General features: G+C 42.8%; 1 protein-coding gene and 1 long non-coding RNA gene across 6 annotated transcripts; both read left to right on the forward strand.

Moving 5' to 3' along the window:
* The first annotated feature begins 25,499 nt into the window (after window positions 1-25,499).
* On the forward strand, window positions 25,500-195,706 carry SERTAD2 (SERTA domain containing 2). 5 transcript variants are annotated; one of them, XM_020803363.3, is made up of 2 exons: window positions 25,500-25,664; window positions 193,286-195,706. In XM_020803363.3, exon 2 carries the CDS (start codon window positions 193,290-193,292, stop codon window positions 194,247-194,249), a length of 960 nt encoding a protein of 319 aa, XP_020659022.1. In that variant the 5' UTR covers window positions 25,500-25,664; window positions 193,286-193,289; the 3' UTR covers window positions 194,250-195,706. The 5 variants fall into 5 exon arrangements, 3 of the variants coding, with proteins under 3 accessions (XP_020659022.1, XP_020659021.1, XP_078233534.1); XR_002301448.3 differs by lacking the exon at window positions 193,286-195,706 and adding an exon at window positions 55,627-56,092 and having other exon boundaries at window positions 25,526-25,664; XR_012088419.2 differs by lacking the exons at window positions 25,500-25,664; window positions 193,286-195,706 and adding exons at window positions 42,526-43,362; window positions 55,627-56,092.
* A 31,778-nt stretch (window positions 195,707-227,484) lies between these two features.
* LOC144583523 (uncharacterized) lies at window positions 227,485-233,044 on the forward strand. Its single transcript, XR_013537343.1, has 2 exons — window positions 227,485-227,782; window positions 231,019-233,044. It is a non-coding gene; the product is annotated as an uncharacterized LOC144583523 (long non-coding RNA).
* The last annotated feature ends 6,089 nt before the right edge of the window (window positions 233,045-239,133 follow it).

Consider the following 239,133-nt stretch of genomic DNA (forward strand, 5'->3'; position numbering starts at 1 on the left):
AGGGGAAGAAGCTAGGAATTAGGCCCAAAAATGAAGACAAGTTAACACAACACATGGTGTGGTATAGTGGATACAATGACAGACTACAACTCAGGAGACCTGGATATAAATTCCGCATCTCCCCCAGAAAGTCATGGGGGAGATGAAATTGGTAAAAACAGTCCTTAAATATCTCACTTACCTTGAAAGTCCCTGTCAAGGTCACTATAGATTGGTTCTGACTTGACAACACATAATAGCAACAAAACACAACACTTACTACAGTTCAAACAGACCCTGCAGCAATGAGCTAGTAGTTACAAGGGGTCTTTTTAATACTCCTCCACCTGGGAAGGTGCCAAAGGACAGCCTGAGTGAGAGGAACCACACTAGAATATTCTGAATGTTCTTCCTGAAGAGGCTGTAGTTATTATACACTTTACCACTGGAGTAAGAAGTCAGCAGTTCTTGATTCTCCCTCTAACCATTTACAAGGAGCAGCTGCAGAGTTACCGATGCACGGTAGAGAGCAAGACAACCCTTCTCTCCTGTGACCAGCTACACTGGGGGGAAAACTCTGGCGCTTACAATGGTGATCCTTTGAACACTATGAGACTGAACGCAGTCTTCAGCTTGGCTAGTGTTATTTTCAAATGACTGAAATATGATTAAACAAATCAAACAAATGTAAATCCTAAAAGACCAATGCTATATGAAAAGAGAAAAATGTAAAGTGACGTATTAACCAATATAATTGGCAAACATCATGGAAGATGTTCCTGCCCTGTAGGTTTTTTTCCCCTTGCATGGATTCATTTTAAAAAATTCTAGCCATCAGAATCTTCTAAAAGAAGTAATGTTTGGATCATGCGGATCCTAAGAAGACCTAGAAAGGGAGATAATTAGCCACTTAAACTTTGTATTTTAGATTCATTTCCCTATAAGATGAGATGTGATGACTTGTATTACATGGTGATAGGAACAGCTGATGGAATCATTCAGATCTCCACAACAGACATGTAAGAATGTAGGAAGGCCTTTCCTGAATCAGACCCAAGCCTGCCTAGTCCAGCGCTTGTTTCCTACTGTGTGCTCTTGTGCTGATAGTCACATGAAGACAGTGCGCAAATCATATGCCGTCACTCAACCTTCCCTGACCGGGTATAATTTCATGTTTTGGGCAGTACTGGCTATGCTGACGGAAAATGATAGAGGGGTTAAAATCCAAGACATCTGCAGGGCCCCAGGTAGAGGAAGACTAACGTAAGTACAGTACTTCCCAGTTACATTTGGTGTCCTGATTTTCTTAGGCAAAACATGAGGCCATAGCTTTTCAAAGGGAAGCATATCTCTGCAGGAAAAATCTACATTCCTGTTCTTTCCGGTCACTGTCATCACCTTTAGATCTTGTATTTTAAAAGAAGATGGAGAATGTTGTACTTTTGTACTCATGACAATGGGTAAACCAGTGCAATGGGGCAGTTTTCAACAAAGAGAGAAGGAGATACAGTATACAGGATCATTAGAAAGAAGCCCTATTAAAAACAGACTTACGGGGGGGGGGGAAAGAACAGGAATAAAGAATATGCACATTTTCTTCAAATGTGGGGTCTCTGTTTCCTCCTTTTCTGAAAATCATTTTCCTCTAATATGCATGTGATGGTCCTACTGTGTATTCATTGTTTTCCAGTCAGGAGGATAGATTGTTAGGCAAATCCACACATGATGGCATTCTGTGTTGCAGTATATTAGGGTTTACCTGTTCTGACGGAGAATAACAGCAACCTAAATGTATATACAGGTTAACGTCCCCTAAAGGGTGTGATGTGTGCATGTAATTTTTAAGGACACAGGAGTTCACCTTGCATTCCATTATTTTATTTTATTTTATTTTATTTTATTTTATTTTATTTATTTATTTATTTATTTATTTATTTATTTATTTATTTATTTATTTGCTAGCTTACAGTTGTGTTCAAAATTATTCAACCCCCATTGAAATTGAATGTTTTGGCCATTTTGACATTGATTTTGATCATTCAGTCATCTTGCTTACATTTACATGAAAGAGGCACTTGTAGGTCAGAGAAATATAACCTTAAGTTTATAATGAAATAACCACAAATGTCTTTTCTGTGTTCACATCATTATTAGTTTTTATTCAACCCCCAAGTGACATTCAATCTTAGTACTTAGTACAACATCCTTTTACAGTTATAACAGCTTTTAAATGTGAAGCATAGCTTGACACAAGTGTCTTGCAGCGATCTACGGGTATCTTCGCCCATTCTTCATGGGCAAAAGCCTCCAGTTCAGTCAAATTCTTAGGCTTGCGCACTGCAACTGCTTTCTTTAAGTCCCACCAGAGGTTCTCAATCGGATTTAAGTCTGGTGACTGTGATGGCCACTCCAAAATGTTCCAGCCTTTCCTCTGCAACCATGCTCTAGTGGACTTGGAGGTATGCTTGGGATCATTGTCCTGTTGAAAGGTCCAACGTCTCCCAAGCCTCAGGTGTGTGACGGACTGCATCACATTTTCATCCAATATCTCCTGGTACTGAAGAGAATTCATGGTACCTTGTACACGCTGAAGCTTCCCTGTACCTGCAGAAGCAAAACAGCCCCAAAGCATTATTGACCCTCCGCCATGCTTCACAGTAGGCAAGGTGTTCTTTTCGTCATATGCCTTGTTCTTCCTCCTCCAAACATAGCGTTGATCCATGGGCCCAAACAGTTCTAATTTTGTTTCATCAGTCCACAGAACACTATCCCACAACTTTTGTGGTTTGCCCACATGACTTTTGGCATACTGCAGTCGACTCTTCTTATTCTTGGGAGACAGCAAGGGGGTGCGCCTGGGGGTTCTGGCATGGAGACCTTCATTACGCAGTGTGCGCCTTATTGTCTGAGCTGAAACTTCTATACCCACATCTGACAAATCTTTTTTCAGTTCCTCAGCAGTCACACGGGGACTTTTCACCACTCTACGCTTTAGGTAGCGCACAGCAGTCGAAGTCAGCATCTTCTTTCTTCCATGACCAGGTAGCATTTCAACAGTGCCCTTTGCCTTGAATTTGTGAATGATGCTTCCTATGGTGTCTCTTGGTATGTTTAACTTCTTTGCAATCTTCTTATAGCCATTGCCCTTCCTGTGAAGACAAATCACCTCTTCTCTTGTCTTCCTGGACCATTCTCTTGACTTCACCATGTTTGTAACCACACCAGTAAATGTCTAGAAGGAGCTGAGTATCACAGTCATTTTAAAGCTGCCTAATTGGTGCTTATTATGCTTGATTGGTGCTCGGTGACATCCACAGGTGTTTTCAATACCTGATCGAAAACACCTGAATGAACCTCTCTTCTTCAGAGTGGTAGTCTTTAAGGGGTTGAATAATTGTGGCAATGAAGAAACCACAAAAGAAACATTTACTACTGTATTACATAAACAATTGATGTTATTTTAGTTGCATTTGGTTCTTTAAAACGTCCTTGTAGGATTTCATTCTGAATACAATTCCAAATGTACACTATAGTCCCTAAACCCCTTTACAGCATTGGGGGTTGAATAATTTTGAACACAACTGTATATACTGGCTGACTTGGTGAGGTCAGTACTTGGGGTGGCTTACATAACTTGAAACAAACTCTATAAACTGAACCAAAAATAATCAAAAGTGAAATACTGACATCCTTAATAAGTCAAAAACGTTAATAACAAAGGTTGGCCACTTGATGACACCTGAAATAAAATAAACTCAAACCACATTACAACAAACCAATAGACCACCCAAAGTAGATAGATATTAACTTTACAAAAGTATCAGCATAAAACAGTATAATAAAATATAAATGAAAATATAACAAAATATAATGGAATAATAAAAATAGTAGAATATGGGTCACAAGATACATTGTAATTGCACATGGGCATAAAACCATACTGCATGTGGACCCAGCTACAAAAGGTAACAATGTTTAAACAAAATTCATGCAATATCATGAAATGTAATTATTTGAAAATATTCATTCATCACAAGTAATTTTTAAAAATCTAGAGGTTTACAATGATGGAAATAACAAGAACCATACAGGCAAGTTAAAACCAAGCAAACAATGAAATGATAACATGTCAGAAACAATGTAAAATGTAAACAGAAGTTGTAAGGAACCACGGTCTTAAATCAGTAACAGCTCAAGCAACATTTAGCAAGGGCAATCTGAAACTCTTGTGAAAAGATGACAGGGAGGAGACTGTGAAAAACCTGCTTGGAAACAAGCTTAGGAGTGCTGGGACTACCAGAAAAATCGCCCAGGAGGAAAACATACAATGTTTGGGGTGTTACAGTTGAGGAAAAGGCAAGTAAGGGGAGAGAGCATGACAAAGGCTTATAAATCTGTGGATGAAACAAACTCTCTCAACTCTAGTGCCAGAATTTGGGAGCCATCTATTGCAACCAAATGGACAAAGTACGCCTCCACATCATGCACTGTTAAACCCATGGGAACTCTCTGCCACAAGATGCAATGAAAGCTGCAACACTATTAGTTCTGAGGGCTGCTTCCTCCAGGATCACTAGGAATATGTTGCTGGATTCAGCAGCTGAGCAGAGACAGCAGGCGGGCATTGTTGCTTTCAGGTCCATGTAAGGTTCCTGTGGGCATCAGACTGGTCACTATGGTAACAGGATGCCAGACTAGTTGGGCTCATCTGGCAATGACCCTTTAGCCTCCACATGATGGAGGACACCGCAGCATCTCTTCACAAAGAGCTTAAGGAGTTGGGGGAGGGGCTTGTACAGGAAGCAGAGAAAGCAGCAGAAGCATTAAGTACTCTTGAGCTCCCTCTCCTGCCCATCAGTGGATATTGAAAACTGGGGAAATCCTGGACAGGAAAAACCATAAAATAATGCCCAAGATGTGTGAGTCTCAGGGGCATCAGAAGCACAAGGGCAGGAAAGAGTACAAAGAATGAGCTTGCCCAGGAACCAGTGACCTGGTTAATAGCTACTTTCAAAATGAAATGCACATTCAGAAATGCCAGTTTAGAGAACTATGCATGTTCAGGACAGCTACAAATCTTCTCCAGATGCAAAGCAAGTAAGCTTTGCCCCAACACCAACTCCACAGGGATGGGGAGAAGAAAATACTCTTGCTCTTCAAAAGCACACTGGGTGAGGTGAGTACTGATCTGATGACCGTGGGGAATAAAACTCTGGGAGAAGGTGGAAGAGTCAGGATGGGCCCTGCCAGGCAGTCACTTGAGGCAGATTATGAAGCCATGAAAGGGTAGCGAATTCTAAGCTTCATGCCAGGGGAAAGGTGATTGTAGTTTTTTTTCTTGCCTCATGAGTGAAAGCAGGTAGTATTCATCTTTTGGGGAGCATATACTCTGACTTTCGGGGGGTGGCTGGGGCCATGTGCTGCTCCAGCTCAGGCAGCAAAATCCTTGATCCTGCCTTAAGAGCCATGGCATTCCAGCTGCTGAACAGCAGGGCAAGCAGGGAAGCTTGGACACTCTGTGCTTAAATGACCGGCAGGCCTTCCTGCATTATTCTCACAGAGGGCAAATCCTGGAAAGAATGTTTATGCTCCATCACAGGAGGATAAACCTCACACTGACTCACAAAAGCCAAACAGAACATTTGTCAGTAGTGACGGGTTATATGATCATTAGCTACACACGGACATTCTCATGCCATTAACATCACCGGATCAAGCACTGACATAGAGTTCCCTGGTACCAGGGTGGTTTAGTGGGCAAAGTGTCAGACAAACTAGGGGTTCAGGGGATCTGAGTTCAAATCCTCACACAGCCATGGAAATTCATTGGGACTGGCAATGGTAAACCACTTCTTGAGCATTTTGCATACTTCAAATACCTTGGGGAAAAACAAACAAAGCTGTGTGGTGGTTACACAATTAAAAAGTGAGAGCAGGTGACTAATGAACAAGATACTTTATTAAACCACTAAAAAAAGCACAAAATAAAAATGCTACCTTTCTAATCATATAAGTCTTCCAAAGACCCAACACCTCCTTGTTGTGCATAGCGTAGGGAGAAGAACTACATGAAAACTCCAAAAGCCATGGCAGATGTCCAGGCCAGGAGTCTGTTTCCCTCAACAAGAACGACAGCAAACACTACTTAGCATTGCTGCAACTTGAAAGCAACTTGAAAACTTATAACAATGGCAAACGCGTTTTATTTAGCACAGGCTTTCATGGACTAGAGCCTACTGTCTCGAGTCCAGAAAATCCTATGCCAAGTGAAATGTCTTGGGGTGCTCTGAACAGCTATGCGGTTTTCGCAGCAAAAGGGTAACCCAGCTGCTCCACCAGGTATGTTAAGGTGCAGCTCAAAAAGCAGGATTGTTGACGGTGGCAACGAGGCACAAGCGTCTTTTGCCTTGGGGGACACTCTGCACGCGTGTGGTGCAGTGAACAGAGTGGCAGACTAGGACTGAGAAGACCTGGGTTTGAATCCCGGCTCGGCCATGAAAAGTTCACACCAGGTGCGCGTGTACAGCCAAGGTAAAACGGCTCCTTAAATACCTCACTTCCCTGACAAGTCCTATTAGGGTCGCTGTAACCCTGTTCTGATTTGAGAGCAGATAAAAATGCGGTCATGGCACAGGCGATCTGCGGTACCCCTGATGTGTGACAGCCGGACGCGATCGGGAAACCTACGCGACTACACACAGACTTCAGCAGAGCTCGGAAGTAATGCATGTCAACTATAACGTGGACAGCTGCAATTCGTGAAAGTCCCCTCCCCTCCCCCGGCCGGCGGACCCCTAAATCAGCCCGCAAAGCGAACTTTGAAGTCCAGCCAACCGGCGCGCTGCTCTTCTTTCTCCCGACCGCCTCCAGAAAAGACGCGGGGTGGGGGTGGGGGGGGAGGTGGCAGGAGGTTAAATCTCCTCCTCGGTTACCGGTGCGGCAAAGGGTTCGAGGCTTGTCCTCAAGGGAAGGCCACTCCAAGGCGGGATGCGCCCGAGCGCGCATCAGGGGCCCGAAGGCGCCCTCTTTCTGCCGCTCTGGCGGGGGGGTGGGTGGGGAAGGCGAGCAGGGGGCGGAGCCTCGGGGCGGGGCTTTGTGACGTACCCGATGGGCATTCTAGAACACTTCGCCTTCTATTTATAGGCGCGCCGCCGACCGCGCGGACCACGCTCTGCTCTTTCTCCCTCCTGTTCTCTCTCTCTCTTCACCCGCCCCCCCCCCCGCTCCGGCTAAGGTGGCTCGCCGCCTGGGAGGGAGGGGGAGAAGGAAACCGGCCCTAGCAGTCAAGGCTGCTTCTTCTCCTGCGCCGCCGCAGTAGAACCCCCCCCCCGCCCAATCATCCCGATAAACACGAGGAACGGGCAGAGATTCCCAAGGCCCGCGAAAGACCCTTCCTTCCCAAGCACGTCCCGGCCCTTCGAACCTGTCTGTTGGCTCTGTGCCTGCCCCCCCTCGTGATCCTGTATCGATTTACTTACGAAAAAAGCCCGATGAAGCTGGGGCAATTTACTTCTGAGTCAGCACGCGGAGGATCCTGCTGTTTGGTCAAGAAAATGAGAGAGCGCGCTGTTTGCTCGGTCCATTGCTCTCCGACAGGTTCTTTTCCCTTCCGCGTCCGGCAGGACGTAGTTTTTTTGTGGCCTGGAAAACAACAGCGATGCTCCTTTTGTTTCTTGCAACCTTTACTTCGTTTTCAATGCGATTTGACTCTGTAGTATCTGAAACCACGGAAGTCACCGTGGGAAATTGCGACTAATTAACAATATGCTAGTCGTGTGCTTTGTTGCACGAAAGGCAGGCACCATCAGTGCCTTGTTACTTAGGTGCAACTGACTGCAGCAGCTTCCACCATGTCATTTACTCAGAGTAACATCTCAATAGGATTTAGCCATTGTCTCTCCCTCTGAAAAGTCACTTTGCTGCTGTTCCCTCTAACCAATGATTCCCTCCCCTTCCATGAACAGCGAGACAGCTCCAGCCCTCAAGACTACCTTTCCAGGCAGGTGATGGACGCCCACCATGGGAAATGCTGGTACTGTAACTGCATTCCCCCCCCCCCCCATTCTCCAGCAACTGATACTTAGAGGTCCTCAGATACTGGAGGTGAAACAAAGCTATGCGGACTAGTGGCCACTGAGGGCCCTAGTTTCAAGTGGATTAATTGCATCCCCTTTTAAATCCACCCAAGTTGGCAGCCATCACCATATTTTGTGGCAGTGAATCCAACAGTTTAAGTAATTCATTCAGATCCTCTGCAATCTCCTTATCTTGCTTAAGAACTCTTTCAATTTCATTATCATCCAACAGCCCAAATGGCCTTCCTGATTGGCTTCTTACTCCTAATGTGTTTGAAGAATTATTTTCTTGTTGGTCTTGGTGTTATTAAGATTGTGCTCCTCATAATTCTTTTTTTGCATCCCCGATTGTCTACTTTCCTTTTCTATATGCAAGTTTGCATTTTTCAAAAACTTTTATTTGTGGAAGTATTCCAGACTTGAAGGAAGACTGTTTATCCCTAACAACCTCCTTCACATTTCTCATTAGCCATGCTGGAGGTTGATCTTCAGGGCATCAACCCAGTTAAACCTCTATTAATGAGGTCCGAGTTAGATCCCATGCATTATGAATAGGTGCATACTCTACCTGGTAAGCACTTCAGTTTATAACCCTACATAAATTGAAGTCATGGCATCCAAGGCTCAAGCTAGTTACAGGGGTGGGCAATTAATTTCTATGGGGGGGGCACATGAAAAAATATGAACTGTGTTCGGGGGCCAAACCAACTTTACTTAAAAATAAAATGAAACAGTGATGTTATAATTGTTCTTATTTTAAACTTGTTAATCTTCACAAATACTAAAGAGGTTTTGCGATATGTTAAAGATAAGCAACTGATCAACTTTAGACAAAAAGTTATAAATGGTTTTGATGTTCAAAACTGTCTGCGGGCCGGACAGGAGTGGCTCACGGGCCGTATGTGGCCCTCGGGCCGCACTTTGCCCAGGTCTGAGCTAGTACATGCTAGTGAGATTGCTACTGGTTGCTTCAAACTGCTAAGCATAGATGGCAAAATGTGTGGCCCTCAGATGTTGATGGACTGTAACTCTAATTATTGGCCAGCCAAGGAAATGAGAGAAGCCATCACCCTTCAGAGGGCCACTGGATGTCCGTCCCCACTGTTCTATTCCCCCAGTACTAAAGAAAATGGATATCTGTTGTTATATATGCATTAAATTCACCATATAAAGCCAAAGGTTAAAAAACACAAAAGCATTTTAAAACATATTAATAAGATTGCACTGACAGCAAATGTAGGGCAAGCACCTGTGTTACAATTTGATATTAAACACTAGAAGCCTTTTAGAACTAAAATGTTCTCAATTGCTGCTGAAAATAAAGAAGAAAGGGATCCCGCCTATCCTCACTGGGAGACCATTCCATGACCTCAGGGTAACCACTGAGGAGCCCCCCCCCCAGGTCTCTGTCAAAGGCACCTGTAAAAGTGATGGGACCAAAAGAAGGGCTTCCACAAGGAGGATTATATAAGGAGATATGGTCTGTGAGATTGCCTGGACCCACCCACACGATACAGGACTTTGTAGGTCACAACCAGCATTTTGAATTAAACTTGGAAACAGACCCATAGCCAGTTAAGCTACTGTAACAGGGAATGTATAAGCCCCCTGTAACCAGCCCCAGTCAATAGTCTGGGCTGCCACAGTTTGCACTAGTCAAAGTTTCTGAACCTGTTCAAAGGCAGCCCCACATAAAGTTGCAGTACTCCAATCTAGTGCAAAACCAATGACATCCGGCCTGACGTGAATGATCCTCCTTCACTTTCCACTCCCTCACAAGGTGGTATGTTGCATCCTTGAAGAAAATGTAAATATAAATGTATATTTAATGGTGGGCCAGATAGACGGGGTATAAATAAATAAATAAATAAATAAATAAATAAATAAATAAATAAATAAATAAATAAATAAATAAATAAATAAATAAATAAATAAATATTTAAAACAAGGTCCTTTTTACCTCGTTTGGTAGGAGCTGCCTCAGTGCCTCAAACAGGCAATATGTATCTGCAAATACAAATATCTGTATTTGCAGATACATATTGCCTGTTTATGTTTATTGCCTATAATATGTTTTAAATACATATTACCAAAATCAGGCAATCTGAACTTTATGCTATTTCTTTATGACATGGCAGCATAATGAGAAATTATGGCTGAACTCTGAAAAGAGACTTTTCATGTTGGGTAAAGAGTGTAGCCATGGCACGGGGGAGAAACGTGTAGCTTTCCATGGGCTGTTGGACTGTACGTCCCATGGTCCCTCCCTGTCCATCAAAATTAACCTAGATGGCTAAACAGTCCATCACCAGTGGTGGGATTCAAATAAATTAACAACAGGTTCTATGTCCTAATGACAAACAAACAAACAAATAAACAAACAAATAAATAAACAAATAAATAAGTAAATAAATGCCCAGGACAGTGGGATCCGATGAGGGTTTCTTCCACAGTGATCTCCCTACTGCCTGTCATCACAACTACTTCTCACATGATTAAGACATCTAGATAAGTGTATCTGTTTGGGCATACTGCTGCTGTTACCCTCACCGTGGGCATGTGCCAAACACACACAAACAAACACACGCCTCACAGTGGGTGCTTATGACCAAGTTTGACAGAGAACTGACACATCTCTCCTTCCCTTTACCTCCTATTTCACCCTATAGCTCACCAGTAAAAATTGCTTGCATCCCCTTTCCTGCTCCTGAAATGACTGATAGCCCTGCTTGTTGTTACCTGGAGGCCGGCCGCCTTTGCGCACCTGTTGTGGAGTTCTTCTCCCCCTCCCCCACTTCCTTCTGGCTTGGAAGGTATGTTCCCTTTTCAGTCTGTCGCCACTCCACCTCAACCCCACCACCTCAATCGGTCCTTCAGTTACTGACTCCTCTGAGGTCTCCTCCTCCTCCATCTTTCCCCTCTACCCTGCACCCACCGCTTCTCCTCGCCAGTTGCTTTGAGGGACGTTGGTGTTGGTGGCAGTGCTGGTTGTGATGATGGCTTCCCTCAGAGCCCTGGCAGGCTCCATCTCCCCCACTCACCCTCAGTGGCCACTTCCTCCTCTCAGTTCCCTCTTTCCCTTCATGCCACCGTGGCACAGGTGGCATGGCTGGCGAATTGTCCTCACAGCACACCAGACTCATGGTACATCCCATACAGTACCCACCGCGGCGGGTAGGTGCTTTTGACTGTGGCACCTACAGCGACCTTCGGTGTCACTGAGCTCTGACTGTCCAGAGGGGGCAGGTCAGAACTCCCTCTCTCCCCCACATACACACACACAATGCCCAGAGTGCAGGCTCTGCACCGGGCACTTGCAGCTGTGCCTGAGCATGGAAGGGGCTGCCGAGCCTTCTCTCACACACGTGCCCTGCTTCTCCCCCTGCTGCCCTCCCTGTTTCGGATGCCTTCCCCCCCCACTATTCCCTGCTTCCATGCCGATCTCTCTTCCCCCCCCCCGCGTGCCATAAAAGGGGTAATTCAAGGATGAAGCTCCCCCCCTCCCGAAACACCTCAGGGAGTGGCAAAGAGGGGAGGAGAGCAGCCTTAGGTGCCCAGCCAGAGGAATTGGTCGAATTAGGTGGCACCGTGCCCAGAGGGAGAGAAAGAGGGAGCGGGGAAATGACTTTTCCCGTGAGTGAGACAGACGGACACGGAGACACCAGTCCGGTGACAGTGTCTCAGAAACAAAAGGCGGCCGAGGTATGGGAAGCTGGTGGTGGGGCAAGTTCATGGAAACTGGCACACACGATTAAACTATCCTCTGAGAGCAACAAAGAAAAGCAGTGTTGGATGGAGAATGAAAGGCATGGCATAATAATAGGGAAGAGCAGGGCACTCCGACCCTGGAGCGGTCAAGCAGGAGCAGGCAAGGCACAGGGTCAGGATGGAAAAAGGTAATAAAGAGCACAAAAGCTCATCTCCCTTCCCACTACCAAACACACAGATAGTGCGGATCCAAATAACCATTTCCTATTCATTGGAGAGGGCAGCTCTGGTTTACTTCAGCCTCCAGCATACACTCAGGATGCAGGGGTAAATCTGAACGCGCAGATACTCAACATGACAATCTTCCTAAGCTGGGTCCCAAAGACAGTCCCACAATGCCCACAGCTGTATTGAACCATGCCAACAGACAGGTGCTAGCAATTTTCGTTTCCACCAGGGACAGGTATTTTGTCAAGTTTATGGGTTTTAACTGTCAATTTCAGACCAGCCCATCTCCAAATGCTGCATATTGTTATTATGACAGGAGGGATCACTCGCAGCAGTATGTTGTTGTTAGAAATATGGATTTCCCCACCAGCAGCTACTGTGAGAATTGCAGCTAAATTCAGGAAACAAACAGGGGGTGTTGCTTTGGGTTGGAGAAGATCCGTTGGAGCTGCTTTCCTGGGGAAGTCAAGAAGATAACTATTTATCCTGCCCTGTGCCTGCCAGGTGGTTTACAGAACTTCAATAGAACTCGGGGTGTTCCCCCAGAAAGAACTCCGGATTCATCATATGGAAGTTAAACTCGCTTTGACTCACTCCAAAAACTCTTCCCCCCCCCCCGTAATCTTCCGGTCTATAAATGATATTTAATCTATGCACAACCTGGATCTCTCCGTATTTACACAGGAGAAGTCCCCTTGAGATCAAGATGGTTTAAGCAAGGAGAATACACTTACCGTATTTTTCGCTCCATAAGACGCACCTTTACATAAGACGCATCAATTTTTTAGGAGAAGAAAACAGGAAAATATAATCTGTTTTCTTCGCTCCATAAGACGCACAGACTTTCCACCACCCCCGTTTTGTGGGAAAAAAGTGCGTCTTATGGTGCGAAAAATAGGTATTTCAATTCACACGTGCATACACACAAACAGCCATGCTTGGATCATCCCTTTTCCCCTCCTGCTAAGAATGGAATCAATCCTGATGATGTTCGGGGGATGGCCTTCCTTTCTCCTTTTACACCCGGGATTTTTCTCCCACAGAAATGGTATGGCCTGTACTCATTTTGGTCAATATAGCACCTTGGAAAGGTTGTATACCATTCTACATATCTATATTTCATCATATGCTAAATTACATGTCTCATATTTTAAAAAAATCCTATGAACAAAAAGAAGCATTCTTACTTGAAAGTAATGTCAGAAATGAAAGTTTGAAAGCCAATCTCAACACTCCAGTCCTCTGAAAATGCCGGCCACAGAGACTGGCGAAATGTCAGGAAGAACAACCTTCAGAACATTGCCAAAGAGCCTGAAAAACCCATAACAACCAATATCAACAAATGCTTGATTAGTATGCTCTCATGTATGTCTTTTCTGGAGAATGCTGCCTTCTCATGATGGTCCCTCCCCCTCAGAGTTCCTCCGCCCCCCCCCATGTTGACCTGTGGTCAAGATGCGCCTGAATGTCTGGAGAGAAGAGTTTAGATTCCCCTTATCTATTGATATGTTTATGTGTTTTCCTTTCTTGGCCCTGGATATATGGCCTTCAAGAATAGCAAATCTTACTAGTGTTAAAATACTGATAGCTGTCTTCCTCCTTCTAACAGAGTGGGCCATCTGTGTGCCATTTGTCTCCCGAAATTGTCAGTTTTGGGGCAGGAGGAAGAGTTCTTTGTTATTCTAAATGAGGCTTGGAGGTTTGGATGTGATCTCTTTGTGGTGTGAGTGGCTTTTCTATTGCATACCTTGCTTGCGTGGATCAGCGAGACCGTCACCGGTTCATGCATTGGATATTCTCTGAGATTTAAAAAAAAACTGTTTCTAGGCAGAGCAACAGTCTTATGTGGTACCTTTAACTTGAAAAAAATCATAGTAAAACCAGGATGGTTGGGTGTTTGACTGAAGTGGTCTCACCCCAAAACGTTTTCCCTCTGTGTCCTGCCCTCATGCCTTGTCAATCACCCCCCCCCCTGCCTCGAGGCCATGGGCTTTCCTCCAGTGATGTCAAGGACTCATCCTCCCCCCTCTTTCTCCCAGTGACGCCTCTACTCTTTCCAGGGCTTTATCTCTCTCACCCACACCCCACCTCAGACAGCTCAGTGTGGCATGGGAAGGGAGGCAGCTAATTGTGCCCCCCCCATCGCTGGTCACCTGGCCCCTCCTCCTTCATTCATCTCAGCCCAGCAAACGGTTCTAAGAACCAATAGTACATTTAGGAAGTGGTTCTACAGAATAGGTGCGAACCTGCTGAATCCCACCTCTGTCCATCACCCCAACCCCTTATACCTCACTTTGTAGCCCTGTCTGGGTGTTGAAGTTTTGAAATAAAAAACTGGAAGCCTGTATCTCAGCATCTTGAAAAAGTTACTCTTTCTTTTTGAGTATATTTTATTTTGCTTTCCTAGATGTGAGAGATGGGGGGGATTTGGTAGTGAATTCCAAATACGTTGTCATTTCATGCCAGGCACTTCCCAGCCAGCTCCCCCCCCCCCCGATAGCTGCTGCTTTATATCTGGTTGAGACAAGCAGCTGCGTGTGGCGCTGCATCTCCTTGGCATCTGGGTGCTGCTTGCTGTTTCTTTCACTCTCAGCTGCTAAATACCGCACTGTATTCTTCCTGGTCTTCTTCCTACTGAGAAATTATGCATCCTTGTTGGATTGTGGCCAGCCCTTAAATGCTGCTCAGAGTGAAGAGCATAGAAAGAACATCCCACACCACCACTTTACCGGCCTTCCAGAATTGCAACCACTCGCTGTAAAATAAGTTCAGGGGGTCATTGTTACAGTCTGTTGGATTACTGTCTTCAGCTGAGGCCTGCACCCCCAGATGTATTAAAGGGTTTAGCTGGTAAGACTCACTGTTAATCACTGTCATGTCACATTTCTTTTTCCAGAGAATGAGCTGAGTATTTTCTGGCCTCTTCATGACTGACATATTTCTTAGAGCATATGTTTTTAAGGACCAAAACCTACCCCATGCAGGTGAGAGTGGGCTGCATGAGATATTTTTTTAAAAAATCTTTCCTCCTCCTTTTACAATATATTTGAATTTTTAAAATGCTGATATTTACAGTGGTCACCACTGTTTAATTCTATACTTTAGAGGAACTGAGGAAAATGCCTTGACTGAGCCACAAAGGGCATAATGATGCCCAGACATTTGCAGCATGCCAGATGACGCGGACCATTTGCCTGTCTTGGGATCCTTAACAAAGATCTGTCCACTGGATGCTCTCTAGTGCCACTGTGGCATTGGAGAACCAAGCATTGGGAAGGACTTGCCTGGAATTTTTGTAACCATCTTTGGCAATGATTTTAACACCTTGCTCTAAAAAGAAACAAAAACACAGAGGGACATCCATCTGCCTCAGTATCTGCTTTTGTTGTTGTTCACTAATCCAATGAAGGGTGGGTTTGCATAGTCCACGTGTCCTTGAAGTCTGTGCAAAAGATACGCAGGATCAAAGACCAGTCTCCGATGCATCTGCATCCAGTATCAGCTCAAGACATTTCAGAAGAGACAGTTCATGTGTCCAGGTTGCAACTGAGTTCTTTCTGTACAACCCTAATGCACTAATTTCAGTTGACTGAAATTACTCAGAAGTAAATTCCATTTCATTCAATGGCATCTACTCTCAAATAACTGCATGTATTGCATTATTAAAAAAAGTTTTAGGATTATTAGTGGCTGTGAAAAATCTCTCTTCCACATTTCTGTTTCTTGCCTAAAATATCTGACACATTTTGCAGTGTTGCAATTGCTTAGGGCTAAATCAACAATGAGCACTCAACCCTGAGTGCTCACTGGAAGGACAGATCCTGAAGCTGAAGCTCCAATACTTTGGCCATCTCATGAGAAGAGAAGACTCCCTGGAGAAGCCCCTGATGTTGGGAAAATGTGAAGGCAAGAGGAGAAGGGGACAACTGAGGATGAGATAGTTGGACAGTTTCACCGAAGCTACCAACATGACTTTGACCCAACTCCGGGAGGCAGTGGAAGACAGGAGGGCCTGGCGTGCTCTGGTCCATGGGGTCACAAAGAGTCGGACACGACTTAACAACTAAACAACAACAAATCAGCAATAAATTTTATTTATGCATGACTTCTTGCTCCAAATGTTAGGTATCACATTTATATCCACTGAATACCATCTTCAGCTTTCAGCTGCATCCAGCTGCCTTTGATACTATGATTTCTGGTGCTGCTTCAGCTTCCTTACTGGATCTGTAATGCTGGCTAAAAGCAAAATATCTAAATCTGTGCATTCCTTTTATAACAATCTTTTCCTTAAAAAAGGGAAGGAGAGTCCGACAGAGCCAATGAGAGTAAGGTAGGAGTTTCAAGATTAGATGTTATCAGCCCAGGTATATCGGCTGACATAGATATGTAGCAAATTATGACTATTTCAGCATCCATTCCCCACATGCACACTCCAATAATTAGTAAGCAAATTGCTGTACACCCATGGCAAATCCTGCATCATTTCACAGTTTGTGGGCCAGGAAAGGGTCGGTATGCTATTCACCCGTTCTCTGTGAAGGCAGCAGGGAGCTCTGGCAGGAAAGAACAGTCTTTCTGCCAATGCACACTCTCTGAGCAATTGCGTACATGGACACACACACACACACACACACACAGAGAGAGAGAGAGAGAGAGAGAGAGAGAGAGAGAGAGAGAGAGAGAGAGAGAGAGAGAGAGCGCCCTCCTCTCTGGAGCACACTTTGCTAGTGCTCCCTTCCCTCAGGCCTCCCAGCCACGGCAGGCTGTGAGACAGCCCACTTTCTCTTCCTGGCAAGCGCCATGCACCCTTCCCCCACCCCTGCTCCCCTCCTGGCTTTCTCTTTCCATCCCTCCCTCCTTGCAGGGCTTGTTTCCTGACTTCCACAATAGCCCCGGGAGACCCCTCCCCTCCCTCTCCCTGCAAACTCACATCCCTCTTATGTTCTGGCAGAAGAAGCCCTTCTGGATTTCAATTTCAGTGCAGGCTGCCAGAATCAATCCAACCATCCTTTCTCTTTCTTTCTTTCTTTCTTTCTTTCTTTCTTTCTTTCTTTCTTTCTTTCTTTCTTTCTTTCTTTCTTTCTTTCTTTCTTTCCTTCTTTCCTTCTTTCCTTCTTTCTTCTCATTCCAGCAAGCAAGAATCTTTCGGTTATGGGTATCTTCCCTCTGTTCACACATCTAAACCCTTCCTCTCTCTCCCCCCATGAACTAATCTTATCCCATGTGGTTAATTTGCCACAAAACGATCTTGGGGTACTTTCAGATCAAACTTCCCTGGTGCAATTACCTTGCTTCATTCATAGGTTCCAGACAGCATCATTGTCCACTGGTTTTCCCCCACCACATCCTCCATCCGTTTTCTTTCAACAAAAAAAATCCATTAAAGAGGAAAAGACATATTGACTACGCAGTATCTTTTGATTGGCAGCTCCAGGAACTGAAGCATCCCAGCCCTCAATATAGAAGGGAATAAATACATCACACCTACAGTACTTCTACTCATTCTTTTGCCTAAGCTGGGCTTGTACTGGTTGTGTGGAAGGGAGGGAAATCCTTCCATATGTGCAGAGACAAAATGTTTATTATTTCTTCTGATCCATGAAAGCTCCCAGAGTATATGGTGATTTTTTTTAATGGTCTACTCTTGCATTGCTATATCTTCACACACTGTTAGGAAGTTCCTGGCAAGGACCACCAGGCTGATTGGGACTAGTCACACATACTGTACTGCACTAGATACACATGTACCTCTCTCCTACACCTCCCAGTTATAGAGATCTCCAGTGGCAAAACCAGAAGGAATAGATATAATATCACAAAGACAAACCCAAGTACATTAAAGAAGTGCAGTCATATTTAGAAGAGTTCTAGCAAAACATTTGATCTGTTTTTTTTAATCACTTAGACACTTGTCTTCTTCCCCACAGGGGTTGTTCATGCATTAACTTAACCACAAGTATAGTCACAATGATCTCTACTGGATCTTAGGTTTCCCTGTAACATCCACACATTGTATTCACTGTAGTTCTTGATAAACATTTCCAGCCTTTTAACTTGTTTGTCCTTATTATCAATGTCAGGAGCAGGTAAAGGGACTGGGAAGGGGGGTGCCTCACCTCCATATATTTTTTTTGAGGGGGTGTCCCCTGCCCCAGTCATAAACTGTCTATGGTAAATAATGTTACAATTTTTTCCATGAAAAAAAATCAACTGTTCTCTTGCCATTTTATAGAAAAGAAATTCCTTTTTCAAAGACGGGTACAGGAGGAGCTATTTTTATGTGCGGTGTTCATGATTTTTGTGATCCCCTAACTGATTAGATGATTGAGAGCTGTGTCTGGATTTATTTATTTATTTATTTATTTATTTATTTATTTATTTATTTATTTATTTATTTATTTATTTATTTATCTAATACACCGCCTTTCTCCCCATAGGGGACCCAAGGCAACTCACAACAATTAAAAACTTACAATAACAACAGTTTCTAAAACTATGTAAAACTATATTGAAACACAATTAAACATTAACAAAGATTAAAATCAAGATTAAAAAAATAAAAAAACATATTCAAAACATTTTAATGAAAACATTAAAAATATCTAAATTTCATCAATACAGCACTCCCTAGAGGCGCACTTACTGCTTAAAAGCCTGCTTGAAAAAGAAGGGGTTTTGCTTGTCTTTCACTCTACAATCATCTCTGTAGCATCTGGCACCCACCCCACCCCCACCTCCAGCTTCTTACAGTTTAATTGAAGCCAAGGGAAAGATTGCATAAAGTAACTCCTTCCACAGGATTTTTTCAGATCAAGAAAGATGACCAGACATGGAAGGTGCTGGGTGATGAAGAGGTGTGTAATGCAAAGAGAAAAGAAAAACAGCACCCTCAGCCACCTTGCAATGTCATGTAAAAGCTAAAAAATATATAATCAAAATGAATTGTAAAAGGCCTTGAGAATAAGAGGGAAATGGAAGTCTCGTGGAGAAATACATTTTTAGAGAAACTGAGTGCAAATTTCACAAAACTGGATCTCACATTTTTCCTGGAGCTGGATATAACACTGTCCTCTCTCGTACCTGCTACAAGGCAGGTGGCCTATTATGAATGAAATCAGGTATCCTCCTGATTAAATGTTTGTAAGGTCTAGGGGAAGGTGCTCAACAAGTATTGAGCCAGAATATCTCAGAAGACATTTCTCCAATAAATGTTCTGAAATGCTTCATTTTCTTGCTCCCTTAAAAACAGAATGACACTTTGAATTCCCAATATTTCTCCACTATTTTGGAGGGGTGTTTAGCTCCCTACCACCAATACCCACAATGCCCTGGAATAAACCTAGAGAGAGAGAATAGTAGGGGGGGGGAAGGCAGCCAATCTGCCAACATGGTTGTGTAGTTGCCACCTGCAATATGAACACTGACAATGAGTCCCCTCTCTGAAAAATTGTTGCAGAATTTCTCTTTCCCCTGGAGAAATTTGATGAGACCCCTCCCTGCATTTCTCCCTCCCAAATACAGAACAGGGTGTTTTTTTTTTTTTTTTTTGCAAAAGGCCATTTAATGCACATTTATTTCATGCAAAAGGAAATACTGTAAAATGTAGTAATGCAGAAATGCAGACAATGTACCTAGTTAATCAGCTAAAGCACTGGTTGATTAATTAGCTTACAGAAAGGTCAAGAAAAGTGGGCCTGAAAATTATGTGTTCTAGTTTATTTTGGAGGTGAATGTGGTTCTAGACAGAAATGAAACGGTAAATAATATCTTTGCTTAAGAAAAAAGGGTGGCAACTTTTATCACAATGAAATTCTCATGCTCCCTTCAGTAACTGAAAAACACATTTGCTCTGACAGTATGGTAATACAGTATGTAGATCAACAAAGGTTGTTATTCCTGTTTACTTGGGAGTAAGACTTGCTGAATTTAAATGAGGCTTCTGAATGCAGGATACATGCAGAAGATCAGAATGTAAAAATTCTTCACTAAATGTATAGCCACCTTTAAACAATTTGCCTGCATACCTCTCTAGTGAGTGTCACAGATTTTGAGTGGATTTTACCTTATCACACCAGAGCAATAGCTGGCTTGTGACTGCAGCCAGCCACCTCCTTAATCTCAAAAGTAATGGTGCAGCTGCTTACTTTCCCTCTGGGTATTACTCCTCCTCAACTCAATGCACAAATTGCCCGGCAACAGAGTAATCAAACTTGTTTTAGGGCAGGGCTGGGCAAAATGGGGTCCTCCTGATGTTGCTGCGTAGTCAACTCCCATAAACTCTAGGCAGCATAGCCAATGGTGAGGAAAGTGTGGGCTGCAGTCCAATAAGATCTGGAAGGCCACATTTTGCTGATCCTCCCTTAGGATTTATCTTCAGGACTACATGGACTATAAAGATGTAGAAAAATAGGAGGTGGCCTTTTCAAGAGGAATAGTCAAAGCAACTGGTTCCCAGTCTTAATTCATTCCTGTAGGGAAGCTGCCTAGAAAAAAAGACCCAGAACTTGTAACCTCTGATTTAGATATTTTCAGCCTACACCACTCAATGCTAACCAATTAGGGCAGTCTCTTGATAATGTCCCCGACACCCCAGCCTAAATATTAGAACCACAGCATACCATAGTTACACACTACTGGGAAACTGTTCCCTTCAAGAGAAATCATAGGCATATTGGGTAACATGAATATATACATTTTAGAACCTTACTGTGCTGAATCATTGAGCTCTGTTTCAAAGCTGTGTGCAAAGCAAAAATGGAAAATAGTTTTTAAAAATCCCAGAGTGTTGCTTGGTGTGACGATTTTTGTATTGTATATATATATATATATATATATAATGTTTTTATAGTAAAGTGACTAAATTGATTGACAATTGTACGGAATTGTACGGGGTGTGTGTGTGTGTGCCAGAAATGACAATTATGACAGCTGAGAAGCGTAAAAGAATGTTTATGAATGGAAATGTGGGCTAACTGGTCATATGGTTCCTGGTTGGAGAGTTGTCTGTTGTATATATATAGAAGGAGTGTTGGAGTTAGTGCTGTTAATTACAGAGAAAGTTTGACAGTCAGGTTGGAGGAGAATAAGCTGCGAGGGAATGAGAATGAGTGTGATCTGTATTGAGAAGTTGCTGTAAATGAAAGAGTGGCCTGGTCTGTACTTGTGTGAAAACAAATATCTGTCTATACATAAGGAATAGAAAAGGTTTACATTATGAAGAAGAGAAGTAAAGGCTTATGATTGTATACTGAAGAAACTAATAGCTTAAAAATACTGTTCTTACATTTTGTCTTTACCCATTCACTGAGACGTTTTGTTCCTTTAGGTAAAACAAACATTCTTTTTTTTGTTTACAACCCCTTGCTTGTTATTTATAGATAATAGCTGCAAGATAGTACAACTGCATATACCTCTGGTCAGTGCTATGGTGCATGGTTTATGTAGTGTCAAAGTAAGCATAGCTGTGCTTCACCAAAAACCTTATTATTATATGGACAAATGTGAAGTCAGACCATAGTTGTGGCAGTGCTCTACCAGCAGTGCAGAAGGGAACACTGGCTGTTTGCCTGAGTTGGTGACAGAGCTAGTCTAAGAGAAGCAATCTCTGTTCGCAAGTTTAAATTCAAATTCCAAACTTAGTGCAGCTTGTCATTATTAAATATATCCACAGTACTTGTGTGTGGTACCTGAAGTGATGGACCAGGACTCAGGAGACCTGGGTTCAAATCACTGCTCAGCCATGGAAACTCCCAAGGGGAGAGGGCAGCAGCACTGGTAAAACCCACTCCTTAAATATCCTGTGTACCTTGGAAACCCTGTCAGGGTCCATATAAGTCAAATATGATTTGAAGGCACATAACAAACACAAACTTGTGCATTTGGGAATGATTCCATTGTTTTTGCACCAGCAACCAACAAATGAATTGTTACTCTGTATGTACACCCAGGCAATGAAAAAAAATCAATGCACACTATTTTAAAGATGCTTTGTTTTATTAGAAAATCAGTCAAAGTACACCCAGAGACCACAGCAGCCTCCTGAAGATACAAATTCATTTGGTCCAGTATTCTGCTGGGCTGGTAAATATTTCAGGCAGCACTCTCACCATCAAGGCAGATAACTTAACTGCCTCCTGCCCTATAAACCTATCATGATTTCAGAGCTCTTTCTCAGGATTTGCGTTTCACGATGGCCTTACTAACACTATGATCTGTATTTATGACTACACACCAATCTCAAGAGTTTGTGTGAAGTAATTAATATTAGACAGGTGTGCGATATACAAAAAGGACCAATGATAACTTTGTTAAATATGTTTGGGAATATCCAACTAGAATGGAAAAAAGGAACTTATTTATTTATTTATTTATTTATTTATTTATTTATTTATTCAATTTATATGCCGCCCACACTACCCAGAGGTCTCTGGTCGGCTTACAATAATTAAAATTCAATACAGTAAAAGATAAAATAATTAAAATACAATTAAAATACAATTAAAATTGCCATCAGACCCACAGCTAATATTATTTCAATTAAAAGCCTTCTGGAACAGGAAGGTTTTGACCTGGCGCCGAAATGTCATCAGCGTCGGCGCCAGACGAATCTCAGTCGGGAGGGCATTCCATAGTCTGGGGGCAGCTGCCGAAAAGGCCCTTTGTCTACAAACCGTCCCTCTTAACTCCTTGAAGGATGGCTCTTTCAAAAGGGCCCCCTGGCTAGATCTTAACTGCCGGGTAGGTTCATATGGAAGGAGGCGGTCCTTCAGGTATCCAGGGCCCAAGCCGTTTAGGGCTTTATATGTCAAAACAAGCACTTTGAATTGGGCCCGGGCAGCAACTGGTAGCCAATGTAACTTATACAGAATCGGCTTGATATGTTCCCTGGCAGCTGCACCACTCACCAGCCGCGCAGCTCGATTCTGGACCAGTTGCAGTTGCCGGACCGTCTTCAAAGGCAGCCCCACGTAAAGCGCATTGCAGTAATCTATGCGGGATGTTACCAGTGCATGTGTGACTGTCATGAGACTCCGCTTGTCCAGGTAGGGCCGTAGCTGATATAATTTCCGCAGCTGAAGGAAGGCGCCCCTGGCCACCGAGTCCATTTATTATTATTATGGTAACAGTCACAGGATTGCTATTTGTAAGGAACTGGAAGAATAATAAGTAGTTTAACATGAATGATTGGCTTAAAGAAACATGGAATATGGCTATCAATGGCAAATTAACGTGTGAATTGAAAGCTAGGAAGGATAGAAATCAATTTATTTTAAGGGTACATGGAATGTTTTTCTAATACATGTATTTGGGAAAGGTAAAGGATGTATCCCAGGACAAGAATCATATTTTTGGAGAGAGATGCAGCATGTAAATTTAAAAAGAAAGAAAAAAAATTCGAAGGTGGAGGGGAGCACTGGATGTATTATGCATTATGAGTTTTGATTTGAAACTGAATTTATCTTTATCTTTTTGTTGTCAGCTATGTTGCTTTTTTAGCCTTTTAGCCTCCCCCCCATGATCACTGCAGATGGTGACAGCAGCACGAAATTAAAAGACGCCTGCTTTTTGGGAGGAAAGCAATGACAAACCTCGACAGCATCTTAAAAAGCAGAGACATCACCTTGCTGACAAAGTCCGCATAGTCAAAGCTATGGTTTTTCCTGTAGTGATGTATGGGAGTGAGAGCTGGACCATAAAGAAGGTTGGCTGCCGAAGAATTAATTGATGCTTTTGAACTGTGGTGCCGGAGGAGACTCTTGAGAGTCCCGTGGACTGTAAGGAGATCAAACCTATCAATTCTAAAGGAAATCAACCCTGAGTGCTCACTGGAAGGACAGATCCTGAATCTGAGGCTCCAATACTTTGGCCATCTCATGAGAAGAGAAGACTCTGATGTTGGGAAAGTGTGAAGGCAAGAGGAGAAGGGGACAACAGAGGACGAGATGGCTGGACAGTGTCATCGAAGCTACCAACATGAATTTGACCAAACTCCGGGAGGCAGTGGAAGACAGGAGGGCTTGGCGTGCTCTGGTCCATGGGGTCACGAAGAGTCGGACATGACTTAACGACTAAACAACAACACATGTTGCTTTTTATTTTTGTTTCTGTCATATTATGTTTATCATTCACATAATTTTAAATTAAAAACAAAAAGGTGTGACTGGATCTCTTAGCCTCGCTCCTTCGGACACGTGCTTATCCCTGTACTGTACCAGCCAAGAAACAACCCCGAGGCGGATCTCCACACCTGCGATCCCGACCCTCTTCTTGCATGCTCGCAGAAGCCCATCGAGGGAGAGCATCTCCTTGCGCCCTCTGATCTGTTGCCGCCCTACCAAACCTATGCAGGTTTCCTCCGAAATAACTTTTTGGGCAGTTTGGAAATCTATGCATTGGGCTGGATTCCTAAATTAACATCCGCTGCCCGGGGGGGGGGCTGTGTGTGTATGTGTGTGTGCTCTGCCCTTCCCTCCTCGCGAGCAGACCCCTCCCACGCGGTCTCATTCTCCCAACGTCCAGGCAGTCCCCGAGGGACAGGCAGAGGCAGCACCATCTCCAGCCTCCCTTTTCTGCACCCCCTGCCCGTCTCTGATTGGTCCGTATTTTCTTGCCTATCAAACAGCTCCCCACACTGGATTGGCCATTCTGTGCAGACCCAGGAAGAGGGGAGGGAAAACTCCCTTCACTCCGTTATTCTTTACCCCCCCTCTCAGTTCCCCGCCGCCGCCCCCCCCCGCTCTCTTCCTAGTTTCTCCTCAGGCAGCGCTGCCTTCCCTTGGTTCCCCCACCCCAGCAAACGCCCTGCCCGGGCCGCCGGCTCCGCAGAAGCGGCGTGTCCTCAGACGCCTCCCGGATCAAAAAGGGCCTGGCCCCCTCCAGCTTTCATGGCAAGGGGGCTTGCCCAGCGAGTGGTGGCCAGAGCTGTCACTCAGTGCCACCTGGCTTGGGCATAGGCTCCCTGGAGAGCCGTGGGCGGAGCTCCTGCTCCGCAACCCACCCACCCCGCTCTCCCGGGCTCCCGGTTCGTGAGTCACCCAGCCTGCACAACCCATCCATTCTATTAAATGCCTTGTGCGGGCAGGCGGACGGGCGGTGTTAGGAGGGCAGCCGCTGCCGCCGCCGCTGTTGCTTCTCCTCCCTTGAGCGCGGGCTCCTCCTGCTTCTGTGGGGCTCAGCCCTCCTCGGTGCGCAGCGGGGCTGCTCCTGTCCCTGCTGGTGTCGCCGTCTCTCCCCCCACCTCCCCACCCCCGGTCCTGCTTACATGGCTAGCTGGTTGCCCTACTTGGTCCCGGGTCCCCTCCTTCGGTCCGGCTGCAGCCCCAACTTCCCTCCCAGCTAGGCTGCCCTCCTGAGCAAGAGGCGACTGCCGAGGGATGGGATAGGGGAGCAGAGAAGCCACGGGAATACACCTGGGGCGCCTGCTTGGTTTAGTCCGTGTCAGCCAGCCGGGATCGCCCCCTCCCGTCCTCACACCAGACCCCCCACCCCGCCTTGTCAACACCCCCCCCTCCCCGCCGGTCGTCTGTCCGCCTGTCCGTCTGTCTGCCTGTCTTACCCAACTCCCCTCCTCCCCCAGTCCCCTCTTCCTTCCTCCCTTCCTCCCCTCCTCTTGGAGTTTATTGCATTCTTTTTCCTCTTATGAACCTGGATTGTTGAATTCTTCTTCAAAGGGTGAGTACTGTACTAGACCACAAATAGTGATTTTTTTTTGGGGGGGGGCGACAACGTTGGTTTAAAGGCATGGCATTCTCGATCTGAAGGTTTTATTTAATTTCAATGTAAAATTGGCGGGAGGGGGGAAAGGAAAGAGAAACTGAAAAACTGGATGATGAGAATTAAGTTTTCAACTGGAGGCAGCTTACTCAGTAGTGGTTAATTTTAGTCTATTGTCCACAGTCCCAAAAGTTAATCTTTTTAAATGAAAAATCAACAGTTGGGATCAAGTAAAAAAAATCCTTAATGATTTCATTCCTTGCACTTCTTATTCTAATGTTAAAGTTCAATAGTCCACTTTTGACTGATTTACACGTACGTGATACTTGGAAATAAATAATCTATGGGTATGAAACAATGTTCACTTAACAGTATGTATTTACAGTATATATGTTCTGAGAAGGGCAGCCCTGATAGTGCTTGCTGAAAAAGAAGCCTCAATTGTTTTCAGTACATGAGTTTCAGTGGGACTCATAAATTTCCAAAAAGAGTCGTCATAACTTCAGAAAGGAAAGATGGTAACTGTTGAACATCCGTGCTATTTATTTGGACAGGAAGTCTGATGAATGTTAGATATGTCACTCCTTTGCTTTTGATGTCATTTGTCACTCCTTCCAGATTCAAGATGTAGATGCCTTTTACCTGTATTCAGAATCTTGATTGAAAGGTACAACAATAAAATAATACATCTGATGCTGTGCAAAGTAATTCTGTAGTGGAGTTTCAAAAACGAACTGCTATTAGGTGGCAAGAGTTTTAACTCTTGCATCCTGGGAGTTTGGCATTTTTCCCAGCCTAGGTGAACAAATCTGGACAGCTGTTTCTGTTCTTCAGTTTGTATTTTGAGAGTTTTCAGATGGGCTACTAATTGTGAGGCATCTGGCTAGGGATGCTGGGAAACGGGACTTTGCCAGACTTGTGTTTTACAGAGGGGTTTCACCAGTTGTTGGCTGCCCTCTTGTCTTTCAGCTCCACTCCCTTTTATTAACTTATGGCCTTAAGAAGGAAGGTAAGACTGTTGGACAGAAGAAGCTGACTGTTATGCTGGCTTCGTCACCAGTGGTCACCATTGTCATAGATGCTGCACTTTTCAGGTTCTGAGTGCAAAGTTGGGTCAGGAGCTCTGTGTAGCTTGCGCACAAAAGTGCATGTGATATGGGGCTAAATATTACCTAATTTCAGTGATGTTTTGGAAATGTACCCGTTAGAGATAGGCTGTGTAACAGATGACTTTAATCATTTTACATGTAATAATTTACACCACAGAGATGAGATAGCTCTTAGCTTCCTTTTCACATTATTGATCTTTTTTGTTACTCTCATTTTATTTTTATTGCTACCTCAAAATAGATTACTATAATGCATTGTAACTTGGGCTGCCCTTGAAAACAGTACAGAAACTTCAGCAGGGCTGAAATGCAGCAGCCAGATGGATTTCTGAGATTAGTAAATTCATTCATGTATCCACAGTCTTGGCTTGCTTGCATTGGCTCCCTGTCAGTTTCTGTGCACAATTCAAGGTTCTGGTTATGACCTATAAAGCCCTGTACCATGAACTTTATTTAGCTCATGCAACTGTGAGACTGGAATCACTGCTAGTATAACTAAGGTGACATAATAGAAGCAACCATGGTTGATAAAAACCAGCAATTAAAAGCAGAACCTCCAAATACATGTTTGGTCTAAAAGTGGCTTCCAGGCCTGCAGATGTTCGAATTCCTCACTTCATGTTCGAAGGACAGGGATAAGGAAGGAATGAAAGCATGACTTCCCCTTGAAAAGGTGTAGTCCAAAAGTGGGTTCCAGACTTGTAGATTTGAAGTTGTTTAGTGCATGATCCTAAGAGAAGAGTAAAGAAGGAATAAAGGCATGACTTCCTGTTTAAAACAGAGTTTGTAGGTTATTGGGGAATAGCCACAGAGAGTGTGGCTGTTTGTTCTGGAGAAACCAGAATCCAGAAGAACAGGGTATCCCTGTTTGAACTCAATCATGCCACACATTCCAAAGGGAAACTGTGGAAATTCTTATTCCTGGAACATGTATATGCATAGTAGATATCTTAATGCGATGTGACAGTGTTCATGTGAACAACCATAGGTACATCACATAAAGGCTATGCTAGAAGGTGTGGCTTATATAAGCCACACCTTCTAGCATAGCCTTTATGTGATGTACCTGTGGTTGTTCACATGAACACTGTCACAGTCGCATTAAGATAGAATGGCTGAAATCCTGTTGCTTAGCTTAGTAAGTTGCACTAGAGTAGACCCATTGAATCAGTGGGGATTTGGTGAGTCAACTCCTCTGCAAATTCCAGTGATTCAAGTGAACCTACTCTAGTTGCAACTGACTTTGCTAAAGTAACTCAGAAGTAGAGTAAGCCTGTTTGAATAAATAAAACTGTTGGAGGAGTTGATTCACATATTCTCAATGATTCAGTGAGTCTGCTCTAGTGTGACAAAGGTGATCATGGTCAAATACTGCAGGATTTGTCATGAGTGTAGAATGGATTAATTCACTCTTTTTTATCATTCACATGATTCAAAGGCCAATTTGAATCTGTCTAGCCCTTTCTGTTCTGGATATGGATGTTTTTCTATGCTTCTGGGGCTTCTACTTTTTTCAATTTGCAATGATTCAAATAGACTTTTTCTTATGAAATCAGTTGTAACCTGTCTCCTGATACCCCTCCCCTGCATCTGGCATTTTGAGGTACCTCCCTTTTAAGCCTGGAGATTATACATCCCCATCATGGCTTGTAACCTGCGATGGGCTTTTCTTCCAGGCATCTGTCCAATCTCCTTTTAAAGGCATCTAGGCCAGATGCCATCTCAACACTCAATCTGAGTGGATGTCCCCTGGTTCTGGTATTGCGTGAGAGGGGGAAAAGAGGGGAAACAGGCTTCCCTTCCAGGTGAGTGGTGAGCACATGTGCAGAATCAGTGGGCCAGCTTCCCTTTCTGGAGCCAGTCTGCTGTCTCTGTGCATGTGCCCACCTATCATCTAGGCATTGGGCACATGTGCAAAGACAGCGGGCGGGCCTGGCTCCTGGAAGGCAAGCTGGCCCATCATTTATGATGTTGGCATCAGAGGTGGAAGAGGAGGCCTTGGTGTTGGGACCAGGTAAGGGAAGTGGCAGGGGCAGTGGGAAGGAGGTGAGCAGGTGGTCTCCCCCAGCACAAAACTGAAAAACAAAATGGGAACCAGTTCATGTTTCAGTTGGTTCATGGTTGGTTGGTAGCCATCAACCATAATGAACCACAGGTTTTCTGGTTTGTGCCCATCTCTTAAGACAAACTATAGCAAATTGCTGTGTTTCCCTGCTATGGGATCGGCAGAAGGCAGAATCAAAGGAAGGAGGTCTGTGGCATGGATCAAACTGCATCAGATTGAGGGGTTTGTGTGAACACTGGCATTTGAAACAACCCACAGTCTCCGTGAGATCACCTTATCTGAACAGAAGTATAAAATAGGCTGTGAATTGAGTGACAGTATAGTTACAACCTTATTATGTGAAGCAGCAGGATTTTAGTCAATTTCTCCTATACTTTTAAGGGTAAAATACAGACACAAAAAATCTAAGCTTTAATTAGTTTTATGTGTTGCCCCATTTTGACAATTTGTCTAATTTTTATTGGTATGTTTTGCTACTGTGTACCAGCTTCATCCGTTCTCCTCAAATGCATGATGAACTCCAGATATATTGAAAATTGAAAGTTTGACAGGACTTAAATGTGTTATTAAATTCTGGTTTTAAATTTGTAATTTTAGGCCTCTGTCTGCACCAGAATGCAATGGAGCTTTTTCATCATTGTCTAATACCCGGGCCAGAACTTCTGAGCAGCTTCAGTGTTTGCTTGCTGACATAAATTGTGGGCAAAATGGAATCCAGCCACTTCAGTGTAGATATCTGTTTTGGTATAATGAGCACAGCCAAATAGAAATCTAATTTCAGGATTGTCCTTCTAAACAGATACCAGCTTTTTAGTGCAAAATATATGTGGGCTTCACGAACAGAATATTATGTTCCTGGGTAGTACAAAGGCTCTATTTAGTTTCTATGTTTCATGTATTATGTTAACCAATTATGCAGAATTGTTTGGAAAACACATGAGAGCTCAAAATGTTATTTGGAGCAGTGGTTGAAGTCAGCCAGGGTTTTGGGGGCCAGGGGGCTGCAGTGGAGAGAAACAGTCAGGCCATGTGTGTTGTGCAGACATAATTCTACAGTTCTGAAGTTTGACCACACATCACAGAGACAAGTCCCAGGTAATTCCTGTTACCTTGAGTTTTCAAGTGAAGAGCCATATCTCAGGCCAAGCTTTACTCAGATTCTTGACTAATTGACCTGGGTGTTCCTTGCCCCTCCCAACATTTTGCGTGCCCTCCCTCTGACATCTTAGGTATGTCCTCCTGTGGCTTCACAAGGAGCTTGTCCCCTTGTCTTGGATTGTGCCCCCTGAAATCTCAGAGAGTGAGATGCTTCAACCCTCTTGAGGAGTGCTAAGGGACTAGAAGACAGTGTTAGAAGAAATTTGTGTGAAACCCTTTTATATTGCAAGTGAAAAATAATCCAGGAAGCATTGTTTCTCCTTCTGTGTTTTGACAAGAGGGCTTTTAATTATCCCACACTTGTTTTAAGACACCGGCTGTGTTAAATTTTGCTTGAAGTAATACATCTAGCATAAATTTAGGTTTCTGTGGAATCAGAGGTGAAGTTCCACAATGAAAATGAGGATTTTTATCACCGGGTTTCGTGGAAATAGAATTCTAGCATGAATCCTGTCAGGTGAAAAGGATAGATTGGAACTTGGACTTGGTGTTGTTGCAGTTGTCCAAAGCTCTGCACGACTTTTTTGTCTCTGCAGAAAACTTGGCCTTTGAACCTACTGTTGGGGAGACAACCTACTTGTTAAATGATGAAGAGACCTGCGATGTTGTCTTGGCACCAGCGTGTGCCTCTTTTAAATTAAATCTTTAATCTCTTGGAATGAAGGGAATCTGTTCTGTGTTTGTTTCATCATGTTTCCGCTTGTTTGAGTAATAGGGTGTTCATTGCTATGCTTTGTGTCACTGATGGAGATGTTTTAGTAATTAACATTAATTATATAGACTAGGTTACCTTTAGGGGGACTCTTTGGATCTTAATATTGCCAAATGGTTTAGTGAAATAAATTCTGATGTTTTATTATCTTGGTGAAACTTGACTTTAATCCTGAGAATGTCATACGAGCATAGGTGACAAAAAGCTCTTAGAATTATGTTGTTTTTAGAAATACTTCCCTTTAAGCACTGTATCAACAGGAAAAAATATATATAGAAGAGACAGGCCGGTTTCTTGAAGATATGTGCCATGGATCTCACCTGCTTCCCACAGTGTATGTTTGTGACATGGTGCAGATATATTTAATGTTTCAGTTTTACAGATGCTAGACTGACACAGGCACGTGGTCACTTTTTGTACTTTTGAAAAGGAGTATTGGAATATTTCTTTACAAACTACTAAATGCATCTGCAAAAATTAATTGAAGTAGCTTAAAACGGACAGTGTTTCAACCTAGATAATTTGGGCACTTAAAATAGATGTGAAGTGACATATTTTTTTGAATGCAAACATTATTTAAATTAAAAGAAATACCATGAACTGTTTTCTAGTTCGGCTGTTAGGTGGCATATTCTTTAATGTAACTAAACTACCCCTTACAGATTCTATTTAGCTTCCAGGAGATCAAGATGTTAATAATATTCTCGTTGCAGAAGCTTCTAGTGTGATTGTCATGTTAGTCTCCCATAACAGAGTCTTGTGGCACCTTAAAAAGCTTTATTGGACATGAGCCTTTGTAGACCTCAGCCCACTTCAGCAGATGCTTATGTTTGAGGAGGTGTGCTGCAGTGCACAAAACATGACAGGCCGTACAAAACTTCTTGCATTTCTGTTAAGAGACAAACTCTTCCTATTACCCCTTTGGTGTTGCATACAGAAGTAAAGGTCACCAACTTGAAAAATTAAAAATGCAGTTCATGTTGACATTTTAGAAGGATTGCTGGTTTGGGAGTGGCACAGTCTTAGGAATTCCCTGTCTCTCTCTCTCTCTCTCTCTCTCTCTCTCTCTCTCTCTCTCTCTCTCTCTCTCTCTCTCTCTCTCTCTGTGTGTGTGTGTGTGTGTGTGTGTGTGTGTGTGTGTGTGTGTGTGTGTGTGTGTGTGTGTGTGTGTGTGTGTGTGTGTGTGTGTGTAGTCCTTTATTTCATGCTTTCAATGCAACAGAAGGAAGTGTTGCCAACTTCTTCTTCACAATACAATCTCTCTTTGTCCGGGAAGCTAAGAAAAAGACAATTAAAAATGTTGTGGTTTGCTCTTATTAAATGGGGCTGGTGTGGATTAGAGGAAACTCTCAATAAGGTCTCCTCATGACTTGATGGCTTAGAAACAATCCCTGAAAGACAGAGAGGGGATTTAAAGGTATACAAACAAGCTGCACATTGTACTTAATTTTCCCTGGACTGCTTAGGATGCACGCTGACATCACCAAGTTATGTCTTCTTAGTGTTTTCAAGACCTTTTGTTATCCTCTAAAATGTAGGAGTAGCAATTACAATGCTTTAAAAATCCCAATGTCCCTGGATGTTTTTAATAAGCAAAGAATTCCCAAATTTGTGTCATGGTGGTGAAGCTAAACCTTTCAGAGGCACATGCTTGTTCTCATTTGCATTCAGTGAAAACATCTGTTCAATATATACATAAAGAGGAAGCAACTAATAATATTTTAAAGAGCAAAACTGTCAAATCATAACAGAATGAGGTTTTTGTAATGCCATTGGAAATTGCGTTATGATTATGAGATGCAAAAATGAGTGCTTCCTGTAGTAAAAATTACACATTATTTTTAATAGTCCCTGGCAAGTTGGCGTTACTCTGTATATCATAGATTAGTGGTTCCCAACCTTGGGTCCCCAGATGTTCTTGGACTACAACTCCCAGAATTCCTGGCCAGCACAGCTAGTGATGAAAGCTTCTGCGAGTTTTAATCCATGAACATCGAGGGACCCAAGGCTGGGAACCAATGTTGTAGACTTTATGTTGGCATCTGTTTACATACTCTTCAAGTCCGTCTCAAATGGGCAAGCAAAGTGATTCACTTGCATGTGTGCTCCTTCCTTCCAGCTCTTGCATTCCAGGATTAGCCAGACATTCCTCTTGGATGGCTTGTTAGCTTCTGTTCCCCATGTAGTCCTCCCTTGCTTTCCACCTAAGGCACACCTTCCTTTTAGGACTCCTCTTTGAATGCCACAATTATGACTGAGTAATGCCTACCTGCCTGGGGCAAGTATTACATTATGTCCTGTTGTTGTTCAGGCATTGCCGAGAAACAAGTTTTTTGTTCCTATGCCTAATCACAAGAATGAGTCTGGCATCTGCGATGGCATTCTGTCCATCTCTTCCCCCCCCACCCCTTTTCTAGGCTCAAGCTAGAGTAGTAGGGAATGTATCTCATTCATCGGATTATTTAGCTGACTGTGGGGATGATTCAGAGTGGATCTGATGCCTCCTGAAGTCTGGAAAGACTTGTAATAAATCAGGGTTGAGATGATGTTGAGACTTCTCTCATTGTTACTAGAAGTTCTAGAGAGCTATTCTTGTGATCAGCACATCTGAAGAGTGGACTTGTGGTGATTTTAGTGCATCAAAAGATGAATGGTTGTCTTCCCGCCCCCATGTTCTTCCTGCCTTTGCAGCAGGTGTGTGATCCTGCTGTGCCTCATCATGCTGATGCATTTTACAAAGTGCTTCAAGAGTGAATTCAGCTGTTACATTGGAGACCTATGGAAAGTGTGTATGTGTGAGTGTGAGTCACTTTGACTATGTTTGTGTGCACGTGCAGTTCACATGCATCGAGATCCCCACACACCCCATTGCTTCTTTCATTTGATCTTCTAATGGTTTCCCTAGATTTGTGATGTACGAAAAAGCATGATTAGAATAATTATACTAAGATTGGAGCAGTTGAGGGTCCTTTTGTGACTCATTTAATAGGTTATGAGAAAGCAACGTGCTCTTTTTTGCTCTTGTTCCCTATCAAATATGTTTTCAAAATAACTAGGCATTTATTTTTAATAGTCCAGTGGTAAAAAGTATATAGGTAGCCTGTTTCCCCTAAAATAAGACCTAACTTGAAAATGAGCCCTAGTATGATTTTTCAGGATACTCATAATATTGTATAAGTCCTACTCAAAAAATAAGCCCTAGTTGAGTGAAACCCTGCCCTCCACCATTGTGCAGCAACCAGAAGATGACATGACTGCACTTGAATAAATGTAGATGGTTGTACATTAAAAAAAAGCATCCCCTGAAAATAAGTCCTAATGCATATTTGGAGTGAAAAATTAATATAAGACCCTGTCTTATTTTCAGGGAAACAGGGTATTGTGGAACCAGAAACATGCTATGGAATCATAGTTGTTCATCCATTGGTGTTGTGCACTTATAAAATTTGTTCTTAAGTTGTTCTGATTTATGGTGATCTTAATAGGGTTTTTTAGGTACGTGAGAGATTCAAGGAATGTTTACTGTGTCCACTACCCAACAAGTTAACAAGGCCAACAAGAATTTGAATCCATGTCTCCTGAGTTCTTAGTCTAACACTCCACCCACTACACTACATCACACTTGTCTGTGTATAATCTTTAATTTAGTTACGTGACCCTTTCCAGGGTTTGCTAGGCACACGGTACTCAGGAGAAATCTACCAATCTCTTCTTCAGGGGGTGCTCTGTAACTTGCCTAAGACTACACAAGATAGTTCTTCCACCATCAGGCACACTGGGAAATCAAACTCCTGACCTCTGGTTCTGCATCTAGATACCCTATAATCTTTTCTCCTGTTCCTCCACAAGGCATACAAATATGAGAAAACAGAGTTCCCCTTGAACCCCTCACGTACTTTCTTCCCCAGCAGAGTTCAGTGCCAGTCTCAGATATGGGCTGAACAAAAGTGCCTGTCCTAGTAGAGCTTTGAGGTGAGTGTAGGCCTTTCCCACTGAAATGGAACCACTCCTGGGTTCCCCACTACCACTGCTCAGGTTGTTCCCAGTATTCCCTAAATATCCTCTGACTCATACTATGTCTATGTGTGGATGGGGCAGCTGAGCATACATAAATGGGGATGCTGCTTCCGGCATATTTCGTGCATTCCTTAACTCCCATGTGGTGTTTTGGCTAGTTTGCTGGAATTTGACCCAAAATCTTATTGCAGAAGGCAGCATACAGGGTCTTAGGTGTCATCGGTCCAAGAACCATGACAACAATAGTGTGATCCCTAGAGTGAGTTGAGGGAGGGTCTGGTGTGCTTCCCAAGCGCAAAAATTGTGTACATTGCATGTGACCAGAAAGTTTATGCAATACACTTCATTGCCTCTATGTCTTCATTTCTCTGTAACTTACTGTATTTTTTGCACCATAAGACTCACTTTTTTCCCACAAAACAGGGGGGTGGAAAGTCTGTGCATCTTATGGAGCGAAGAAAACAGATTATATTTTCCTGTTTTCTTCTCCTAAAAAATCGGTGCGTCTTATGGAAAGGTGCGTCTTATGGAGCGAAAAATACGGTAATTATTTTTTGAGTTCTGTTTAACTGCCGGCTCTCAGCCTACAATATTGGATAACATCTCACTTACCTGATGAGTCCAGTTTGTGCCACCTCACGATTAAATCTTGTGTTACAAGATTTTATTTTATGTTTTTGCTTCATGAGACCCATTGGGGACCCCTCTTGGGGGGGGGGAAATGTAAGAATGCTTTTTACTACTTTTTACAAGAGGTGAAAAAAAGAAAAGAAAAATGGTAATAATTTCATACTGCTAGGTATGAACTCACCTCCTTCATTAAAAAAAAAAAGTCTGGAAGCAGAGTTTTGTCACAGGATTTAGGCTCTGGAAAAGTGGCCTATGAGCTGCTAACTGATACATGAGAATGTTAGTAGAAACAGTAGCTGTTTTCAGGAATTTCCAGTCTCTGAAAGAAGACTAGGAGGTCCTTGGAGGCAGACATTTTTTTCATTTTACACTTTTCACAGTCCTCCTGGGTGTCTGAGTATTGCTACTACACATGACTGAAAATCAGAGCTTTAATTCAGTTTTAATGTGTCTGCTGCTCCACACATGTTCATGCTCTGCGGGATGGAAGGGTATTTATTATCGTGACTTTATTTGGAGGGTGAAACTCTGCAGTCTATCTAGGGACATGCATACACAATCACACCTTTTTATTGTGGCCTAATGAATCTTGCAGAATTGCCACAAGCGGCCCCTCTTTAGTTTATTCTGACTCTTTATGTGGATTAGAATTGCCCCTGCACAAAACCCATGCATTAGTGAGAAAAGCACACCATTAATTTCCACCCTATCTGACCACTAAATGCATCTGTGCAGCAGATTTATATACTGCCTCTTGAAAACAGAAGGTCAATTAAATAAAATTTGTGAAAAGGCCACTAGTATATTCTGCTTGATAAAGACTATGTAGATTATGTTTCTGCATATAGAGAAAGTAGGGACTATGCTTGGGTTTGTCCTTTGCTCCTTCAATGATCAGACCACACGCGGACTGTATTCCACAATATAAAGAGGTTACAACTGTATGCTTTGTGTCAAGGCCTCTACTTCCAGCAGCTAAACTAGAAAAGGAGCGACTTGGAAAGGCAGGAAAGTGAAATGACAAACAAATCTACAGGACTGCACTTCATTTATAGCATTTTTATCTGACTCCTCAGCTGGAAGAAAGGCTCTTCGAATGGTTTACAATTTAAAAAGACACAACATAGAAGGAAAAGAGACAGGAAGAAAACAGGAAGGCAGCAGGTTGTTTTTCATTAACGTCTGTGGAATGGCCGTGCTTCCTTTCTGAACTGCCTCTTCAAGCCTCTTCTTGGACCTAGTTCTCTCTGAGGTCAGAAACTGACTTAAAGATAATCTGGGAACTGAAAATCCTTAACTAGTGTAAGGGTCTGAGTGTCACGAAAGGAGTTGCATATATAGGAATATGCAAATTAGCTTGGTATGCTTGGGGACTGGTCTTTGGGAGTTACACAGGGATTTCTCTGAAGTCTTGTTTCCCCAAGCGTGAAAGCCTGCCTCAGTTGGCTCTTGCCAACACTAATGTGCTTTAATTACTATCTGTCTCTAACGTTTGCTTCTAATGTCCTAAACGGTGTGGGATCTCGTTACCTGTTGGAATGCCTCTCCCTCAGATCATCTTCCTGGGCCACTTGCACCTCCCAGACATTGATGCCGCTAACGGCCACCCTGAGGGAGGTGAGGAAGTCTGTGACGAGGAGACAGGCCTTCTCTGTGGTGGCCATCTTGTCATGGAGTGCTCTACCTGTGGAGGAATGCCAGCCCTCTTCCCTCCAAATATTCAGGAAGCACATAAAAACTTAGGGAGGCATGTCAGGATTTCCTCGCCTGATAATTATTGGCTACTTAGTCTTCTTTTGATTATTATATTCCATAACTTTTACCTTGTTTGTTGCTGCCATCTTGATTTTTAGATCTGTTTTCCTTTTATATTATATTTCTTTTATATTTTCGGATTGGGTGGGATTTGGCTGTTTTCTGTATGTTTATTTCATTGCTGGAAACTGCCCCAAGTAGCGGCAAGGCCACTAGATGGTTTGGTATAAAAATACCAACCAACAAATTTGTTTCTTTGGACAGGACATCTCTAATGCAAGTCCCACCAGTTCCTGCATTTCAGTGCTCTGGATCAGTTCAGTTTCAGCTTATTGTGACTTTCCCCAGGATTTTCTAGATATAGAAGTGGTTTACCAGTCCATTCTTCTGGTGTGTGTGTGGGAGGGATATGCTGAGACAGTACAGCTTGCAAAAGGCTACATAGGCTGGCTCTTTTTCCTTGAGGCACAGTATAGAATCTGATTCCCAATCTCTGGCTCTGCAACCAGATATCTAACTCTCTGAGCCATCCTGGCCCATCCTGTCTTCTTGAAAACATTTGCCAAGACAGTGAGATGCACTGCAATGTTTAGCATTGCCTGGCTTGAATCTCTTGCCATCTTAATTCTCCCTTATTTAGAGGCTGGAAATAATCAGTTACAAGTCATTTAGTTAACTGGTTAATTTTTCTCTTCGGAGGATATAGCAAAGTTCCATTTCAAATGCAACATACTGGCTGAAATCCAATAGTAAGTTGCAACCAGAGTAGGCACATTGAATTGGAGTGGATTTGGTGAATCAACTCTTGCACAAGTTCCAGGCTACTCTGAAGGTGCAATCAATAATGTCTTCTAATCACTTTCACAAGTTATATTTTAAAGACATTTTAAGGCACTTTCAGGGACATTCCGGTAGGAAGTTTTCAAATTTCACGCTAAGAAATCTTTCCAGACATGTAACAAAAAGTAACACTGACTGCAGCATGTAATGTAATGCGTTATAATTTTCAAAAATGTAGTGGACAAGGGTAACAGGATTCTTTTCAAACATTACACTGGGTAGGGTTAATAAATTTCAATTTAAAAATTACCATTCTAAGCTCTGCCCCAATGGTCTCTGTGCCCCTGTAGGATTCCAGAAGAACCTGGGGAGTCAGGAGAAATTAAGATAGTGGACAGTTGGGGCCACAATCAGTCCCAAATTACATTTTTTTAAAAAAATGGGAGAATGAAGAATCTCCTCCTGCCAGTGGCTTACTGAGTTGCCAAGAAGAGCTGAGCTGTTATAAAGGTCTGGGGCAGGCAAGAAGTTGACTTGGAGCAGGAGGAGATAGGGTGGAAGAAAGAATGTGTGTGTATATGCATGAGGGGTAACCATAAGAGAGAAGGAGGTGGAAATGAATTGACTGGTATGTAACATAAATTCAGAGAAAGGTAATTGAACTGGAATTTATTTGGAGGAGAATCTGGATAGCTCATGAATGTAAAGGAACACATTTTTATGTATTCCTTCTGTTAATCTGAGGAAAATAAATTAATTTTAGAGGGCTTTATTTAGAGGAGATCTGGAGGAAATTAAATGGCTTGGAATCTCCAGCATTTTCTTATATTCAGGACCAGCCCTGCCATTCGACAGACTGAGGAATTTGACCCAGATCATTAATTTTGGGCAGCATAGAAGAGTAGTTAATAGTTAGGTATTTACTATTATTGTTGCATTTTTACTGTGAGGGAGTGAGAGAGGTGCTTTTTGAATTTTTTTTCTCAGTTAACAAAATTGCTTAACAGGCCACAGGGACTGTGCAACTGGACTGGTGTGGTGGCAAAATATTTATTATTTATTTTATTTATTTGTTTGTTTTATGTATAGGCTCCCTTTCTCCTGATAAGGGGACCCAAGGTGACTAACAGTATTAAAAAGGATAGAATTTAAAACATAATAAGCTAAACATTTTAAAAATTAAACTATATGCTAATTAAAATACAATAAATATTTAAAAGCAAGTACATATTAAAACTATCTTAACTTTAAAAAGGCATTCAGGGACTCAATCATGATTGTTAAAAGCCTGCCTGAAAAGACGAGTCTTCTGCTGTCTGTGAAAGGATAACAGGGAGGTGGCCAGCCTGATCTCCTGAGGGGGGAGCATTTCATAGCCTGGAAGCTGCCCCAGAGAAGGCCCTCTCTTGTGTCCCCATCAACTGTACCTGCACTGACAGTGGGACTGAGCGGAGGGCCTCCTCTGATTATCTTAAATGCCGAGAAGGCTCATATGGGGAGATACAGACCTTCAGGTAGCCTGAAAGATGTTACTCTACCTCAGGCAGGAAAATGTTTTGGCACAGATATCTTGGTGACTGCATCAAATTTTCATTTTTTAAAAAAATATATATGTTTCTGTCTAGCATAGCAGTAGAGCAATATTACAAATAGAAAAAAACTTTAAACAGATCTAGATGACAAGACTTTCCTGCACACACATACACACAAGGGTTTTTTTGAAAAGGAGTGGGAGCAATGGAACTGGCAGTTGGTACTGGCCAGAGGGAAAGAAGGCCAGTGAGTAACAGATTCAACCAAACACAAATTGACCAGAGAAATTGACAAGATTGTCAGCTTCCAGGCTTGCTAAGGAGGGAATACTTTCCCCCACCCAAACTTTCTGATTCCCTCCAACTATGATTGCAAGCAGGAGGAGTGAAGGGGAGGCGAGAGAAGGCAGAGGCTCTGGCACAGGCAAGCACTCATCCACTTGCCATTGCCAGTGTTATTTTTAATATTTATTTTATTTTTTAAAATTTCTTTCAAAGTGAGATAGCGCTAGATCAGTTACAGATATATATATTTTAAAACCCAGATTGGACTGGAAGAGTTTCCTGCAGATGAAAACCTGTAATCCTGGCATCTATTGCTTGACAAACTCTATAGACACAATTTACACCAACAGAGGTATATATATATACTGAAACAATTCAAAATAAAGCAATTTCACAAGTAAGTAAAAATAAATGAGTCTCTTGTGGCTGAGTAAAATACCTCCATTTTTTAAAAAAAGAGTATGCTTCCTAGGTAAAAAAACAACAACCTGTGCTTCCTTGTGCATTGTGTAGTTGGAATTTCAAAAATTGATTTCAAGCATGCTAAACCCGATTCAAAAACAGGTTTTGTTTCCATTGTGAAACTGCTGCCTTAGCCTGTTTTCAAAGGAGCTGGTGGTTTAGCTTGATTAAGGTCTACTCCTGTACATTTTTATAAAGCTCTGTTTAATCATGCTTACTTATTTCTATACCTTTAACTATGCAGATAATATTTTATATGAGAGACCAATGTTTTATATTGTACATGAAATGCTGAGAACAAAAAGAGGCACACTAATTTTTGATTTGTATCTTCCTTTTAACACCCACCCTTCACCTCCTCCTTCATGATTGTTGCCTGTGACTGCCTAAAAGAGAAGCTGGATTATAACGAGGGGCATAAGTGCCAAAAAATGTAAAAGTGAAAAAGCTACTCTTTCATCGTATTGGGATAGTCACTTCCATGGTAGGGCTGTGTCTGCTGCCTTTCTTTTTTCCACCCCTCTCCCTGCTGGGCCTCCCGTCACACTGGAATTTTGAACAAGCTAGTTGGAGTGCGGCCATCCTGGGCGGCTTCCCCGTGTGTCTTTAAATGCTCCAACGACAGGAAATATCTTGCCTGCTGAGTACGAGTACTCTACCCATGCGGGGAACTTAAAATATTGCTCCTGGTTTTTAAGAAGAGAAGACTATGACGCTGGCTCAATCACACCAAGGTTTCAGGCCATTACGTGTTACTCCAAAGCTTGAAAAAGTTACTTTTTTTGTTCCCAGAATCTCCCTGCTGGCATGGTCATGACTAAGGACTTCACAGATTGATTACTCCAAACAGTTGCTGTTCCAGGCTGTTTCCCTCTCATGACAAAGAGACTTAGCCCTGCTGTGTGAGCCAGCCATGTTGACTGATGCCATTTCATTCTAGAGGAGAGGGTCTCTGCCTCTAGACTATTCCCTAGTGCTGCCCTTTGTGTGTCTTCTTGCTGTCATAGCAGCTTTGCCTTCTGGCTGGAGGTGCCTTTTGCTGTTTTTGCGCCAGATCCTCTATCCACTGCTCCTAGAATGGGTAGTCTTGAGGGAAGCAAATCCGAGAGGCAGACCTCTTCCTCTGGAACTGTGAAGCTCTCAGCCTGACAGGCCATGGTTCCCCTGATGTTTGCCCACCTGACACCCCACATAGCCTTTTCTGTATTTCCTCCAGACTGCTATTCAGTGTCTATGTGAAAATGTCTCTGTGTTTAACTGTTACCCATTAATTGTCACTGTTGATGCAGTGACAGTGCACCTTTTCTTGAACCTGGCATTACTCCCACATTATATCCAGTTGTCAACTAAAACCTGAAGTACTTTCTAGAAATCATATTGGGTTTGCAGTAGGTGGCCCTGTTGAGAGTCTCTGGATTCGGCAAGCATTATAGTTCTGGAGCTTCCAAGCTAAAATAATACATTTTATATGTATAAGGTTTCACTTGAAGAGATCTTGGAAGCTTTAACTTTTCTAGCAAGAACCAGTGCTTGGTCCATGTTTATATTCCTCCTAGCTGTGCTTCCTGCGATTAGAGCCAGTCTGTGTGGCCTTGGACAAGTTGCACAATCCCAGGTTGCCCCCAGAAGTTTACTATTTCTGTTTATTCTGTACCTGGAAAACCCTGAAGGGGATTGTCATAAGTCAGAATGACTAGATGGCTTGCAGTTGTTGTTGTTGTTGTTGTTGTTGTTGTTGTTGTTGTTGTTGTTGTTGTTGTTGTTGTTGTTGTTGTTGTTGTTGTTGTTGTTGTTGTTGTTGTTGTTATGAACACCACAGCCCTGTAAGTATAAAAATAATGATCAGGTTACAATTAACCCATGAAATTACTATTATCCTTCATTTTGTTATAAAACATAATATAATATAGTTACACCTTAGTTATTAGAAAAGGAAATTAACTGTGAGTAATGTATTTGTAAATAGTTATTTTCATTCTCCACCAATTCATCTGTATAGGAACACATTTAGTAGAAGTGAACTCGGTAGAATTTGTTTAGAATTTCACAGGATGCAAGCTGATACATTTCTCACCCATATCACTCAAAAATATTAAATCTGTTTTTGCCCACAGATTGCTACAAATCAGTATTCCTTCTTTAACTCTTTTCTTCCAAATTGATTTCCAGCACAGCTCCAAAGAAAATCAGCTTTCATTGGTGCCTGCATGAGGGTGGGTGAGTGCAGGACAAAGCCTCAAATGCAACAAGTCTGCAGCACCCACCTCATGGTGGCTCCCTCTCACAGCTGCTTCCAGTGGTGTTATTTTTAATATTTGTTTTATTATTTTATTTATTTCAAAGTGGAATAGCACTAGTTCAGTATTACAGATAGAAAAAAAAGAACCAGATTGGAATGCTGGGTTTTTCTGCAGCCTGAAACCCATGATCTGGCCATCCATTACTTGACAAAACCCACACAGTCAGGCACACATGCCAGTGCAAGGGCTGGTAGGCGCAGGACAAAGCCTCAAATGCAACTATTTTAAAAGCCTGTGTAGCCTTCGCAAACTTAAAAATTGATGAAAAGTTATCTCAAGAGGATGCACATACGACACAAAAACCTTGTGATTTCAAAACCCCTGATCCATCTTCCAATTTATTTCAATAGTGTAGTTGCATCCAGAGTGAAACAATATTGCATTGCATTCTGAGGTACTAGACAAAGATATTTTGCTTCTGAGGAAGAATCCAAGATGGCACCTCCTCCCATTACCTCCACAAAAGCAGACCGGTCTGGCAGGTGAATTGTTTTTCTTCAGTACTGGCAATAGGACATTATATTTTATTGCACCTGAAGGCAGCAGGTTAGTTAGCTTCAGGAAAACCCAGGGCAGGTTGCATGACATTTGGCAACTCATACTTTCCTCCAACACTATGCTGTCACTGTCCAACACCTGTCACATGAAGCTTCATCCTGCCTAATGATAGGACTGGCCCTGGCTGTAGGTTTACATTTAGGAGACAAAATGGTGCTTGGTTTCAGGGGCTCATGAGGGGCAGCATGCGGCTGAAGACAAAGCTGCTGTAAAGGACGAAAAATGAACCCTGATCTGAGTATGGTGAGGTAATTCGCAATGTTTCCATGGCCTGTGCTTGCTGGTTTTGAAAGGTAAGAAACAGCATTTATTTCCTAATCTCTCCCTCCATCCTCTCTCTCAGATTTAAGTGTCTTATGATCTCTAGTGATCTACATTTCTTAGGTTTGTACATTTCTTCTTTCCTCTCTTGGTGGAACTTTGACATAGCAATAATGAATGCTTTCATTGGCTTGAGTAATTGTCTGAAGATCTTAAGCCCTGCGAATGCTGAAGAATATCTTGCCTTTAGCTTCTGAATGATGCCATGCATAATTCAGAGCTGCTGTTGGAAATGATTTGTTTCAACTGTGGAGCTAGTTTAAATAGAGCTGTTAGGAAGCATGTGTCGCTGGTTCTCATTCATCATAGAAGTGAAGTCCAGTGAAGGATGTGTTATCATGGGGGCACCATAACGAGATAAGCACTCATCATGGCTTTGATATAAATGGTAGTTTCATTAAACGAAAAGGACATTGTGTCTGCAAAGCTTAATTTTAAGAGCTGAAGGATGGAGCAGAACTTTTTGAAATTATTATTAGCAAAGATATGGAAGTGACTTGAATGGGTAGGTGGTCCTTTCAGAATCAGAAGAGGATGCCGGAAGTGAGCAGTCTTAGCAACAGGCTATTTTTTTTTCCTACCCAGGTTATTAAGTTATATTCCAGTAGTGCTGTGAATTCATGGGGAGTCTGTACAGCATAAAAATAAAGGCATATCATTAATATTTTAGATCAGTGGTTCTTAACCTTTGTTGCTCGGATGCTTTTGAACTGCAACTCCCAGAAACCCCAGTCAGGACGGCTGGTGGTGAAGGCTTCTGGGAGTTGCAGTCCAAAACTCCTGAGTAACCCAAGGTTAAGAACCAGTGGTTTAGATGACTTTCTAACAGGGTGGATTCAATGTATATTTTTTAAAAATCAGATTTCTTTGATTTTTCAAATTTTTAAAAATGATTTTTAAAATTTAAATCATGATTTAAACTGCAATTGAAATCAATTTAATTTTTTAAAATCATTTATTTTTATCCATCCTGCTTTATAATGAGGCATACGGAACTGTCTCTTGTTGATGGAGTATGCCCTGTAACACAGACTTACAACTGGGACTATTTTGGTTGCCTTTGGCAAGTGAAATATTCTCTCTGAATTGGCATCATGGCTGTTTGCAGTGGCTGCAGTTTCCCCAGCTGGATAGGAAAACAAAAATGCTGTGGCATGTGTCTGTCTCCCACTCTCCTAATGGGTTAATATCAAGGCATGTGAATCTTTACACTCTCTAGTTATAATGGCCAGTATGCTGGCATAAATGTGTGAGGAAGAGGAAGGGAGAACAGCATGGCCAGATGGCTGAACTCTTGGAGTTTCTCATGTGGCTCTGAATCTGGGAACTGGAAGCCCCATTCAGAGTGACTCAAAAACCTCACATAGATTTGAGATCTCAAGAGCATTGCTTCTGTGCAAGCATACACTAGTTAATAAAGTATATCATGCTTTCCTTCCTCTTCTTGCAGTGATAAGAGTGTGGCCAAAATTTTACTCTTCCATATATTAGGAATTGTCACCACACCTGATGGCATTACAAAGCCACTTAATCACTGTTGTAGCAGCAATTTTTGAAGTGTAGATATTCATCCTCAACATCCCCATAGAAAACTCCAAAAAAGCAGGCGCCTCTGAAAGCAGGCTGTCATGACTCAAGTGTTCAACTGCTGAACGTCTAGAACCATGTGTTGAGTGGATTGCTTTAAAGCAGGCAACAAGTGCAGGTGAGGATGGCCTTCAAATGAAGGTTCCCTTTTCATGTCTCTTCTCTTGCCCCCTGCTTCTGAGACTGTAGTAGCAGGGCAGGACCACATCTTCTATGGCACTGGTGGGACTGGAGGAAACTTTCAGGTAGAGGGAACTGCTGAACATTACTATTCAATATTTCCATGCAAGTAGACAACAAGGCTGTTGCAACCCAACAGGAATCCGTGATGGTGAGGAGCCAGCAAAGTCCCATCTGGCCCCAAGTCTTCTAGCCTGTCTTCTTTCTTCAGCTGAAGCAGCTTGTCCTTGGAGGCTCAGTGACTACAGACTGCCTGAGCCTAGCGATTGATGGGTCTCCCTTAGTTACCGTAGTTACCATTTGTGACACAGAACCTCCAAGAGCTTGAGAAGGGTAACTGGTTTTTGTTTTTTTTTAGAACTCCAAAGGTGGTAGCCCAGAATAGTTTGGCAGATTCTCCCCCTCCATATAATCTTAGTTTTTCCTCTTCAGCATGACCACTTAGCACAAAATTACAAGTACAAATTGGTGGCATATTATTCTGGGGCTCTTGTGTTTATTACAGCCTTCGGCTACGGCAGTTTCCCTTTTCAGAAAACAGAAAAATTCTGTGATATGCTCCATTATGGGTCCATGTTGAAATCTGCGATTGGCTTATTAAAATGGTATAAATTGAAAATGGTTGTTCAGATGACCAAATATATTCATGCAATGTAATCTGTTCTTTCTGAAAGGGTTGTGGCTCCTGCAAAAATATGTACTGTAGATGGTATCTTGTCTGAATATCAGTCACTTAACATACCTATTAATTTTGACTAATTAACTTTCCAGTATTTCTTGCTTCTCAGAATTTTGTAGCTTTCAGTCATAATAATCTAATAGGAATGAAGATATTCTGGCATTGCCTTTTAATGCCCCCCCCGCTTCCATCATCCATCTGGGTGTTGTCACTCATATGAATCTGAAAATGGATGTTTCTTGTTTGTTTAGAATGCATCACTAGTACAGCCCCTCTTTCTTTTCCTTCCTTCCCTCCCTCCCTACATATTTTTCCCTTTTTCTTAAAAGTCAATGTACATACTAGCCAGTGTGTAGGTGTTATAAGAAAATGTAAGTCAATGTGTAGCCAGTATAGGTATTATAAGACACAGAGGGGCTAAAATACAAATACAATGTGTCAAAATGACAAAACCCTTCAGTCCTCAGATCATTAGCCTGTATACCCCTCTACTATATATTATGACTGCCTAGTCATTGTTCTCCAGGACTCTGAAAGAAAGAGATATTTCCCAATCCTTTTATATACTTTTATATGATATCGCATGCTCAGATATCATTGTAAAACTCAGCTTTTTATTATTGCAACACAGTGAGAAAAATCCAGACTCTAAAACATGGATTGGAAAGAAAGAAGCAAATGCCTATCCACTCTGTGGTATTGTCCTTGATTATTCTTTGCTTTCTCTTGGTTATTCTGGTATTTTTTTGGTGCAGATTTAAATAGATCATACAGGTATTGGCAGCCACATATACAGACAGTATTTGTTGCTGGATGTACTGTGAGGTACTGGGTTGTCCTGGGGCCAACTCTCCACACACGTCTGGCATCGTTCTCTGAGGTTTCACTCCCAACATACATTATTACCATCCATTTCTTGCCTGTCTTCTGTACCCTCTTCATCTACTTCATTCTTTCTTGCCTTCCCTCTTATTTTATCTGCTCACTTATTTATTTATTTATTTATTTATTTATTTATTTATTTATTTATTTGATTTATATCCCGCTCATCTGATCAAATCGACCACTCTGAGCGGCTGTTTTCAATCCTTCACCTTTGAGCAGTAATGCTTTCTAATTCACTTTTTAAAAACTTAATTTTTCACTTTTTCACTCTGGTGCACAGTGGATAACAATTTAAAAAGCAGAATGCAGGATCAGCTGATGTTTTCTCTGTCTTCTTCATTTTCTCTGCCTTTCCCTCCTTGTTTTATCTACCAACACATTTTAAAACCCTGCCACAAAGGCTTACTGATTTTATTTTATTTTTGGCTTTGGTTTTTGCACTATGGTCTATAACATCTGGAAAAAATGTGAAAGCAAAAGAGAGGAACCATTGATAGCACAAGGAAACTAAAGAGGAGGCATGCTGAGGCCCACCGGGCGGATACTGACAAGCAGAAACACGCCCATAAGGACACGTTATCAAAGGACACCCAGCCATAAAGGGTGTGGAGCTGGGATCCTACCCAAGCGGTTCATGCCCTGGAGCCAATCAGAACAAAAATACAGTGGTGCTTCGCTAGACGATAATCCGTTCCACTGAAATCGCTGTTTAGCGAAATCATTGTCTAGCAAAAAGCATTTCCCCATTGGAATGCATTGATACCTGTTTAATGCGTTCCAATGGGGAAGAATCGTTGTCTAGAGAAGATCGGCCATAGGAAAGCCGCTTTGCGAATCGCCGATCAGCTGTTTAAATCACTGTCTTACAAAGCTTAGGTCCCTAAAAAACACCTGTTTTGCGAGCGCGGAGAGAGCTGTCAAAATCGTCGTCTAGCGAAAATCAGTTTGCGAAGCAGGGACCAAACATTGTCCAGCAAAATTTCCCCATAGGAACCACTGTTTTGCAAATCACTATAGCGATCGCAAAAAGTCAATGTCTAGTGAAAAAACTGTCATGTGGGGTAACTGTCTAGCGAGGCACCACTGTATACCACCACATAGGGGTGGTGTTAAAAAAAATCTGGAAAGCAAGGTGCTGCGCCCCATTCTGACTTGCTTAACACCATTTTCAGCCTTGTGTCATGTGGACCCCTGGATGCAGCAACAGTATCATGAGTGGAAGGAAAGTGTGGTCTGGCCCTAAGAGTTATCTCTGGGTGCTGGTCTTTATTTTATTTTAATTTTTTTGGCCCAGGGTTGTTCTGGTCCCTGCAGAGGCCATCCAGGTGCAGCACTCAGCCAGGCTTCTTCTAAAAAAGTTTATTTGCTTGGTTTGCTTGAACTGGGTTTTCCTGTTCGCCTCTTCAAGAGGCAGGACACAACAATCACTACTTGAAACCAGATGAAGTGGAGATTTGGGGGACTGGATCTGGAACTTTTTGTGAAGTAAGGAGTTTTTTTTGTTGTTTTGTTTTGTTTTGTTTTTGGCTAATACTTATTCCTTCCTTAACCAACATCTTTTTCACCTTGGCCTCTATGGCTGGCCTTCAGCTATTTCATTTGGGCTCTTTTCTGTTTTTCCATTCATTTTGTGCCGTGGTCCCTGCATCTGGATAAGTGATCTTGTGGATGCAAAAGGTAAATGATAATGTTTAACTATTAACGTGGATCAATGACTGCTATTGGTTAGGTAGGCCTTTCCTCTCCAAGTCTTCTTTACCTTTCTTTTCTGTAAGCAGCCCTGGAAAGATGCATTTTAAAAAAAGTCCTCTTCCTGGCTCTAGGTTTTCTTTACTGGATATCCTAGCACTGCACAATACTGCTGTTAAGTGCCAGCATTCATGCTCATTCCCACTTCCTCCCTCTCCCCTCACTTCTTTATCCTGAATATCCAAAGAATGGGAAGGGAGGGTGCTGCTGAATTGCTTTGGTGACAGAACTATATTTTGGCTGTTCATATTCTCAGTGTGTATCTTTTCAGCATAAACACATGAGAGGAGCAAGGTGCACACAACTGCTATTCTCTGTCAAGGAGAACAGCTCAGTTTCCATCTACTGTTGGTGGGTCATGAAAGGAGAACATATAAGTGTAGTGTATCCATCAAGTCAGCTTGCTGGTTAACATTAATTGTTCACTGTGCATATCGAGATCAAGAGGCCAATGACTGACATAACTACTTATGTGTCACACTTTGTTACTAATTTGAAGTAGAATTTGGGTGTAAAAAGAACTCGCGTATCAGTTTCTGTTCAGCCAGAAAGCTTACCAAGTGGCCTTATGTTCAACTGGCTGAAATCCCGTGGCACAGCTCCATATTTACAATGCAAACCTTCTTGGCAGTGGCGCTGAGGTGATGGAATCGGCTCCCAGAGAAACTACGCCTGGCCCCCTCCTTGTAGTCATTTAGGAGGCAGTTAAAAGCATTGCTTTTCAGGGAGGCCTTTCATCTGAACCCTGGTTGAATGCCTTGCCACCGGTCTCGCTTCACTCTGAAACTTGGTTAGTGCTATTGGTTGTTCAGTTTTTTAGATTATGCTTTGGGAATGTATTTGTATCTAGTGTTTATTGCTCTGTGTAGCTTGTTTTAACGGTTTGTAAACCACCCAGAATTGTGCTTTGGCACTGATGGAGCAATATGTGAATTGAAGTAATAAATAAATAAATAAATAAATAAATAAATAAATAAATAAATAAATAAAGCAAGCAAGCAAGCAAGCAAGCAAGCAAGCAAGCAAGCAAGCAAGCAAGCAAGCAAGCAAGCAAGCAAGCAAGCAAGCTGCGGAACTGGTTCAGAAAACAGCAGGATGGTAGAGTTGCTGTGCACAAAGCACCTCCACTTGTGTGCCATGCTATGGTAGTGGCAGGAACCATACAATCAGTTGTGCAATCAAATTGCACAGCCCTCGTTGGCTGAGCATATCACCTGCTGACTTAGGCAGCATACCCTTGTTTCATGAAGACAAATAGAATTTCAGGCTCAGTATATTTTTAATGTAAATAATAGGAAGGTAAAATTAGAGAATCTTGGCAGGGGGAAGATAAAGTGCTAATGTCTATTGTGCCTCTGGTGTGCATGCGTTCATTGGGAATGCATCTGATTCTGATATAATTCTCCTTTTGGTCTGAGTTCATTGTGAGCCACCACACCATTGGAAGTTTGAGAAAGATGACCCCCCTCCCCCCAAAAAACAGAGGCCTAGATAATATGCAAAACATGTGCCACACTTTCATAGCAGTTTTATGTATAATTTCATGCCATCAATACATGAGCAAAATTTGTTATGTCACAGGTATCTCAGACTCCACGGAACCCACAACTAACCACAATAAAGTTCATAAAATGTCCAAAATACCAGGGTTTGCCTGTTCATTTTGTAGTCTGATAATCATGTTGATACTAAAAAATAATAGGCTAGGAAGGAAAGAACACTCCCATCCGAATTTTTGAATTTTTATGCCCAAATTAAATTGGAGACTGACCCACAAAGTAAAATTCAACACAGAAAATTCTGCTGTTCTTTCTTACAGAGTGGCATTGGTGGGCGGGTGTTACATGTGTTTCCTATAAGTCTTACTCTGCATCCATTCAGTAATGGCACTTCAAGTACCACAATTTGCATTGTTGTGGAAAACTTTGTCAAACCTGACTATACCTTTAGCCTTTTCCAGTCTGGATCCCTCCAGATGTGTTTGGCTAATAATCCCATCATCCCTAACTTTCACAGTTCTTTCCAATGGAAGCTAGATATAATAGGAGCTATAATTCAGTATTTGGAGGAGGGCTTCTGTATGTTAAGTGGAAATAGCCTTTATTGTACAGGTGCTTTTGTGTGTGAGAGAAACAGGCAGGCAGGAATATATGCTGCCACCTCTGAAAGATAAGATAGTTGTTAACTTTGCCAAAGTGTTGAAGAGCATAGGGAGTATATTGGATGATTATAAATAACTGACATATCAAAAACTTCAAACACTGAGATTTATAAAGGTACTGTATACAAGAATCAAAATGGAGAGGGGAGTCTGCATATAACATTACTTAAGAAGTGGTACCTCTATTTGAGAACGTCCCTACAGAAGAACGATTCGAGTTAAGAATGGCTCCGTTTGCAAAAAGTTGCTTTGACTTGAGGTAGGAGCCTCGACTTAAGAACCAAAAAAGAAGAAAAAACCCACCTTTCCGCCCCCCTTTTTTTGACCTAAGTTCACCTTAGGTCAAAAGAAGAAGAAAATAAAAAATCACCCCCTAGTGGTAGATACGTATTAACTGGCTTTGCATTTGTTCCTATGGGAACGAATGCTTCGACTTAAGAACAGCGCCTTGACTTAAGAACAAAAAAGAGCAGATATGAATTAAATTGTTTTCAATGCATTCCTATGGGAAACGGTGCTTCGACTTAAGAACGTTTTGACTTAAGAACGCAGTCCCAATATGGATTAAGTTCTTAAATCGAGGTACCACTATAAAAGGCAGATAATCTGAATGAGGAGCCTCAAAGTGAAAACCTGGAAGAACATTGTACCCCTTTCTTTGTAGCTGCTCTGCTGCAGGCTGGCCATCAGTTTTAAGCAAGTAGGCTTCAAACCACCTGTTGGGAAATTCTGGTTCTCCTTAGAAGCTTTTTTGAAGGGAAGGCGTCTCAGAGACAGCACCAGATACAGCCTGAACAATAGCTTGTCTGGGATTTCCACTCTTTTCTTGCAGTTCACTGTAGGATGGCGTAGGGAGATGTGGTTTGGTTTGAATGTTGTTTCTTTCAGTACTTTTAACTGAAAAGTAACATTTTATTCCAACATCAAATATTGAATAAGTTATAGGTTTATTGCATTTACCAAATTTATTTTGACAGCAAGGATAATTTAACACTCTAAAATGGGGAGAGGAGATCTCTTGTACAAAAATGTTAGATGAAATAACTTTTTACTGTAGGTTTTGTCTGCCCTGTCGCTAAAACAGTGGGGATTTCCTAGTCAAAAAAGGAAGGAACTCCAGCTATTAGAAACATTTTTAAGGGATTCCTGTACAAGTCAGTGGGGGTAGAATCTTGCTGTTACAGTATATTACTTCTGCTGATAGTTAGATGGCCGTTAAAAGAAAAATCTAAGTTTTTTTTAAGAGCAACTCTGAAGCATCTAACATCTGCATCTTGTGTGTCTCAAATTATGCTTCTTGTGAATGTTGCCATAGTATATCTGTTAAAGCATTTTGTTTTTAACAGCCCACTATCTCGTTTGGCTGTTAATAGCATACTTGAAGAACTTGTTTGCTTTGGAAGCAATTAAAACACAAGATTTTGTGGTGTGTGTGTGTGTGTGTGTGTGTGTGTGTGTGTGTGTGTGTGTGTGTGTGTGTGTGTGTGTGTGTGTGTGTGTGTGTGTGTGTGTTGGTGCCCCCACACAGCCTCCCATAAGCACCACACACAAAAGGAGCTTGTCTTTTGCTTCTGTGCAACCAAGAGAGGCAGGACACTGCTGTCTTCAGTTCAGTGGAAATTGGCAGCAGTCCCATCTCTCGTAAACAACCGTCTGACGTCACTTCATGCAAGGCCGATAGCAGCGCAACTTGAGAGATTTTCAGCTGGACAAGCTGTTGAAAGCCTATCATTGGTCTTGATAATCTTTGGCTGTGCTTTAGAGGACCCAGGGTAAAAAAAATTGATTGACTAATGACAGAAACAATAGGCCAATTTCTGATAATGTTGCACATCATAGTGAAGTGTGTGTGTAAATGCAAGTTGAGTATGCTTTTTTAAAAAAAATTCTTGTCTGTTTGCTTTTTCATAGTATGCCTTCGCTCTTCTGTATTATTGAATTTACTGTACTAGAGACAGTTGAGTTTAAAATGTTACACTTCCCATTTTCAGTACCAGTGAGCAACTCAGTTTCGTGTACTTTTCAAATTTTAACGTAAAAAATATTTTTCACTGGCCTCGTATAGCACTTCAGAAAGGAAGGTGGCAGCGAAGAATAAAAATGTGGTATCTTACGATATTCGAACAATTAAAATGGATCCTTTTATGCAACGTGCTACCTGTGACATGAGCATAGGTGAATGTTGATAATCTACATGGCGAGGCAATTTGCTTCTTTTTGTACTCTGTTGAATAGCTGGAATGCTGACACTTGTAGCGGCACAAATCTATGCACGTTCACTCAGAAATAAGTTCTAGTGATGTTGGTGAGACTTCCTCCAACATTAATGTGATTAACGTGAGAACAGTATTTTAGGGCCCCTTGGCAACACAATCCTGTGTGTAGTTTCTTCAAAGTAAGGGCCAAGTTAGCTATGAAGTTAAAAATACAAACTGTATCAGCTTGTGGAATGCCTTTGAAATAGTGGTGTATAACTTTCCTTGTCTTTTTCTGTTGTGCATCCACAAGAAACTCCAAAGAAATTCTCTTTGCCTGTGAGACAGTGGGATGTGCTCTTGATCAGAGGTCTCATTTTGTGAGAATGTTTTTTTCCCATTAATTGCATGGATTGTGTTTGAGCTGTTTTGTGCAAATCACAACAGTCTTGTTGAAAAGCATCTGTTCCTTGATTGGTTTTTGCACCAGAAGTCACAGAAACAAGTGATTTCTCAAAAGGCCATCTCTATGGGTACAGATAGCCCATCAAGTTTTGAAGAATGAGTAATTTTGCAAGTATGTCACATCCCTATTTCTGAGCAGGCATGGGGAGGGATTTAACCAATTGTTCCACAGCTTTGGTATTGAGGAAGAATCCTACTGTGAAGCTGCTCTTTACATGGGGAGGAAATTCCCTTCGTCATGAAATGACTAATTTCTGCCATAGCAGAAAATGTTGGTTTCAAAAGAGGGATTTTCCTTAGGACAAATGGAATAGCAAAGAAGGGTTAAACTTCCCCCTCATATCTACCTTTAGCCCCCCTCACCACCTTCATGCAATTTATGTACATATATACAAATGCAATTCGTATCTATATATCACGTGATGTAGCCAAGGATGGACAGATTGCCCCCATTGCAATTCATACATTGTTCTCGAAATTACAAGTCCAACTTTTTAACATTTGCATGAAAGTTTTCTGTTATCATGAGATTTGGAAGTAATAATGTAGTATTATGTTTAGATGTATTGTTTTCTTTCTTTTTTGTTAACTTGATTATTTTATTTTGTTTATCTATTTTACTGTGTCGTGTTATGTAACATTGTTTGTATTGTTTGGATGTAAACTGCCCAGGAGATGCCCAGCACTAATTGGGCAGCATGCAAGTTTATTGAATAAGCAAACAAACAAACAAACAAACAAACAAACAAACAAAAAATAAATTTAAGCTTACAGTAATATGGGATGGTTTTTCAACTGTTTCCTTTGTTTTCTTCAACTTTTTAAACTATAAATTGTCTCCCAGATAATGGTTCCTCTTGTATGCTTGAAAGTAGCAAAATTGTCTCTAGAATTTTTTGTACTTGACTATCTCACATTACAGTATTTCCATGGGCTATATGGGAATTAAAATAAAAAGTAGTTGCTCCCATTGTTTATGCAATGTTATTTTTCCCCCTTTCTGTACTTGAGCATAGAAGTATTATGGTGTGATCATTCAGCACCATTTCTAGTAATCATTCTGCTCTCATTAGTTCATTTTTATGTGTTACATATTATTACATTTTCATAATCACAAGCTCTCTGAGTGAATAACGAAACAAGCACAACATTGAACTACAAAAAGCAATAAAAACTATTAAAAATAAAATACAGTAATAGCAATTGTGGACTCCTAATAGCTGCTTAAGAAAAAAAAAGAAGGTTAAAGCACAACTAATTTGAAATGATCAGTAACTGCAGTCTCCCCCCTCCCACAACTTCTCTGTATCTTCCAATAATCCAATCACCTCACGCATAGAAATGCACTGTTATACAGGACATTGACATACTTGTTAATGAGAACTTAAGTAACGTGTAAGTAACGTTGGCAGTCACTCTTCTTGGTAGAAGTAGTACTGTACAGTATTGAGAAATATTCCTAGAAAACTCCAGCCAGCATAGCTGTAGGAGTACAAAAATTAACTTTTCAGATCTCTTTGTCAGAAAGGATCTTGTATTTTTCTGGTTATTATCATAACCCTCCTTTAAGTTCTGACGCATGGGTGGCTCCATAACTTTTAGACAAGCACAGAAACAAATCCACACATTCTTGTTTTGAAAACATAATTCACATTCTTGGGAAATTCAATTTTCATTCTAAAAAGGGAAAAGAAAGCACATTTCTTTACCCTCTTGGCTATGAAGATAAGCTGAAAAGCATGTGGACACTGTCTTCCGAATAAACTATGCAAAGTGACTAAAAAGCTGCAATTTTGTCTAAATTACATCATTTTGAAGAGTGTGCGGAGCAAGAATTTTCTTCAAGCATACTGAAAACACAGCACTGATTACAGTCTAATTAAGACTGATCAGCTGTGCCCTCCAGTATTAGACAATATTAGCTTGTTTAATGTTAATTGAACATGTGGTTCATAGTATGATAAACAAACAAAGTGTATAGCAGATGCCTGAAGACTAGTGAAACTGCTCTGCTAAAGATGTTTAGAGGTATTGATGTTGTAAATAGCTTCTCCTACAGTCTAGAAAGCTAAACGTTCAAATGTTGGATAAGCACTTTTTTGCTATTGCTCAACATCTTGCTCCTAAAATGCTAATATGTCAAGAATGTTAATGTATGACTTGTGAAGCTGAACTCTTAAATAAAAGGAATGCCATTGTGTTGACAGGCACATGAGTATAAATTCATTCCACCATAGCAACTGGTACACAAAATGAGAAACTGCCATGTATTCATTCAATAGGTATAGATGGGTGGAGTATGCTTGAGCAATGTTTACTTTTTTCTCCTGAACAGAAAGAAATCACAAAACAAGATGCTTCAATGTATAAATATCCAAAGCGGCTATCTGAAGAACCATATTCTTCCATGCAAGCAGAGCCAGGACTGCAGTCAGGTCATTAGGACTCAAACCCAGACCATGAGATTTCAAGAGCAGGACACAAATTCTCCCATTGGTATTTGTGGGTTGAAGGGCGTGAGCCCACCTACTCTGAGCACATGCATTTAGTACCAATACTATAAGCAGCATACCAACAGTAAATAATCCATAATGATGTATCTCTTTGTCCCTTATCTTAAAGTCACAGTCATTCTTCTCCAGATGTATTAGCAGACTGTTCTTCATGTTAGAATAACATAATAATGTTCCCGTTTTGACCTGCAAGTGTGACTGTGATGAACAGAAAATTGCTGTGGAATTAATGTGATAATCACCGATCTGTACACAATACATGTAATAAAACTTGGTTATTTAATGAAAGCCTTCATCTCAGCTCAACAGTGTTTACATAATTTAAAACAAAAAAAGAGTTCCACTTTCAGAGATTAATTCTAATGTAACTCTGACATCTGTACCTTGCCAGGCATAAGGTACAAGTCAGTCAGTGAGCTCAGGCTTTATATTCTAAATGAGATGACTTTATATGCATATATTTAATTTAGGAATGTTTGGTCTGTAATGATTTAAGGAATGCATAGGGAAACAGGGTTATTTCTACCTCTTCACCTAAGGCACACCCACAGGTCTCTGGTTGGCACTGCCCGTCCCCTGTATCTCCAAGCCAATAACTGCATTTCTAAAACTTTGGCCATTGATGCCTTGAAGAGCAGATCCATAAGGACCTCTTCCTGTGCTTTGAGTAAGATGACATAATGTTGTTCTCTTGTACATTGAAGTGGCTATGGCTTGCTATAGGTCCTGTGGTGTGGCACCATAGGCAGAGTGCGTATTAAAATGCCACATCTTCCCTTCCCTGCAGGCATACTCTTCCCCTTCTAACCAACCACTGTTTCATATTCACTAGGATCCCTCAGTGGTTGGGTGATGGTGCTTTATAATAGATAATTATGTGCTGTCAAATCAGTTCCAATTTGTGTGTGGGGGGGGTGTCGGGCTTTTAGATATGTAGGACTCAGAAGTGGTTTACCAGTCCCTCGTTTGGGTGGTGGGACTCTGCTAGTGCACATCTTGCCCAAGACTACACAGATGGCAGTGCCCATTGGCCTTGCGCCCTCCAGGTAATCCTTGTACCTAACTGGGGTGATTAGGTCTAGAATAGATAAGAACAAACTTGCCCTGATTTGTGTCTTCATGTCTTTTTATGGTTTCTGCTGATCAAGTCAAGCAAAATGTTTAACTATGTTAATGCGAACTATCTGCATATCCTTAGGAAAAGAAAGGCATGGATTTGCTTCAAAATAATATAATAACTATATTCAAATTTATGTTATATTCTTCTTTTACAGAAATATGTTCTTTGAATACAGTGACCTGGCAAAATTTCTAGAGCTGCCTCTTAATAAAACTGATGCTGGCTGAGTGCTTTGTTATGCAAAAAGTTTAAATTGAGATTCCTGAAAAATAATATATAGCTCATCATCTATATTGCACTGAATTTACAGACCAAAATTTCACGCACCACACAAAAAAGTAGCAATTCAAGTAGAAGGACTGTTATACTTACATATAAAATAAGAGGATTGCTGCACCTTTAGGACAGGTATTTTTATTGTAGCATTAGCTGTCATGCATTACAGCTCAAAGAGTTAGGTCTCTGGCTGCAGAACCAGAGTTTAGGAGTTCATTTCCCCAGTGTTCATTCCAGGAGAGACAGCCTATGTGGCCTTGGGCAAGCAGCATAATCCCAGAGCGCTCCTAGAAGAAGGGAATGATAAACTACTTCTGAGTACTGTTTACCTGGAAAACACTGGAAAGGGTTACCATCAGTATGAACTGACTTGACAGCACATATTTCATGCATTACAATCAACTTCCTCAGATGGAAGATTCACATGTTTTTGTACTTTTGCAAAGACCAAATATCTCTTTTTAGTCTAGCCACCTTAATTCTCTTTTTAAAAATGATCTCTCAGATGGTTCTAGACAAGGACCCTGGGTTGCAGTGCATATAATGTTTTATCTTCTATGTATTTTTAAACCGTTTGCTGGACTTTGTATTCTGTGTATTCTCGAAGGCTTTCACAGCCGGGATCTGATGGTTGTTGTGGGTTTTCCGGGTTGTTTGGCTGTGTTCTTAAGGTTTTTCTTCCTAACGTTTTGTCAGTCCCTATGGCCGGCATCTTCAGAGGACAGGAGGCAGAACTCTGTCTGTACTCTGGTGCAATTTGCTTGGATAGTTGAGTATTTATAGCTGTGGGATCAACTTTTGTCCTATTCAGGAGATTGGGTGGTTATGGTGATCAGCATGTTTTTTTATTTGTTGTTGTTGTTGTTGTGGGTGTATTTAGACTACACAGGGAAGCCACTGAAATCCACGAACACCAGCAGAGCTTCAACAAAAAAGAAGAAAGTTTAAAACTCAACAAAGCCTGGCTCTCAGCACTGAAAAATACAGCCTGCAAAAGGTCCAACGAACTCTGCACACAAAATACCAACTAATGACACCCATCAGTCACAGTGACAGAAAATCTCTCCTCCTTATCACAACAAAAAACCACGCTGATCACCATAATCAACCAATCTTCTGAACAGGACAAAAGCTGATCCCACAGCTATAAATACTCAACTATCCAAGCAAACTGCACCGGAGTACAGACAGAGTTCTGACTCCTGTCCTCTGAAGATGCCGGCCACAGAGACTGGCGAAATGTTAGGAAGAAAAACCATAAGAACACAGCCAAACAACCTGGAAAACCAACAACAACCATTTGTATTCTATGTTGATGGCAAATCCTTCACATTTCAGAATGAGTGATTTTTTTTCCTCCATGAACAACAATAACATGATTGGAAAGAAGCAGACAGTTATGTAAATTAGCTCTTATACCAGACTGCTTTTTTCTTTCCTATTTCTATGCAAGACAAAAAAGTGTTTGCCCCAGATCCTCCCCTTCCCCCAGCTTGTGCTCTCTTTTTCTCAGGGTATGTTGATGTTGTAGGTTATTGGGATATACCAACTGTCATTCAAGTGGATCATGTGTAAGTGGAATAATCTGCCCCTTCATATCTTAGAACTAAGCCTTGTTGTCTCCCTTGCTTATTTAAATAAAACTGAACAATATACACCCTTCAGATAACCTTTTAAGTTGTACCATACACATGGTCTTAAGATAACAGAGGTTAGCAAACTGTGTAAGTAATCTGCTTGTCTGCCTAAAGTTGGAAGTTCAAAATACTCCATGGATTTACATAAGAATCTTGCCGACAGTTATTCACTGCATTGAATCCTTAAATGTTTGCTTACACAGTTCTTACCTTTTTGGTACCCGGGCAGGTTTGTCCTTCTCAGGGTTTTAATTTTCAGTGCAGAGCAGTGGAGTGTAAAAATAGTCAGCTTCAGAAAAACAGTTAAGTTATTAAAGCCTTTCTAAAGGGGGAAGGTTTCATTTAGGCTTTTAAATGCACAGAGGCAGGTTGCTGGCTGCTGAGCTTCTCTGCAAGGTGTACCAAACAGCATCCAAGCACAGGCTATAAAGCTTTGTTAATGAACAGTTACAAAGTGTGCATGGCACTAGGATCCTCCCATAGTCATCGCTGTGTTCTCCTACAGTTCTCAGAACTTTACCAAGTGTTTCATACATTGCTTTCCCTTAATTACTAACCCACCTATAAGTAGGGAAATGGGCTCTTGAGGGGGTTGCCTGCCCCCCCTCTTTGCCCCATGCACATTTGCCTGGCCAATTTCCCAGCCAGATAAAGTGAACACATGGATTGCACATGGGCCTCCCATACAGTATATGAGGAAGCATCCTTCCCATTTCAAAAGGAACCTTCCGTGTAAGACATGGTTCAAGGACACCAGCAATTAACTCCCCACAGTACTGCTGCTGCTGCTGCTCTGTGGGAACCCATAGTCACTGCCAAGGTTTCTTGTACACTTAAAAGCTTACAATGCCAGTTAAACTACTTCTTCCAATTGTTTCTGTATCCAGCTGCAGGAAGTGGTAGCGAGTCTTTGCTAAGCTCACTCAAGGTCTCCTGAGATAGCATGTAGTGGCTCTGTAGAGGATGGCTGAAATCCTGTTGTTTTAAGCCTATTAAGCTGCAACTAGAGTAGGTCCATTTGGATCAGAGGAACTTTGGAGGAGTTGACTCACCAAATCTCCACTGATTCAGTGGGCCTACTCTAGTGTGACTTGCTATGCTAAACAACAGGGTTACAGCTACAGAGCCAAACTTTCTGTACCCCTTGAAAAAGCCTTCCTTATCCCTCCTCCTGATTTCTCCCCCATGGATGTGTCCTCTTGAATCTTTTGCATCTTATAATTCGAAACAGCAGAGAAGCTTCCCTAGGTCTAGAAACAGACTATCAAGGATCTGAATCCAGCTTCTAAGGAGGATGGCATAATTAGTTTCCACATTTGCTTTTCCAGCCTGAAAAGCTACTGAACACTATAACCTTGAGCAGAGTCGAGGCACGTTGGTTGTTAAGAGTGCAATATCCATCAGCCCAAGGTATTATTGCCAATGTTGAGGGACAATGGGAACAGTAGTCTACTCATAAATTAAGAAGTGCAGGCTCCCCCGTGAGATTGACATACACACACTTTCTTTCCATGTGTGCACCTCCTTTCCTTCCTGAGTGCACATGCACACCCCACACACTTCAAATACTGTAATGATTTAGCTGCAGCTCCTTGTTTGTGTGTCAGAGAGGCAGGAATCGAACACAGATAGAGAGACAGAGAGTTGGGTGGGGAAGAATAAGAGAAGCAAAGTTTTCCACATTGCCCAATTAGTAAGTTGCAGGATGGCTCCTTTTCTGGTTTTAGTGAACACCTTGTGTGCAAATGCAGACAAAGGTTAGGGCACAGAAAGCCAATCAGTATCCAAGCGTTCCCAGCCAGGCAAATGAGAGGGTGAACTGGCTGCTGCCATTTTGGATGGAGTGTACGGGCCAGGATAAGATTCCTCACCCTCACAAAGGGGAAAGTGGTCAGAGGTTAGGGAGGAAATGACATAGGAAAAGAAGGATGGTGTTCAAGGAGGGGTCACTCTGAAAAGACATGTGCCAACAGCTGCCCTGAGGGGAGATGATGGGGGGAATGGTCTGAACAGAACCAGTAGGGAAGAAATTATAATAGAAGACAAAAATAACCTGGAGTGTAATAATAATCTTAGAACTGCAAAGCTGAAAGGTAATTTATGGGTCACTGAGTCCAGCCCCTGTCAAGGCGGCCAAGTGGGAAATTACAGTAGTAGATCTTGCATCTCAGATAGCCATGCATACTTGTTAATTTGGTAGCCTGTTAGCCTGCATTACAATAGAATTCTGCCTTTATCAGGCAGCTAATTTTTTTAGCCAAATAAAATGGTCAATAATAATCGCCTTTGTGTGTCTTAGGAAAGGCTTGGAGCGTCCATTGGGGGGGATAAAAACCATTTCCTATAATCACATTAAACATGACAACTGGCCTAATTACATGCCACGAGAAAAAGCATGAAGGGATTTTTGGGGTATGTGTGTGTGTTTTTTTTTCAACGACGCTAACTCGACCGTGAGTCTGGGTCAGTGCCACGGCCATCTGGAAAGAAACGATCTGCGATCCAACGGAGGGATAAGAAGAATCCACACATTTCGACAAAGGAAAAATAAGTTACAGCCCTTCCCCCCCCCCTCTTTTTCTTCTTCCTTTTTCCCTCTCTGTCGGTGACGGGAGCGGGAGCGGCAGCTGGCCCAAAGCGCGGGTCTTTCGCTGTGGTCGTCGTCTTTCAACTTCCTCCCCGGAGCACCCGTGGTTGAAAAGCGGGCCCTGCCGAGGGAGCGCGCGACGGCCCCCGCGGCTCTCCCACGGGAGGGCGTGGCTTGGGCGACTGCAGGGCCTCTGCGCTCCCGGCCGGGCGAGGAGAAGCCCAGCGGAGCACGTGATGCGGCGGCGGCGGCGCCCGTGGCGAAGGAATCTCCTTGGCGAAGAGTCCGCCAGATTTGTTAGGAGGCGGGGAAAGGCAACTTTTGGGATTGTGGATACATTGCGATTTGAAGCGAGTGGTGGAGAATAGCTGGTGGTCATCCCTCTGCAGGATTTTCTTCAATTTGGGCTACTGCGGCTTGGGGCTGTATTATTGCTATTGGCTTATTCCGGTTCCTTGTGAAGTAAACAGTAAATGTTTTTTTAAAAAAAACTGTCCATTAAAATACGGATCGAGGGGCTGCAATGGCGTGGACTGGGATTTCTGCACCCCCGCTTAGAGGCCAAACTGGTTAATGGCTTTTTTTTCTGGTTCAGCTTTAAAAACCAAAAAGTTTGTCTTGTCTTCCGCTTCCCCTTCGGGCCCCGCGGGCGCCCATCCTCCCGAATTTGTGCCGGCCAGCTGCGAGACACCCCCTCCCGGAGGAAGGCTTAGGAGCGGGGGCGGGAGGACGGGCGGCTGAGCGTCAGTTCTTCCGTGGTTTCTGTTCTGCTTATTGAGAGAGAGAGAGAGACTTGATTTTCACCTATGGAAAGGTAGCTCTAAAACAAGCCGCAGAAATCTTGATCCCTTCATCAAACCAGTTTTCAATTAGGACTGGCACTCCATTGATAGGTTTGAATCGGAACTGATTAACGAGGTTTGTTTAAATAAATATGTTTTGTATTCTCGAAGGCTTTCACGGCCAGGATCTGATGGTTGTTGTAGATTTTCCTGGCTGTTTGGCTGTGTTCTGAAGGTTTTTCTTCCTAACCTTTTGCCAGTCTCTGTGCCCGGCATCTTCAGAGGACAGGAGTTAGAACGCTGTCTGTGTTCTTGTCTGTTTTCTTGAACACAGACTGGCGAAACGTTAGGGGAAAAAACCTCCAGAACATGGCCTAACAGCCCGAAAAACCTACAACAACCAATATGTTTTGGGTTAAAAGATTTTCTGAGGAAATGACATTCTTAGTGTGTAGATGTTCCGGAGACAGAACCATCTCAGCAGATGCATCTCCCTCTCCCTCTCCCACCCCCCACACCAGAGGGAGAAGGAGAAAGAGGAGCTCTTTTAAGACAGTAGTTGCCTTGAAAGATTTGTGAGTACTTACATTTTAAAATAAATAACCTTCTGTGGGTTTTAAAAATTATTGTCTACTTGGACACCCCTTTTAATAAAATCGATTGATCAAATTGCATAATCAACTGCAATTACAGCCCTAAATGTTAATTAGATCTAAATTTAGAAGTGGCCATACTTGTTCAAATTATATAGTGTACAAAATAGGTTTGGAAGAGATTTGCACCATAAACTGTACTGTACAGATGTATTTACATTCTCATGTAGGCCTACTTCTGTTTTGGATTTAAATCTGTTATTGACAACTAATCACAAGTAGCAACTGTTGGCTTTGAGTCCTGATATGTATCTTGTTCGCCACCTCTTCAATGACTGTTGTGATAGAGATGCATACGTGCATCTAGACTTGAACAGCTTTGAAATATATGGCTCTCTTGTTGAACTGGGTAAATCCACTTATGTGTGCTATACGAGAGACCATCCCATTATTTATCTGACACATCACGGAGAAGGAATGATGGCAACTACTGTATTGACGCATTTAGACTACCTGAAAATAAAGTAATTCAGAAAAGCTTCTAGTTTGGAGATCCTAATGTGGAACACCTTGCATATAAAGGAAGTGCACAAGAAGTTTTTGTGGTTTTCTCTCAGTCATTCCACTGGGGGCACAAATGAGTGTGCAAGTCAGTATGTGAGCTGAGCGTGTTTCTGGGCCCAGTTCAAAGTGCTGGCCATTATTCTATAAAGACCTATACAGCTTGGGTCCAGGCTACCTGAAGGACCATATCTCCCTATATGTGCCTTCTCAGCTATTAAGATTAGCAGAGGAGACCCTCCTCTCGGTCCCATGGCCAGCACAAGCACAGCTGATGAGGACACGGGAGAGGGCCTTCTCTGTGGCAGCTCCCAGGCTATGGAATGCTCTCGCTCGGGAGATCAGGTGGCCCCTTCCCTGTTGTCCTTCCGAAAAAATGCTAAAAATCCATCTCTCTTCAGGCAGGCTTTTAACAATTACAACTGAATCCTTGAACCCCATTTCATCAAATAATTGTAATCTTTCCATGTTTTAATCTTTTACTTTAATTTTAAATTATATATCATTTAATTTATCTTTTAATATTTAACTTTTTTTTAATTGTGTGAATTCTAATGTGAGCCGCTTTGGGTCCCTTGTTGGGAGAAATGCGGCATATAAATAAATCTAACTAACAGCAACAACAATAAAACTTTCTTATGCCTAACTATCTGTTGTAGACTGCAATCTTAAAACACCTTCACTGGAGAGTAAGCCTAATTGGAAGCAACACGTGCATGCGCAGAATTCCATTATTGGTTTGCTAGTCTGTGGTTAGTGGGTTCAGTGCTCGGGTTACTGTGGCTACAAGCATTGCTATCATTTTGCATTTTCTTTTTCTTTTTTTCATTTTGTGTATGTAGTGCTAAGAGGAGGAAAACAAAAATGGGAACTAAGAAGGTGTAATTTAGACAGATATGATGGTCTTTATTTTCTGTTGCTAGAAAATTATTGATGAAATTCAGTCCATAGCTGCTCACAAGTAAGGCTGCAACTACACTGGCAAGCTGAATTGGAGCAATTTGACTTTGCTGCAGCTTGATTCACAGTCTGTTTTACACTCCTGTTTGAACAGATGATCACACAGGGGCCATGGATTGCTTCGGTACCAATGTCCACACTGGCCCCGCAATCTGAGGCAGTTTGATCCATGCCACAGCTCCCCTTCCTTTGATCCCACCCTCTGTTGATCCCCGGCTTTTCTTTTACAGTTCATTGTAAAGCCAGTGAGCTGTTGTGATGTGCTCCATGGTGCTATGGAAGAGGGGCAGGTTTCCAAAATTCCCTACAGCATACAAATATATACACTAATGTTAATGTGAAAGCATAATAGTCCGCTGTAATTCATTGAAGTTTCTATTTCATCTGCTTTTTAAAATTTCTCTCTCTCCTTTGCCCATGCAAAGTGCTATACTGTTGGATCAATGTAGTGATAAGGTGATCTAGGGCTAAATTCAACAGTTTGTTTTAAAAACATACTTTGAGTGAGAGATTGCAGGGTGGGTGGGAGTGTTCCCACTGTCCAAAACATCATGCCCAGCTTAGTACATTACCAAAATATCACCCAGAGTCATGCCTGATTGTGATTTGAAAATGAAGGACAACCTAATATCAACAGTGTGTTTCATCCCATGCCTTCCAATTTTATTCCATTATTCTGAGTAACTCATTAGCCTTTCAACTGTATTGTTTTTGTCACAGAGCTCTACAGACAGGTTCTAACTTCCTCCTTTTGTAAAAATAACATAAAAACATTTTCCTCAATGGGTGCCGAAATGGTTACATGTTCTGCTTAAAAAATAAATAAAAATCAAAAGAAAATCCAGTGTGTTTCTGTATTTGTGTGTGTGTGTGTGTGTTTATATTACCACTTTAGGCCCATGCGGATACAAGAAGTTGGCTGAGGATGTGAAAATGTAGTGCAGTCAATAAAAATGTAGACCCTCCAAAATGTAAGGTGGGTAGGCCGTCATGCCTATTCTTAGTCATGTGTTACTACCCTGTTTCCCCGAAAATAAGACCTAACCTGAAAATAAGCCCTAGTATGATTTTTCAGGATGCTCGTCATATAAGCCCTACCCCAAAAATAAGCCCTAGTTAAGTGAAACCCCGCCCTCCACCATTGTGCAGCCACCAGAAGATGACCTGACTGTATTTGAATAAATGCAGATTGTTGTACATGTTAAAAATAAAACATTCCCTGAAAATAAGCCCTAATGCATTTTTGGAGCAAAAATTAATATAAGACCCTGCCTTATTTTCTGGGAAACACGGTAGTACTGTATATCTGTAATTTTCAGAAACCAGTACTCTCCCCTCACTTTTATAATCCGCTTTGGCTCAGGACTTTTTGCCCAGAGAGAACTGCACTCATAGCATTGCTGACCTCCCTCGTTAGGACACCAAGGCTGTTCCCCCAACCCCCACCTTCCTGGGGCTTTCCCTGCAGGAGGTGGTTGTTTGGCCCATCTTCCCCCAGCAGGAGCTAAGCAGTTCCCAGCACAAGGTGGCATGGCTGAGGGCCATAAAAACGTACGGCCTAATGTTTGATTCTTTTCAATTAGACAGAATGAGGTATGCTGTCTCAATACAGTCTGCAGGGCTTTTCATCTATTAATAGTAAAGCATTTATTTTGGCAATGGGTGGTTTTTAAGTGACGAAGAGAGGAGCCAAATTGACTGGCTGCTGTGGAAACTGAAGATCTCTGTTCCTCTGAAGAATAGTGTGAGACATGAATAGAAGGCATACAGGCTGCGGGCTGCTGCTTTCCACCCCTCCATCATCAGCCAACTTCAAGTTTGAGTTGGAACTGCCACTTGTCCGAGGAGCAAGGTTACCTCACTCAGAGGATAAAATCAGTTTGTTTCGTCTGACCTTGGGGATTTTCAGTCTGTTTCAAAAGAAGCTTCTGGATGATGTGTGTTTGTGTGTGTGTGTGTGTTGCTTCTGCCAAAATTGCAGGGTGAGCCCCCACTTGCTTCATCTGTGAGCTGCAGCAAGGGACTCCCTTTGTTTGTTTTTTTAAAGCCTTGGAAGAGTAACCTCCTAAGCTTATTTCCAGTCCCAGGTTCCATTGTCACATGTGGAAGATCTAATACCTGGAAGAGTAGATACAGGCAGTGAACTGCTACTATGTCCTAATGCCAAAGCTAGGAAAGAGCGTGTTTTTTTTTTAACCACTGTTCACAGAATCTCCTAGCCTGCCTGGTTAGGCTTTTCCTTTCCAGGATCTGCATACAAGGGGCTGCCTCGCTTAATTTAACTTTCAAAGAGAAGCAGCCGTTCAAAAGCAGGAGCCTCAGAGTAAACACTTACGCTCTTTATCCTCAGGGAAAATAGTGCTGTCTGAGCGTAGGGAGGGCACTCCCCTCTCTGCCCACAACATGTCAGTTAGCCTTCATTGCCCTCCCTCTACCCTCTCGACCAAAGCATGGTAGCAGACACAGCCTAGTTTCAAATAATGTCAACTTCTTTCCTCTACAGTCCAGGCTGACTAGGGGGGCTGTGTGTCTTGCTTTTTGCAGGGGCAATCCTCTGCTGGAATGTCTGTCAGAGAACTTTGTTTTTCAGGGCTGTATATCCCAAATCCAGTTAAAGATAAAGGATTCTACAAAAGGGGCTGTGTGAGAGAAAGAGTATTAGTGAGCCGTCCTCCATCAATATTGTGCAGGAGAAAGTCTGTGAATGCGTAGAAGGGATACTTATAAATATAGAAGAAGGGATGACAGAAAGGAGGGCTATTGAGGTGTGTTTATCAGAAGATCAAGGGGAGGAGAAAGGGGAGGAGCAAGATTGTATAACATGGGAGGAGGTAATAAAAGGAGGTGATGCACGAGGATTCAGAATTCAAATGGAACCAAGAAGAAGAGAGACAAGGGATTGTGCGGTACAGTCCGAGAGAGAAGAAACTGCAGATAAGGTCTGTAGCCTGGTAAAAGACTTTCCTAATTTGAAGACTGGCTGAGGGTTGTTGCCAGATCCGGAGTTACCAAAGGTGGAGAAGAAAAGATCAGCCCTTTTAGAATGGACTGTGATAGTATACCCCCGAAACCAAGGTGGGGGGAGGAAAGTGATTCATCCCAGTCCCTCCTACAATGTTCCACCTCTAGAAGGGGACTGGGTGAGACACCCCTGTTGTGGGATGGTATGCTCAGACAGGAGTACCCCATTGAGAAGAATGATGGATCACAAACACTTTGGTCCAGCCCCAATGTAAGAAGTGAGATATTAACTCCAGGGACAAAGGTTTTGAGTTACAAGACGTTGCCAGAATTAAGTTGTTTAGATCCTTTCAATTTAGTTACTCTGGATGCTGAAGTTAATAAAGTTGAATCAGTTGAATTTTTGAAATCGCCTCCATCTCTTATTCCTGCCAAAAGGAGGGAACTGTCGCCAAAATATGAAGAACCCGATCACAGGGGCTGTGAGGTTTCATAGTGTTAAAATAGGTAATATCAAAAACACAATGAATTACAAAGTGAAAAGCAATTCAACTACAATAATAATTAAAAAGCCATTCAGTAATTTAAAACATTTCAGACTTTAAAAGCCAACTTAGAAAAGCAAAAGACCAATATCCAGTCAACTATGTCTGAATTAAAAAGCTTTAAAAGCCTGCCTGAAGAACCGGGTCTTCAGCTGTTAGTGGAAGGATAAAAGAGAGGAGAATAGCTTGACCTCCTGAGGGAGAGCATTCCACAACCTGCAAGCAGCCATAGAGATGGCACACTCTCTCTTTCTCTCTTGTGTCCCCATCAAACGTGCCTGCGATGGCAACGGGACAGAGAGAAGGGCCTCCTCTGCAGATCTTAAGGGCTAGGAAAGCTCATATGGGACAACAACACTCCTTCAGATAACCTGGCCCCAAGCCATATAGGGTTTTATAGGTAATGACCAGCACTTTGAGTTGGGTCTGGATACAGACTGGCAGTCAGTACAGTTGTAGCAAGGGTGTTACATGCTCCCTATAACTGGTTCCAATCAGCAGTCTGGATTTTGAACCTGGTGAAGTTTCCAAACTATCTTTAAAGGCAGCCCCATATACAATATGTCATAGTAATCTAATGTCACTAAGGCATGTGTCACTGTGGCCAAATCAGACATCTCAAGGAACAGACACAGGTGGCAAATGCACCCCTGGCTATCACATAAATCTGGGCATCCAGGCTCAAGGATGAATCCAGGAGTACACCAAGCTACAGACTTGAATGTGTTCTTGAAGGCTGAACACGCCCTGAAACAAGCTTGACATGAAATTCTATTTCAAGATACAGAAGTATTGGACAACACCAGCAATCATTATGTTCGACTACATAGGGAAACCACTGAAATCCACAGCACAGCTTCAACAAAAAAGAAGAAAGTCTAAAAATCAACAAAGCCTGTCTCCCATCACTAACAAATACAACCTGCAAAAAGGTCAATGAACTCTACCCAGTCCTTATGCACACAAAACACTAGCCAACAACACCTATCAATCACAGTGACAGATAATCCTTCCCCCTATCACAACAAAACAACATAACAAAAAACACCCTGATCACCGGAAACACCCAATCTCCTGAAAAGAACAAAAACCTGATCCCACAGCTACACCATGGGATCCCACACACTACACTAGAACACGGACAGAATTCTAGCTCCTGTTCTTTAAAGATGCCAGCCATAGAGACTGGCGAAACATTAGGAAGAAAAACCTCCAGGACATGGCCAAACAGCCCAAAAAACCCTACAGACTTGAATTTTCAGGTGGAGTGTAACCCCATCCAACATGGGTTGTATTCCCTCTTCTGCCTTTTGATTGACCAGGAGCAGCTCTGTCTTGTCTGGATTAAGTTACAGCTTGTTTGCCCTCATCCAGCCCATTACTGACACTGAGACAAATTCTTTGGAATTAAATGTAAATTAGATTTAGGTGTCATTAGCATTCAGGGACACTGAACCCTAAAACTCCAGAAGGCCTCTCCCAGTGGTTTCATGTATATGCTAAACAGCAAAAGGACAAAACAGAACCTTGAGGGATGCCACAGGCAAATGGCCAAGTCATCTACAATGAGTATTTTGGTACCACTTCTCCCCTCCAGAAACAGTGCCTCCAAGTCCCACCTCAGACAGCCCAGAAGCTAGATCATGGCTGATGGTATTGAAAGCCACTGAGAGGTCCAGGAGAACCAAATGGGACACACTACCCTTGTATATTTCCTGGTGTAGGTCATCCACTGAGGCAACCAAAGCTGCCTCTGTCAGGCCTGAAGCCAGATTGAAATGGGTCTAGTCAGTGGTTCTCTACCCTGAGGGCCCAGACATTCTTGGAGTAAAACTCCCAGAAGCCTTCACCACCAGCTGTGCTGGCCATGATTTCCACGGACTTTGAGTCCAAGAACATCTGAGCACCCAGGGTTGCAAAGCACTGGTCTAGATAACCTGCTTCATCCAGGAATCCTTGGAGCCCATCAAAAATGAAAACCTGCCCTCACTGGAGGTTCACCCAGTCATCGTCTTTCCCATTGTGGTGTCATGTATTATAGTTCTATTTGAATTATAGGCAAGAGCCAGAATCCTGTTAGGATTTAACTTTGGAGTAAGTGAAATTGCATTCAGCAGTTGTGACAGCAAATTGCAGTTAATCAGCAATTAGGTACCTCTGTCTGTCTGTCTGTCTGTCTGTGTGTGTGTGTGTGTGTGTGTGTGTGTGTGTGTGTGTGTGTGCGTGTGCGCGTGTGTGTGGTCATACATGCGGGCATGCAACTGGGACCTTGCTAATTAGCTGTAATTCACCACCACAGTTTACAGTATTTTTTTTATTCTAAAGTAAAATCCCAGTTGGATTCCGGCCACTATTTCTGAATATGTATTCATGCAAATTAGCATATGCTATTTTTTAAAACAAAATATAGTTCTATGTTCTGGCCTTTCCCTTTTTTGGCCAAAATTTCTCCTCTGATTTTAGTTTGGAGCAAGTACTTGAATCACTTGAAACTGAAGGGAAACAGAGCTCATGCTGGAGAGATGGGTGTGTATTCTTAGACTTCAGCTCCCAGAAGCCCCAACCTAGAGCTTTTCAGAATTGTAGTCCAAGAACATCTGGCCCCCTGAGTTTTCAAACCACTGGTTCTAAGAGCTCACTGCTATGGCTATCCATGCAGAAATAAGTCCTGCTGTGTTCAGTAGAACTGCGTTAATTCCCAGGTAGACGTGTACAGAATGGCAGCAGATGCATGCTCAGCCCACTTCCATTATTGCAGAGCGTTCTGCCTGTCTGCACTGCTGGAGGCACACAGTGGGCCAGACACTACTTCAGGTTATAGCTCAGCAGCTCCTGCGGATCAGTGGACAGGTTTTCAGTATGATTGCACCAGGGTACAACTTGTTCTTTGGTGTTTGTTTAGGGATTATGTGGGTGCAGAAACCCTTTTCTTTCTTCATAAAGCTTATGTACACTGTGAAGTTTTATAGATGCCATAATGTTTAATACTATAAATTACTGGCAAGTAGCCTAGGGGAAGAGATGTTCTCTTTTAGCACAAAATGACTAAGATTTGCCTTTTTCTAATTTATATCATAAGCTGATCAGTTTGTGGATATTCACATTTAAGATTTGAGAAGCCCAAGAGCTGAATGGCTTTTTGGTTGCAAACCAAGGCCAAAGACGAAAAACAATCATTAGCTTTTTAATTATTTAAATAAAAACTGATTTTAAAACTTGAATTGTGATTTGATTTTTTTACCCAGCCTCATTGATTGTTTTACTCAGCCTCATTGTATGTTAAAGCCCCGTATTTATTTAATTTGCTCAGAAATAAGTCACAATGAATTCTTCAGGACTGGGTTCATTATTAGTGTTCACAAGACTCATACTTTCACAGCATCTTTTTATTTGGCTGTCTCTAGATAAAAGGCAGCCCACGTAGCTTTGGGCCAGCTGCCCAGTCCCTTCTGAGTACTCTATAGCAGAAACAGTGGAAACAGCTACTGTAAGCTGGAATAGACTTGGTGGCATGCAATTAATAAATTCATTTACTAATGTAGATATAGCTGTAAAAATGTTATTAGATCAAAACATGCAGTAGACATTCTTAGTGAGTTATAGCAGACTTTGGGAAAATTAATGCTTTGAACTATAACTCTTAGTAGCCATGCTGGCAGAGAGATTCTCAGAGCTGGAGTCCAAAGAGGTAACTTCCCCAAGCCCTGAGTGTTGTCCAAGAATAATGTATTCTGTCACTTGACCTTTTCTGAACCATTTTCTTTCTTTATTTAAATTTGCTTGTTTTCTTGCTCAATGGCATATAGAGCAGTGGTTCTTAACCTTTGTTACTTGGATGCTTTTGAACTGCAACTCCCAGAAACCCCAGTCAGGACAACTGATGGTGGAGGCTTCTGGGAGTTGCAGTCCAAAACTCCTGAGTAACCCAAGGTTAAGAACCAGTGAACTAGAGCATGTAAAAGCTTGTCTTTTGCTTCTTGTCAATACCTTGTGGGCTACCGGTGAGCTTTTCTTAGTTCCCTTCTCTGGAAGGTCTTGCGTGTTTCTTCAAACACTGGAATTCTGTCGATCCCTCCTGCTTGTCCTTGGATGATGACATGTTTGCTGCATAAGGACCAGCACTTAGATGGTTATTAGTGTGTATGGGGGTGAGGCTGGGGTGGTCATTTATACTTATATACCCAAACTTGAAAATGTTACTTTTTTAACTGCTTCTCCCAGAATTCCCCAGGCAGGATGCTCGTGGCCGTGAGCAAAAAACATGGAAGATCATACTGTTATGTTCTATGAATAGACCACGTAAAAATTCCCAGTTCCCTCCTTACCATACATTTGCCACCTTAATTGTGTGTCAGGGTGATTAATGTACAAAGTGTTAGTTGATTCTTACAAAGCACATGGGAGTATATACCCTTCAATGCTGGGAAGTATGCAAACTGTATCCCTCCTTTAGGGAGATTGGTATATGTTACACATAGGTAAGAAGTTTTTGCTCACACCAGAACAGCATGTGGAACACTCAATTCCTAACCTAGTTTCCATTTCCTGACTGCAAATTTGAGCAAATCCATACATGTGTTGCTGCTGCTGATGGCTCTGACCCAGGAAATGGCAACATTTTTAAAAAATCTGAGAAATGTTCAGCTCATATAAATTTACAGCCTGAAACTCACAATGCATGCAGAGACTATATTGCAGTGGAAATGCTATCATGGCATATTACGTGAAAAAAATAAACATAGATTGTTTAACTTCACTGCCTAGAAGTGATTTTAGATCTGGGCAAAGACTTTCTCAATAACTTCTCTTGGAGAGATGAGGTCCCAGCCTCCCTCTTGTTTTTTTGTAACATTGCACCCAGTGAAGAGATTTGTTTCTTTTCGAAGCTTGCACAAAGAATGTTGCATCTTTAAGCTGTTCTAGTAAAGGTACCCAGTGTGCTATAGTGCATAGAGTGATAGACTTGGACTCTGGAGACCAGGGTTTGAATCCCCACTTGGCCATGGAAACTCACTGGGGGACTGGAACTGGTAAAACCACTCCTTAAAATTCCCGCTTACCTTGAAAGCCCTGTTAGCGTCATTATAGCTCAGTTTTGACTTGCCAGCAGATACCTTGTTAGTAAAAGTATCAATACAACATGCTTTTTTGTGCCTTTCTGCTGCTCTAATAAAGGTATCAATACATGTGTTTTTACTATGAATGTTGTTTGTCGTTGGCTGTTAGCCTGTAACAAATGCCAGAAACTTGGAAGCTGTAGAAGGATTTGCCGTAATGTAGCCATTTTAAAAGGAACAAACCTAAGTTTTGCTGGAAGGAGTTTTGAGGAGGAATTTTCCAAGAGAACGTGTGCATGTCTGTGCATATGCTCATGTGCTGGTGTTGTTTTCTCAGAACTTTTAGAAAGTAGGACCGTCTGACTTTACTCCCATGCTTAATGTAGGTGTTTGTTTGTAAATGGACTGTAAAAATAATTATCCAGCACTGTTCCCTGTAAAGTAGCTGCTGCCCTCAGAACTTCCTGCTACCACAGGAAATGGAGATTATGCTCAAACTAATCCTCATTTTGTTTCTTTTTGGGGGGGGGGAGTTGCTTAAATTGTTTATATATTTTTATGCTTATAATTGTTGCTTAAATAGTACTTTAAATCATTTTCTACTTCACACTCTTTGGAATAAGTTTGCTACAGAAGTATCTTATGCAGCTTCACAAGAGATTTGTTTTATTTTGTTTTGATAACATTCAAAAAGTATCTGTTCTTGTGGAAACATTTTCATCGTCCTAGTGACTGAGTTGTTGTACAGACATGTTAAGCGTGCATGCTTGCTCAGTCAGCCCTCCTGGAGACCGTGAAAACAGCACAGTCTTATCTGTGGGCTGCAGGCAGCTACTTTTATTGGAACGCTGCCCACAGCCGGCGTTCCAGAACTGAGTCTAGTCAGAAACAATTGAATCTTGTGACAGTGCTCCAGACGTGCAATCTTTTTGTTTAATTCTGTATTGAGATATATGTGTTTGTGGGATGAGCGTTACTATGAATCTTGTAACAATTGTAATTTGAATTGGTTACTTGCTAATTTTGATCACAAAAGAAAAAAAACCCACAGATTTCTCTGTTAAAGTGTCAGCCGCAAGGTTGTCATTTCTTGGTCTACGAACTGACTTCTGTACAGACTGACCTGCTGTCTGTATGAAAATGATATATCTGATCTGGAGCATATTTCATGTCCTCTTTTCCTGAATCTTTAGTGTGAATAGTAGTGGCTGTGGCTGGAAATAGCCTTTCTGAAGAGGAACTTGTCCATCCAGGAATTTGTCTCATTGGGCAGAGCTTGTCCGACAGGAGCAGTATCACTATTATCTGATGTCCACGGGACATTCTTGCTTATACGGACTGCAGACAAGGTTTTTTTTATGCATGCCCAGTTCCGTTCATTCAAGTTGGCATGTACGGCTCAGGTGATGGTGGTGTGTTTCATGCTACTATGTGTCAGACTTGTATGGTGTGGTCAAATACTGTATATTGATGTCTTCTGTATCTTTGATGTGTGTGTGTCTTTGATCACAGTGCATGATGTCACCAGTGAGATGTGGCATGAAAGTGTCTAAGCCCTTTTGTTTCTTGGTTTGTTTTGTTTTGTTTTGAGGCAAGGGGGTCATTTGCAGCTTCCAATGTCAGCCACTGATGGAGAGGCTCCTCCAGTCCTAATCTTAGTCTGTACACACAGGGTGCACTATTGTGGAAACAAGCGGTCGCTGAGTACTGTGGGATACAGAAGATGACAGTTTTATCTTTAACACAGGTAGTGAACTTTCAGAATGATGGTGATATTATTAACACAAGTTTTGAACATTCAAGGAGTGGATTACATAAGGATCCTGGCAATATATAACAGAAACAAAAGCAAAAGTATTGTGGCACTTTTAAGACTAACAGATTTGTTTCCATGTGAGCTGTTGTGAGTTACAATCCTCTTCCTTGAAATTCAACAGAAAATCTATGGTTTTTATAAGTCCATAATTTTTGGCAATATAGTACCGTTTCTTCAGTATCAACTGTTAGGCCAACAAAGGCCACTCCTATAGCTTTATCGGTTTCAAAACCATCCTAGGATGCTAAACTGAGGCCCTGATCACAAGAGAGAAATGTTATGTAGTTATCCACCAGTTATGTCAGTATTTTTTTCCCTGGTCACATGATGCAGAGTCAAGACCAAGACATTTTCCTGGCTAGTAGTGTAAATGCAGAAAATTTCTGGATCCCCAGGAGGGTTGTGTGTTTTTTTTTTTTTAACCTTTGTTCTATGGGTGTATTCCTTACCGCGATTGCCTGTATGCATGACTCGCCCCGCTTCTTTTCAGAATTTAAATCAGGAAGGGGGATGCTATTATTGCAGTGTGTACATTAATTTTAAAAAATCATGCCCGACACATCAATACGTTGGTAAAAGTATATCACCGGGGGGGGGGGGGGCACTGCCATTACATTACTGGTGAGTAATAATTCTTTTTCCGGTGGGAAGATACATTGAAACGTTGGTATGCCAGTGTTACCGGGGTGTGTTTGTAATTGCCAGTACAGCTGTGTGGACATCCCAAGTCCATTGGGTGCAATACAGTTCTGTAGGAGCAGCTAGTGCAACAGAGGGACACTTTCAGAAACAGACACCCCTTCCCAACTGATGTTCCCTCTAATTTCCACACACACCCCTGTGTGCAAGCCTCCCCATCCCCACTCCCCACCCCGGCAGCCTGGGGTTCCATTGCAACTGGAACAAAAGGGGCTGGAAACTACCTCTGTGAGTGAATGAAGTGCACCTTAGAGGGAGACTTGTTTCTGATATATTGTTATATAAACATTATTTATCTAAATTGCCCCTTGAAGCAAGACAGAAAACTATGGCCAGAATTATTTAAATTGGAGGAAATGAGGCCTAAGGAGGCCTAAGTTGTATCATTCTTACCAGGCCTAAAACTTTCTTGAATAAAAAAGGGTTCAGCTTTTAGTACTAATCAATTAAAGATCATTGTTTCAAACACTTTATATAGGTGACAGAGTAATGATATCTGCCTTTAGCTTCTAGGATCCCCTACCTCTTTACCTGGTTTTAATATAGCAATTACATGAGTCTTCTGCCATATCTTTGGGATCTAATTATTTTAAAAAGAATGAAAATAAATAGTCAATCTTTCATTTTTCATGCAAATTGCTTATTCTGTTCTACCCAAATATCATCTAGTTTGGCAGCTTTGCCATTCTTGCATTCCCTAACTGCCTCTTCCAGCCATAGACATAAACACAGCTATTAATTCGACTCATACCACTCCTCTTGTTGGATGTTTGTTTTATTCACCGGTTGTCTCGCTTTACTATTCAGGAGAAGCTGATGTGCTGTTTGGTTGGGGGAGACATTAACATGTGTGAAATTCTGAGTTGGATGCTTATTTAAGTCAAACAACAACAAAGCCTTTGGAGAAATCAAAAGAATGGTCTGCTTCAGGATAGTGTGTTACCCAGGGTGAATAATTTTTCCCCAGTTCAAAATATTTAAGTAATGATTGAAGTTTTTAAAAATCTATTTAAATTGTGATTTAAATCAATCTGATTTAAATTAAATTGATTTAAATCAAAACAACTCTGATGTCACCCCTGCTTCTTTTTAAACGTATACAGAAATGATCAGCTTATAACCTTAAATACAAAATGTTTTGTCCATGCAGATGATCTGGCCCCGTCAGCTCAGAGTGAGAGTTTTGAAGATATGGAATGCCAACTTACCACTGCATTAAAAACTCATGAAGCATGCTGTGGGACAGTCAGCTAAAACCTAACCTCTTTAAAACTCAGATCTGTGCTTTTCACCTATGAAATAGAGAAGACACAAGGAAATTGCAGATAGCCTGCACACAGCTGGAGCATTGTTATTGTCTGATATATTTAGGACTGGAGACTGATATATTAAAAACTTTTCTTAAACACCAAGCATAAAGTCACTGCCAGGAATAGCCTATAAAGAAAACTTTCTGGTTCTGACTGGGGGATTCAACCCCAAACTCTCAATTATCAGCCTTGGCATAAATATGCTTGTCTGGTGTGGTACAAATCCACACATACTAAACATGTAGTTGTAGCACTGAATGAGACATGTACTATTGATTTATGACTGGGCGTGTGAAACCAACCTCTGTAGATAAGGTATGCTGTCTGACAGATATTGTTCCACCCAAAGTACGATGAGAGGTGATAGCAACTAATGAAAGGAAAGGTAGTACAGTACAAAATACAGCTCATCTTTTATTTGATATTCATACTTCAGGGAGATGATCAGAATCTAGAAACAGCTTTTTAGACACTAAAACCATGTCTGAAATTTAACCAGAGGAGGCCAGATTAGGTCTGTGGAGAGCTAGAATTACACATTTAGTGGAATGAGTAGGACCAGATGAGCATCTAATGCCAGGATATAATGCTGGCTGGGGTGCATGGAAGTCTCTGAATAGATTACAAAATTGTGTTGGATAATCTAAGAATAATTTAGAAAAATGGGGATACCCTTCTGCTGGTGTAACAACATGTAAATGCGCTGAAAACCAAACCACACGACATTGTATCCTGTTTCCCCGAAAATAAGACCTAACCTGAAAATAAGCCCTAGTATGATTTTTTCAGGATGCTTGTAATATAAGTCCTACCCCAGTGGTGCCTCGCATAACGAGCGCACCGTTTAACGACGAATTCGTATAGCGATCCGTTTTTTGGGATTGCTAATGCGATCGCCTACCAATGCCTAGATAGGCAAAAACTTGCTTTGCGACGATCGGTAAGCGTTTCACTTACCAATCTTCGCATAGCGTTTTTTAAAAAATCAGCTGTTCGGCGGTTCCAAAATGGCTGCCGGAACACCCAAAATGGCCGCGCGCAGCATTTTCGCGCCCTGCCCTCGCTTACCAAGGGCGCAAAAATGCCTGCGCTATGGAGGAACATCGCATAACAGTGAGTTTTGGGCCCATTTGGAATGCATTAAACGAAGTTTAATGCGTTCCACTGGACTTTTTTGTTCCATATAGCGATGTTTCCCCATGGTGATGGTTAATCTGGAACGGATTAACCTCGCTATGCGGGGCACCACTGTAAGCCTTGTGGCACAGTAGTTAAACTGCTGTACTACAGCCAAAACTGTGCTCACGACCTGGGGTTCAATCCCAGGTAGCCAGCTCAAGGTTGACTCAGCCTTCTATCCTTCCGAGGTTGGTAAAATGAGTACCCAGCTCGTGGGGGTTGGGGGGTTCAATGTGTAGCCTGCATAATTAACTTGTAAATTGCTCAGAGAGTGCTTGAAGCACTATGGGGCGGTATTTAGCAGCACACTTTGCTTTTTTAAGTGAAACCCTGCCCTCCACCATTGTGCAGCAACCAGAAGAAGATGACATGACTATATTTGAATAAATGTAGATTCTTGTACATAAAAAAAATAAAGCATCCCCTGAAAATAAGCCCTAATGCATTTTTGGAGCAAAATTAATATAAGGCCCTGTTTTATTTTCGGGGAAACAGGGTATTAAGGTCCATTATGTCCTGCAATGTATCTGGAAGAATATCATGTCAAGGGAAGAGAGAAAATATGACTGATGTAGCAGAGTATTGGTCCCAAATTATGTAATTAATTTATTTTAATATATAATTAATTGTATGTTGTTGTGTTTCTCATGTATCTTCTTTTAATATGTTTACTTTTTTAAAAAATCTTACGGTGAATATTAATACAACCCTGTATATTGCAATGCTATGACACAAATAAATAAATAAATAAATAAATAAATAAATAAATAAATAAATAAATAAATAAATAAATAAACAAATAAACAAATAAACAAATAAACAAATAAACAAATAAACAAATAAATAATAAGATATGTGTTAGTCTTTAAATTGCTACTTAACGTTCAATTTTGTTTAGCTTTTGTTGTGTTTGTTAAAACAGGCTAGGCATTTGTGCTCCCTCTCTGAAATTCTGGAGATTAAATGAAATAATTGCCTGAGCACTGGTAGAGAATGGACTGTTGCCTTTGAAGTGTTAGGTATGAAGGGCTGTTGTTCTCGTGAAGTAGTTGGTTATGATAAGGCCAGTTGATTGTGATAAAGCTGGTGTTTTCGCTGTTTGCTATTTACTGAATGTTGTATTGAATGCAAAGGGTTGCTTGTTACATTTCAATTGTTTTATTGTTCAGTTTGTTTTAAGATTTTTAATTTGTCCTAATGATGTTTGCAAGCCGCCTTGACTACTCTTCCATAGTGGAAAGGTGGTGCAGAAATGCAGTAAACAATAATTCCTCCATTGCAAGAACTAACTGATCATTTATTCCTACTCTCTGTTTTCAGTTACTGATTTGTAGATGTATCCCTTTCCTCTTATTGCATGACTGCTAGATTTGCTCAGGAGTCTAGTGGAGAACTTTTATAAAGCTTCTTGGAAATCTAAATATAACAGATGTTTACATTTCCCACCTAATTTCTCAATACAGTTATCTCGCTTGTTTTGCAATATATATATTTGAATACGCATTTGAGAGAAATGCATATTCAAATATATATTTAGTATTATTTTGAATCAATTCTTTAAAAAAACATAGATTGGAGTGGAGATGGAACTGAATTGAATTATGGGCCTGAAAATGTGAGAAGACTGCAGAATGATTGAGGATGAGACTAGATGGTTGAAACAGTCATTTTGAGGTGTGATGTATCATTTGGGGCGATCCTTACATCCACATACAAAGATTGACCACATTGCACCTGAAACAACCCTGTTTTGGGTTGATCAAGCATGATGAACACCAATCTTCTTTCTCTTTAAAAGGAAAGTTTCTCATTTCTTAAGATAGTTAAGACTGGCTGGCTGTGCCTTTAGTGAAACTGCTTAATGATTTTGAAGACTATGAAGTTTACTTTTCGTACACCTTGTTGCCAACTGACACAGCACATCAGCTAAGCTTTGAAACAGCTTTCAAAGAAAAGTGTTTTCAAGGCACCATTGATACGTTAACAATAATTAAAAAGAAATGCAAAACTTCCTTTCTCTTCCACTCCAAAGGCAAACAGAAAGAAAGTTTTCCATTTCTCCAGAGTGTTAAGTAGTATCACCATTGCGATAGCCAGCCAGTTGGTTTGGTTCAGTCCCAGAGATTACACACATTGGAGCTGGACCAAAACAGAGCAACTTTACCTGTACCAACAAACCCCAAAGAACAAACAAGCACGCAAACAAACACACAAGAAACAGTAGCCCCTGACAGGGACCCAAAAATCTACAGGTAGGCATTGATCAGGGTGGCTTGGTTTGCACTGGCACATATATGGCTGCCAGAAAAAGGAACAAACCAGCTTGTCTTCAGCCCAGAACAAATGGCAGGACAAATGCCCATCTGACTGGACCCTGTGGACTGGGGCAAAAGACAATAATCAAAAAGGACGACTTCTGTTTAAATAATGTGCTCTGTGAACGGCAGAAGTAAGGATCCAGATTCTATATGTTTTCTTAGAAAGTGCCTTTTCTGAGTTACTCTAGATAAGTGAGGCCCTCTGTACAGCATTCATCCTCTACACCAGTGGTTCTTAACGTGGGCAATAATGCCCCCCAGGAGGCAATTTCATTTTTCAGGGGGGCGGTAGAACGAAAAGGGGTGGTGTGGGGGCGAAACAACAGAAGGGGGTGGTAGGGGGGCGCTGGAGCAAGCCAAACCTGTGAAGGCGACTGCAGCCGCAGTGCTGGCAGTAGATCCGGTGCTGCTGCCGCCGCCAGATGATCCAGCTCTTTCTACCTGCCACGTCTTGCCTTTCTCCTTTAGGGGAGCACTGAGTGTAGATCGGGTGGAAGGAAAGGGTCTCTTGGGTCCTCATCCTTGCCCCGTGAAGCACTGCCTCTCACCCGGGTGGGGAGGGAGACTAGGTAGGTAGGTAGGTAGGTAGGTAGGTAGGTAGGTAGGTAGGTAGGTAGGTAGGTAGGTAGGTAGGTAGGTAGGTAGGTAGGTAGGTAGGTAGGTAGGTAGGTAGGTTGGATATCATCACCTCAGGAAGGGGGGCGATGATAACTTCCTCAATGGCTCAAGGGGGCATTTCTTTCAAAAAGGTTAAGAACCAGTGCTCTACACCACTCAGAAGATCTGTAATATCGGATCTTAATGTAATGTAATGTCAGAAGATCTGTAATATCAGACCTTAAACCATTTTGCACTCTGTAATGTGCTTTCTAATAGCATCATTCAGCTAGGTGAGTCTGGTGTTGGTTCAGTGTTGTAGGCTCTGAAAGCGGAAACAGCTTTTAGTGATGTGTGCAGCACTTAATGGTATTTCATGCTCTACTCCTGTTTTCCACAGTTCTGGCCAAGTGGGTTTCCTGACTATGGCTTTGTCATTCAGAAGTCCCCCCATCCTCACTCCAACCGATTTCCTGGCACCGGCAGCAGCAGCAGCAGCACTTAAAAAGAAAAACCTCTCATAGCAGAATGCATGTCTGTTGGTGTACTCCACCCTGCAATTACTCTTTTGGATGTGGTTGATGGTTATAGTCCGTATGTCGTCGTAAAACTCTCCAAACATAATTCCAGCTCTAAATAGAAACTTCCTTTTTTCTTGCTAACTTGGTCTTTGAACCAAGTTCAGTCTCAGTCTGAGCAACCTAATGTTTAAAAACAATAGCAAGCATTAGCATGGGTTGTCCATTCCACAGTAGGTGGTAGAATATTGATGTCAATGCCAGGATGACTGACAGACTAAATACCTGTTCGTTTTATTGCTGCCCATTTGAATTGCTTTTGTTGAATCGTGCAAGAAAAAAAAAACATTTTGTTCAGCAGACCACTTGCAACGTTGGCCAACCTGATGTCTTTATAGTATGAGAAATCAGAAATGAATGGTACAATTATTATCCATTATTGGACCTTATAAAATGATTGTGGGGAAAGATGCTTCTTGGCATCTGCAATAGATCACTGGCCACCGAAACAGCCACTAGCAGCTGAAATTCTCTTTCCATGCCTTCTGTATTTCCATGTCTAATGCTTTAGGGCCAGAATTATTGACAGCTTCAGCCACTCATTCAGATAGGAAAAGTGGGCAACAGTCCAGAAAGTCTGATGCCTGATAAAACTTGATAGTTGTGCCACAAGATTTCTTGTTGCCTTTGTACACATGTCTGTGTTAATAGTTAGGCAGAGAAAATATATTTACAGCACTCAGATTAGATGGCAGCTTTTGGGTAAAGGCCAGAAGGACAGCACCTTGGCTGAGCAGGCAGGGATGGAAAGCAAATGGAAATGCAGATTATTCTGTGCCAAGACCAATGCCAAAAAAGGAAGTAGGTGCATGTGTGGATATGAAAGGTGGAAGCTGGATTGAACCAGAGGAAGAGACCAGGATATGAAAAGCAAGGTGTGGAGAAAGTGCATAGGCATAAGTATTTCCTCTTTCATAATAGTAGAATCCATGGCCGTCTCCTGAAGCTGAATGGTGGGAGTTTCAGGAAAATAAATGGAAGCACTTGTTGACGAAGCTCGTAGTTGAATGTGTGGAATTCACTATCACAAGATGTGGTCATAGCCTCCAACCTGGATGGCTCTAAAAAGCAGGATTAAATAATCTGATTGAGGATGAGGTTGTTGATGCTTACTATGCATTATTTTCATAGTATACATGCAGAATCAAAGGCAGTGTGCTTTGAATATCAGTTGCTAGGGGATACAAGAAGAAGGATGCTAGTTCATTCATGTCCTACTGTGGTTTTCCCATAAACCTCTGGTTGGCCAGTGTGGGAACAGAATGCTGGACCAGAAAGGCCTTTGGGTTGGATCCAAAAGGTCTCTCCAGTTTTAGCTTTTGAGCCCATTGGGCATAATGCCCTTAGGAGTACCCAGGGTGGATAAAAATCAATGATTTCTTAAAAATCAAATTGATTTAAGTTAAAAAAAATATCAAATTTTGATTTGGATTGTCAACAAATCCAGTTTTTAAAATTTAAATCATGATTTAAATCAATTTGATTTAAATCAGATCCACCCTGGGAATACTCCTATTCGAGTGGATCTACCTCTTCCACACTTACATCTTTCCACTTTTTAAAAAGCAGATTTTCAATCTGTACAAATGGCCTGTTGGTGCTTCTCAGGAGGGCTGATAGTAGCTCTGTTTCCCTTCTCCATGCCTTAGCAATATTAGGCACAGTAGCACTCCCCATCCATGATAATCCAAAGGAGTGTGAGATACTGTATGTGACATGCCCCATGCATGTCCCCAGATTATTTCACTAACCTAAGGCATGTCACGTTGCCTTTTACGCTGCCACAAGTTGATCTCTGTCAACAATATTTACAGTGGGGTGTTGACTTGAGAACTTAATCCGTATTGGAAGGCGGTTCTCAAGTCAAAAAGTCTGTAGGTCAAGTCTCCATTGACCTACAGTGCATTGTAAACCGATTAATCCCGTAACAGGCCGTTTTTGTTCCATTTTGGTTTTTTTCTGGTCTGTAAGTCAAATCTCAGGCTGCAAGTCAAACCTAAATTTTGCGGCCAGAGAAGTCTGTAACTCAAAAAGTCTGTAAGTCAAGCCGTCTGTAAGTCAAGGGTCCACTGTACTTAGAAAGACTGAGGTCTATATTGTGTGTAAACTTTAACAAAACAGGTTTATTGGATACAGTTCACATAAATAGGTTCCTAAAAGACTTTAACATATTCAGTAGATTCGTACTAACTTATTCCACATTTAACTCTTAAGTTCCACACTCTAAACTGCCTCCCTTAACTTCTGACTCTCTAACTGACTTCTCACTTCAGGCTCTCTGACTATCTCTAACTAACTAACTGCTCTTATCTGCCTCACACCTCCCTTCTAATTTACCTGGCTCCGCCTCCCAACAACTCCCATTGGTGCATGCAAATAACCTCATACATGAGTAAAGGCAGGGTGATCGCTACTGTCCTCCCCCCTTAATAAGTTTGTTTTATGAGGGGGAAGTTAACAGTTTGCCCTCATAAACAAACAGCTAAGCACATGCAAATTTAACAATATCTTACCAATCCCTATAAATTCTTTATATTAATTTTTTCTAATACTATGTTTCTTAAGTCAAACTTACCACTTTAAACATTTAAGACAATCAATACAGTTATAAACATTTGCATTTTTTCTAATCCTTAAGCCTTCGGCACAAAGTGTCTGCAGCCACATTCAGGGACCATTTGATGCTTCTGATCTCGAAATCAAAGTCCTGTAGAATCAGGGCCCATCTGGTCAATTTGCTACTGTTCAATTGCATAGTCCTTATCCATTTTAAAAGTGAATGATCGGTGTAGAGAAGATGAACTTCCTTCCCCTTATGTAGGGCTTTAGTTTCTGCAGTGTCCAAACGATGGCTAAACATTCTCTCTCGATGGTTAATAAATGTCTTTCACTAGGTTGGAGCTTTGCGCTCACATATGTTACCAGATGTAAAGTCCCGCTGTCATCTGACTGGCACAGTACAACTCCAAGTCCGACATTGGACGCATTGGTGTAAATGGTGAATTCCTTGTTGAAGCAACAAGGCCTTGAGGTCAGCGCTGTCTTAAGGTGATTGAAGGCTTCCTGGCACTTTGGAATCCACGAGATGTTCTCCACTTGCTTCTTTCTGGTCAAATTTGATAAAGGTGCAGCTGTTTTGCTGAAGTTGGACACAGATCGCCTATAATATCCAGCTAGTCCAAGGAAATCTCAGATTTTCTTTTTGGAATTTGGGATGGGCCACATATCAATAACTTCTATCTTTCCTAGGGGCTTGATTGTCCCTCCTCCGACTAAATGTCTCAGTACTTTATCTCAGAATTACCAGTCTGACATTTAAATGCTTTTATTGGCAAACTGGCACTCAGTATCCTTTGCAGCATGAGCTCTGTGCGGATTTTATCCACATAGGGACCAGTTACTTAATAAGGGGTAACAGCTATAGGCTGGGCATCCCCAGTATCTACCTTGTGCACAACCCCTTTTGCTGCTCCCGGTTTGTTTGAAAACATCACCTAATCTTTTTGTAGAAGAATGGACTGTCACATACAGCACTGATGGTACCTGTCTGTCATGGGTTTGGAGGGAAAGTTCCATCCTATGGGGAGTGGAAGGCGGGACATCAGGGGGGAGGAGCTGTACTGTATATATATTTGGAGCTTGTGTGAAGAGTTAAGAGTTGGATTCTGTGTGTCAGACTGGGTACAACTGTTTGTCAGTTAGTACATACCTGATAGGTTCAGGTTTCTATCTAGGTAGCCAGAACTGATAGGTTCAGGGTCTGTGCGTTACCTTAAAGTGTTCCGGGGGAACCAATCTGTTGTATGTATATGATTGGGACTATGCCACGTTCCAGTATCCTGTTTACCTGATCCTTTTATTTACCCTGTTTGTTGTTTCAATAAACCTTGTTCTTTTGTTTATTAAAATCCATTCCTGGTCTGTGTGACTCCTTATAGGGAATGGTTGGTGGCAGCATAATTACAGGGTGGTATACTCCAGTAGGTCTGGGGTTGCCACATTGATTGGTGTCCAGCGTGTGGGATACGACTGGTCCAGTTGTCCAGTGGTCCAGCAAAGCCTTGGCAAGTGTGCCCAGACCAAGGGGGGTCTAGTCAGGGAAAATCTGAGGGCGCGTAGGTAATCTTCTAGGCTTACCTCACGGGGAGGTAGGCTAGTGGAAGAACGTGCAAACTCAGATTGGGGGGACTAGATTAGGGAGCTCTGAGGCAACCCGTTTTGGCGGGAAAGGGCTGAGGCAAAGCTGCGTGAAGTAACAGGGATCTAGCCTGTCTGCTGAGAGGCCTAGCAGAGGGGGTGAATTCTGTCTGGCAACAGTTGCAAGTGGGTGCTGGAGGGACAGCAGCAGTCTATAGAAGGCTGTTTCTGAGGCAAAAGGAAAAAAGTCGTCGTTTTATTTTGAGGCGTGACTTTTGAAGGCAGCCTGTTCTGGGGAGATTATGCCCTTGACCCGAAGCCAAATGGCAGAAATGGGGGAAGTGAGAGAACCACAGGGAGACCAAGGGTCTGAGGAGGAATTTGGCTCAGTGCAGGATGAGAGCACGGGAGAACTGACCTCGGAACTCAGGAAAATGCTCCTAGCCCAACAGCATGAACTGAGGGTGAGGGAAATGGAGGAAAGGGAAAGGGAGAAACAAAGACAATTCGAATTAGAGAGAGAGAGAATGGAAAGAGAAGAAAGATTGGAGAGAGAGAGGATGGCGTTTGAGTTAAGAAAATTGGAAATGATGAACCAGAACAATAATAACAATAGAGATTCTGAGGTGGGCCAATTGTCTAAAACTGACTTGAAGAAATTCCCTGTGTACAACAAGGGAGATTGCCCTGAGGTGTTCTTTTCCCTCGTGGAAAGAGCGTTTGTGGACTTCTCAGTAAGGGAAACTGAGAAGATGACCATTATGCGATCTTTAATCAGTGGCAGCCTGGCAGAAGTCTATGCAGAGATGCCAGTGGAACTGCTGAAGGACTTCGCTGAGTTTAAAAAAACTGGTGTTTGCCCGGCATGGGATAAATGCTGAACAGCTGAGGCAAAAATTCAGGTCACACACAAAAAAACCAGAGCAGACTTTTACCCAAGTGGGGGCCCAACTGGTGAGGTTGCTAGAGAAATGGCTGTCTCAGGAGAGGACAGAGACCTTCCAGCAGCTCAAAGACCTGATAGCGCTGGAACAATTTTATTCAGTCCTGCATGGGGAACTAAAGTTCCAGGTGAGGGAGAGGAAACCGAAATCGGTGACAGAAGCGGCAGAGATCGCAGATTTTATTTACCAAATAAGGAAGCCCTTAGGTGCTGAGGGGAAATCTGTGGGTAAGCCCAGAGAAACCTACAGCAGGTACTCTCAGGGACCAGGGAAAAACCAGCAAGGGGGAGGGGCCCATGTTGAAGGGAAGCCCTCAGACATAAAACCACCAAGACCTCAGATTTTGGAGGGAAAACCAAAACCAGAGGAGAAAGACTCCAAGTACAGCAGAAAATGTTATTTCTGTCAGGGAAAGGGCCATCTAATCTCAGAGTGTGAGAAATTGAAGCAGCTAAAGGGAAATTTGCCTCATGATTTGAGTGGAACCAAGCCAAAAGCTGTGTTCTGTGTCCAGACAGAGCAAAGCTCCTTGCCATTGAGGGAGCCTGTTACCATGGCTACTCAATCTGGACCAGTTACATCTGCTGATCAGGCTGGGGAAAATGGTCCTCTTGTGGAGGTCAAGCGCTGCTTACTAGTGAGGACAGATTCACAATTGTTTGAGACCGCAGGGGTGGACGTAGGAATACTTGACCATCAGTATAGGGGGCTAAGGGATACTTGTTCCCAGGTGACCCTGTGCCATCCAGACATTATTCCTAGGAAGTATATAATCCCAAATGAGAGCCTGAAGGTGGCAGGGATTGAGGGGCAGGTGATCTCACTGCCAGTAGCTGAGGTACCTGTGAGCTTTCAAGGCTGGAGGGGAGTTTGGCGTCTAGCGATTTCATCGACTCTGCCAGCAGCCGTGCTCGTGGGAAATGACCTGGCTGAACATGTGAAACGGGTGCTAGTGATTACACGCTCACAAGCTACCACGGGGACAGTTCAGGGGGGTACTGAAGAGCCCGAGGCTGAAGCAGATGAGGGTAGTCCCGAAGCTGTGGCAGAAACCTTAACCACAGACAGCAAATTTGGCCAAGAGCAAAAGGCAGACGCCACTCTCCGAAAGTGTTTTGAAAAGGTGACAGACACCCAGCTAACACCTGAAACCCCAGCGAGATTTCGCGAGAAAAAGGGAATTTTATATAGAGAGACCCTGATGAATATCTCAAAAGGGGGAGATGGGATCAGAAGTCAGCTAGTGGTACCTGAAAAGTATCGCCCCATGATCTTACAAAGGGGGCACTCTGACATGTTTGCTGCGCACTTAGGGGTGAACAAAACACAGCAGAGAATCACACAAAATTTTTACTGGCCTGAAATAGGGAAGCAGATCAAGGAGTTCTGTAAACAATGTGATGTGTGTCAGAGGCAGGGGAATAACCGTGACAGGACCAAAGTGAAGTTGTGCCCTTTGCCTGTGATTGACACCCCGTTCAAATGTATAGGAGTGGATATTGTGGGACCTTTGCCCAAGGCCACAAAGAGGGGGAACCGGTTCATTCTCACCATTGTGGACCATGCCACGAGGTACCCCGAAGCCATACCCTTGACTAACATCGAAACTAACACAGTGGCAGATGCCTTGGTGGGGTATATGTCCAGGATGGGATTTGCCTCAGAAATAATCACAGATTTGGGCACCTCGTTTACATCAAAGCTCATGAAACGGTTATGGCAAATCTGTGGAATTAAACACAAGGAAACCACTGCCTATCACCCCAAAAGTAATGGGTTAACGGAGAAGTTCAATGGGACTCTGATGCGCATGATTAGGGCTTACTTGGCAGAGAATCCAAACAATTGGGACCAGAAGCTGCAATCCCTTTTGTTTGCTTATCGATCAGTGCCCCAAGCCAGTACCGGGTTCAGTCCGTTTGACCTTTTGTTTGGGAGAAAAGTAAAAGGTCCACTTGATTTAATCAAACAAAATTGGGAGCAGATCACCCAGGATGACCAACGTTGTGACGTACATAGACACTTTAATGAATGACCTGAAGAGAAACCTAGAGCTAGCAGCAGAAAACCTGCAAGCTCAGAAGGTCAGACAGAGAACCTGGTATGACCAGAAAGCCAGGGAGAGGCACTTTAACCCAGGGGAGGAAGTGCTTTGGCTTAGGCCCTGCAAAGAGAACAAACTGCAGCTGGGTAGCCCAGAAATAAAATACTTGGGTCACATAGTAGGGGGAGGAGTGATCAAACCCCTAGAGGCCAAGATAGAAGCCGTTCGTGATTGGCCCAGACCCAACACCAAGAAAAAAAGTCAAATCATTTCTTGGGTTGGTGGGCTACTACAGAAAGTTCATCCCGAGGTTTAGCGAGATGGCGACTCCGCTGACCGATCTGACGCGGAAGAAGACTGATGACCGCATCCCGTGGACCAGCGACTGTGAGGAGGCGTTCCAGAGGTTGAAGGAGGCGCTCATCCATTATCCAGTGCTGCGGGCTCCAGACTTCGACCGGGAGTTCATCATCTACACCGATGCGTCTAACAGCGGGGTAGGAGCAGTTCTTTGCCAGGAGGATGAAAATGGTGACCAGCATCCAGTGTCCTACCTGATTAGGAAACTCCAGAAAGGTGAGAGACATTTGGCAACCGTGGAAAAGGAGTGCCTGGCCATAGTATACGCGATTCAGAAGGCCAAGCCTTACATCTGGGGAAGACATTTTGTTCTGTGCACTGACCACTCACCACTGCAGTGGTTAAAGACAATGAAAACCCATAATAGTAAACTTATGAGGTGGGCTTTAAACCTGCAAGATTTTGACTTTGAAGTGAAGGTGGTCAGAGGGTCAATGAACTGTGTTGCTGACGCCTTGTCAAGAAGACCCGACGAGTGAAGACGGCGAAGAAACCATGGACTATGTATATTTTGGTGACCAAAAGTTAAATGTACCTGTTTATTGAACAGGCTTGGTTTGTATTAATAAAGGTAACTTAATGTATTGTAAATATTAATGTTTAAATGCATAAGTGATATGTTTGACCTAGAGTGGGTAAGTATGGTATTGTGTTATAATGTTTAACTGTTTATGTGTTTTGATCCTGGTTGTTTTTTTGGAGAAAAGCACTTTAGCTTTTCCCCTGGAAAACAACTTATAAAGAGGGGAGGTGTCACATACAGCACTGATGGTACCTGTCTGTCATGGGTTTGGAGGGAAAGTTCCATCCTATGGGGAGTGGAAGGCGGGACATCAGGGGGGAGGAGCTGTACTGTATATATATTTGGAGCTTGTGTGAAGAGTTAAGAGTTGGAGTCTGTGTGTCAGACTGGGTACAACTGTTTGTCAGTTAGTACATACCTGATAGGTTCAGGTTTCTATCTAGGTAGCCAGAACTGATAGGTTCAGGGTCTGTGCGTTACCTTAAAGTGTTCCGGGGGAACCAATCTGTTGTATGTATATGATTGGGACTATGCCACGTTCCAGTATCCTGTTTACCTGATCCTTTTATTTACCCTGTTTGTTGTTTCAATAAACCTTGTTCTTTTGTTTATTAAAATCCATTCCTGGTCTGTGTGACTCCTTATAGGGAATGGTTGGTGGCAGCATAACTATAGGGTGGGATACTCCAGTAGGTCTGGGGTTGTCACATGGACATTTCTTCTTTTTCTCGGGATAGAGCAGGGCTAAGGACCACATTCTCAGGGTTATTTTTAGACTCTCCCCTGCCTTCCCAGCATATTAATTTTTGTTCTTCTTCTGGGTTTTCCTGCATAGTAAATAAAACCAGGGTTTCTTTTCTGTAATACAGTTTTATCATATTTATATGGACTACTTGGCAATTTTCATCCCCTCTCTGGAGAATGTAATTGACCGAACTCACTTTGGAGACCATGGTGTACGGTCTTTCCCAAGCTAACTGAAGCTTATTCCCTTTTATTGGTCTTAACATTAGTACTTCCTCTCCAGGATTGAACGTTCTTTCTCTAGCTTTTCTGTCATACCAAGTTTTCTCTTTATGTTGGACACCCTTCAAATTCTATCCTACTATTTCTAGGGATCTTTATAAGGTATTCATCAAATTGTCCAAGTATTCTACCACAGAATCAGGGTCCATTTCTTTATAATCCTCCCAGTTCTACAGATCTAGTGGCATTGCTGGAAAACTCAGGGGAGTGGATTTGTATCAATGATACAAAATGTCTAAGTCTTGAAGATACCTGCTCGCATGTAATCTTATGTCATCCAGATGTGGTTCCTCCTTCACATCTAAATTAATGAAGAGGCTGTGGCAAGTCTGTGGCTTTTCCCATGAAACATTGCCCCATAACATTCACAAATGAGTGACTAATAGAAAAGTTCAATGGAACTTTAATGAGGATGATACGGGTGTATGTGGCAGAAAACCCTAATAATCGGGACAATAAATTACAATCCCTACGCTATGCATATAGAGATGTTGCCCAATAAAGCACAGGATTCAGTCCACTTGAACTTCTATTTGGCAGAAAAGTATGCAGGCCAATGTGTCTGCTTTCTTGGGGTTAAATTCAATACCCAAGTGTAAGGAGGGAGACAGGGAGGCTAATGACCCTGTCAGCATATTGTCCCCTCTTCCCAGAGAACCAGCAATAAGACAAACTTCGAGTTCCCCCACAGACATGGGAGAAACCCTGGAGGAAGAGGGCTCCCTGATGAGGCCTGGAAGCCTGAGGAGAGAATAACAGTGACAGGAGATTGAGCCTCCCCCTCCCAACCTCCCTCAAACCCCCAAAATTTAAATTTTATTTAGAAGTTATATTTTTGACCACTTCAGTCAGGGCACAAGGGATTTTTCACTTAAAAACACATTTTTTCAGTTAACAATTATTTTCTAGCTAGCAAAAAGGTATTGCAATTAAACTAATTGGGATCTCATGTTTAGGTGATCTTAAATCAATCCCTTTTTTTGGTAACCTACTTTCCAAGGATGTTGTGTTTATGAAATATCTCTGGCAAATAAAAAGAAAATATTTTCTTATTTATTTACGTTATCTGACTTTCTCCACAGGGGTGACTCAAGACAGCTCACAATTAATTAAAAGTACACCATAATAACTGTTAAAATTCCATAAGAAACCATTCTAAAGAACAATAAATGTAGCATTCCTAAAGCCCCTACTTATTGCTTAAAAGCCCCTCTCTGAAAAGATCCATCTTTCCCTGAAGATGGAAGGCGAAGAGAGCGGGGGGGGGGGGGGGAGCCTGGCTTCTTGAGGGAGTGCTTCCCACAGACAGGGCGCATCCCCTGAAAAGGCCCTCTCTTACGTCCTTGACCCATGATCCGACAGGTAGTCCTGAGCTCCTTGGAAGGAGGGCAAGATAAAAATACGTAAGAAAATGAAAACATATGTGTTCATGTTTGTTGAGAGTGGTTCTTTTCTTCTACTTTGAAAAGTGAAGCTTTGTAGAGCATGGACTTTTCTCCCTTTAAAAAGGAATTGTAAAGATTTTTGGGGGGGGGGAAGGAAAGAGAGCAAGTATGTGCTTAGTGGTTAAGGTGTACCCGTGTTCGGAAGCTTCCAGATCAGGTTTACCAACCTTAGAGCTATGTAGAAGCATTCCAGGTGATGCAAAGCAGCTGCCGGAAAATAATACAGGCACTATCATTGCTTCATTCAAGCCACCCGGCCACAACACCTTACAACCAGGCTTTCCTTTGGAGACAGGCAAATGAGCTATGTAAGAGTCCACCAGAGTAAATGAGTTCCCAAACGAAGGTATATACTGAAAGGGCAAGATGTGTGGATTGGCATGTTGTTTTGTTCAGCTAAGGTCTCTCAGGCTTGGCCCAAGCACCATCCAGATAGAGGTCAAGTTTATCCACATAAAAAGGGATTGTGTCAAGACTTCTGATGTGCAGTTTTGCTTCTTCTCTTTGTGCCATCGGAATTGTCTCAAGCCTTGGTGCACTGAGATAACACTCTCTCTTTGCACATTCTCCTGCTTATTTCCATGCAGGGCCACTTGCCAGTCTGGTGTCCCCCTGGCAGTGCCTGCTCCACACTTGTGGATGGACAAGGTAAAGGTAAAGGTAAAGGTTCCCTTTGACAATTTTTGTCCAGTCGTGTTCGACTCTAGGGGGCGGTGCTCATCCCCATTTCCAAGCCATAGAGCCAGTGTTTGTCCGAAGACAATCTTCCGTGGTCACATGGCCAGTGCGACTTAGACACGGAACACTGTTACCTTCCCACCAAGGTGGTCCCTATTAATCTACTCGCATTTGCATGCTTTCGAACCGCTAGCTTGGCGGGAGCTGTGACAAGTGACGGGTGCTCATTCCGTCACGTGGATTCGATCTTACGACTGCTTGGTCTTCTGACCCTGCAGCACAGGCTTCTGCGGTTTAGCCCAGCAAAGACATCACCTTGTCAACAAAGGTCCGCATAGTAAAAGAGTCTCCTGGACTGCAAGGAGAACAAACCTATCCATTTTGAAGGAAATCAACTCTGAGTGCTCACTGGAAGGACAGATGCTGAAGCTGAGGCTCCAATATTTTGGCCATCTCATGAGAAGACTCCCTGGAAAAGATGTTGATGTTGGGAAAGTGTGAAGGCAAGAGGATAAGGGGACGACAGAGGACAAAATGGTTGGACAGTTTCACCGAAGCTACCAACATGAATTTGACCCAACTCCGGGAGGCAGTGGAAGACAGGAGTGCCTGGCATGCTCTGGTCCGTGGGGTCACGAAGAGTCAGACACGACTTAAGAAAAACAACATTGGTTCCAAACTGACAGCACATAACACATCAGCCAAGCTGGACATTTTGATGATCCAATCAAGGTGTCAGATTGGAGATTCTAATGCCCCTTACTCATCACCGTGTATAGGTGTAAAAGCTCAACAGTAAAGAAAGCCGATGGGGAAAAATTGATTTGTTTGAAATTGGTGCTAGAGGATAGATTTGCAGATAGCCTGGATAGCCTGGACTGCTATAATGATAAGTGAGTCCTAGGTCAGATGCTGATATTGGGAAAATGTGAAGGCAAGAGGATAAGGGACCGACAGAGGACGAGGTGGATGGACAGTGTCATTTAAGCTACCAACATGAATTTGACCCAACTCCAGGAGGCAGTGGAAAACAGGAGGGCTTGGCGTGCTCTGGTCCGTGGGGTCATGAAGAATCAGACATTATTAAACGACTAAAGAATAACAAGTGTTTTCTGTGTGTGTTTTCTGAACATAGACATATGAGAGGAGCAAGGTGCACATAACAGTCAAAGAAGGAAATCTATCTACTCTCTCTCTCTCTCTGTGTGTGTGTGTGTACTGGTATACTGTATTATATCAGAGATTATCTAATTCCTGCATGTGTTACTTGAAAGTAAGGGGAAAGAGTAATGGATGGGAATGGGAAGGTGGTGATCCGTGTTACAGAATTATTTATTTATTGCATTTATATGCCACCCATCTAGACATAGTCTACTCTGGGCAGCTCACAACATACAAAATAATAACAATTCAATACTGTATATATATTAACAGTTTTTCAACAATATACAAGACAACAATAGTTCAAGATGGGATGAAAAGATAAGTTAAGTAGTGCCTCGAGGGAAGGCCTGTCTGAACAACCAGGTCTTAAGTTGGTTTCTGAAAATACCCAGCGAGGGGGCCAAGCGGATCTTGGAGGGGAGTTTGTTCCAAACAGAAGGAGCCACTGCCGAGAAGGCCCGGTGCCTTGTTTTTTCTTTCCGTGCTATAACACAGCAAAATACAGCATTGAATTATGCTGTATTTTTAAAAATTACTGTTCAGACTTATGATGTTCTTAGCCTGTTAATTACCTTTCATGTTATCTTTTTCTATAAAAAAGATTGTTGAGAAAAGTAATAATCTGAAACCTTAAATAAGAAAGTGGCTTTACAGCAAACCATAAGAAGATCAGCGGAACCAAGGCTAGAGGAAGGAAGGAAAGGAGGGGCCTATGGGCTGGAATGCAATTTGCATTGCATCTGGTATGAAAGGTAAACTCTTGAATCAGCCCATAGCTCCTATGTGAGCACTGATACGTCCAGTGTAGTCACACCCCTAGCCATGCACATAAATCCTCATGCTTGTGGTCTAGTCTGGTGGACCAAGTGACAGGAAGAGAAGGAGTAGCTCCCCTTCCACAAGTGAGGGCAGATGGGGGAGAGAAGAGGAACTGAAACTTCTACGGAAGTTACTTCTGAAGGACAGCTTGTCTTGCTTGTTTGTTCTGTTGTAGTCTATCCATTTATCCAAGGTTTTCAGGAAAGTGAAAATCTTCACTCAGTGACTAGCCCAAGGTTTCCCGCCCAAATGGGGGTGTGAACTGGGGAATCTCTGCCCAGTCTGTGCTGGCAGACTGCTCACGTGAACAGTTATGAGGATTAGCCGACACACCTAGGAACATTTGACATAGGTGTCAGAGCAGAAACATATATGATAGAAAGTTTACAATTGGAAGAGGAAGCTCTGTAAAAGGATAACCCTTAAAGACTGATTCGGAGCAGGAGATTCTCACACCTCCTGATATATGCAACTTAGCTTATTATGTTGTTTAAACCAGTGGTTCTTGACCTTTGTTACTCAGATGTTTTTGGACTGCAACTCCCAGAAGCCTTCACCATCAGCTCTGCTGGCTGGGGTTTCTGGGAGTTGCAGTTCAAAAACACCTGAGTAACAAAGGTCAAGAACCACTGGTTTAAACAATCTTCAGATCTAAAGCCTGGAGATTCCTTTGAAGTCTTGACTTTTCAGACCTTGAACCTGGAAATATTCTTGTCCCCCCAAAAAGGAAGATTTCCAGACTCACTCACTCTCTCTGTGTGTAACTCCAAAAAGATAAGTGTTTTTACTTTCTGTGGAATCAAGATACCTTTGTATTAACTATGCAAGCTTTTTGTCTACACCAAATTCCTGGCTAACTAAAAAAATGTGTGTTTTTGCTTGAGAACTAAGCAGTTCAGAACTGAGTTACTTGAGAACTGCTCCCCTTGCATATTCCGTATCCTGAACGAACAAAATCTAGAGGTTTAAGTCTTCATTGTATCCCTCTTCAGTACTCTCTCCCCATATAGAAAGGAAGAGTACTGATGGGATGTTTTCACAGAGATGATGGGATGTTTTCACAGAGGATGCTCTTCCTCCTTTCTAATTAAAGCTTAATGTCTACAATTGGCTGCAATGTGAATATGTTCAATTTAAATGCCACCACTATCCTTTCCCTTGGCCTGTATTAACAACATTGACACATAGGCTCTGATTACTACCTATTATATATACAGAAGTAAATTGCTCTGCCTTAAACCACTCCTCACAAAGGCCTGCTTTCAACTTCACAAAGAGAGAGAAATGAATGAGGGGAAAGCTAGATAGCTTGGTGGTTTAAATCTCTGGGTGGTGGAGCCAGAGGTTGGGAGTTCAGCATCCCAGAAGAACCAGCCTGGGTGGCCTTGGGCAAGCTGCACAGTGTTCCCAAGGCACCACCTGAAGAAGGGAATGGTAAACCACCCACTTTCAAATATTCTCTACCCAGAAAACCCTTAAAAAGGTGACCATAAGTCAGAATTTACTTGATAGCACATGATGCAGATGAATAGGGGGAGGATTTCCATGACATTTCACCTTTTGTCTCCAATCTGCATTTGAACCCATAAGCAAATTTCAAACATGTTTATAAGTAATTTGGCTTTTCTCACTAGATTACTCATAAACTTGTTCAAACCCACCCGTAAGGTTTCAGAGAAACTATGACATGTCAGAGAAATCCTCCCCTGGCTGATGAAGATACTCGGTGGACAACTTCAAACTCTTTCTCTTATCTGGCCATCAGGCCTGATTTTTGAGAGGGAAAATGGCCATCTGGATGGGAACAGACTTTAGCTATGGGTAACCTAAAGAGCTTGACGGGGCTAGCTGCTTGTCTTACACATTGGTAAAACACACTGTTTTTCTTATCCATCAGCGATTGAAAGGAGAAATCATTTGGATGTTATCAGATAGATCTAGATGTCAAGGGAATATAGTTAACTGCATGCAGAACTTCCCCAATAGAAAACTGCCAACGTGTATTTGTAGTCATTTATCAGTTTGAAGGGCGCAGACTGAGTTATTAGATCCTATTTTTGAGATTCTGCTCTGCATGTCCCTGTGAATGGTTTGGGAGCTCTGCAGTCCTTTGCTGTTCCTGCATTGAGCTAAGATAGTTGTATGAACTGACTAATATTGAAGCTGCCTTGTCTGACTTGGCTTTTGTTTATATTCTCTCTCTCTCTTTCTCTCTGTGTGTGCATGTAAAGATCCATAAGAATGGTTCACAACAGACTATCTTCTGTGTAGGCCTCCTTGCATGAGTGATGCTTCACAATGGAAAATGAAGGCAACATCATTAATGTTCAGACAGACAAAATGTGTGCCCCAGCCATATGCATTGAGCTCCATTAGAATAGTAGGATTTATTCCTGAGTAACCATTTTTAAAGTGTTCAAATCTGGCTATTATGCAGCTTGTTTTAATTCTACAACAGCGTGCTAAACACAGCAAATCATGTGTCACAAACTGAAAAAAAAAAGAGAGAATGTATGTGTGTTAAAGAGAAACATTGAAACACACCATTTTTGGGGCACCGAAATAATTAGATGAGGCACAGAAAGGAAACATCTGTTGAGTACAAAGACATGTTAAGTGACAGGCTGTGCTTAAATGTTTGCCTGCATATTGGACATAGCAACGTACACTACACAGTATGTGTGTTTTGTATTTCAGATCACTATCATTTAAGTTTCTGTTGTTTTAGCTATCTTCTGTTCTGGCTATGCTTGCTCTCTTCACTTCCTACAGTAATACTTTGCAAACAACAACACAGTGCATTATTAACCCTAATCATTGTGTTAAACTGCTTCCCTTCAGATTTGCACTCTTCCCTGGTGTGCTGCTACTGTTAGGCAGAGTGGGGAGGTAACTGTCTCAGTTGGCAGATCTGGGGGGGGGGAGAGAGGCGGGAGCAGCAGAGAGCATTAGCTGCTCCACTGACTCCCCCCCCTCCCCAGCCATGTCCGTATTCTGGAAAGCAGAACTCTCTCTCTGTGTGTGTGTGTGTGTGTGTGTTTGTGTGTGTGTGTGTGTTTGTGTGTCCTCTGTCCCAAGCTTGTGTGCTGTAGAATGGAGAGTGCTATATAGTTGTTATTACCAAAGAAAGATTTCACTGGCAATCCAGTCCGATTGTGCATATGGCATGGAGGGAGTGCCATCTTGTCCTTTGGCTCAGGCATCATATGGTCCTCAAGAGCAAGCAACTCGAGAAGGACTTCTCCTTTTTGTTAATGAACTGGGCCAACATTCAGACTTCGTGAGGAAGGGCCAGTTTGGCTCAAATTAAAAACTTTTCCTGAGGATGAAGAGGAGCTTATGTAGTATTAGCAGAAACCAAGAAAAGAGTTTTCAAGGGGTACACAGAAGATCTAGGACTGGGGTTTCAAAAGGATTCAAAAGAATTAGGATGATTGGAAGCACCACAAGGAGTTGGGCATGCTTGGTTCTTCTGCCAGTTGGCTCTTTGATCTAAAGGGTGTGGAAATTTGCTGCAATTGCTTGATAGTGAGAAGGTGGCACTCAGAAGGTCTCTATCCAAACATAGAGAATTATGGAAATGATGTTGGCTAGAATGGGGCGAGTGTATTCCTGTTACCTGCATTTGGAGCAAACACACTTTGAAGGATACCTGGATAGGGCTCACAAGATGACTAATGGGAACTGCAGGCAAAGATGGATAGAGGAAGTGCTGAAGGGGAAAAAAAGGCTCAGGGGTGACTCTAGCTACAACCTCCCCAAGCACTTCCTAGAAGCACTTCACCATGTTGTTACCTCAGTTATATGGAGAACCACTGAGTGCCAGTTTAGGGGCAGACTCTCAGATTGACCGGTCATGTCTCAAAGTGGGAGCAAATGGGAGTCCAACAGACTAGAGGCAGCACTACAAGGCCCCAAAGAAGCACATGGCGAACTTCCAGGCAAGATAGTCAAGGATTCAAAGGTGGCTGGGCCAAGGGATGTTGCTTAGGAGTACAGAGGCAGGGTGATTTACTTTAGTAGTCAATACAGTGGTGCCTCGCATTACGATGTTAATTCGTTCCAGCGAAATCGCTGTAGAACGAAAACATCATAAAGCGAAATTTAAAAGCCCATAGAAACGCATTAAAACCCAATTAATGTGTTCCTTTGGGCTTGAAACTCACTGTCCAGCGAAGATCCTCCATAGTGCGGTCATTTTCGCTGCCTGTGCAGCGAGGAATCCGTCCCAGAAAACAGCGGGCGGCCATTTTTTTACCCGGTGGCCATTTTGAAACCGCTGATCAGGTGTAGGAAAATCATCGTTTTGCGAGAATCGTTTCCCAAAGCAGGGAACCGATCATCGCAAAGCGAAATTCCCCCATAGGAAACATCGTTTTGTGATCACTTTTGCAATCACAAAAACTTCGTAGTTATGCGATTTCGTCGTGAAACGGAGCGCTCATCTTGCGAGGCACCACTTGTATAAATACCTGAGTGACAAACTGCACAGGCAGAAGAGGCAAGCCTCAGAACCGTTTGTATTGGGCCAGCATGGGCACGTCCCAATGGATCAGCAGCTCATGTTATTGTTGTTTCAACGTACATACCGCCCCATAGCGCTAGAGCACTCTCTGGATGGTTTATAACATAATTATGTGAACAACACTTTGTCCTCCAGCAAGTTGGGTACTCATTTTACCAACCATGGAAGAATAGAAGGTTGATTCAACCCTGAGCCAACTACCTCAAACTGCCAGGATAAAACTCAGGTCGTGAGCAGAGGCTTGACTGCAGTACTGCAGTTTAACCACTGTGCTTTTGGATTGGTCCTTTGCATCGTTGCATTCTGGAAGTGCAAGGCTCCAACCAGCAAGCTGTTCCGGGAAAGTTATTTTGCGTGGGCTTTGCTATCAAATTCCTTAGCTGAAGACCTTGTTTTACAGGATCTGAGAAAGGAGGGAGATTGAAAAAAGGCAGGGGCCAGACGGGTTGTGGGGAGGGAGAGGCAAGCAGAATCTATGGAGGAGCTGGGAATGAGACAGACACTGTTTTGTTGGCTGATGGTGATCTAGAGATGGAAAGGTTTCTGGGGGTTGATGAAAAAGGCTAAGAAGACAGTGTAAGTGTTGAATGGAACCTCACAATTAATAAGAACCAACCAGCCAAATCATAACGTATAGCTCTGAGACGTATGCCATTATTTTATCCTCTGTGCCTTCTGCTGATAATCCTTGTCCAAGCCATGTTTATCTCTTGCTTCCCCCGCCCTACCCCAGCTTCTCCTACTTCTTGGGCCTCCTAACCTTTCACCTCTGCTCCCTTTAATCTTCCCAAAGAGCTGTTGCAAAAGCCATAGCTGTCCTAGAGGCATGCTGCTTCTCTCTCTCTCTCTAAATCCCTTTTGCTGCCTGCCGCCTTCACCCAGGTTGGCTTGTTGTTGCATTTTTGTGCTCCTGGTTTGGCTCAGTCATTCACTCTCCCATTCACTCTCCCACAAGAAAAGATGAGACACCTGCAAAATAATCCCACTTTCATTTTAAAGGGCAAAAACAAAAGGAATTTATGGGGAATCAGAATTTTGGGAGGTTAATTTCATAATACAGTAACTGGGAATTTCAATGCAGCTTCAGAGATTGCAGAATCTTTGGAACTTTATAAAAATTGGAATCGTTTATTTATTAACCAGATTGCTCTAAAACAGTCCAGCTGAACTTACAGTAAAATCCTTTCTGAATTTTACCTAGTCTGACAAGTCATTTCACATGATGGGAGCCTCCGCTGTTGGACAAGGTTTGTCCCCTGGTGAAGGCTTTTTGTTGCAGCTGCGGAAACAGTGGAGCAAAGCATTATTTTTTAGTTACTTTATTATTGAATTTTACCAAAAGTATATTTTGAAAGCAGACAGAAATGGCTAAAAATGCCCTGCTCCATATGTGTAGACGTTACTTGTTACACTGAGAAAGGTAACCATATTAGGCCTCATTAGTGGACTGGATAGCTCTGTGAATTGGAATACCTTGCTGCAAAACCAAAGGCTGGGAGTTCAATTCCCTGTTGCGTCTCCCTGGAGGCACAGCCAGCCTGTGTAATTTTGGGTAAACTGCAAGGTTTGCCAGAACTGATTTGATGTTGTTGTTGTTGATGATGATGATGTAAGAAATGATGTTGTTATGCCCTTGTTATTGCATTGTGGCATTACTTGTAACCCTTTACTATCAAACTTTAGTTGTTGATAATTATTGCACCCACTTAAGGAACGTCTTCTGATATTGTTGATCTGAACAGATACTCAGCTGAAAGAACTGATCATTAAATGCCTAGCTTGTCTCAATGTGAAGGGACGTGGTGGCACAGAAGGGACATGGTGGCACTGCGGGTTAAACCGCAGAAGCCTCTGTGCTGCAAGGTTGGAAGACCAAAAGTCATTAGATTGAATCCACGTGACGGAGTGAGTTCTTGTCGCTTGTCCCAGCTCCTGCCAACCTAGCAGTTTGAAAGCATGTAAAAATGCGAGTAGATAAATAGGTGCCACCATAGTGGGAAGGAAATGCCGTTCCGTGTCTAGTCGTGCTGGCCACGTGACCACGTAAACTGTCTTCAGACAAATGCTGGCTCTGTGGCTTGGAAAACGAGGATGAGCACTGTCCCCTAGAGTCGGACACGACTGGACTAAATGTCAAGGGAAACGTTTACCTTGTCTCAATGTTACATTAAAATATTTTAACACCTCTGATTTTTCATTGAAGGGTACATGTGTACCTTCTGATCTATTATATCAGTCAAGTCTGGCAAACATGCAAATTATAGAAGTGAAATGAACACCACTGTATGCAACAGTTGGCTACTTTGTTACCAAGTTAGAAAACCCATCTTAATATAGTTTCCATTTTAAAGAAAAATATAACATAACATAAAACATAACATAACATGGTGAGGAAGAAATATCTTGAACTATGAAAGTGTAGAGGTTAGAGGCGGGCACAAATTATAAAACAAATCAAATTCATTCAAAAATTACTAATTTGTTGATTCATATTTGTACAAACCAATGCCCCAACAAATACAAATTAATGGTTTTTTAAACGATTTTTGAGGGATTGTAGAGAAGAGTCAGTAGAAGCTTCTTTGTGATTTTGGTGTCTCCAAGTGCCTGGGGTTAACTTTCCTAGGGGGGTCCTGCTTGTGGATATATAACTCGGATATCTGAAACCCAAACTTCACAAAACTTCCAGGACTTGTAGAGGAGAGTTGGGGAAGCTTCATGATGAATCTGGTGTCTTTAGGTGCTTGGAGGGCATTTTATAGTGTTTTAAATAAACAAATTGATGAATGATTCATTGATCAGATTTGTAAATCCATAATTTGTGATTCATAGACCTTGATGAATCATGAATCAAAACGAATCACAATTTTTCTGTTTCATGCCCATCACTAATAGAGATGCAAATAGGACTTTAGCTAACAAATGGTATTGAATTTAACTTATAGTAACCCTAACATGGCTTTCAACGTAAGTGAGATATTTTAGGAGTGTTTTTACCAGTGCAGCCCCCCCCCCCATGAGTTTCTATGGCTGAGCAGAAATTCAAATCCAGGTTTCCTGAGTCCTGGTATGTCATCCTATCTATTATACCACACTGGTTGTCTAGCAATAGAAACTGTAAAAAGCAAGCATCACGAAGAGCGTGGAATGAATTTATTAAGCTGAAAGCCAGCCAGACCCTTGAAGCAGAGGCGTTTCTCTGGCCTACTAATCTAGGAGCTATAGATTGAATGCAAGTCCTATTGCAATCAAAGCAAGTCTTCTGCTACTAAGTTATGAGCTTTCTTGTAGTCTCTGTGATAGGTGACAGCATCCTGAACACCTTTTAAATGGCTGCCATAGGTTTCAAGTCATCATGGTTGTGAAACAGTATGGTAATTCTAGGAAATGCTTAAGAGAGGGTTTATGCCTGGAGCTTCCAAATGTTATGTGTGTGAGCAAAGAATATTTATTCCCTTAGCAGAAGTCCGGCATGCCCTGCTGAACGTCTCTCCCTTTTGCTATGACCATTTTCAACTCTCTTTCTCCAACCTGTACGGAAAATAGGAACTTAACCTTTTAAATTTCCACAAGAAGCAGCCCAACATTTGACATGGGCACAAATTAGATGTAAGCATGCAAATGTGCACAGTCTGCACAATTAAGTCTATAACTGAGAGTTCAAAATCTTAAGAATGCACCAAATCATATTTTTTTTAAAAAAATGTTAGGTAATTACCTTATTTATTTATTTGAAATGTATGCTCCTTTTCTATGTCCAGTTTTTGAGGATATTTACATCATGGAAACATTTAAAAACCGTAGCAACATATGCCTTATTTTGAAGCTCATGCGTAAGGTTATTTTTTAAAAAAATAAAGACCAAAGTGAGATTTGCAATAAAATGCTGTTGTGTTTCATGTTTGATTCCTGGCCAATTCATTCCAATTTTCTCCCTGACCCCCACTTTTTCTCTTTTTTAAACCCTCAACAGTCAATCAGCCTTCTGTGTCTCTACAATATTGAACATGTTGAACCCTGATTGGGCTGATTTGGGAGCCATGTTCTTGTTAGGCATTTTCTTTGTAAGGACAACATGTACTTCGGAAAACACTGGAGTTCCTTCATACCTTCTGATCCTTTCCTCTTCTTTGTAGGTGATGCCATTTTGGCTACATGAGCAATTGTCTTATAGCCTGAACATTAGGAACAGAGGAAATCTGCTTTATCTCTCTAGGACATGAGCCTGACAGTGCAAACAACCCCCCAAGGAACATAATGCTAAAGTGGAGTGCTATTTCCAGATTAATCCTACATAAAAGTTTAGCCTTTTGATGCCATGAGTTTTGTTTCAAGTAAGTCTGCAGAATTCCAGCTTTAAAGGGCAGTTGAGTATTTGCAATGACTCGCCACAGCCGCCTTTCTCAATGATTTCCCTAGTTAATGGTTACTTTGGAGTCAAAGATATTTAAAGAATTTGGTGATCTATAAAATGACAGCTACAGTGGTAAACAATGGATGAGCTGACCAAACTTATCTACTGCCTTCTCATAAACTAATAGTATCATTAAAGTGGAATAACCAAACAAATATGTTGCTGTTAATCAGTGTTACTCTATATCTAATGACTCTAGGAATTGGAAGTATTTTCTAGAATCTCAGAAGAGAATGAGAGCAAACCTTGTGCTATGCAGTGCTGTTGCTGGGAAAAGGCAGTTTTGGCAAGGGCATTTTTATCATTTCTTGCAACAGAAGCCAGTCCTTATTAATTCCATGTCCTCCCTTCCTTTGAGTTGGGATTTAATCATCTAATGGCAAAAATCCGTTTTAAGACTTCACTGTTGATGCCCTGAGCCCATGACACAAGAAGCCAGACAGATCTAACTCTGGAATTGGTACCATAGCTATGGAAGAAGTGGAAACCTGTCTGTGGGTCTAAAAAACCTCCCCACCCCCGAAAAGCCAAACTATACCAGGAGAAAATTCTTGAAACTTTAATATTACAACAACCATTTAAGAGTTAACAATGTTATGCCATATGTTCCTTTTGAAGTGAAGGGATGTTCTTCAGTGGGCAAAAGGATACTGGGCTGTCAGTTAGAAACCACTGCAGGAACCCATGCATACGTTAAGTATTCAGGCCTTCTAAATAAGAGTTAATGAAACATGCAAGGAAGGCAGTGGGCAAATCCCACAGTTGCTGTGTTCATCTGAAGACCCAGAAGTGTGAAGCACAGAGCACACACATAGGGGTGTGGAGGTGCTCTCTCCCTTCTGATTTCTTACTTTCCAGGGTTCTGTTTCATGCAGAGAGTTTCTACATGTACAAAAGACTCTGGATTTCAGAGTTGTTGCTTTTTCCTTGAACAAAGTGACGGTGAAAGGAGTACAGCTAGTGCTCTGTCTTCCTCACAGTCTTTGTTGAGAATGCCAAAATAGGGCTCTGCACAGATATTTGTGTGAACACATGGATGAGTGGACAAATCACTAGTATATACAGTGTACACATATTGAACATTAAGAGCTTATGGCTGTATAGTTGCGCAGGCTAGCAGTTTGTGTACACATGTGCAGAGACTGCACATGCATTGCGAATAATATGTGAACACCTCTGTACATAATGGGCAAGAACCTTCAGAAGAACATGAGAATGATAATTCACAGAAAAACCCTCTCTCTCTCTGCCCTTCTTCCAGGGCTGAGCACAGTGATAATAACATGCTGGCTGAAAATAATTGGCTTGTGTAAACAGTGGTGCTGGATCTGAGTCTGGTTCCTGCTGACCAGCTGTCCACACACCTCTTAGACCACCGTGGCTGTTGGCATCTTCCTTGTGGATTCTCAGATCAGAAGGAAAGAGCTGGATAGTAGAGATCGTGATCAATGTTGAATGTTCAAGCCAGGCTTCTTGTTGGATCTTTTGTTGCTCTGCAGATGGCCCAAGCTAAGTATAAAGTTCATTGCCTGAATACAGCCAGGGTGTATATATTTAAAAAGTAAAGTAAACAGCTGAGGGAGTATATGAAATCAGGACTGGGAGCACAGAGAGACATGGAAAGGGCATGAAGCCCATTTCCTCCAAACCACCACCCCCGCCGCCCCCGCCCCCGCCAAAACTGTGATAAAATTGTCCAACCTTCAAACTGTTACTTATGTTGGAAGAAGCTTAGCTCTTAATGCAAATCAGTTGCTTTGGAGAGAACGGAAGAGAAAAGGGGCTCGGTTCTTTTCCTCTGTCTCCTGTGAACCTAATCCTGCTCAGGTGTTTGTGTGTTTTTTGGGGTTTTGTTTCTGTTTTTTTGTTATTTCTAATGGCATGCATTCAATTAGAGATACAGTATAGATTTATTTATGTCTAGCAGTGGGCCCAGAAAATGGACACTAGTCTCACTGATGAAAGGTAAAAAAGCTGGCGGCCAGGTGGCTGCGCATAAGACTTGAGCCATGCCTATCTGTTTCATCTTCTATACAGTACATTCCAGGGATCTAGGCCCCTTTCTTCTGCCCCAGCACTGAATTCATGCATAACATTTCCACTTGTATACATACATGAACACATATGCATGCAGTCTACCCTATTCAGAGGGTTTTCCTTAGAAGAATCTGGAACTGCATGACATGTGGACTCAATTTGTCTTCACAGGCCACTCTGCTTAACGCACCAGTGCATGCACACTTGTGCATACCTGTGGAATGTAGAGGACATGAAATAAATATCACCCTGTTTCTTAGTAATCTTCCACAAAACTTCCCTTGGCATTTGGAAGCCACTGCAAAAAGGGAATAAAAATAGACAATTTGACAGCACTAATGGAGACGACAATGAAATAAAGATTTAAAAATTTAAAATAAAAAGCACCTGAAGTATACAGAGAGTTTTGCTTCTTACTCATTTAACCTCTCTCTTCCCAAGGTGGCTCCAAAGAATACCTGGGTCATCTACTCCATTTCCAATATTTTCCACTTCCCAATGTATTTTCCACTTCCATTTCCCCAAGCTTTGTGCTACAATAAAGAAAGCCCTTATATAGCATAGATTAATTTTTAGAGGGCCTAAAGGTAGTGAATGAGCTCTACCTCATTTCCCCCCATTGTGAGCAGAAGAGGCCATCGACTAGTATAAATAATTGCACTACAGTGTTTTAAAAAAGCTGTTTAATAAACAAATATTAATCAACAACTTGTCAGACTCATTATAGATCATTGTTCCAAGGTGTGTGCATTGTTTTAGGGAAATGAGAGCAGAGGGCTTTTGAGTGGTTTGCAGAACAAAGGATGATTAGCAGTCCCTTATTAAGATCATCTTGAAGAATTTACCTGTCTACAATGGAATTCATCCTGCCTCATCCCTAGGAGTGTGGAAATGCTTAATCTCTCCTCCTGTCTCCCAGCCAATACAGTCAACTTTACAACCTCCCTCAGTTACAGGACAGAAACAGGATCTGTTTTCACCTCTCCATTGAGGGTGAAAATCTTTTTTGCTTCAGATGTTTTGGACTACCAGTTCCAGAGGCCTCAGCTGCCATGACCAGTGCTCAGAGGGTCGGAGAATTGCAATTCAGTATGTCTGTGGGGTTAAAGACTAAGCATTATGTCTTTAAAGTGCACATTCTGTGTCGCAAGAAGGAACAGCACCTCTAATGTTAATTCAGACTAAGGAAAAGTGCTCCAGCACTTAGACGTCGGGGAGAATTTGTTGTCCAAACCAGATAAGCAGTGAATCCCTTATTGTTACAGAAGCTACAAGTGGTTGTGAAACTGGGAACACGAGACCCTTTTGTGGAGTACAAGTGGCCAAGATAACAAGCCTATTAACCATGCATTGGTGTTCTTTCCCCCAGAGGCTTTGTTATGTTCCTGATTCGTGTGCCATGGCCTTTCTGTGCAAGTGGTAGCAAGGTATAAAGTCTCACTCTGGGCTGTTCTTATCTTGAGGGAGGGAAAATGGCTTTCTCAAACGCTTTAGGGAGCTTCATTTTACTGAATGCGGATGATATATGTAAAATACACTTCACTTTTCAATAAAAGGCATGCATAGAGAATAGATGCTAATAGAACGATTCTGTGCCATGCTGTCAGTTATGGCGTACCTTGGTCATAACCTTCTTAATCTTGTATTTCGGCTATAGTAGTTTATTTGTTTCATTAATGGAATTTTTTTTAAAAAAAAATACTCCTCTGGAGCCAGTACATAGCAAACCTTCAGCCCTGCTGAGTATTTTGACTTTGGCCTTCTAGTTAATGACTGTGACAACAATTTGAGGATTGTATAGCAGACTCTCCTCCCTGTCTGAACATTGCAGGCACCAGAATGTCTCCTTTGGAAAACCCCTAAACATTCTGTTTCAGCCAAAAACAAGATTTAATGAGAGCTTCTGAGAACTTGACAGGACTTTATTTGTAGGAGGGAGACTTCATTCCCTTCCCCCCCACCTCACACAGGTTGCCAGATATAGTCTTATGCATCCTTTTCTTTGTAAAGCTGCTTCTGTAAAAATAATGGAAAATACAAGGCAAATCAACAGACAGGATTGTATGAGAAAGCCTAATGGTGAGACAAAGACTGCTGTGCTGCAGTGGCTGGCGGCGTGTGTGTGTGCGTGTGTGCAAACTACGTGGCTAGCTCTGCTATGATTTCAGAAGCGAATATAGTGCATTGGAAGATAGATGGGTGCCAGATGCAGGCTGACAGAGATTCAGGCAGCTGTTCTGGGGCCTGATGTTTCATCAGCCTGCCAGCGAGGGAGCAAAACTCAAAGGCAGAAATGGAAGCAGGAAGGACGGTGGACTAGTAACAGCCATCTTCTCCATGAGTGTCTTTGGTCTAGCTAGAAGGTTAAACGACCCCAAGTCAGAGTTTGAACATCAGCAGATAAACATGTAACAAAGCTCTTTGGAGTCTGTTTTTTAATAATAAAACACCTTTGTTTCCATCATTTGGGGAGGGAAACTTAATTCCATATCCTAGTTGTCCCTTTCTTTTGTTTCTGCCTTCTAGACATGCTAATCATGCTGTCTTGATCAGCTACAAATGTTATTGTAAATAAACACATGTAACATTTGTATATATTTTCTTTTTTTAAAAAAATTAACTACTTCCTATTCTTTGCTCTTGTTTCCATAAGTAAAATTGTGTTCAGCACCCTAGCTGTAAAAACAATGGTAGGTGCTATTACAGATCCATCCTGTATTATCTAAGATGTATACAAAATATGATGAACGTGCATGCTGTATAAATGTTATCTTCTGAGGCAGATTTCAGGAAGTATTTTCTAGTCCTCATGTAGTGTTGCAGTGTAGCTTATACTGAGGAAATGGTGGCTTTATTTAGCAAGTCAGAGATATCTCCTTAACACCAGGTTATTCACATATGGGTTATGATCTAATTATCTGATGATGTAAACCATTTTTTGGACAGTAAACTTTGGGAATTGGGGACAATCAACTTGCATTCTTAATGAATGAGTTGGCTGATTAGAATTAACTTTTGGAAGTTTCAGCAGGTATTCAGTTGAGAGCTTGTCATTTGCAAATGTTATTTTGAGTGTGGAGGTGTAACCCAGAACTACAGCAACTGCCATCTTCTCTTGATGCTTATGCATACGCTCCAACCCTTTGATAACCTTCATTGAGAGAACACGTGCATGAAGAAGAGGGAATGTGTTGTCACAAGTGACACTAAAATGTGCATTTCAATTTCAGTCTCTCTCACACAGAGAGAGAGAGAGAGAGAGAGACACACACACACGTGCTAGTCTCTCTGTGTGTGTGTGTGTGTGTGTGTGTGTGTGTGTGAGTGAGTGAGTGAGTGAGTGAGTGAGTGAGTGAGTGAGTGACCAAAGTCAGAACTTGGAAAATTTTCTTTCTGGACTCCAGTTCCCAGAATCCCTAGCCAGTTTGGCCAGTAGTTATGCTAGTCTAGGAATTCTGGGAACTGTAAACCAAAAGGTAGCTTTTCCATGTTGTGTCGTCTTATTGTGGAATAGAATAATTCAAATATACAAAGCTATCCTTTTAAATTAGTCCCAATTCCATTCCATCCTAACTCCACAGACTTTAGGTTAATTCCTTGTTACTGTCCTCACAATTCTGTGAGATATATTAGAAAGAGAGGAATAGTATGGCTAGTCACTAAGCTACATTTCTGAGGATAAATTTGAAGCCAAGAGTTTGTGCTCTAAATCCCAAACATTACCCATCATCACTGCATTTTCTCTGAATGCTTAAATTCTCATTATAAATTGACGTACGTTTTTTATGTGTAAACACATATATTTTTTGTGTTTTCTTTTAAAATGTTTCATTTAATGTTTTTCTTAAAGGAACTGATATTTCTTCATTAATGAGAAAGCTCTGAACGTAAGCAAATGTGACGGTATATTTTATCCTGAAAATCTGCTCCTGGAGATTAGAAGACATGAACAGGAAGAACTAGGGACCATATCTGTCTGTCTGTCTGTCTGTCCGTCCGTCCGTCCGTCTTTTACATTTAATTATTTATATATTTGCTATTGGCTGTTTATTTATTTCTTTATTTTAAAATGCATTTTTCTCTTGCTTTCTGAACCTGTTTCCTGAGCCTGTTCCAAAGATAATGTGGACATCTTGTTGCTGTATCTTTGACCTTCCATGCTTGTATTTCAATTTAATTGAGGATGCTCCTTACCTAGAGTACTAAGTCTCTCCCCAATTTCCTGTCAGAAACTGTAATGCCAGAAAGGCTTCTACATACAAACTGCTCTGGGTGGGACACTTCCATGATTTTCAAGAATACTCAGGACTTGTGTTCACTACTGAAAATGGGAAGTTGACATTTCAGTGCAACAAAAATAGAAATGTAGTAGAACATCCGGAGAAAGCATCCAGCTACCTCCTCTCTTCATCATTCCTTACTACTCCTAAGATAAGGTAAATGTTCTAACAGCAGGCATACTGATGCATGGCTATAGTCTCCTCCGTGGTCTTAAACAAAAACCACCAGCCAAAAGCTTTAAAAATGTAGAAGTAGGCAGATTAACATTTTGACAAAGTTATCTTCAGCACTTTCTCTGAGTTTTTGTTTTGTTATGAGTAGATTCAGGTGACCAAGAGACCAAAAGAGACCAAAACAGATACACAATGCAGTGGTTTCTCTGGAGCAGTATTTCAACGGTGACACTGTCAAAGGGATGCCAGGCTATATCAATCTGTGGTGGAATGCCCATGTCCCATCTGTCCGTCATGTGGAGCTCTCGAGCTGGAGCCTATGAGAGGACAGGAGGGCGGAGTCAGAGAGACAGTTGGGGACTGAGAAAGAAGGACTGAGAGGAGGTTTGGAAGGTTTATGAGAGAGATTGGAAAGTTGGTGTAGTTGGTTGATGTGTGAAAGAATAGTTAAAGGATAAAAGTATAATAAAATAGATAGACAGTCATCAGATCTTATTCCAGTGATTGATGTGAAGTAATACAAATAAAGAAACATGTTTAATATCCAAGTTTAATGAGTGCAACATAATAAAACATCTATGAACCTACCTGTCTGATTCAACAACCAAATAATTAATAATTAATAATCAGTTATATTTGACAACACGTGTCTATGCAACAATTTTGGTAAAGAGTGGATAAAGACCCACTGGTGGCAGTTGGTGAAAGGGGAAATAAGCAAGTTGTGTCCAAAGGTGGACCTAAGTTTGAGGGAAACAAACTAGGGACACTGGGGGTGTGTGACACCATCCTTACCAAGTTTCTTGTGTATTGTTTTGTTCTGCATTTCTTGGAGAACCCTATCGATGGCACAGTTACTAGGATTACCACTATTACTAGTGGTAGTATTAGCAAATACTACAGTCACTATACTAACAGTAGTTACAATAACAGGTTTACATAGTTACAATTTTGGTGCCTTCCTGTTATTTAAGAGCAAACAATTGCCACATGATTTTGAAGATTAATAGAAGACTCTTGTTAGGTTAAAATGGGCAAAGTCCTCTGTTTTTGGCTTTTTCATTATTTGAAAACAATCACCTTTTGAGGCTGGAAACTAAGTTGGATAGATTGTTTTCTTGACCTTTCCAGACTTATTATTTCCATACCCTATGTTGATGGAAATAATGTACTTTTTATTTGTAATTGGCCTTGGCTTTGGTATTTTTCTTTATGGTATGTTGCTATGTAACTCCCACTTACAAATTTGGAATGTTTCCAAGGAAAAAATATCAGAGATATAGGCTTCACGGTACCCAGTGACAAACTAGAACTCAGAAGACTTGGGTTCAAATTCCCACTCAGCCATGGGATGGGATGGCATATTTAAACTACTCTTTAAATATCACACTTATGGTTCCGGCTTGATGCTGTGATGAGACGGCGGGAGGAGGACAGAGCTCTGTCCCCTGGGCTGAGTTCTGACATGTTTGGGACCTCCCCAGGGGGTTAAAACCATCCCGAAGGGGTAGTGAAATGGGGGAGAAGCCTGTTTATCACAGGGAGGATGGTGGTTACACATGTTTGATCCAGGAAACTCCCCAATCTACCAGCAGGCAGAAACAAGCAGCTGAACTAGCTTGCTTGCAAGGCCTCGGCAGCCGGCAATGGAGAAGTGATAAATCAGCCTAATTAACATTGTGTTACCACTGGGTGAGAAACATTTTTAACTGTATTTCTTTACAATCCCTGGATGAGACAATCTCTATGGCAGAAATAGTGTCTTCTGTCCCCCACCACAGATTGAGCAGCAGTGAATCTGGAGAGAGAAGGAGACGCAAGGAGACACAAGGAAAATAAATAGGACATTAATCAGACATTTAATTATACTTCAAGGAAGGAAATTTGGTATTACTTTCTCATTATAAACTTAAGACTCTTTCTCTTGAAAACAGCATTGGCAACAACTCTGGGAAACTAAACTTATTTATGTTACTTGAAACAGCTATCTAAGGTGTTGGCAAAAAGCCTAGAATCAATTACCTTTAACACTTTATGGCTGTTTGGAATTCCCTTTCTTTTTGAGGATGGAACTGAACTACAGATAGTTGTTGTGGGTTTTTCGGGCTCTTTGGCCATGTTCTGAAAATTGTTCTTCCTAACGTTTTGCAGTCTATGTGGCCGGCATCTTCAGAGGACAGCACTCTGTGGCCAGAGTGCTGTCCTCTGAAGATGCCGGCCACAGAGACTGGCAAAACGTTAGGAAGAACAACTTTCAGAACACAGCCAAAGAGCCCGAAAAACCCACAACAACCATTAGATCGTGGCCATGAAAGCCTTCGCAAATACATTGAATTACAGATAAATTATCCCTAGAAAGCCCAATCCAGCCAAACTGGAACTTCTAAACTGTATCCTGGGTTGTGAATTTGACTGGACCTTGAGCCTTTAGGTGGGGAAAACTCTCTATATCTGAGACTGGATTCAAGCTTAACCCTAAAGATGATCAATCCATTAAAGTGGACCTATGGAAGCACGTATTGATGGAACTGGACTGATTCCTTTAAGCAACTGGATAACGTTCACTTGGAATATAATTATTTGACATCTGGGGTATAATACCACAACAAGGACAATTTTGGGATGAAACAAAATCTACTCTTCAAGCAATTCTAGAAATAGTGAGATTCCATAATGAAGAGGAAAAATTATTCAAGGAGCAGTTAAAGAAGAACTATAGTCAATAGGAGACAGGGAATAATGAAAAGGAAATAAGAGGGTGGTGGACGATGTATGCCAATAAAAAGAGAGGCTGGAGGAAATTAGAGGAGAAAACCTAGATTTCATTCTAACCCTGGAGCCAAGGAGAGTTTTAGGTGTGCTAAGGGAAGATAAGGGGAGGGAATCAGCAGATCTGATCAAAAAGCGCCTGGAAGATCTATTGGAGATAGATCAAATGTATAAAATGTTCTCAGGTGGCACAAGGCATGGCAAAAATTTTAGAGAGATAGAAACAAGAATTGGGAAAAGACAAAAAAGAGAAGAGAATGAGTTGCTTAGAAATATGAAAAAAGAAAAAATATTGAGGTGGCCTTCAACGTTGAAAGCATGTGTATACAGTACCTAACTTCTGGAATTGTAAGGGGGCATATCCTATATATTAGAAAAGGGAATTAAACTGAAATAAGGGATCACTAATCAGGGTAAAGGCGTAACACGGTGGTTCTTAAGGTAAATTGAAGCTAGATATAAGGATGAGGTAAAACAAATAGTACTTAGTGAACATACATTAGATATGATATTGATACAGACATTATAGAAAATGTGGAGATAAAAATGGCTAAACAATTATATAAAGAAAATCTGTATTAAATGCTTAGATAACATCTATTATGTGTAAGGAATTCACTTATTACTGCTATAAAATATGTTTGTTGGTTAAAGCACCTCAAAATTATATAAATTTGGAACCAGAATTACTTTTATTAAGTATGTTATTAGAGGATTTTAAGAACACTGTATACTATGAGAACAATATTATGATAGTAGCCAATACTGTATACTAAAATACACACATGAATGGTTTAAACCAGTGGTCCCCAACCTTGGCCCTCCAGATATTCTTGGACTTCAACTCCCAGAAATCCTGGCCAGCAGAGGTGGTGGTGAAGGCTTCTGGGAATTGCAGTCCAAGATCATCTGGAGACCCAGGGTTGGACACCACTGGTTTAAATGTTTAAAAAATGTATAAATTTTGAAGGGACAACTAAGAAAACAACAAGATGCAAAAAAGAAATAATTATAAGCAACCCATGTAACACGATGTTTAACAAGCACGAATTGAATGAAACTAATAAAATGCTTTTTAAAAAGAGATCTCACTTACCTTCAAAATCCTACTAGGGTCACAGTAAATCAGATGCAACAGCAGCACATCACAAACACAAACGGGGGGGGGGGGGAGAATGGCAGGGATCCTGGGTTTAGTTCCTTCTGCTCGTGGACTCAGTGAATCACCTTGAACAATTATTATTCACTGTAGTTTCTCTCACCTGTAAAATGGCAAAATGGTATATTTATTTTTAGTATAAACTAACTAAAGTATTTTAGGAAGTAATTTGGAAGATCATATCAATGGAAAATAGAAGATGCCATACTGTATAGTGAAAATAGGCCCTCAACACAATTATCATGCTTCTTATATTTACAGTTATTTACAATTATGTGCTTTATGTTTGTCCCTCAAACACCTACCCTGCCCTGTTTCTTAGGGCTTGCCTTACCATTGGGCAAATCGAGGTTGCCCCCGCAGGCAGAAAACTTGTTTTAAGAAATAAATGATTGGATATTTACTTTATATGGTTGTATGGGTTTTTGTTCTGGTTGTTGCCATGGTACAATTTTCTGCCATGGGTGCCAGAAGATCTTGACCCGTCTTGGATAATATCTGCCATTTGCCACTCTTCCACAGATAGCTAAATGTCTTCGGCCCACCCTGCCCTTTTCTTGGTGCTGTAAAATGCCTCTCTGTGCAAAACGTTTAATCTGTTGCTGTTGTTTTTTAATGTCAGAAAGCTAATGAGATCTGTCAAACATGAATCTTGCCTTTCTGACCTATGTTCAGGCTTTAAACCAAAAGTGAGTTCAGTCTTTGTTGCACCTGTAACAGGCCCCACAAGGTCCCCGCTTCTTGCAAACTCTTTTAATGGCTGGTTCCAAGAGGTCTGTGAGTCTCGGCAGACTAGACCCTGATTCTACATGTAAAAGCAGTATTTTCTGAGGTTAAAAAAAAAAATTATTATTCTAATGTGAACTTTTCTCAATGTGCAGTTGGCAAATTGGCTTCTTTTTGTTTTGTAATTGGTCAGTTGGGAGATAACGTGGTTTTGTTTGCATGTGTGATGTCTTGGGCATGTAGTACTGAAAGCATAGTGTTTCCTGGAAGGCAACGGTGTAAGAGGAGGAAGCACACGATCTGACCCTCTGTCTTGATCAGCAGGGAAATTAGCATTTTTGGCAAAGCTGTCTGACCTGTGCATTGACTCTTGTAACTAGGAGTAATTGCTGAGTAGTTGCTGAACAGGAAAATTGACATGATAGCTGCTTTTTACAAAACATGAGTTGTCTTGCCTCAGAATAGCTTACGCTTTAAGTTCTTAACCTGTGGTCTGTGGACCCCTGGGGATCCGTGATCTCATCACAGGGAGTCCGCAAAGGCATGAAGGAGTTTTATGATCTTTTGCAGTTAAAATAGGAAGAAAGAAAGAAAGAAAAGGAACTGTTGATCAGCATCTTAATTTCCTTGCATGTTTGTGTAAAATGTGGCTTTTCTAACTTACCGCCTCCATCGAAAACAAAAGTAAAAATCAGTTATGAAAATAACTGTTGATAGCAAATAACTGATATTTCTGTACACGGTGAGAACATGCAAGTGAATGATGCTGAGTGGCTGAGAGACAGCATGTGACATTCCTTGCTACTGCAGTCAGAAGCCATGGAAAGAGTCGGAGTCAGTCAGTGTCAGTGTCTGGACAGACTTTGTGATTGTGCTTCTTCAATTTCTGCTAATAAAATTGGTTCTTGTTTGGTAAAGTGACTTTTCAATATTATCACAGTGAATTTCGTAACAATACATTTTGACTGAGGCTCAGAATGGATCATTAACTGAACTGATGCTGTTGATGAGGGTGCATCCTGTTCAAAGCAAAATGAAGCTTCTTAAAAATGTCACTGTTAACAGCAAGGAATATCTCTTGATTAGACCTTCATGAGAAACTTGAAATAAATATAGATAATGCCCTTTAGGGTTTTAAATCTTGACTTAAGTCTAGGTGGTGCAAGGCAACAAAATATATTTTAAAAGGGTCCATGGTAAAGAGAAGGTTAAAAACAGCTGGCTTATGCCATGAAGAAAATACAGACCAATTTTTTTAAAAAAGTGGTCCCAGGTGAACAATATGACATCTACAGGCACAGGCCAGATTTATATATTTAGTGGGGGTTGGAAACATGCAGTGCAACTGCAGTGGGATGAGGAATGGCAAAGAAATGTGTTTGTCTTGTATTTCCCAGAGAAAATACCTACATTGCATATATTGAGGCTGGCAGTGGTACACAGTGCCTCTGGGAGACCCATACATTTCTTTCTGTGAAGGAGATCCACCCCAAACCATGGGTACTTCTGAAATATGTACACAACAAAAAAGTTTGCATTTGAAAAATGGGCCTATTTTAGGCAATGGAAAAATACATACAAAAATCTATGGTCAGAATCCTAAAGAAGGGCAGTGCCAAAGAATGCTCCAACTACCGTACAATTGCACTCATTTCACACGCTAGCAAGGTTATGCTCAAAATTCTCCAAGGCAGGCTTCAGCAGTATGTGGACCAAGAACTCCCAGAGGTACAAGCTGGATTTTGAAGGGGCAGAGGAACTAGAGACCAAATTGCTAACATGCGCTGGATTATGGAGAAAGCCAGAGAGTTCCAGAAAAGCATCTACTTCTGCTTCATTGACTATTCAAAAGCCTTTGACTGTGTGGACCACAGCAAACTATGGCAAGTCCTTAAAGAAATGGGAGTGCCTGACCACCTTATCCATCTCCTGTGAAACCTATATGTGGGACAGGAAGCAACAGTTAGAACTGGATATGGAAACACTGATTGGTTCAAAATTGGGAAAGGAGTACAACAAGGCTGTATATTGTTCCCCTGCTTATTTATATGCAGAATACATCATGCGAAAGGCCAGACTGGAGGAATCCCAAACCAGAATTAAGATTGCCGGAAGAAATATCAACAAGCTCCGATATGCAGTTGATACCACACTGATGGCAGAAAGTGAGGAGGAATTAAGGAACCTTGTAATGAGGGTGAAAGAGGAAAGTGCAAAAAACGGTCTGAAGCTCAACATCAAAAAAACTAAGATCATGGCCACTGGTCCCATCACCTCCTGGCAAATGGAAGGGGAAGATATGGAGCCAGTGACAGATTTCACTTTCTTGGGCTCCATGATCACTGCAGATGGTGACAGCAACCCCGAAATCAAAAGACGTCTGCTTCTTGGGAGAAAAGCAATGACAAACCTAGATAGCATCTTAAAAAGCAGAGACATCACCTTGTCAACAGAGGTCCGCATAGTCAAAGCTATGGTTTTTCCAGTAGTGATGTATGGAAGTGAGAGCTGGACCATAAAGAAGGCTGACAGCCAAAGAATTGATGCTTTTGAATTGTGGTGTTGGAGGAGGCTCTTGAGAGTCCCCTGGACTGCAAGGAGAACAAACCTATCCATTCTAGAGGAAATCAAGCCTGAGTGCTCACTGGAAGGACAGATCCTGAAGCTGAGGCTCCAGTACTTTGGCCATCTCATGAGAAGAGAAGACTCCCTGGAAAAGACCCTGATGTTGGGAAAGTGTGAAAGCAGGAGGAGAAGGGGACGACAGAGAATGAGATGGTTGGACAGTGTCATCGAAGTGACCAACATTAATTTAACCCAACCCCGGCTGGCAGTGGAAGACAGGAGGCCCTGGCGTGCTCTGGTCCATGGGGTCACGAAGAGTAAGACACGACTAAACCACTAAACAACAACAAGTGAAATTGGGAAGTTGTGATAGTGAATGATAGTTTTTAAACAAGCTGCCAAATATACACATGGTCATGTACTCAGCATCATGACCAGGCACATGAATGACACCTTGTTAACTCAGGATATGGATGAGGAAACCCATGATAAAATGTTTTCCCACCGGAAAAACTCTCTGTGCAAAGGAGCCTTACTTATTACCCTTCTTCCTGACAGCAGGTTTTAGATCAGTGGTGTCGAACTGTGGCCCTCCAGATGTTCTTCGCCTTCAACTCCCAGAAATCCTGGCCAGCAGAGGTGGTGGTGAAGGCTTCTGGGAGTTGAAGTCCAAGAATATCTGGAGGGCCACAGTTCGACACCACTGTTTTAGATGGACCATTTGTTTGGGATTACCCTTATACTTTGTATGGTCACAGGAGAAACATGCCACATGTGGGTAATTTAGGCCCATGTTCTGCTGATGCCCAGACCATTACAGGATCCCTGCTAGGCAGTCATCCAGCCTCTGTTGCAAACATACCAAAGCTTGATGCAGTCTGTTCAAACGCTGAAAAGCTCATGCCATCAGGATGTCCTTTCTAATCAGCCATGTTGATTTTAGGAGAGTAATGTGGTTTCTTTGCAACCACCAGCGTACAGAGTATGTCCCCAAGATTCTCCTGTTGGATTGAATTGGTTAGGTTGTTGTTTTGCTTTGTTGTTTTGAGACTAAAAGAGCCTCAGTGCCTTGCCATTTTCTGTCTTTCTATCTGTCTGGCCTTCTTTTGAATTCAATCAAGGGCTCAGGAGCTTGTGATCCAAAACAACTACTTAGAACCATTTATCCTTGTAAAACTGGCCTTTAAACATGTTTATAAACCAAGTGATTCCGCAGGTAAGCTCCCTGGCTGTCACTTTGAATAGCTGAATTTTTAAAAAGAAGTGCCCATAATGATGCCTCCTGAACTGTTACACATACTCTGCAGTTAGCCAAGGAACCACAGTGAAGCAGCAAGAGCATTGGGTTAGAACTTCTAGTTCTCACCAAGCCATGCTCATTGGGCCAATCATTCTCTTTCAGCCTAACCTTCCTGACATGGTGATTATGATGACAAAGCGGGACAGAGAGATGTTGGCCACCTTGGGTTGTAGCAGGATGGCCAGTTCCACATATCACCAAAGAGAAGGACAAAGGATGGCACTGATTTGCATAAAAGGGCATGTGAAGATGCAAACTTAGGAATTATGTTTTTTCATGAATTAGATTAAATTGCATGGCATCTTCCTTGAATGGGAAAGAATGTGACTTGGTGACCTTCTGCCTAACTCTGCTACCCATAGGCATCCTTCAGTCTCGAGAGACTATGGTAACGTGCTCTGTATGGAGGACTTCAACGCTATATGTGAAACTGGAGTGTCCTCTCCAGAGCGCGAAGTCTGGGTAAAATAATATGGAAGACAGGCTGTTACCCAAGCAGCAAATCCCCCCTCTCCACATCGCTGAAATAGTCCAATGGAAAGGCAAGAGCCAAATCAACTGCTTCCAGTGACGGGACTCCGGCTCCGGATTATGTCTCGAGGTTAACTCCTGAAGCCTTTTCCATCAGTGGATATAGCCACAAGGCAGTGGAGATTTGGAATCAGAGTTTTCCTTCTCCTAGATGAACTGCCTTCCCAGGCTGATGGGTCCCACCTTCCTGATCTGTACCTCGCCGCATGAGTGATGGCGGTGTTACATACAGCACTGATGTTACCTGTCTGTCATGGGTTTGGAGGGAAAGTTCCATCCTATGGGGAGTGGAAGGCGGGACATCAGGAGGAGGGGCTGTACTGTATATAAATGTGAAGCCTGTGTGGTGAAGGGGAGACGCTGGGATGTGACGAAGCAGCAGCTGGGAAGAAGAAGCTGGTGTGGGAGTCTGTGTGTCAGACAGGGTACTACTGTGTGTCAGAGTACCAACCTGATAGGTTCAGGTGTCTGTTGGTTAGCCAGAACTGATAGGTTCAGGGTCTGTGCTTCAAGTTAAGGGTTCTGTGTGAACCAAACTGTGTGTATGTATGAGTGAAACTAAGCCACGTTACTATATCTTATTCACCTGATCATTTTATTTTCCTGTGTGTTGTTTTAAATAAACCTTATTCTTTTATTTATTGAAAATCCATCCCTGGTCTGTGTGACTTCTTATAGGGAATGGTTGGTGGCAGCTTAGTTAACGTGTGGCAGATCCCAGTAGGTCTGGGTTTGTCACATTGATTGGTGTCCAGCGTGTGGGATACGACTGGTCCAGTTGTCCAGTGGTCCAGCAAAGCCTTGGCAAGTGTGCCCAGAGCAAGGGGGGTCTAGTCAGGGACAATCTGAGGCGCGTAGGTAATCTTCTAGGTGTACCTCACGGGGAGGTGTGCTAGTAGAAGAACGTGCCAACTGGGGAGACTAGATTAGGGTGCTCTGAGGCAGCCTGTTTTTGGCGGGAAAAAAGCTGAGGCAAAACTGTGAAACAGCAGTGATCTAGCCTGCCTGCTGAGAGGCCCAGCAGAGGGGGGTAGACTCTAACTCGCTACAAGTGCAAGTAGTGCTGAAGGACAGCAGCAATCTATAGGGAAAGCTGGTTCTGAGGCAAAAGAGAAAAAAAAGTGGTCGTTTTATTTTGAGGCTTGACTTTTTAAAGCAGCCTGTTCTGAGGGGGGATTATGCCCTTGACTCGAAGCCAGATGGCAGAAATGGGTGAAGTGAAAGACCCCCAGGTAGACCAAGGTTCTGAGGATGAATTTGGCTCAGTGCAGGGTGACAGCACAGGAGAGCAGAACCCAGAACTCAGAAAATTACTCCTAGCCCAACAGCATGAACTGAGGGTGAGGGAAATGGAGGAAAGGGAAAGAGAGAAACAGAGACATTTTGAATTAGAGAGAGAGAGAATGGAAAAGGAGGAAAGGTTAGAGAGAGAGAAAATTGCTCTGGAAAAAGAAAGGATGGCGTTTGAGTTAAGAAAATTGGAAATGATGAACCAGAACAATAATAACAATAGGGATTCTGAGGGAGGCCAATTGTCTAAAGCTGACCTGAAGAAATTCCCTGTGTACCACAAGGGAGATTGTCCTGAGGTGTTCTTTTCCTTAGTGGAAAGAGCGTTTGTGGACTTCTCAGTGAGGGAAACTGAGAAGATGACCATCATGCGATCTTTAATCAGTGGTAGCCTGGCTGAGGTTTATTCAGAGATGCCACAGGAACTGATGAGAGATTTTGCAGAGTTTAAAAAACTGGTGTTTGCAAGACATGGGATAAATGCGGAACAGCTGAGGCAAAGATTCAGGTCCCTCACAAAGAAACCAGAGCAGACTTTTACCCAAGTGGGGGCTCAATTGGTGAGGCTGCTTGAGAAATGGCTATCTCAGAAGGGAACAGAGACCTTTCAGCAGCTTAAAGATTTGATAGCGCTGGAACAGTTCTATTCAGTCCTGCATGGGGAACTGAAATTCCAGGTGAGGGAAAGGAAACCAAAATCTGTGGCAGAAGCAGCAGAGATCGCAGATTTTATTTACCAGATCAGAAAGCCCTTAGGTGAGGAGAAATCTGTAGGAAAACCCAAAGAAACCTACAGCAAGTACTCTCAGGGACCAGGGAAAAGCCAGCAAGGGGGAGGGGCCCATGGTGAAGGGAAGCCCTCAGACATGAAACCAAGACCTCAGATTTTGGAGGGAAAACCAAAACAAGATGAGAGAGACTCAAAATACACCAGAAAATGTTATTTCTGTCAGGGAAAGGGCCATCTAATCTCAGAGTGTGAGAAATTAAAGCAGCTAAAAGGAATTGTGCCTCAGGATTTGAGTGGGACCAAGCCAAAAGCTGTGTTCTGTGTCCAGAAAGAGCAAGGCTCATTGTCACTGAGGGAGCCTGTTGCCATGGCTACTCAATCTGGAACAGCTACATCTGCTGATCAGGCTGAGGAAAATGGTCCTCTTGTAGAGGTCAGGCGCTGCCTGCTGGTGAGAACAGATTCTCAGTTGTTTGAGACAGCAGGGGTGGACGTAGGAATACTTGACCGTCAGTATCGGGGGCTGCGGGACACTTGTTCCCAGGTAACCCTGTGCCATCCAGATATTATTCCTAGGGAATATGTAATCCCAAATGAGAGCATGAAGGTGGCAGGGATTGAGGGGCAGGTAATCTCACTGCCAGTCGCGGAGGTACCTGTGAACTTTCAAGGCTGGAGGGGAGTTTGGCGGCTAGCGATTTCATCGACTCTGCCAGCAGCCGTGCTCGTGGGAAATGACCTGGCTGAACATGTGAAACGGGTGCTAGTGATTACACGTTCACAAGCCACCACGGGGACAGTTCAGGGGGGTAATGATGAGCCCGAGACGGAAGCAGAGGGGAGTTCAGAAGCTGTGGTGGAAACCTTAACCACAGACAGCAGATTTGGACAAGAGCAAAAGGCAGACGCCACTCTCCAAAAGTGTTTTGAACAGGTGACTGACGCCCAGCTAACACCTGAAACCCCAGTGAGATTTCTGGAGAAAAAGGGGATTTTATATAGAGAGACCCTGAGGAATATCTCAAAAGGGGGAGATGGGATCAGAAGTCAGCTGGTGGTACCTGAAAAGTATCGCCCCATGATCTTACAAAGGGGGCACTCTGACATGTTTGCTGCACACTTAGGGGTGAACAAAACACAGCAGAGAATCACACAGAATTTTTACTGGCCTGACATAGGGAAGCAGATCAGGGAGTTCTGTAAACAATGTGATGTGTGTCAAAGGCAGGGGAATAGCGGCGACAGGACCAAAGCAAAGTTGTGCCCTTTGCCTGTGATTGACACTCCGTTCAAATGCATAGGGGTGGATATTGTGGGACCTTTGCCCAAGGCCACAAAGAGGGGGAACAGGTTCATTCTCACCATTGTGGACCATGCCACGAGGTACCCTGAAGCCATACCCTTGACTAACATTGAAACTAACACAGTGGCAGATGCCTTGGTGGGGTATATGTCCAGGATGGGATTTGCCTCAGAAATAATCACAGATTTGGGCGCATCGTTCACATCAAAGCTCATGAAACGCTTATGGCAAATCTGTGGAATTAAGCACAAGGAAACCACTGCCTATCATCCTGAAAGTAATGGGTTAACTGAGAAGTTCAATGGGACTCTAATGCGCATGATTAGGGCTTACTTGGCAGAGAATCCAAACAATTGGGACCAGAAACTGCAATCCCTTTTGTTTGCTTATCGATCAGTGCCACAAGCCAGTACCAGGTTCAGTCCATTTGAACTTTTATTTGGGAGAAGGGTGAAAGGGCCCCTTGATTTGATCAAACAAAATTGGGAGCAGATCACCCAGGATGACCCACAAGACGTTGTGACATATATAGGCACTTTAAGGAATGACTTAAAGAGAAACCTAGAGCTAGCAGCAGAGACCCTGCAAGCTCAAAAGGTCAGAAAGAAAACTTGGGATGACCAGGAAGGCAGGGAGAGGCACTTTAACCCAGGGGAGGGAGTGCTTTGGCCCAGGCCCTGCAAAGAAAACAAACTGCAGCTGGGTAGCCCAGAAAGAAAATACTTGGGTCACATAGTAGGGGAAGGAGTGATAAAACCCCTAGAGGCTAAGTTAGAAGCAGTTCTTGATTGGCCCAGACCCAACACCAAGAAAAAAGTCAAATCATTTCTTGGGTTGGTGGGCTACTACAGAAAGTTCATCCCGAGGTTTAGCGAGATTGCGGCTCCGCTGACCGATCTGACGAGGAAGAAGGCTGATGACCGCATCCCGTGGACCAGCGACTGTGAGGCGGCGTTCCAGAGGTTGAAGGAGGCATTAATCAACTATCCAGTGCTGCGTGCTCCAGACTTCGACCGGGAGTTCATCATCTACACCGATGCGTCTAACAGCGGGGTAGGAGCAGTTCTTTGCCAGGAGGATGAGAATGGTGACCAGCATCCAGTGTCCTACCTGAGTAGGAAACTTCAAAAAGGTGAGAGACATTTGGCAACCGTGGAGAAGGAGTGTTTGGCCATAGTCTACGCGATCCAGAAGGCCAAGCCTTACATCTGGGGAAGACATTTTGTTCTGTGCACTGACCATTCACCACTGCAATGGTTAAAGACAATGAAAACCCACAATAGCAAACTTATGAGGTGGGCTTTAAACCTACAAGACTATGACTTTGAAGTGAAGGTGGTCAGAGGGTCAGTGAACTGTGTTGCTGACGCCTTGTCAAGAAGACCTGAAGAATGAAGACGGCGAAAGAAACATGGACTATGTATATATATTGATGACAAAAAGTTAAATGTACCTGTTTTTTGAATTTGGTTTGTATGAATAAAGGTAAATTGATGTAATGTATATGGTAAATGTTTAAATGCCTAATTGCTATCGTTAACTTAGAATGTAAGTATAAGTAAGTATGGTATTGTATGTATAACTGTTGTTGTGTGTTTTATTCAGGTTGTTTTTTGGGAAAAAGCACGTTAGCTTTCCCCCTACAAAACAACTTATAAAGAGGGGAGGTGTTACATACAGCACTGATGTTACCTGTCTGTCATGGGTTTGGAGGGAAAGTTCCATCCTATGGGGAGTGGAAGGCGGGACATCAGGAGGAGGGGCTGTACTGTATATAAATGTGAAGCCTGTGTGGTGAAGGGGAGACGCTGGGATGTGACGAAGCAGCAGCTGGGAAGAAGAAGCTGGTGTGGGAGTCTGTGTGTCAGACAGGGTACTACTGTGTGTCAGAGTACCAACCTGATAGGTTCAGGTGTCTGTTGGTTAGCCAGAACTGATAGGTTCAGGGTCTGTGCTTCAAGTTAAGGGTTCTGTGTGAACCAAACTGTGTGTATGTATGAGTGAAACTAAGCCACGTTACTATATCTTATTCACCTGATCATTTTATTTTCCTGTGTGTTGTTTTAAATAAACCTTATTCTTTTATTTATTGAAAATCCATCCCTGGTCTGTGTGACTTCTTATAGGGAATGGTTGGTGGCAGCTTAGTGTAACTGTGTGACAGATCCCAGTAGGTCTGGGTTTGTCACAGGCGGTGCCTCCTCCTTCTCCTCATGGCATGGGGGTTTGGGATCAGAGTTTTCCTTCTTCTAGATGGGCTGCCTTCCCAGGCTGATGAGTCCCACCTACCTGGCTCCCTATCAACAGCTTAATTGAAAATAAGGAATTGAGAATTTCAAGAGCATCTTTAAAGAAAATGGGTAGTTGACTATTAGTACAAGGGGGCCTTGAAGCTTTTTAGAATAAAGTTATTTTTAAGCTCCTGCCCACTCCTCTAGGATCCTCGCTGAAGGCCTCCTGAATTCCTGCCTGAATCTCTATCCACTATGACACCATAGCTGTAAACCGGTCATGACGCCCACCTTCAACCCTCATCTTGACCTAACAGGAAGATCCACCCTGACCAGTTGAAGGCTCATCCTGACTGTTAACTGCCTCTCAGTTTGCAGAGAAACAGAACATCTCCAAGTTGTGACCTCATTCTGACATCGGAGGTTTCTGACCAATGGTTAGGCAGGCTAGGAGAATTGTTGGAACTGCAGTCAAAGAAAGCAACTTTATCAAGCCCTGCTTGGCATGTGATGAGCTTGCCCAAGATGACACAGGTGGGCTATTCCTCCCTGAAGGAAAATCCAACTCCCAACTTCTGGCTCCACAACCAGCCTTAGCAACAATACTCAAAGAAACCTTTAGCGTGACCTGAAAGCCTGCTTCCAGTAGAAAAGCAAAGATACAGATCCCAAACCCTGAGGATCACTCGTTACCTGAATTGTGACATCCTCAGTCACAGGACATATTTTTCCCTATCAAAAGCTGAATTGACACTCAGGAAATAGTAATTTCAGGAGCATCTTTAAAGAAAACGGGTAGCTGACTATTAGTACAAGAGGGCCTTGAAGCTTTTCAGAATAAAGATATTTTTAAGGTCCTCCTCACTCCTCTAGGTTTCTCGCTGAAGGCCTCCTGAATTCCTGCCTGACACTCTATCCACTATGACACCATAGCTGTAAACAGGTCATGAAGCCCATCTTCAACCCTAATCTTGACCTAACAGGAAGATCCATCCTGACCAGTTGAAGGCTCAGCCTGACTGTTAACTGCCTCTCAGTTTGCAGAGAAACAGAACCTCTCCAGGTTGTGACCTCATTCTGACCAATGGCGAGGCAGGTTGGGAGAATTGTGGGAGCTGCCAGGTACTACTAAATGTGGGTGGACCAGTTCAAGATCTCTCATTTCCCTTTTTATGGTTCCTTCTCTTTAAGATTAGACTTGGATTCAACAGCCCTGCAAAAGGTGGATTGTCCTCTGGCATCCCTTAAAAGGGAGGGTTGTCCATCTTTTAAAATGGACAAGAGGCCACTTTAAGTTGTTCCCCCCACCCAGCTGGAATGACCAGGTTGGGGAACGCTGCACCAGGTTATCTCCTGGAGGTGGAAGAGAGAACCAACACTCTTTTCCCCTGAAGTGTCACGAGGAGGAGGAGGGAAGCAAAACTGAAAGCAGCAGCAGTTTCCATTTTGTCATGGAAAGAGAAAAGCTAGGGCCCAGTGGTCTGTAAAGTTGAAGGACTGACTGATGGGCCACATTAATGGCAATAACACTCTTGTTTTCAGCAGCCTCCTGCGATAAATACCCCGCAATTCAAATGGTGACCTAGCTAAAGAAATTCATTGGCGAAGTGAAGCTTGTACCAATAGCTGGCTTTAGGCCCCTTTGGCATTGCACAGTTTACAAATGCAGCACATGTATCATAACAGCATGGTTGGAATGCATGTCATATGAGGTAAGGCTGAAGAAGCTGGCCAAGTTTAACTTAAATAAGACTTGTGGGGGAGGCCAGGAATGATACCAGGTTTCAAATACTTTAAAGGAGGGCTCTTCTGCAGCCAGCAAAAATACAATAAGCTGCATGCTGTTGTATTTGAACAAGCTTGAGATATACTCACAGGGCTTTTATTTGGGAACAGGATACGCTCTTTTAGTGCTTCCAGTTGTCAAAACTCTGGCTATGTACACATTGTACATCTGAAATAAGAAATTGGCACAAAAGCTCTCCTCAGTATTAACACAAGCAAGGGGCTTGATTAGGCATTTGTCCTGCTGTTTGGTGCGCTGAGGGGATGGATTGGTTTGCTCTTTTTTCCAGCCATCACACAACAGAATTGCCAGAGCAGACCAATTTGCCCCCAGAACCCCACTACCTGCGCCTTTTTGAGTCCCTGTTGGGGACTTCTGCATTTTTGGTGTCGGTTGGTGCACTCTAGTTTAGTCCATTCCCAATATTTGTGATCACTTGGAAGTGACTAAAATCAAGCCTTGCATCTATCAGAGCTCCCAAGGCTTCTTCTTTTGTGAATTCCTGGTGTGAGGTGTCTTAATAAGTGGACCATTTCAGAATATTGGCAAATTAAACTCTTCCACTGCTACTCGATGGAGGGGCAGGGGAACTGAAATTATTAATATTATTATTTAGCTTCTCCTAGGGACCTAGAGCATCACTAATATGCTGAATCACATAGATTAATTTAAAAAAATTTCTTTGCCTTTATGTGAAGTGCCAATTGAAACTGGTGCTGTGGGCAGTTTCTCATTTGGTACTAAACACAAATAAAAGAAAAATATTTTAAAATTTAATCTAAGTAGTTCAGTGCAACAGTGGTGGTCTGGCAGAAGCAACGTAATGGCAATAATTGATTCTTTTTACTCCTTCTGACTTGGGGTGAAATAAAAACATCTGCCAGGCATTCCAGCCCTGGTTCTTGTGTACCTTCAGAGTTAAAACCCAGTATCTGTTAGGTGCAGTAAGACAACAGAGACTTACGGCACCTAAAAGACTAACATGTTTTGCATGGCACAAGCTCTCATGGACTACAGCCCACTACTTTAGATGTCCAAAGGCTAATTATCAGAGGAAGGCTTATTAACAGTAACAATGTATTTATTTATCCATCTATTGATTTAATTAATTAATTAATTAATTAATTAATTAATATGCCGCCCACTCTACCCAAAGATCTCTGGGCAGCTTACAACATTTAAAATACAATAAAAATTCAGGACAATTAAAATATAATTAAACTATATATAAAAATTGCCATCGGACCCACAGCTAATATTATTTCAATTAAAAGCTTTCTGGAACAGGAAGGTTTTGATCTGGCACCGAAATGTCATCAGCGTTGGTGCCAGGCGAATCTCAGTCAGGAGGGCATTCCATAGTCTGGGGGCAGTTGCCGAAAAGGCCCTTTGTCTACAAGCCATCCCTCTTACCTCCTTAAGGGATGGCTCTTTCAAAAGGGCCCCCTGGCTAGATCTTAACTGCTGCATAGGCTCATGTGGAAGGAGGCGGTCCTTCAGGTATCCAGGGCCCAAGCCGTTTAGGGCTTTATATGTCAAAACAAGCACTTTGAATTGGGCCCGGGCAGCAACTGGTAGCCAATGTAACTTAAACAGAATCGGTTTGATATGTTCCCTGGCGGCCACACCACTCACCAGCTGCACAGCTCAATTCTGGACCAGTTGCAGTCGCCGGACCGTCTTCAAAGGCAGCCCCACGTAGAGCGCACTGCAATAATCTATGCGGGATGTTACCAGTGCGTCTGTAACTGTCATGAGACTCCACTCCTCCAGGCAGGGCTGTAGCTGGTGTAATTTTCGCAGCTGAAGGAAGACGCCCCTGGCCACCGAGTCTACCTGGGCTTCGAGTGTTAGACTGGGGTCCAGGAGCACCCCCAAGCTGCGGACCCTGTCCCTTAGGGGGAGTGTAACCCCATTCAGGACAGGGAAATGGCCCTCTGGTGAAACACCAACTAACAGCACTTCCATCTTGTCTGGATTGAGTTTCAATTTATTAACCCTCATCCAGTCCATTATCAGGTCCAGACACGAGTTCAGCACAGACACTGCCTCACCTGGATTGGTGGAAAACAAGAGGTAGAGCTGAGTATCATCAGCATATTGCTGACTCCTCAGCCCAAACCTCCTGATGACCTCTCCCAGCGGTTTCATGTAGATGTTGAACAGCATGGGGGACAGTACTGAGCCCTGAGGAACCCCATGACATAACCACCATTGGGCAGAGCAACTGTCTCCCAGCACCACCCTCTGGACACGGTCAACCAGGAAGGAGTGGAACCACCGTAAAGTGGTGCCCCCAACCCCCAACCCAGCCAGCCTATCCAGAAGGACACCATGGTTGATGGTGTCGAAAGCCGCTGAGAGGTCCAAGAGTATCAACAGGGTCACACTCCCCCTGTCTCTCTCCCAGCAAAGGTCATCGTACAGGGCGACCAAGGCCATCTCCGTGCCAAAACCCGGCCTGAAACCTGATTGAAATGGATCCAGAAAATCCATTTCATCCAGCAGCGCCTGGAGTTGCCCAGCCACAACCCGCTTCAACACTTTGCCCAAATAAGGGAGGTTCGCTACTGGTCGGTGTGACAAACCCAGACCTACTGGGATATGTCACACAGTTACACTAAGCTGCCACCAACCATTCCCTTTAAGAAGTCACACAGACCAGGGATGGATTTTTAAACAATAAAAAGAATAAGGTTTATTTAAATACACACATGGAAAAATAAATAATCAGGTGAATAGGATAAAGTAACGTGGCTTATTCTCACTCATACAAGCATACAGTTTGGTTCACCCAGAACCCTTAACTTGAAGCACAGACCCTGAACCTATCAGTTCTGGCTAACCAACAGACACCTGAACCTATCAGGTTGGTACTCTGACACACAGAAGTACCCTGTCTGACACACAGACTCCCACAACAGCTTCTTCTTCCCAGCTGCTGCTTCGTCACAACCCAGTGTCTCTCAGCATCTCCTAGTGTGTCTCTTAGTGTGTCCCACTCACCACACAGGCATCACATATTTATACAGTACAGCCCCTCCTCCTGATGTCCCGCCTTCCACTCCCCATAGGATGGAACTTTCCCTCCAAACCCATGACAGACAGGTAACATCAGTGCTGTTATGTAACACCTCCCCTCTTTATAAGTTGTTTTGTAGGGGGAAAGCTAAGGTGCTTTTCACCAAAAAACAACCTGTATAAAATACACAACAACAGTTATACATACCATATTATACTCACTTATACTTACATTCTAAGTTAAACCATAGCACATAGGCATTTGAACATTTACCATATACATTACATCAATTTTACCTTTATTCATACAAACCAAATTCAAAACCAGGTACATTTAACTTTTTTGTCCTCATTATATACACATAGTCCATGTTCTTTCGCCGTCTTCAATCTTCAGGTCTTCTTGATAAGGCGTCAGCAACACAGTTCACTGACCCTCTGACCACCTTCACTTCAAAGTCATAGTCCTGTAGATTTAAAGCCCACCTCATAAGTTTGCTATTGTGGGTTTTCATTGTCTTTAACCATTGCAATGGTGAATGGTCAGTACACAGAACAAAATGTCTTCCCCAGATGTAAGGCTTGGCCTTCTGGATCGCGTAGACTATGGCCAAACACTCCTTCTCCACGGTTGCCAAATGTCTCTCACCTTTTTGAAGTTTCCTACTCAGGTAGGACACTGGATGCTGGTCACCATTCTCATCCTCCTGGCACAGAACTGCTCCTACCCCGCTGTTAGACGCATCGGTGTAGATTATGAACTCCCGGTCGAAGTCTGGAGCGCGCAGCACAGGATAGTTGATTAACGCCTCCTTCAACCTCTGGAACGCCGCCTCACAGTCGCTGGTCCACGGGATGCGGTCATCAGCCGTCTTCCTCGTCAGATCGGTCAGCGGAGCCGCAATCTCGCTAAACCTCGGGATGAACTTTCTGTAGTAGCCCACCAACCCAAGAAATGATTTGACTTTTTTCTTGGTGTTGGGTCTAGGCCAATCACGAACTGCTTCTATTTTGGCCTCCAGGGGTTTTATCACTCCTCCCCCTACCATGTGACCCAAGTATTTTATTTCTGGGCTACCCAGCTGACACTTGCTGGCCTTTACTGTTAGCCCTGCTGCACTTAACCTCTGCAGCACTAACTCCAGGTGTATTAGGTGATCTTCCCAGGTATTACTGAAGATCCCTATGTCGTCAATGTAGGCCACTGTAAAGTCACTGAGCCCTGCCAAGGTCTGGTCCATCAGCCTTTGGAATGTGGCTGGTGCATTTCTGAGACCAAAGCTCAGGACTCGAAACTCATAGAGACCAAAAGGGCTGCAAAAGGCAGTTTTTTCTTGATCCCTGGGATCAATTCTTAATTGCCAATATCCCTTTACCAGGTCCAATGATGAGATGAACCGACAACCCCCTATGGTTTCAATCAGGTTGTCTAGCCTGGGCATTGGGTAGGCATCAGGAGTGGTTACACGGTTTAATTTCCTGTAATCAACACAAAACCTAATGCTCCCATCAGGCTTGTCCACAAGGACTATCGGAGAGGACCAAGGACTAGAAGAGGGGACGATTATGTTCTCCCTAAGCATCTCGTCCAGCTCCTTCCGCACCTTGTCCCTATAGGGTCCCGTTACTCGGTATGGGGATACTGCCTGCGGGGGTGCATCCCCTGTGTGGATCCGATGCATCACTCCCTTCACTATCCCCGGCTTGTTGGAAAACACCTGTTGATATTTACTAAGCAGCGTTTTTAGTTCTTGCTGCTGGTCTTGGGTGAGTGCAGGACTGATCTTTACCTCCTCTGGGTTGTATTTTACTTCCCCTCTACCCTCCCAGAAGGGTAATTCCGCTTCCTCACTCTCAGCTGCTTTTATCGCGAATAAAACCCTCTGTTCCCCTCTATAGTAGGGTTTTAGGGCATTCACATGAACCACCCTCCTTGCTTGGTTCTCCTCCTGCTCTATTAGGTAGTTCAGGTCTGACATCTTGGAAATGACCCTATATGGTCCTGCCCATTTGAGCTGCAGTTTATTCTCTCTGCAGGGCCTAAGCCAAAGCACTTCCTCCCCTGGGTCAAAGTGCCTCTCTCTAGCTTTGTGGTCATACCATGTTTTCTGTCTGACCTTCTGAGCTTGCAGGTTTTCTGCTGCCAGCTCTAGATTTCTCCTTAGGTCATTCATCAAGGTGTCTATGTATGTCACAACGTCTTGTGGGTCATCCTGGGTGATCTGCTCCCAATTTTGTTTGATCAAATCAAGGGGCCCTTTCACCCTTCTTCCAAATAAAAGTTCAAATGGACTGAACCCGGTACTGGCTTGTGGCACTGATCGATAAGCAAACAAAAGGGATTGCAGCTTCTGGTCCCAATTGTTTGGATTCTCTGCCAAGTAAGCCCTAATCATGCGCATTAGAGTCCCATTGAACTTCTCAGTTAACCCATTACTTTCAGGATGATAAGCAGTGGTTTCCTTGTGCTTAATTCCACAGATTTGCCATAAGCGTTTCATAAGCTTTGACGTGAACGATGCGCCCAAATCTGTGATTATCTCTGAGGCAAATCCCATCCTGGACATATACCCCACCAAAGCATCGGCCACTGTGTTAGTTTCGATGTTAGTCAAGGGTATGGCTTCAGGATACCTTGTGGCATGGTCCACAATTGTTAGAATGAACCTGTTCCCCCTCTTTGTGGCCTTGGGCAAAGGTCCCACAATATCCACCCCTATGCATTTGAACGGAGTGTCAATCACAGGCAAAGGGCACAACTTTGCTTTGGTCCTATCGCGGTTATTCCCCTGCCTTTGACACACATCACATTGTTTACAGAACTCCCTGATCTGCTTCCCTATGTCAGGCCAGTAGAAATTCTGTGTGATTCTCTGTTGTGTTTTGTTCACCCCTAAGTGTGCAGCAAACATGTCAGAGTGACCCCTTTGTAAGATCATGGGGCGATACTTTTCAGGTACCACCAACTGACTTCTGATCCCATCTCCCCCTTTTGAGACATTCCTCAGGGTCTCTCTATATAAAATCCCCTTTTTCTCCAGAAATCTCACTGGGGTTTCAGGTGTTAGCTGGGCGTCAGTCACCTGTTCAAAACACTTTTGGAGAGTGGCGTCTGCCTTTTGCTCCTGTCCAAATCTGCTGTCTGTGGCTAAGGTTTCCACCACAGCTTCTGAACTCCCCTCTGCTTCCGTCTCTGGCTCATCATTACCCCCCTGAACTGTCCCTGTGGTGGCTTGTGAACGTGTAATCACTAGCACCCGTTTCACATGTTCAGCCAGGTCATTTCCTACGAGCACGGCTGCTGGCAGAGTCGATGAAATCGCTAGCCGCCAATCTCCCCTCCAGCCTTGAAAGTTGACAGGTACCTCTGCTACTGGCAGAGAGATTAGCTTTTTAAGGAGTGGACAAATTACTGCCTCTTTCAAGGTGGTAGGAACCACTCCCTCTCTCAAAGAGGCGTTCACAGCCTCCTGGACCCAGGTGTGAACCCCCCTGGCCGAACTTCCAATTGGCCAGGATGGGCAAGGGTCGAGCGGAGTGGTGGTAGAACGGACAGATCCAAGCACCCTGTCCACATCCTCAGGTCTCAACAACTGAAACTAATCCATTAATACTTTGATCTAAGCACGGCACACTGGACACATCCTCTGATTCTGCAGTAACTGTGGAGTCCAACCCACTGCGAATCTGAGTGATTTCCCCCTCAAAATGGATGGCAAACTCATCACAGCGAGCTGATGAGCAGTCCGGGACCTCCACCGGATTTCCCGGTTGAAGAAGATCCCGGACCACCCAAAATAGCTCTGCTGGACGACATTCTGAGGAAGCAATACGGCTGGAGAAATATTGCTGTTTTGCCAGCCGTATTGCCACGAAATAGGCCCGATAATGGGCTCTAAGTTGTGTTTGATCGGACTCCCAGTGGGATTTCCTCCACCTGAGCTCCAGCCATCTCCCCTCTCGCTTCATTGCCCGTAGTTCAGAAGTATACCAAGGAGCTGTCTGGGCTCGGCGAGCAGGGAGAGGGCACTTAGGCGCAATCGTGTCAACCGCCCGGGTCATCTCCCTATTCCATAGGGTGGCCTGAGCTTCGACAGGAGCACCAACCATATCAGACAGATAATCCCCCAGAGCATTCAGGAATCCATCTGGATCCCTTAGTCTCCGGGGGTGGATCATCTTAATAGATCCCCCACCCTTCCAGAGGGGAGAAGAAGCTAATAGAATAAACTTGACCAGGAAGTGGTCTGACCATGACAATGGGGTCACAACCAGCCCCTGCACATCCAAGCCACCATCTTCCAGTCCCGTTGAGAAAGCCAGCTCCAAGGTATGGCCCTTCTCATGCGTCGGGCCGATGACACATTGAGACAGCCTCCATGGTGGCCATGAAGTCCTGAGTCGCCCCAGTCAAGGCAGCCTCGGCATGAGGTCCCCCAGCACCAACAGCCTGGGAGTCCTCAGCACTAGGTCCAAGACTACCTCCGTCAGCTCAGGCAGGGAGACTGTTGGTACGCAGCAGGGTGGGCGGTACACCAACAGAATCCCTAATCTGTCTCGCAAGCCCAACACACAATACAGGCCCTCAAGACCTCCTCTCAAAGGGATAGGAAGCCTGGTCAAGGAGATAGAACTCCTATAGACTCTAGCAACTCCCCCTCCCCAACCCTCCGAGCGACATTGGTGCTGGACCAAGTACCCAGGTGGACACAGCTGGGAGAGGGGAACACCAACCTCCTCTCCCACCCAGGTCTCAGTAATGCACACCAGGTCAGCAGCCTCATCCAGAATTACATCATGGATGAGGGCAGTTTTATTTTGTACTGACCTGGCATTCATCAACAGCACCGTGTGGCTCGAGGGTTTGCTGATATGGTCACCTGATACCACCTGGTTGGGGGTAGGACTAGAAGAGGGGATAGATGTAAGGTATCTAACCTCTCTTCTCCTACATTGGCATGTTCTACCCCCACAGCCATTCCTTCCCCTACCCAGCACCACCTCAATGGCTACCCCCTCCAACCCTCTCCCCCCCTTCCTGTTCCCTAAAATCCACTGTGGGCCTCTTCTTAATTGATGGCAATTAATCACAATTTAAAATAAATTTAAACATATAAATAAAATGACAGGAACAAATGGATAATGCCATAGGTTGGCATGCAAGGGCCCCAAAGTACATGCTGGTGTCTGACAGAATGTTCTGTTGTCCGTGTTGCATCTGTGAATTCTGGGGAGAGTAGAGGCATTACTAAACTGCCTTCTCTTTATCTTACTTTCCTGACAATACCCTGAAAGCTCTGGGTAGGGAGTTCCAATGTTGGGAGCGGCTCTGCCTGGAAAGCAGCCTTCTGTTCTCTCTCTCTTTCAACCTAGTCATTCCTAGAATCTGTAGAAGAGGGCTGGAGGACCAGTTTGAGGGGCAACAAAAGGTAATAGGGGCACCCACCCAGAGGCCGGGTCTCATTTCCTCCTCCATCTTTTATCATGTGAAGTTGTTGGTTTACAGATCTCTTGCCCAAGGGCTTCCCCAGACACTTTGGGAAGTGAAAGGTTATCAAGAGATATTTGTGACACTGAGACCATTGGGAATCTTTAGAAGACAGGGAGGCCTCAGCTGAACACATTTATATGTGTAAGTGGTCCTTCCCTGGTGACTTGATCACTGTAAGTGGTCCTTTCCTGGAAACACTGGATCAATGTTCTTTCCAGATGGAGAAGTTATAAAACCAAAGTCGCAATCTTGTGCATGCCTACTGTTGAATTAAGTGGAAATTCCCTCCTTCTGCGTACAGAACAAATGAATTCAGGATGAATAACTGTTTTCCATTATCCCACCTGTGTGTATTAAAGGCCCTTATTTGCAGTTGAAAGCCCCTCATCCCCTCCCGGCCTCTTTTCCGTTCAGAGGGTGGGTCAGGGAGCTCTTTCTGCTCAACCAATTCACCTTTTTGTCATCCTTAATTTTCTCCCTTATTCATCCAGTCGTGCTGTACATGCATCATCATCCGTCAGGCAGGTAGGAGGAGGAGGAGGGCTTGAGGCGGATGACACTGCTGCTGTTTAGCACTCCGTAGAGGCTGGGGGCAGAGCAAATGAAGCTCAGTTACGTAAATCCCGGAGGCACTGGGAATGTGCCACATCACTGGTGAGCATGACTGGAGCTGACTGTGAATCACGGCTGTTGTTAAGCCTTTGTATGTGTCAGCGCAAGTGGGCAGGAACGCAGTACTTTTTCAAATGTAAGAGTTGCAGCTAACGAGCTGTGAGCTTGTAAACACTGCAGATTCAGTCATTCTTGTTGTACACAGTCTCTCCCTCCCTCTCTCCTTCTCTCTGCTGCCTTTTGAAAGTGCCAGGGGTCAAGGCCTGTAAGTAAAAGGACCAGAATTGCTACTGTATCTCCTCCTGGTATTTTGAGTTACAAAAAGGGAAGGGAAAAAAAGGAAATAAAAAACATTTAAGACTTTTAAACAGTCCTTTTGAGGTGCAAGGATAGAGAGCTTCTAGCAGCAGCATTTTGCAACTGTAATCAAGACTGAATCAGGATTTTGGCATCTAAAGCAAAAAACTTTCCAAAGGGACCTGCTGGAGCAGCTACCAAAATTTACTCCCAAGTTTGTGTTTTGTTTTGTTTTGTTTCCCCTGTTATCCTGGCAGCCAGTTCCTGTTTACCAAATAAAACTGACTTGGTCGCTTTGTCAATTTCCCAAGCATGTAAGTGCAAGTTTAGCGACTGAGGCTCCCTCATCTCCATTAGGATATCTTAGAGCTAGCTTTTGTTTAAAAAGCTTCAGTGTCTTGTTCCTGGAAAAAGAAAAGATAGGAACTGTATCATAGTTGCCTCCAAAAAGATTAATGCAGGCATATGCCTGTCTGGCAAGTACTATTCCCTACGCTGGGAATCTTTAAAACTCAATTAAAAACATGGCTGTACATCCAGGCCTTCCCTCCAGTCAATACCTGATTTCTTTTCTACTGTATTCCTTATTTTATTCTCACTTTGTTTTATTGTAACTGTATCAAATGATTATGTAATGTTCTTGTGTTTTATTGTTTTATCCTATACTGGAAGTCGCCTAGAGTGGTCGAGTAGACCAGATAGGCGGGGTATAAATCAAATCAAATCAATCAATCAATCAATCAATCAATCAATCAATCAATCAATCAATCAATCAATCAATCAATCAATCAATCAATCAATCAATCAATACTCCGGTAATAAGCAAAACACATCACTAAATGATCAGTTCACCAGCCTTCTAGTAAGATCATGCTTAATACATGTGCTTCACTGCCTCCACACTTTCATGTACACAAGGTATAAATATTGCAATATGTAAACAACATAAGAAAGCCGCAACATAATAGTATACATTTCCTATCTCATCTTCTAAAAATCGTGCCCTTTGCAATCCCCAAGTGTCATAGAGCCCCATCAATAAAGTCTATACACACAGGCTGAAAGTCTGTTTTTCTACATATTTCTCTTGCTTATGCTTATTGGCTAGCTACTCTTTTTATATTATGGCAATTTTTCCACCACCAAACACCAGTAACACCAGGGCTGCTGCTATCCTTGAGGTTGCAAGGCATATGCCTTGCTGCCAAAGTGGTGATCAGGCTTAAACATGGCATTGTTGTGTTCAGCTGCTAGACTCTGACAGCTGGGTATGTGCATTACAGTTTGCCCCCATGCCAGCACTGCATTTTGATATAATTGGGCAAGGCAGAATGGGCAACTCTGCCAGGACTCCTTCTATGCTGAAAATGTTGGCTGTATCCAAAGCCTTATGCAAATGAATTACCATTCTGTTGACTTTTACTGATGCCAGCATAGCTATTTCAGCCCTAGAGCCTGCCTTTCTTAGTGACCTTTAGAGCCCTCTAAAACAGGGGTGCCCACACTTCAGCCCTGGGCCTGTTTGGGGCTTTTGGCTTCTTCCTCTGCATCTCCTGAAACTGATCCACTTTTCCTCGCAGCCCACTTGATCAGCTGGCCTGCAGGAGAATCCATTTTTCTCTGCATTCCAGGAATGCAGCTTACTTGCCCCTAGTTAAGTGGCTAGCTCTGATCTTAGTACAGATTACATGGGGATGTCAACATACTGAGATGTGTCTTTGAATTTAAGTACAGTGGTACCTCAATTTAAGAACTTAATCCGTATTGGGACTGAGTTCTTAACTTGAAACATTCTTAAGTCGAAGCACAATTTCCCATAGGAATGCATTGAAAACCATGTAATCCGTACCTGCTGTTTTTAGTTCTTAAATCGAGGCACTGTTCTTAAGTCGAAGCATTAGTTCCCGTAGGAACAAATGCAAAGCTGGTTAATCCGTATATACCACTAGGGGTGATTTTTTTATTTTTTCTTCTTCTTTCGACCTAAAGTGAACTTAGGTCAAAAAAAGGGCAGGAAAGGTTTTTGGTTTTTTTGTTCTTAAGTCGAGGCTCTGTTCTCAAGTCGAAGCAACTTTTTGCGAACAGAGCCGTTCTTAACTCGAATTGTTCTTATGTAGGGACGTTCTCAAGTCGAGGTACCACTGTATACATGTGTGCCTTGGCCCCAAGCTGAAGCCATAGACCTCAGGACAAAAATGTTTATGCACTCTTGCTTTTCAGTTTATTCTTGACCTTGGCATGCCTTACCTAGATTCTCATGTTATTATTGTTGCCTTTTCTGCCACCTTCGCTTTCTACTTCCCTTTCAATCATCACCCAGCAGTCCTTTTCTAACTGTAGTTTTTGAGAACATTAGGACCATCTTTCTTACATTTTGCCCCTCATCAGGTTCTTAGGGAAGGATGCATCCATGTCTACTAAAGAGTAATTGTTGAAAGGGGACAAGCCCTGGTAGAAATGCATTTATTTGTAATGCTGTGAAGAATGTGTTATTTATTTATTTATTTATTTATTTATTTATTTATTTATTTATTTATTTATTTATTTATTTATTTATTTATTGAATTTGTACCCTGCCAATATAGTCAACTGACTACTCTGAGCGGCTAACTACATATAAAATAAACCATTTAAAATATAAAACAAATAGTACATCAATATACAAGGACTCAAGATGAAAAAACAAAATAAATCAAGAGGTGGCTGGAGGGAAGGCTTGCCTAAATAGCCAGGTTTTCAGTTAGTCTTTGAAAATGCCCAGCGAAGGGGCCATACAGATCTCAGGCTATTCCAAAGGTGAGGAGCCACTGCTAAGAAGGTCCTGTTTCTTGTTTTTCCTTCTGGTCCACCCTCGGCATTAGGCTCCTCAGCCTCACCTCCTGGCTAGATCGAATGATACGAGTAGATTTGGTTGGGAGTAGGCGTTCCGTCAGATATTGAGGCCCTAAACTGTTTAGGGCTTTATACGTAAGCATCAGAACTCTGAAATCAACACGGAACCAAACGGGCAGCCAATGTACACAGAGCTATGATTTTATTATTTTTTCCCTCAAAGTTTTGAAAGCTAGAAGTTAAATACAGTAAAATACAACTTTTGCAGAGTATCTTGTCACCTGACAAACTGCATTGTGTACAAACAAGTCAACACTCTCATGTTTCAAAGCAGAAGTTCTGTGTCTTTCAAAAATTTCAGGTTTTTGTTTGGTATGGATAACTTCTTTGGATTTGGTACATCTTTGGTACATTACAAGGATATAAGGGATATGAGGTACAGTTGTGTTCAAAATTATTCAACCCCCAATGCTGTAAAGGGGTTTAGGGACTATAGTGTACATTTGGAATTGTATTCAGAATGAAATCCTACAAGGACGTTTTAAAGAACCAAATGCAACTAAAATAACATCAATTGTTTATGTAATACAGTAGTAAATGTTTCTTTTGTGGTTTCTTCATTGCCACAATTATTCAACCCCTTAAAGACTACCACTCTGAAGAAGAGAGGTTCATTCAGGTGTTTTCGATCAGGTACTGAAAACACCTGTGGATGTCACCGAGCACCAATCAAGCATAATAAGCACCAATTAGGCAGCTTTAAAAGGACTGTGATACTCAGCTCCTTCTAGACATTTACTGGTGTGGTTACAAACATGGTGAAGTCAAGAGAATGGTCCAGGAAGACAAGAGAAGAGGTGATTTGTCTTCACAGGAAGGGCAATGGCTATAAGAAGATTGCAAAGAAGTTAAACATACCAAGAGACACCATAGGAAGCATCATTCACAAATTCAAGGCAAAGGGCACTGTTGAAATGCTACCTGGTCGTGGAAGAAAGAAGATGCTGACTTCGACTGCTGTGCGCTACCTAAAGCGTAGAGTGGTGAAAAGTCCCCGTGTGACTGCTGAGGAACTGAAAAAAGATTTGTCAGATGTGGGTATAGAAGTTTCAGCTCAGACAATAAGGCGCACACTGCGTAATGAAGGTCTCCATGCCAGAACCCCCAGGCGCACCCCCTTGCTGTCTCCCAAGAATAAGAAGAGTCGACTGCAGTATGCCAAAAGTCATGTGGGCAAACCACAAAAGTTGTGGGATAGTGTTCTGTGGACTGATGAAACAAAATTAGAACTGTTTGGGCCCATGGATCAACGCTATGTTTGGAGGAGGAAGAACAAGGCATATGACGAAAAGAACACCTTGCCTACTGTGAAGCATGGCGGAGGGTCAATAATGCTTTGGGGCTGTTTTGCTTCTGCAGGTACAGGGAAGCTTCAGCGTGTACAAGGTACCATGAATTCTCTTCAGTACCAGGAGATATTGGATGAAAATGTGATGCAGTCCGTCACACACCTGAGGCTTGGGAGACGTTGGACCTTTCAACAGGACAATGATCCCAAGCATACCTCCAAGTCCACTAGAGCATGGTTGCAGAGGAAAGGCTGGAACATTTTGGAGTGGCCATCGCAGTCACCAGACTTAAATCCGATTGAGAACCTCTGGTGGGACTTAAAGAAAGCAGTTGCAGTGCGCAAGCCTAAGAATTTGACTGAACTGGAGGCTTTTGCCCATGAAGAATGGGCGAAGATACCCGTAGATCGCTGCAAGACACTTGTGTCAAGCTATGCTTCACGTTTAAAAGCTGTTATAACTGTAAAAGGACGTTGTACTAAGTACTAAGATTGAATGTCACTTGGGGGTTGAATAAAAACTAATAATGATGTGAGCACAGAAAAGACATTTGTGGTTATTTCATTATAAACTTAAGGTTATATTTCTCTGACCTACAAGTGCCTCTTTCATGTAAATGTAAGCAAGATGACTGAATGATCAAAATCAATGTCAAAATGGCCAAAACATTCAATTTCAGTGGGGGTTGAATAATTTTGAACACAACTGTAACCTCCCAGTATCCCATGCATTCACGGCATGTACCGTATTTTTTGCTCCATAAGACACACCTCTCCATAAGACGCACCAAATTTTTAGGAGAAGAAAACAGGAAAATAATAATCTGTTTTCTTCTCCTAAAAATTTGGTGAGCCTTATGGAGAGGTCCGTCTTATGGAACATACCCTAGGACCTTTTAGAGGCTCACCCTGCCCCCCTGGGGGCCAGAGGGGGCAAAATCACCACCTTCAGGGACTCTTCTGATGCTTCCCAAGCCTCAAAAGAGTCCCAGAAGGTGGCAATTTCACCCCCTCTGGCCCGGCGGGGGGAAGCAGGGTGAGCCTCCAAAGGGTCCTAGGGTATGTTTCAGGACCCTTGCGAGGCTCCCCCCACCCCCCATGGGGCCAGCGGGGGCAAAATCACCAGCTTCTAGGACCTTTTCTGAGCCTTTCAAGCCTCATAAAAGGTCCTAGAAGCTGGCAATTTCGCCCCCGCTGGCCCTGTGGGGGGTGGGGGGAGCCTCGCAAGGGTCCTGGAAGGCTCACTCGGACCCTTGCAAGGCTCCCCCCATGGGGCCAGTGGGGGCAAAATCACCAGCTTCTCTCCATAAGATGCACAGACTTCCCCCCATTTTGGGGGGGGGAGTGCGTCTTATGGAGCAAAAAATACGGTGTATACTTCTTGTTACAGATACATTGGCTCAAATGGTTATGCCCTAATAGATTTTCTACTGAAAATCAGCACGACTCTGAAAACATATTGCCATTAAATTTTTTTCCTACAGATTAGAATTCTCAAGCTTATCACTTTGTTTTTGTATGTTTCAAAGCTTTTTTCATTCTGTTGTATTGGGGCTTTGTTAGACAACTCATCAGTCAACTTAGTTGGATAAGGATCCCTCCTACTCATGGAGTAAACTAGCTTTCTACTACTCACATTTTCTTGGGAGGCTGAGCAACCACTTACTGCTACTCCTCCTATATCATGATGCACCTCTTGGATAGTCCTGCAGATTTTTGTGCAGAAAACGTAATCTCCCATTTCTGCCTTCAGAGTTACATGAAGAAAAGGTGTCAAGCTTCTGGTCTATAAAACAATCAAATTAGGGCTGGTAAAGTGTTAGTCGTATCATGCTGGACTGTCTCTAGGGGCTCAGTAACAGAAAGGCATCAGATCTACAGAAATGGCAACTACCTGGCTTGAATAACCAAGATCCTCAAGCCAATCATGTGAACATGTTTTAGGGACTTGTTTTTAACAGAGCAGGTACTTTGAGAGGCTCTCAAATTAATCACTGAGTTTTCCTCTTGAGCACCGTAACTACTAATAGAAGACTTTCTAACTGTAAGTCTAAGCCAGGTCCTGAAATAGCTCATGACTTCCTATTTCTATGATTACTTGGGGCTTTTTCAGTCAAATGAGGTTGTGCAGAAGCTGCATGGCAATTTTGGACTTCTGTGAAAGGCTTGATCATTTTTACACTGGGTTCTGGAGAGTGCTGCTCCTCACTGAGTAACCCTGGAAAATTGGGGCGGGGGGGGAACAAATGTGTTTTATTTAACCAATAAACCATTTATTAAATATGGTTAACCACATTTAACCATTTTATTTATTTTATTTACTTCTGGATGGTTCAGCATTTTTTTCTATGAGATGGATTTTACCTAATTGTGGGCTTAGTGTAGTGTAGTGATATGAGTACAGTGTCAAATTAAGACTCAAGAGACTTGGGTTCAAATTCCCATTTGGCAATGGAAATTTAGGAGGAGAGTGAATATGGTAAAAACACCCTGGAATATCTCACATAGCTTGGAAACCCTATTATAGGATTGCCATAAGCCAAAACTAAGTTGATGGCACATAACACACAAGGCAAGGGTGGGCAATTTCCAGCCCCCCAAATATTGTTGGACTGCAATTCCCATTGTCCCTCCCACTGGCTGTGCTAAATAGGGTTGATAAGAGTAGCAGCCCAGCAACATTTGGACAGCCACAATTCACCATCCCTAATCAAAAAGATTTTGCATTTCCAGTTGTCAGGTTGAGAAAAACTAGTAGTCCTGTCTCCCCTTGCATTTTAATGCACAGCTCCTGTTGTTGTTCTTTCAAGTCACATCTGACTTATGGTGACCTTATGAATGAATGATCTCCAACATGTTCTGCCATTAAAGCAATGGTCTTATAGTTACTGAACTCCTTGGCATCTCCTTTCTTGGGGACTGGAATGTATATTGAATGTTTCCAGACTGTGGGCCATTATTTTGCTTTCCATATTTGTTGGCATATTCTTGTGAGGATTTTGACAGATTCATTGTGATTTGAAACAGTTATGTTGGTATCCCATCTACCCGTAGTGATTTATTTCTTTTCAGTGCATTCAGAGCAGCTTTCATGTCACTTTCTAGAACTGCAGATTCTTCATCATAGACTTCCTCTTCAAAGGAGTTTCTCATCCTTTTATCTCCTCTGTATAGGTCTTCAATATTCTGTTTTTACATTCTCTTGATTTTCTCCAGAACTTTAAATTCATCAGGAATGCTGTTTAAATTACTGTATATTTTGGCACTATGATTCTTTTAGTGTTCTTTTTCAGCTTTACTCTAATATTGGAGTTCATGTTCAGTACCATAATCCAGTCCTAGTCTTATTTTGGCAGAGAGGGCATAGCGTCTCTATCTGCTGATTCTAATTACTGTACATAGTCTGTTTGATTTCTGATTATGTCCATGTGTACAGACATCTGATTTTTTTTGAAGCATGTATTTGCAGTAAACAGATGGTTGGTTTCGCAGAACAGTATGAACCCTTCTCCTGATTCATTTCTGTCCTATAGGTCAAATTTTCCACCAAATTTGGTTCTGTTTTCTTCCCTACTTCTGCATTCCACTCACCTATGATTATAAGCATGTCTTATTTTCGTTTGTGATCAATTTCCTTTTGGCTGCTTGCATAAAAGCTTTCAGTATCATCTTCAGCATTGGTAGTTGGAGCATAGACTTGCGTCTGATTGATACTATTTGGTCTGACTTTGCATTATAGCCCATAACTGCCTGTGTGACATCTTGTCCTTTTTATTGGACACCACTCCATTTCTTCTGGGTTTGTCATTTCTAGACTAGAACACTTTGTAGTTGTCTGACTGAAAATGTCCTGTTCCGGTCCACTTTAGTTCACTGATAACAAGCACTGCAATGCTTATAGATTCCATTTCTTGTTTTACGGTTTCCAGTTTACCTTGATTCATACTTCTCACATTCCATGTTCCATTTGTATGCCTTGTGCAGCATCAGACTTTCCTTTCACTTCTGTGAATGAAGCCCTTCTGGCTTTAGTCTAGTTGCGTCATTAGTGTCAGAGCTATTCATAATTTTCCTTTGCTTTTCCCCAGTAGCCGATTGAGTGTCTTCTGACCTGGGAGTGGCATCTTCCGGCCCTATCACTTGTTTCATTTTGGACTGTCTCACTCTAGGGTTTTCATGGTAATAAACATTCAGCCAGGGTTTGCCATTGCCACCTTCTGTGCAGTACTAACAAAAGTTAGCTTGAGCATCACTCCCATTGCCTCCGCCACCAGTGTCACCTTCAGCTACCGCTGCTGCCCGGGAGCTGCCTTGAAGAGGGTGGATGCATCTTTAGGCTGGTGTCTCAACTGGAACCATTCTGTCTTGGACGATCCAGCGAGGAGTCCAGGTTCATAATGGAGTCAGGCCTCCTGACGCGACGGCATTGCTCTCAGCCTCACGGGTAGTCTCAAAGCCCTTGAGGTGGGCATCAAAAAAGGGGATGCAGCTTTTGCCCTCTGAAAAAAGTGAGGTGCTCAAAGGCCCTCGAACCCCCTTTTCCTTTCACCTTCTTTCCCCATTGTCTTCTCAAGGACACTTTGGACAAGGAAGCACAGGGGCTTTTTTGTTTGTTTGTTTGTTTGTTTGTTTTTAAAGCTTCCCTCTTTTAACAAAGCATAACTGACCATGCTGGAGTGTGTTTGGAGGAGGGCTGTAGGTGGATTGGTGTGAGCAGAGTTGTCACAGGGCAAGTAGGTGGAACTTGTTAAGTGGGTGGAGCTTAGGGGAGAATTGACTTTGAAGGGGGGAGGTGGCAGTAGCTGCTGCTGCTGCACAAAAGACAGGATTTAACTGCTTTAATTTTTTATTTTTAAGGGGAAAATGTCTGCTCTGAAAAAGCAATGGTTTTAGAACCAGGGTGCCTAAGAACAAAAAGGCTGTTGTCAGCTGCGTGCAAGAGCTTGTGCGAGTTTGTATTCCTCTCTCTCTCTCTCTCTTTTCTGTGGGAGTTATTTCCTGTTGTTGACTCCAGTTCTTTATTTAGAACCACCTTAGCTACTCAGCAACTGCTAGTTGGAGGGAGGGGGGGATGGAGCGAGGGAGGAACAGCGTGATTACAACTTCTGAAGGCTGCTTTCAAACAGATCTCCCTGTCTTGCTTCATTGAAAACGAGGCGCTTTGCTTTGTACAAAGGAGAAACATGTCGCGTTTGACACAGGCGCCTTTCCTTTCGATAACAGAGAGAAGAATCTAGCCAAACCCAGGGTGGGAGGTGTGACAAACTTAGATGCCTTATGTTTTAGAGCGTGCCTGTTCCCCAAAAAAGAAAAAAAAAGTCTGGCAAAAGATATTTTCCAGCAGGATTCTTTTTTTTTCTTTTTGTACTTTAGAAACAGCAGTGCACCCACTACCCTCAAAAAGCAGAATGCCTGGGCTTTCCTCGCAGTGATAAATCAGCTGTCTGGAAAAATAAAAGGGCTGTCAGCTCCTGTCTTCTGTTATTGCCGAGGCAGTCCTTTCCAGCTGACACCAATGGTTTCTAGGGGCTACAAGTCCTGCCGCTCAACTGGCCAGTCTCTGAAGGGCAGGAGAGAGAGTTTCCTTGAGCAGGGCCTGCCAGCCATGCCCATCCTGTCCAGCTGTTGACCAGGGTGCCCAAGGGAGGGACAGCCTTGATCCAGACTGGGAAGCCCTGTTGTTTCATGTGCTTGCAACCCAACCCCATACTGAGGGAAGGCAAAAGACAAAAACAAAAGTTGCACGATGGTTTGGGTTGCTGTTGTCGTTTTAAATCCCTGATTTTAAACACTTTGGGCCGGCATACGCATCTCTCAATGTCTCATAGAAGGATTTCATGAGTATGTTGGGAAATACTGTATGGGGGAGGAGAAAGGTGAGTTGGGATGACGGCAAAATTCTGTTCTAATGCTAAAATCTATTATGGCTCTTTCACATGGAAATCAGAGCTTGATAATGTTAGCTTTTTCACACTGTAACTCGCAGGGGTCCAAACTAGTGACTCTTCTGAGCTCTGTGTAACATGAAAAACAAGAGTGCAGCCCCCCCACCCCCACCCCACCCCAGCTCTTGGAGTGCCATGCAGAAGCAGAGATGCTGAGCCCCGCCAACTTCCTTTGGTTTCCAACCATACTTAATGTGGGAGAAAATCTTATAGACTTGTTATCATATGTGAGTGGAAATTGTCCCCAGGAGAGCCTTTTCCCAACCCTCCAGATGTGTTGTGAATAACCTCCATATTCCCCAGCCAGCATGGTCATTATATAATTATAGGAGTTGTGTTCTAACACATCAGGAGGGAAAGGATGGTATAAGGTATTTTTTGCATTATGTCAAACATAACAGAGATTCCTAAGGAACCTTCAAGGCTCATGAGATTTTGGTTTGATTTTGCATTAGCTGCAAAGGATTGTGGCCAACTCATCAGATGTGTACGTTTGAAGTGGGCTGCTGTCCACAGAAGCTTATGCCAAACAAAATGCATCATCCTCTAAAACTGTATGGCTCAAGACTAATTAATAAATCTGAAAATATCAAATTTTACTTGAAACACTTGTGGAAGCACATGTAGCAATATATGCGCCAGCTGGAGAAAAATATGAAATGCTGTGAAAATGCACTATGCTCGTGTTTCCACACTAAAGGGACAGCTTTAAGGAGTGTTGTAAATATTTTCCTGGATCACACATATTGAGAAACCATGGTTTTGCACTACAATAGGTCTGACATAGACACCTGTTTCCCTCTTTCACACATGCAAGGAGGAGATATCAAAAGCTTCCATGTTTGAACTATCCACAATTCTGTGTTACAGCTGAACTTTGAACTATAGCTTGTTCTGTCTGTAGTTGCTTAATTAATTGTCAAACCAATGTTTTGTTCTGAAACTGTAGGTGGAACAAACCACAGTTCCCGGAGTTTGCAGACAACAGGTAAATTATTTCAGAAGTGAAAGCTTTAAATCAGGGGTGTCCAACCTTTCACCTTCCCTGGGCCACTTTAGAAGATGAAAATTTGGTTTGGGCCGCACATACATTTGGTTTGGGCCACATGGGGGGGCAGCCCTAACCGTCCTCCACAGCCCCGCTCCAAGCGCAGTTACCGGCAGCTGCTATCTCAGACAGCAGAGGCTGCCAGCTTCGACTCCGGCGGCTTTATGGGGCCGGGAGGGGGTCCACCTATTGACAGGGATGGCGCAATGCAGTCACGCAGCCCCCTGTCCCCTCCCCTCCCACTCCTTCCTTCCTTCCCTCTCTCCCCCTCTACTGTTGTGACGTGCCCCAGCCACATTCCGGCCGCAAGCGCCGGCAGTGTAACTTAAAACTTTGGAATTTCTTTAAAAATAAAAAATTGCACTGGGCCGCATTATGAGCTGACCTGGGCTGCATGCAGCCCTCGGGCCGCGGGTTGGACAAGCCTGCTTTAAATCATTCTGCATGTGCAAAGGAGCAGAAGAAGGGGAAAAGCACTTGTAGAACTTGAAGCTTGTCCAGGTTTTCCCCTTAATAGGAAATCATGGTTTCTTGTGATGTCTTTGGGGTGGGAGTGGGGAGGAAGCATTAATGAATGGATGGAGATAATAAAGAAAGGAGGAGGGCCCTGGATTTTTCATAACATACCTATCATCTGGTCTCCAAAAATCACTGCTTTTGCCAGTTTTGCCCGTGCACACATATATCGGTTTTGTGGGACAAAGAGGCAAGTGAAATGAAAAGGAACTGAAACCTCCAGCAAGCTGCCTTACATAGGTTGCTGTACAAAATGTAGAAACAAAAGACAGTACAATGTGGTGTTTTCCTGATGCAGAAATTTTGTTCCACGTGGGAAAGATGACCAAGCAATTTTGGAACTGTAGGATCTATGAAGAAATTCAGACGGGAGAATTTCAGGCGCATACCGTGTTTCCATATTTCCCTCCCTTCCTCTCAAGGTAATCAGAAAACCCAAACAGAATTCTGTTCAAGGACATGTGCTTGCCAGAATTAAGCATACTGGAGTTGTCTTGGTTTTGAGGCATTTAACTTTTACTTTAATTGTACTTAAAACTAGCAGAATTTCAGATCTCTTAGATGAAAGTGCCGTTTTTGCAAAACCCAGTAATTTTGATTTCTAGAAGGCCAGGTCTTCTGTTTTCTCTCTCCCTTCTCTAAACAGACTATATTTCTACACAGTTCGGTGTTTGACTCTTCAGGAAGAAAAGAGAGGTAGAGTTGGTTAACATTTCTTGGCTGCTTTTGTAGTTACAGTTTAGTGCACACATTCCTTTTTATGAATTTCCAATCACGTTTTTAACACAAACTGTTGGCAACAGGTATAAGTGAACAAATGGGAGTCTTTTCTCAGCGTGTCTTTTCAGTGCATCCAGCTGTTTTCAAACAAGTTCTTTGGCCCTTTGTGATAGGTCTGAAGCTTTGTGATAACATTTCTACTTTCTACTATAGTATTTCAAACTACATTGGTTTGAAAATTTGCCTGCATTAGCAAGTAAGTGCAGAAATGACTTAACATAGCAAATTATTAATCATGATAACTTTTTCCATTATTATAATTTCGAATTACTGTTATTATTTGCCAAACAGATAAACTGTAAATCATGGATCACAGGTTAGACCTTTAGGATTGAGGTAGTCTAATAAGGGGTGGGTGAGAAATTTGTTCAATTTGCACTTCAATCTGAATTTACCTTATTTGAAACTAAATATAAATTAGAACTCAGTTGGGCTTAAAAGATCTGTAATTTTCCACAAAGTACACTTGAAACAGTGCATAGGGGGGAAAGTGTTAGGTGTTCTATGCATGCAAAATTCTCTATTTGTGGGGGAAATTCCTTGAAAAATGCTTGTTTTTCTGAAAGTACACAAAAATGAGCATGCCTTTAAAACAAATACAGTATACAATATGTGGATATCTGAAAAATACATACAGTGCTACAATTTGTTACAGTTTTTCACACAGTCTAAAAAACAGAAATATTAACTCCAGTGCAGAGATGGGATAGAGCAGACTTCACTGTAGAAAAATGAGACATCAGCTGAAGTCCAGTCTTTAGTCACAACTATAGATGTTGGGAAAGTGTGAAGGCAGGAGGAGAAGGGGACGACAGAGGATGAGATGGTTGGACAGTGTCACTGAAGCGACCAACATGAATTTAACCCAACTCCAGGAGGCAGTGGAAGACAGGAGGCCCTGGCGTGCTCTGGTCCTTGGGGTCACGAAGAGTCGGACACGACTAAACGACTATACAACAACAACATAGTACAGTAGGTCCGTTGAATTAGTGGAGATTTGGTGAGCCAACTCCTCCATAAATTCCACCGATTCAGTGGGCCTACTCTAGTTGCAACTTAAGACTGGACAACTTTGCTCAGATGTAATCATGTGGTGTGCTGGTTAAGAGCAGGATTTGAGAGTCCTGGGTTCAAATACTGTATCTGATCAACCATGAAACTTATTGAGTGATCTCTCAGTTTGACTTATAGGAGTGAAGGCAGAACAGGAAAGAGAATCATATACCCTGCCTTTTGCTCTCTGGAAGGGCTGTGGAATAATACTGGAACAGATAAATATTTAAAATAATAAAGAGGAGAGATGGCTCATTTGCTTGCAGAGATGCCGTTCATTTGTCTACCTGGCTACAGAACAGCAAGAGAACTACTGTCTGCAGCTACTCTTCTGTTCCTACAGCCTTCTTGTGATCTGGGTATTTGTCCTGCAGTAGCTACCAGCTGTGGAACTGTTCCATATAGGAAGCTAGAAGCAAAAGAACAACACTGCTCCGGCACAGGCTGCCATGATCCAGCAAGCTCCAGTGTATGTGGGATCTGGACGACTACATAGCTTTCTTGGTTGTTCTTTGGTGCAATTGGTCAGAGCAGTTGCAAAAGCTCCTGCCGGGATGGAGCTATGAGCTTCTGTTATTCCTTTTATAAACTGACAAGAGCTGTTTGCAACTACTACAGATTACTTGGGTGCAGAGCTTCAGGTCGGGAGCCAACAATACAGAGTTGCACCAGTGGAACCAGTTTCTGGATGCTGCATGATTCTCTGAAATATTTTTATTGGCCAGGATTCTTTGAAGAGGTGGCTGAATGAGCCCGGATGAGTTGTTTTGGTTAACCTAGAAATTCAAGGAAGGGAAAATGGGTAGGTTTCACATGTGGTTGTTATTTACAGTATTTGAAATGTGGCACGTTTTTGTATGTGTCAGAGAAAGAGTGAAAGAGAGAGAGAGAGATGCAGTGTTGGGTTCTGCTCTCTGAGACTCGCCTTGTACTTACTTGGAATGGAACAGAACAGGAGTGGGAGTTTAGGCTACATCTGACATTCTCATGCTGATCTCTGGCAGCTGCTTTACTGTTAAATGTGGTGATGCAGACTTAACCTGCATGTGCATTAGTTAAAGGAATGTATAGCTCATTTGGCCTTTGCTTAAAATTCGGCCATGCTATCTGCCATCTGTGTCCAAAAGATCCAGATTTCTGCTCCAAAGAATTATCTAGTTCCATGTAGAGGTAAATCTTGATCTCAGACACTGGAAATAAAGTACTTGTGGAATTCATTTTATGAATGTTCAGTTTGGCTTCATATCAATCTGTACTGTGGCAAAGAAAATTTTTAAAACTTACAAATAAAGAAGGAGGTTGCTTCTTTCATAATTAAGAGGTTAGCCTTTCAGCCCTAAACATAAAAGTCCAACTGAGCTTAAACAGAATCCAGCTACCTTATAAAAATACATTTAGAACTAAAGCCTTTGGGTTCTATTTATCCAATGTGCCTCTACTTTGGAGTAATCCCTATTAAATTCACTAGGACTTAATGGGCTGGAACATCAAGTGTAACATGGTGGGTTGTACAAATTGAAAGAATTAATAGTAGGGCCATAATACTTTTACATATTCTAGTTTACTAAAGAATACATTCCATTAAACATGGCAGAACCCACTCTGGAGTAAGTGGGCTTAGGATCATACTGATCTCCTAAAAATGTTATCTACTGTATAAGCTGCATCCTATGTAATGCCTAGTTCCATATTTAAAAGGCTTCACTTCCTAAAGTCTTACAAGACTTTACTTGCATTTGAGTGGTTTCTCTGAAAATGGGAGTTTAATTGCAAGATGACCATCAGTTTGATTGATTTCAAATCATTACAGAATATTTGAAGTGTAATGCCCAAGCCAGTCTTGATACTAATGACTAATAATCAACTTTATGGTATGTCTTAAAGCTTTATTGTCCCAATGTACCATTGGTCCAGTGAACAATTAAAAGTCCAAAATTATTTGACATTATTTTGGGGTTGCAGCCAATAGTTTAAGGTGTGTGAATTGACTTGCATTATAGTATTTTAAAATCAAGTTACATTAACATCACTTGGGCCATTTCGTATGCTTTCCTTCAGACTTTCTTTGGTGTATCGAATACATCTTTGTGACTGAATGTTTTATAAAAAGTGTGGTTTTGTGAAGGAGGAGAGAGAAAAAAAATCTATGCGCGGGATTGTTTCTTAACCAATAAACGTCCAAAGGGAAAGAAGAGTGCCAGCGTCCGAAGCCTTCCTGCTGGTATAGTTTCTTTTCGAAACTGTGATAGTACAGTATTTTTAAAATCAGTAGCCGAGATGGGGCGGGGAGGAATCGCATCACGCAGTGTCCACAACTCCTGCGCGACGGTATAATAACGAAACAGGCCCCCAAAGGGCTCAACTTTAGGTCACGAACTCCTACAGTTCCGCGTCCACCTTCGGGCAGAGGAAAGAGCCGCCGACACGGAACGGCAACTCCGGACGAGCTCCCGTGGATCGTCCGCGTCTATATAACTTGTTTATGCTAATTAGTTCTGATTATAGGCGGAGTTTATTGATAAAGGGCGGGAGTTGGGGGGGAGCGAACGGTTTTTGTTTGGGGTGGCTCGAGTATATCTGCATCGTCCTCCGATCTCCTCAAAGGAAAATGTTCCAACCGGAGGCTCGGTGCGAGGGGAGCTTTTTTGCTGCCCGTTTGAGAGTGGGGGGGGGGGTTAGATGGGTTGACTAGAAGGGAATACCCGCTGGACGCCTTTCTCGGTCGCAAGGGGAGGGGGGGGGGTGTAAAGCTTGTGCTTCCTCTGCCCGGCCCACGCGAAGGCGAGCGTGAAGGAAAGCAAGCAGTCCAGCTTTCTCGTAGCAGTTACCGCCGCCCGCCTGTGTGCCTGGGGGGGGGTGTTGCTTTTTCTCTCTCTCTCTTGCTGCTGCTGCTGCATCCCAGAGTCGTTATGCAATGGCTTTGGCGGGAGCTTCCAGCTCGCTCACCTACGATCGGGGCCGAGGGCTGGGGGGGGGGAGGCGTGGATCTCCCGGAGGGGGGCCGGAGCGAGGAAGAAAGTCCAGCTCAAGTTGACCGACAAAAACAAGCGTTCCCCTCCCCCTCCGCCGGGCGCACATGCCAGGGGAAAAGGAGGGGGCGCCCTCCCCCAGCAGCCAGGCGGGGTCTTCCCCCCCCTCCCCGCCCCACTTCCCTGGATCGCCGCTCTAGCTTGCTTGCGGGAGGGCCCCAGCTGTTCCTCCGGGGCCGCCTGCCTCCGCCTCCTCCCGGCTGCCCCTCTCGCCGCTGTTTTCAGGAACTCGCAGTCCTTCTGCTCCACTTTGACTTGTTGACCAGTTTCAAGTTGTTGAATAGCTCACATGCTTATCATAGTTGTGGTTTGCTCCGCTCTGCGCGCGCCCGCGCGAGCGTGTGCGTGTGCATGCGTGCCGAACCAGCAATCGCTCTTTGGTCACGGGGGGGGGGCAAACTGCACAACTTTACGCATTCTCATTTTTTTTTTCTTTTGTCGTTCTGGCCAAACTGCACAACTTCAGGCGGCACATGCAGAACACCGTGTAACGTGCCGAAGGTACACGCGTGTGCATCTTTTCTGTGCTTCCCGTCGCTTTTATTCGGCCGGACTTTCTGCACAGAACTGGCGTGGTCTGCTTTGGAAGAGTTGATTTCAGTTAGGTTGCTTGTTTTAAGTGGAGAACATCTCGGGCCCAGGGCCGATCCTCCTGGAAGAAGTCGGGTGGGTGGGTGCGTGGCAGCTGGCCCCACTTGCTGGTCAGATCGGCCTCGGGGTCCTTCCGAACGAATGCATCCGACGGCAGCCCGGTTGCACAGCGAGAAGCGGAAGTCCCACAACGTCCGAAGTCGTCTTCAGCAGAGACCGGGACCGAGTCCTATCATCTGTTTGGGGTCGGAAGCGCGACCAAGCTTGGCTGGCTTCGTTGCTTTGCACGGCCGGCTCTGACCTCATGGGACACGTTGATATGCGTTGGGCCTGTGAGCATGTGCAGAGTGCACTTCCTCAAGCTACACGCCCGCGGATGAGTCGTGACAGGTCTCCAATGGGCAGGTGGGGGTCGAGGCACGCTTTCCACCTTGGAGGGTGAGCATGGCAGGCGGCAGGCGGGCCCCTCGTCTTCGCTTTCCACAATGGACACGAGGGTCTCCAGAGCTTGCCTCCATCACCTATCGATTATGTGGGTTTTTTTTAAAAAAACCCACTGATACATATTCTACTGTGACCCCCGTCACCCGCACTAGACACTGCCTGCACCTCCTCTCGCTCGCTCTCTTTGTGTGTGTGTGTTTGTGTGTTGTCTTCTCCAGCAGCGAGCAGCAGATTTGTACTGTATTAGCATAGCTGATCTCCTGGGACAAAGGCACATGTAAGTGATAGCGGAGAGCTCGCCTCCGCCTTCCATTGGCTGGCCCAGCGAGGAGGGGGCATGTGTCGCTTTGCCTCCCAGGCCTTCGGCGGGGCGGGGAGGGCGAGCGGAGAGCGGGCGGCGGCGGCGGCGGCGGCGGCAGCAGCAGCAGCAAAAGGGAAAGAGGAGCGAGAGCGAGTCGGAGCGCCCGCCCGCCCGCCCGCCCGCCTGCCTGCCTGCCTGCCTAGGGACATAGGCGGGGCTTCCAACGTGAGCCAAAGGGCAAGGAGCTCGCAGGAGCCTCTCCTCGCGTCACTCTCTTTGCCTGGCAAGTGCTGGAAGCGCAGGCTGCTGCTGCTGCTGCTGCTGCTCTTCCAGCGATTGCTCGCTCGCTCGCCTGCCTGCCTGCCTGCCTCCTCCCTTCCTCCTCTCCCCCCCTTCCTCCTCCTCCTCCTCCTCTTCCATTGTATAATGCTTCGTGATCGCCGCAGCCAGAGGAGAGAGGAGGCTTAAATCCTCCTCCCGGAGCTGCATTTACCTCCCCACCCCATTCCACCTCCTCCATCCCACCGACAGCCCCCTCCCCCGGGCGAGAAGAGCGACATATGGAGCGGGTGGAAGATTAGGGAGTGTGCAGAAGCAGTGGCGGCGGCGGCGGCGGCGGGAGCAGGAGCAGCCCCTGATGCTTTAGTTCTCAGGAGGAACTGCATGTGGTAAGTTCAGCGAGAAGCCCGGGCTGGAGAGACGAGATGGCCTCGGCAAGGGCGGGGAGGGGGGGGATTCCTTGGCCGGCCAGCGTCACGATGCAGCGGCCCAGGGAGGTGGGCATGGGCTCCTCTGTCACCAAAGCGCGCGCCTGAGGGTGAGGTGTGTGTGTGTGTCGAGTGGGGGGGGGGTGCGCGGTTGGAAAGGTGTGTTCGAGACAGACCTTGGGGCTGTCGCTTCATAAATGCTACCCACCCCCACCCCCGCCTCCCGTCCGTTGGTCAGGAGCCAAAGGCAGAGAGAGCACCCACGGCGTGGGGAGAGAGGGGGGGGCTCGGGAAGCGGCGACCTTCCTCACCCTTGCAGGATTCGCTCCCCCCTTCTAACCAACCCTCTGGAGAACTACCTTCCCCCCCCGCCGCCTGCGAGAGATGTGCAGGAAAAAAAAGGGGGGGGTCGGCCGGGCCACTTTTCTTCCTACAGAACGGTCGAAGCCAAAAAGGCAGACAGATCAGGGGCTCCTTCGAGCAGGTGTGTGCCCCTGTCGCTTATGACATACATACATTGGACCTGTGTGTCTGTGTGTGTGTGTATGCGCGCGCCCGCGCGCTCGTGTGTGCTCCTCTTCCCTGTGTTGGTGTGGTGTGCAAAGAGTTTCTCAAAGCCCTGTTTGCAGTGCAACTTGCTTTTTTTTTCGGCCTGATAAGTTTCAGTATGTGCTGGAGACCAAGATGTCGTGGAAAGTGTACCCTGCAATTTTGCTTTCTGATCTGAAAAGGTGTGGGCGTCAGGGAACCTTAACAGTGTGAGTTTGGAGGGTCCTCTTTGAGAACCAACACAAGAAGTCGAAATACGTGGGTCGAGGTGAGGAGGTAGCAAAAGTGGTCTGTTGAGGAGGGAGTTGAATGCAGGAGGGTCTCTCACTTGTGGAACGGAATTTCTTCAGCCAGACCGGGAGTTTGCATGTTCCAGTTAATTTGCTAAAGAACTGGTTTGTTCCATGCTTTAGTGTCTCAGCGTGGTGCTGTACTGGTTGGTGGTAAAATATATATGTATGTGTTTTGTTTTTGGCTTCTTGAAATTTACACTGCTTGCAAAAACGACCTCTTTGTAATGTGGAATTGTACACTCAAAACTTCTTGAAAATAGCACAGCCTAAGATCTAATGTGTGTCTCTTGGCTTTTCTTGCAGTCATGGATAATACAGAAACACTGATTTATTTTTATTTTTTATTTTTATCTTGACTGTGTGTCTCTTGGAGGAGGGGGAGCATTCTTAGTTGACCTGTGCCTGTTGCAGTTCCTTTAATTTGGTGTTGTCTTGCAGAGTGCACGATTGTGCTTCTTGACAGAAGAGAGTTACAGCTGACCTATAGCAGGGACTCCACCAAGAGTTAGTAGGAAATGAAATATGTACTTCTCAGCTCTGTTTCAGATGGTTGTAAGCACACCTAGCAAATGCACTCCCCGTGCATTCTTACTGCCCCACCCCCCATCCTGGGCTTAGTTGTCAGTATTCAGAATCCTGAACCAAGATTATCCATCCAGTTGCCCTTTGGAAATCCAACCTAACACTGCCCATACATGTCAAAGGAAGACCCTTTCCCATTCTTTAACATGGTCATAAATGTCTGGCATAAAGGCCCGGTTCCACTACCAAGGGAAGTTTGTTTAATCCCATTTCAATTTCTTCTTTGACTGAGGTGACAGAGAACTAATTTTCAAGGTTAATGAGGGTACGCATACACCTTTGTCTCCTGCTGCTGCTGCCTGCTATAGAAGAGGAGGGAGCATTCCCCGCCCCCAATCTCAGGCGCACTTGGGGGACTTCACATGTGGCACATGAGATGTGGGTCTTGGCTTCATCAAGTGTTTGGTATGGCAATTGTGATTCTGTTTGGCTATGTCCAACCTCACACCTGGGAAGTTGTGCTTGAGAAAGAGGACTACTTCTTCTCTGACAACTCCCACATGTCTGCCAGATTTGCTCCCCCAACCTCAGGCGCAGGTGTGCATGCATGCTCAAGAAGTTTTACTGGGGTCAGGGGATCTTTTTGACCACCCATGTCAGTGGATGGACAGTGTTGGAGGCTAGCTGTAGTTAACTGAAAATAACTTCGCGAATACATATAATTGAAAATACTTTGATTTTGAAAAAAGCACTGTTTTATATACAAAGTGATTTATTAGAAACAGAGGACTTGGTGCCTCAGTGTTGTCATGGTTTTTTCCTGAAGTAATCGCACTCTGTGAAAATACCTGGAGATCAGTGTTCCCATTTTCTTTCCTCTTGTGGCTGATAAAGCAGACTAGACTCTGTCAGAGGAAAGTAATTTTAAGTTTTAGAACTAGTTTTCTCACTGAGAACTGTCTGTTGGAGATAGAAGAGGGATTAGTAGTTTGTGGTGCCAGACAGGTACACAAGTTGTCTGGACAAGTATTGTAATGCCTACCATGACAGCAGAAGGAGTTTAGTCTTTTGTTGTTGGATTTTACGCACGTTAAATTGGAATAATGAAATGAAAGGACAAACATTTTGAAACAACGTGAAATTACAAAAATTGCAATGCGTCTTTGGGAGAACAAAAGTGACCCTTTAAAAAATACATTTGTGTTTCTCTGATTCTTGTGTTTTAAGAAAACTTTATACACTTTATATACTTATGTGTACATGGTGTTCGTGCTTCTTTGACGTTGATTAAAAGAGATGGGGAAACTTGTTCTAATTTAGATAGGAATTTGGGGGGCAAATCTCATCATAAGATTAATAAGAAGGTGTTGTTAAGATCCAGTCTGATAAACGTCTACTTGGGAGCAAGTCTAACTGAAAGCAATAGTTTACTTCAACCTGAATAAACATGCAAAGGATTGGACTGTAGAAGTAGGAGGTTTTTATTGTTCTTAAAGTTGGCTGCCCAAACTTGAATTAATACAGTAATGTGTCATGATGAAAAATTTACAGAAATACGTATGTTTTTAACTTAAATGATCAGCCAGATATACATACTGAAACTCTCTATTATTATTTTAAAGATAGTAGTTTTTGTTGATATGTGTATCAAAACTAGTCTACCTCCAAAATCAAGATTACTGGTACAAAAGAAGTTTATAGTTTCACCTCCGGTACATCTTATGTAACAGCCAGTTGAACTACTTTGCTAACAACTACTGTGCTTTCTTCACCCTTGGTATGAATCATTGGTGTGAAAAACAGTACAGAACATCAGTTTTATATTTTGCACAGTTCTGAAGTAGTTGGGCTTATACACTGCAAGTGATATTTAATAGCTGAGATGTTGTGGGGTTTTTTTTTTTCATTTATACTCGCTGTATTAGAAGTGAGGTTATATTGTTTTTAAAATGTAGACAGTCTTCCTATGACCCACTTATAAGGACTCTTCAATGCCTCCTTTGGAAATACAGTTTCTGTCTGAAAAGATAACACAAATGGAGACAGCTCCAGTTGCAGCAGCTTCTTGGCCAAAAAAGGAGGGGTGGGGAAAGAGAGAGAGAGAGAAAAGAAGAGAAACTGTGCCAGAAACAGCAGGCTCTGATTACAGAGTCCAAAGATCATTTAAAGCACTAAAGGAAAGGGAGGGAGGGAGAGTACAAGGTCCAGTTTAAATGGCTGCAGCCTGGAAGTAGGACCAGGGCCCCGGCACTCCCAATCCGCCTTCTCTTAAAATCAGCATGCTTCTCCCCTAATTGTGAGGCTGATCATCCAGAAGAAAACTTTACTTTGACACTTCAGTGGAAGTGCACAGTGAAGTAAAAGGGGGTGGCACTCTATGGGGCCATGTTCTGTCCTTATTTGTGTGGACAGGGCTTGTGCATAACCTCTCTCTTTTGGAGTACAGGGGCCAAGGAAGGAGCACATACAGAGTGTGGGTACACGGTGGCTTTGTGGTGTGTTGACTCAACAGTTGGCCCACTGGATCCATTCCATGCAAACGTTGACAGTTTGATGGCACACTTGCACATGTCAAACCTTGGGTTGGACATTGTCGATATACAGCCTTACAAATGTTCATTCGGTTACAGCCTAAACAGTTTGTGCTGTTTATTCTCTCATTGGCTCACAACATGCTTTTCAAGTATTGCAGCATGGCTACAGGCAGACAGTACATTGCTTTGATCTAATTGGAGGAAAAGCAGGATACAAATGTAGCAGATAAGCAAAACCAAGCTGTTTTGGGACATTTGGGGAATTGTAGTCCACGAAAGCAACTTTAAAAACTGTGCAAATGAATGAATGAATGAATACTGGAGAAATTTGGAAGTGAGTTGACAAAGACTTCCTATCTGTGGAGTGTTGCTTTGCCCTACTGTTACTTAAGGACAAACGGGCTTTACAGAATTTTGAAACAATACTTTAAAAAATCCTGTTTACCTAGGGATGAAAGTAGGACCAGATCATGAGCAGGATTCCTCTTTTGTGATTTTAAATGGATGAATCATGTTCCTCCACCCTTAAGGACTCTTTCTTCAGTAGACACATCCCACCAGCCCCTGTTATAAGCTCTTCTAAATGTTGAGGAAGGCAGAGGTTTGGCTGGTTCATCATTCTCCATTCTGTTTAGTGGAGCAGGTGACCTTTCCAGTTGGAAGAGACCCTTAACACATTTTTGTTCAATCCGGGACTCCTAAAGGAATGAGGAGCCTGTCAGTATGTAAAGGTAGCGATCCTGCCCAGCGAAAGCTGCTTTGTCTGGTGAGCATGTGAAACAGGCCAAGATAGATAATTAATCTCATTTCAGACACGGATGGTAGTGGTGGAACATTTCAATATTGGGCAGGTAGTTGAATAAGCACAGGACACTGCAAGATGTGTATCTTGAATCTTTTATGCTACAGTATTCTAAATGTGGCATATCTTTTGCTGAAGGTTTAGAAGCTAGTGTCTTCATTCCTCCTGAAAACTCATGGCTAGCTGAATCATGTGACTGAAATTCTGGATGGTCGTTTGGTGAGTTCAGCTGTTATTGCTGACCATGTGACAAAGGAGTCATCTGTTAAACAGTGAGATCCATTTTCAGCACATAATGATGTAAGGTTTCCCCTTTTTTTTGCCACACATATTCCTATACATTAGAAAGAAAGAAAAATCTGGGTGTGGGTGACAAAGGAAACCATTTGCCACTTTACTATACAAGAAACATATGGCAAGGACTGGCTTTTCAGATCTTATGCTTCAGCCTTTATTGGGTCACAGTGAAGGCATGAGAAGTGCAGTGTTAGGCAGGTGCTGGAGAATTTTGTTGAAATTCAAAATAACTATAAATGCCAGAAAGTTTTCGTGGGGGACAGCCTTTCAAAACCTGGGATTTAATAGGGTTGTTTTTTTTTCTGTGGGGTGGGCCAGCATGATTCTTCTAAAGTTCAGCTAGGAGATACATGATGCAAAGCCGTCCTTACCTTTTCCAATCTGACATTTGAAATCCGTGCTGGGAAACTAAGGTGTGCACTGATGGGTCCTGTGCACCTACGGTTTTGTCTGTTGATGCTAAATAAAGACCCAAGTCCTTAATGCTGAAATATGGAACCAATTAGGATAGAGGTTACTTCTGTTCATGTTTCTGGGTGAGACAGGGAGGGCCTCGGCAACAGCAGCCAACACTACCTAGCTTCAGAGTGTAGCTTATACGTTACTGTGCCTGGCAATCACTTGCTCAGATGTGTGTGGAAAACTGTTCATGTTCTGTATTGCCATGAAATGAAGAAGGAATTGTCATATTACTTCAATTTCATTTTAAGTAAGGTTGGTTTATGGGAAATGAGAAGAGACAGTAGCCATGGTATGCTTAGAGCCATGCCTGTTGAATTAATGCCATGCAGATTAATTAATTTGCAATGCAGTCTTCTACAGTGGGGTCTTGACTTGAGAACTTAATCTGTATTGGAAGGCGGTTCTCAAGTCAAAAAGTCTGTAAGTCAAGTCTCCATTGACCTACAGTGCATTGAAAACCGATTAATCCCGTAACAGGGCGTTTTTGTTCCATTTTGGTTTTTTTCTGGTCTGTAAGTCAAATCTCAGTCTGCAAGTCAGACCTAAATTTTGTGGCCAGAGAAGTCTGTAACTCAAAAAGTCTGTAAGTCAAGCCGTCTGTAAGTCAAGGGTCCACTGTATATGGCCTTTCAGAATTTATGTTCCCCTGTACACAGGATTTAGAGCTGCATCATAGGATATCAACAGTAGCTGAATTTGAATTTAAAAGAGTTCCAGTTTCAACTTTTAGGTTGAAGGATGGATAAAGAACATATAGTAAAATACTATGCTTTGCATTAGTAGAATGGAACTAAATACCACTGTTCTGAACAAAATCAACAACATTAAAGATGCCCCCACAAAATCCAGCACTTTTTGAAGTAATTGATTTCTGTCTTAACTGCTGCAAGAGCACTGTCACAATATCTTGTGTCCCTTTTCTTGCCGTGGTTAAGGTTTTTGATCAGAGTTGACCCCACTGCTCTTCCTGGACTTCCTGTGTTTTCTCTGTTCGAGGACTGTATAATCTGTGCTGCACAACTTTTCCAGGGCCTCCTAAATTAACTTTCTGCCTTGGCGTGTTGCAGAGGGACACCCCAACCCATCACCTTAGTTAAAGTGGTGCCAGCCCAGATGGCTTCTGAAAATGGTATGATGAGGAGATGCAGTCTTGTCGTATATACCTCAGGCAGCAAAGTGCCTAGGACTGGCCCTGATTTTTCAGTATAGTCTGAAGACACTGCTTCATCTGAAGTAAAGTGTTATATCTGTGCAGTGCAACAAAACCATGTTGAAAAGTTCCATTAGCTTTGAAAAGCAATGTGATGATTTTGTTGGTGGTGGTGGCAGCAGTTGGTACATTAAATTTAGAATTATTTTATTTTCTCTTGTATAAGATTCTATAAAGTGAATAACAAAATAGTAAGAAGTGGCCATGATGGCAATTAAACAATGTGGATATGTTGAGATGAAGTGGGGAGGTGAAAAGCTTACTTTTAAGGATACTGTACAGCTACTCAATCAGCAGGTTTGACTAGTTTTTAAATGCCTTAGGGCAGGTTTGTCTTAATAAAGTGTGGGTAGCTGTGAAGCAAACATTCTTAAATCCAAATTTGTCAGTACAGTAACACTGTCATGTTTTTATTTTGCTCCCCCAGAAAAAGGTTTAGGGGTATGTTGTGGTCTTGAAGAGGGGCTGTTAAAGAGAAAATGCTATCTATAATTCTTTTAAAGCCCCACAAGACAGAATTCTCTATCTGTTGGGTTTTTCTAATTATTTTTAGTTGCCTGCCTTTAATAGCGGTCATATTCTTAACTTCTGTCCGAAGCAGCATGATCCGTTTAATGTTTTATAGCCTGGCTTCATTAATTAGATGAAAACATGCACAATACAGGACGATTCATGCCTTCCTTCTTCACTAATAACCTTTGTTAAAACAACAAAGAATCTTGTGGCATTTTGTACAAATAGCATGTTGTATGTATCATAAGTTTCTGTGAATAGTAGCTCACTTATTCAAATGCATAGGCAACAAACGGTCCACAAAAATTTATGCCAAATAAAATACATTAATTTTTAAAGGTCTCCAAGACTTTTTGTTGTTTTTGTTGTTGCTTAAAACAGACAAACAGGGCTATCCCCTCAGCTTCCTGCCCCAGAGAAGTCTTCGTTAGCAATACTCAGAATTTACATTCTTATCAGGATGAGGCTGATGTTTTGAACTTTTGCTACTGTGTAGGTCAGAAAACTGGCTTGCCACACAGTTTAGTGATCAGGGAGCTTTTTCAGTATCTTAAAGCGTGGTTACACATTTAAAACATCTCTTTGAATCAGGTTTAGCATGTTTGAATCTATTTAAGAAAAATGATTATATGACACACATGGAAGCGCAGATTTTTTTTTTTTGCCTGGGAATCATGTTTTTTGGTTGGAAAGTGTGGTATTTTACTTGACTGTGAGGGCCATTTATTTTATTTTAAATCACTTGTGAAACAGATTTCTTTTTCTTTTTTAAAATACAAATAATAGTGCTTATAATACACTAAATTCTACCATGCATCCCATACCCACGGGACCCCATTGAACAATATTTTTATGACAAACTTCCTTTCCAGAATTGTATAGATTGTTGTTTAGAGGCTTTCCCCTTTCCTTTCACTAATACAAATTCAACAAATCTACTCCAAATAGCATAAAATATTGGAACTTATTTCCCATCTTTTCATCTTGAGTTCAATAGTCAATTTATCATTTAATGTGATGTCCCATACTTCACCATACCAATCTTCTAATTTAATATCATTTTTGTCTTTCCAAAACCTAGCTATTAATATTCTAGTATTTGTCATAAAGTTGGCAATCAGTTCCTTTGAGTAATAATCAAAATCTATGTTATCAAAACTTGACAATAAAGCAGTTTTAGCATTAAATTCAACATCTTTACCAGATATATCACATATTTCCTTAAAATCAGTTTTCAAAATTTCTTAACCAGTTTGCAATCCCATATGACAGTACGTACCCATTTCTTCATCACATTTCCAACAAGCTGTGGGGTATGCTAAATTTATTATATTCAATTTTACAGGAGTCAAATACCATCTTAAACAGATTTTGAAGAAATTTTCCTTTATTCTTATCAACATTGACCTTAAAACTCTCATCCTCCACATTTTTAGCCAATCCTCTGTTTTAATTTCTGTCTTTAAATCATTTTCCCAAATTAATTTCGAACCCTCTGTTCCCCATTCTTTTTCCTCTTGTTCCAAAATTATATACGTATTCTACTTACTACTCCCTTCATCAAAGCATCTTTCTGCATATCTGTTAAGCACAAAAAGAGAGGAGAGAGAGAGAGAGAAAGGAGACAATTGGGGGGGGGGAGGGAGAGAGAGTTTGGAGTCTAAAACACCTTTTAAAACCAAACACATTTTAAAACAAAACAGAGGTCACAGTACACAAACCCTCGGAGCCACAGAATGCAAAAATAAATAAATAAATCCAGCAGCCATTATTCCAGCAAACAGACCTCTCAGTCTAATTTTACATTTTAAAATTACAGTCTGATTTTCACATTTAATTTTAATTTAATATTACAGTCTAATTTTCACACTGCAAGACCGATCAGAGCACAGAAACATAACCTCCCCCACCTAGCCCAAACTCACACTGCAAAAACCATGTACAGTAAATACAGTGTACTCACCCAGAACAGGCAGTCTCTCTGTTTTAAAAAAGAAAGTCAAAAATCAAAAAAGCCAAAAAAGAAATACAGTACAGTACCAGGCAGTCTGAAGTCTCTCTCTGAACTCACACTCTCTAACCGTTGGGGCGATGAGGTACAGAGAAGCAGCCTCTTCGCTGACCAACAGTTACCGTATTTTTCGCTCCATAAGACGCACCTCTCCATAAGACGCACCAAATTTTTAGGAGAAGAAAACAGGAAAAAAATCTGTTTTCTTCTCCTAAAAATTGGTGAACCTTATGGAGAGGTCTGTCTTATGGAACACAACCTAGGACCCTTTGGAGGCTCACCCAGAACCCCTGAAGGCCAGAGGGGGCAAAATCACCACCTTCTGGGGCTCTTTTGAGGTTTGGAAAGCTTCAGAAGAGCCCCAGAAGGTGGCAATTTCGCCCCCTCTAGCCTGGTGGGGGGGCAGGGTGAGCCTCCAAAGGGTCCTAGAGTGTGTTCCAGGACCCTTTAGAGACTCACCCTGCCCCCCCGAGGGTCAGAGGGGGCAAAATCGCCACCTTCTGGGCTCTTTTAAGGCTTGGGAAGCTTCAAAAGAGCCCCAGAAGGTGGCGATTTTGCCCCCCCTGGACCCGTGGGGGGGTGGGGGTAGCATGGCAAGGGTCCGAGGGGGCCTTCCAGACCCTTGCCACACTACCCCCCCACGGGGCCAGCATGGGCGAAATAGCGACCTTCCAGGACCTTTTGAGAAGCTTTCCAGCCTCTCAAAAGGTCCTGGGAGCTGGCGATTTCGCCAGGGCTGGCCCCGTGGGGGGGGGGGAGCCTGGCAAGGGTCCTGGGAGGCTCCCTTGGACCCTTGCCATGCTACCCCCACCCCCCCACGGGGCCGGGGGGGTAAAATTGCCAGCTTCTGGGAGTGTTTGGAGGCTCCCCAAGCCTCCAAACACTCCCAGAACCTGGCGATTTCGCCAGGGCTGGTCCCGTGGGGAGGTGGGGGCAGCCTGGCAAGGGTCCTGGGAGGCTCCCTTGGACCCTTGCCACGCTCCCTCCCACCCCTCCACGGGGCCAGGGGGGGTAAAATCGCCAGGTTCTGGGAGTGTTTTGAGGCTTGGGAAGCCTCAAAACACTCCCAGAAACTGGCGATTTTGCCGGTGGGAGGAGCGTCGCAAGGGTCTGAGTGAGCTTCCAGGACCCTTGCAATGTTCCCCCCACCAGGAAGCTGGCGATTTCGCCTGCGCTGGCCCCGTGGGGGGGTGGGGGAGCATCGCAAGGGCCCTGGAAGGCTCCCTCGGACCCTTGCGATGCTCCCCCCCCATGGGGCCAGTGGGGGCGAAGTCACCACCTTCGCACCATAAGACGCACAGACTTTCTACCCCCCTTTTGGAGGGGATAAAAGTGCGTCTTATGGTGCAAAAAATACGGTAACTGAAAACACTTCAAATTTCCCGCTTTCCCCACCTTCCCCTCCTTTTTTCCCTGTCATAAGTCGAAGTTCCGGTCACAAGTCAAAGCAAAATTTTGCGGCCGGAGCTGTTCGTAACTCAAAATGTGATGCTTGTAAGTTGAGGCACCACTGTATATGTCATTTTGTACTGGCACTATGCCAGATTGCAAGACATTTATAGAAAACAACACCACAACAGTTGTGGCTTGTGGCTTTGAGGGCGAGCACTCACAGGACAAAGCCTCAAATGCAATGAATCTAAAAGTATGTGTATACCCTTCTACCAATATGCAACACAGTTTGAAAACAGATTAAAGGTTTTCCCAAGAGGATGCACACACTGATCTAAAAACCACGTGATTCCTATGTGACTTTAAACCAAATCTTTAAAAAAATCCAACACCTGATTATTTCATTAGTATAACCACACCCTTAGTCACCCCAAAAAGGGAATAATTTTTCTCCATCTGTGATGAAAACGTAAGGCCACATTATGTTCTCTACCTCTGTTTTGGAAGCTGATCTTCTTAAATTTCTTTCTTCAGAATCAGCAAATTTGTGGCAGAGTCCTTGGGACAGAATATATTCCTTGGTTTTAGTGTTATTTTTATTATTAAATATAGGCAATTACCCTCTTGTTTCTGTTTTGAATGTAGTATGTCATGCATTCTTGTGACACAGTTTTCTACTTTCTTCTGCTTCCTTCTCTCCTTAATCAAAGGTAAAACTACAAGTTAATTCACATCTTTTTTAAAAATGCAGAGAAAGGAGGAGGGCAAAATGAATCTTTTGCTGCCTCTAGTGTGGAATTTGATTATAGAATTTGCATATTGCTTAGCAGGGGATTGTGCCCTAGAACCTTTTCTTCTTCTGAGGGCTGTTCAGGAAACTTTCTATTCCAGCTTTCATTCTCAAAATCACCACCACTACCCCTGCATAATGTAGTAATCCCTTCTCAGCTACAGTTTACTCAACAGATAATCAGGGTGGAGAAGAGTACTTCTGTCAAGCAGGTCCTTAACTGGTAGATTCAATGTGAAGAGGTTTTCAAATAAGTTATACTGTAGGATAGTTGAATTGAACAATAGTGATAGTATTCTCCAGTCAGCCTCTTTATGGTTCTTTAGGGCTGTTGGTGAGAGAGGAGACAGTTTTTGTGGATAGAAAATGGAGTCCCATACAAGCCCAACTTCCCCACACATCACTGCTTTACCTGTAGCTCTTGTGGGTATGTAGCCTAGGTTTTTCAAGTCAGGGCTCAACACTGTTGGCTATATAACAAAAGGAGAAGCCAATAGCCAAAGGTTGTCTGGTTCATTAAAAATTAACACGTGAAACCCAGTCCTCTCACCCCAGTGTCCTTGGTCCTTTTAACCTGAATCATGGACATAATGGGTTAAAGGTAACTCAATTGTGGCAATGAATTGCTTTTAGAAATCAAGGATTGATTAAGTTGTATTTCAGAAGGAACTAATGAGTGGAATGGGGGAAGTTTGTGTAAAAAATATTATTTCAATTTACTCTCAAAAAAGTTTTAAATAAGTCTTTTGAATTGAAGTCTTAAAAGTGTTTGCAATCTTTTATCAGTCCCTTTAAATAAGAGAAAAGGGTAAATGAAAGATGAGAAATTCAGCAAGATGGACAGAAAAAAATCACTTTCTAAAAACATTGTAACAAATAATAGCAAAGAAGTCTTCTGAAAGAAAAAAAAATATTGTTAGTACCGTAACAGGATTGATATGCATTCTATAAGTAACATTCCGTGTTTCGTTGCAGTTTTCCAAACATCGCTATCCCACCAATTCCTGTTCAGGATTTTCCTCTTTCTTTCTCTAGATTCTGTAACCTGTTCAAGACCCAAATCTTTGTTGAACTAAATGGGTGATGGGGAGATGGTGATACATAGGTTCTATACGTACCTTATACAGTATGCCCAGACTTTTATGTGTGTAATGCAGAGGTCTACAGAAGGAGACAGTAAGTTCATTCAGCTGAGTAGGCATAACAGTGTTCATTTAAGGCAGACCTCACACTCATAGGAGCATTGTAAGCACGATACAGCTGAAAGCATTTATCAGTCTTTTGCAAACCTTTGTATTAATTGCACATATGCCTGAGAAACTTCTTTGGGGGCGGGTGGGGGGGGCAAAGCTTACATGTGTGGTCCTGTCCACACCACCTATTTGTTCCTACATGGATTCAAGCATAATTCCTGAACAGAATGTTCTCCCACTATTTATTCTTTTATCCATGTCCACTTAGATTCTTAGCCGAATTCATCTGTCCTGCAGATCCTTGCATGTCAGTCTATTGCTCTGCTGGCAGACCTTCTTCCGGCATGGTTCTCCAGAAACCTGTTAGCTAAGACAAAACAAAACCAAAGGAAAAGGAAAAAAATAGTATTGTGGCATCTTTAGGAGAAGCAGAGTGCTTCTGTAACAGGTCTCCTAAACATGTTTCAACTTTCATAGATTGTGCTTCTTCCAACTCAGGGAGCACAATGTGAGCTAACATGTTCTGGTGGATCCAATGGGATGGTGGCCATAGAGTTTCCAGCTCTCCTGGCTTGATCTGATTTGATGGAAGAAGGAAAGCAATGCTGTGGAATTAAAAGATGACATCCTTGTAGTGAAATGAGAGGTCATATGCCTTAGAACTAAAATGGGTTGGCTGTAGGGAGTGGAGGTGATGGTTGCCCAGATAGATAGATTGACTGACAAGGGACTTGGGAGACAAGAAGACATGAGAGACCTAGTTTGGGCAAAGGAAAGGGGCGCTGGACTGAGATAAAGAAATTAGATCAGAGTATTTGGAAGAGCAGGCTTGAGGAAACAGTGGGAGGAGAAAATAAGGGATGGACGGACTAGCAAGGAGTGCGAGCATTAGAAAAGTCTTTACAGAGGTTGTTTATCATTGGCAGGAAGAAGAGAAACAAGATAAAGTGAAGCTGGCCGATCTGGCACCAGCAGCTGAAGAAGCAGAACCAATTATATAGTGGGAAAAAAATTAAGGACTTTAGGGAACAACTTCCAGAGGGACAGCCATGTTCATTGATTGGGTGCTCAGTGGAATGCACTTACAGAGTGTTTTTGTAGACCTTTGCATTAAACACAAAAAGGTCTGAGAGTCCCCCAGGTGTGGTGGGCATGTATGTCTCTCATTTAGCACAACAAAGATTCAGGCAAAGAAAGAGGAATGTCCTCTACACAAAGGGATGGGTCTGAGCCTTCAAGATCACTTCCGGGCAAAAGACCAATAGGTTCACTGTTTCAGGGACTAGAGGCTACTGTGGGGAGTGATCAGGGCATGGAACTGTAGAAATTGAACAGAAAGCCAGAGGAGCGGGTTTTATATAAGTAGGGCTTGGTGTGTTTCATACTGTGCTGCAGAGCCAAAGGTTGGGAGTTTGATTCCTCACTGTGCCTCCAGGGAAAAGAGCCAACCGGTGTCACTGTGGGCAAGTTGCACAACCCCAGGACACCCCCAGAAAAAGGGAATGGTGAACCATTTCTGAATACTGGTACACTTTGTTAATACTCTGGACTGGGTCCCCATAAGCCAGAATTCACTTAATTGCTTGTAGTTAAAATTAAATTGTAGGTTGCAGCTATACCTTTGAAAGTGTCATGCCCTGTTGTTTCATATTTGGAATCTGAAGACACTGGTGGACTAGCACAAACAAGGAATGATAGTTCTGACACATCGTTTAAGTTCTTGGACTGAGTTCAGAGAAGTACAGCTTTGGATCTTCTGTTACAAAACGAAGGAAAAAAGTAAAGGGGTGGATTGAGTTTGTGTTGTTGTGCCAGCTGTCTCCTCTTTGGAGAGTGGGAGACGCTGTCTTGGCTGACCAGAATTTGTTGTGCTTACCTTCATGCATCTGTGTGTGGGGTCAGGAATGGTTTGTAATTAAAAGTTCTGTTTCGTTACCTAGGTATCTATATTGAGGGACTGTTCGTTTATTTTGTGAAGGCAAGAGGAGAAGGGGACGACAGAAGACAAGATGGATGGACAGTGTCACCAAAAGCGACCAACATGAATTTGACCCAACTCCAGGAGGCAGTGGAAGACAGGAGGGCCTGGCATGGGGTCACAAAGAGTCAGGCACGACTTAACGACTAAAAAACAACAAATTCCTTTGTTTGTTTTGTGGTCTAAATATCTGGCTGCGAAGCCAGAGGTTGGGAGTTCAGTTCCCCACTGTGCCTCCTGCCAAGTAGAGCCAGCCTGCATTCTCTTGGGCAATCTGCACAGTGTTAGGGCACCCTTAGAAGAAGGGAATGGTAAAGAACTTCTGAGTATTGTCTACTTGGAAAACCCTGAAAAGTGTCATCGTAAATCAGAATTGTCTCGATGGTACATTCTCCTCCTTTCCATTTTATCCTAACAATAACTCTGTAAAGTAGGTCAGGTGGAGAGAATGTAACTGGCTCAGGGACACCTGGTGAGTTTCATAACTTGGTGAGGATTTGAACCCAGGCCTCCTGGGTTCTGACCCAACATGTAACCACTACATTGAATTTTATATATACTGTATATATCTGTTTAGTATTGTTTTAGATGGCCAGGCAATGTCAGCTCTCTTGATCTTGTTTCCATCAGCTGCTATGTTGCTCCCCAGGCGTAAGGATGGGAGGAGTCACAGACAAACGAATGTGTTTCGCCCATCTGCCCACCCCAAGAGATGGCACAACTGAGTGACCCGTCAGAAAGAACTAACATCCCATCCTGATCCATGGTGTTTACCGTGGGAACCAATATGACATAAGAACCAAATGCTTGTATTTTTCTGGAACCAAATTGTAAACTTGGACAGTCCACTTCTAACTAAAATTTTCTGTAAGAGTTTTCAAAATTTTACCTAATCAAGCTTGCTTTCAAACAATGTAGAGAGCTCTAGCATTGAAAAAAATCCCTCAGTGGTCCGTTTGTCTGGCATCACTTAAAGCTGTCTCAGCAAGTTTTTGTGTCAGATGTTCTGTATCTGCTTCTATGTGCGAATTCAAGGCTGCCACTTCCAGGCTAATAGAATGTTCTCTTCTTGCCGTCTTTAGTAAGAAACACTTATTTTTATTATTCAAGCATACTTCACAATGCAAAAAATTATGTGGATGATCCACAAATCATTGCAGCACATGCACACACAGATAGATAGATAGATAGATAGATAGATAGACAGACAGACAGACAGACAGACAGACAGACAGACAGACAGATAGATAGATAGATAGATAGATAGATAGATAGATAGATAGATAGATAGATAGATAGATAGATAGATAGATAGATAGATAGATAGATAGATAGATAGATAGATAGATAGATAGATAGATAGATAATCAATTGATCGATCGATCCACTCAATCAATAAATCCAATCAATCATATACTATATTGTGCTTGAGAGAGGTTTTGGAGCAAACTGTTCTTAACTGTGGTTTGTAGTGAACCAATGAAGCATAGGGACTAAGGGCAGTGGTGATCCATGAAAGGATCTCCCTGCTCTCTCTCTTTCCTTCTGAAAGTAGCCATATGCCAGACTCGATTGGGACAGTGAGGTGACAGTTTTTAAAACATTCTTTCAGTCATGTAAATTCAGCAGCACTGGGCTCAGAACTTGGAAAGTTCTTCAGAAAAGCTCCTAAGAAGTGAATTACTTTTGTTGCTGCGTGTTTGTTTCTTTGTATTTAAAAAGTGGCATTTTACTGTTCTCAGAAATAAATAGATAATGGCTTTATAGTGACCTTTTGAAAAAATCTGCCTGCTACAAGCCCCAGGCCAGTGGCACAGGGTACTCGCTTCTCCCAAATGCCTTCTTTTCCTCTTACTGTCCACAGTTAAGCACAAGGCAGCAGCAAGAGCCAGTGCTTGAACCTCTCATATTCCATCTCCACCATTTAAAGAGGCCGAACTCAATAACTGTAAAAATAAGTGAAAAGTTGTGACATTGTCTGTTAGTGGCCAAAATCCTGTTTGCATAAATTTATGCTGCATAGGCTGAATGATTTCATCACCCTGCAATGAATATCTTTGATTTAATTAAATTTTAAAACTCCCACTCTCTCCTTTCAGGTGGTGAAGCTCCCTAGGTATCCTTTTTGCTCTTGGGAAGCCTTTGGGAGCCTCAAAACAGTTGTGTGTATGTGAGGAGAGTCTAGAGCAGTGGTGTCGAACTGTGGCCCTCCACATGTTCTTGGACTTCAACTCCAGAAGCTTTCACCACCACCTCTGCTGGCCAGGATTTCTGGGAGTTGAAGGCCAAGAACATCTGGAGGGCCACAGTTCGACACCACTGGTCTAGAGTATCGGACATTTGTTGCCAGCAGTTCTTCCTCCGAATCAGGCTTGTCGGTGGCAATCCAGTGGTGATTTTTAAATATCCGAGGCTCCTCTCTTTTTCTCCACATGACAGAAAGCTGATATGAAAGGCATCCCAAGGGAGTTTTGGAACCTGTAAAGAAAGGGGCAGGGGTGGGAGATAGGAAGCTTTTCGTGTAATTAAGTTAATAATACTACTTGCTGGATGATGGTGTAAATTCATGGCAACAGGATTTTAGCCACTAGAGTTGATACACAGTACTAGTACGTATAGCATTAGATCACCTCCAGATCAGGAAAAAAACACATTTTTTTAAAAAAATTATAAACAAAACAGAAGTACTCCTGACGAAATAAAAGACATTCCTTTGGTGTGTGGTATTTCTGAACACATTAAGAAGCACTTTGGAACACTGCTAACTGTTCTGGAACACTGTACAACTCTTTCAAAACTAGGCACCTTGAGAGTGAACTGTAAAAGGATCGTCAGAAGTGGGACCAGAGGAAGGAAGGAAAGGATAGGGATTGTGAGCTGACATGTGAATGACATTACATCAGGATGAACACAGAACTCCAAAACCGGTGTGTTGCCCCTATGTGAGCACTGACTGCAAATTCAGTCACAATATAGACTGTGAATCAAATTGCCAGTGTAGCCTTAGCCTCAGTTAAGTGGCCTTAAATTCCTCTTTCACTGTCTCAGCCACCCACCTATAGTATGGCGGTAATAATGCTGACCTATCTTCCAAGGTAGCTGGGAAGATTGCAGGATGATAATGTAGCACATTGAACTCTAGAAGAACTCTAAAAGGGGCAGGCATGATAGCAGTTATTAGAGTCTGCTTATTCAGATGGTTGTTTTCATTTTTAACTGTAACATGTGTTTAATAATACTCTACAGATTGTGGCTAAAAGCAATTTCTAAAGGGACAAACAGATAAAAGGGAAACCTCATGGAAGCCTTTTCAGGGAGTGCAAAAGCAAGAAATTACTGTAACAATAAGTTGTACTAGACAATTAAAAAAACCCAAACTTTTAACTGCTGTAATTCAGTTTGATCCTGAGAGAGGGAGATCCTGTTACCTTTTGGGTATTACTGCTAATTGGCCCCCTAATGCATTTACATAGAAGTAAATCCCAGAAATCAGTCAGGAAGTGTGTGTGCATGTGTGCAACTAATTGGTTTGGATTGCAGCCTTGGTCAAACTCTTATCCCCTCCCAAGTTGACATGTGCTGTTTCAATAGAATTGATAAGGTTCAGCCTTACGGTTATGTTTGTTTCCTTCTTCTCCTCCCTCCCCATCCTTCCCCTCCCCCCCATGTATTTTATCAAGGGTCTACTGTGTGAGGAGAAAAACAAGTGTCTTCAGGGAACATATTTTGCAGCAGGGTTGAAAATAGACACTCCAGCCTAGTGATTATAGAATTACCCACCCTAAGGCCAGGAGACCTGTGTGGGTGGGTGGAACTTCTTTTCTCCTTGCTATGCCATCAAACCCTTCATTGGTCTTTGAGTAGAAGAGAGACCTGCAGGAGTGAATGGAAAGGAAGAGTCCAGAATTTCTAAATGCAGAAATGGACATCACTCAGACTGTGATGGGCCCGTGTCGGTGATGAAGTAGCCAATTCTGTTCAGCCTGTAGCCTGTTGGTATACAAACAAAATAACCAAAGGGAGGACCAAAAGATGTTGTGTTTCACAGGCATGTGGAAGAACATGGTTAATCTGTTGGGCTCCTGCTGCCTGTCTTTCAAGTTTCATGATGAACTCTCTTCCATTTAATTGTGATTGGATGACTTCTTCCAGCTAAGTTTCTTATTTAAAAAGAGTGCTTCATGACCTTTTCATGTTTATTCTGCACCACTAAATCACCTTGATTTGCAATAGCTTCTCTTCCCCCTCCCCCTTACTTGCATGGACAGAATGATTATTTGTCCAGCCATTTGGACCAGAGGCCCTTTAATAAAGACATACTGTATTGTATTCATGAAGGCTTTCACGGCCATCCCAAGCCAACTACACCAGAGCACAGGTTGCTGTCCTCTGAAGATGCCGGCCACAGAGACTGGCGAAATGTCAGGAAGAGCAACCTTCAGAACACGGCCCGGAAAGAGCCCGGAAAATCCAGAACAACCAGCATACTGTATTATCTGTGGGCTGATTTGAGGAAGAGGTGTTTAATTTGAATCTTCCATCCTTTAGAGCAGAGGTTGGCAACTGTGGCCCCTCAGGTGTTGCTAGGCTGCTGTTCCAGTCATCTTCAACTTTTGGTTATGCCAGTTAGAGCTGATTGGAAATTCTTGGTCTGAGCAACATCTGCAGAGGCTTGTGACTTGATCTAAGCCAGGCTTGTCCAACCTGCAGCCTAAGGGCTGCATGCGGCCCAGGTCAGCTCATAATGTGGCCCAGTGCAATTTTTTATTTTTAAAGAAATTCCAAAGTTTCAAGTTACACTGCCGGCACTTGTGGCCGGAATGTGGCCGGGGCACGTCACAACAGTAGAGGGGGAGAGAGGGAAGGAAGGAGTGGGAGGGGAGGGGACAGGGGTCCTGCGTGACTGCATTGTGCCATCCCCGTCAATAGGTGGACCCCCTCCCGGCCCCATAAAGCCACCGGAGTTGAAGCTGGCAGCCTCTGCTATCTGAGATCGCAGCTGCCGGTAAGCGCGCTTGGAGCGGGGCTGCGGAGGACGGCTAGGGCTGCCCCCCCCCATGCGGCCCAAACCAAATGTATGTGTGGCCCAAACCAAATTTTCATCTTCTAATGTGGCCCAGGGAAGGTGAAAGGTTGGACACCCCGATCTAAGCTATAAAGCCATTTCCACCTTAATGACCTCCAGAAAGTTATGTCATTACTATCCCTATTCAGGATTTGCAAACTGAAAGCAGAGGTTCCCTTTACTGCTGAGTCAATTTATCTCATGTTAGGCCTTTTTTATTTCCTACTGCCACTGTTATTTATTTATTTATTTATTTATTGGAAGCTAAATATATTAAGGGAACTTAACATACTCGTAACATGATCTTTTGTTGGATTTAAAACTGGAAACACTCAAAACTACAACTCCCCACTTTTCCTACTGCCTCCCATTTCTCCTAAGATGTTTATATAGTAATAAGGAACATCATTGTATAGATTACCCTTGTCTTTGTCTCCAGTGACACATGCCTATACTTGAAGGCCTTTTCTGGATCCTTCATAGCTGCCCTTCAGAATCTTACTTTTCTTTTGATTTCATGACTGTAGTCTCAATTTTGATTGAAGCAGGATTTTAAAAAATCTTTAATAATTTTGATGTATTGTCAACATTATAGTTATGTAATTCTTTTTTAGTTGTCTGGAATCCTATTGATACTTGCCATGGCTAATTGTGCCTAGTTGACAAAGTACTAAGGTTGTGCAGTTGGGCACATGATAAGGCAGTTTACTGAGATATGGCCCAGCAGCTCATCAATTAGCTGCATTTAGCTTGAATAACTTACACAAAGCATATGTGAAGACCAATAGAATTCTGGCTAATTTTGATTCTGTTTTTAACCTCTGTCATCTTAATATTTAATTCCGTAATCCTGCTTTTGCACTTTCTGCTGTAATCTTCATCAGTACTCATTTCAAGTCCTTGTTAGTTTTCTGTTAATAGTATGGTATCATTGGCATATACAGTATTAAATTATGGATGTTTCTTTCACCATGGAGTCCTGTGAACTGAGATTCAGAATATTACTTTCTAGTTTAGTTATGTATTTATAACTACATTGTTTCTCTCCAACTTCAATTACAGTTGCAACCCTTTTGTGACTGAATGGCTTTGGAGACTCACTGTGGACACCCTGGTTTCTGCATACAGGCCCACAGACACTTTAGACAAAAGAAAAGTGGTCTAGATTTAAATTACTCTCCTAACACCTGCATAGCAGTTATCTAGACTAGAATTTTGTTGGCCAAGAAGCAGATGCAGAAAGATTTTAAGAGCAACAATAAATTGAAAAGTTCTACTTCTATTTTTCCTGTAGTTCCTGTTCCTTTCATATTGATCCCACACTTTCAAGAAGTTTGTGTTCTTCTTGTGCGAAGTAGAGCAAGCATAAAGAGAAGCTCTAACAGTGCATTGGATATAAAATCAGCTCACTGCCCCAGTTCATTTTTCTCCACGCAAAAGAATTGCTCTGCAGGCCCCTGTTCTATTTTTACAGGCTCCCGATTGATTCAGTAAAGGAAACATTTAATCCATTAGCCATTTAACAACCTCAGAATCCCTGGCTCTTGATTTCAGCCTTAGCATTCAACATTTCTTCTCTCAGTCAGCCGATGGGATCGCTAGTGTCATTCTTCAATTGGCATTTTTCGTACTTCAGCCAACTAAGGTTATGGGGAGGGGTAAAGTCTGGTAACACTTAATGCAAGAGGACTCGGCATTCATTACTCTGTCCATATTATAAGCACCCTTACTAATGGTTGGGTCTCTTGGGGTGGAAGACTTGATCTTCTTTTAAGAAATCAGTTAATAAGGTGGCCATTTTTTCTAAGGGATAAATTTAGCAAAAGGCTTCTCGGCTTCATTCAACATACAATAGTCCTGTTAGGTCTATGCAATTTGTCAAGCCCATTAATCAAGCTCTTCTTAGACCAGGAGAAAGTTGTATGTGGCTCTGTGTGTGATAACTGTCAAGTCAAACGCAAGTTATGGCAACCCTAATAGAGCTTTCAGAGTAAATTAACTATTTAATGAGTGGTTTTACCAGTGCCACCCACCGCTGGTGAACTTCAAGGGCTAAGCAGGGATTTGAATCCAGTTCTCCAGCGTCCTAGTCACACACACACCCTCCATACTCTGCACTGCACTGGGCATCAAGGGAAAGTTATGCCCATGCTAAATCAATAGCAATGAACACTGTTTCTCATTTACTGTCATATGTGGTGCCTGCAAAACTTAAGCAAACTGCTTGAGTTTCAGGCCTGCTTGGACTGTGGCTTTTCCTGTTTTGTTTCTTAACAGAATAAAATCTTGGTGGGGGGAGGGTTGGGAGAGCAGTGGCATTGTTTTGCATTGGTACTTCAGTAAGCCTTGAAGTCTAGTGAAGATGAAGTGGGGAAAGCTGGGCACCCCTGTGTCCCTCTGGCTTTGCACCCCCAGCCTTGCAGTGCAGTGTCTGCTCATTAATAAACCGTGGAGTGCTCATTTTGCCCTCCGGGCCTCAAATAGGACAGTGTGCAACAAGGGAGTGCAGGCATGGCTCAAGGATGGAAACAGTAGTATTGGGTTACAGTTTCAAAATATCACTGGAGCACGTTAGCTGGCTTACGCTGTGGACTTGCTGTATAATTGCGTTGCTTATTTGAGAGAAGAGGTTTCTCCTTTCTTTCCAATTAACGTGGATGTTGCCACTAAGGTTTGGAACCTCCTGAGTTGGCGTTAATAAAAAGAAAAGAAGAAGAAGAAATGAGTGTGAAGCACTGGTGTCTTTATCTCTAGACCACTCAAGTTAACTTTGTACATGTCAACGTTAATTCAAACCATGAAAGCTTGCAAATTGTTTGATTGTTTTAGTGGTCTTATAAAGGTATTGCTTCTCCTGCATTTGTATTAATCTGAATCAGACTTCTCTGGGGCTATTTTGAAATCAGCAGGCTAACAAAAACATTTTCAGAGTAAAATTTTGATGTGCCATCATAGTTTTCTTCTTTCATATTTTATTTATCTTAATCGTATCACTGCAACTGAGGTCAGGATAGGATTGCTGTGGTGTTTACAGTCTGCACACACAGAATCAACTTGTTTGAAACACTTTGACATAGATCAGTTAGTGGAATGCAGTCTTGTTGCCAGGAGACTTGACCGTCAACTTTTTAAAATCCCGCTGCTACTCAGAAACTGAATCTTGGACTCCCAAGATTTTGCTAGACAGCATAACCACTTACCTGTTTTGGCTGGGGGCCTTTTGTGTTTGTAGTCCAAAAGTTTCAAGCTTTGTCCAAAATATGACACCTTGGTGTTAAGACCCATAAACAGTAAATTTATGCAGACTATATACCCTTTTGAAAAATGGCTATTGTTAATGTGTGTACTGTGTGTCACTTCCTCATCTCTGTAATTATGCAGCTGCAAAGAAACCAAATTCTCTGTCTCTCTCTGATCATGGAGAGTAAGTGATGGGACTGCATTTTTCCTCCCAGTTTGTTTCTTCATCCTGTAGCTCCTTTCCATTCCAAAGAAACTCTGAATCCTCAGGAATTTTCAGGGAGCATTAAGGCTTGTAGGTGGAAGAACAAATTAGCAAGGGTTGCCTCTTCCCCCTGGCACAATTAATTGTTTAGTTAGTGGAAGAAGGATCCTTGGCTTTTGAGTTATTCCTGTTGTTGTTGTTCTGGTTGTCAACATCATCGTTGGCATTAGCAAATGGGAGTAATTGTCACTTTTCCAAAAACACAGGCACAGACACACACACACACACACACACACACACACACACACACACACACACACACACACACACACACACACAGAGCTACTGCTAGTTCTCACAAGTATTTTACAGGCAACTTGTGTGAACTGCATTTGTGCCACCGTGGAGCATTCTGTGCGGATTAGAAGCTCATTCTATATTTTCACATGCATTCTAGTTTCATTTTGAGGAACCTCTGCTTCTGCCTCTTGTCCACACTAAAGCAAATGGTTAAAAAAAAATCAGGTTTGTCTTAAAGTGTAAGGTGACTGCCGAGCTCTCCAATGAGTGTTTTTTGGCAGCACTGAAATCTTTGCAGTGAGAAAGACCAGCAAATGCTAAACAAACCTTTGTTCTCTGGCTACCTAGTTATTTCCCTGAACTGAAAAGGAGCCAATTTTGATGTCATTCGGGGGCGGGGGGGGGGGCTTAATACATAATGTAGCTTCTTTGCTGAAGAAAGAGAAACTAGACAATATAGAATTTGTTTGTAGAGCAGGAGGAAAAAATAGTTGAAATAGGGAAAGTCCTAATTAGTGTTATGTAGCCGCTAAAGACCTGTTGGCTTATGTGGTTGTGTAAGGACAGCATCCAAGCCGTATGAGCTGTTTTCCCAGCTATCGATCATATGCCAGATCTTCCTTTGGTTGCAGAGTCAGTCGTGTGACTGAGAGTCACCAGAAGGACAGCCCAGAAGAAAAGCCCTGAAAAGCACTTCAGAAGTCCCCATACATGGTGGAAAACCTCAGGTGGATTTTGGGTGGGTGGGTAGGTAGGTAGGTAGGTAGGTAGGTAGGTAGGTAGGTAGGTAGGTAGGTAGGTAGAATAGCCATCATTCTGTCTGTCTCTTCAGCCTGTGGTTATTATGACATAGCCTGGACAGAAGATGTTATGTGGTAGCCCTCTGGTATAAATCACAAGTCGCTCCTCTGCTACCGGAAATAGTTTCCCCATCACAGGGTGGCCGTGCCATTAGGATGAGCAAGTTGGTCGCCTCAGGCCGTAGGTGCTAGGAGTGGCAAATCTGCTGTTCTCCTCTGCATCTACTGAAGGCTCTTGCTGCTGCTGCTGCTGCTGCTGCTGCTGCCTTCCTCCCGATAAGAATAAGTAGAAGGAGGTAGACAGCCTGAGGTGCCTGCCCACCCGCAGCTGATTCTCGACAGGAGGGGCCATGCTAGTGGCCATTTCTCCACTCCACCTCTTTCTAAGAATCTTTGGCTGGAAATGAAGAAGAGGTGGCAGCTCCATGGACTCTTCCACTCGCCCATCCACTAAAAAGAAGTGGCGGAGGAGGTAGCGGCACTCCTGCTGTTCCTGTGTTGCGGAAGTGGCTCTTTCTCCTAGAGTCACCTGAGTGTCATGCTTTAAGAGGTGAAGAGGAAAAGACCATCTTTTTGGCAGGCATCTAGGAATAGTCTCTACTTCCTTTTATTGCCTCCTTCCTTTTTAATTTTTTTTTAAATTCTTTTGGCTAGGTATTCTTGGAAGACCCATAGGGACACCACCTGCACCTCCATTTTCTTTGCACCAGGAAGTGATGGGGCAGGTGGGCAAACCCACACACACACACACACATACTCCTGCTGTTTACTCTTTTAGCAATAGTGTGGCTGCTGCTGCGTTGTGATGTGGAGCACAGCAGCACTTTGCTTCTTGCCCGGGCCATCCTTTTTCTCATACATACAAGCCCATATATCAGGTAGGGAATAATGTTGAGGGCCTGTCTTGGTATAGGGTTCCCCCATAGAGCTTAGGTCAGATATACAGTACAGTATTTTCCTTCCCTTTCCACCCAGCTCTTGTTTCTGGTATATGTAGTCCACCTTTTACATATGTAGTTTAGAAAATCACACAACATTGGTGCATACAGAGTGAACACAAATGTCTGCCAGCCTTTCAGATTCCTGGTCTGTTTTACATGACCAGTTATGTTAGGGTCACACTCCCTGCATGACTTTAAATCTCAGGTTGTTGTTGTTGTTGTTTAAAATTCTTGCAACAGGTAGCAGCTCCATACGTCTTTTTCATATGTTTAATGTTTCTATGTATTCCTCTGTGTTAATATCAGTGTTATCCTACGGCAGACACACCTGTGGTTATAATTTATGATTTATTTTTTGAAGCTGCTTTCACCCTATTCTCCAGCCAGCTTCTTCAGAAAGTTTATACAAACCAGAAGTATAGTAAAACAAAATTTAAAAATAAATGTTATAATAAAGAAATCCTTCTGTCTAGCCAAGCTGCAAAAATGATCCACAAAAAGTGTTAAGCATGCAGGAAAACAAAACAAAAAGGGATTTTTCCTAGCATTGAAAGGATATTGAACTGCTTCTCAGTGGGGCCTACTGGGGGAAGCATTCTGCAAAAAAAGAGCAAAAAGGCCTTTTTCCTGAGAGCTACAATTCAGAATGTGAATTGGGGGAAGGGGTACTTATAGGAAGTCCATCACATGAAAATCTGAACATATGGGCAAGCACAAATAGAGAGAAGTGTTCTTTCAAGATGCTGGTGTCCTGAACCATGAAGAGCCTCAGATGTCAGCAACAGCAGCACCTTAAATGGACCTGGAACTGGCACAGTTGATATGCACCATGTTCCAGGCTTTTGAAGGGAGAGAGTGGAACACTTCCTCTTCAGCCCCTCCTTAGAGCTCCCAGTACAAGATCTTTCCTTGCTGGCAGTCAGGGGAGAAGGTTCTCCCAGCACCATATCATAGAAATGGCCACCATTGTAATAAAGAAACCACTTGAACAGAGTCTTCAAGTTAGGTAACTCAGAGAGCCAATCCAGAACTAGAACATGATCATATTCTTGAGTGGCATGGAGTTCCAGGGGAACCAGCAAGCTTGCAGTCCCACTGTTTTCCATTCAGTGTAGCTCATACACCAAATAATTTCAGCATCAATACATACATACATACATACCTCAAGGAAACTTGATTACACCAGTATTTCAGGATGCGTACATGTGCTCATGTGCACTCTGTATGAGTCACTTGTGTCCTGTGGGCATAAACAGGTGAGTTTGGTGCACAGAAGTCTGCATAGGTAGTTCTCTCTCTCTCTCTCTCTCTCTCTCTCTCTCTCTCTCTCTCTCTCTCTTTCTCTCAGAGGACTGTGGTCTCTGGCAAAATAATGGGCTTCTGACTCACCTTCTGTCTTGCAAATAGTAATCATGTACCTATAATTGAACATACTTTCACTGGGGGGGGGATATCTGTGCAGCACTTAAGGGCTGATACATTAATAATTACAGAATATATATTTGCTTTCTTATTTTTTACCTCAGCATAGAATATTGCCTAGAGAAAGGAAAGCAAGAAAAGAAATCTGAGATTCAGGGCAAGAAAATGGGAGTAGAAACAGTCAAAAGGTGAAACAGAGGACGACTTTCTCAAAAGGAAAAAAAGCAGTGCAGGACTTTCTGTGTTAGCAGCTCTGGGGTGGCACAGTTATATTTCCTGTGTTGTAAAGAGAGTAGAGAGTGGGGGTCATCTGTTTGGAAGCATGTGAATGCAAAAGAGATAAGGGTGTTGGGGAGAGTGGATGGCAGATGGACAGCTGGTTGTGCGTGAAACTGCTTGTGCACGAAAGCTGTGGAACATACAAGACTTGACATATGCATTCTTAGCTAGTTGTAACACATCGAAGATTTAGCATAGAAGCATGGTGTATATATGGCATTAGCAGGACATTATTATACCGGTATCTATAGCCTGGCTTGCACTTCCTGCTCCAGTACAAGGGCCACTTCATGCTCCTGCGCTGGAGCAGTTTGTGAATCTGTAGGATGTCTTTTAATAGTGAGTTTAGAAACTTTGTCATACTTTGTTGTAACTTTCCCAGCCTAAACAATGTTGTTTACTTGCTGCAGTTCTTTCTTTTCTAGATCTTTAAAAACAGTTAATGAATGGGATGTCTCGCTGCCACTGCTTCAGAAAAGCTAATCTTCAGGGTCCTAGTTCAATCCACCCTTGCATTAGTCCTTAAGCAGCTGGTAGCATAACTCCACATTCTCTGTGTCCTGTAAAGCTATGGAGCGCCCAGCGGATTCCACATCAGTCAGTGTGTTGCTCATGGAGAGGGCATGCAATTTCATGCCCTTAAAACTAGACATACGTACAAGAAGAGGGTCAGAGAAGGGGAAGAGATGATATTTCAGTTTTCGGGGTAATCCCTAAAGCCATGATTCAGCCCCAGGCCGATTTTTATCAGGAGCAACATCAATAAAAAGCGACCAACATATTCAACTGTCTCCGTTGTAAAGTTCAGTTTTTGAAATCAACCCATATAGTGTGAAACACTTCCTATGGCTTAGTCAAACAAATCCAGTCAAAGTCAGGTGTCCATTACTACATTTTCAGTTTATAAATGCACACTCCCTTCTCTGCCATTTCAGGGGACTTACTTCTGAGTAGATAGGTCGATCTTTCTGCTGTAATGGACCTTTAAGGTGTGTTGGGGCAGAGGACAAAGTTTTAACAGAGACCTGTGCCCGAGGTGTCCCAGATGCATCATCTCTCAATTTTTGCCTTTCCAGGCAAGCAGATTAGAGCAGGGCTGGGGGGGGGGGGGGTTGTCCTTTTGGGTCTGCATTTGACTTGGGAAGCTGCATGCTGTATAGTGTGTGTTTGCATTTGAGGCATGTTATGCTATGTGGTATTGCTGTGCTTCAGGATTATGTGAAATTAGATACATGAAAATGCTGTATTTTCTCCTTAGAAACAAGGCTGTGGTTGTGAAATAAGTGACTTCCTTGCTCCTTTTATTTATCCATTGTGACCTATGCAGGGTACCTTTCCAGGGATAGCTATAGTCCGTTGGTGCTTCCAAATTTAAAGTTGCTCAGATGTTCCTCCTTGGGCTTTTTTTTCCTTTCTGTTCTTGCTGATTGGACCTAGGCAGGGGAAAATTCTTCTCAAACTTTGCTAGAACTGGGAAAGACTTTTCTAGATATTTGTTGTCCCAGTCCCCTGGTCAGGAGCTCCGTTTTCATAACTGTGCAGCCACACTACTCTTGTCTTGTCTTGGGATGGGTGAACACAAAGAGAGTGTGTTGCAGTGATGATTGTAGCCCCTGCCTGGCACTGAATTCCCCCAACAGGCCAGTCTGTCAGGCCTGGCAGTGCTCCAGAGAGTCCGGAACAAATATCCATGAACCTGGGCACTCAGAGCCACCGTGCCAGCCTGAAGAAGACAGCTACCTCCAAATTCACATACACTCTTAGGTATCACCAACCCTTTAAGCCAAAACTCCAGGCATTTGATTGAAAGGAGTTTTAGAATTTATTAAAAAGGAGAGAGAGAGAGAGACAGAGAGAGAGGCTAAAAAGCTCAACTTTCCAAATGGCTGCAAGAAAAAAATTTTCAAAATGCAGGAGCAAATGTGGATACAGGTTTACAGCATTCAAGGGCAACACACCAGAACAATAACAAAATAAAATTCCCTAAATGAAGAGAGAGATCAGAATTTTGGGTCATCCTCAATGAGGTTAGACCTGACATTGCTTCCTAAATGGCACATGGACACAATCCTGTCTTCCCAGAAAGACTAAGTCAAAAAAACAAGTTGCCTCAAGTCTGTTTACAGTAGTGGAGGGCCATTTTCACACCTGGTGCTCACAATCTCTTAATAACTCTTAATCCCCTTTGATCGTTCTACAACAAAGTCATCTTTCTGCCTAATTTGTGTTCTCAGGACTGAAATCTGCATAAGCCTTGGGGAAGGAAGCAGGCTAGTTCCTATCAAGCCCAAAGTTCCCAGCCAGGTCTTAGATTCCCTCTTGAGGCTGCTTTAATACACAAAATATAAGCTTACCGTTCTGGATCAGTATCCTATCTTTGAAGAACATTGGGACATGTAGCAAGGTTCCTTTCTTTCAAGTCTCCAGGAACAGGAAATAAAGTAGGGGTGTTAACTGGTCTGTTTACAAGGTGACCTCTTCGCTTTTAGGTCAGCTTCCCATACACTCATGGAAACATAGAAAACTCCAGAAACGGATTTTCATATTTCATATTCCCCAAACCTCACAGGTATAGAATTATATCTGAGGAGAATTATATCTGAGGAATTAATCCTAAAGTGTGTGGTAATTTTTTAAAAAATCAAGAGATTGTGTAATTACAGTCTTTTCTGGTTGAACGCTGTAGGATGATATTATATCACAAGCTGTGTGGAACTTCAGTGGCATAATTTTTTCACCTTAATGTTTTCTAGGAAAACATTAACAGATGAGAAACACTAAAATTTATGTACTACCGCTTGGCAGTATACAGTATGTTTAGTTGGTGCCATGGAAGTTGTAGTACCATTAACATTTCCCATCTGTGGGAAGCTAATATATTAGAGAATAATTGTAAGGAAATAAACGAATGTGGTTATTTTATTGTACTGTGACACTATTTTTGATGTGACACTGATCAGTAAACAAAGGAGAACATTATCCATTTTGGTGTTCTTGGCATCTTTTTCAACCCAGACTGCATACCTGCACAGGCATAGTTTACATGGCCGAGATCAGTAACTCAGGCACGTGTTACATTGATACACTAGCTTAACAAAGGCCTGTAAATTGCAGCTGGGCTTGGTTGTCAGGGGTTTTATCCAGAGCAAACACAAAGTCCCTCTGCAGAGTGCAAGTACAACTTCATAGCTCTGAAGTGTTCATGGAGTTACAGGACAGATGAGCATCTTTCCTAATTCCTATATCTCCTCAAGTCCCCCGCCCCAGTTATACACAGCATACATTCATCCCCTGCACCGTGATTATCTTTTATAAGTACATTTCTCTCTTCAGCAATTCTAGGGTTAGGAGCACTAGTAGTTCAAAATCCATGTATAATTCTTATGCTCCCAAAAACATAACTACAGAGCATAAAAAGTTGGTTCTCTCTCTCTTTCTCTTTCTCTTTCTCTTTCTCTCTCTCTCTCTCTCTCTCTCTCTCTCTCTCTCTCTCTCTCTCACACACACACACACACACACACACACACACACACACACACACACACACACACACACACACACACACACACACACACACACACACACACACACACACACACACACACACACACACACACACACATATACACCAGTTCTCTCTATCAGGGTTCTCTTCCATAGCATTGACATTCCTTTCTGTATGGTACTGTGTGTAATGAGCCTTAATAATAATAATCTTTTAACTTCAGGAAGGGACTTTATAGATCATCAAGTCTAGCCCCTGTAAAGGAGGCACAGAAGGGAATTAAATTCCCAACCACAGGCTTAACAGCCAGAGACCTAAGCCACTGAGCTATCCAGTAGCTCTTAAAGGTATTTATGACCCCCTGATCTTGGGGCTGAGTTAGCGATGCCGTGTTTGTGGGCAAGTCTGCCACTTCCCCATCTTTGGCGTTGAACTCATGCCCCTGGTTCTGGGTGGCCATTGGCTCAATATAGATTGAATATTGATTGATTGATGTGGGGGGGGGACTTTATATATAAGCAAAAGTGCTGTGCAGACCCATGCAATTCAAAGGACACATATATCTCTATTATCCTGTACACCAGGGGCCCCCAACCTTTTTAACCTCATGGACTGGCTGGGAAAGGTGGGGCACCCCTCATGCGCATGTGCAAAGAGCTCTCTCATGTGGGTGGCTCATATGAAAGAGCGGGAGGCTGCTCATGCGGGCGCGAACATGTTCATATTCATGCATAAACGGTGGCACAGCGCTTGTGTGGGTGCTTGCTCATGCACAAACGGCAGCACGGAGCTTGGGGTGGGCACTCTTGTGCGCATGCACAAAAGGGTGGAGGAGCACTCATGGAGGCGCTGGCGTGCGCGTGCAGGCACAAAGCAGCTGTGCAGGGGTGAGTGCATGCGGGGGGGGGCCAGGAGGTCTCTCTCCATGGCCTGGTCCGGCTCAGGCCACAGACCGGCACCGGGCCGCAGACCAGGGGTTGGGGATCTCTGCTATAAACTACTAACATGTTTTCTTGGTGCAAAACAACAGCTGAGTCTTGATTTTCCCTCTTTAATTGTTGTACAGCCTTCCTCTTCTCCACAGTCCTTTCTCTCCCTGTCTTTATTAGGCCTGTTCTCTGCCCCCACAGCTACACAGGGCTTCACTTGTGGCGGTGCAAACTGTGCAAAACCAAAGTGTAAAAGACCAGTAAACACAACCATTTCCTCCACAGCCCTTCACTCCTAGTGTTGTTGGTCTTTCCCCCCCCACACACACACACAACAGCTTGGTTCTTTACAAACCAGTTTTGTTTGTTTGGCATTTCACACACAGGAGGGGGAAAGAAGGGGGGGCAGCCTGAGGCAGGGTGGAAGGATTGGAGACATAAGCGGGTGTAAAATTGTTTTCTCTTTTCTCAGCTCAAGAAAGAGAGTCTCGCTTCTGTTGCTGAGGGGAAGTCCAGAGAAAGGCAAGGGGTTTGGGGAAGGGAGAAAGACTCACCCGAAGTGGAAAGCAGGGGAAAGCAGCGGCAAAGGGTAGGCACGGAAGTGGGAGGGGAAAAGGGGGATTTCCACATGGAACTTCTAGCTCCTGCTCACTCGGTAGTTTGAGAGGATGTGATAGGATTAAAGACACAGTAGCCAAAACCAGTTGTCATTTATATAAGGTGCTTTGTGGGGGAAATGGTGGCGTGGGCAACAAGGCACGAAAGCAGAGGAACCTCAACGTCTGTGCTAGTGAGTGCTGCACAATCCTTCTGATAGTTCTTGACTATGGCAAGCATATCCATCACGTTTGTGGACTCCTGCCTACAGCGCATATAGTGAGGGTGGGAGGGCCCATTGAATGAGCAGACTGGGCATGAGTAAAGCCACATAGGTGAGTTTTTTATGCTGCTCTTTGAATCAGGCCATTGTATAGTGCTGTCCTCTATGTGACTCATTCTCGGTTTTGGAAAACAATCAGCAACAGCAAAAAAAAAAAAAAAAAAAAGACCTATGAGTTACAGGAACAACTTTTTCAGATGTAGTTTGTTGTTTTGCTTCACAGAAAATGGAAGGATTTTTTTTTTTAAAAAAAAATCCTTTTCACAGGGGCTTCTCAGTCATCCAGTACAGATCCTGAGTTCCTGGTTTGCTAAAGCTTAGCTTAGTGAATGAAAATAGGCAGCGAGGCTTCACTGTCTACTTTGTTTCTTTCCATGTCTGTTCCATTCCTTGATGCTTTAACATCTTGATATAATTAACCCTCATAATTAATCTGGTATGTCGGCAGTAGGGAGCTATGATTTAATCTTAAACCAACTTCAGAGTCTGATTTAATATCCTGGTCAGAAAACTAACATTGAACTGTAGTTCCTTGTTTTGCAGGAACCAAGGAGAAGGATGAGTATGCATAAGCCTGTAACTAGAGATGGGCACAAATTTAAAAAACAAATCACCAAACTCATTTTAAAAATCGCTAATTCATAAATTCGTATTGTGTACAAATCAATGCCCCCCAACGAATATGAAACAATAATTTTAGCGATTTTTGATTCATCCATTTGTTCAGCTATAAAATGGCCCCAGAGGCACCTAGAAACACTAGAATTGCTGGAAAGCTTCCTCTGGCTGTTCACAAGCCTTCCACGTTCGGTGAAGATTGGGTTTCCCCAGGCTAGTTGCTAAAGGGCACTTTCTTGGGTGTACCCACTTTGTGGGTGTATAACTTGGACGTCTGAAACCCAATCTTCACCAAATTTGGTGGGATTGCAGATGATAGGATAGGATAACTTTATTACAGTCAAAGACTAGCAAGACCAGGACAATTTAAATTAAATACATACCATTGCAATTTCATGAAACTAAGCAGAATTATGCGTCATTCCATTAAAAACATGATAAATCAACACCTTTCAAATTCATAACGTCATAATCAGCTAAGCTGATTGCAGAGGAGAGTCAGTAGAAGCTTCCCTGTGATCCAGGTGTCTCCAGGTGCCTGGGCGGAACTTTCCTGCAGGGGGGGTCCTGGTGGGTGTACATCTTGGACAGCCAAAACCCAATCTGCACCCAATATTCATTTGCAGGGCTTGTAGAGGGAAGCTTTCCTACAAATTTGGTGCTTGGAGAGCCATTTTGTAGGTTTTTAAAGTAAAAAACAAATTGACAAATCGATCCATCAAAAAAATTGTAAACTCATAATTTGTGATTCGTCAGCCTCGATGAATCATGAATCAAAACAAATCGCCGTTTTCTCTGTCATGCCCATCTCTGCCTGTAACACTTCCCCACTGCTAACCAATGGTTTAGCAAACTAGGGACTGAGGAGCCTAGCCAAGCACTAAGTACTTGTCAAGTTGTGCTGTCTTTCACAGAACTGTTTTTTCTGGAGGTTGCTCTGCTCTTCCTGCCACTCCCTTCTTGAGCTATCCAGAATAGGGTTGGAGTCGTCATATTGAAGTCTCTGGACAGCTTCAAAATTCATGCCAGTATTAACTTGGGAGCAGCTCAGAACCTCATGGCTCTTGTGGGTTTACAAGACCTCAGTCATATTACATAATACACTCTGGAATAATGGCTGGAAGGTGATAGTCTGGGTTTTTGAGCTATTCTGAGTAGTTACGTCAAGGACTGTAGAATAGGAAGAGAACTCTGTGGCCACTTGCTGTGATGCTTTCATGCTGATAGCCACTTATTTGCCTCTGCTCCTCCTTGGATTGCATTATTATAACAGACCTTAAAGATACACTTTTGGCATCTTGTTTTCTATGTTTTGCCGGATCCATGTTGTCAGGGATAATTTTCATCTGCTTAACCTGGGGAATTGGCCTAGGTAATCTCTTCCATAGTTATAATATTAAGATCTGCAGCCACCCACAGCTTTGCCCTTCCTTTCTCTAGCTGGCTCTTTGAAGCTCCAGAAGAGGCCTCGGTATCTGAGTCAAGAGAGTAGGAAATACCTTGTTGGCGGTTAGCAAGGATTCAGTTACTGCATCATTGCTGCACTGGTTACAAATCTGTTTCCAGGCACTGTTTCGATGTTGGCACTTCTTTCATACCTCCTCAGCTACAACCAAGACATGAGATTGGAATCACAAAGTATCTTCCCCAACATGTGCAGGTCATTCTTGAACCCAGTGTGATCCTTTGTTCTAGCCTAAAAGTTCCGGAGCGTAACACCTTTTGATTTCTCAACTGCCATCTGTTATATGATGACTTTTTAAAAATGACAGTGGTCTCTCCCAAAGTAGCTTGGCGTTTTTCTTCTAAGTGAGGAGGGGGACATGAGGTAACAAAAATCTACAGCCAGCAGTCACATTCCGTTCCAGAAATGTTAAGGTGTTGTGACAGGGAATATTCAATAGTAACAAGATCTCAGAGCTTCTGAGTCATTTTGACATCCTTCCATTTTCCCCTTCCCTGCCCTCTTATTGCTTGTAGGCTACTGCTTTAGCATTTTAATAAATATTCCCGTTCTAATTTATAGGAGGGTGTGTTCAGTGGAGGGAATGTTTTGTGCGTGCTTGTATTTTCTGCTTTGGAGTAAGTCCAAAGAGAACTTCTGCAGCTGCGGTTCCAAGGACGATGTACTTTACTCACTCATGTCTTGTGTGTGTGTGTGTGTGTGTTCTCAAAAGTACTTTTCCATTATGATTGTCTGGATAGTTGGAACTTAAATAAAATCCCTGCATGTATGAAGTATTGGGAAGTATTGCAGCTGCAATGGTGAAGAAGTCATCCATGTGCAGTTCGTTGGAGATAGACAAATGTTCCAGTTTGATATACACATTCCTCTTAGGTTTCTGAACATTGATTGTGGCAGCACACACACACACATGCACATGCTCTCACACACACACACATCCATATCCAGCTGGCAGAACTGGGGATGAGCCAGTGAGTCCTCATGGTGGGCCACCTTGACCAGTATCATTGACCAGAAGGGCTCGGAGGAGGGGCCTTTGTCTCCAGGCCTAGTAAAGGGACTGTGGTGGACCTAATGTGTCGAGAATCTTCCATGGCTGTGGTGGCTGAGGCATTCTGGGAGAGGTAATTTTGCCATGTTCTGCTGTGCTTGGATAGATTGAGAAGACCAGGAAAACTTCTCTCTATAAATCAGTGGTTTCCAAACGCAGGACTCCAGATGTTCTCGGACTCCAGCTCCCAGAAGCTCTAGCCCAGTGGTTCTTAACCTTTGTTACTCGGATGTTTTTGAACTGCAACTCCCAGAAACCCCAGCCAGCACAGTTGGTGGTGAAGGCTTCTGGGAGTGGCAGTCCAAAACTCCTGAGTAACCCAAGGTTAAGAACCAGTGCATCTAGCCAACATAACCAGTAGTCAGAACTTCTGGGAGCTGGAGTGTAAGAACAGCTGGGGCCCCAAGTTTGGGAAGCTCAGCTTTGAATTGCACCCTCTCATTAGTGGTTGGCTGAAGAAGTGGAGGAAGGACCATCCTTAAAGCCTTGCATTCTTTTACATCTGATTCTGAGATGTCACTATTGTAAGAAAGGCGTTTCATTCTCTTCTGTAACATTCATTTAAACCATAAAGTTGGTTCTGTATATGTATTTATATTTTAAATCCATTTTAATACCTCTCTTTGCACATTTTAGTACAAATTTGCTTTTTACTTGTTTTTTTATAAGAAGATAATTTTTTTGTTTTTTAAAAAATAATTTTATTTTATTTTGTTCTACATACAAAACACACACACATTAAAGAAAAACAAAAAGAAAAACAAAAAAAGAACAATACAGTGGGGTCTTGACTTAAGAACGGCTCGAGTTAAGAACATTTTGACTTAAGAACCGCTCTCATAGGAAAATATTGACTTGACTTACATACTTAGATTTGAGTTAAGAACTGAAAAAAACCCACGTGGGAGGCAGGGAAAGTGCAAAATGTGAACTTTCAGTTAACTGTTGGCCAGTGAAAAGGGTGCCTGTCTGCTTCCTCACTCCTCCCAGTGTTTAGAGAGTGGATTGGGAGTCTTCAGACTGCCTGGTACTGCCTGGACTGTATTTTCCCTGCCTTCCCTGAACCTTTCTTGACCTAAGAAACAAAATATCCCCCTCTAGTGATTGAAGGCGGAATAGCAGCTTCCCATTAGTTTCTATGGACGGAAAAGAGCAGATACGGATCAAATGGTTTTCAATGCATTCCTATGGGAAATGCAGATTTGACTTGAGAACATTTTGACTTGAGAACCGCCTTCCAATACGGATTAAGTTCTCAAGTCAAGACCCCACTGTACTAGTAAAATCAAAAACAGGAACAAAACAAAAACCCGACATGTATGGGCCGGGGGGAAGCATTTCCATACAATATTATCCATTCTTAGAAGTCTGACTGCATCAACCTTATTGCTCCATAAAAATTCCAAGAAAGATCCGTCCTAAGATTGTACTAATTCTAATAATTATTTCTCTCCCATCCTTGGCTTCCAATTATTCCTCAGAATATCCATGCTACCATCATGAAAAAAAGGCATTTCAACAACAAATAACACTATATAAAAGACAAGCAGAGCAATACCACAAAATAATATATCTAACACTGGCTACTTAAATCATATTATATTTCATATGTGCTTGTTGTCTTTATTTAAATGCATTAAATGATCTCCTACGCTATATTGGCTTCAGTTTATATTCTATGCAGATATGTATTCCATATCAAAATTTTACATGGTATCAATATTTCAGAGAGTGAGTATATCATTATATATCTCACCATCTAAATTTAGGCATATTGTAATTTGTGGGTGTTTGTTAAGATATGTACCTTGAAATCATCAATTTCTAATATTAGAGTCATAAAATATATTTATCTGGCTTGATAATCTCCAATACTCTATTGAAACTCTATTTTCCATCTACATGGAAAATAGATGGCTTTTTACTTGTTGATTGATGGGATCCTACCTTCCCCTACTTAATCTGTAACTAATTCTGATAGTTCATTAGTATGCACCTAAACATCTGATTAAATATTAATATTTCAAGGCAGGTGCTTAATGACATATTGTATATTTCATAATGTCTGATGTGGTGGCAAATATTTATTTATTCATTCATTAATTTACCCATTTATTTGATTTATATACCCCCCCATACATACACTCAGAGTGTGTATGGGGGGGTATATGCTTTGGGCAGTTTACTGGTTAAAAGGTTAAATCCACAAGACCTCACATAACACCATACAATGAAAAACATTATAGTAATATACAAACAGTGATTAAATCATAAATATAACTAACCGTATAAAGTCTGGAATTTTTAGAAAAAAATTAACAGCATTCAGGAGATTTTTTTTTTTAATATTTCATCTTCAATAGTTTCCTGAGCATAAGGAGGGAAGGAGCCTGGTGTATCGGTGTTGGTAACTTGTCCCAGAGATTGGGGGCCACCACCAAGAAAGCCATGATTCTTTGCGGTCAGCTTTTCGGAGTCTAATCTTTTTCTAAGATTCACATTCTGGGTTCTAAGGGATGGGTGGAAATAAGAGCCCTTTGTAGAGATGCAAAACAGTACCTTTTTTGGACTGTGTTTCCAAAACTATCCCAGCCAGCACATTCATGGCTATTCAAGCTGGGATATTCTAGGAGCTGTAATAATAAAAACTAAAACTAAACTGACTTTTTATATCCTTGGTCCTCTGTACCAGGGCCTCAGGATCAGAGACTGCAGGATGGTTTGACTCCCCATATTTTCCAGAGCTGTGTTTGTATTCCCTAGTGATGTACTGCTGTGGTGCCCTTTTAGCAAAACATTTGTGCAACAGTCAACTTTAGATTAAAATCGTAGGTGCCATTTTCAGTCTTTGATACCCACTTGCAGGTGGTTGGAATTTAGGGGTGAGTAAATCTGAATAAATGACAACTGGATTAAAAGCAAGACAACAAATCCTGAAATGATCATTCATTTATTTTTTCCCCTCATCTTTTAACCTAGCAGGGGTGGTGAACCTTTGGCACTCCAGATGTTTTGGACTACAATTCTCAGAATTCCCCAGTCTGTATTGCCGGTGTCAGAGAACAGCAGGAGTTGTAATCCAGACACCTGGAGTGCCAAACGCCTTGCCACCCCTGACCTAGGGTAAAACCAGAAGAGAGTAAAGAGCAGAACTTGTGGCCTTGCTGATGACATTGAATTCCACTTCCCATCAACCCTAGCCATCTTGGCCCATGGTGAGTCATGACTGCAGTAGTAGTTTATCAACATCTGGAAGGCTAGATGTTCCCTACACTTTAGAACACAATATTCTACAGCTTAGAAGCTTTCTGAATTTACCTAAAGCCTTCCGGCCACCATGTGCTGGATATGCCAGTGGCAACTGTCTTGTGTGGGACCAATGCTAGATTTTGAGGTAATCAGTGCATCCATTTCCTTGATACTTGCAAGAGCACAGGTGGGCATAGTTAAGGGTTTTGATATGGAGAACATGTCTGAAATTCAAAAGAATGAAGACTATTTTATTTACTTTCAGTAGTTGACATTTGATGTGCTTCATCACTTTGTCACACCTTTTACAGAAGTACTGGACCACAGCTTCTAGGCACATCTGAAGACATTTGTTAAGCAAGGATGGAGTGGTGTGTAAATGCATGTGTAGGTGTGTTTTATCGTTGGTAACGTCTCCTTTCCTTTTGTTTGCAGATATATGTTGGGGAAAGGAGGAAAGCGGAAGTTTGATGAGCATGAAGATGGGCTGGAAGGCAAAGTGGTCTCTCCTACCGATGGTCCATCTAAGGTCTCTTACACCTTACAGCGCCAGACTATCTTCAACATTTCCCTTATGAAACTTTATAACCACAGGCCATTAACAGAGCCAAGCCTGCAAAAGACAGTTCTAATTAACAACATGCTGAGGCGAATTCAGGAGGAACTCAAACAGGAAGGCAGCTTGAGGCCTGTGTTCATCACCACTTCACAGCCTACAGACCCTCTGGGAGACAGCTTCCGAGAGGTTCAGCCTACCTTTAGCCATCTGGCCTCTCCGCCAGTCCACCCCATGGACTCAGCAGGCACTACACCACTGGAGTCTTGCCTCACCCCTGCCTCTCTGCTTGAAGATGACACTTTTTGCACTTCCCAGACTATCCCACAAGATGGTCCTACAAAACTACCACCTCCAGCTATCCAACCAGTAAAGGACAGTTTCTCCTCGGCCTTGGATGAAATTGAGGAGCTCTGTCCATCATCTACCTCCGCTGAGGCAGTAGTAGCTGCAGCAACAGCAGAAACGACACCATCAGAAAACTCCAAGGAGAATTCCAGTGCACCCAGTGTTCAGAAGCCTGAGGGAGTCCAGGAGAGCAGAATAAACGAATCTAAACTAATGGACTCTTTACCTGGCAATTTTGAAATCACGACATCTACAGGTTTTCTTACAGACTTGACCTTGGATGATATTCTCTTTGCTGACATTGACACGTCTATGTATGATTTTGATCCTTGCACATCTTCTACCGGAGCCACCTCAAAAATGGCTCCTGTCTCTGCAGATGACCTCCTAAAAACTCTGGCTCCTTACAGCAACCAGCCAGTAACCCCCAGTCAGCCTTTCAAAATGGACCTTACAGAACTGGATCATATCATGGAGGTGCTTGTTGGGTCTTAAAAAGTATAGCAACTTTTTAAAATGTACCAGTATACACACTTGGTAGTATTTTCACACCATCCCCCTCCTTACAGATCTACACAGATGGACAGATGGACACACACACACACACACACATACCACTGTGCATGCGTCTTTGCTTGTCTTTTTTTTTTTAAGATCACACTAGTTTTTGCCTCAAGCAGAGTTGGAGTGCCTTCATCCACGTACAACCACTTTTAATGTGATTTTGAAAGTGGTTCCTCAAGGGAGACCTGAAATCCTGATATAGGAAAGAAAAATGCATATTGTAAACAATATTAGTATGTTTGACAAAAAAAATGAATGGTAAAAGCTAAGCACAAGGATTATGTTGGGGAAAAGCTGTACATTGCATGTGCATATTTATCTATTTTTTCTATAAGTTTTATTGCAAGAGGTTAAAATATTATTTAGATAATTGCAGTACCTTTTTGGCATTTTAGCCCTGCCTAGATTGACTTTAGCAATTCAGCCTTTTTAGAGGTATTCACGATTCCTCTTTAAATGTTGCATTTACATGGCTCTTTAGAAACGGCTACCGAAATTTATTTTATATTTTTGTACAGATTCTGCAATTTATGATATTGAGGGGTCTTTTCTTAAAAAAAGAAAAAGAAAAAAACCAAAATGCTGTTTATACTTAGTACAAAAGAGAAAAAAAAAAGGAAATAGCTATTTTGGTAGGATTTGCTCACCCAGTTCCTGCATCCACCTTCTGAGGTACAAGAACTGCTTGTAGTTTTATACGGACTTGTAGTGTTTTATACCCATCTAATGGTGCAAAGAGAAATTCCGATCAAATCAGTCTGCAGCTGGCCTCCCTGAATCCAGACAAACGTGCTTGAAGGAAAAGGCCAAGGGCTCTTCCCTGAAATGTTTCACAAATATTTACTCCCTGCTGCCTACTACTGTGATTAAGAAAACTCTTAGAGCCATGTATATTCCAACAGTGATGTCAAAACAGTTGGCAGGAAAATAGCTGTGAAACTTCATTCTGATTAAACTGTTTCTTCCCCCACATCCCACAATGATCAAGACTTTTTTTTTAACTGAATTTTTTTTTTGGTGGGGGGGGATGCATATATTGAAGAACAGACTCCAGCCACAATCCAACAAAGTTGAGTGCCCTTGCACTTATTGGGCCCTGTGTTCTTGCTTCCTGCATGGCAGGCAAGATGTGCTTGGGGCAAGACACACACCCCCTCCTGTGAGTACAGCTCCCCTCCCCAGAGAGGGAGCCTAGAATCCAGGTTGGAGAAATCAGTGGCCTTCTGTGCTCTTTTCTCTTTATTGAGTTGCAACCGTCGTGTTCTTCGCACCTAGTGTTACCATGTCATGACTCAGTTACCATTGGATTTAAATGTAGAACTAACTACAGGGCAGGTGTAGCAGTTCGTCTTTGTTCCGCTTTGCTTTCCATTTTAACAAAAACCCATTTCCTTTTGGCTGCACATGAACTGGGCTTACTTGAAAGTACGTTTCATTGAAGTCAGTGGAGCTTCCTTTCAAGAAAAGGTGTTCAGGTGAGGGGGAAAATGCACCCCCCCCCTTCATCATGTCATGCAAATATGCCATAGTCCTTTGCTTTAGTCTTATGAATACCCTTGTCCTTTTCTTGGGACATTATCGTTCTTCACTGTGTCGACAAGTGTGCTGAAACAAAGAAGGCACCTTCAGTATTAACTGCAGCAAAAATCATCTCTTAGCGGCACTGGATGGACTTGTGCAGAAATGTCCATTGCTGCCAGAACTGGAGCTGATCATGTTACGAACACTTTGGTATGTTTTCCAGGGTTGGTTTCTTGACTCAACTGTGTTACCTGCTTTACACTTTATAAGGCCTGTTTTACAATGTATGGACAACTGCAATTCTCTATGCATGTTTCCTTCCCAACGCAGTCTTCTCGTTGCTATACCCATTGCCGTTTTTTCCCTATGTATTCATTGTGATGTACATTTATTTTAAAGAAAACTTGCAATGTTAATCATGCCTGTTGCTGAAATTGCTATGGCATATTAATTTTAAATGGTACTTAATTGAGTGCAGGTTACAAACTATATTGTTGATATGCATATGGCTTCTTTAGGAATAACTTTTATATTTATTTAAGAAATTTTAAATTATGTTTTATGTAATTTGGCAATATTCAGTCAGTTCTGCTCACTTCTTGTCATGGATAAAAAAAATTTGGGGTCTTGACTGCCTTTAGGAAGGTAGTTTTACAAAACTGGCACTTTAGAACATGCCATGTCTATTTATTTGAAATATATTTAATGTATTACGTGTAATGCATCCATAGCTTCTTATTCTTCCATAAACCAACTTGTCCATTAGAGAACTGCTGTCTCAACCAAAAATGTCACGCATAATGGTCAGTGAAATCCTAATCAGCCAGCTTTTAATATCCTGAAAACCGTAACTCATATAAATAAATGTGGTCATGAAACAACTGTTAAAAGTTCTCCTTCTACAGGGACACTTTTGTCCATCGTTGGTGTGGTGGGGGGATGTAGGGACAAAATGCCACAAATTGTAGCAACTAATTTAGGGGGCAAGCCTTTTGGGGCAGGGATCTGTTCTAAGTTTTTTTGGGGGGGGTGAGGGGGAAGGAATATGTGTGCAGCTGGTACTGTACAAGACATAGTTATAAAACAGGCCATCATGTAGAAATCTTAGGGTGGTGCTGTCTTCCCAATAATTTTAAAAAACTGACCCTGTACCTGAGCTAGATAGTTGCAGTTCATCCATGGTCTGCAAGGGGGAAATAAATAGAACAAGCTCATCTCCAAATTTTACCAGGCCTTCTCTGCCAGCTGTGCGAGAGGTGGTTTTGGCATGCTGCCAGCCAGGCGGCTAGCACAGCTGTGGGCACAGGATACTACAGGGTAGTGAGATGCAGTGCGAGGGAAGAGTAAGCGCAGCACAGCAGTAGCCCACATTTGTTTTTTGCTGCCAGGTTTCTTTGGTTTCACCTAAATTCTGTACAAGCTACAAGGATTGCTGAGGAGGGGGAAATAACAGTATAAGCAAACAGGTGCATCCATTAAAATCGGATTTTACACTTAACTTAGAAACAAGTGTCCTTTGGACTTCCTAGCTGAGCATTTAAATAAGGACCGTACATTGGGCAAGAGTTCAAATGAACACCATTTTAGAGTAAAGCAGCAATTTTGTTTTTCCGACACCAGCTTTGCCATGCGAAGTAAATCTGTTTGAAACTTTGCAGCTAAAGCCTGTTGTCTTAAAATAGTGGTTCCCAACCTTGGGTCACCTTAGTGTTCTTGGACTGCAGCTCCCAGAAACCCAGGCCAGCAAAGCTAGTGGCAAAGGCTTCTGGGTGTTGTAGTCCCAAGAACACTTTGGTGACTCAAGGTTGGGAACTGCTTGTCTTGGGACATTGTCTGCATCACGTAAGCCAGTGGTCCTCAACCTTGGGCCTCCAGATATTCTTGGACTTCAACTCCCAGAAATCCTGGCCAGCAGAGGTGCTGGTGAAGGCTTCTGGGAGTCATAGTCCAAGAACATCTGGAGACCCAAGGTTGGGGACCACTAACGTAAGCGGTAGTTGTAGTAGACAGAGGAACTGCTCAGTAGGATAGTGTCCCGAAATGATCAATGCTTTGCATTTTTTTTAATTGATATCATTCTCTCATCTCCCTGGCATGGCCCAACATCTTGAAGGTTCTAAATGGAAGAGAAAATTCACCCTCTCACCCCTGGAAAAGCAAACAAACATCTAAGTTGGGGAAACCATATTGACACTCATGTGCAATGAAGTGACAAGAAGAGAGCAGAATTAAAAAGACCTTTTTTTTGAATTTGAAGTGATTTTTTTTCAATTTTGTTTTTCATAAGTTATTTATTCCTTTTTATTTTTCTTTTGTACATATATTTATTTTATTGTGACGCTAACAACATCTGGATTGTAACATGTACAGAATGTATGGTAGGAATGTATTCTCTTGTAGGAATGTAAATCCATACAAGAGGGGGACGAAAGGTTTGGAGATTATTAACTGGGTTCTATTCAGGATACATGTCGTCAGCAGGACCGCACCCCACCCTCCACATTTTTGCTTTTCTCTACTTTGAGTAGATCTGGTTGGATAGAATTATGCAAAAAAGTTTATAAACTTAGTTCTAAAAATTGAGCTGTTTTGTATTGTTGGTTACTTTTTTAAAAAGACAGATTCTCTTTCAGTCTGACAAAAATAGCCTTGCTGTCAAGGAGACTTTGTCCCAAAGTTTTCACCCATGTGCAGTGCAAGCCTATATATAGTGAATATATGTATGTCTACTGTGAGGCAAGTCCCACTAGATTCGGTGGGTCTTTCGGTCAACTGTGTCTAGGATGGCAGCCTTGGAGACTTAAAGCTGTCTGTTCTCTCACTGGTAGCTTGAATGGGCTGGATGTCCTTGAGTAGTCTTTATCGGGGCACCTAAGTAGGTTTCCTGATAAAAACAACCCCGCCCCACCCCCATCCATGCAAGCGAAGTGGAGTACCAATTTCATAACAAGGAGTCATGGCAGGGCCTGGTTTTTGTTGCTAATTGGAGCACTGCAGGGCATGTGAGTAGGATTCAGGCCAACTTTCAAAACCACGCCAACAAGCCCTTCATCACCATAAACAAGCTGATGTACATATAAAAGCAAACCATACACAGCAATCATCACCCATGGTCAAAAGTGGCCTGTGAGGTAGAAGGGGAGCTATGGTTCTGCTTGTAGGTCCCGGGCTTACGGTCCCTCTTGCCAAAAGTATTTTTGAAGTACAAAAATGACTCTCTTCATTCCTGGATGTCCCCCGAAACTGATTTTGGATTAGAAAAACTTGCAAATCTCTCTTGCTGTTTTTGTCTCTCTTCTTCCCCTCCCCCATCCCCCAATTGAGATAGAGAATGGATGTTCACTAATTTCTAGTTTTGATAGAAGGAGGGATTTTCAACCCTGGTGCATCTCTAAGGGTGTTTTGCAGTGGAAAACTGACCCCACACCACCACTTGCCCCACCCCTATAGTAAGAGGTGGCTGCACCATTTTTTTGCTACCATTTCTCAAATTGATTTACAGCTGGGGAGCAGGGGGAGCCATCATAACCAACCAGTAAAGTGGTATTTTTTTTCCCTCCATGTACAAGCCAGCCATGTAATTCACCTTCCTCTCCCTGTTTTTGTGGGGGAGATTGACCACATCAACCTGCCTCCAAAATGTACAATTTCGAAGTGCTAGTGCCTTTCCCTTGAAAAGATTTAAACCCTGTAGGTGGAACAGAGGGGCTGGTCTTTAGAGAGAGGCATAACACTGATCAACTCTCTGGCAAGTTTAGGGTGCCCTGTGTATGTGCACCCATTTCTGGCATGCTGACAAAGGAGCTCTCAGCAAAAAATGTGCAGCAGAAGCCAGGAGAGCCGAGGGAATTGCCATCACAGAATGGACTCCTCCTTCTGTCATCTACGTCCTGGACCCATGTAAACTGAAGAAGGGCAAAACTTTTTATGAGTAAGAAAGAAAGAACGGTGAATAAAAGCCCTTTGAGTAAGCACCTACAAATATGACAGGATTTGTCTTCCTATTTTCCCTTTTCAAAGGAATTTTCTAATTTGAACATAGTTGGTGAGGGTTTTTTGGCATGGAGGCCAAACGGGACAAACCCTCTAAGGGTTAATAAAAGCATGCTTCACGGCAGGAAGTGCTGAGAAACAGGTGTGCTTTTTGGAAGTAGGTTTTATATTGGCTTGATCATCATCAACCGTTTTTCATTTTTGAAAGGTTACTTGACAAAAGGTGGCAGACTCTTGGTTGAACACTTGGGTAAGAGAGAAGAGAGGCTTTTCTCAGGGAAGTGGATACGGGGTGGGCTGGGGCTGGAGCTAGGAATCAGATAGTTCTGAGGGTCCTCCCTGAATGGCAGCTTTTGGAGGGCTGCTGGGGAAGGCAGGACGTTTGGACATGTACATAAAATCAAGATGGCTTGTAGAGAGAATGTGCCCCGATCTGTAGGACCATCAGTGCCCTTGGAGCAAGCCGCCCTTCCCTTTGTCAAAGCAGGTCTATCTCTGCTTAAGGGTAAAAGGATTTCCTGGTGCAAAAAGCAGAGAATACAGTCCTCTGCTGTGCTTGGGCATCCCTGACGAGTGAGGATTCCATGTGCCAGTGCATGGCGTAGTTGAGCATCCTGCTTTCATCAGTGCATGGAGAAGGCAGAAAATGGTCGCCTCAGCCATTGCCTCTCCTGGCTCTGGTTGCTTCCATCTGCAGGAAGCTGCAAAAAAATAAATAACAGCTATCTGTTCCAAGTTGAGACTAAGTTGTGCTGTACGATTCTCCTGTTAGTTTACCGAACTGACTTGGGAATCTAGAGGTTTACAGTTTAAAGAAAACAATCACAATCACAAGAGCAAATTGTAAATGTATTCCCCTAAGAAATGGGTCATTGGCTCCAGAATGTAATGGCATTACTTTAAAAATATTAATAAACTGAATAGACTCTTGCTTTTATTAACATGTCAGTACTCCTAATATTACGGCTGAAAGTTTCTTTTGGAAATTTTAAATTTTAACTTTTTATTTGCAATATTATGCTACAAATAATCCTAAAAGAAATTTTGGATTTTCCTTTAAAATTATGTCAATTTTTAAAAAAATCAGAATCAAGCATTTGTAAATGCTTAAAAATATAATCCATACTAGACTCTCTTAAAGCAGAAATTCAAGGAGGGGTGGGGAAAAGAAAAAGTGTAAATAGTCTGACATGTTCAAAATGTTGTGCATCATTTTAAAACAGGGCTTTTTTTGTCAAAACAAAGGCTGTATTTTCTCCCTCCCCCCCCCGCTCCCCCCCCCCGCTCCCACAACCACAGACCTTAGAGCTGTGCCTTTTCTATGCAATGTTACAGACATATACATTTGAAATCAGATTACTGTATTCACTTGTAGGTATGGGCTGTAATGATAATAATAATTAAAAAAAAACAGTTGGGCAAATTACATGGAAATGAGCAGTCTTACTTTTGTAGTTTTATATTATACAATAAACAGTTTAAAAAGAAACACAGCTGTCCTTGATTCAGTTTTCAAGTAGTATTTTCCATCAAGCAGGACTCGGAGAGAAACAAATGAAGACAGCAAATCATGCAGAAGCAGGGTGGGTAGAAGCTGAGGTTGTGGCGTGTGGGGAAGAACTGGCTGCGATTGCAACGAGGACATCATCTCTGCAAACTAGGACGAAGAAGGGAGTAGCTACAGCTGCTCTGGTATCCAAAGATAGCACACGTTCATGCCTACACGGGCAAACTCTGAGGTGCAAAATACAGCAGGATTTGGGGACATAGAAATGATGCGTATTTTGATTACAGCAAAAGGGTGTGACTCCCGGTGTTCTTCATCCTTGGCTGTGCTCCTTGGAGTTGATGGGAGTTCCAGTCCAACAACACTTTTGATGTGTATGATCAGAAGAATCTTGGCAGCTGCAGTTCCTCTCTCCTCACCCTCCAAGTTTTCAGTAGCTGTGGAGGTACTATATAAACAGGGTTTTGAAACCACGTGCCATGAGGACTAGGAGCTTTACCTTTCAAATGGTCATTTGTGGCCTCAGCTAGAAAGTCAACATTTTTGCCTGCAGGGTGATGGCTGTCTGTATGGCCACAAGTTGAAAGAAAGAAAACTTTATCTAGACCCATCACTTTTGGCTTTGTTTTTCGCCACACGGGCAGCTAAAGCAACGAAGGTAAAGGAATAGAGTGGATCAACCAATGTGAATTACCCTGGAGAGCAGAACTGAGTATTGCTGAACGTATTCATTATCACTGAACCTCTCTAACCCAAAGTCTAATTTTTCATTAACTATTAACAAAACTGTTCATCAATTTCTAAACTTTCTGTCTGACTTGCTAAGTTCCTTTGCTCAAACTGCTTCCTGAGGAAACATTTTCAGTCTGCTTCAGAGCTTCAGAAAGGTTCGTGACTGGCTAGTTAACGGCGTCCCTGCATACCTCACACCCTTAGCAATATTGCCGAGGGATTATGGGAGTTGTGGTTCACCACCCATGGAAAACACTAGGTTGGAGAAGGCTCTTCTCACCATGAGGATCCAGAATTGCATGAAAATGTTCGCTTGGAACGCCTTTCCTCATTCCGACAAAAAAAGCGTTTATACTGCTGCTTTAAAGTTTTCAAACACCTTGCATGAATTACTGAGCAGCCATCAGCTTCCGTGGTATCCTGCCGGTCAGATAAAATTGTCACCCCTATATTGGAGGGGGGGGAAGGTGAAACAGAAAGAAGGAATGTTTTTAACTGTGTTCTTTGAAAAGCAAGCTCAATCACAAAGATGGCCGAGGGTAGGGTTGCCAGATACACGGGTACTAAAAGGAGGACATAGAAAGACACAAAGGAGGACAAAGGAGGACATGTTGGATGTTTCATTTGAATCATTCCAGATTAAACCCACAATCAATACAATTTTATTACAATAGCTGCCAATAAACGTCTCTTAGTGAACCGACCAAGACACAGTCATGTTAAAAATAAAAAATAAATTCAATGGAGGCTTTTTTTCAAAATACCGGGGGTGGGCGGGCAGGTGGGGGCGGGGAAAACCAGGGGGAAGGGGGTTCTTCCACCTCTCCTCCTCCCATCCAAAATTATAACATAAAATATACAAAAGCCTGACATTTTAAAGGTTTTTATCTTTGCCTGCCGGACGGAGGACATTAGGTTAAAAAGGAGGACATGTCCTCCTTTTGCCTGACATCTGGCAACCCTAGCCGAGGGATTTGCTTCCAAATGAGGTGGCCTTTATTTACTGAGCTGACACAGCTCGGAGGTTTTCTAAACTAGCGAGTCACCAGATTGCAAGGAACTCACACTCTTACACCAGAGACAAAGTCCTATGGCCAGTTTAAGACGTATTTTAGGATTCCAGATAATGTCTGGATAAAGTTGTGTTCTGTATAAAAGAAATGGTCGTTTGAGACTCCCAGAAGTTCCAGGTTCTCCTTGCCTTTGTTGTTAGTTTTCTAATCTAGAAGGATGGGGATGAATATTCAATTATGTTAATTTGGGAGCAGCTTTTCTGTCACTAAGACCATTTGAAAATGGTGTGAGTTGAGTAATAACCCTTGTGAGATGGTTCGATCTATCCTAGTTTTTTCTGTGTGTCTCTTTGTCCATCCACTCCATTCCCTTTGCTCTCCCACACAACTGCTAGGCTTTTCTCCCTCTCCACCCATCCTATGGCTCTCTTGAGCTCATAATTCATCACTGGTAGCAGTTAATAACAAGGCAACCAACTCACCTGTATTTTCTATTACCAATACTTGGACGTAGAGGTTTGCAACTTATTCTTAGAAGGCCTGTGGAATTAAACTAGGTATCATGAACTCCAACTTTCCTCCCCGAGGTTGCCCCAGCAGGAACACAAAGCTCACATTCACAAAATACAACCCGTTAATTAAATGAGCAGCCAATGTACTGCACTTTGGTAGTGGGGATAACATGGAACACCATTTTAAATGTACACCCACAGGTTATAAATGATAAGTCGGTAGTCCTGAACAATATGGTAAGACTCTAGGCCATTACATTCATTTTTACAGCACAGACGTGTGAAATTTAATTTTCAGTCCTGAAGACTTGGAGCTGTTTTTTTTTCTTCTTCTTTTAAATAGGTATTAAGAGCCATTATGCATACCTGAGAAGAGTATGGAATGAAAAGAGAGACTGGAAACCTCCCTCCCATGAACTTTGCTAAGATTACTTACCTTAGGCTCCAGCTATAACACATCTGCTTGTGCTGAATTCTATGTTGTTTGGGCCAGGAAAATTCAAACAGGTCCCTGAGCCAAGAAAATTAATCTGCATCCAGATAATCTGTTATTTTTCAGCTGTTCTTACAGCAGGAGCTTGCCTTGGTTCATTATGTATATACATTCAAGTAAAAAGTTAGAGTAGTCCTCTTTTAAAAAATTGAGCTTTCGCCCAAACCTCTGGATCACAGCTCTTATAGGCCAAGGTTTACAGCATTGAATTCATAAGCAGCAGACTTACATTCCTGCTCTTTACATTCCTTCCCCCACATAGTGGTAGAACTTGTCTGCCTCAGACGCTCCAAATTTCAGGAGCCAGACTTCTGAACCATAGACATCAACAGTGTGGTTTACAAGTTAGGACAGGATGAATCTGCAGTACACTCTGCAGCCTCTTTCAGAAATCTGAACCGGACCTACTGTTTCTAGGTTTTTGTCCACATGTATTATTGAGATAGATAGACTTGCTGAGCCGGGGGGGGGGGGGGGGGGAGAGAGCTGTTTAGTCTTAAAGGTGCCACGTGACTCTGCTATTTTGCTACAACAGACAAACACAGCTGCCCCAGTAGAAATAGTAAAAGTTATAGTACCAGCCCCCACAACAGTTGCTGCTACAGATACCTCTCTCTTTTTTTTAAAGTGACACTTTCCAGTTTCTCAGAAATAACTAAAATATGATGCGGGGGTGGGGGGGGGTTGTTAGTTACACAAGAAGATCTGAATGCTATATACCATGGGTCTATATGGTACAAAATACTCTTCTTCTGCTCACCTTGCCATCAGCTCCATACCCACAACAGAACACAAGGCAATAGCAGGAGATGCAACATGAGCCGGCACTTGCACCATATTAAGATTCCTACTCTTTCAAGTAAGATCCTCAGGGGAGGCCCTTTGCTTTGTCCCGTTGCTATCAGAGGCACTTTTGCTGGGGACATGAGAGAGAAAGGGCCTTCTCTGTGGCTGCCTCCAGGTTATGGAATGGTCTCCTTTGGAAGGCTTGGTTGGCCCCTTCCCATTAAAGTCCTGCCTCTTTAGGCAGGCTCTTAATAACTCAACTGGGCAAGACTGAATCCTTCTTGGATACTGGGCATATATTCTTTTTGAATGTGATTTGAAAGTTTTTAAATGCTTATGTAACTTTTTTACATTATTATGATATATTTAATTGTTATTTAACTTTGTAATGGAGTGTGCTTTTTGTCTAACTTAGGGTGCAGCTCCACTGGCAATAAGAACTACAGTTAAATCAATGTAAGGGTTATTTAAATTGATTTATTAAATGTCATGCACATGACACGCAGGTGAAATCAATTTGTTTGGGCTGCAAAGTGAGGCGTTTTTTTCCAACTGGCCAGCAGGGGCTTTTTCGAAAACCTTGCTTCTAAATTGATTTAATTCAGTTTGGTTTGGTGGCTATGGATGGTGCTGTCAATTTACATTGTGCCCCTGTTGAATGTCAGTGGCATCGGCACCCTAATTTTTACTGTACTTTTTTTTATCCAGATTCTTATAGAAGCATTCAACATCATCACATAGTGCTGGTAACACTTTGTTTTGATCAAGAGTCTATGACTGCATTACTTAATCCATACATTTGATACTGTAACCATCCTCCCATTTACTACTTTGCAGCTATGAAACCATATTTTTCTATTAGTTACCACTTGTTCTCTCCTCCACAATGCTTCCCCTCCTTTCTTCTTCTCAGTGTTAGACACCAGGTGGCACCTTCCCAAATGAATGCAGCCATCAATTTATTATATAATTTTACTAAAAGGGAATGATTCAATTTCACCAGTGTAGATGTCAAAACTGGTTTTTATTACCAGAAATAAACTGATTTAATTTCAGTCAAAGTGAATACAGCTATACCATGTGACTTGAACCCAATATTTTAAAAACCAGAACAGGAATCAATTCAAATGGTCAGTGGGACTTGACTTAGAGTGCGGCTAGATGGCCAAGTTATCTTGGCCTGGATCACGCTAGATTGTGCTAAACAAGTTCTCTTTGAAGTGTGGTGTGCCATTTGGGGGGTGATCCTTGTATCCACAGGCAAGGATCAGGTGATTTTCAGCAGGATACCACACACATACTGTAAGCAACCGTTTTTGACCCCTCCACCCTTTCAAGGGAAAGAGGGAAGAGAAATAATTTTTCTTTAATCCCCCTCCTTGCCCCCTTCTGTCTCCTCCTAGTGGAAGGAAGTATTCAATTTGAATAACAACAGAAACAAAGCTAAGTGGCATATCACCTCAGTCCTGCCTTACAATATCTTTAAAAAATTATTTCTCTCTCTCCCTTCCAACAGGGACTGGGAAGAAACTTTCAATTTGGCAGCAGGAGTCTGTAGAGCCCAATAATTTCCCACTGGACCAATTGTGTTCCCCCCTCCTCCCCCCTCCCTCCCTCCCTCTCCAGTTTGGGTTTTCTGCCCTCACAGAGGACTTATTTTACAGGCAGCAAGCAGAGCAGCTGGAATCTCACCCAACGAGGGCTGGAAGCGGTGTGTGCGTGTGTCACTTCAATCAGTCTGTAGGGCAGTCTGCTGGGTGGATCAATGAGGCTGAAGCTGCAAGGAGGGCTTGCCTAGCTGGCAATTCTCTGTGCCTTCTCTGTGCCATTGAACCACCCTTTATCACTCCCTGAATTAGCTTGGGGGGGGGGGGGGAGAGGAGAGTAAAGTGGCTTAAGTAGACAGCTCTGCTTTGGTTTGTTCCCAGCAAGCACAAATTGGCCCAATAGGTTTGCCAATTTCATGTTCTCAAGGTTGATAGGGCTCTCTTTGCTTTAACAATTCAGATGACATTAAACTATGAAACAGATCCACTTTCTTTATGAGTAGGGATGGCCAGTCTAACACTCTCCCCCCCCCCCAATTTGCCCAGTTGCAGATGGAGAAAGTGATGCACAAAGCATGCCCAGCAGTTGATGGCTGATGTTAAGCCTCTACAGGTTTGGTAATGATGTGGACACTGAGACACCACCATCACCGAGGACAAGTCACACCTAGATAAAACCACCTTTCAAACACAGGTCACCTTTGAAAAGACAGGCCAGGATCAAACAGAATCCATAGCTAAGCCTTCCCTTCTCCATCAGCACATGAAGGAACATGGGCAGCCTCGAAAAAGGAAAAAAGGAAAGCTATTCAAATAAATAAAATGAAAGAAATATTAAGACAAGCCCACAAGCAAACGTGGCCGGATTTTGCAGTATCTGAGGATAGCTCAGTGACAAGAGACATTTGAGAAGGCTCCGACACAATTGACAACTACTACCAGCTATTCAGAATAGGATACTAAATGTCAGGATCTATAGGCATATTTATAGCTTTAATAAAAACCAAATGCTAATTTGTTCCTTTATGTTTAAAACCTATTACTTGCTCCTCAGCGGGAGGCCAGTTCAACAAGCGTTTGGTGGAAGCGCGCCACGATGAGAGGAGGGCCGCGGAGAGCGCTGTCGTGGCATGCAAAGCGGCGCCGGTTTCGTGGGCTGCTTGCTTCTCGAGTGTGAGGTGGGATCTACTGCCAGGGGGGGTTTGGTCTCTGAGCCATACAGGGACCGGACTCTGGAGGAACCTTAATGGCTCCAGATGGTCACTTGATGGATGGGCTCGGGTCGATTTAGAATGGAAGAGGCGGGCGGGGAGAAGCCTTCGCAGCCCTTCAGAGAACAACACACTGATCGGACGCGCGCTTTCAGAGAGCATTGATTGAGAGGAGCGGGGCGCTAGATCCATGAACGTTTTATGCCGCCCGAGACGCGCGCCGGTCTGCAAGGCGGCGGCCGCTCGCTCTTTGACGGGGACGCCCTCCTGCCGCCCCCCGACGAGCGCCTGCCGGCAATCATCGCCCCCCCCCCGGCCTTGGCGGCTAACCTCCCCCCCCCCCCCGGCGCCTCTCCGCCCTGCCGTCCAGCCCTTCCCCGCCAAGACTGGAGTCGGCTTCCTCTTAAAAGTCCAGGCGGGTGCAGGGATTTCTCCGCTCGATTGTATCCTAAGGAAAACTGGATGAGGCCGGCCCGGAGGCTGCTGGTCTGCGTGGGCGGATTGCTGAACGGCTCCAGTTTTACTTTCAGTTTCGCCTTCTTGCGGGCCTTCTTGCTGCAGCTCGGCCCCGATACGAAGGGGAGGAGAGAGGGGGGGTAAAATGGTGTTTGTTTATTTTTAAAATCTGGACTGAAGAGGCGTAGCAGGCGTGGCTAAGGCTTCCCTGAGTAGTAGTTATTTGGTTGATTTTATTGGGTTCGAAGAGAGGGAGAAGAACGTTCGGGGATGGTTTGTTTGCTGTGAGAGACACTTGTGTTTGTAATTGTGAGTAATTGTGAATTTAGGAAGATCTCGGGAGACAGAAGATTACCCAAAGACCATTGTACAGTAGGGACTGTGAATGGGAGGAAGCCTGGCTAGCCTGCTTGTAAGCCCTACATTTAAAGCTGGCAGATGGGTGCCTGCGCATGCAACGAGTTTGGAAAAAGTTGGTTTATAGTTTGCAGAACCTTCCAGACAGCAATCCTCCAGTTACTCTCCTATTTCCATGCTGGTTGTCATGAGAGCTAGTAACTCTGCCAAATGTTGACATTATCTGCAAGGCTTTGCTTCCCACTAAAATGAAGCAGGGAGGAGCCTCTCCTCCAGAACTAATGATGAACATCGCATTCATGTTAATATGGACAGAAGGTCATCTTGTCTGGCCAGAAAAATCACAGCGAGGGCAGAGTGATTGGGGCTTTGACCCAGGGTGCAGAAATTTAGAGGACACAACAGTTTTCTGCTGGAAAGGTAGAAACCCACCACTTTTAGTTCCTTCAGCTGCTTCTCCCCGGGCAGAAGGAAACACAAAATAGCTGGTCTCATTGTGAGCCCAATAGGGCTCCTGCACTGCACACTCAGCCCCAGGTGTTCTTCCATCCTCTTCCAATGGATGCCAGTCCTGCATGACTCCAGCTTAGCCAACAGGGCAGAGAAGCTTCAGTGGCCAAAAACTCAGTGACTGCCCTGCCAGCTGCTATAACACTGCATTTTTTTTTAAAAAAAATCAAAGCTGGATTAATACAGTAGGGGCTCTGGACAGTTCCACAAACAGTGCTTCTTGTGTAGATGTGTGATCTCATGTTGGAACGATGGCACAAAAATTCAACTTTAAAAAATGAAGGAGTTGTAAATTGCAAGCTACAAAACACAAAATACAAAAGACTACAGTTGGACCCCTGTATTCACTGGAGATTGGTTCCAAGCCCCCCTGTGGATGCCGAAAACCATGGATAATAGTGAACACTATACACAGAATGGTAATTTTTTTTTTCTAGAAACACACATTTTTCCTATGTCTTACCAGAACTGACCATGAGAGGGAGCAAGATAACATGCTGTTTATTCAACAAAAGGTATACACAGCATGTTCTCGGGCTCCTTCTAGTGGCTTGTTCTGGAAAAAAATACTTCTTTTATCCACTTTAAATATTAAATAAGCAAAACTGTGGATACTGATCCTGCAGATACAGGGGTCTTACTGTGCAGCATAAAAATTCTCTTATGTGAACCTGATTTCAGCGTTACAATTTCAGTTAACCATACCTTAAGATTCAAAGCAAAGTAAAACCAACACTGGGCAGCCCTACTGGGCCCCTCACCACTGAGGACCCTGGTGCATTTGCTCCCCTTGCACCACTGCTAATCTAGCCTTGCTGTTTATCTGGTGATGACTTGTGTGTGTGTGTGTGTGTGTGTGTGTCTATATCTGTGTCTGATTATGACTTCTTAACATGCCAGCCCATTCATCGGCATGTTATAGTTCTTGCCAACTTTGATGATGCGCCACTGCTGAAGTGCGCTTGTGGGAATTCTGAGGTGGTCCCTGAAGCAAAGGTGTAGCTGCTGTCCTTCATTTGCCTTGCTGGCAAAGTCTAACTTCACTCCATCCGTGGCTGGGCCTCATCCTAATTCCAGCAGAACTACCTTTCTTTTCCATGGGACAGCTCTTACCGATGCCTGCATGCACATCAGCATCTGTTCATACACCATATGGACAGCGACACACAGATACATATAGTTCCTTCTGCTTGGAAGTTCAGGGAGGCATGCAAAAGGTGAGCCCCCTTCCACCTTCACAGCAAACCTCTGGAAAGGTTAGGTGGAAAGTCCATAATTTGCCAAGGATTCCCAGTGAGCCTCGTGATCGGCTCAGGGGCAGTGGTGCCCAGTGTGGTTTGCCAGGCAGAGCCTGGACAAGAGTTACATACACACACACCCATGGGGGGAAGCCAGCAAGCCTGTACTGTATATACCTCAGGAATAGAGACAGGCATGAACGTCTGATTCGGCAGTTTATGCCAATTCAGCAGAGAAAACCCAACCAGATGTTTCCCCAGTTCAGCTGTTATGAGTGACAGAGTGTGACAGTGTGTGTGGGGGTTCCAGAAAGACCAGCACCCCAGACCTGAGAAGGAGAAATCGCAAGGGAAGATGGGATAGCGTGCCTAACACAGAGCTTCAAAAGAATACCCAAGTTGCAGATAGAGACAGTTTTGTTATTAATAAGATTGGGCAAAGGTTTAGATGTTTTGCAGTTGTTGTGCCCAGACAAGAGGGAAGCGAACTGGAGCAAAAAGTCCACATATAACTAAAACTGGAGAAAGCAAGCTTTAAAAAGAGGAAGCAGGCTAGCTGAAGCCAAGTCTGTGGCAGATGGAACAAACTGGACACGTGGAAGGAAGCATTCCTGCATGACAACAGATTGTATCTGCCCAGGAAGCCAGGATCTGCCCCCCCCCCCGTGTGCTTGTGCCAGCCCAGGTTTAGCCCATTAACACAGCCCACAAGGAAAAGACCTATAAGAAGGATGACCCAGGAAGAGAGAGACAGGTTTGGAAGAGGGCTGGAATGACCCCCCCCCAATCACCCTTTCTGAAGATTGATCACCCTCAGAGAAGGGCCTTCTGGATGAGTGAGTATCTTGTGTGAATGGGAAGTATGAAAGAGAGGCCTCTTGGTACCTTCTGTCTTATATCCTATGTCTTCTGTCTCATCAATAAATGTTACATGAATAGTGCTTAACCCAAAAGTATTGGCGTATGGTCTTCTTGTCAGTAGTTTGGCTGGGCTATCTCTCTCTCTCTCTCCCTTCTGAGGAGCACCCACTAGGAAGCAGCATTCCACCTTCCCTGCCCTGTGCCCACTCCAGGTGCTGCCTCTGGAGTGGGTGCCCACTGGAGGGATTGGGGCACCAAACTGCAGAACAACTGTTCAGCTGTCCACTAAACTGGCAGTTCATTCCTATCTCTATTCAGGAGGGGAACACAGGTGAGGTCTGGACCTTCCAGCACTGATAAGGAGGGAAACAGGTAAAGGCTGGCTGCATTTAGCAAGAGTCTGATATAGGATGTCTTTTGTCCATTTGTTGGGATTTGAACCCAAGTCTCTCTGTGCAAGTCCAGCTCTGAGCTTTCTTGACTAAAATGTCCCCAATGTGCCTGAACAGATCACCTGGAAATCCCCTGGATGCCATTATGAAATCCATAGTGGAAAAAATGGCGGGATATAGCTGTAAACCCAGAGTAAATGCAAGATTACCAATGACGACGGTTGCTGCTACTGAACAAAATTCTAACGATGGTTTCACCATTCTGCCTCAGGTGAGTTTCTAACGCAAGTCTATCCAAGCAAATATTTCCATAAACATACTACTTAAGTGTCCTACGTACGTGACACAAAGGAAATGTGGCTTAAGGTATGCCAGACTGGCAATATCCAGTATGGTCTAGTGGATAATGTTACATCATGCTAAGTTTATAAAAAGAGTTCTCAAGGCGTTCCTTTTAAGCTCCGCTGGCTCGGACATCTGTGATCGACTTCTTTGTACTTTCTCTAAGGTTAATTGTTTTCCTATTGTTCTGTGATCACCCACATCATTAGCCTCCCTTTGTTCCATGATCACCTACAGTTACAGACCAGGACTCCAGGGTTCAAATCTCTGCTGAGCCATGGAAACCCACTGGGATAGCATGGAGGAGGGAAACTGGCGAAACCACTCGCTAAAAAAATTTAAAACTAAGAGGATCCACTGGAAAACATTTCACTTGTGTGAATGTGCCCTCACTTATCTTGAAGCCGCCCTCTTAGGGTCTGTTCCAACCTGATGGCACATAACACACACAAGCAAACTGAGAAAGCTGAAATTTCTTCCTTTTTTTATCTTCAGTAATACCTCATTGGACTATTGGGTTGACCTTCATGGCCTTAGGAGAGGCTTTTCATCAGGCCCAGGAAAACAGAAATGGGTGTTGTAACAATGCTGGGCAATATTTCCTCCTGCTGGGCTCCTTCTTGGCAAAGGGGACTTCTCCCCAGTAAGGATGCCAGTAGTCAGGATGTATCTTCTGATGCACTGGACCTGCACGGGGAGTTTCTGAGCTCTGCTGAGAAAAAAAAAACCCACCCTCCTTTCTTCAGCCCAGCACTATGAAACAAAAACAAGAAAGGCAAGTTGAATTTAAAAAGAAACAAACTCACATCCCAGATGCACAGAATTTCAGAGAAACCTTGGGGGGGGGGAATCCTAAAAACAATTGGGGTTTTGAAAGAAAGCATTACATACAAAGATAATTTAAAATAAAGGAAGAATGGGCAACATGTACCCCTCCATGCCTTTTGTTTCTTCAAAAGACACACACACCCCTGAAAAAATTAAAAGATAAGAAATAACTATTGAAAACTGGAGGCATGACTTCTATGTGGCTAGGGCATCTCTACTGTGGTTCCATTTGTCTCTTTAAACAAAGATTTGATTTGTTTATCAGTCTAAGGGCTTACTTTTTCTTTCTTAAACAACCTTAAAAAGGCCACTTAGGAGCCAACTACACTGTTGAATTAAAGTGGGAGCTGGTTCGAGTTCTTTAAACATTGATTTAACATCACGTGGGTTTTGTGTTGGCGTGGGTGACCTTGTGGAACAACTGTTAGTGTGGTTGCAACCTGTGTGATATATTGGCACTTTGGCGCCCTCGATCTCAGTTTTCCAAGTTTTCCCTCTGTACTGGGAACAATTTTTTACCTTAGCCATACCTTGTGCTTTTCTTGAGGTGGAATTTGCCTGTCTTGAGACAGCTGATGCCAGACTCAGCAGCTCTTATTCAACAAAGCCAGATCAGCAGCCTACAACACAACCCACAATCACTATAACAGCTGTTTCCTTTGTCCTTTAAGAATCATCAGGTCTGATCTAAATTGTCTTTTTAATATTTTATTTGTTTAATATAAGTTTTGAAGTGGCATAGTGCTAGATCAATGCAGTGCTAAAATGCAACACATGGGGGGGGTTTAAAGGAACGGTTCACACTGCAGGATAGCCATTGCACTTGACACCTGAAATTCGGAAAATCCTGCAGAACTCACAGACATTATTTGCTCTGCCACAGGCAGTCACACATGACAAACGGGTTGAGAGAGAGAGAGAGAGAGAGAGAGAAGAACTGATTTAAAATAAAGAATCTACACATTGGTGTTTTTTTAAAAACCTGTTTTCTAGCTGGAAAATGTATGCTTAGCTATACATTGTGCACTGTAGTTGGAAATTTTCTATTTGATTTCAAACGTGCTAAACCTGATGTAAAAAGAGGAGCATTATGACATATTGTTGAGCCCTAAGTCAACTGATCAAGGAAATCTTCAATTTCCCACTCTATTTCCTTGACTGAGACTTCCTTCACATTTAATTGGGCACAGTCTGCTCATCTCTCCAGCCTCTCTGACGAGGCTCCATTGAGATTGCCCACCTTTATCACAAGCATCAAAGCTTTGGTAGCCAGCTGCACTCATGTCTCAAATCCTGGACGTGGGGAGGAGAGCTGTTAAACAGAAGCTTCCTAAAGAGGAATCATGGAGAAATTGAACATCTGAGAAACAGAAAGATTTAAAATATTTTATTAACAACACATCCCATAATGAACAATTCAATTGGGTTGATACATTGATGATTAACTACATAACATATTCATCAGGAGTACTCTTTCACATTTCTTGTCACCTCTTTAGGGCACAAGACTTAAATATTTTAGATGAGTGCCCCCCCCCCCCCCATCTCCCAGTTCTCGCTGTTTGCAAACAATAGGTGGTATTCAGAGTAGGAGAAGAAACAAAAGTACTCTTTTTTTACATGCTGGTCCATTATTTCTGTCTCCCCTGCAACACACTACATCTTTCTCTCTCTTCCATGTGTGGGTCTTTGACGTCACAAATTCTACTCGTGCTTTTCCACCATTGATTGCATGCTGCCCTCCTAGCAGCTATCCTTGGTTTTTCATTCATCCTAGGCTTCAGCTGTTGACACAGGTAGCTGTTCCTCCTCCTCCTGCTGCTGCTGCTTCCTGGCCTGAGGGAAGCAGAGGAGGCCTAGAAGTGGGTGGTAGGGTATGGCAAAGATGCAAAACCAGAAAGGGATGTACAGATTGTCAGCTGGTTGGGAATGGGTGGGGCAGGTCAGAGAGCTAGGCTTTGGCTGAGTTTGTAACCCAGCCTGACCTCTTTTATTTGTTTGTTTTCATTTGTATGCTGCCTTTATTCTAATTAAGTGACCCAAGTTGGTTCCACAGATTCTGTAGCGTCATCCTCAAGAATGGGATATTAGATACTGGTCGGTAATTATTCAGTATTGTGGGGTCCAAAGAGGGCTTTTCAAGCAATGGTATTACGATTGCCTTCTTTAAGCATGATGGGATCCTAACCTGTTGCAAGGAGGCATTCACCACTCCTCCTACCCAATCAACCAATCCCTTTCAGGCAACTTTCATTGGCCAAGGAGGGCAAGGTTCCAGCAGACAGCTGGTAGCCCCCACTTTCCCCAAGGGTCCTGACCCCACATCATCAAACTGCAGAAACGGAAACTCATCCATTAATGCAGGGCAAGCAGGGACCACAGTTCCATTCGCATGATCTGAAACCACTGCAGCATCCAAATCTGAGCTATTTTGCCTGCAAAGTGTTGTGCAAATTCTTCATAGTGAGCTACCATGTGGTCTGCATCATCTTTCTGGGGGCAGGCATGTAGCAGGCCCCTGACCATTCAAAAAAGCTCCACTGGGCAATTCCATGCAGATGCAATGGTCGCAGAGAAGAATGACTTCTTTGTCACTTCCACTGCCATGGAAGAGGCCTTCCAAAGGGCCCCGGCTCTTTTTTGATCGGATTCACTCCGAGTTTTCTGTTATCATCACTCAAATCTACAGCCTGCTTGTTTCATCTCCATTAGCTCCCTGCTGAACCAGGAGGGCAGTTTGACTCTACTTGGAGGGAGGAGCCATTTAGGAGCAATGAGGTCGATGGCTTTTGCCGTTTCCACATTCCAGAGATCAACCAGAGATTCAACAGGAAACTCCTGACTAAACAAACTGATTAAAGCCACAATAACATATAACAGTAAAAAAATTAAGTAGGTAATGGTATTACAACAATTTCTTAAAACTGTTGAGACCTCTTAGAAAAACGTTATAAAATAGTATCCAGCCCACAATATCCAAAACTGCCCTATTAGTTAAAAGCCTGTCTAAACAAACTTGTCTTCACCTGACACTGGAAGGACAAGAGGGAGGGGGCAAGCCTACCCTTCTAATGGCCGCTCCCAACCTGGGAGCCACCACGGAGAAGGCCCTCTCTTACATTCCCACCAGATGTGGGAGGCAGTGAGACAAAATTAAGGCCCTGGAGATCTTAAGAGCCAAGAAGGCTCATATTGAGAGATATGGCCCTTCCTTCATATAGCCTGAACCCAAACAGTAAGAGGTCATGACCAGCAACTGGGCATAGAAATAGATTAGCAGCTGTGAAGTTGTTGTAACAGGAATTGTTGTAACAATCCATATACAGTGGGGTCTTGACTTGAGAACTTAATCCGTATTGGAAGGCGGTTCTCAAGTCAAAAAGTTCTCAGGTCAAATCTGCATTTCCCATAGGAATGCATTGAAAACCATTTGATCCGTATCTGCTCTTTTCCGTCCATAGAAACTAATGGGAAGCTGCTATTCTGCCTTCGACCACTAGAGGGGGATATTTTGTTTCTTTTTTTTTAGGTCAAGAAAGGTTCAGGGAAGGCAGGGAAAATACAGTCCAGGCAGTCCAGTACCAGGCAGTCTGAAGACTGTCTCCCAATCCACTCTCTAAACGCTGGGAGGAGTGAGGAAGCAGACAGGCACCCTTTTCACTGGCCAACAGTTAACTGAAAGTTCACATTTTGCACTTTCCCTGCCTCCGACGTGGGTTTTTTTCAGTTCTTAACTCAAATCTAAGTATGTAAGTCAATATTTTCCTATGAGAGCGGTTCTTAAGTCAAAACGTTCTTAACTCGAGCCGTTCTTAAGTCAAGACCCCACTGTAACCAGCTCTTGTCAGCAATCTGGCTCCAGCATTTTGAACCAGATGAAGTTTCCAAACCATCTTCAAAAGCAACCTCACACAGAATGTATTGCAGTAATCCAAGCAGGATGTAACTAAGACATGCATAGCTATAGACACATCAGGCACCTGAATTAATGGGAACAGCTGGCACACCAGTTCTCACTGTGCAAATGCACTTCTTGCTATCATGAAGACTTGAGCATTTAACCTCAGTTGTAAGCCTGAGTTGTAAAGGTAAAGGTAGAGGTTCCCCTCGACATTTAGTCCAGTTGTGTCCGACTCTAGGGGGCAGTGCTCATCTCTGTTTCCAAGCCGTAGAGCCAGAGTTTGTCTGAAGACAGTTTCCGTGGTCACGACACAGAATGCCGTCACCTTCCCACTGAGGTGGTACCTATTTATCTACTCGCATTTTTACATGCTTTCAAACTGCTACATTGGCAGGAGCTGGGACAAGTGATGGGAACTCACTCCGTCATGTGGATTCAATCTAACGACTTCTGGTCTTCCAACCTTGCAGCACAGAGGCTTCTGCGGTTTAACTTGCAGCAGCACCACGGCCCCGTATGGTAGAATGGACACAGTTTAATCATTTTTGCTTGAGTGCAGGTTCAGGCTTTACTAGACTGAGCACCCAATTTTCTGTTTTCTGGCTGTCTTTCATATCTGTACAGCTCTCCTCCAATACCACATTTTAAATAAGTTGACTGTTGTCAGTGTCTGTCTTCGCTGTCTTTCTTTCACAAAGCATGAATGATTTAGACCTTGATTTCCAGTGACATATTATTTATTAATTCCAACCTCTTATTTATTATTATTATTATTATTAATAATAATTTTATTTATATACTGCTCATCTAGCTACCTGGGCTGTTCACAACAAAAAGAACAAAATTGAATCATAATTACATAAACTTAACAACTACTCAAAATTAAATAAGCATATTACCAATTAACTAAAACAACAGTAACATAAAACAATTAATAAAAGCAAGAGTGGAATTGGTGACTTAAGTGTTGGGTTGACCACTGTGCTCTGCAGACTTTACACATATGTGTACATTCACAGAGGCCATGATGAAGAACCATGTTTTAAGATGTCTTTTGAAAATCCCCAGTGAAGGGGCCAGGTAAATTTTTGGGAGGGAGGTTATTCCATAAATTTGGTGCAACTGCAGAGAAGACCCAGATCCTAGTCTTCTCTTAATTTCAAAAGGCAGAGGGACATCTTTTGGAAAATATGTAGTAGACGCTTTGGTCCAATATAGCATTTCTCTCTCAGCTTACCTAACTCAAATAAAGGATTTGGAAATTGGAAAATAGCTTTCTAGTCTGCATTTGGTGGAACAGGAATGGCAATGTTAGTTTACCTAAGAGGTTAAAGAGTATGTATGTTTCTCCATCATATGTGTTGTGTTTATTCACACTTTTGCTTCACCATTTCATTAAGTCTGAAACAGCCCTTCAAAGTATTTTGGCACAAAGGAACTGCAACCACATCCAAGCTGTTGCTTCTTCTGTCTTCTCCCAATAACCATAGTACAGATCATATATATATATGCTCATCTTCTGGAATCCTCTAGCACTGGGCAATTCTACATGAGGAAAATTTTCGTTTGAATTTGTGTGTAGTAAATGCATATTTAAATTCTCAATTTAAAAAGTCAGGAAATCCAGTTCTTCAAAATAAATACCTGGTTTATGAATGTGGGATATTGCGCTTATGTATCTGTAATTAAAAAACCCAGGAAATGGCCTGATATTGCTGCACAATATTGTGTCTGCGTAGCCACCAGGAAAAAGGGTGCCAAGCTTTACATAGCAAAGGGCAACAGTCAAGAAGGTGTACAGGATACAGCCCTGAAAATTGCTTTGTGTTTGAATGAGAAATGGTTAACTGATTAACCAAAGCATCAGCTTCTGGGATTTTCCCTTGCATGGTCTCACTTTGTGAATGGTAGTGAACAGAAGAGGGTATCCTGTCAACCATCTTGACTGCTGCCATTGGTGTTGTCAACGTTCAGGCTGCCCTTTGCTATGTAAAACCTGGCATCCTTTTTCCAGCTGGCAATATGGGCATGATAATGAGCAGCAATATCAGGCCGTTTCCAGGCTTTTTGCATCATGAGTACAGAAGCACAATATCCCACATTCATAAATTGGAGATTTTTTTAAAGAATTGAATCTAACAACCGCCAAATTACTGTACAGTTCTGAACTTCTTAGAACTGCATATGGTTGAACTAATGGAGCTTATTCTGACCCAACAATCCATAGAATGGCACTACCACTATCAGGATTCTTAACTATAAAGTTATTGTCTTACCTGTTTCTTTCTTGGAAAAACTGAAATATTCTTGCTACTATAAAAGGTGCACATATCCCAGAATCAGAATCTGGAGAGAGAAGTATATCTTAGTTGACATAATCCTGCCGATAACATTATAGCCTCTTACCCTCTACAGAGCAGATTTCTACTTGACAAGTCATTTTTGTTTTGACTAGCTTTGTTCACAGCAGCTGGAGGCTGCAACATTGCCTTAGATATGGCAAAGGATATGCTGAGGGGATTTCATGAAGTCCAGTAAATGGAGAGGAAGAGAAAGAGATTCCCCAAACAATCAAACCAGGGTTTGATTTTCCTACTGAAAATCTGCAACCTCGGTGTCTCCTTTGTCTTACATATACTGTATGTGTGTGTGTGTGGGGGGGGAATCAGAGAAAGCTCTCTTTCCTCCACAGGCCCCTCAGAACTGTCCTCCTCAGGTAACAATCCCATATGAAGGATTCTCCCTCAAGAGTGAGAATCTTGGCGCAAATCACAAGGCATGCACACCCCACACAAAATAGTAAAATGACCTGATCCAGGGCAGAGCAAGGATGTGGTAGAGTTTATAGCTGTGCATAAGCAAAAAGAAAAGCGAGCTGGGACAACATGTCAGGGAAAGAGCTGAAAAACTGCATCTACCAAAGTCTCCTTTTTAATATACACAGGTTACTGTGGTCCAGGGCCATTCTTGCCTCTGGCGACTCCATGAGGGCCTTGTTTATTGCACACCATGTTAAGGGGCCTCTGCATTCCTGTCCAGTCAATGGACTAAGAGGGAAGTCATTCAACAGGAAAAAAAAATCAAACTCTGTAACTAGCATAGCTTACATAAATTACTGAGGGAATAATTGTGTATATTTATGAAATGACAAATTTAGAGCAATTTTGTAGACCGTTTGTATCTAAATGCCCTACTTATCTCTTTAATTCAGTGCTTCCCAACCTTGGGACCCCAAATGTTCTTGGACTACAACTCTCAGAAATCCTGACCAGCACAGCTGGTAAAGGCTCCTGGGAGTTTTAGTTCCAAGGGGTTTTAGAACCACTGCCCTAATTCAGTTTTTGTTCTGTGATTTCCCATTGCAGGGCCGCATGTGTCCTTTGCTCCTTTATCTTCAACCGCAACGGGAGTATGCTCCGCTGAGAGGGCACCCAGTGGGTGCCATGGCTGAGAAAGGATTTGCACGTAGCTCCCCCAATGGTGTTCTAATATTCTGGCCACTGCACCACAAGGATCCTCTGTTCACAATACAGGAAAGCCATTCAAATTAGATTCTGGCTCAGCAGTGAGAATCATGCAGCCACCAAGTGCTCCAAATGATTGAATTGTCTAAAATGACAACGCTGGGACTATTGTACTTTGGACATAATGTGAAATAATAAGACTCAATGGAAAAGGAGGAGAGTAATAGGAAAAGTTAAAGGCAGTAGGAAAAAGAAGACGGACAAAAGATGGGCTGACTTAGTCAAGGAAGTGGTGGACTATAGTTTGAAAGACCTGAGAAGGGCTGCTAATTGAAGGTCATTTCCTTCATAGGGTCTCCATAAATTGATAGCAACTTGATGGCACATAACAATAGCAACAAAGAACTTTAGATGATCTAATGGTGACAGGGAGATTGTGACTCTAGGACCTGTGTCCTCTATACCTTGTTTTTTTTGGGGGGGATCATAGTTTTCTGGGTTCATTTGGAGGGGCTGGTGTGGCCTCTACAGGCTCCTGGCCCCTCTCAGCATCCTCCATCCATGTTCTACATGGAATTGATGCATTTTCTGTCTTTTCCTGTTGACCAGATTGTGAAGCTTTTCCAGAAAGGATCTCTAGGCTATATATTTTTTTTTTCTGTAAGGAGCCTGATTCCTAGTGATAGGTGATGCAACATGTGGCCCTCCAGGTGCCAATGTATTGCAATGCCTATTACCCAACATCATTAGTTATGGGGCTGCATCCCCAAAACACTGTCTGAGTTGCCAGATCAGCTGCTTCCCATTCACTGAGATCTCAGGACAAACTTTGGAGCAGGGAGGTGAACTGTTGTATGGTTACAGGGGGTGGGCCCTTGAGTAACAAATGCAAAATAAGAGGTGCGCATGTGCGTTTGCAAAGAATAAGATGGTGGAGATTGCCCATGATCCTAAATAGATACTATGTATACAATGTACAGGCAAACACCTCTGTACTGATCCCTTAAGCCCTGGTGCCATCAGGAGCGGGAAGGAGATATATAAACGGAGGACCAGTTTGCCTAGTGCTGAATTTGCTCTGCAGGTACTGCTAACTGTGGATGGATTTCCCTTCTCCTGGTTCTTTCTCTTTAAACCAAACATGTACCGGGCAATCTTTCAAACAGGGGACACATTCAAAAAGACATTGGTCCTCTGGCAAGCCTTGAAATGAGCAACTGTGTTCTATAAAAGAAGACACACAACTGCCTTAGCTAAGCGTGCTTTGGTGAGTTGGTAAAGAATAGCGTTTTTTAAAAAGTGGTTAAGCAAAGGAAGACATGGCTTTAGACAGATCCCGCTTACATACATATGCACACAATACTGAGAATGAGGCTTTGAAAAAGTTTCTCATATAGCTTGCTTCCAACATGTCATACGCAGACCCACCATCTCGTAAACTAAATGAGCTCTAAAGGATCCCATCAGCTTTCAGTCCAAAATCGAGCGGGTGATCTTTCATTGTAAAAATCTTGCAGAACGTGTTTGGAGACCCATGAGAGCTCCGCACTTCCTTTGATTGTCAACCAACCATAGAGAAGCAGCTCCTCAAATTACCTGTAAAGGCGAATGCATTGCTTTAGCCACATGGCAGGGATTTCTTGTTCCACAGGAGTGAATCTGACTGTTTGAGGTTCTAGTCGACCCTCTGAAACTGCTCTGCGAGCAGACCCACAGAAAGCAACAGCACACCTTATGGAGGAAATGAATACTGTAGTTGATGTGAATAAGAACAGTATCAGACACAAGCTGCAGTTACAAAAACTGTTAATATTTCTGATAGGACCCTGTAGTATTTTAAAACAATTTTCTTGGAGAAGAGTTGGGCAGTTTTACCAACAAAACCCTCGATGGGCCCCGTAAACTCCAGAAAGTCACTCTCCCTCTGTGGACAGGAGTGGTAACAACACTGCCCTCTTCCTTGCAGAAGTAGTGTTAATTATTCCTGAGCAAAGGCTACAGCATCAGCTTTGCAGGTCATGGGATCCTGAGTAACTGGGCAGCATGTCCTAAACCGCCTTAATTGGCTGTTCATGTCTGCTAAAGTTTAGCCTAAGCTCTGCTGTTCTGCTAAAGCGGTGAACCAGGCAGTTGTATCTGGGAGCAAGAAGACTCATTTACATCCACGAGTTTCACATAAATAGGATGAATCTGCATCTTCTCTCCTTTTCTTGGAGTAATGCCATCTTAAGGCCATAACGTTCTACAAGCACCTCCGTGATTAGAATCAAATTGTACAAGATAGAATTTGTTTACATGTTGATTTAATTAGCACACATTAAAGTAGGCAGTCTCAGAGGTCACACATCCATATCCCTCATCTTGAGAGGTCTGCACCTAGTTCCACGACTCCCACTCAACTTTTCTTATAAAAGTATTTATTTTTTTAGACGCTCCCTTGTGCCTTCTAGTGGTGAACTTGGTGTTTTGGGGTTTTTTGTTTGTTTGTTTTTGTTTTTTAAGCCAACTTCCCCCCCCCCCGATAACATATTAAACATTTTGGAGCTGCTGCAAGGCCACAGGAAGCTTGCAGGCCACATGTTGCTCACCTCAGCACACACAGAACTAAAGATGGCCTCACACTGAGGTAATAGAGGAGGGATTCTGCCTCCATTGTGTTAGATATCTGGCTGCAGAGCCAAAGGTTGGGAGTTAAATTACGCACTGTGCCTCCTGAGAACAGCCAGGCTACATAGTCCTGGGCAGGCTGCACAGCCTCTAGAGCACCCCCAGAAGAAGGGAATGGTAAACATTTCTGCATACTCTTTAACTAGAAAATCCTGGGAAGGGTTATCATAGGCTGGACTGGCTTGATGTCACATAATTGTTATTACCTCAGCTGAAACAGAATAATTTAAAATAAAGATCTGGAATGATATATGTATTTCGTTTTAGGACTGTCTCTTTTTTTTTAACATTTTAATGTTTTTATTACTTTATTAATATTTTATTCATTATTGTAAGGCATCTTCAGCCTGATTATGGCAATAAATATTTTGTGCAACAACAATAATATATAATATTTGTGTGTTATCAAGTCAATTCTGACTTACAGCAACCTTTCTCAGTGTTTTCTAGGTATAAAGTATTTAAAAGTGGTTATCAATAATTAAAATATCAAGAAAAAGGAGCACATCAGGTACTTGAGCCTCCATTTCCAAGATCCCTGCTCAGACCTATAGTGGTAAATTAAAAAAAAAAAAAAGATTGCTCAAAGCTATTTAATACTTTGATTTTTTAAAAGACATACAAGGTGCATTCTGTTAGGAGTTTTGTTCCACTGAAATCATACAAAACATTCAAACTCCAAAGACACAAAACAAGGACAGAAACATGTAGCATGTTATATTTTAATGTGAGCTTTCGTGGACACGTCCACTTCATCAGACATATAGAAACAGAATGAACTGTTAAATGGAATATCAGTTTCATACTAAATATTCATTTACTCTTGGATGTATGTCACATTTACATGCAATAATTCATGGCTTATGTCAGTGATGGCAAACCTTTTTGAGATCGAGTGCCCAAACGGCAACATAAAACCAAATTATTTCTTTTGAAGTGCCAACACTGCAATTAAACCTGAATACTGAAGTTTTAGTTTACAAAAAACAACTCATACAGTTGCCTGAACTAATCAACACCTTTTGTCTTAAAAGAAAAACACAACAGAACTTTCAATGACACAAACACATTTTATTGAAAAATAACTATTAACTCTAGTAAATGGAAAAAATATTAAAGTAATAGTCTGAAGCCAGGTAATTTATACAAATTTTAAAATAATTATATGTGTGTATTTTTTGATATGGGATACTCAACTTGGCATGCTTTTGCACAATTAATGTGATTTTTGATGTTGTATGCATGCTAATAATTTGTCAAGTCCTGGCTCATATGACGTCAGTTTGAGAGCAACACATACAGCACTCGGGTCATCGGTCAGTCTGTTTCTGGTACCAGATTTGATATAATTCAAAGCTGAAAGCAGCTGCTCACAAGCATAAAATGACCCAAACAAAGTAAGAGCGATCCCAAGTGCTTCCATTGACTTAAAATTATTTGGCAGAGAATTCCACACTTTAAGGATTTCATTTTCAGAACTACCAACTGTGCTGTCCTTTGTCATCCCTTCACACTCCATAGTTCTTCTAGTGGTCCTCTGTGAATTCACACAAATGGGTTGTTCTGTGCCTGCACTGAACGTCTCGGAAGATTCTAGAGCTAAAAGTAACAATTTAGTAGGACGTTCCCCTGTGGAACACATGCTCTGCCCACCCAAGATTCCCTTCAGTTCCCAAATTTTGTCCACCGGGCAAATTTTGGGAACTGATATAGCTCGTGATGGACAGAGGAGAGGATGGGTGGGGTGTGTGAATTCACAGAGGACCACTAGAAGAACTATGGTAGGTAACCTCTTTTTCTTCATGGCCTCTGTGAATGCACACAAATGGGTGACTAGCAAGCTTCATTTACCAGATGGTGAGGCGTCATGGAAGGAAGGATGCCAATACAGCTCTGCCAAATCCAGCATCATTGCATGCTCTCACATCTAGGTGGTAATGCCTGACAAAGGTCAATGGGGTAGACCATATTGGAGCACGACAGATGTTAGGAATCTCGATTCCATGCTGGAATATTTCTAATAGAAACCATTGTACAGATCAGATGATGGGATTTCAATTATAGCATGTTTTTGAAGAAGGGATGAGACTTCTTCTTGAAGGGTGTCATGAGTGCATCCGAAGACCTGGAACCAGAAGGGTTAACTGAGGCTGAAGAGAATGCTGAGAGAGCAGAAACACCTGAATCGCCTCCAGATTCTCCTTCCACAGCAGACAAGCTTCAGGCCAGGCTTCGGGAAAGACTTAGGACAAGGAGATCAGAGGATCGCTTGAAGGCTGTCCACAGAAATCTACGTTCATCTAGTCCTGAGTATTAACAGGATAGAAAGCTTTCCAGCAGCTCAGGGAGCTGTTTTACTATAAAACAGCTCCCAGTGAAGCCAGAATTTCTGTGGAAGTGAAGAGTCAAAACCTTGGCTTGCATCCACGCTTCTTGAACCGTGTTCCTGACTCTGAACTTTGGACTCTGCCCCTGGACTACGCTGGTATTGGACTTTGGACTCTGACCCTGGACTACGCTGTTTATCGGACTCTGGACTTTGACGCTGGACTTCATTCTGTGAGTTGATTTATGGACATTGGCTTTGCGTTCTTGGTATTCTTGACCCTGGACTGGTTTATCGGACTTCAGCTGTTGTAACCCCCAGGAACATGACAAAGGGCTACAGAATATGGGGTAGATCTGATTATTCCTATGGGTGGGAGGGATGCAAATTCAATGAAATAGCTGAATTTAATAATAAAAAGGACACATTGATCATTAGTGACATTTTGCCAAAAATGAAAAAAATGGTTTTAATCTGGTTTGAAATGGGTAATGAAAACAGTCTAGTGGTATATGAGATTTATGAATATTGCTGATATGGCTTACCCTTTTTGGGAGGTTTGCGAGAAGGTTGGCATCGATTGTACTGATTTTCATTCTGAAAGGGCGATGTCAATGGTGGTGGGCCTTGAAATGGCCTGTCAGGTGGTTGTGATCTGAACTGTCTATATGGCTGGAATCTCTGTATGATTGTTGTTGAAATGATTGTGGATAGAATTGAGTCTGTCTGTATTAGGGTCGTTGGTATCAAAAGGATTGTTGATTTGTGTATGATCTTGCCGTTTTCTGTATTTTATGAAGGTTTTCCATAGTTTCATGTGTTTTTTGATAAAAGAGACCTGAGCCATCAAAAGGAAGATCTTCTATCCTTGACTCAGCATCATCGGACAGCCCAGTGGATCTCAGCCATGCATGTTGGCACAACACTATTGACGATGCTAGGTCTTCGATGCCATGTCCACTGCATGTCTAGCCACAATCCTCTGTTGTTTTGTCAGTGAGGTGGCTTCGATATGGGCATTAATCAGTTCAGTTTTGATGGATTTGGGTGCGGATTCTAGTATCGGGAGAATTTTGTTCAAAAGTTGGCGCTGGTAAGCGCCCATCGCCGCTTGATATTTGGTGATGCTAGGTAGAAAAGATTGGAGCAAATAAATTATTCTACCGATGATGTCAATTTTCTGACCCTTTTATTAGTAGGGGCCACTGAAGACTTATTTCTGGCCCTGGACTGTTTGGACTCCACAATTATTGAATTGGGAATAGGGTGTTTGGCCAAAAACTCGGTGTCCGTTCCATGCATCTTTTAAAGGTCTCCAGTTTGTCTAGAGATTTGTAGTGTGAATGGTGGCTTGTCCCATGCTTCCTTAATTAGCTTCAACATTGATTGAATAAAGGTAAGACAGAATGGAGGTGTCCTTTCTTGATGTCATTGAAGATTAGATCAGCTTCAGGTGATGGAGGTTCTTCGAAGTGGAATTGTAGGGATTTAGCCATTCTGGATATCATCTGGGAATAGGAAGTGACTCAATAAAGAAACCCACAGTCTTGTTTGGTGTTGCAGTCAAAGTAGGACCAGGAGCAGAAAGATTAGGATTCAGATTTTGGAAATAAACTATGATACTCTTGCCTACTTTGGGGATGAGAAACAGAGAAACACAATTGCTACACACTTCAGACTTCTGCTGTTCTCAGTAGAAACTGCAGACCTAATGCAGTGGAGATTAACTTTGGAAGGTTCCTTTTTTCATGGGTTTGAGTCAGTCTCTCTCTCTCTCTCTCATACACACATACACACACACACTCCCTCCCTCCCTCAATTTTCTACATACATTTAAATAAGCTGATGAATCCACCGGTCCCTCTCTCGCACCTTCCTTCCCACCTTAATTGGAGCTTTCCACCTCGGGCGGAAGTAGTCATTCACAAGCTGGATTGACTGCCCAAGGCTGTTCTACAGCCATAAACAATAAAGCAGCCTTATCTCTGATCTTTAAAAGAACTGATTCACAAGTGCCACAACCAAGGAAGGTAGCAGGGAGAGGTGGATGATAGTGCAGTTTGAGGTTTGGCTGTGGGGGGTGGTGTGGTGTGGTGTGGGTAGCTGTTAAGGTATATAATTTTTATATAGCCTGAACATAATATGTGTGTGTGCAGAACAAGATTAAGATGACGTCATTCCTTCATCCCTGGCTGATGCAATCCACTGCAACATGAAGATTGCCACACCTGTGTGCATGAAGTCACCTCAGACGGGATTGGACCAGACTGATACCAGAATTGTATTTAAGAAATGAACACTGTACAGTCTTTCTCTTCTCCTGTATATTGATGTCTGCATGTCATGCTGCTGGTTTGAATACTGAGCCACTGAAGTGCTGTATGTATGTATGTATATCCTGTATATATTTGTAAATACACTGCTGAAAAGAAGAAGCTGTTGTGTGCGTTTATCTGCGCTTTACTCTGCGAGAGACAAGATAAATTCACAGACGCACACTCCCTTAACAGTAGCACTCCGCTTGCGTGCTGAGGGAGAGGTCTCCATGTGCCAACTGTGGCACACGTGCTATAGGTTTGCCATCACTGGCTTATATTGTTTCAGGGCTCTGTTGTAAAAATTCTTTAGGAGACAGAAAACAGACACTAGACTTGGGCAAAGATGCAGGAGGAGAGAAGAGAGGAATATGTGTGGGTGTGGGTGTTTGAAGACTGGGGATTCACTTAAACATCAAGAGGGAGAGAAGAAGATAATATTAAATATGAAGGTGAAAGAATATCACAGAGGAATTGTGTGTGTTAATGTAGGTAATGTGTGTGTGTGTGTTTAGTCGTTTAGTCGTGTCCGACTCTTCGTGACCCCATGGACCAGAGCACGCCAGGCCCTCCTGTCTTCTACTGCCTCCCGGAGTTGTGTCAGGTTCATGTTGGTTGCTTCGCAGACACTGTCCAGCCATCTCATCCTCGGTCGTCCCCTTCTCCTCTTGCCATCACACTTTCCCAACATCAGGGTCTTTTCCAGGGAGTCTTTTCTTCTCATTAGATGGCCAAAGTACTGGAGCCTCAGCTTCAGGATCTGTCCTTCCAGTGAGCACTCAGGGTTGATTTCCTTTAGAACTGATAGGTTTGTTCTCCTTGCAGTCCAGGGGATTCTCAAGAGCCTCCTCCAGCACCACAATTCAAAGGCATCAATTCTTCGGCGGTCTGCTTTCTTTATGGTCCAGCTCTCACTTCCATACATCACGACAGGAAAAACCATAGCTTTGACTATTCGGACTTTTGTTGGCAAGGTGATGTCTCTGCTTTTCAAGATGCTGTCCAGATTTGTCATCGCTTTCCTCCCAAGAAGAAGGCGCCTTTTAATTTCAGGGCTGCTGTCTCCATCTGCAGTGATCATGGAGCCCAGGAAGATAAAATTTGACACTGCCTCCATATCTTCCCCTTCTATTGCCCAGGAGGTGATGGGACCAGTGGCCATGATCTTAGTTTTTTTGATGTTGAGTTTCAGACCGTTTTTTGCACTCTCCTCTTTCACTCTCATTACAAGGTTCTTTAATTCCTCCTCACTTTCTGCCATCAGAGTGGTATCATCTGCATATCGGAGGTTGTTGATATTTCTTCCGGCAATCTTAATTCCGGCTTGGGTTTCTTCCAGTCCAGCCTTCCGCATGATGTATTCTGCATATAAGTTAAATAAGCTGGGGGACAATATACAGCCTTGCCGTACTCCTTTCCCAATTTTGAACCACTCAGTTGTTCCATGACCAGTTCTAACTGTTGCTTCCTGTCCCACATATAGGTTTCTCAGGAGACAGATAAAGTGGTCAGGCACTCCCATTTCTTTAAGAACTTGCCATAGTTTGCTGTGGTCCACACAGTCAAAGGCTTTTGCATAGTCAATGAAGCAGAAGTAGATATTTTTCTGGAACTCTCTGGCTTTCTCCATAATCCAGCGCAAGTTAGCAATTTGGTCTCGAGTTCCTCTGCCTCTTCGGAATCCAGCTTGTACTTCTGGGAGTTCTCGGTCCACATACTGCTGAAGCCTACCTTGTAGGATTTTGAGCATAACCTTGCTAGCGTGCGAAATGAGTGCAATTGTACGGTAGTTGGAGCATTCTTTGGCACTGCCTTTCTTTGGGATTGGGATGTAGACTGATCTTTTCCAATCCTCTGGCCACTGTTGAGTTTTCCAAACTTGCTGGCATATTGAATGTAGCACCTTAACAGCATCATCTTTCAAGATTTTAAATAGTTCAACTGGAATGCCATCACCTCCACTGGCCTTGTTGTTAGCCAGGCTTTCTAAGGCCCACTTGACTTCGCTCTCCAGGATGTCTGGCTCAAGGTCAGCAACTACATTGTCTGGGTTGTTCGGGATATCCACATCTTTCTGATATAATTCCTCCGTGTATTCTTGCCACCTCTTCTTGACGTCTTCTGCTTCTGTTAGGTCCCTCCCATTTTTGTCTTTTATCATGTTCATCTTTCCGCAAAATGTTCCTCTAATATGTCCAATTTTCCTGAACAGATCTCTGGTCTTTCCTTTTCTGTTATCTTCCTCTATTTCTTTGCATTGTTCATTTAAGAAGGCCCTCTTGTCTCTCCTTGCTATTCTTTGGAAGTCTGCATTCAAGTTTCTGTAACTTTCCCTATCTCCCTTGCATTTTGCTTCCCTTCTCCTCTCTGCTATTTCTAAGGCCTCGTTGGACAGCCACTTTGCTTTCTTGCATTTCCTTTTCTTTGGGATGGTTTTCGTTGCTGCCTCCTGGACAATGTTACGAGCCTCTATCCAAAGTTCTTCAGGCACTCTGTCCACCAAATCTAGTTCCTTAAATCTGTTCTTTACTTCCACTGTGTATTCATAAGGGATTTGGTTTAGATTATACCTGAGTGGCCCAGTGGTTTTTCCTACTCTCTTCAGTCTAAGCTTGAATTTTGCTATGAGAAGCTGATGATCAGAACCGCAGTCAGCTCCAGGTCTTGTTTTTGCTGACTGTATAGAGCTTCTCCATCTTTGGCTGCAGAGAATATAATCAATCTGATTTCGATATTGCCCATCTGGTGATTTCCATGTATAGAGTCGCCTCTTGTGTTGTTGGAAAAGAGTGTTTGTGATGACCAGCTTATTCTCTTGACAAAACTCTATTAGCCTTTGTCCTGCTTCGTTCTGAACTCCAAGGCCAAACTTCCCTGTTGTTCCTTTTATCTCTTGGCTCCCTACTTTAGCATTCCAGTCCCCTAGAATGAGAAGAACATCTTTCTTTGGTGTCAGTTCTAGAAGGTGTTGTAGATCTTCATAGAATTGTTCAATTTCAGTCTCCTCAGCAATGCTGGTTGGTGCATAAACTTGGATTATTGTGATGTTGAATGGTTTGCCTTGGATTCGTATTGACATCATTCTATCATTTTTGAGATTGTATCCCATTACAGCTTTTCCCACTCTTTTGTTGACTATGACGGCTACTCCATTCCTTCTACGGGATTCTTGTCCACAATAGTAGATATGATAATCATCTGAGCTGAATTCGCCCATTCCTGTCCATTTTAGTTCACTGATGCCCAGGATGTCGATGTTTATTCTTGCCATCTCCTGTTTGACCACCTCCAGCTTCCCAGTGTTCATAGATCTTACATTCCAGGTTCCTATGCAGTATTTTTCTTTGCAGCATTGGATTTTCCTTTCACTTCCAGGCACGTCCACAGCTGAGCGTCCTTTCGGCTTTGGCCCAACCACTTCATTAGCTCTGGAGCTACTTGTACTTGTCCTCCGCTCTTCCTCAGTAGCATGTTGGACGCCTTCCGACCTGAGGGGCCCATCTTCCAGCGTCATATCTTTTAGCCTTTTGTTTCTGATCATGGGGCGTTCTTGGCAAAGATACTGGAGTGGCTTGCCATTTCCTACTCCAGGTGGATTGCGTTTAGTCGGAACTCTCCACTATGTCCTGTCCGTCTTGGGTGTCCCTGCACGGCATAGCCCATAGTTTCTCTGAGTTACTCAAGCCCCTTCGCCACGACAAGGCAGCAATCCATGAAGAGGAATGTAGGTAATACTGACAGTTTTTACCTTTGAGCTTTAAGCTGGACTTGGTAGTTGTGAAGAAAATAACAGTGGCAGTAGAGAAGTGCAGAAGAATTAAATTTGATAATGACTTACCTGTAGGCTTCCAGAAGTTGTTGTACTGCTATTGCAGCCTCTGTGGTAAACTGTCAAGGATAATGGTAGTTGTAGTGCAACATCTAGAGGGCCATGGCTTCCCCCTCCCTCATACAGTGTTTTTAAACAAAAATTCTGCATGACCTTTTAAAATGAAGCTGGACTCCTCTCAGGAGTCCAGCTTCATTTTAAAAGGACATGCAGAATTTTTGGATTTGTTATACCATGGTTTTTTCTTTCATTTTTGGCAACAAATAGGACAAGCTTTTTGTCTTCTAGTTCTACTGTGTATTTTCATCTCACCCCCGCCCACCACCAAAGGTATAAGAAACTTCAGCTGAAGTCTGCTTCAGAAAGAAATAGATGATTCTGTATTGCAGGAAATGGACAGAAGGCAGCCAGTCTGGAAATTGGACCCAGAGCTGTTTATATAGAAGCCAAACATGTGGTAATGCCCCTCCACCTCACAGACAATGAAGATACAAGAGAAGGATGCCCTGTCAGGAGAGTTAAAGATGCGTTAGGACAGCAGGTCGTCTTTAACAATAAAGGAAAACTAGATTAGATGGAGGTTTCCCTGCCTTACCAAATGAAATTTTTGCCTGTGAGAAAACAGGCTCACCAATGCAAAGAAGAACTTGTAAGATAGTGATATTCTTTTTATTTAGCAAAACGTATTATAAAATATTAAAATAGTTGCTGCTGGAGGACATGGAATAACATGGCCTACAAAGGGCTGCTTGTAGCTGTGAGCAAATGCAGGTTAAATCATCACCGCCCACACTTGGAATAAAATGCTTTTCCAGCACATATTGATTTCCATCATTTTATGCAATTCTGTAGGACAGCTAGAGCTGGAGCTTTTTGTAGTAAAAGTGTAGGCATACCGAGCTAGGAGTGGAGAAAGAGTGAGAAATCAAAGTGGATTCAGATATGAGTATTTCAGAGAGAGAGAGAGAGTGAGTAAGGTGGTCCTTCTTTGCCAGAGCAGCAGATTAATGATGCCTTTTCTTTTTGTGAAAGGGACACCTTCCACTACATCAAGGACAGGACAAGCCATATGCACCCTCAGGGGCATTTTAATGGATCCAAGGCCAGCGCAGAACCTACCCATTATTCTCGCTTTAAAAATTATTTCCACTCATAGCAGCTTTGGGGAGTGGCAAGTTTTGCATAAGGTTGTAGGTGTGTGTGTATGCACATGTGTGCATGAGCCATGACTCTTCCCTCTCCAACACCAAAATGTTTCTACTCAACAATTAGGTGTAAAATGGCTAAAAACAGCCATGTCTGGGCCAGGTATAGACAATGGCAGTGGCTGGAAGTGAAACTTTGGCCCCAGACTTCTCAGATTGCTCACACCTGCGCTAATACTGAAAATGTTGAATTGGTCAGTGGGCAATTGTGATCTTTGTCCTTCCCTCCTATTGGCTGATTATTTGATCATCTCTAGACATCAATCCTTGAGCATTACAGGCTATAATATCCAACTCCACTGAGGCCAGCATTGTTGTTGACTTAGGAAGGAGGCGGCCAGGGTTCCATCCCCAAGTCCATCATGAAGCTTAGTGAGTCACCTTGGGCCAGGGACAGTTTTCAGCCTAGCATCTTCCTCCACTCCTGACTTGCGAGGTTAAAATGAATGGCAATGAGGGCGAGGAATCATGTACATTGCCTCCAACCTCATGAAAAAAGGGCAGAGATACTGTACAGTATTTTATCTTGTAAATGCAGCAGAAAGGTTGTGTGTTTTGTTTTCCAGTAATTTAACAATTGTGAAGAGCTGAAAAAAACCATCAAATTTGGCTTGGATACTGCTGAGTTCCAATCTTAAATAATTGGCTGGGCCATATCCCAGCTGGCCTCTAGGAATAGTAGCTCTGTAACTGGAGTAAATAACCAAGAATAACACAAAACTTTGCCCAGATATTACCGGGGGGGGGGGGACTTCAATAATCAGGTGGGTGGCGCAGTGGTTAAACCACTGTACTGCAGCCAAAACTGCGCTCACAATCCCAAGTAGCCGGCTCAAGGTTGACTCAGCCTTCTATTCTTCCGAGGTCAGTAAAATGAGTACCCAGCTTGCGGGGGGTGGGGCAATGTGTAGCCTGCATAATTAACTTGTAAACCGCACAGAGAGTGCTTGAAGCACTATGGGGTGGTATATAAGCAGCACGCTTTGCTTTGCTTTAATCTGACATCTTGTTCTGGGGATTCTGGGAATAGTAGTCCACTAGGGTGTCAGAGCTACAAACATGTTTCCTCTTGAACACTTTTGATTTTACAAGTGAAAACACTGGACAGGTTATACATTGTCTGTAAATACTGCCTGGGAGTTTCTGGGAATTGTCATCCACATAATTAGGTTGCAGGTATTCTGGGAGTTGTAGTTCTCTTACCGAAAAGATTCTTTTGAATGTTAAGGGGGAGAAACATGAATTTGGTAAAGGTGCTACTGACAATTCAACATAAACATATAGGTTATATCAGGACTATTCGAAGTAGTGTGGCTTGTTGTAGTTGCCAAAATGGTCATAGGAAATAGACCAATATTCAAACTTCAGTAATTTAACTTAGGTTGCATTTTGACTGTTCATGCTGGGAGATTCTGTGCAAGAGGGTTCTAACTCTGGCACAAGCTGTGTTAGTCTCAGGGTAGAGACAGTGACTAACAGAAAAACACGTCAGTGCTTCCCCACTGGCCTTTATCCTTGATAATTGTTTGTAACATACTGTTGACTTTCACTGGCTTCCCATTTTTTAATCATCATCATCATCATAATCTTAGAACTGCAAAGTTGGAAGACACCCTGTGCACCATCGAGTCCAGCCCGTCAAGGAAGCACAGTGGGGAACTGAACTCCCAAGGTCCGGCTCTGCAGCCAGACCAATGAAAATGTATTTTAACTAGGGTTGCCATCTTGCAACTGATAGGGCTCTTGGCTTCCCAAGAGTGACAGGACAAGTAGAACTAAAGCTGCCTGTGGAAAATGACTTCTCCTTCCCACTTGCCGTGCAGCTGTTGAAAGTCCAGCAATCCAGCCAGAGAACCTAGCAAGCTGCTTCTGTTTTCAAGGTTTGCTCACAGTTTCCAAACAGAGAAACCTGTTGGGCCAGATCATCAAAAGATGGAAGTGAGCACAGGGCACTGAATGCAACAGAGGTCTGTCAGAATAAAGTGCAAAGGTTCAGAGAAAATGGGAAAGCACTCCATGGTCTGAATATTTTACACACAAGATTAACTGTTCAGTCTTCATCAACATATGTTTACATCTTTATTTCAAACATTAAAAATATGTGGTAATGAATTCCTTTTAATATTTGAGCATGAGATAACATATAGATATCAATAAATGAGTTTAATACTCATTTCAGAGACAACATCCTGGTTTTTTCTCTTCTTCTTTCTTGGATTTCCTCTAGTGTTGCTATATCTGGATTAGGACAGAACAACATTAGTTGTTTACTTGTTACATAACATTTCATCTTTCAAAGAGGCAGCCTGTTTCTGTAGAAAGAAAAATAAGCAAAAGAGTTGTGGCACCTTAAAGACAAACAGATTATTTATATGCGACCTTTGCTAGATTATGTTTCGTTTCCTCAAACACAGAGAGCATAATAGTCAGACCACAAATCTATATACACAGTGGACACAGTGACGGGGTAGGCACTAACGGAGACGGGGGCAAAAAGGTGACAATTACATTGATAACAGGATTTCAAAATGGCAACAACATAGCTCCAGCCTGGACAAAAGCTGAAGCAAAAGAGTAATTCTTGAGGAACCAACTCTTGGAAAAACAGGGCTTGGTGGAGGCTAATTAGTCCTATCAGTCTGAATTTTCTGGGAGGGGGGGGACACAGCTATTTAAAAGCAAAACCAGAGCCTGTCACAACAATGAGTCTCGGGGTGGGGGTTAGAGATGGACTTTTGGGTCTTACCCCCAGGCTTTTCCAAGTAAGGTTTTCAAAGAAGCCCCTGTCAAAGACATTAAGAGCATTTGGCTTGATTTGCTGTGGTATGATCTGAGAGGCTGCATGGATTGGAAACGAGGCATTTAATAGTTTGGATATAAAAATGTTAAACTTGTTTCTGAGCCAAACTGGTGGGAGGTGGTCTGGTTCTAACCCCATCCCAATACATGCTGAAGAAAAATTTGTGGAGAAGGGACAATTAAAGAAATTTGATGTATTAGCCACACGTTTGTGAAGGATGCAGTAATTCATTTAGGGGAGTGGTGTATAGTTTTTAGCACTTTTATATGAACTACTACAACACTGTTTTCACCTCTGTCTCATTTAATGTGAAAACATCCAAAATGTTTTCAGTGACAACATTACTAATAGAAGTACAAAATGACAGAAAGGAGGAAGGAAGTATTATAGGCAAGACTTTAGAAATTAAACAAGGCGGAGGAATGGGCAAGAGAAAGAAGAATCAAAAACAACTTGACAGAACCACGTGGCTGATTTTTAAAATAACTACAGAACTAACATTGTTTATCTGCGGATAGCAGAGATATGCTGATAAAATGGCCACTTCCTCTTTTCTTCTCTTGGCAACAAGTATTAACCGCTTACTGATAAATCTACGAATTTATGCACTTTCTTAAACATTGGCTCAGCTTATGTGGTCTTTATGGGAGATTTCCTTTGACAATATTAACAACATATAAAATTGTGAGAGATTTAGATTTAAAACAATGGGAGTTTTGAAATTGCTGGCAGAATATTTGTTCCAAGCAATGATAGTCATTATCTGATATCTGGTTCATTAATTTTATAATCTATAGAAAAAAAGCCTTTAAGTCAAAGAAGGTCCATCTCTGTATGAGCTCCCCCTGCCCTACACAAATGAAGCTCCAAATGCCATATGAAAAAGACTGAATTTTTTTAAAAAAAAATCATGTAGAGCACACCTATGTACCTCAGGAATCCATTTGATAGGTGATTGAAGACACAACTTTGGAAAGGAACACTGCCATTAACTTTTCACCTGATTCATTCTGTCAATTATGCAGATAATGTTATCTATGCTTTTGATACAGCCTGCATAAAAGCACTAAGTTGTGTTACTGGATTTCAGCCACTGGATGCACTACAAAATATGATGGGCAGCTCTCAAAAGAATCATCTTGACTGTATGCCCAGCGGTCCCATCAGATGTTCTCTTTTTTGCAGGTGTCCTTGTCTTTTGACAGGGATGCACCAATGAAACAAACTGAACTTTGATGTTTAAAAGGTTATATTAAAGCAGCATGAATAGCTGTCAGCCTTCACAACATAATATGTATATCATAATATGTATGATATACCAAAAAAGCTAACACACAAACTGTCATTTAATAATGAGGGTGTTAACTACTACAGTGGGGTCTCTACTTAAGAACTTAATCCGTATTGGAAGGTGGTTCTCAAGTGGAAAAGTTCTTATGTAGAATCTGCATTTCCCATAGGAATGCATTGAAAACCATTTAATCCGTATCTGCTCTTTTCCGTCCATAGAAACTAATGGGAAGCTGCTATTCCGCCTTCTGCCACTAGAGGGAGATATTTTTCTTTTTTTCTTAGGTCAGGGAACAGTGTTAAAAGCACTTCTGACGAAGCTAATTTTGAAGCAATGGACTGAAAACCAATTAATCCGTTCTGGCTGTTTTTTGTTATGTAGAGGTGCGTTCGTACATTGAAGCATTAGTTCCCATAGGAACTAATGCAAAGCTGGTTAATACATACTCTACCACTAGGGGGAGAATTTTTTTTAACCTAAGATGACCTAAGGTTAAAAAAAGAGCAGGAAAGGTTTTTTTTTCCTGTTCTTATCTAGAATTTCTGTTCTCAAGTAGAAGCAAAATTTAGCAAACGGAGCTGTTCTTAAGTAGAATTGTTCTTAAGTAGGGACGTTCTTAAGTAGAGACCCCACTGTATCATCATGCTCTCATTCCCTTGTGGAGTTAGAAACTGGTCTCAGAAATTCAGCAGGTGGCACTATTCCCTGAAAACCAGTAGTTGTGTCAACAGCAAGGCCCTGTTTCCTCTGCTGCCTTTTGGCCGGGAGGGAGGGAAATGTTAAAAGAAGCCTATCTGCATGTAAGCAGCTCTTCCTTCCTTCCTTCCTTCCTTCCTTCCTTCCTTCCTTCCTTCCTTCCTTCCTTCCCTCCTTCCATCCATCCATCCATCCATCCATCCATCCATCCATCCATCCAATCTATTTGTATCCCGCCTATCTGGTCGTTGCGACCACTCTAGGCGGCTCTGCAGTCTCTGTTTTGGAGTCTCTTTTGGAATGCACCCCTTGATGTGAATGCGATTTTGCCTTACATGAGTAGTAGTAGATACCTCTTCACACAAGCTCTGTTACTGTCCAACCACCCATGCAAGACATTGAGCACATTGCAACATTTGGAAATGTTACAGAAAAAAATGGAGCATGTCCATATTTATGCGAGACTGGGGCAAAAGGTGCAGAGCAAACAGCACATTTTTAGACTTCTGGATTGAATTGAGCAAGGACTGAATGGCAAGCAATAGAAGGAACACCTATTGGCTCACAAGCAGAAATACAAGCAAAGTGATTTGTATCTCCCAAGAAACACTTATTAGGCTCCTCAGCTCCCACACATGAACCAAGATAAGGAAAAATAAGGGTAAGCATATGATGTTATGAGGGGAGAACTGTAGAATCAAAGGAAGAAGACATTCACACTGGGCTGTGGTGTGTATGTCTTCTGATTGTGCTTCAAATCAGACAAATGTGATTCTTTTCTCCCCAACAGTTTCCCCCTCATATCTGCAAAAAAGCTACCACTTTGTCTCTCCTAGAAGTCAACATTGTTCCTCCAAGCTCCCTTCCCTCCTACAGAACAACAGCGTTGGACAGCACTGCATGTAGCTCAAATTACATATGTGATTGGGAGCATATAACAAAGCAGTTTCTGAGCACCTTGGTTCTGTCAACAGTGTAGAGGAACAGGCTAAACTGTTCTTCAATGTTGTTTTTGGTTCAGTGGGAGGAAGTAGCTGAGCCGGGTAGCAAAAGAAGTGTCTGGAAGCAGGCTAGATTGAACTCTTGGGCTGCCAGCTGCTTCTGTCTGTTGTAGGCACTGACCACACGCCTGACCAATCTCCTCTTACTGTCAATACCTGTGTAAGAATAAACCTGTCTGCATGACAAAGAAACAGCAGCTAAGCTTATGACAACAAAGGAACAATTATGAGAATGACTTCCATCCTATGGGGGAATGGGAATTAGAACCTTAGACCAAGAAAAGTTGCACAAGGCAGGAGCAACATGCTGTCATCAAAGAGCTGTAAATATGAATCATTTTAGGAACCTTGAATTTATAGAACTTAGTAAGGCTTCAGAAGGATAGATGGCCCTTAGCTTGTAGCCAGCATTGGAATACTAGTTGGCAGGTACCTCTCCATCTATGCTTTCTTCCTGGTTCTGCTAGGTCACCAGCTCTGTACATCATGACGAATAGACAGCTGCCACTGAAGACAACTGTGGGAGGACAAAAGCTCCGGTTGCAGCTGGCATCCTCCCTCTAGCCTCCCTTTAACAGTTTATGTCTGAACCTTCACTGTCCTCTGAGTCTCTCAAGCAAAAGCCCTAGGTAGAGGGTTCTTTGCCACAGCTGTAGCACCAGCTTTGAAGTTTCTTTCTCCCCAATCCCTTAATGACGGCCAAAAGCATGGGCTACTATCATGCAGAAGTCTGAATTTACAAATGGAAAGAAATAAAAATTACAAAAATGCATAAGGAAAGCACAGAGTGAGGTAATCCAATATTACCAGTGAATAATCAGCTTCTGGAAATATATTCCATAAAGTGTTAAAAGTCGGTTATTTCTGTGACACAGGAGTTTCCTGCATTACAGCATTGTGTTATACTGCCCTGTTGGTCATAACTAATAAAGATTTACGGTGACTGAGTTTAAAGTGGCAGGGCAAGACAGCTTTCCCCTTGTGCAGAAACATTATGCAAAGGGAAAAAAAAGAGAGAGAG

The sequence above is a fragment of the Pogona vitticeps genome, chromosome 1 (assembly GCF_051106095.1).
Source record: "Pogona vitticeps strain Pit_001003342236 chromosome 1, PviZW2.1, whole genome shotgun sequence".
Lineage (NCBI taxonomy): Eukaryota > Metazoa > Chordata > Lepidosauria > Squamata > Agamidae > Pogona > Pogona vitticeps.

Coding starts and splice junctions, on each gene's coding strand:
- SERTAD2 (XM_078377408.1), top strand. CDS start 189,625: ATGTGTCGAGAATCTTCCATGGCTGTGGTGGCTGAGGCATTCTGGGAG. Junction 189,675..193,285: donor GCTGAGGCATTCTGGGAGAG/GTAATTTTGCCA, acceptor TTTTGTTTGCAG/ATATATGTTGGGGAAAGGAG.